The sequence below is a fragment of the Falco peregrinus genome, chromosome 8 (assembly GCF_023634155.1).
Source record: "Falco peregrinus isolate bFalPer1 chromosome 8, bFalPer1.pri, whole genome shotgun sequence".
Lineage (NCBI taxonomy): Eukaryota > Metazoa > Chordata > Aves > Falconiformes > Falconidae > Falco > Falco peregrinus.
In genome coordinates, this window is record NC_073728.1 from 22,599,634 (window position 1) to 22,887,991 (window position 288,358).

The 288,358-nt window shown below is 37.2% G+C and overlaps 2 protein-coding genes across 3 annotated transcripts; both read right to left on the reverse strand.

Moving 5' to 3' along the window:
• Nucleotides 1-2,378: 2,378 nt before the first annotated feature.
• On the reverse strand, nucleotides 2,379-213,345 carry B3GALT1 (beta-1,3-galactosyltransferase 1). Of its 2 annotated transcripts, XM_055813076.1 has the most exons (5): nucleotides 213,176-213,345; nucleotides 116,974-117,114; nucleotides 65,188-65,292; nucleotides 7,763-7,801; nucleotides 2,379-7,196 (listed from the first exon to the last, which is right to left on the reverse strand). In XM_055813076.1, the coding sequence occupies exon 5, from the start codon at nucleotides 6,968-6,970 to the stop codon at nucleotides 5,990-5,992; it is 981 nt and encodes a 326-aa protein (XP_055669051.1). In that variant the 5' UTR covers nucleotides 6,971-7,196; nucleotides 7,763-7,801; nucleotides 65,188-65,292; nucleotides 116,974-117,114; nucleotides 213,176-213,345; the 3' UTR covers nucleotides 2,379-5,989. The 2 variants fall into 2 exon arrangements, with proteins under 2 accessions (XP_055669051.1, XP_055669053.1); XM_055813078.1 differs by lacking the exons at nucleotides 65,188-65,292; nucleotides 116,974-117,114; nucleotides 213,176-213,345 and adding an exon at nucleotides 29,520-29,593.
• A 14,831-nt stretch (nucleotides 213,346-228,176) lies between these two features.
• On the reverse strand, nucleotides 228,177-236,399 carry XIRP2 (xin actin binding repeat containing 2). The gene is made up of 4 exons (XM_055812112.1): nucleotides 236,327-236,399; nucleotides 236,080-236,213; nucleotides 230,656-230,789; nucleotides 228,177-229,697 (listed from the first exon to the last, which is right to left on the reverse strand). The coding sequence occupies exons 1-4, from the start codon at nucleotides 236,397-236,399 to the stop codon at nucleotides 228,701-228,703; spliced, it is 1,338 nt and encodes a 445-aa protein (XP_055668087.1). The 3' UTR covers nucleotides 228,177-228,700.
• Between the last annotated feature and the right edge of the window lie 51,959 nt (nucleotides 236,400-288,358).

The following is a 288,358-nucleotide window of genomic DNA, read 5'->3' on the forward strand; positions in this document are numbered from 1 at the left end:
AGAACGTTTCAAAACGTTTTATCCATTTCTGCTCTTGCTACACTTTGGCACAGCTTTTCTTTTAAGTTGTTCCTATAAATGTCTTATGCTAAGCAAGAATCAATGTGTGATGTGAGCATGATGCACTTAGAGTTCAACAGTTGGTGTATCAAGGTGGATGAGTCCAGGCACTGGTTGTGGCTTATTTCACTTATGTGGCCGCTATCTTTATTGCCAAAAGTGAATGGATATCGTGCTAAATAATTTTGTACTCTGGGCCTGCTAGCACTTTGCTAATGATACTGTAGGGAGCTCTCTACTTCCCTCTTGCTTTTGTTGCTGTCCTATGGTGTCTGAGAGGTCTGCTTTGTTTTTGAGGAAAGAGGTCATGCTAGAATATAGGCCAGAGAAAGGAACTCCTAAAGGAAAAAGGGACATAGGGTTTGGAATTATTCTTGATAGTTTTGACTTATCTGCAGATATGGTAGGTGTTAACCTGCACACCTCAAGTTCAGGATATTTGCTTCCCCTAAATAAAAGTTGTGTGCATTACAAAACCATTGCACATAATTCTGCACAGCTTGATATGTAACACTGCCTTTGCAGAATAAATGCTCAAGGATAAATCTTGCATGACGAATAAATCACCTTTCAGTCTCCTTAGCTCTTTCAGGTGAGGCAGAAGGATAATGTAGAGTCAGCTAACTCGCAGACCGAGCAGAAAAATGGATCTTTTTTCCTACGTTAGGCATGTCATCAGAGGAGATACTTGAGACAATTCTATTACAGGTGCAGCTGAATCAATAAGGCATATTCATTTTTTTCCCAGATGACTCGTCTTCTATTCATAAATTCCTATTTTTAACAAGAGAAAAGTAAGCAGATATTACGCAGTACAATGTTTCATGTCATATGGATCTCCTTTTCTGGCATGTTGCTGCTTAAATAGGGCAGCTTCAGCAGTTTTAAGAAAGTTTTTTTACTACTGTTTTCACTTAGGGCAGTGCAAATTTCTTTGAAAATCTATGACAATCAATTAAGTAAATGAGAAAATAGAATGCTTGTAATTAAGATAATCAAGCTACATGAAATCCATCCTACTAGTGCTAATATCTCTATATCTCCAAGCTGTGTGTTAATTAAACACGATGTAAGTGTTGCAATTAGACTTGGGCTGCTATGGTGAAAATGAGAGACAAATGGAAATGTTTGGAGGGGTTTTTACTGTATGTGAAACTCTTAGTTGTTTTAAAGCATCTTGTTACGATTTGTAAGGTTACTGCATTGCTGCAGACACTCCCGGGATGCCTGAGGACTCTGTCGCAGGCTTCAGCTGCTTCTGAAACAGGTGACCCAAAGAAAATACACTTTGGTTGCAAAAGCTACGTATCTTCTCAGGAGCGCGTGTTATTTTCCTCTCAATTTCATGAATGAACTTGCATTACTGAGCTCTGAAACCAGTGGTCAAAGAGGTTAGGTATTTCATTCTACATAGGAAATGGCAAAGGGGAGAATGGAAAGAGGGGAATTATGCTGACTAGTTCTTACAATAGAAGGGACTCTGTCCTGCTTTTTTGTCCTTCCGTGTTTTTATTTTGATGTGAAGACCCTAAGGTTGCCCAGGCCTTCCTACCAGACAAACAGCATCTTGATATTGGGAGGCAAACACTACATGAGACTAACTGGATAATCTGGGTGTGTCCAGACTGTGCTGCTTCATTTATTTCCTGATGCTTTCAGGGGGCCTGGGGAAGAAAAAGTAGCCTTTTCTGTCAGGGTCAGTGTGTGGCTCTAATGGGCCAGGGGAGGTCCCCTTCCCTCTGTATGAGCACCGTCCTGGCGGTCACACAGCAGCTTCAATGTGAGTTTACTGTGGTTTTATGAGATGTGGGTTTTGCGACATCCGTGCTTTCTCTTTTTCTACTGTGTGTACCTTTTGATGGCCACAAACATAAGCATTAAGGTACCATGGAGGCAGCGGAAGGATCGTGTTGCAGGGCCAAAAAAGTCAAACCGATTTGCCACCTTAGAACTGCCAGACTTTGGTCTCGTTAGCTGGGGGTACCAAAGCAGCTGAATAGGGCAAAGCAGACGATGAACCCACCTGCTAGTTTGCCAGATACTGCCATGGCTCTTTTAAGTCTTTGGTGTCACATCAGCTAGAACACTTGATCAGTGTGGACACCAGCAGCTTGATGAAGTTGTTGCACAAATAATGAATAAAAGTAGTTTTTTGTTTTTTCCAATTATTTTTTTAAATCTGCTTTTTCAGCTCAATATTCTTCTTTATAACAAAAAGCCTATTCACTGGTATTGTGTTTTCAGATAATACCATTTACATTTCTAGAAAGAAGTGAAGAAGAAAACTTACAGGACACTTTCAATTTTTGACTTGATTTTGTTCTTAATTTTTTTATTATTTGACATAGATACAAAAAAATAGTATCTTGATTAGCAGCTTTGCCGGCAATCCCACAAAACTGTAAATAATACTTTAATCTAAAAGAATGCACTCCTACAGACACTATAGATAAAACAATATATACAATTTAGACAAATAAATACATAAGTACAGCCAGTCATATATAATGATACACCTAAATTTCGGTTACTGTTGACAAGCTTTTCTAGTTAATTACACTCTTCATTTACAAATTGCCATCTACATTATAAAGACCAAAAAAAGAAGTCTCAATAAAGAATTGAAATTGAAACTTAATATTAGGAAAGATGGAAAATGAACCTTGAGACTTCTGTTTAAATACTCTCACAGTTTTAGAAAAAAAATGCTTTTGTGAGAAACACCTCCTAAAGAGAGTTGTTTCCCGCCTAGCTTCTTTGCTGAATGTGCTTTGTTCACATTTTGGAATAAAAATGTGATTATAGTCACAGTTTTGAAGTGACTAGAAGCCAGCATGTTTTAACCAAGTTGTTGTTTGTCCCATGCCCAGTGAAGTAAAATGAACTTAAGTAACATAAGTATTTCTTTTGATTAAAGGAAGCCTAATGCGAACACTTGTTTGTTAGCAGTACCCCATGTGGCACAAATACTACTGAGTGGAAGGGACAGTAAGTTGTTCCTGTGAATAGATGTATTGCTCCCTTTCTAGCTCCAGGTTGCAATACTGCAATTTCTGAGCAGAGAGAAAGTAATAAATCTGTTGTGTAAGTGTAACAAGCTAGTGAAGTCTAGCATCAGAAAACTAATAGAAGTAGAAAATTAGGCTTTTGTTGTGTTCTTTTAAATTCACTTGACAATAAAAGAAAAAAAAATTGTTGTACATTCGAAAGTTAGGGCACACATGCTTAAGGCTCTTGAAACACTGGACAAATATAATGTCTAACTCAGCTCCATGCATAACAGAATACTACGTAGCAAGCAGACTCTACACATATATACAGCTGAATACAGAAGAAAATGCTTTAGAAATATGTACATCAGTTTCAAGATGAACATTTACATGTCTGTCAAAGATCTATCTATTTATAAAAGGTAGGAAATACATTTTTCAGATACTATTTTCAAGGTGTACCTTCCAATCATTAATGCAGTCTGCTTGTACTGGGAGAATTCAAGGTTACCATGCTACTCAAGCCCTGAGTATCTGGATTGGGAGCCCTGCTGCCCTCTTGGTTACTAGCCAAAGGCCACAGAAGCATCAGCAGAAGTAGTAAGGCCACCAAATCCATTCGGTTGTGGATTCAGAAACGCCAAATTACCACACAGTGCAGAGGGATAGCAGAAATGACTGCAGCCTGTGGGTTGAAATTATTACAGAGTGTGTTCCCGGTAGGATCGCACCCATGCTGTCTGATTTACCCAAGGGCTGAGGATGAATTCCACCCTTGTTTCCCTTCCTAAAAAAAGCATATTCTGGAGCTTGGGTAGGAAAGCTGACCTTCACCCAATCAGCGTGTGCATGTGTGTTATATTCATCAATGCAATTAGTTGGACCTTGTTTAGCTGGAGTTCTGAGTTTGACAGGAAGCAAAGGCAACTTTAACAAGGATTAGGCCAACAAGGAAAGGATAATTCTTAATTATGCTGCAAGAGTATAAAATCACTGATTTTCATTTTTGAAGGGTGCACAAGCTCCTGTTGATGAGCAGTAACTCCTGGGCTGTCTGTTGTGTAGCTTCACCTTTAGATCTGAAGTAGATTTGAGACAACTACTGCTTGTGGCTTGAAGGCCATGTATACTTTACCTTACTTAGTAGTTCCTTTCAAAACGGTAGTGCTGCATCTGTGAATAAGGCTAACAATTTGTCATGAAACTGCAGACCTTTTTGGGGTAGCATCTTCATTCCCCCGTTGCTGTTGTAAAGTGCTATGTACACCTATGGCAAAATCAAGTCAGCATTTTCCTTTAAATCCTTATTCAGTTAATTTCTGACAACTTTATAGACATCCTGAATAATGTACAGACTTAACAGTTTTTCATGTTACACGTAACACCAGCTGAAATGAATAAGACTTTTGTGTGTGCTGTGGACAGTGTGAGTAATCTACAGCTAATAATATATTTGGTGAGTCTTGTATCTTTGTAACTTGCCTATGAATTCTTCATTCCAAGTTATTTGCTGAGCAATGTGATATTTTAGCTCTTTGTTAGAAGGCGGTGCTGAATAGTGATGGCTTGAATTATTGAAGAATTTCCCAGGAAATAATTTTCATGACATTTCATAACATTCATATTCAAAACACATAAGCACATTATGAAACAAATAAAATATTGTGTATTTGATTTCTGTCGCGTGCTCTGGGGATCTCTTGAGCAGGAGCTCAGTGACTATTGACTCTGATGAGTAACTTGGGAGCTGCAGATTTGTAAACAAAGGCTTGGATTTGTTTTTCTTTAAAAGGTGATTCTTAAAAGCCCTCTATTTGCTGTGAAAGTTGCATGTAACTGTTATGTACTCTGTTGCCTAATGAACAGAAAATTGATTGCATTCTTTTATTGGACAAAATTCTACTTTTCTACACCATTACAAATTTAGTAAAATCTCATTCATATATGTATTGTAGCAAGAAGTAAAGCTTACCCTTAAAAAGCTGCTTTTGTGTTACTCTTTTTAGGTAAATAGTGCACTGACTGATGCTGAAGAAATATTCTGCTTATTAACACTTTTATCATTCAATATAATTATATTTTGCTATGCAAGACACTTAATGAAGAGTTCCACTGACACTCATGAGAAACATTGCACTTGCTTTGAAATTAAAAGATAGTCATACTTTTCTCATGTATTTTAAAGATAGATTTTCATACAACTCCCCTATCTTATTTCTCTTACAGATTTGACTTCATTTAAGAATTGTGTTAGATCTTTCAGGGGTTATTTTAGGCAGTGGAAAGAAATGTGGGGTATCTTCTAAAATAATTTAATGGTATACCATTTGGTGGATAAAAATATACTTCAGTGTGTGGGTTTGATTCTAAGGCCTATGAGACTTTGATGTTCTTACCTGTCTAAATTCTACTATTATACCATCAGTAAGTTGTTTGGGAATTGTACACGTTGTACTATAAAATATACATGTCAAGATAAGAGTATAAGGTCAGTGCAAATATATACTGCTCAATTTATTAACAAAGCTCTAAATAGAGGTGGTTGTAGGGTGTCAAAAAAGGAATAAACATGTGTTTGTAATTCTTCATTTCTTCGGGCCTGAGTCTTATCTCAGACTGGGGCATGAACTGTTAAGCAGCTCATAGTAGTTTATTACTGTCCTTTTACTTACAAATGCAGGAGCTGGTATGTTGATAAGAGGATAACACACAAAATCTGAGAGTTGAGTCTAGATCCTTTTGGTTGGTGTAATGTCCTTACGAAAAGACCTTGAAGTCTGTAAACCAGTAGTCAAAATGAGAATGAAAAATCAGTCATTAAAAAAATCCTCTCACAGTTGATATCCCACAGTTTAAACTGTAAATCAGCAGATCACTTTGTCAAAAAATAACCAGACTAAACCAAGATTTAAAAAAAGGTATTTACATTTGTAAAAATCTTAACATCTAAGATGTTTCTTGCTGGACATGTCATTCCAAATTCTGTGCATTTCTTCTGGTGTTATCTGGTGCACTGTGATCACCCTGCGGTACCTACACAAACTGTAAGCCATTTTCCAGTGGTTGAAGCCACTGTTTTGGAAGGGGTGAATGCCCAGCTTCCGAAGACAGAGTCCAACGTACACGTCTTCAAGATGAAGAAGTCTGGTATGAAGGGAGGTTTTGTAAATCAGTTCTGCTACATCAGCTGAAAAAATGTAGCCAGTGCCTGAACAGAAGGGTGGGTAATTGCTGTCAGGATACAAATCTCTCGGCATGTACCACTTACTGCGAACATCTCTTATTGGTCCTCCGTTTATAACATATCCAGTGAAGTACCTTCTCCTTGGCTTGGTGTTAGGTTTGAGCAGCTTATAAATAAGATTATCCATATTTACAAAAATATCACTGTCTGTCTTCATAACGTACTTTGCTTTTGAACAAAACGTTGCTACCCACCTCATCCCCATCAACGTTTTCAGAGTGAGGTTATGATAAGAGTCAATAAAATCCTCCACAATAATGTCGTGAAAAATTTGGCTTTCTTGCTCTACCATCTGATTTAACACAGGATCTGCATTTTTTCCGAGAAGAAATAACGTGGCGATTTTAATTCCTTTAAAGTTGTTTTCATCTCCCCATGTTTCTCGAATGGCTTGCCTTGCATCGAACTCTTTGTGAGTTGTGCTGATAAGAATGACCAAGAAAGGGACGCTCTTCTCACATTTGTTTGGTTCATTGATAAGAAAGTCAAAGGAATGTGGATTTATAGGTCGAGTTCTTATGTTGCCAAAGGAAACGTTTTTTCTGGCTATGGATATGCTACTAAGCTGTCTGTGGCCAGTGTAGGAAGAAGTAGGACGAGTTATACTTAAGTACCAAAGAGCGCTTGCCCAACAAACTACTGTCAAAAGGTATAAGCATGAGACCTTTGAAGCCATTGTTCCTCTAGCTCTTCTATTCCATGTGATGAATAAATAGCCTTCGTACCATGAATGCACCTATGTCCCAGAGAGGCAGCATATTATTGAGACTTGAAAGTTCGATATAGAAAAGTAATTCTGTAATCATTCATGGATCTCAAATAGGACCTATTAACCCTGATGATACTTAGCTTTTCTTCTTTTACTAGCAGCGGCTTCCATTTCTTGGAATTTTCTGTTATTTCTGAAAAATATGAAGACAAATTTTCCATTGCTAAAAGCCTAGGGCAAAAAACCCGAGCTCAAATATGACTGGCCATTAATGAGCTAAGTGTCTTAATGCATTTCTTGGATATCCTTTTTTTTTCTCATGAGGTACCACAATGTAAGATAGTCTACTAAAATATAGCAGTATAACTGAATGCTTTTATGATTGATAATTTCTCAAAGATGATAATATATTACAAAAGTTAAGAGTGGATAGCATGTTGACTATTTAGGTAATCTTAAAGGTCTATGACAATAATTTTCTGATTTCTAGCATTTTCTTGCTTCTTACCATTTTTTTTCTGGATAACCTCTTAAAATATGGCATGGAATATTTTAAAATTATTAAAAGAATGAAAAATAATATACTTTTATCTTAGGATTATTAACATCAGTGGCACCTATGCATATGAATACTTAGAGATCTCATTTGGTCTAAACTTTGTTAATGTCTGTCCTGCTAATGAGCATGCTTTGGTGGAAAATAGACAGAATGGAACTGATTGGAAAAGGTACAGGAGAGAGATACATATGGGGTCTTACCCATGTAAAGATCAGCGTCCGAGTAGACTCCATAAAAGTCTAGAAATAAATTAACACAGTTTGGTTATTCTTGTTGGCTTCCTTCTCCTCGCCCCCCAAAACAGTCTTTACTTTTAATGAGCAAACATCATTTGTATACCATGTAAAATAAATCACAATGGCAGCCTATTAACAGTGTCACTTCCCTGGCTGGCCTGCAGAGTACTTGCCTAGCTGGCCAGGGTTCCTGCGTTGGCAGCCCTTTGCTGCTGCACCAGTCCTGCCTCCAGCACCGGGGAGCTTTGAGGTTTCCCTGGATCCAGGGAATGTGACAGCCTTGAAGCTTCCTTTGTTCTTACACATTTCCTGGGAACCAGTTCTGTTTATCATCATTTCATGGAAACGAGACAAGCTGCATTAAGCCTGCCAGATAAGTGCTGACTCCTCCAAGGCGTACCAGAGTGCCTATAGGCTCCACATGCCTGGGTTTTACCATTGCATTACTTCAGAGCTAAAGGATAGTAGCAGCATGCAACAGATGAGCTTTACATGAGTCTTTGAGATATTTAATATTTACTTTGGATAGAACAAAGCATATATGGATTCAGAGAAAAAGACAGAAGCCCTGTCTTAGAAATGTTCTTTCTGTTTCCACACTGTTTTGACACATTGCTTGGATTACATCAAAATGCTTTTTGAGGAGCCCGTGCCTCCCCCGTGCTGGATATGTATGGTCCCTTTTTCCTTTCTCCAAAAGCAGACGAGAGTGTGGCCCTGTGGCAGGGTCTCCTGCCAGGTGATCTATTGCTTTAGGTTTGTGCAGACAGAGCCCCCCTTCATGCAGGTTATCAGAGTTAAAGGACTGTTACCCTCTCTCGCTGTTTCACACTGAAGTGAAAAAAAAACCACCAACAACAACCCAGCAGAAAAACAATCTGAACATTTGCTTAAATATGTACAGAGTATAACCTTTTTAGAGATTCTTATAGTTACCGCTGTCCTGCCAGTCTTCGTTACGTGCACTTTTATTTAATGAGAAGAACCTGCATACCCCTCTCCACTTCCACAAAATGGGATAATGTGAATTTGTGGCCTGTCTCACAGCTTCAGCAGTTTCAGTCAGTTTTGCCCTGTAACTGGGGCAATTTCATGAGGTAGAGGTTGACTGTGATCTCTTTCCCTCCTTGTCACAGGACTGGGGGTTTGCGATCTTTTCCCATCCAGCAGCAGCAATAAATGTTTGGGTGCAGTATATTTAAGTGAAGTCTGTAATTGCCCTGTAGGGCTGCAGAGCACAATGATCTTGGTGCACGCACGTATATCCTTGTAAATAAATACAGTTATGATAAATATATACGTGTCTGGAGAGGGGATCTGTCCTGCTGTAACAACCCACTGGGGTTACTGGGACACAGTTCTGAGACAGGCAAAACACATCCCTGATCTGGTAGGTTGGTTTTCTTTCTGGCTTCATTGTGAATCTCAGATAACTGCCCCCACTGGAAACTCCATCAGGGAAAAACAGCAAGCGTGAAATGCCATAATGTAAAGAAAACATGACAGTGTAATGTCTAGAAGACTATGTTAATAAAAAAATACAGCAGTCACGGATTGGCATTGTAGACTGAGAGCTATGTAGGTCAGAGTATTTAATGGACTCCAGCATTAAGGTGTCACAAATACCTCTAGTATTTTACATATAATGAATTATTTTAGGAAACTATATATTGCATTCTCTAAATGTGTATATTCTACAGCTTTTCTTTATTAAAGACAGGTGCATTTGTTACCATGAATACCATGCAGATTACTGAGGGAAAGGAGAATTCTAACGAGCGCTTCTGACAAACTACATAAAATAGCTTTTCAGTCCAGCGATGTCATGGCTGTGATGTCTGATCCTGTGTGCTCTGAAAGGATTAGAAGCAACAAAAGCCCTACACTATATTGAAAAAAGATTCCAAGCTATTGTAGGGAACTTTTTGCTCAGTTATGAAATCTACAGATAACTATCCAGGATGAATATTACTTATGTTGGCCCTTGGATATCTCTCTCTTGAAATAAGTTTATCTTTTGCTGTTGTGTGTTTAGGTTTGTTTGGTTTGTTGGGGTTTTCTGTTTGTTTGTTTTGTTTTTCTTAAAGAAAACAAGAGATTAGATTGTGTTCTTCAGCTTGGAGTGTTTTACACCATCCCAGTGGTAATTTTTGTGCAAACTGCAGGTGTAGGGGTTAAGAGTGAACTGGCTGTAGTTTTCCTGACAAGTGAAAATTTAGATTTACTTATTTTGGGAGAAGATCGAGAGGAAAAAGAATAAGAGAGCTCCCTGATTTCCTGTGATGGGTTCTGTTATTCCCACTCTGCTACAAGGTGAAAATGTGAAGATTAAAGTTCACATTCCTGCTTTACCTGAGGTTTGTGCTGTATGAGAGGAACGTATTCAGAAAAAAATAGCACAAACAAAATTGGCAAATAGTGCAAATACAAAGCAAAATTTTCTGAAGATTCTTGGCCTGCTATTTTGACTGAAATTATTGTCATGTTCAGGACTGCTCTCTCTTACTCTCTGTAGGATTGCAGAAGGGGCTAGATAAGTAGCTGTGTCATGTATGCCCTTTCTGGCCATAGGGCAAATGCTCCTACAAATTAATGCTGATAACATTGTTCCTGCACACTAATTCCAATAATGTTTAGCTTGTGCAAGCAAGAGAATACATAGTTTGATTAGGCAGGGAAACATGAACTAAGCAGTGAAATATGTATTTTGTGATGATTAAGCAGTGAAGAATTTCAGAGATTGAGGAGTTCTGTTATTAAGTATGATGCTGATTCATCAAGGACCTAAACAAACTCAGGCTTTCCTAGAGTTACTCCTATGTTAGAGCTATCTTGCAAATTTATTCACAGTATCAAAGCCTGTGACAGCAAACCTTTTCCTTGTCATATGTTGTGACCTGAGTCTGACCTCTGCAGCCATCCAATACGCAGAATATCAAGGATGTGAATTACAAGAAATGAAATCAGAGTGTAAAATTAATGTGCTTAAATTAAAGAGTTAAAACTTTTGTGTTAATTACTCACTTGGAAAAGAGAAGCAATAAAGTATGTGAATTAAGGTTACTATTTTCATCTAAATAACAACTGAAAGCACTTCAATGCCTACATGTTATTGTGATTCCTGTAGCAGTTTCCCAGAAGTTCTTCAGAACATTTTTAACCTAGTAAATAGTACATATATCAAAAGCTGCCTTAAATATTAAATTGTATAGCAAAATCATTAACATACTGTATTTCTAACCCTGATACTGGATTCAGTACATTATCACTTTAAGTTTTTTCAGTTTGTTTTTGGTTGCCTTTTTTTTTAAGTTTTGCCATGATGTTCTTGAATTTATTGTTGAAATATGAAGACCCTCTAACAGCAGGGCTGTCACAGGGAGAGCAGAAAGCTTTTATCAGCTTTGGATTTTGTCTGTTGGGATAGGATATGTCACATCTGGGGACACTGGCAAAGGGAAGTGTGGCCTTTGTTCTGTGGGGTGAAAGAAAGCTTTTTAGCAGGGGAGCAGCAATGTTAAGCTCTTGGGATCCTTGTTTTTAAAAATGTTTTAATTCAATCTGTCCTTTTCCCCAACCTGGCTATCATACTGTAAGTAATCAGAGGCGGAAGCTTTGCTAGGGTTGATGATTGTAAAAAGCAAATATTTAGCATTGTGTTTCCATTTTGTGACTCAAAGTTGTGCACTTAATTGTGCTGTTCACAGCTTATGCTGTGTGAGCCAGAGAAGCCACCCAGTTAAAGCACAGAAAGTAGTACTGTGTAACTTCTGTAAGTAATTGACCTGATGGAGACTGTGAGTATTCGCAGCAAACCTTTTACGAGCTGACTGCACATCAAGAATAATCCTCCGGATAATGAACCCATTTGAGAATCTTGCTAACTGCTCATGGGCAATTTTCAGGCAGATGTCAAATGAGTTCAGCAAACATTACTTGCCACCTGCAATATTTTGCCAATATTTTGGAATGCTGCTGTCTCTGCTGAGAGACTGTTGATCTTTTTCTTCCAAGAAAGCCCATCTTATGTAAGTGCAGTTGCGTCAATGTAACTAGATCACAGCGGACGCACATGATGGAAACCACAGCTGGGGAAGCCTGGCATGCTGCCATGGTTGTAATCCATACTGTGTCGCTATCTACTGCTGAGGCATAACGTGGGTGCTGAGTGGAGGCAGTCAGGATGCTGAGCCCCAGGGGTGACCCCAGGTGAGAAGTCAAGGGAGGCTGCAGCTGCTCATCCTGACACCCAGAAGCTTGTTAGGCAAAGCACGACTGAGTCAATACTGTGCGTCTCTGCCAAAACATACCTATTCCTTTCCCTGAAAAAAAAAGAGGGAATGCAGCTGCTAAATTATTTGGTAAACATAGCAAATTCTTCTCATTTTCCCTGAAGAGATATTTGTAAGAGTTTTCTGTGATCATGGCTTTCATCTGTGTAGACACCAAGACCCTGAAATGTCTTCACCACTTATAAAGTCCTTAAATTACCTAAGAAAAAGTCTGTGATTATTACTGACTCTTGTTGAGAAGATAATTATCCTGAACATTAAGAACACATCTACAAAGAAATCTGGGGATGCTGTTAAGTTCTTGGTTGTATGTTTTCATAGTAATTTCTTGAGGAAATTCTGGACAGATGGCATAGGTGGTTTAACAGGAGATTGCAAGCTCTGCTCTAGCGACTTCATTTGAAGGTTTCTTAAATATTCCAAATGCTTTTGCTGTGCCTGGGTGTAATGGTCCTGAAACCAAATCAGTGCTGTAAAGGAAGACCTTCCTCTCTAGAATATTGTGGAAAGGGACTGTAATGGATGGAGGAGCCAGAGTCTCAGGCTGAGGGGCAGAAAGTACGAGCATTCATTTCAGGTCGATGTTTTTTAGAAAAATCAGTTCCTCTACTTTGGGAGCGCCCAGCTGTCATATGTTAAAAGAGGCTGGCTTCCCTTCTCTTCCTTCAACAGCAAGGAGGACAAATACTTTCTGAAAATCAGGCTATTTTTTAAGACACACTGTTTGTACATAGAGAATCATTCCTTGTTCACAGAAATACCAATGATAGGCTTTATCCTAGGCAGCAACTGAATGGGAAAGCAAGTGTTTGCACAAGTGATTCTTTCACACTAACCGTTCTCTTTTCATGAATGCTGATTTGCAGATTGTTTATGCTGTATTTCGTCACTGAGTTGAAGAACTGATCTCTGGAAATAGATTTGGGATTTCTAAATTATTTTTCAATTTTTACTACCTGCTCTGAATTTGAACGAAGGGTAAGAATGACTATGCATTAGGGAATTCTATGAAAAGCTTCTAAGTCTTATATAGGGAAAATGCAAGTTTTAGAATTTCCAGTAAATGTGCCCATGCTACCAAAACTTCCCTAACCTTTAAAAAGCTTCTGCGGAGTCTTTTTAAGAGTTAAAATTTAACTCTACATGAAAGTAAATCTGCATATGACTGACTTCTCTGTATGTTCCACTTTATATTTTTTAAATTAATATACCTCTATAAACCCAGGATTTTCTGTTCTTTTTCAAGAAGTGCTGAGACAGCCTATTTAAAACAAACTATTTTCATTGCTTTTTTTCTCTTGCTTAAGAATGAATTGTGCACCTATTTTTTCTCAATGAAATAATTTGCAAGTTAAAAAGTAAACAGTTTCTACGACAACTAAACTATGATGTGCAATTTTCAATTGCAGAAGATCAAACAGTTGAAAGAAATATTTAGAAATATTCTGATCAATACAAACATCATATTTACTATGGCTGAGGGGAGTGGGGTAAGTTACTGGTTAGGAAATGTGAACTTGGCATGAAGGGCCCTTCCTTGGCTAGCAGTGTACGGAGGTGGGATCTCAGTGTAGGTTTGAACAGCTTTTCTTTCTGGCTTGGTTTGTACATCAGGAGCTTTGTAGCTATAAATTCCCATCCAAGTTTTGCAGCTCAGGAAGTATTTTCTATGCAGAAAATATTTCTCTGCTTTCTCTGAGCAGAGACTTGATAGCTGCTAGGCTGGCCACGTACCATTCCGTAATTTTTATACACACAGAGCACTCCTCAGGAAGCCGGGTGATGACTGAGGAGTAGCTGCCTTCTGTGTGGTGACTAGGAGTCTGGTCTGCACCAGATGTGGCTACATGGGGCTTCTGTAGCTGCATGTTCTTCCTGGTAAATCTGACCCTGAATAAAACTGGCTTTGGAGAAACCCCTGTGCTGGTGGTGGAGGACAAAGTGGTGATAGATCAAGATTCAAGCTGGTCCAAACTGGACGCAGTGCCTATCTGGGTTTGGATATTTCATAAAAGCAAAACATTCACAGTTGGATTGCTAACCAGAAAAAAAGTATGATTTTGTAAAATCTGGTATTCATAGGAGATTGAAGTGGTTTTTTATCCCGTCTGGCATGTCTCAACACTATGTTTTCAGTAACCTTCTTACAGTTTTGGTCATTTTTAAAAACAAGTCTCTTGGTTGTAGTCATTTTCTGTTTGTGACAAACTAGTCTTCTCCAAAGTCTCCAACGGTGGTATCACACAGCTGACTCCATGTGGAAGGAGATGAAAGGACAGACCAGATCCTGAGGACCATCTGTACGATGGATGGGTTTCTAAAATTTTAGCAAACTGACTATGCTTGGTCAGATGTTAATCTATAATGGTATATATCTATATTTCACTCAACTCAAAATAATATTAGAACTTGTGACATGCTAATCAGAAGTTCTGTCTTGTTATATTGCCAACTGCAAGTGATTTACTTGGAGCCTGCGCATACTGCTGTTAATGGGAGTTTTGCTGCTGCCTTTAGTAGCGACATTTTAAGCGTATATCTTTTGCACTAACTGAAGAGGAGAGAAAATAAATGAAGAACAAAAAATGAGAGAGCAGAATAATTTGAGCACAAATATTTTACTTTTCTTTTTTTTTTTTTTTCCTCTTTTAAAGTAGCCCAGGAGATGTCAAGTGTCAGATCTGTGTGTTTTTTCCCATTAATGCTTTTCAGAAGCAATTTTAAAAAACACTTTGTGACTTCAGGTTGTGATAGGTCATTTGTGATTACATCAATCATGTCCTGTTACAGCAGTAATATATAAGTTGCATCTTGGTATGGTGATAAACTGATGCAAATAACATATTTCTCTCTGGGTTACCACAACCATTGTTTTCCTTAGCCATTGTGTTGTGCTCTGTTGTGAAATCTCACAGCAAGGTTTCTTAGCTCATGTCATCACCAAATTGGTTAAAATATTTTGCAGTTAATGAAAGTTTAGGACAAAAAAAAGAGGCTTTGAGTTCTTAAAAAAAATAATCAAGGGGATAACCTTTAGAACTGCTTTAACAAAATCTTTATTACTCATGAAACAATTTTACATAATTTATTACGAGTCAATAGGTCAAATAACCTTCAAGTAGTAGTATTTGAAATCAAATATACTGCTATTCTTGCCTTAACCTTCTTAAATTTCACTGTTACATTTCCTTGGTATTCACAGCGATGCCTGTGAAATGGTGGTCTGGGTTATGACACCAAGAATAGATGACAGTGGCCTTGATTATATAGATGCCTACCCTAGCGGCACTGCCATTTTCAATTAATCTTTGTCACAAAAAGAGAGAGTAACAATTATGTGAGGACTGGAACACCTGAAATCACACTTACTTACCCACTGAACAGGATAATGAATCTAATTCCCATAATTCACGTGCTATCAGGGGCATTGCAGGAAAAGTACAAACAATTAAAACTTTTGGATTTACTGGGAAAAGTTTAAATGTAGCTTTGAACCTGGCCGTTAAGGTATCAGTCATGATGCTTGGGTAACTTTGCTTTTAACCTCATCAAAACTGGGGGCACTTCAGGCCGGAAACATTGATTATTGCTATGTATAAATAAATTTTTATAACCTCAGAGCATAGCTCTTATTGATAGTTACTGGAAGGATTCTTCCATATCTCAGGTGTATATGTATGATACCTATATTTATTGTAATTGTTATATATCTTTTACCTGTGAATGATGGAGAGATATTTTTTTTTAAGGCTGAAAAATAGCTAGAATTCACATTATTTTTATTTCTTTCACAGCAATAAGGCTAGAAAATTTTGTAAACATTGAGTTTAGATGATCATATAATAGCATAGCTCCAACATTTTGTGCTTGAGAAAAAACATTAGAGGTTATCAGATGTCCAAGGAAATTGTTGGATGCTGTGACACTGTGGCTACACAGGCATTTTTCTGTTTTTCTTTTCCCTGAAAATATTCCCTGTGTTGAAGAGGTCCCAGAGCCTTGTTCTGTCCATCCAGGAACAGGTTGCAGTTCAATTTTTTTCATGTTTGCATTACAGTAATTAATGTGAGGCTATGTGGTGAAGCATTTGTCACTGTGAGCTATTTATAAGTCAAGCTTCAGGTTTCCAATTCCCTTTGTGAAGTAGTTGTCATACATTTAAAGCAAGCTGTTGCTTTCAAAATTGCACCTGTCTCTCACAGAACTGTAACATAAAAAACCCTAACCAAACAAATGACTTTTGTCTTCAGCTTGGAAAATATAGCCCATACTTCTGCCAGATGACTTATTCTCAAATACGTGAAAAACATTTCCTAGACATACTTTTTTCTTTCTTTTTTTTTTTCTTTTTTCTTTTCTTTTTTTTTTTTTTTTTTTGGTGATTGTTTAGTCATGATAGAGATTCCCCAGTTTGCTGGAAGTTTTCTGGGCATGGTTTTCTGGTAACATCACCTTAATTCTGGCAGAGACAAATACGTGCAGCTCTAACACGGGCAGGTGCTGGCTGCCTGCAGCTGGCTACCCTACCCCCCTCCAGCAGGCAGGTATTCTTGGGATGTGCCCCTGGCACCTCTCCAGCTGCAGCACTGAGTGCCTTTCCTAACAAGTTACACTTCGGAGACGGGATAGCCTTCTTGGAAAAGTGGGATTTGCCTCCTCGTTGCATTAAAAGCTGGAACGACATGTCATTGGCTTGGCTGTTTGAAAATACCTGGAGCGGTGCTTGCCCACCAAGGAGCTGGTGTAACCATCAGCTGGTGTGCATGCTCACAGGCACATCGACCTCAGCGCAGTTTAGTCCAGCTGAGGGCCAGCACTTCTGGCTGTTAGCTATAGTAATTGTCTTTACAATGAAGACAGGAAACATATTTCTTTTCACTTTGTCGTAACTAAATGGTAGATGAGGTTTTGCTCAAAACTGGGGATTGAATGAAACAATCTCAGCTGCAGGAGAGGGCATTTTTTGCAAAGCTATTAACATTTGAGAGCAAGGTAGTGTCAGGCTCGTTCAGCTAGCACATAGCGAGCATTTTACAGACATGACCCCAGACACTTTGTCAGTGTTGTTTTCTGAGGCTTGTGGTTTAAATGGACCATTGCACAATGTTAACAGTTACACATTCATAGAACATACATTCAGCACAAGAGGCTGTATCTCTTGTGGCAAGGATTTAAAAATGGGCTCATAGTACCTGGAGTTTTTTTGATTAATCAAATAAAGGAGTGCATGCTGTAATAAATTGGTAAATATATATCCTTGTGAATCCACAGGAGTAAATTTGTCCTCGTTCTTCTACAATATTTCAAAAGTGCAGCAAATTGTGTCCTCAGCTGAGACACGTGTTTGAAAAATACTGTTTGGGATCATAAATGGGTTGCTGCCTCCTTAGCTAGACTGTAAACCCATTCTGGGTTATCAGCTATGCCTACTTGGTCCACCTTCTTTCCCAAAAGAACGTTTCTTTATTCTTCCATTCTATTCCCTTAATGAAAATTGTGAACATTGTCTATTATTCTCAGTGAAAGAAACCTGTGTGTTTCTGGGAAAAGCAGCCAGTTAACAGTTTTTCCATTTGTGCTCAGAGCTGAGTTTAGCTTGAGCCCTATGAGAGTTGTTGTAGGCAAAAATTGAGGAAGTTTTCTCAAACTGTTATTGATGAACAGTTCATGAGAATTTCTCAGTTAATAACTCTTATCTCCCAGCTGGGCAGAATATGGCTGATAATCTTGGGTATCTAATAAAGCTGCAGGGAGAACTGCATTCTGGTAAAGAGTAAATCTGAATTCCTGTTTCAACTCACTTTTATCACTTATGTCATTAGAGATGTCCTTCATGTGTACTTTAAAGTTTTCACAAGGGAGCATAAATTTCCAATCCTGAAGAACTGTTTGAGTAGTCAGGAATACTAACTCTGATTTCTTACATCTTTTGTCTGTGAGCCTTCCTAATTAGGGGTATTTGCAGTGACTGGTAACTAGGAAAATATCTAAGCAAACTTCTTCCTAATGTGTGTGCATGTGTGTTTGTCTTTCTTTCCCTAAACCTAACAGGGCCCATTTCTGTGGGTTCATTATGCTGCCAGCACATTTTGTTTTCTCTTTTTCCTATTGTGACTAGGGAAGCGTAACCACTGCAATTGCTACTCCTCTGAAAAATTGGAAACTCTCCAGTTGGCATCTCCACCTGTAATTGCATTGTCCCTAGTGGGCTGATGTAAGTGTACATGTAGTCTCATTGTCTATATTGAAGGATTTCTCAAAACATAGGCAAAGTAGTTTTATATAAAGCACGGCCTCAAGCATATTCAGAGTTGAGCAACAGGGAAAGCAGCCATCTTCCTCCTCCCAGTTTGACTTTTACTGAGACCACTGTGGCATGGGTAAAGCATGTGATTACAGTGTCACTCCAGAGAAGATTATTCAGCAACTTGTATGCAGTGTTGCTCAGTGCTTTCTGTTGCTCTGGTTTGGTCTGTTGTGCTGTCAGCATCACTGAGGCTGGCTGTTTGCCTTGATTCTGATGTAGCTCAACAGATAAAATTCTCCTTTTATCACCCACTTTTTTTGGGGATGTGTTGGCTTCTGCTTGTATAAGAACATAATGCACTGCTGATAGAAATCAACTTTGTGAAGCAATAAACAGTAAATATGTTCTGTCACTGTGCCCAAGGGGAATCATATCATACCTTAGTTATCCATGTATTCAAGACCAAGCCTTAAGGAGAAAGAGGGTACATGAATATACAGTGTAAAAATACAGATTGCTTCTCTTAGCTCTCCATCTGTGGACCTTCGAGCTCTATAAACACAAGCTCACTAGGCAGCTGTATACCCCAAGGAGGCAGGTAATATGGTAATAAAATCTGCCAAGCAAGTTAAGAGTCCAAATCTTGATACATACCTCAGGGTTGTAAGAAATAAATAGAGCAGTTTCACTGAGAGACATTCTTCTGGGAGACTCTTTTTCTTACAGAAGCAACATAAGATCAAACCCCTCTTTTGATAATTTTCCAAACTTCAGGAGTCCTTAGTCTTTAAATAGAATCAGAAGAGATTGCTATATAAATAACATAAACTCAGACCTTCTCTGGAGGACAGTGTTTGGCTCATAGCATGGCTGGAAACAGCAGGGATTCTCCTGAGCATGTTTAAACTGTGCAGGTCTCCCTCAACATCCTAAACCCCTCTCTCACTTTCAGCAGTCTCCTTTGAATATGACTTTAATTTGAGAGCTCTCTTGAAAGGGAGTGATTTTAAAGCAGTCTGCACTATGTGGTTCCATTTATTTCCTAGCTATTCTGACATCAAAGACATCACGAAGCAAAAATTGTATGAAATACGATAAAGTGGCTGTTGGGTCAGCTGTTGTGGGATCACAGAGGCCACGGAAGGAACACTGTTTTGCTGTGTGACCAAACCTTGATGGAGTAGTCTGTTAGATGACGCAGCCCGCATCTTCTCTGGTGCTTTCTGTCTAGCAAGGAAGAAGGTATGCTCTGACTCACAATCCTCGCTTAGAAAAAGCCAGAAAATTTGAGGGTTGATGCAGATATCAGTAGTGCTTTGTCCTGTTGCTTGGGAGAAAATAATTGCTTTCCTGGCAAAGCAGGATAAGAGCTACTGGAGAGGCAGGGGGTGTCTAGCTGAACCCTGCTGGGTACACAACGGAGGACAGACAATCCTGCCTGGAGTGTGCAGAGTGAAGCCTCTCTATACTATGTGGTTCAGGGTGAGGGGAAGATAAATAATCTAAATGCACAAAATTTCAAATTGTTCTCTAAAAGCTTTTCTTGCTACTGATGCAATGAAGAGTAATGCCCCAAAGCAGAGATGTAAATAATTTCTTGATCGTTTCTTTTGGCTAAGTGGTAACAGCGTAATTGAGAGCTGCCCTGGTACTTTTAAAGAGAACATCCATGTTTCATTCTTTTGTACGCAAAGAAAAGCTCACTCTCTTTTTCTTTGAACAAATTAATTTACCAGTCTGTGTACTCAGAGCGCACATACTTTGTAAAGATGTGCCATTTAGTTTCCTTTCTAAGCTGTGATCTTAGACATATATTTCAGGGAAAAGGAAGCCAAGTGGTTGAGGTTTTTTTTTGCTTTGTGTGAACAACAATGGGAATAATTCCAGAGCCGGGCAGTAAGGCTGCCTGAGATGCCAAGTACAAATCACCTTTTCGGTGAGGCATTAATTCATCTTGTGAACAATGTGCACAAACTGGGTAAAAAAGCTCCATTTCAATTCCTCCTCCTGTCCACTGGCTGGATCAATTAAACTCCAAATAGCAAGTTTTTGAGATGATTTATGTAAATTTTTTTTTTTTTACTTTTGAGAACCCTTATTCCTGATGATCTTCCCTTCCTCTCAACCCCTTGCAACATGTGCTTTCTGCAGAAGATAGGGGAGCGGTGGCGGGTGCTGCCTGGGCGCAGGGCCCAGTCCTCGGGCCAGCCCAGGCCGCCATTAGGCAGCCCCTCACCTTGGGCCGGCTGGGGCACGGCCCTTCCAGCAGTCAGGAACGCCTTAGGGGCTGAGGGGCATTAACAGGCCCTGCCTTCCTCAGAGGGAGTGAGGGGAGGAGAAAGGGGGTCACTTTGCCCCTACTCGGCTGTTTGTGCCTTGTCTTTGGAGACAGGTGCTTCAGGAGCCGCAAAATACTGCATGAGATCAAGATGGAAAAGATTTCTTTGCATCTGCACCTGGGAAGTTACAGCCACAGGGTGCGTGTGTAAGCTGGTATTGCCACAAAAATATCCATGCATTTGTTAATAGTTTATGATTATTTTTAGTCAGATTTGAGTCCCCACTCAGATTTGCCTCATGGTCACACAAAAGCCTCGATCAGCACAGCTAAGGGGCATCATCAGTCTGAAGCAAGAGGATGGGGCCAGACAGGGCAGACCTGTTTTTCGTGGCCATGCTCCTGTCTTAAATGATCATCAGAGAGCTGAGGGCTTCCTTTCTTCCTCTGGGGACTGTAGCAGTAGCCCCAAGGTTTCCTCATATAAGAATAACACAAAGCAAACAGCTCCTTTCTTCCTCTTGCACCAATTGCCATCAAGTAATAAACCAAAAAGCCTTTGGTTGCTTGTTAAGTAGTTAGGCTTAAATTTCAGTGTTTTGGAATGTTTTGTTTTGGAAATCTATTCAAGCACTTCTTGATAATTACAAAAATAACTCTCCTTTTAAATTTTTTTTTGTTTGTTTTCACAGTACTTAATGATTCTTTTTATCCTTTGACTCTCCCAAGATTGCCTTGAACTTAAACTGGAAACTTAATTGGATTTTAACAGGAAACTCGTTCGTACATATAGCAGCTTTAAAGGGCATGAATAGTATAGCGTTTGAGAATGTGCTGCTGTTTGAAAGATTGATGTGATTTTCTGATTTTAATGTAAAATGAAAACAAATGTCACAAGCCTCTGAATCAGCCAGATTCTTTTTAGAAGCCGAAGACAGCTCTTGGCTCAGGTAGGCTATTCTCCCACATGTGCCTTTGCCAAAAAAGAGTGTGTGTCAGGGCTTTTTTGCTGTTGTTTTTTTCTCCAGATGGTGTAATGAGGGATAGACTGCTTGTTGCTTGCCAAGGGTTGTATAATATTATGGCAAAATGCAGTCCCAAGCTGCAGTTTTGAAGGTAGCATATCAATCACATATTCATCAGGTTCATACACTTCTTGCTTGTAGGGTCAAACCTCTGCCATCAGGCCAAACCTATTAACAAGTTTCATCCAAATGTTTTGAGTGTGATGAAATTTGGTATGTTTTCACTCCAAATGTTGGTTAAAGTGTCTGCTGTTAGGATGTTAAGAGCCAATATGCAGCTGATCCTTGTTTTCTTCTGCACCTCAAACCTAAGTTAAGTCCGTCAGGTCAGCTAAAAATAATAGTGTCTTGGGTTTGCCTGTGGTTTTTCTCTCTAGTACATCTAAAGGAAAAGCAGGAAGTATTTGGTGTCACAAGTAATTTACTTCCATGGTTGTGATTACATAATTTATTAGGTTTTGAAACACACTTTGAGTTTGGGATTTCCCAGGAACCTTTTAAAAATCACTTCTTGCATCTAAATGAAGTTATAATAATAAATAGAGATAAAAATGAGATAGAATTTTTTTTCCAACTAAAGAGTGTGTAGTTTTTCACTGGATTTATATCTGAGTCTTCCTCCTGTTGATATTCATTTTCAAAATATACCTGATATGAATTATACCTTCACTAGGTATCAGAATGGCAGAATGATCCACCTTCTGGCTCTCTCAGGTGTTTGAGAGTGATTAATCACATCTAGGAAAAAAGTTACCCCTGAGAGTGGCATGTACACACAATTTAGTCACTGTAATCTAGAAAGCTTCCAATATAGAAGCTTTGGAGACAAAAACAGTTGAAGGAAGTCAATCATCTCCATCATCTTTCAGCTTTGACTTCTTCATTTGTCAAACACTTTTTGTCATAGGGACTATGGTCATTCAATCTCACAGCAATCCAAGGTAGCGGAAGTGGTTGTGACTTAAAATTAGTGCACTGACATTTATGATAATAAAAGAAATTTAAAATGGTGATACACTGCCTTTTTAATACACTACTACAAATAGTCTCTGCCATATAGCAGGAGAGAAGAGGGTATTCAGTACTATACAATATTTCTAAAATACTTCAGAATGACAGCTTGTATGAAAAACACATGTAGGAAGGTTGCTTTGGTATGAGCTATAAAACTATCCAACTGTTTTTAAGAGTGATCTGATAAGCTAAATAAGAGTAGGCTTGCTAATTTAGGCTGTGTGGAAGACATGTAGATGAGATTTTCAGCATCTTAGTGATATGACAACAGACAAAATCTACATACATTGTTTAGGTGCACTATACACTGTAGCTGGACCACCAAAAAGATTTTCTGCTTCAAGCAATACCAGATTATTATCCTGGCTGGCAGGAATCAACATTTAAATTATAGCTATATCTGGCACATATGAAAGAAAAACCATCAGACTGCATCATACATGAAAAATGTTTTCTTGGTTGCTGTGGTCAAGTTACTAAAAGTTTAGGTGTATCCTCTTTTAATTTGAGGAGTGATGAAACTAGCACTGACAAGAACAAACCCGCAAGTTTCTAAAAGTAGATATATTGAATGGGGAGGTAGGTCATTTGTCAGACACCCCTGTACATAAAATAAAATTGAAGACAAAAAAGTTTGCTTTGTATCACAAAGCCAGAGACTGCAGCACAAGATTATGCATTCTAAGGCATCTACCTCTCCATGTGTACACCTCTAGAGACTCCAAAGGGGTCTTAAATTTCAGCATGCCCCAGCATCTCAAGTTCTGGAGGGAGAGAGAGACTGCAGAGAGTTGCCTTTATACAGCTGACATCAGTAGCCTCGAATGCCATCCATAAATTAGACCCGTATCAAATAACAGTGCCCCTAGGCATGTGCTGTTTAAAAACTGCTCTTCAGAGGGAATGGGCAATCTTCCGTAAGATCGATTATGCATTTTACAGTCCTCATAAGAAACCAGACTGAAAAATAGTACCAAAACAATTAAATCATCTCTATTGGTGGATCTCCTTTAAGCCTCTGAAAACCTGCTGAGTGAAGTTACTTTTGCAGTATTTTTTAAGACGTTTAGCTGTAACTTTACCTGATACATGCAGAAAAGGAATATAGCAGGGCATTTCAACTCTGCCTTTCTTCTCCATTTGGCAGTTGATCTTGAGTGCCCACATAGACTATTAAACTCATTTTGCTATAGCTTTACTATTGACATTTCAGATTAAATGCCAGGGAATGAAAGAAAATTTTTTAAGGACTGTGACTTTTTGTTTCATTACAACTTTGTCAGGAGCACAAGACTGTAACAGCCTGCTGTAATATGTTATTTCAATCATTTCTTCCTACCTAGGAAAAACTACTATTGATTAGCATAGCTACTATCCCTTTGTTACAAGGTTTATACAAAATTCAGCAGTGTTAATACAATTGAACTTAATGAGACCTGTGAATGCTTGGCACTATCTCGTTCCTGTTTGCAGCGCTTACTTATCTCCTCTCATCCGATAAGCTACAAAGCAGGATAATTCCTTTATGAAAGCAGTGGTGAATCTTGGCGCTACAATACTACAGTAAAGGATTTTTGCAGTGCTAAAATGGTGCCTTACACATGGTATTATCACCCACCTGATCCACATTCAGTCTGAAAAAGATGGAGGCCAGAGACATGGGATGCTTTAGTGGCTGGCCTGAGAGCACCCACCTGCACTGCCCTCCATGCGGCCAGCAGTGGTGATGAGCACAAAACCTTTGTGCGTGGGGGTCTGCTTCAGAGCCAGCATTTAGCAGTTTTATCTCTTGTGTTGGTTCTGGGGCAGCAGCCCAGCAGATCTGTGTTAAGGCCTGGGAATCTATTTCTGTAACTTTCTACCAAAAAATCTGGAGAGTCCATGGGCAGCTCATACTGGATTTGGCAGCTATCAGTAAACTAGAGGGGTACCACACAGATACTATTTTTCAATTTTTTCAGCTGGTAGGAATGTAAAACCTTGTAAACTCTCTTTTTAATTCTCTGTAGACAGAATCTTCTGATCCAATGCATCCTAGAATTGCCTTTAAATACTTGGTACTTCCACTGAAATTATGATAGTAAAGGACAGAGCTAAAGTAATTTACAGATATAATGGATTTAGTGAAGACTGCAGAGTGATTTGCATGCCTAGTATTATTCTAACACTAATTTAGATCTTAGTTCACCTAGATGAAAGAATTTTCATCAAAACTGTTCTGGAGAAGACAAGAACCACTTAGTTTTGTATCTTACAACTGCTGCTGTGCAATCAGATGCTTTTGCATACTTAAAGCATTTACAGAAAACAGCTTCTTTCTGTCATTATTGCCAGCACTGCCAGTTTTCTAATTGGACTTGAACAATTCTTAGTCCACTTAACACTTTTTTAAACAATTCTTAACACTTTTTACTGTTACCTGCTGTGTAATAGACCACTGTAGCTTGCATCTGCCTCACAGAATACGTTGGTCTATCTTGTTAGACTGAAGATATCAGGGAACATCGTGCATGGCACTGTTTCAGGTGTGTCATTACAATTCATTCCTCCCTGCTCTTTCTTACCGTAACTTGTCCATTACTTCCAAACTGGTTATGTAAAACTATTCTGGATTGGTATCTTTAAAATTCTGCATGAATGACTGTGTGCTTGTTCTCAATGGTGGATGAAGTATTTAAATAATGATGGGAGAGGTTGCAGCACAAAAATTGTGCTAAGATTTCAATAGTCAATAATGATTTTAGTTGCTACAGGTTTAGAGTAGCAGGAATGTGAATGCAGATAGCATTGTACTTTGGTACGCTTCATAAAATTTTCCAGTTCTGTGTCTCACTTTTAGAAGTGGTAGGGCGCACATACATACAAGTTAAACTTTTCCAGTGTTCCAATGGTGAAACAATCCCAAACTCTCAAGGGCAATGAGTGATGGAAGGGGTGTTTGTGAGATGTTTATATTAATTGTGGTTGTGTGCAGCCTAATAATACACTTTCTGCTCTCCTGCTTGAACAAAATTTTTTCTTGTTGTCCACTGGATATTAAGCAATTTAATGACTTCATGAGCAAGAACAAGGTGATTGCAGAAGTACTTTCAGCCAGCTAAAACCGAGTATGCATCTTATTTTGCTGCTCTGCTTTCTGCCTAAATGGGGCATTTAATTATAGGCATCACATTTGGGAGGAGTTCTTTGGTTTACAGCAGGTGCCTGACAATGTCATCTGGAGTTATCTTCTGCCCTGAACAGATAGATGTTGTACTGAAGGTTATAGCAAAGGCTTTGCCAGAGGGTTTACCTGTACAATGTAGTTGTTTGTGTCCCTGTGCATAACAAGAGACCTTCAGGGAGCAAACTTAGCCCAAGTATCTATTGCTGAAGTCAGCTAGAAGGGCCCACAGCTTGCATACAGCTTGGAGAGCAGTACTTTCTCAGTGGTTAATGAAAAGGATTTTGGCCAAGACTCTGACTGTCTTTCCTCTTTTGTGAGCCTTATTGCAATCTGCCTGGACCTCCCATTGTAAACAGCATTTACACAAGCAGTGTTGTCAGAGGTTACTTGGGGAGAGACTTCCTTTCTGGTGCTTGTACTTCTCTCTGCTCCAAGATCACATACACATATGGATGCAATTTCCAGTTACAGTTTTGACATTTAAATGTATAAATGAGTCTCAAGCTCCTTCTTGTGCTACTGCTGTTTCTGTCATCTCCATTTCTTCTCTATCAGGATGGTGTTTGTAAGCTTTTTGTTACTTAGTCTCTTCTTGAAAAGCACCCAAAATAGTATTAAATACATCTGAAATTGCTTCACAGTATGTTTCTAGTATGTTTTCAGGACTGTTACGATACTTGGGTTTTTTTAAAGTATTTTGGGTAGAGCCTAGATTGGTATGTGAGATCCAGTTCTAAGAAATAGAGCTCTTTGCTATGACGCCTGTGTTGCCTCATGGAAAGCTAGTTACTGAACATCTTGCAGCTTCCTACCAGGTACATATACTAGCATTAGATCAGCAGGAGCTGCATGGCCCTAGAATCCAAACATGAGAAATCCAGTATGTCTTCTAAGGAAAGGCCGGTTTATCGAAGTCATTTGAAAGTTCTGCTGATGCTTGGTTTTCTGTCTCCTGTGCCCCTAACTGGCCTGGGCAATGTGTGCCTGTTTATATCTCATAACATGTGATGCTTTATTTCTCTGCTAAATGTTATGCTGTTTAAGTGATTAATTGTTCAGTACCGACAGACTAGATTTAGCAGTGGCAGTGCTTGGATTTTAAGAAGATGCAGCGCATTGACTTTGTAAATGTAACATCTGGCTTTTCCTATTTTAACATGTGATAACAATTAAAGAGCCAGTCAGGCTTCTGGGATTTTAAATACCAGATGGGAATTTTATATTCCTTGTATACTGTATCATATCTAGTAAATACTGAAAGAAGTGGTGGCTAACTCACAGAGGACCTGCATTTTTCAACTCACAAATGATTGTGCATTCATTTCTGTTGCTACTTTTAAAATTCTCATGATTGCCTTTGTCCTGTCACCACCCTAAACCTCGTCCATGTCCAGCATGTCTCCTTATCACTTCTATAACACTTTTTTTTAGGAGCAAGATGCTGCATTCTTTTGTTGGCACTATGGTAGGAGCTAAACTTAACAACAAATGACACTAAGGAACTGGGCTGTGTCCAGATCAAGATTTTCATGCTCTCAAGCATTTTAATATCAACACCATTATTTTCAAAATAAATAAGGCATTTAGAGTCTTTACTCTGCATTAGAAAATCAACAATATAAAAACCAAGGAGGCAAGCCAAACAAAATTTTTAAAAACCTATGATGGACTTCTGATGCTCTCACATAGAAGTCCACTTTGTTTTGTGTTCTTTATCTGTCATGCTTTACAGGCAGCCCAGAAAGGAACCTAAGTAGTCAAGATAAAGTAGCTCTCAGATTCTCCTAAATGGCAACTAAGTTGCAGCAGCCGCTGCACATATGTGTCAACTGCTACATCTACTCTGCAGTGAGAAGAGAAATAATCTGTTCTGATTAAATTACTCTTTAAGATGGGTGGTGTCAGTAGTGGAGATGCTGAGGCATATGTAAGAGTAAGCATGTACAGTCCAATATAACAGCTCATTAGACAGTGGCAATAGTTGATCAGTGCAACTTTCATATTTTCAGGCTTTAGTTAAAGATCTGCATCTCCTTTAATAAGGATACTGCCTAAAGTGGTGGGAAAAGTAATGATCAGAATTTTGATATGAATAGAACCCCAAATATATTAATTTAGATTTAAACATGTTTAGATGTAAAAATGTTGCTTTAATTTTTTAAAATAAGCATTTTAAAAGCTCTGAAATACTTGGTTAAATATATCTTATTTTTTATTTCTTATCATGATTAGAAATGTAAACATTCAATAGCTGGAGAAAGAGTACCTGTTCACCTGGGATTTACAGCTCACTACTGCAGTCTCAGAAATTAAGATGCTCATCTGAGCTCCAAACCCTTAAATCTTTGCTTTTGTCTTCTAATGTGTAAGGACATTCCTTTGAAAATACCAGATCACATAAACTGCATAATATTAGCACTGAATTCCCTGTATAAAGAACAGTAGTCTAGAATTGTCAGACTACAATCCCTGTTCCTCATGATAAATCAGCTGCATAGCCATTAAGGTGTTATAGTATCATACAGTTAAGCGATTAAAATAAAAAATAAAGTCGTGTTATCTGACATTTTCAAACATTGGTTTTGAAGGACAATATGAAAACAGGAATAGTGAAAGAAAAGTTTTACATTCCTCCCATTTCACTGACCTTCATCCTTATTTCTAGCTTTTCTGCTCAAATATCAAAAGATCTAGTATAATAAAGGATGACAGGAAGCACATCTGACAAAACTATCTCTTAAGTCTTGTTGAATAAAACATTCAGTGGAAATGCTTCTTAGAGCCAGCAGGTTAGCATTAAAAGTGTAATGGTTTTAAAGGAAGCCTGAACACCCTTTGATAAATGACAGCTCCAGATTTTAAAATTAAGATTTGAGATCAAGATGCTGCTGAAGTTACTAGAAGAAACATATCCAACAGTTGCATAATGCACATGCTCATGACAATACTGTTTGTCAGAAAATCAACCACATCAGTGATCTAATGCTGATGATACTGGCACATGTTATGTAAAGTAGAAGCCCTGATCATATTGTCAGTCACACAGCCAGGGTTCCTGCCCTTCTTTTTTGTACAAAAAAATTCCCCTTTCAAATTTCGCTAGCATAGTTTGAGGGACCAGTTTGTCTGAGCTCTGAATTAACATTTGTTTCCATTTGCTTGAAAAGTAAATCAGAAAAAAAAACCAGTCCATAAAAGCTATTTTATTTTGCTTATTTTTTATCAATATTAACCATGCTAAATACTGAAAATACTGAAGGCTTATATTTTAGCTAAGCTATTAGAGACAAATTCTCAAAACTACACATACATGTTGGAGACTAATAGAAGAGTGTAAATTGCAGGCAATTATTTTGACATATTTGCACATGCTTCACACATGGCATTTTTGCATACCAGATTTGGAAAACGATGAACACAGCACAAGCTGAAGTTGACTTCTGCTGTGAACGTTAGTGTGTTTGCACAACTTTTTTAGCATTCTCCACCCTCCCTAAAGTCACACCACCAGGGAATATTGTCTCCTTCAAGCTCTGATGCCATCAGAAGAACCTGTTCTTTAAGGGTAATTATGAATGCAGAATCCTTTTTCTGTGGTACATACATGGTTTGTTCAACTACTTTGAATTGCTATTAGTATTTTTTCCAAATTGAATTGAACAATACAGATTTTTTTTAATGCTATATACAGATACTAACAGTGTAAGAGTACTAAAATGGGCTTCTTGCCATTATTTTTTGCTCAAGCAGCATTCAAGGAGGATCAGGGTCACTGGAATGACAATGAACGTCTCGTCATCACTTCACTCATTTTACATTTCTCTTGGAAAAGTTATCTTTCTGGGAATCATCTTTCCTCTACATTTCAAAAAAGGATATCAATAAAACTTGGAAATTTGAATGTAGATTTCAGTGACCTATGTTTAAAAAAGTGAAATCAAGTCCAGTCATCAGGCAATACTGGCCAAAAGTGTCTTCTGTTTGGCTTCTTGATAACAGAGCTTCAAGATAAAATAAACAGAACATTGCTGAAGTTGAAAGATACGGTTTTAGATTTAGAATGATTTTACAACTTCAAAAGAAAATGCCTCATTTTACTCTTTAAAGCTCTGGTACCAGGTAATTATCTAAAAGTTGGGCTATTTCTTATTCAAAGACATTTCTGGTCTCACTGTCCTTGTGCAGACACAACTCCCATTGGAATCATCCTGAACTTTGCTTCTGTGACTAGTATGGGTTTGAATGAGATGCTGAGATTTCCAGGAGGCTCATTGTTACACTTTTTATGCTTTGCTGTATCTGCTGTTCCACTTATCCTTTATTGTGGCAAAACTACTGCCCAGTTTTCTTTTGTTCCAAAAATCTATTCATTCTATTTTAAGAGAACAAAAACAGAGGGGAGAAAAATATCTGTATTAAAGGAAATGAATATTTGTGTCTCAGGGAATACTTCCTTTTAAAAGTCCCTTAAGAAACTTCAGTAAAGTAAAACCTGAGAAACATTCTGGGTGGACTGCAGTGTATAAATATCTCTATTTTGACCCAATCTATTTTAAGGAAGCCCATTAACAAGTATATAATTCGTCTGACTTTTGCATTAGTATAAAACAGCAGGCAAATTAACTAGATGCTGAGTATATTTAAATTATAATTTCTCCTGGCAGTAGATCATACAGTGAAATAATTTTTCCAGAGATCCCTCTCCCTGCCTTCTAACAACCTGCTGTTTCTTGCCAATGTTGTCATCAGAAAGTTCTTACAGAATAAAATATACTAAATAAAGCAGACATTAGCCAAGAAATAGTTGCAAAAGCTGCTACAATAAATGTTCCCTATCATGGAGTGGCCCACACAGATAGCATTTATAAGGTGCAAAAAGCTTCATCCAGTGCATCAGATGTCCCTGGGAACTCTTTAGACAAAATGAAACAAACCTTATGCACTGAGTGAATTTGTTAAAATATGTGAGAACAGACATAAGTGTATAGTTGTGAGCCTGCAGCTTCATCTGTAACGGTTCATCTTGCATGGAAGATGAACTTAGAAAAGAAGTTTCTTAGGGCTCTTGGATACATATAATGTATTCAATAGATACTGGTTTTCATTGCACATTGCAGTTTTCTGTGTAATACACCATCAGTGTTCCAAGGCCGATAATTAATTTGTTATCTGTCAAGTTTATCCCACAGGACCTAATCATCTCCCTTTTTTGCTAGCATTCCCTTCTTCTCTAAAGGTGCTTTTTCTCTCAGATTTTATAAACAATTACCATAATTAATTTAAACATGGAGATTTGTTTGAAACTGCCCTTAGGCTGAAGTCTGTGGTTTGTTTTTCAGACCTTGCTGGTGTTGCATGCCTAAACCCATGTCTGTTCTTTTGTCTGCTATATAATATTTTCTTACAACAAGCACTACCTCTCCCTACAAACTGAGTCTTACTTACAAAATTCATTAATTAGTTTCCATTATCCTTTCTACCTTGTATGTTTTAATCTGTACATAGAGTTTTATGTAACCTGCTTGGCTGTGTGTTTTTTCATTAGACTCTGAGATTTAAGTTCAGGGATATAGCTTGATTAATAGGATCTCATTTGATAAGATGCCAGCAGGTAGTACAGGACATAAATAGTAGAAATAATTGTCCACAAACATTTAGTAATTAAAATATATCTCCAGTACTTATTTAGAACATTTTTTTTTCAAATCTTCTATTTTGATCTAGAAGTTCTCTTTGTATTTGACTTTTGTTCATCCAACCTGTGAAGTTAAGCACTGAAAGTTCTGCTGCTTCCAGGAGGTCAAGGGGAGATGCGTCACCAGCTAAAAGTCAAGCTGAGTGGTTTTAGATGCTACGAGCTACTAATTTGATGAACCTCCATGTAAGGCAGGTGTAATAGGCTGTTTGTTTAATGTTCCCTGGCTTGCAATGTCCTTGCCATATCTGAACAGAGCACTGACATTTTTGTCATCAAGTTTTAGTTTAGAATCTCAAACTTGAAGTAGTTTGAAATAAATGATTTTGTGAACTTTATGACAGTGATTAAAGAGAAAACAAGTTCTACCCTCTCCAGAACATGAATGACAGACCCAATGACACATCTTCCATATAAGAAATAAGATTAAGCACTTTGAAAGCCAAGGCATTTCAATAGAAGTGAAATTGAGCTTTTCAGAGCAGACTATCCAATCACCTCACATAGCAGGGAAATAACTCCGCTCAGTGATTTTATAATGTGGAATGTTTTTGCAGTGCTATTGCAAACTGTGTATCATCCTAAAGCGCAAACCACCATACGCTTGCTATAGAAATGACCCTATTCGGGGCAGCTGTACAAGTGAAAAATCTGCACATAGATTGCCAAATAGAGTAGTACAAATTCTATGCAGTAGCTGTGCTTATTAAACATTTCAATTTTGTGACATACACTTCTCTAATGATGCTCATGTTGTTATTCCGATAATAGATTACATCCAATCACTTCAGGATTTTACCAGTCTGCAAAAATATCAGAAAATGTAATTTACCATGCACTTGCAGTCAGCGGTAGTGAGTTGACAGGCATTTCCTCCTTCTACAGTCTTTTGGGTCACTTTTACCATTTGGTCATGAATTTCGGAAGAGACATGCCAGGCCATTCTCCACTTTTCCCACAACTGTGCTGGCAATGATTGCTACCTCTTGTCAAAGGGGGATAGAACAACGTTCATTTTCTCAAGAATCAAAATTGGAGTCCTACTTTATCAAATTGCAACCTGTTTTTGCACCTCACACCAATCAGCACTATGCTGGAGCAAAATTCAGTGACCAGCCTTCACCGAGTATGCTTCCCAAGCCAATAAGCCTCTGGGTACCTGTTTCTTTTAAACCTTCTGATAAAGAAATAATGACATTTCAGCATACAACATTCTTAATAGTCCAGGATTGAGATGTAATTTTACATATTTTTAAAGTTTTTGTATTTTTTAAAATTTTGTCGTCCTTTTCTGGGCCAGGAAGTTTTGCAGGATGGAAAGAAAGGAGGATATGGCTATGTAGTTACTTGTTTTTACTTTCTAACTTGCTGGTAAGAAAGTGTTATTGCCTTTCAGAATATAGCACTATGCTTGTTTTCGGCAAAGGCTGCAAAGTTGGGAGACTTCAGGAAGCTGTGGAGTATGTTTATTTACTGTTTCTCAGACAGACCTGGACTTTCTCTGTTTCCTTCTCATGGTCGTTGCGAATGGGTGCAGCCACAACCATGTGGCTCCAATATGGAGCACAGGCAGGGAAATCTTCATGTCTGCCAGCAAAACACTCTTTTGCCCTAACCAGTTGAGGCTGTCTCTTACAGTTGACTTGTCCTTAATGTGACCTGCTTTATTCCTCTGATTCTGCCTGAGGAAAATGGGTCCAAATTCTGCATGTATTAACTAAAGCAATTTGAATATTTGTTTCACATTATCATTGGAGCCTTACTTATCAGCTGTTTGTAATCCTCTGCAAACATGGTATAATAGAAAGCATAGGGAAAAGAACAAAGTAATCTAAATCTCCGTGTGAATTTGTATCAGTGATGTAGTATAGGCAAAGGACAAATCCCCAAAGCTGTGGATCCCAAATTACAGGACTTGCCTTGCCTATGTTGGAGCAGCATGAGCTATCAAGCCTGCAGCTGTCCTCTGCACCACTGCCATTGGCTCACAGAGCAGAAATTACCTTTGCTTTAAGCCCCTCCTAAAGTTTGATTCCCAAAGGGGTCTTCACCCTGCAGCATGGTGGGTGAAACGGCTCTTTTCTTGCTTCTCCTCACTCTCATGCCGTGCTTTCCTGTGCCCCTCTTGGAAAGCACCAGCTAAATAGATGTCTGTGTTGGGAAAGGAGAGGGATGTTCCCTGTGAGTAGCTTTCCTCAGATTTCCCATCACCAAAGCGTGACAGAGACTTCATTATTTATAATTACTGTAATTTCGTGTTGCCAAGTTGTAATGCAAAATGCCTATGCAGATATTTTCGTACGTCTACAGTATTGTCTGGCAGTTGGGTCTTCGTAAAGATGAAACTCATGAATTCTGGGTGATTTTATGAAACCGTTATATTGTGACTGCTTTGAGAGGGATGTGATCCATGATATGCTGTTAAGGCAGTGTCATGCCTCCCTCAGAACAGGACTGAGGTCTGGGTGAAAAGGAGGTGAAATGGCTGCTGGACATGCTCTTCAAAACATGGGTGCAGGGATGTGAAAAGATTGCCTGCAAAGCCTGAAGCAGCTATATCCTTTCATTGGAGTTGCAGCAAGCCTAAATTTCACTCATTATTTAGTGTTCTAAAACTTGCTTTGAAATACTGCTTTATTGGTTAATTATATAGCATGCCTTTATAAAAAATGTTTCCAAACAAGGTCATGAGATTTCCTTTTACTTTACCTGATTTAAATTAAACAGCAGAACCATAACATGTGGTAGCTATCTCTCAACCTAAAGCATGGTGCTATGGTTGTGTATTATTATTTTTCATTAACTTGATGGCTTGGTGAGTACCAAATGGAAATGTTAACAAATGAAATATACTAAAGCAGAACTCAGTTAAATGCAATATATTATTCCTGCTCCTTTGACCAAATTTATCTTTGTGCTCTAATGTAATAGGATCAGCCTTGACCTCTCACTTCAAAATGCTGTCATTGTATTGTAAATAGGAAACACAGCGGTCTATATACATACTATAATTGCACTTAGACTTGACTTGGTCTCATGCTGCCATATTTTGCTGAAGTCAATGAGGTTACATGGTTAAGCGAAAGCAAAACGTACTCCTTCCATTTAAATTAAAATGGCAAATTACAGCTGAGTGCTTCTGGGAACATAGTGAAAGTAGCAATAAAATTAAATTATAATTTATGCATTGATCTGCAATAGGAAGCTTTGAGCACTCAGGAATTTTACAGAAAATTGCAGCTACTCTTGAAATTTGGGGTCTGTTTCTTCATTGCATCTTCATTGCATTGTTACAGGTCATTACAGAACTTGAGATCTGGTACTGCTTCTCACACAAGAGGAAAGCAGTTTTTGTTTACTGCCCAAAGTAAAAGCGTGTCAGACTAATTTTTCCCAGAGAGAATTAAAAAAAAAAAAAAAGTTAAAGGGAATAAAATTATTTTTTGTAAAATTGTTTCTTTTTGAACAGACATATGGGCTGAAGTTAACAACATTTAATAATAAATTACCAGAACAGCGACCTTATCATCATCATCACGGTCATGATTATTTTAACTCAGAATGGAAAGGGTCCTCCCTCCTAGTGGGAGGACAACAGCCAGCTGGAGTTACACGAGTCAGTACACATTCATTTGCAATACATGAGCACCCAAGATAGCTTTTTCCTATCTCAGCTTTTCCCATTCGTACTATGGTACTTTCTGATGTCACACTTTGAAAAAAATGGAAGATTATATCCTCAGATTGTAGCACCTTATCCAAGTGTGAAAAATCACCTACATGTACATTTTCAAGATGAGCTCTGAGGGTATTTACTACTTTTTTTCTTTTCTTCTTTTTTTCCTTCTCAGAAGTACAGAGCAACAGCAGTAGTTGTGATTTCTTAGGCACTCCAAAGAAGTGACTAGTTCTTTAAACCCACTAGACCTGTCTCCTGGGTCAGAGTTGGATTTTAGACTGATTTTTTTTTTTTATTACTGCTGAAGTTTAAATTTAGTGGGGTAGATGCTGCATCCTGTGCTGGGGCAGTAAAGACAATAACCTTATGACAAAGTGGAGAAGGCTTAGACAGCCTCTAGGAAGTGGTGCTTGGCAGCAGTACGGAGCTGGCAGTGTCCAAGGGACAGATAACGCTCTGGGGCATGTGAGTTATAGCAAGCAAGGGAAGTCGCGAGATGAGGACTTTGCGTAGATCTCAGAAACTCAGAGTTTGGTGTAAGGTATAGCTTATGGTAAAACAAGCTGAGATATGAGGATGGATTGGTGATTGTCAGTAGAAAAGCATGATTATGTCGTCTTCATGAGCTTATTTTTACATACGAAAAAATATCTAGTTTTAAATATCAGTGTAATATTTCTGCAGAAGTGAATATTATACATAGAAAGAACTTGTACAGATCATCTGCACTGACTCACCCCTCCATAAGTAACTACTACTAATACCATGTTGTGGGACCTTTCAGTCAGTGGGTGGGTGTGTGGCATTGCCCCAGGTTTTGAATATACAAAAAGTGGAACATGGTGCCCTTTGGCTCTGATCACTCTGATCCTGTGCTCTTGGCAGTTGTGTGCGCCTTTCTGAATGCATGCTGGAGAAATATGGTTTTGTACTGGCAACTTCCATGGAGCAAATAAATGCCCCCAGCTATGGCTCTGCTTTTCACCTCACAGAGAGCAAACGTAGGCTGGTTAAATGGATCAAAGGAAAAATGTAGCTTGGCCACAAGAAAAATAAGTTCTATACTTGATTGGGTCAAGAGGAGCTCAGGGACACCTGCTTGGATGAAAATGGAACGGCATTCACAACAGAGACAGGAAATCTGATCTAACATGGCTAAAACAACTCAGGAGCCTCAGAGATGCAAGTTGGAACTAAAGTTAGAAGCAAATGTGAATAGCTTAAGCTGTGGAGGACCAACATGTGTATGGTCAGGGGCCATGTTCATTCCCAGGCAGGTAGACAGGCCAAACCACTATAGTTACATTTCCCATGAATAGCAGCTTTCCTAGGAAACCCTGCTTGATGCAACTAAATTCTTGGTTTCTCTGGCTGGCTTTCTTAGCTGACCTCTCCACCCAGCAGCCAAATCTGGCAGGCTCATAAGTCAGGTCAGGCTACTGGACTGATTTGTTCACCATCATTAGTTGAAATGAGTGTGAATTTGTGAGACCATGTGAAGCAACAGCAATAAAGCCAGCCACATCCTCCTATACACTCAAGATGTAGGAAATCATGGATTAAAGTTGCAGTTTTCCAGGAAAGCTCTTATATTCTTTCAGCCGCATTCTGCAAAGATAACTGAGCAATATATTCTTTACACACTAAAAGCAAACCAGAGCACTGTTGACAGTATAACAAAAAATTTTAAATCAGTTACTATGCCCATAATACCAAGTATGCCCTTTATGTCCCTCTTCCCCATACTAACATTTATATCTTTTTCTACAAGTGCTCAGATTCAAGTCCCCATAGGATTCTCCTAGCAGGCAGAAATCCATACAGCTGCTTCTTGCAGTTACTAGTAAACAGGTTGTATTGGTCATGGGACACTGGCCAGCGAGCAGGGTGGTTAAGTGTATTGTGAGTTACAGTCCCCATTTATGACCTTGTGGGAGGACCACAGCCACCTCGAACAAATTAGAGCAAACAGCTTTAAGGTGTTCCAGAGATGGGGCAGAAAATCAGGGCCCACTCAATGGTGGTGTGGCTGCAGAGAAACCTCAGTGATGTCAGTTCCCTCAAGTATCAGCAACCTCAGATTTCATCTAACAGGTACCTGCTTTGCACAGCAATAAATAAGTAACACAAGGGAGGGAAAAACCAGGCATACTGACCCCAGCTTGTAAATTGCACTGGTACAAAAGAGAGTAAAGAGTAAAGGATTAGCCCATGCACGTTAGTTACCCATGCGTACGAGCAGGAGGACAATGTGAGTCACTGAAGCTATGGTTAGCTACTTGCATAACGTATTTTGGTGTGAATGCGTATGTATGTACCTATGGAAAAAACTCTCCCTTTCTGTAAGTATATAAATATACGTGGTTTATTTTCAACTTCAACTGATATATTTTTCCTAACAAGGATTTTAATGAGCCCACAGAAAATGTTCACTTTTCAGAAAGTCTGTGATTATTAGAATGGTTTTCTCTGAAATAATCTGCAGAAACAGATCTTGACCTCATTTTCCAGACCTTGGACAAAATGAAACTGAAGCAGTTGACAGCTACATAGTAAATGACAACATTGCACAATAATTTATTAGTTAATGTTGCCTACTTGGTGATGACTGTCCTTGTAGCTTAGGGTTATTTGTGTTTTTCTGTTATCTACGTATTCCATTTAATTGTTACAAACATGCTGATAATATTATGTAAGTTGCTCTAGTCATATAAAATTTAGATTTTATTTTATTTTTGTGGAGCTGTTAATTATTTTTCTATTCAGGTTCAGTGGGCCAGCAGGAAAGAACGGTTCTGGTTTTCATTTATTTTGAAGTAAGATTCCTGAGGGTTGGATTCAATAATACAATTCATTTGTCTTAAGCACTGCAAAGGCTCATGACAAAGCCCTAAAAATCAATTTTTTGAGAGACAGAGAGAAGTTGTGTAGCTGTACACAGGTTTTAGCAGTCCAGAAGAGTGAGGGTTTTTTTTTTAACCAGTCTTTAATGAGTATAGATTTGTTTGTTTTAAAAGGATGATAATCAAGTATTTAAGGCTCTAGACATAGATCCTGTATGCAGAAAAAATGGAAGATGTTTAGAAGATCAAATAGGAATATATTCCTGAATTTAAAATTAAATCACATCAAAGCAGATTGATTAGAATTTAAGATCTCTCTGACAGAGCTGGAAATAAAACCAGGACTAGAATGTGACATTCGCTAGAAATCGTTTAGTGCTGACTAAATGCAAAGTATGACTGGCATTTCTGTGAAAAAATTAATTTGGAACTGAACTGAGGGATAATTTGAAAGGCTGATAGAACAGCACACACGCAAAAATGGAAGGGAAAAAAAAAAGATAATTTCATTTTGATGGCATTGCCTTGAATTCAGGCAGCTCCCTGGTAGTGAGAGGCCAGGGACAGGGTGGCCTCTGTTCCTGCCACAGGGCCTGGGCAGGTGAGGTCCCGTGGGCTAGAGAGCCAGCCCCGGGGAGGCCTGTGTCAGGCCTCTGGCCTGCTCGGGGACGGCGAGCCCTGAGCAGGTGCTGATGGCGGCAGCCATCTTGGGAGCCCCGTGAGGCGCTTTGGCCTCCTGGCGCTTGGTTGCCAGTACAGCGAGTTCCCATCTTGCCAGGTTTCATCAAATTATAATGGTTTATAAAGTTACTCGTGTGTGAAATCATTTCCAGATTTGTGATGCAAGTTTAGGAATGAAAATGAGGCTTGGGGTCCTTATTCAGCCCTTTCCACAGCCAGAGAAATTGTCCTGAGACAGGCTGACTGTAGGTTTGAGTAAGGCCTGACTGTAATAATCATGAAAAGTAAACAGGGAAAGTGTTATGAATAATACTATGCAAAACACAATGAAGGAATTGAAGTATGTTTTTGATTTGCAATACAACAGGGAATATATCAAAGGATCCTGTTTCATTTTGCTTCTGTGGAACAAAGTCTGAGTGTTCAGTATGTGTATTATTTATATTCTAAATAAGTCCTTAAAATGTTAACACTGAAGTGGATTTGTTTGAACAGAATAGAGATACATTCAGTTCATTGGAAGACTTGACAATATTGAGTGATAACAAAGCTGAAAAATAATTTAAGTAGACTTTTATTAAACACAAGAGAACTAATCCGTGTTTCAAAATATATTTGCATGGGTTTGAAGGAACTTCTGTGATTGAAAGATGGTGAAAAAGAGGCTTAAAAGTAAAGAATTGTATGGCAGCGAGACTTTAAAAAGACATTAGGAATTTAATCCTATAAATCCTGTAAGAGTTATAGGGCAGGACTTCAGCTGATAAAAAGTTTTTGTGGCCCATTCAAGTAGTTGTCCTTTATTTACCATGGAGGTCTGAAGATTTGTGTTTTCAAATTGCATTCCTATATTAAAAAATCATCTCTGAATGGAAGTCTGTGAGGTTCACATAAATGCAGGTTATATGACGCTGCTGTCTCCCCTTCTACCTGCCCAGCTGTCTGGTGTAACACCCAGTGCCAAAGACAAGGGACTGTATAAGAGCCAGTACTGGAGAGCAGGTAGGGTGATAGACAACAGTACCATTTTAAAGGCAGAGAAAACTTCAGAAAAAATGGTGCAACACTTTCAAACCATGAGTTTACATGCAAGAAAGCATCCTTCCCTGTTTTCGTCCCCCTGTTCAGCTTGTCAGCCTCAGCACAGAAAATCTCTTGCTGGACGTGTGAGATGGAGGGAGAGCTGTGTCACTGTGCCACCCAGCTGTGTGCAGGGAGATCTGCCTGGCAGGGGTAGAAACCTTTTGTTGCCCCTCATGTATAACAATGATATGTTAGACTTCCTATATATGTCCTTGTGATATGCACTTGCCTAAGACCTCAAAAAGGTTTGACAACCCTTCAGCTTGTTGAAAAGTTAGTATTACTGTGGCCTGTTTTATGAAATGGATCTCTGTGGCTGTCTCTCACTTTTGTAAATCTGCTGACTGATCTCTATGAAACAAATGTTCATTTAAGAGCAAAAGTAAACCAATTTAAGTACAGACTCTTTTGCTATAGGGACTTCATAACGAAGGTGAGACGCTACTTTTGCTTCCATGTTACTGTCTTTTAAGTGAGATGGATACCATCTAAAAGTTGACATTTAGCAATATATTATTTGCTAAATTATTAGTGAGTTTGCTCCCTGTTCTTTTATTAATTTTAGGGTGCTAACTGCTAGCAAATTCTCTTTTTTTTAATTAATAATGATGGAACTTTTAATCTTACAAAGAAACTTGAGTTGTAGTATTACACGGAATTACAAATAGATACTAATACCTGACATTTTACTTCGTCTAAAAAGTAGCTAAAAGTGAAATTCATTCAATGTATTTCATCCTAGTTATGACTAGAGCTTGTGGAATTAATAATTTATGTGATTAATGTAGTCTTTTTCTGTTTGTTCAATATCAATAATTAGATCATGATTTCTTACCAGTGTTTATTTGCCAAAATGTCTTCTGAGCTTTTATCCCAAAGAAGGATTGCAAATTTTAAAAAATTACACTGTGCTACTTAGTTGTGCCTGTTCAGATAAGAAAAACAGTAGAGCTTTATTTTATTCATTGGATAAGTTCACAAGTGTTTTCAGAACAGGTTTGCATGTGCGAATTTACTGTTCTATTTCTACGAATTCTCATACATTCAATTTTGAAACTTATGGATACTGACTGCAGTTTCATAACTTCTGGTAGGTTTGGGGATAAGCTGACTCAGTAGTTACACAATGAAAAAGGCTGAGAATAGAAGAGTCAATTTACATAAAGAATATAGGGTAGGAGAAATTTGTTTTCTGTTTGTGCCAACAAAACTCAAGTACCTGAATATTCTAAAAAGTAAATGCTAAGCAGTCTGGAGAAAATAAAGTAGATGATTTAGAACCTACAATATAGAACTGGTACTTTTCTAGTTAAATTAAGGCGGGTTGGGGTGGGGCGGAGGCAGGAAGGGCAATAAATATGATACTGGAGACTGAACATTTGTTTAGTCATCCCTTAATATTATAAGTGAAGAAATTCTGGAGATATAATGCAGAAAATGTGAATTTAAAAAAGGATGAATTACTGTAACCATTACAAATTTGACAGAGTACTGAATGCATTTTATAAATTGATTGTAAGTTCTCTGTTGAGTACAAGGGGGATGTTCTTGTCTCCCTTGTCTGGTGACTTTTCTTTTTAGGAGAGGTGTTTTTGTATTCTTTTTCCTCCTGTGTAATTTAGCAGTTGGGTCTCTGACACAACCCTGACAAACTTAAACAACTTTACAATATGGTATGAATAATAATATATTTAACAGTTGCAGAAGTATAATGAGGCTGGTTCTTTGTTGCTGGTTTTGCATTACTTTAAATTAGGAATCCTTACCTAAATTAGAGATAGGAGGGGAAAAAAAAGGCTATTATAACCTAGGCCCTGCAATATCTGTTATTACAGATAACAAGTTGGGGTGTTTATTTTTGCAGAAGGTCTATATTACAGGGGATCTTGCAGTGATGCTTGACAACAGCTTGAAAATGGATCTGCTGGGACATTTTTGATCTGGAACTGTGCTGACAATCAGGTTGCTCTGTCTGTGGGATTTTACCCTGTGTTTCTAAACAAAACTCTTCTATTTCTTAGGCCCAGCCAGCATGGGTTTATGAAAGGCAAGTCCTGCTTGACAAACCTGATCTCCTTCTGTGACAAGATGACCCACCTAGTGGATGAGGGAAAGGCTGTGGATGTTGTCTCCCTGGACCTTAGCAAAGCCTTTGACACGTTCTCCTGAAGAAACTGGCTACTCATGGCTTGGACAGCCCCATGCAATGCTACAGGCTTGGGGAAGAGTGACTGGAAAGCTGCCTGGTGGAAAAGGACCTGGAGGTGCTGGTTGACAGCTGGCTGAACATGAGCCAGTAGTGTGCCCAGGTGGCCAAGAAGGCCAAGAGCATCCTGGCTTGTATCAGAAACAGTGTGGCCAGTGGGGCAAAAGAAGTGATCACCCCCCTTTACCTGGCACTGGTGAGGCTGCATCTCAAACCTCGTGTTCAGTTTTGGGCCCCTCACTTCAAAAGGGACATGGATGTGCTGGAGCATGTCCAGGGAAGGGCCACAAAGCTGGTGAGGGTCGTGGAGCACAGGTCTTATGACGAACGGCTGAGGGAACTGGGGTAGTTTGATGTGGAGAGGAGGAGGCTCAGAGGGGACTTTATGGCTCTCTACAACGGCCTGAAAGGAGGCTGTAGGTATGTAGGAGGAGGTCTTTTCTCCCAGGTAACAAGCAACAAGGTAAGAGGAAATGGCCTCAAACTGCACCAGGGGAGGTTTAGGTTGGATATTGGAAAAAAAAATTACCAAAGCAGTTGTCATGGACATGGTTTAGGGAGATTCGGCAGTCCTGGGTTAATGGTTGAACTTGATGACCTTAAAGGTTTTTTCCAACCTGAATGATTCTATGATTCTAGCCATTTTAGAAATGTATGATGCTTTTTGCATAAATATTTCATTAAACATTTATTTGCCATGCAAAAATTCAAGGAAGTTAACTTTTTTTTTTTTTTTTTTTTACTCTCCACTCAGGTGTAATATGAATCAGCAATTCTACATGTCTTATATGGAGTCGTGAGACACGCTGATCACAGACCTCCGACTGCCTGTGAACATCATCTAAAGGACACAGTGAGGAGAAGGACACTTCACAGACAGGGCACCTTTAACTTCCTCAGGCCCCACTTCATATAGGAAGATCTTAAGCATCAGGTGAGCCTGACTATTATACTATCAGAGAGATATATCACAATTAAGACGACCAGAACAAATGCAGCTGTTTCCTGGTCAATGAAGCATGAGATTAAAAGCTGATGTCCAAATGTGAGGATCCAATTAGGAAGTGACTTATGTCTACAGTACAAAAGTAAAATACTGCTATTTGTGTTACATATTCTAGCACAGCATTATTCCTATTCTCATAGATTATAGAAGAATTTATTATGAGTAATTAAGTACATATCTGGAATAACAACATATGGTGTTATAAAGAAATGGCATATGAGTAATGCAGTATAGAAGTGGTGCTTTTTCTTCTGCATCATGTTGTTTTCCACACTGAACATTATACACCAAAGCCTTTAGTAGTGTAAGTTATGGATACTGACTGCAGTTTCATAACTTCTGGTCAGTTTGGGGATGAGCTGACTTAGTAGTTACACAATGAAAAAAGGCAGAGAATAGAAGAGTCAATTTACATAAAGAATATAGGGCAGGAGAAGCATGTTCTTGAGAAGATGTTTGCAGTATCAGACTGCTGCATTTTGCAATGGTAACCAGTTCTCCTCAGTCTAATGGTGCTTTGGATATTCCTGTGATGTATTTCCTAGAACTAAGGCAAATAGAAGGGAAATTGCACTGTTTCTCTGTGATACGTTCCTTGAGGAATATATATATGAAGCTTAAAGGTTGCTTTTATAATTGAGACGTGGTCCTCTTAAACACTTAAGAGATTTTGGTGGGGGAAAGACTTGAAGGTTATAGACTAATTTAGATAGACTTTTATTTCACAGGTCATTTGTTTGGATGATTGGGATTTTACAAAAGGAGTCTGGGGAAATGCATTAATTTCTTTAAAGTGACTGAATGTGTATGGTTTTACGACTGTTCTCACTTTATTGGGTAATGCACCTTTTTGATTTCCTCTTGATGACTCCCCAGAATATATTTAACTCATTAGGATCATGCCTAAGTTATGCAGGCCAGTATCTGAACATGTGTGTCAACTGTCTGCATCTAATAATAAATGATAATCGAAGAAGAGGACTGTGCTGTTAGTTGGAAGGACCCCTTCTTGGATACCAAGAAGAAATACAGCTGATGGAAGATAGTTAGGTTCACCCATCTATCCATCTTTGTAGAAACATAGGGCATATATGAAGAGATACATATATGTGTAGAGAGTGGAAAACTGAGGACATATGCTGGCATTTCAAACAATGTAGACAATGTGCATTTATGTGTACTTGCATCTATAAAGTTGACCTAGGCACCAAAAAAGATAAATTAAAAATATAGATGTCAACCATCCATAGTCCTGTATGCCTAGTAAACTCAACTGAATAAACCACTCTTATTTTGAACACAATGCATTGCAAAATGTGATTACAGAGATCTTAAATCCACATTTGTCCAGGGTAATGCAAAAAGAGGTCTGTCTAAAATGAGGAAGTAAATATATTCCATGTTAGTAGCATCCACGTTGTCTGAGCTTGGCCTTGTGATTCTTTTTATCATGGTTGCCCTCATCTTACAATCATATAATTAAAATGTTCCTAACTACCAGCTTATTAGAAGGGGCTTTGAATGAAGCTGTTGAGAAATTTGGATGAGGAAACAGCATAATTTTATGGTTGCATTGTTCTTTGTTCTTAGCAATGCTTGCTTCATCCTCACAAGCTATCACTGTGCAGTCTTTTTCCTTTGTTGCAAGACTGTTCTCATGTTGTCATGACATCTGTTCACAGTCTGTTATGGATTTCACTGCAGTGTCATTCCTCCAGATGCTGCCAAAGGCTGTTATTCTGGGGGGAAAGTATCTTTTTAAAAAAAAATCCAATTCAGAAGGTGTAAACATGAAAGTGAGAGTTAGTGATCATAGTTGGGTTTTTTTTGTGAGTTCTGCTTTGCTAGACTCCCTGGTTTTATAGCATGAAACAAAACTTCATTAGAGAGCATCTGCCTACTGTGACCTCTCTTGACACTGTTGGTTGCTGTTTTCTAGTATTGCTGCAAAATTTTACAGTGAACAAGAACCTCCTGAAAGTATTCTTAGTGTCAGTACTAGTCACCACAGTACTGTTGGCTCTATAAAGCTAGCAGAAACCAAGCTCCATTTTTATTTTCTGTTCCTTTCCTTGCAATGTTGCAATTGCATTTCCTGTGATTAAGACGACAAAACTTTCTCAGGAAAATTTAAGATTTCATCATAATTTTTACCTACTTCCACTCCTCTGTCATAATTTAAGAAAATATACTCAAGAGAAGAGATTAAGTGATTCTAAGGTGTCAGATGAGAATGAAATAAAAAAATTTTGGCTCTGAACCATGGAAGAGAGTGTCAACCCTTACAGATAGTCCCTTTCCTATTGCTGGTACTACTTGTACTATTCACTATGGTTTATGAAAATGCATAATACAGAGAATGATCTGATTCTTTTTTAACCCTGTCTGTCTTTTCCCTCTGTATCCCTGACACTTCATGCTTTTAAAATCCTCCCGCTTAAACTTAAACTTCAATTTTTCCAATTCCCTGTGTACATAATTTCTTCTGCTGATGAATGCACCAAAAGCAGATTGTTTTATGTCTTTGGATATAAGCTACATGGATACATGTCTATAGAGAAAATTTCATAAACCCTTCCTTAAGAGGAAAACAAACAAAGATTGGGGATGGAGCACAAAACCATGGCAAACACAGAGAACAGACTTTCTTGAGTTAACCACTCAAAGTATAGAAGTCTTTTGCAATATATGTATTTTTCTAAACCCCCCCCAAGATTCAGTTTGCTGTTCATTTCTTAATTTCCTAAGATGTCTGCTATTTCTTGTGATGCAGAAAATTGGTGCATTTAAAAGTTTTTATTCTCTCCTTTTATTGAATAAATCATCCTGACATGACAGGAAATAGCTATCTCTCTGCTGTGGATATAAAAGATACACTCATCTTTGTACTGAACCTCTAGGATCTCATGCATGTTATTGTAATAGACCTCGTTATAACTGAGACACAGAATAAAGCTTTCAGCAAAGGTTTATTTTAAATGCACTGGTTTTTGAAGCCTTAACTGAGTGTTAAAGTAATGAAATGTTTTATATTCACCTTTAACACTGGGCAGTAATAACAAAAGGGAAATATTGCTGTATTCAACCAGGTATTTTGTATTTAATATTATTTATGCTAGGTAGGGTAAATAAGAGATATAGAGGTAGCTTGGAGAGATTAGAGAGATAGCTATGATTTTGCTAGATTTTTGTTTTTTCAGGTTGTTTATAGAAGCTAATGTGATTTTTAAGATTTTTTTTTTTTTTAATGTTGCAAACTGTCATTGTTCTGTAAAACATAAATTGTGAAGGTTCAACTCATTCCAGCTTCATTGTAACTTAGGGCCAGATTCCAGGCTCTGCATAAGGTGCACACCCATTTAGCAGAACAGACCGTATCAGCCTTGAAAAGTCCTTAACATCAATGTAGCTTCTATAAATAGCAGCAGAATCAGTTTGAACTGATAGAAAATGTCCGCTATTCCCTGGAAGTTCACAGTAATTTATTTCATTTATTGAGATGTTTTACCACTTTTTTGTCCTCTAGGAAAAGCATGCCTGTATTCAGTCTGCTTGACATCTAAAGGATGTGATATTGGACACTTATAAATGAATCTTTGGCTTAAGGGGAGACATTAGGCAGACTGAGAAGGTCAGTCCCATTGAACCATCTGCTCCATAAAACCAGAGCTGGATTAATGTAGATTTGAATAGCTGGACTTTTGAAAGCATAATTGACAAAAATTAAAATAGAAACATTTAGTTTTATGGGATTTTTACATCTGGAAGTACACAGAATACCAGGAAATGACAGTGCTCAGAGGGACTGGTACCCAGTAAGCGCTGGAGATTCAATGCATACATCATTTGTGTAACTTTAGATTTTAATACCAACAGGCATTTTGACACTCATATTCACTGTGCTGATATCCACACTATGCTGTAAAAGCAGACAAGTACAGAGCGCTTCCCAAATCTCACCATAAATTGAACATTTCTCTGAGCTTGTTGGGGTACACAGTTTCCTCAATCTCAGTCATCCATAGCAAAGCAACACATGTTATCAAACTTCTTGTCAAATAAGTATGCAGTGCTGCACAAAGCATGAATTTTAGATCCCGGATTGTTAGGAGATTATGTAGGTTTACACGGACTAATATGAAAGTAAGCTCTTTCACATCTGTCCAGAAACTAATGTTATTTTAAAGTAACACTTCAGTATTCCTGTATGTTTTTTGTCTAAAAACACATGCTAGCAGAGCCTTTCCTACTGTTAAGGTATTTACAATGCATTGTTTAGAGGACTGCAAACATTGCCTACTGGAAAATCTGAAAAGAGGTGTGTAAAAGAAATTAGAGTGTTCAACTACAGTAGAAAACCAGCACAGGTTAGAATACTAGAAATGCTATATAAAAGCAAATAGAAGTTTAAAATTTACATGCCATTGTTCTTGAAAATGTTGCACTGTAAAAGATCAGAAGTCCAGAAAAAAAAAAAAAACCAAGAAAGAAGAGAGTCCTAAATGTTTAGATCCCATGAGAGGTAAGTTGATTTTTTACATCACAGATAATGTCAAAATATATTTTAAAATTTATTGATAATTTCTTCTTTTGTAAGAAGGTCATAGGCTTTTTCAGTCTCAGACTTAGTTGCAGTCCTACCTTCAACAAACAAGTAGATTTCGTAAGGGAGTGTAGGCAGTTAGAAATAAAAAACATCTCAGTCTATTGCTGTGCAGTTTGGCACCCCACATTGCTGTCACCTCCAGGCACATGCACTGAATTCAGTGCTTCACAGTGGTGGTCAGGGGCCCATCTCAAACTGGTAAAGTAGGAGATGCTGCAGAGAAGGAAAGCTGCAGATCTCATAACTGTTCTATGTTTGAGGCCTTCCAAGTTAAGGTGCTCATCTGGCCCTTGCTATTCTGAATACAAACAAAAGAAATAGTCCTGGAATTAAAAATTAGAGCATCCCATTCTTAGATGAGAGAGCTCTTAGGCTACAGAACCCCTCCTTGCCTTTTGCAAATCTATAAATCTCTTCGGAGAGTGTAAGAGCTTTAACTAGCCAGATGGAAGTTAGGGCACTGTGACCAGGTGTTATTTGGTACAGGTCTGGATTTAGGGTCCCTCCAACGCTTTTCACTTTGGAAAAACACACTCCTGCACCAGGCTTAATTAATTGAGGAGGTCAGGAGGGCAGACCCAGTGGCAGATGTGCCTGACAGCTGCCAACCACACTGTACCCATGTGCCTGCTGTCTCCTCTGGCCTCTCTCAGGCATGGTACCTGGCCTTTGCTCTGAGCAGTGTGTTCCTCAGGCTACTAAAGTTAAAAGCCATAAGGCTGCACTTCATGATGTGGGAAGCAGTAAAGGTGCAGGAGTAGGAAGAGAAGACACGAACTTCTGAGTTCCATTAAAGCTGAGCTGTCTGCCAGCCATGTGCAGGATGCTTGGACTCTGGGCTCAGCATCTGAAATGTCATGGCCTGTTGTTGTTAGCTATTGAAGACTTTCTCTTAGTGGTTGAACCAGAACCTTGGCTGTTAGCACACACCCTTGCCGTGCTTTCTTAAGGCACACACAGCTTTATTTGCAGAGTCCACATAAGTACAGCTCAAGCTGGTCTCACCAAAGCTCTTTATTAAATATTAAAATGAACCCTTGGTAACCAGAGTTGCTAGTGTCAGAAATGAGGTTCACTTAAATTATTTAGAAAAATGGAAATAGTAGCTGCTTTAACAAATATTCTTCTCTGATGAAGCATTTCCTAGAAGTTAAAACAGGAGTATATTTTAGAAGATATTAATTGTGCTGTAAGGCTTCCTGATAATTTGGTCTATGGCCTCTGCTACTTAGCTGTTCTCTACAAAACCTAGGTGGTCTTATTCAATGGTTCAGCAATGCATGTGTCATTAGTAACTCTCAGATGCTCTTCTGGAAAGTTACACGGTAGGATAAATCTTGAATATGTTACTGTGCAGTTTGTCAATAGATAGGGAATTTCAGGCTTTTAAAAAAAGTATTTCTCTATTAAAATGAAGATTTAATCCATGCTGTGTCAGGAACACTGATTTTATGATGATGGATGCTGAATGAAAGGCTTTAGAATAGATAAAGAAGAATGTAAGTTATGGGTTATCATCAGTTTTCTCTTGAGATTTTTTCCCCTCATAATTTCTGGAAGGGTCTCTTTCTTTGGCAGGCTCCCAGAACAGCAAGTAACCATACTAGGCTGTTGGACATATGCTATTAAAGCTGATTGTCCGTGGCAGTGTTCAGACAATTTATATATTCCCTAAAACTTATTTTAAAAGGTCTTTTTGTTCACCCTCTATCTTGAAAGCCAGTTTCAACAAGCATTACTGAGAGATTTTGATTTACTGTTATGAGTGGCAGTTTTAAATGTGCTGGCACTTTTGCAGGAAGATGAAAAATATACTCCTGTGTTCCAACTTTTCAACCCTGCCTGGAATTTCAGGTACATAAGGCAGATTGTGCCTTTGCTGTTCAAAGGCTTCTCTGATATTCCTAATGACATTTGGATATGAATTAATATTTTTTTGACTATTTTTAGGCTAAGCATTACTGAATACATATTTGGTGTATGTTGCAAATCTCTTAATAAGAATGAATAATTCTCTGAACATCTGTACAAAGATCTGTCATTCCATGATTTCATTACAATCAAATAACCAGCAGTTATATATCTGACGGGGACTATAGAATACTGAGAATCTATGAATGCTACAACTTTGTACTAATAGGATTACTAAGATTTTGAGGATCTTGTCCATCACTTGTCCCATAGAAAACAACAGAGGTGGGAAATTTGGGGAATGCTGAATCAGTGCTGAAATATTTGCACTAGGAAAACACCAAACTAAGTTTACAAATATTTTGTATTCATTAAGACTAAGGATATGTGGGAATATATTAATACGTGTTATACAGAAAGATAAAGCTATTAATTAGTTACCATACAATATTAATTCTCCATCCTTTTATTCAGAAAAGAATGTTGTATGTAGCCACCACAAATTTAATCACTCTTAAATCACTGAAAAGACTACAATCTGAAATAGATTTTTTTCTTTTTCTGAATAAATATTTCATTAGGAAGTTCTGTTTTATTTACGTATGCAACACATTTTTCCTACTATGTTTTGGCTTTGATTTAATTTTTTTATACATGGTATTCTGGTTTCCACATTCAAAATTGAAACTTTTAAATAGACTTTTTTATTGTTGTTTGTTTGTTTGTTTGTGATGTTTTTTTGGGTTTGGGTTTTTTTTTTTGGTTTTGGGTTTTTTTTTGGTTTTTTTTTTATAATTCAGTCCTCTGCATGCAAAGAGTAAGTGCTCAAACTAAGCATTTGGAATAATTTGAGTTTTTATTCTTTTGTTAGTAGAAATATACTAGACTGAATTTTATTTGGGACAAAATTTTCCGTTTTTTAAAAACAAACAAGTTTCCTACTCAAGTCTACGTAAGTTCTATATTACACTGAACTGCTCCTACCTATGTATAACCATTATTGAAGGAGACTTCTAGAAAATTAAAGTCTGAGTTTTGGATGGCCTAATTTGTGATGACTACTATGAAAAACTTCAGAACAGCTTAATTACAGAGTACCATGACAGCTACTACATTCAGTTGAGTGAATAGTGCCTGCTAAAAATTAGATCCTCAGTTTTGCTTTTCATTATCATCAGTATTTTTTTAAAATCTAGGTTTAATCATGCAATGAGTAGTCCAGTTGTTCTAAAGCTTGGATGTCACAAAGGACATATTTTTCTGGTTCAGTGATCCCAACTGATATCCTTTACCTCTTCTTTTTCTACAACATGAACTCTGATGCATTTTCTTTAATTCAGGCCTTAGCGCTGCTTATGTTTAAGCATAACATTGGTTAAAGAAATACCTGTTTGTCAAATTTTACTTCGTGCATAGTTTGACTGACATAAGCTGTCTTTTCTTTCCACCCTACTACATACATATGGTTATGTCACATGACAGATTTCCCAGTTCCTTTTTAACAATATAATTGTTTCAGATTACAGTCATAGGTGTGATTGTGAGGTTAGAGAGGATAGAGAGAGGCAGTTCTCTGCAGGAAGTGAAAATCTATTTCCATACCTTTTACTAGAGCCTTTGTATCTTTGGTAAAATTAGATGATTATTAGCTTTTGAATGCTATGGTTACAAATAGCTTCATATTTATGTGAACTATCAGGCAACCATTAACCTGGAACTAATTAATATCTAACAGAGCTTTCTACATATCAGAATTTTTTTCTGAGGTACTCTCAATCTTCTGCAGGATTAGAAGGTTGGGTTACATTATGGTGATGTCCATAAAATGCCATGTTTATCAGTTTCAGCATAGGTATTTATATAAACATCCAAGACATCTCGCATTTTGGCATGCTCAGTTTTTCATTGTACACTCTTTAGACCAGTGAGAAAAATCCACATAGATGGAAAAGCACAATTCTAACAAAGCCATTTAATTTTTATATTTGCAAGGATCTAAGAAATGTTTAGCCATACATTGAGAGCAGGAGAAAATAGAAGAGTTGTATTTGGCTTTTTATTTATTTTTAAATACCACGTAAATAAACAATTAGGTTTGTAATGATAGCAAAAATATTACTCTCATATCTTGAGTGATGTCATAAAGACATAAATGCTTGGATTTAATTAAGTAAACAGCTTTAGTTAAGTAAAAGCCAAGAAGAGAAACAATAAAAGTAAATCAACATCTCACAGTGGAGTATAAAATGCTATAAAATTAAAGAAAGAATGTGGCGCAAACTGAAACCATTGAAGTCAATACAACCTTGTACAACCAAGTGCAGCTTGGCAAAAGGAAGAAAAAGGAGGAAGCTGGGGCACTTTTTGCTGTGTATACACTGAATACCATTACAGAAACCAGAATTTTAAAAAATTGTCTGCTCTGTTGCTTGAGGCCTCTCACTGCTCCCTTGAAAAAGCAATGTGCATCCTGGATGCTCAGCTACTATGGGTATGAAACCCGCACATGAAGAAAAGAAAGTGTGACAATACTTTCAGATTTCTTCTTCCACCCCAGTGTCCTAATACATACTTTTATTATGTTTATGGAGTGCCTTTTGGCTATGCAGCGTTAACAGTCGTTCATAGCCTTTTACTCCTTCCTTTCTCATTTATACATTATAAATCACATATGCCACTCATTCCTCTTTACAGTCTCAATTTATAGTTGATCTAGAGTTATGCAGCTATAGCTAGTCATAGTTCTCAAGTAGAGCATGTGTGTGAGGCCAAATTGTACTTTTCATGGACTTCTTAAGGAGGTCAGAACAGACCATTACTTTGTATTATGACTTATCCTGTTCATGGAGGTAGACAGTCTTGACCAGCTTAGTAGTAGTGCAACCTCACTATGCCTTTGCCATGTTTGTTAAGTCAACTAAAAGTCTTTTTGAAATACCTTCTGCATACTTTGCCAGTGAAGTAAATGTCTTTGTGGTGCATTACAGCAGATTTTTGTGCAATGAAATTTCTAATCTGTGTGCATTTAGACAATCTTTATGAACCTATAAGGGTACAAAATGCTAGAAAGTAAAAGCACATCGAGTAGCCTAAACATGAGTCACTTGCATGTGGGCATCTCTTATCTTATTGTTTAATTCTTTTGAACATTAGGATCCTCCTGATATGTACACAGAACCTGGAATTTCTGTGTGGTTTGCATTTTAGTAGAATAGATGTATAATGACTGGTTCTTAGTACTTTGACATAATCTTGACAAGCAATGGGCAAAGTTTGATCCTTGGAACCATCTATCCAATTTGCATGAGCTGCTTATGCACAAATATGTAGCTAGAGTTACAATAAATAGGCTATGTGATGACAATATAATACAGAGCTCCAGGTGGCCTCTTTAGACAAACAGAGCTTTCATATTAATAATACCTTGATGCTACATATGGAATGAAAAGACCTTTTCTCTAATAACATGTACAAACACTTTCATGGATATTTTGTTATTTTAAATTGCATACATATGCAGTAAAATTGAAACCTAATATTGACATAGCTCTGAATGAAAAGATGATTACTATCACCAGAAGTACTGCCTAGTGTGCGTTTAAGTAACTTGCAGATTACATTGCTCTGTATATAATTCTAATTGGTTTATGTTCCTTCAGATTTACAAAGAATTTGCCCTCATCTATTTTTCTACTCTGTTTGTAAAATAGAAATATATCTAAATATAAAAATTATAACTTTTCCAATAAGCATGACCAAGCGTATGTCAGAAGCTACTTGCCCTGAGGTAGGACACATAAATTATGGTTAACCACAATGCTATCAAGCTATTTTAAATCAATACTTTTATTCTGAGTCACTTTTCCATTAGTGACTTGTGTAACACTAACCCAGCTTTTTGGGTCAAGGAGCCTGTGCAGACCTTAAAGTTCCAAATACCTTTCTGAACAGTTAATAATCTCCGTAAAACAGGAATATTGGCTCTATGGAGACATGAAGTAGCATTGCAAGTTTAAAATTACTAGAAAATACTGAACAAAGTAAAATATTCTAACAAGGTAATCAGGCAGACCTTGGTGAATCCTTGTTAAAGTAGAGCATTTTTTTCTTTTTTTTTTCTTTTTTTTTTTTTTTCCATTCTAGTTCCACTTATCTGTTGTATGACAGCTATTGCTTTTTCTTTGCAAAAGCCCATACTGGGTAAGGTTTACAGCTGGAATGCCAAGTGAAAATGAATTACAGCATAATGGAGGGGAAAAAAAGAAAAATCTCCCTGCTAACAGAAATATGGCACCTTATATATGTGCAGTCTACATTTTTTTTGCAGTGACTTACTGTTTGTTACCAGGGAGGAAAGATGAGAGATGTGTAATACTTTCCATCCCTAATCTCCCTTCTCACAAAGGTCAGTGTCTCAGCAGCACCCTCTGCTCTGGATGTTCCGTCACTGTAGTGGGAAATGTTTCTCTTCCTTGCCTGTCATGCCCTGATGCAATTTTAATTCTACAGCTGTAGTGTATCCCTCTAAAGCTAATATGTCAGATTCTGTTTTCTTCTTCAGCAATATTCAGAACTAGGATATGAGCTTAAACAGTTTCCATATTTTGGCAAGAAGGGCTCATATTGTCCAATATATCTGCTTGGTAGCTTCAGTGCTTTGAATAATGATTGAAACAATAACTCCCATAGCAAACTGGGACTAGGCAAGGTTTGTGCTTTGAACATTACTTAAATATTAATTGAAGGTAGTTTGAAACTGAGGGTATAGTCAATGAATGTAGTACCCGTTCTTGGCCACTGTATATACCAACTTGCTGCCTGTGTAGGAGTTTGAAGCAGGATTCTGCTTGGACGACTCAGTGAGTTTGTCATTGTTCTGCCCTTTGGTTATTTCATCCAGCGACACTATATATAGGTTGTACATTCAGAGCTACACCAGATGCACAGAGCAGAAAAACGAAATTGCTGAACACTTTTCTTTTATGAAACAATTTTCATTTCCCAGAGTGGTTGATGATATTCTGGGGAAGGGGATATCTTTTGGTGGTATTTCACAAAGATTGTTGTAGAATTGGACAGGTATTAATTCAAACTCAGTTTATCTTTGTGTTTCAGAATCACTGTCTTGCACTGTCCAAAATACTTAAGCTTCAGACTTCAGCTTTGATCTCACATAGTAGGAGACATTTGGACCACTGTGATTAAGGTTCATTCCATAGCTTCCACTAGAACTCATAAGTAATGGTCTCACCCCTTTGCAATGCACAGAAAATTACAGAATAAACCAGAAGATACTGTTCTGTGACAGTTCAGATTGATTTTGTGCTAGCTTTACAGGAATAAAAATAACCATCTGCATAGAATTAAAAATATTAAACTGCACTCTGATCTATAAAACTGAAAAGCTCGAAGGATGTGCACTTCTTACTGCATCTAAAACATGTTGTCTTCTGTCAATGTTGAATTGGTTTAAATTTCCTCTCTCTTCCTGCCCACCCTAGAATTTTTCTGTAAATAGGATTTTTATCAAGTATGTTAGGAAATAGTTGGTTTTCATGTAAGGTCCCTATGCTTGCATTTGAGAATATTTAATGGAAGTGGTAGAAATGCTCATGGTTTGCTGAAAATTAATAGCAGAAGTAGTCCTATGCAATTTATTTTGCTATTGTACTTTGTCCAAGATAAAGAAAAATTAGTCATGCGTCTAATTTTTTCTTAAATTACTTTTATTCGCAGGCTTTTATCGAGATATTTATGATATATGTTCTTCTAAGTGAAAACAGTTAATAGTTTAACACATATCAGCCTGAAAATATTCTGCAGGGTATGATGGATACACAAGACATCTAGAAGGAATGTCAGCTAGTTTATATCTGAGCTGATGCATAGCTGATTTTAATTTTTGACCAGAATCTATCTTTTGTCTCACTTTATCCAAAATCACTTTTGTATGGAAATTGTTTTGCAGCTTGTGTGGAATGAGCTTGTGGTTTTGATTTGTTTCCTAACAAGATGGTCTGGCACAGTAACTGTGAAAAATGACTTTACCTGATGCCTTTTATGGTCTTTTTGTCAAGATTAAAGGGATAAGAAAGGCAAATACTTAGACAAATAAACATGTGGAGTTTTTTAGATTGCCTGTGAGAGATGAAGTGGGTAAGTTTGATCCTCATGATGTAGTGTCTCTTCTGCAAGCAAATAAAAACCTCCCCCACAGTTGTTTGTTTGGACACTTTCCCCAAAAGCTGTTTTCATACATGAAAACTCAAATTTGGTTGTATTTTGTAGCTTGGCAACCAGAAGATGTGCAGACACTGTCAGAGAAATGCTGATCCTACATTTCATTAACCTGTACGTCCTCTTTAATGTAGAGGACACAGTTTTGCTGTGTAGTATCTTTTATAGGGATTTCAGGGTGTCTGTTTTTACAATGTGGAAAAAATAAATGGAAGATTCAGGAGGGTAGAATAATTTCTATGTTAGTAGCCCAAACAATAAAATCTGCCTTAGAATTACTGCTTTCCAGCAGTAGTTATTCCAACAAAAACATAAAAGGACTGTTGAGCAGTTTATACATGAATGGAAAGGAATAATCACTGGTTGATATGTTACTAGGATTTCTTTTTTATTTCATCTGTTTCCTTAAGTTTGGTCTAAATGTGGAACATTTTGAAAGCCAAATGTAAATGGTGTATACACTAATCCTATTATTAATATAGGATATTATTAATTAATAGGATTAATGAGTGTACCTCCTGTATAAAGCTTTGAAAATGTGCCCTCTAGGTCCCAAGCTCCCCCTTTTTTGTGAATTGATTGTCAAGATAATCCACATATATGCAAGAACATTCTAACATATGAATTATATATTCTCTTAATGAGCCTGAATTTTGCTCTGCATTTATCATTTCTAAGCATTGTTTCTATACCTGGGGCATTCTAGCAAAACAGTGAAAGTGAGTAGTATGTTATGCTGATGCTTTTAATGGTTATCAGTTCTGTTTAAGTTCTGTTTATGCAAGACATCTTGGAGGAGAGAATTAGAGTTATATTTAAAAAAAAATCATAAATTAACTCACCTGTCATTTCAAAACCAGACAAATTAACGTATTATAAACAAGTGAATGTATTATAAAGTTCAAATTAACTGAAGCTTCAAACAATTTTCTTAGCTCATGATACAATGGTTCCTGTTTTTTCCTAAGCTCAGCGGACCCTGATCTGAAAGACAGACATCATGTGTCTCAGTTTAAAGATCCAACGTCATCTTGTAGGCAGGTACATTTTCAGAAGTATCTTTGGTGCTCCTATAGAACTGAAGTTTTACAAAGGCAGGTTTTTCTTTCTATTTGAGCACAAAAACCTGCTAGAATTTCTTACGAGCAAAACTCAAGAGCTATCAGGTAAAGAGAAACAAGGGACTCCCTAATATTATCCTATACTTGTTGTTTTGTATTTGAAGCCCACTTCATCTTCAGAGGCAAAATCTGCCATTCTGTGACTGAAAGAAGTTTCCAAGCTAGGATGTAGCTCTGGGTGAGTTAGAGTTGTGGTTCTTTATTTTTTTTTTTAATTTCTTTTTCCCCAGAAGGACTCTTGAGTCTTATCCACATCCCTATGCTATGATCAGTGAACAAAAAAAGAGAAGGATGGTCAGTGAAGCTCTTAGCTGAATATGCTGTCTAGTAAAAAATTACAAAGGCAGTATTATATATAGCAAGACAAAAAACTTACTGCTTTTGTACTCAGGAGCTCCTTTTATTTAATTTTTTAATAGAAGAGATTCTGTTTTCATAGTTGATATCCTATCTATTGATCAGTCATTACAACCTTAATTTGGCACAACTGAACCTCTTCTTAAATCTCTTTCATTAAAAAAATTCTGAAAAGGAGGAAGTAAAGATGATTTAAGCCTCATCATGAGAGAACTTTGGTTCATCTCTATTTTGAAAAAAAAAAAAAATTGACTGTTTTTTGTCATTGTAAAAATTATTAGATGAGTAAAACTTCTGCTAAATACCTGTTGGAGAAAGAACCCTTAAATTAATTCTCATCCATTTTTATTATGCTGAAGGAAAGAGGTGTTATTTCAATTATTTGTCATACAATTTTTGGTTTTGTAAACAGGTTTTTATTCTACACAGAATTTAGTAAATTCAAATTCATGTGCATTCAAGGTGGAAATGGAAGTTTGGATTGCCTAAATGTTGTTCTTCCCAAGATTTCCTTCAGGCTTTGCCACCCTTGAGTGCTAAAATCCAGTTTGTTTTATATTGCTTAAAGATAGAGCTGCTGTAAACTTTTTTTGGTCAGGAGCACAACGCTATAAGCTCTTCTTTATGAAAACTCTTAAGATTCCTTGGGTACACAAATGTGTGTACAATGCTTAATCCTGGCCCTTTGTTCAGACTAGTGTTAGAAAGAGGGTTAGAAGTTGTATACCCGGAGACTTCTTGTTTTGTTATACATCTTGTAGCTGTGACAAGTATATTTGTATGCTTTAGCTTTCTATTTCTGAAACAAAGACTAATATAATTTCTCTTCAGTAGAGTTATCCAGACTGAGAAGGTAAGAAACCAGATGGTTTTGAAGATACAGGGTGGAATTCAGGGTGCTGTGTTTTAGTTCATAGTCTCTGGAATCTATGCTTAAATATTGATTAAGAGTATGATTAAAAAAAAATGTGTTCAAATTCTGGGTCACAAATATATAGTGCTGTGCTAGCCTTATCCCTCAGTACCCTGGGCCACTTGTCTGGGTGCAAGTCAAAAATACTTCTTAGCCAAGTCTCTGATGAAGATACTGGAGTTTTCAAATTTTCAAGAGATTTAAAGTCTGGAGGCTTACCAACTTTTGTCTTGTTAAGATGAATATATTAATTAGATACAAGATTAATCCCATTAAAATGAGCAACAAAAAATTATTCTCCTCAATGATATTCAGCACAATATGAAAATGAAAGGTTAAAATTTGTTATTGACTGCTGCTTTTTGAAGTATTTGGTGGAAAAAAATGAGTTATGCTCCTATGACTACAAATTCTAGGTTAAGATAATGATTATTCAGTAGCTGAAAATTTTAAGAATTTACTGCTAATTGTGAAGTTAGATAATAACAAGATTATTAAAGATTAAGCAACAAGGTCTGGAAAGATTTATGGACATATTAAAAAAGTTTAGAACATCATGTTAAGGCAAATGGTGAGGATATGAGACTGTCCTTGCATGTGTATTAGTAGCAGAAAAAACATGGTGATGAGATAAACATCACTGTTATGTTGAATCCCCATGATTAAAAATGTTCATACTTGTTTTGATGTTTATGAATGTTCAAACTGTCACCATGTGATGAGCAGAAGTGGCACTTTGCACATACAGCAGTGCCTTATAATATAATTGCTACCCAAATTAAATTAATGTTAAAGGAACACCCTAGTTATTTCCGTGCAGAAGAACAACTAAGAGCCTGCTGAAGTAGGGAGTGTGTTTTCATATCTCTGGGCTCAGGTAAGAGTAGGATGAGAGGATGGTCATTTGGTCCATAATAATATCTGAGAAGCAATATTCACATAGCTTTTAAATCAGCTGTGATGACTAACTAAAAAAAGTTATATTGGGGCAGTGTGCTCTGTACAGATAGCACAAAGATTCATTTCTCAGATTGCTTTTGAAGGAGGGACAAATGTTAAAATGTTACTTTTGGTTGATATATGGGATTAGTGTTCTTTGAGAGACAGAAGTATTAGGTAAAAGTCTACTCTTTTTTTTTTTTTTTTTTTTTCTGTGATAGTAATATAGTTCAAAATGTGATATTCTATACTGACATTGTGACAGATGTGTTAGCCTGGCTGCTTTGCCTCTGAAGAAGTTGTGTGTACATAGTATTATTGTTTTACATAGGGGAGATTGTGTTTTACTAGCATGTTTTATTCTTCAAAGATTTAAATTCCTTTTGTGAAGATTTCTTACTCCTGGAGGAACAATAAATTGACAGAAGCATAAAACATTTCCTACATCTTTCTCAGCCTCTTTTCACTTCAGTGTTTTAATCATTCATCAAATGATTCTTCTGTGCAAAATTATGTCATTATAGAAGACAGTTAGGCCATCTACAAAGGTACATTCCAAAGGTCTTACATTGGCTTAATGAAAATTCCAATAGTAGACGTATCTGTTAACTTTTTTAAATTTTGCAGTCACTCACGCATTATTGATCTTTTCCTGGCCTTAATTCTTGGTGATTTAGCAAAATCTAGGATTATACCTACAATGCACTTCTAACAGAAAAATGGTTTTCACTTTACCTGAAATGTTTGTTATTCACTAATATGGCAGTTACTGTTAACTGAATAAGTTCAAGAACAGAATTTATTTCTTTTTGCACGTATATTCCTGATGTTCTAGAACAGTCTTTTAGACAGAAAATTAGTGTGATCTTATGAAAATAAAGTTAGGGAATCAAAACCATTTTGCAAAATACTTTTTCAGAGGTGTATGTTTTCAGAGAGAACACAAGTACAAAACCCCACCACTTCATATGGAAGTCAGTGGGAATTCTGATCTACTGAGGTTTATACAAGTGTAACCATTGTATTTGTGTCAAACTATGTAATGTAATTTATTTTTTCATTTGGGTTTGATCTGCATATGAAATACTATTTGAGAGGCTTTTTATCATGTATGTGAGCCTAACCCAAACTCATTTTATCAGTGCAGTGGATTAGTTTCTCTCTTAGGACAGGATTTAAAGTAAGAGTCATCTGCTTCTGTGAATGTCTTTTATTTTGTTAGTAACGGATAAAATAAGCACAACTAATACTCCTGTCTACTATTTCAATAAACTTGTAAAACAGAGACTAATTAGATGACATGGTCTGTAGGAATGAAATAGAAGCAGAAGTGTAAATGAAATACTGATAAAATAAGACAGATTATGCAGTCCAGATCTTTTCTATTCATGGTATTTTTTATCTGCACAAACTTGCCAGTGTTAAACACAAGTATTTTGTGACCTTGTAAAAGCCTGACATTTGTATTCTTTTTGTTATAGCTCTTAGTAAATGCATTCAGTTTTCTGTCAATAAGTGAAGAAAAAGGAGGTTCAAAGAGGACAATAGAGGGGTACATTGCTATTTTGCTACTAATTAAAATAACTGGGTATTTTGTGTCATTTGTGTGTTAACCCCAGAAGGCAGCTATTTATCCATTTCCAGGAAAGCAGGGTATCATTGTACATAAGAGTTACTTTGGAAGACAAATACCATAACTTCTAACACCCCCCTTCTTCCTTCTTTCCCCCAGCTTTATTGCTGAGCATAATGCAAAATGGTATGGGATATCCCTCTGGTCATTTATAGTCAGCTGTCCTGGCTGTGTCCCCTCCCAGTTTCTTGTGTAACTTCAGCAACTCAGTGGTGGGGCAGCATGAGATGCAGAGATAGCCTTGATGCTGTGCAAGCACTGTTCAGCAATAGCTCAAACATTGGTTGTTATCAACACTGTTCTCATCACAAGTCCAAAACACAGCACCATATGAACTGCTATTAAAAAACCCCTAGTTTTATCCCAGGCAAAACCTGTACAGTATCTGAAAGGAAGGGACAAAGTGAACAGGCAAAGGATTAATGCAAGAAATAGAAAACAGGTGGCTTCGATAGCCTGAGTGGAGGAGATCAAAAAGTTCTTGTGAGCTACCAAGCAATTGTGACTTATCTACAAACGCTATGGCACAATAAAGCAAGTAACAGACTGACCACTAGTATGGTGTTCTTTGGCATACCTTCAGTCGTTATCATGGAAATATGCAACCCTGACATTACTGGGGACTGGGCCTCTATATGGTTTTCTTTCACACATTTCTTCTGCACTTCTGTAGCCTTTAACAGAACTGCACTCAGTGTTTTTGTTTGTTTTTTTTTTTTTGTATGTATGTATACATGTCATCATTGTTCTCTAAACTTGTATAAAACAATCAAATGTTATTTCTTTCTACGTGGTATGACCCTTGACTAAAATGAAATTTCACCTCTTTACTTTGCAATGTAGATATCACTGTTATGTTGAGCTGAAGGTCAGTGCAGTTTGTTCTTGTATGCCTATCAAGCTAAAGGGCAATTTCATGCCAAGCCTGGGGTCCTCTACAGAGGGTTAAACCCAGCATATACCTATATAATTAACTGTAATTTTAGTATAGCTCCTCAGGTTGCCCTCATGAAAGCGGTATTTGGTTTATTCTTTAATACATTAATTGCAATAGATTGTCCAGTAGCAGAGAGAACCAGGCACAGCTGAGAAACTTTTGCCAAGTTTGTATGTTTTTGAAGTCAGCCTTCTGGAAGGACGTGAAACACCACAGGCAATTGTAATTTTGGGTTAATGAAGTTATTTGTTAGTGAATTAAAATTCAGAAGTGAGTTTTTCAGTTAATAAATATGAAAAATTACTGAAAAATGCAACGGGCCCTCTTATTTCTATATTAAATTCCATTTATTTGACACTGTACTTTTAGCTTTTAGTATTATGTAGATTTTCTGCATTAACAATAAAATCTAACAAACAAGAATGAATGAAAAGTGTGATCTGATCAGTTAACCATGGAAAACTAAAATCCTGTAGTTTAGCACTTGTCTACAAACAAAAAGTCATTGACTAAATTTTCAGGTTATGGTGCTATGGTCTCAAGTAGCTGGAAATGAAATAATTGCTGCTGTAACTATTTAAATGCATTCCCTGTGATCTAATTGCTTTTGCTTTAAATGATTATGCCCATTCCTCATTTAGCATGCCCAGTGCAACCACTTAGACTTACATGATTAATTTTGTCCTCGCTTTAGGATAGATTAAAATGTTGTTCCACTCTAAAACAGGAAGTTAGGACTAAGAATGTGTAATTTATTTGAAACTCAAGTAAATGCTATTTAGGTTAATGTCCAGCTGGTTTGAAATAGGTCTCTGAAGGCACAGACTAGGACTGGTCTAGACTGTGCTTTTTAGCACACTGATACATGTCTAGTTGCTTTGATTTGTTTTCTTCACAGAAAATGTATATGCCATGACTGAAGGCATATAGAATAGTCCCTTTTAAAGTGAAGGGTAGGGGAGAGAAATAATGCTTAACGACTGCTACTGGCTGGCAAAATGTTGTATGTAAATGAATGCATTTTGACTTTCTGTGTGGACAGATGGTAGGTTAAGGCAAACCTAAAGATATTTCCTCCCATGATGATTTTGTAAAACAGCATAGCAGATTGCCAGTTTGTACACTGTTCTAATGGGACAATGATTTTTTTTTTTGGCTGGGTTGTTGCGTGGTGCTCAAACTATGTGAATTGTGCCTTGGTGCTGTATCCTGGTGAATCAATTATCTGCAATCATATGGATCAGATTCCTGAGTGACTCTGCCTGGGAAGGATAATAATTTCTGGCATCTTAATCTCCCTTCTCAGTGCAGACATGTAAAAAGAAAGGCCATGCTTACTTTTAATTTTGTAAAATCCAGTATGCAACTTTTAACTTGGCTGAGCTCTGTGGCTCCATCCAGCCACCTCCTCCCCACAGCTCCCAAGGAAGATAACTTTCCGCACTTGGTTCCGTTTCAGTCCCTCTAATGGTGCTCTCCAGCTCTGAGTGGGTGATTTTATCCTTTTGTCAGTCTCCTTTTTGTTGACAGATAAAGAGGTTGCTATTTGCTCTAAGAAACCGCTTGAGACGCACTTCTGCAGTGAGTCTGGGAAACGTTACTGTCCAAAGACAGCAGCTGAGGTACCCTTTGAAACTGAGAAGCCCTAACACCCACCTTGACAGGATTGACTCAGCATATTAATTTGAAATTTCAACCTCACTGCTGACCCCTATATTATGTCAGCTTTTGGATTTGGAATTTAGCCTTGGATCATACTTTCTTCTGAAGTTATGTTTATAACCAGAGCAGGAGAAGAAAGTTATTTTAAAAGAAAACTTATATCAAATTCCTGGGAAGGAATGGATTATGTTACTAAGCACTCCCCAAGCCTTTGGTTTTTGATTATGAGTAAGAAAGCAATATGAACAGCAGCTGACTTGCTGATCTCTGCCTTCACTTAAAAGTCAGAGCTCAGGCATTCATTTAGAGGACTCAATACTTTTTTTCACTAGATCCTGTACAGTTTTTCTGACATTCACAGTTAATACTGGTACTCTGTAGGCCGGAAAATATTACTAGAGGAAGAATGTGTCAAGGCTGATTTTGCCTTTGAATGAAGTTAGTGGAAGTTTGACCATTGCTTATAAAAGGAGGAAGACAAGACTGAAAAAGATTTAGAATTCAAATGTGTTTAATAGTCGTGCATCTGTATGGTACAGATTTACTCATGCTATTTTGAGTATATTTTAAAAAGACAGTCTCTTTTATTTTCTAGGGCATTGTCTTGTTTTTATTCTCTCCATAATTAGTTTCTATTTATAGAGCAGATCAAGAGAAGTAGCTTGCAGATGTCAGAAAGATGCATGTTTTTTCACATATAAGTGTTTTCTTGCTTTAACTTTATGCAAATACTTTATTATTAATGCTTTTTAAAAGAAAACAGGAGTAATATAGACTTTATTTTTTTCTGTATGATTAATATCAGCCATTTTTTTTGCTTTCATTTGTAAGTACTTAAAACTCTGCCATACAGAGAAGAAATGGGCTATGTGTATTTAAATGTACACATAAAGATTAAAAGAATTGCAATCCTTGGGGTTTTTTTAGTCATCTGCTTTACTATGATGGATCTCTAACATGAAAATTCCATTTTATAAAGTGCTATTACCAGCACATTTCAATTTTTCATCTTGGAAAAACATTTAATTTCCACCTTAAGATCTTACTACATATTTTAAAATTCCCTTATACACATTGCTTCTGCTCTCAAGAGGTCAGGTAATTTACTGCTTTTGACTCCATAAAATTCTTACAGGCAGTTATGCTACTGAAATTTTGGTAAAATTACATGTGGTATTAAAAAAAAAGCGATGAGTAGAGTTTCTATTACTCTAGTCACAAAGCTGTATGTTTAAATGCATGTTCCCGTGACCTGTATTCTGTATGCTAGTATTCTTGTATGTTCTATTCTGTATAAATTCACTATCAGCCGAAAGTTCTTTGCAGCTGCAAATAAAATGTAAGCCTTTTAATAGGATGCTAATAATGAAGTTGTAAATGCATAAACCAAAGTACTTAAGGCATGTAGGTATTTTAGATACTGTGTTAGTATAGAAAAGAGACACCATGAATAGTGACAAAGTTATAAACTGTGAGCCCTTTTACAGAGCAACAACACCCTCCCCCTTTCTCAACCATTGAATGATCTCACACAGTAGTGGCTTTTATATTTGTGTTACACACAATTTCTCAAAAAATTAGTTTCAGCTTTTATCTTCCATCTTGAATTGTAAAGGGGGGAGGGCTTGCTTAGGTTTTCTTTGCCTGTTAAACACTTACATTTAGTGTAAAGAGTCAAATCAAAGCCTTTGATCATTAACAGACCAAAGAACTGTTAATTCTAAAAACGTCAGTCAACACAGTTTAATCAAAATTATACTATCCAATTAAATCATATAATACCGTGCATTTATACTGTTGTATTAGCTATAAAAATCTAAACCAGTTTATAATATCATACAGTTATGTAGGTACTTACCATTTTAAAAGCAGCATCAAGTGGAATTGGTGGGAAGTCCCCAAAGTGTAATCAATAATTGATTAAAATGATGAGCTTTTATGGTATTATTTTGAAGCACACAATCTGAAATCAGAGGAAATTTACTGACAGTTATATATTTTGTTGAATTAAGGACTTCTCAGACATATATTAACAACAAAATTGATGTCTGTTGCCTTCTACAGAGTACAAGGAGAACGATTTATTTTGAAAATGTTTTTCAGCTGGGTAACTAGGTAACTTACACTGTGCTACATGAAAGAGTTCAGATTCCATTTTGCAAAGCAGGATTCCAGTGCAATGAGTGAAAGAAACAGATGGTGTAAGAGGAGGACAGATGGGTACCAAAAAATTACAGCCGCTGTTTTCAGTACCTGTGCATTAACTGCCATAAATCATGTATTTTCATTTACTGAAACAGGAAAATCATAGATTATGAAGCCAAAGCATTACATGGCCCAAAACCACTCTATGTTGAAACCATATATTTATAGTGGTTAATAAGAGTTCTAGGTGGGCTACATCTGAGAGTAAAATTTTCTGCAGGCAAGAACCTCACCACCAGTCTACATTTCATTCTGTTAGGGGGATTTAATCACCTCTTTTATTCGGGCTGGGGGGAAGAATATTGTGTCATATCGGACAGCTGTAAAGCTTTCCTTGTAGACCAGAGGTGGGGTATTGAAGTGACACAGTGAGTGCTAGAGGGCTGCTCCACCACAAAGGCTTCGAGCAGCCTGGGAGTGAGCTGAACCTGGAGACTCCAAAGTAAAGGCTGAGAGTGCAGGAGGCCACTTTCCTTCCTGTAGCAGCCTTGAATTGCAATACATGAAAGGCAGATTAGAAAATCAAAACAAATTTACTATATATACCAGCAGTCCTTATCTGTTGCATGGCGCAGCTGTTCTGTCACATACTTGACCTTGACTTAATTTGATCATCCCTGTGGTTAAATAGGAAGTTCAGCTGTGAGCCAAATAATTTCTTAACACCCCTCACCCCACTGGTAACTGCCAGCTTGTTGCTGATGCTGTTGAATTTTCGTATGAACACCTGTCCATTAGAAATTGGATGGTGCCCATCCAGACAATTTACATTTATTTTACAATGTCTTGCAATTAGTGGACTTTCAAAATCATAGAATACAAATAGAAATCACACTTGTATTCAAAACATTTGAGAAATGAAGCAATAGAAGTCAGAATATGTAATTGCTTTAATTCTTGTTGAATTTGTATCAGGAAGTTTTCTTGCGCAGAGGTACTGTATGAATAGCCGCTATATTTTGGTGCAGCAAAGGCAAAAGTATGAAGAAGTCTGTATCTCAAATATCTTGGAATTGGCTTTCTGTCAGATTTTATCCCGGTTCCTTTTAAAATCTTCCTATGAATAGTTTGAGTTTAAAATTCACAATTTTCTTTAATTTTTCAAAACAGTATTCTAATTAAAAATATTCATTTTAGGGGTTAGGCTAGCTACTTCTGTAATAAAACATAAACCAAATACGGTGTTTTGTCTTTATATGAAAAAGATTGGTTAGACTTTATCCCTCAATCTATTAAATGCAATTTAGAGTTTAATGTGGAAATAAACCAGCATTATCTAATTTTGTTAGCTGATTGTAGATTACCTTCCCTATATTATCTTGTTCAAGGTGAGCATTGTGATGCTTGCTATGATGAGTGCTAGAGGCTGGGTTACAGTCCAGCTGTAAACAAGTCCTGTTCAAAACTCATCATGTCCTCCTCCCACCTGTAAACAAATCTTTCTTGAATTGGGATGTAGCCTATGAATCAGGCAAATAGTTCAGAAGGGGTGTGGCTGGGTATATAGGAAGGAAGAGGGTTTGGCTTGGTTTCATAACTGAAGTGAAAAAGAAATCAGTGTTCAGTTTCCTTCAATTAGAAAATATTAGCAATCTGAATTCAGTTTCAGCACAGCTTTATTTATGTAGATGTAAATATACTAGGTTTTTTTTTTCATTAATTTCTTTTCAGTTGCAGAAACATTAATACAATTGCTATTAATTTTTTTTTTCCACTGGGACGTAGAGAATTCTGTATGTCCATGTTTAGACATGAATATGAATCTCATCTTCTATAAAGAAAATGGATGCTTTCAGTATACTAGAAGGTCCTTATTTGTCCTTATGAATTCAACAGTTCCTTCTACACTTGTAAATAAACTTTCTCTTTTTCCTTTTTTTTTTTTTTTATTTCACACTAAATAGTCACATGAAAAATTACTGTGAGTAATCAGGAAACTTTCAGTAAAGCATGCAATTTCAAGCTTTTTGCTAGGAGAGGGGAAAGTGGGGGCAGCATCCAAAATTATTTCTAGAATATTGAAGAAGAAATAGGATGGGGAGTCTGGAGACATTTTTTAGAATATTTTTGAAGTCACAGAAACAGGAATAAAAGCACGTGGTTGTCTCTATGTGGTTAGTATATGACCACCTGTGAATGAAATAATTTTAATAATGCCCAGTTCTGAATGTCTGGTAATACTTTCTTCTGACTCTTGGCAACCATTTTAGCAGTATAATAATGATGTTGATTTTCTTTGGATACTTTTGAAATTTGTGTATATATAGAACTTCTTCAGACAAGCACAAATACAAGATACTGAGCACATGCACAAATAAGAAGGTGGTAAGCAGACTAGCTTGTGTAAAGAACCTGATTTTGTGATGATGAATGTTCTGCAGAATGGCTACCATGAAATATCCTCCTACTTATCTACTTATCAATAGGAGAGGGATATGTAACTAAATAACTCATTAGAGTGATGAAGATAATGTTTAGGGCACATTCATTATCCCCAGTTCTCTCCCCCCCCCCCCGCCCCCCCCCGCCATCCAGATCACTAAAGAATTTGTCACTGCAGAAGATGATGTCTGGTGTATGACTTGCTTCATGCCAGCTATCTTTCACAGGCATTTGTGCTACATTATTCCTTTGACTATCTGAAAGGTAAGGTATAGGATCATATATCATTGTCTGCCCTTGCAATGGAAAATAGACATTCCAATGCTTGACTTTTGCCATGCATTTAAACAAGCTAGAGTAGTTCAGTAAGCTTCACTACTAAAATTTTTAAGCAAACAGAAAAACGTTATGACAAGTTTTAAGCAAACCAAAAACATTATGACCACTATCATACTTCTTGTACTTGAAGCTAAAGACTGATGAATGGTTGATGAAGAACTAGAAACCACTGGCTATGCTTAAAACTTTCATTTTTTAGAATGAAACATTTTGTCATTCTTATTTTTTATAGCCTTTTCTGTAAACCTAGAACTGAATCTGAAGTGTTGATTTGTTCTGATGGTATTGGTATTTCCATTTGGAAATGTCAGATATTTCAGGAGAAATTTTATTCCTAGATGATCTTGAATTGCAGCCCTATTATGCAAATTTTATCCTTGCAAAGCTGAATGGAATTTACCCAGTTCTAAACCTTAAACCTTTCGTGAAATATCTCTATTAAAATATCATTTTAGAGTCAAGAAAAAAAATAGCTAAAGCCAACCTAATCTAATAAAGAGTCTTGTGTCTTTCTGTTGGTATATAACAACATAAGGATGATAAATTTGACTATAAATACCCATTTATTTTGTAATGACTGCTATATTTTGTAGGTAGGGCATCTTTATGCTGCCTGAGATTAAGTGGTTGCTTCTTTAGTTTGTAGCAGCAGACTTTTGACCTCTTTGTTTAATACCTCTTCATTGCAGTTTGTGCCACCTTTACTAAACAGAAGCTCTACTGTATTTAGATTAAATAATGACCAAGGTCCAGTCCCATCCATAATTATTTGAGTTATTTTTTCATAGTGTCGAAGTCAGCAGAACTTCTCGTCAGAGGCCAGGGACACAGAACTGGCTTCTTATGTTTGTTGAGCACTGTTAATTCCATGCCAGATTGACTTCTAATTATGTTCCCTGATGTCTCGCTAAGGTTTTATCTGCTTTATACTGCAGTGACAAAGGCCGAGTATATTTTAAACAGAGGCTTATCATAATATTTTACAATCTCATTAAAACTTTCAGCCAGTCTAGTCTACAATTTCATCTTTTTTAATGCACCTTCATTTTCTCTATATTGCCTACACATCCTGAATTTAGAGGAGACATTACTTCATAAAGCGTCTGCTTTGGTTACAGTCATTTTACACCTATTTCATCATTATTGTATGAGATTTGTATTGAGTATATAATTCAGCTTGCTGCTTCTTGCTCTGTGTTCAACTAAAACATGAATTCTCTGCCATAGCACTTTCATTAAAAGAAAAAAAGTGAAAGCACTTAAAAACAAGAAGAAAGACAGGTAAAAGTAACTCCTTGTCCTTTGGGAAAATGCATTTTATTCTTTCTCTCAGCTGGAACAGTTCCCACTAGAAATATTCTCAAGTTGTCTGTTTTCCAGCAGCATCCAATCTAAAACATTGTTTTGCTGCTTTGTGAAATTGAATCAAATACTTTCAAAATTCAAAATCATTTAGAGTTGTAAATAACACTTACCCTTCTATCAAATACTAAGTAAGAAACCATTACTATTTCACAGTTCTGGAAATAAAAATAAGCTCTGCTATGTGTTACAAAAAAAATTCTCAAGGTTTTTTTTTTTATTAGAAAATAATTAAAAACAGTGGGGAGTTTTTGAAGAGTTTCTCTTTCTTTATACATCTCAAATGTGTGAAAGAAAAACCACTGTTGCTGCTTCTGCAGTACTAGAAATGAAAGTCAAAAGTTGTTTACACAACTAATAGTTCATTCATTTTATATTAAAGGTGGAAACACAATATTTTTATCTGTATTGAACTGAGAATGTTTGTTAACATCAAAACATTGCTACAGTGACTTATCCCATATGAATGAGAATTTATATGTACAGTACAATACATGTATTTGTTATCCTTCTACAAGTCTTGTGCTCATTTTACAGAAGAACAAAGGTGCTATAATTAACTTCAGAGAAAACTAATCAAATTCATTCTGTTACTTCAGCTTTACAGTACTTACTTCCTTTCTACAGAGAAGATTGTGGTGGCATCCCAAATGGCAGTTGCTGGCAAGCAATCATAACTAGCACAATGCACTTGAATTTTTGGGTCAGAATGTAAAGAAACTGGTGCCAGCTGAGCTTTATTCCAGATCTAACTCTCCATAAATCCCTTCAATTGCTCTTGAGTCACTGAGTCCTTCCCTCATTCACTTCCCTTCTGGAATTCAAGTATTAATGAAGCAAGTAAAAAAAGTCTTGCATCACTTAGAACAATTCAGTGTGTATAAATCTGAAAGATGTATTCTGAAGCAACGTTTCTGGGCTCTGATACCTTTATGGTGTATTTTGGGAGCAGAAATTAACTGGTGCTTTTTCTGGACTTCACAAGAAGTTCTGTGTTGTAACTTTTCTGTAGTTTGTAGCAAAGGTTGGTCTTTGAGAGGACTTCCATTGAGGAAATAATTTCTGCTTAGGATATCATACCTCTTTAAATATGTCTGTGCATGGTGTGGCTTTTGCTATTATGTATTTTGTAGTCTTACATATTTTTTTTTGACTGAGGTCTTATCTGCTTATCATCAATTCCTGTCTGAGTACCCTATGTTGTACAATGACACCACAGGCCTCATTAGCAAGATACTTAATATTTCTTCAGAATAATCTATTACATATTTATTGTGATGACCAGAGGATAAAGCAGTTTCTATTCCTCAATAATTTAGTACATTCTAATATTCTCTTCATGGCAATTCTGATTTCACATCTCTACTCCTTGAGCTATCTGCGTCAATTTATTTTTTGTATGACAAAGCACTATACACATCTGTGCAGGCCTATAAATAAAAAGCAATAAGCTGACATCTTTCACCTGTATCAAATGGTTTTCATACCCTTTTTTCTGGTATACTTGCTATTAAACTTCTGTCTCTTTATATCTATTGCCTGTCTGTTATTTCCCATGTCCCTCTCCCCCTTTTCTGGCAATTGACAGAGTTTTCAGCTGCAGATGAAGCTTAATACACCATTACTCTTCACTATGTCTACCTTTGTGCTGATGGGTTCACACAGGCATTGCAGACACTTTTTCTGCTATGGCATATAAAATGAACTCTACAGCCATGTGCATTTGATTTCACACATGTAAGATGCTGCATATTTAATGCAACATATCTACCTGTAAGGAGAAAGATATGCATCTCATTAAAATTTGTCTCAGCAAGGCTAAAAACCAGAAAGTAAAAATGGGCTGAGATCATTGGCAACTCAAAGTTCTCAAGTGATCTAATCAGGCCACTTATTACATTCAGTCTGCAGCAGCGTCTCATGTATTGTAAGTGTTCATGTTATACTTCTGTATGGAAATTGTCCTATGTTTATAGAATTCAGCTAGACATTTACGTTGTCTTTTTTTCAAGCTGCAGCCCACTACCTGGCCATAACGGTTTGCCAGGATTGTAGGCTGGTCTCAGCCTGACCAATAGCTGCCTGCCCATCTTGCATGGGAGCAAATCACACTAATTGCTCTAGGATACTCAGCAAGTTGCTTTTGTTTTTACTGACACTGCATATTATTGCACCTCTCCCTTGTCTCGTGGCTTGCTTATTAGCCCTGCTCTTTAGTGCCTAATTCCTGCTCTTACTCGTAAATCTCTCACAGTACAGTCCCTCTATGGGTTTTGCTCACTTACCTTCCTTACTGGCAATGCTCTTATTTTTCAAGCTCTCACATTCCATAATTTCTCCAGTTTCCTGACTTAGGATCATCTTAACTAGATCTTTAATTAATTGTAACAGGAAGTTGAGCCGAGTCTGTGACGACAATTTCAGTATGAGGCTGGACTTAACACCTCCCTCAGGTTACTGTTTTAAAGTGGTCTGTCAGTCTCTGATGCTCCCTGTTAATGTTTATGCATGATTTTTTTTTTCATAATTTTAGGTATTTGGGCCTTTAAAAAAATCTTAAAGCCCTGTATCACCTAGAAGTGCAGTTTCAACATACAACCAAAGGAGATCAAGACTTCCTTATAAACACTTTTGATTGAAGGACCTAAAAACCTAAGATAAATACCTCTTATAATATTGTGATATTTTTAACAGAAGCACAGATTATGGTGACAATACAGTCTGTTACACCAGACAAACTACAAGGTTTATAAATCCAAATAAAAGGTTATGGAGAAGACAGGGAAAAGAATAAATACCTTGGGTGTCAGTGGAAATAATTGATGCTTTCAGTTTGAATTTTATTCACGTTTAGCAAGATATACAAGTAAAGCTGGGTCCCTGGGTTATTTTAAAATGTAAATGTGTCACATTAAAAATAGATGGTGTCATATGAGAGGATGGAGAAAAGCCAACAAACAAATCCCCAACTGTGAGGTAAATCAGCATGCCTTTAAGTGGTAACAATCAGATCTTTATTGGCACTAGATCACTTGTTGTGTATTCATACTTTCTTATTTCTTTTTTCAGAATGTTAAGTGAAATCCTATAGAATTTTGTCTTACAACAATACTATTGATGTGTGTTGTAGTTATGACCTGTTCAAAGAACCAATGAAATGACTCAGGACTTTTAGTTGAACTGCAGTGCTCACTGATTTTCTGGTTGTAAAATAACAATATAGTCAATGGATAACTAAATTAAAATGCAAAATTCTGGGTCAGAAGCCCTGAACAGAGAAATGTCCTAAGTAAAGAATAGCTCGGTCTAATCTTGTATTCACTTTCAATGCACAGGAGTGTAATCTTGTCAGCAAAGGCAGTCATTTCAATAGATGAAAGTAAAAGGCTTTTGTGTACACAGGCTAAGTCACAATATTCATATTACTGAGCTGTGCTGTGTTTTTAGCCCTAGTGTTGCATGTGAAGAAGTTAGCTTTTGGCTCTTTAAGTCAAATGAGCCGAGTTAACTGTCCACCTTTGTTCAATCTTCCCACCTTCTGCCCCTATAAATCTTTTTCAAATTGTTCTATATATGCAGCAGTAAACTTAGGCCCATTAAAAACCTGAAATCTGCCTGGAACATACAATTTCAGTACACAGCTTTCATACTCATGCACATTTGTCACTTACCTTTATACACTTGCTTTGAAACTATACCAGGTTTAGCAGCTGGTGCTTTTAAAACTAGGAATTGCCAGTCAACCGAAGGACCCTTTGCCAATGTGTTTATTTTTCTGCATTATGGTTGTTCATAATACAATTTAATAAGTTTGAAAATGTAACTTCCTTTCCTACAAAACTGTTCCTTTCCATTTGGCAGTCTGTACCTCTGTCTCACTCTCACAATTGCTTTTGTTGCGTAAAGAACTGGTCCCATAGTTTTTCCTCAAATTTATTCCCAACAATTATGCACAACAGTGGAATTCAGCCTTCAATTTTTATCTACCTTTTCAAAGAAATGAGTCTTACGCAATCATGTCATCTATCTCTTTTTAGCTTTTAATTGCATGCCTAAAAACTATTTAACCATAATTTTTGGCTGGTAAATTCAGCTGATTTTGAAAGAATGATAGATTTCCTAACGATCCCATGCATGATTTGTGAAAATCATTGGCATGAATAGAGGACAGAGAACAAAATAAGGAAAAGAAAACTTAATGTCTCTATGTTCTGTTTGCTAGTAGTGGCACAGATGAGGAGAGTCTCTTGGGGCAGTGAAACAGCTAAATATGTTGCTTTTGAAGATATACCTGTGCTATTTCTATGGGATGCAGAAGCATTACCTATTATCTAAGCATATGTCTGGGAACGCTGGCCTTTCTTTTTAGTTATCTTTACCGTGGTGTGGTTCAATTATTATTTCACTTAACAAACTATATCTTAAAGGTATTTAGGAAACTTAGCTTAAAGCACAGTTTTAAATGAGAAGAAATTTAGCAGGCTTTACTATGCATTGTTCATGCTTTCCCCCACCCCCCTACTGGTCCTTGTGTGGACAAAATAAAGAGTGTTTGAAGGATTGGGGGAGAGGTCTCTGAAATTTGGAAAAATATATGTATGTTAAGTTGGAAGTAAGAATAACTCAACTGCAATAATACTTTTTAATTGCAAACATCACTGTCCCTGTTTTTAATACCAGTTGAATCCACAGCATTCTTCAAATTTAGAAATGGAGGCAATAACCCTACAGCATCACAAAGTCTGACATCAGTACAGTATGTAGCAGTATAGTGTACAGCATCAGTACGGATGCAGTGCTCAGGTTTATCCTTAGAAATACGTATCTGAAAATTATTCTTTAGATGTATCTGTGTTATTAAGGTCTCATGAGCACTGCCACACAAGCGTGTAGTCTGTAGGACTGAAATGTAAGATCAAAATCTAAAAGAGAAAACACAAAACACCATTGGAGAAAGAAGAGAAAACCTTAGTTTAGGGTATTCTTTTGCTTTCATATTTTTATAATGATTTGGCGACTAATTTTTTATGTTTGCGATCTAGCATTTATTGTAGGCTTGTTTTGTGTAACAGCATGCTGTATTGCTGATTGTTGTTCATATTGAAGTTTTCACTTCCTATTTTTTGTAAGCTGAATGCCAAATAGTAGCTATAATCTGTCAGATAATAGATAGGAATCTGAGACTGTAATGAAATGTAGCTACAGTACATGTACTTCAATGCTAACTAAATGGCACTGACTCTGAAATCATAATCTGAGTGTTTATAAGAAGATTCAATTCATTAACAGATCCTGTCTAAATAAGATTTTGTCGCATTCCTAATTATTGTCTTGCATTAAAATAGCTAAGAAACTCACTCTTTCCAAGGAGAATTTCTGTCTTAAAGTTCTTACAACATAAAACAAAGCCTTTTGAAAGAGTTGATCTTCCAGCATTGGAACACTATTCCAAATTGTTCTTCTGTTAGTTTGCCAAGTGGTTCATTAGTTTCATGAGGACTTTGCAAATAAGCGTATGTTAGATGTGACACAGGAAACAAGATGATATTTAAGCTTCCCAGAACTTTGCATTGTAAGAGTTTGCATTATAACAGTTGCTAGGAGCTTAGCCAAACTTTTAAAGTATTTGGGCTGAAATGTGGGTTTGGATTACGATACAGCCTTTAATTATGTGAGAGCATACTATTCTTCTCCAACTCATTCCCTGCCTGCCTTATTCAGGTCACAAGATGGATAGTACTCATTTAACAGGCAGTTTTCCAATACGTCATTTAAGAATGTGCTTCATTCAGTGTGTGGCCCCCTTGCCTCCTGCAACATTCAAATCTTTCTCTGAACACTACACTATTGATTTCCTCATAAGAGTGATGGGCTCCATTGAAACTACAATATCTCAGAGTTCACAGATGTTAGTGTCTCTATTTTATAATACTCTTGTGAAATGAGCGGTTATTATTATCTCTGTTTTACAATGTTGTACTATACCTCATTAATATATCCTCAAAGCACAGACCAGTTTGGGTGTCTAATGCAAAATGATCATTACCTTATTTCTGAAAGTACATAGTTTTTAGTGTATGTCTAGACCTGGAGTTTGTAAAAGAAGTCAATTCACTTCACTTGTAGCTATGAATTCTTAAAACTTCTGCAAACTTATTCCTTTGTGTGTCTGACTGAGTGCTCAGAATACACAGCAGCTGCTTGTGAGAGTTTTGACTGAAGCCATTTGCCTGGGATCATGCAGGAATCAGTGGCAGATCTGAGAAGAAAATGCAGTTCTCCATTCTACTTTCTTTAGCTTAAGACCTGGGCCTCCTTTCAATTTCCGTAACAAAGGAAAGTGAGTTTGCAAACATCAAGGTCATTCTCTACACAGCTGGCTTTCATCCTCTGAACATCATATTTCCTGTGCACTGCAGTGACAAGATTTTCTTTTTAAATTAAAAAAATGCTGATGTGTAATATTTCACAGATAAGTAGGAATTAGCAACACATATGTTTAATTATGTTTCATTTTCCCTCTTATGTCCATAAAAAAAGTAGTCTTATTTAAATAAAGTTTAAATCTTTCTCACAGTCTTTGTTCTTGAGCTTAAAACCCCTGTTGGCGTTTTTACTCCTGTTGCTTGCAAAATGCATGTGCTTGGGATCTATACAATGCAGCCCGTGCCAGTTTATCAGTTTTTCAGGTCCACAGTGAGATATACTGGATTGACCTAATGACACATTTCAGAATTCTCTGGTGAGATCTTCAACACATCTTTACTGAAAAAGTGAATTGATAGTAGAAGCTGGGAATTCCTGAGTAAATTGACTTTTTTTGTGTCGTTCTTTTAAGGCCAGATTTTCAAATGGGCATCTTCTTTAATGTCATTATATTAGACGTGTTTTCAGAGATAACTACCTACAGTGTTATCTGGGAAGAGGGTGGAGTTTATGAATACATCTGTTTTGGAGAAAAAAAATAAATAATGTGAGCAGCACAGTTTTGAAAATTTGGAAATCCAGAGCCAAGAGCTTCTCTTACAAGGTAATAACGTGGACAAGCCTGCTCTGGGAGCTAAAAGTCAGGGCACAGTGGCTTTGCTGCCGAGACTGGTTTAACCACCCCTGACCATGTAGTCCTGCCTTCATGTGGTGAAAAATAGCTCTCTCAACTGTATGGGTTGAACTATACATTATTATGCCATAGGCACACTAATGTGGGAAAACAGTTTTCTGGAGAGTTATTTTTAACTCGCATCAGTTTGTGGTGTGGCTTATAGCAGAATTTCACAAGCAGTTATGGTGCTAGAAAGGAAGGTCAGGAACTTCTTAAGCCAGCTTTTCACTGAAGTTCATTGATTGTGGAATTATCAGTTAAGCGTTGCAGTATGACACCTAATTAACATCCTAAATCCTGTGTACATGTGTGGTTAGTTAAAAATGCTGTCAGTTCAGGTCAGGATTCACATTTTGTCTTATCCAAATCCACTTAGATGGAATCTGTGTTTATGGCAGCAAACTAAGCTATGTTGCTCAGCTTTTATGTATAAAATGGGAGAGGATGAAGATCACGCACTGAATAAATTCACAGCCAGTATGTTGGGTTTGGTGTTTGTTGTTTTTTTTTTTTTTTCCAGCTGAACAGAGTATTAGATTAAAGACATGGACATTTAGGGACATAAAGCCGTATACCCAAGATATTATATTAACCTAAATTTGTCTCCCAGAGGATGAGTGTCAAGAACAGAATGAAGAATTTTCTATGCACTGTTTAGGGGACCATATGTATATATATATGGTCAGCTGTGATCCAACTGAAGACAAGTCTGATCCAGGAGATAAAAGTGAACAAACTAGTTTTGTGTGTGGTTTTGCTTTTTAGAAATAATCATAATACATATCTAATTAGTCTTTGAAAGTGTCCCACAAGCATCAGGAATGCGGCTGCGCCCTACACTTCATTATAAGCCACAATACCACAGGGAGGCATGACCATGGCCATGAACAGATTGTTCAGTACTCTGCAGGTAAATTGAGCCATATCTCCTTAGAACCTGATATTTTGTTATTAATAGGTGGGTACAGAGGGTGGATGGAAATACTTCAAAGTTACCTTTTTTTTTTTTTAGAAAAAAAGATCAATTATTTTGGGGAATCTGAGCAGCTAATTGTTGTGTTCATTTGTATCTCATATGACCTTTGCCATCTTCTAGGCTTGATTCATTCAACTTTAGGTCACCAAGGGAAGCGACTACATTAAATAAGTACAAAGGATGTTCTAAGCATTAAATATCAGTAGGAAGCAATGACTGGAGAAACCTCAAGGGTTAAGTGAAATGAACAGTTTTCTCTTATTCTTTAAATGGCAGATTGATAATTTGTGGTTTATTGCAGCTAAATGGAGACAGTAGTATAGAAAATAAATCAGAAAATCATGCCAAACTGCATCCTCAAGCAACTGTTCTATTAACATTGTCTTTCAGTCCATCATTCAAAATTTCTACTATTTTTCAATTTTATGCAACTCCTTAGTTTTATGAAACTTTACTTCTTTGTTTTGTATTCAACCTTAGTCAGCTTTTATAAGAATATAATACTCTTAATAAATATATAGAACAAAAAGGAAACCTCCTTGCACATTTAGATACACCCATAACTGAGTGTGAAAAAGAGGGAGAATCCTGACTTTCTCAGTAACAACTATCATGAGGCTGCCTCAAGACTCTAATCAAATGAAGAGATTTTGTCCTGCTGAGCAGCTGTCAGCAAGAAGGATCTAAATTAATATTAAATGTCTTTCAGCAAATGTTGTCTATATCTGAATAAGAAATTTTATTTTCTGTATGATATTTTATTAAGAAATATTTGTGTTGAAGTAATCCTTCATCAGCAGTGTTTGGAATTATTCAGTAGATTGCTGAAAGAAAAAAGAAGTCATTTAGACAATGTGGTGTTGCAAGGTGACACACAATTATAAACCTGCAGCAGTGTCAGCTAGTTAGATATTATTAAATTGTTTTGAGTTCATGGAAGCTTGCTTTCATGCTGAGGACAGAAGACTGCAAAATTGAAAATGTAACTGGTTGCAAAATTATTCTGTGTTTTGATAACCCAAGGAAAAATAATTCTGTCCTGTGAGATTAAAATCCCAAATTGTCTTTGAGATTCTTAATAAATAAAATATAATTCTTCTTTCTTCTAGTGAAGCATGCACATGTATCTGTGTGTATTCTTTGCCAGCAATTAGAAGTAAGCTTGGTCGCATTTTCTTTCTATAATCAGTGCCACTTATCTATGTCTCTATGGCAGTGTTATTGCAGGCTTGCTAAAAGGATTTTGAAGGACTACTGACAGATTTAGATTGTCCTAATAAAGCTATTCTGGCAGCACCTCAAGTGTGTTTAATTCACTGGACCACTAAAATTTATTTTAAAGATATTAGTGTCAGTTTTCACAGCTAACTCCTATATTTCTAAAGGGAGCCATAAATGGAAACAAAGGAATGAATCCCAGAGTATGGATTTAGTTTTTAGTATGTTTTTATCTCCACTGCCTGATGCCATGAAGTGGTCAGCAAATGCACCTGAAGAAATCTAAGCTAGTGGGCCATCAGGTACACAGTGTATCATTTCTTTGGGAAGGAGATGCAAATTGTGACATCTTGCGACCGAATAACTATGTTTGCCCTGGAAGTCTGGTTTTGGGGGTTTTTCTTTTAGTTTAAAGGGTAAGCACATTACAGTACTTTAAGAAAAATTTTCTTGACCTTACACAGTTATTCAGTAAACCTTTTTTTTTTTTTCTTCTTAAATAATGAAACAGTGATATGCCTCTTCAAAGCATCTCAGAAATTTGTCACAGGATTCACTAGCATTCACAGTGTCCTAAAAAATGTGGTATGACCACTAAAACCAATGACAGCAGGATCTAGAACTAATTTGCTGTGGTCGGCTCTGGCTGTGGTGCATTGCTGTGACTTCAGAGCTAACATTAAAGCTGAGTTAAAAACAACCATGTTAGACAAGCAAGCTTCCTCGATGGGGCTGTAAAAATCTTGAATTTTCAGCAAATGCAGCAACTAATGCTTGGAATAGTTTATGATATAGCCAGCAGCATATAGTTTCTTAACTGTGGCTAGCCAGCTAGCCCTGTGACATGAAATATACGACACTTCTCTATGCAAGTGCTGTATGTAGTATTGTCTGTGGATTCATCCACACCTAGATACTGCATAATAAAGGGAAAATCTCAGCTCCTAACCTGGAAGGAGAAAGATCCACAATTATCTGCATGCAATATACCTCTGAAAATATAATTGGAAATGTAACCAGTGAATAGATTTCTAGCTGGAAAAAAACATTAACCTTTAGGAGACTTATGGGGAGTGGTGATCCTAGAATAATTATCCATGTTATTGGGGGCAATAAATTGGAGTGATAACTGCTAGAGAATATGTAAAATTTGTAAAAGGAATACAAAAAGCTCTCAAAAGAGTTTTTGACAAGAAAAAAAATCCAACCCTTCCCTCCCAATATTTTTTCCAATTAAAATACATCCTAATTACTGTATTTTTCAACTATTCCAAATCAGACTGGTGTTTCTAACGCTTTTTCATTCTAAAGCACTCTTCCCATTGCACCATTCCTATTTTGTAAACAAAAGCAACACCAGAACACCAGAAAGATCAAAGCACACAGGTAAGGAATATAAGTAGCAATTCCAAAAGTAAAATGTGAGATCTTTCTTTGAAAGAAAGATATGGCTGATTTGTCTTAGTACCTACTAGTGGAAATGGAGCAAAATTGTTTTGTAGTTGTAGCATTTTCTAAAGTTTTTTCCTGAAGAATCCAATTCTAAATGATTTAATTAGAATCCAGTGGAACTATTAATTCTAGAAGTCATTGAATGTTGAATCAAATAATTGCTAGTGTTAATAGTATTAGTGCTTCTGAGTTCGGGTGAAATTAATAACTATTGATGGGTGAGTCTGTAAAATTCATCCTCTGCAGAAAGGCCTTTAGTAGTTTGTGTGTCACTTAAACCTTATTTCTATTCTAATTCTTAATGTTACTCTGTTAAGCAGTAGTTTGATGTGTGTTGCTGGGTAGTTGTGTGAAGTTGGACAAATATTTTACCTCTCATATTTGTAAAGGCTGTCTTATATTTGTGAAGTTTGCAAAACTACTGCCTTTCAACAGTGCTAAGTCTCTAATATTTATAACATATTCACAATAGTTGGTGTTTTCCTTAAAGTCCCAGCTGCGAAATCAGTCTTAAAAAATTGTTGGGTCCTAATGGTTATTGAAAGAAGTCTGAAAACATGAGCATGTTTTGTATAGAAGTATCAAAAATCTGAAATCAAATAAAACCAGAAAAATGAATCAAAAAGTTCTTGGCATTTGAGGGAAATCTCTACAAACACTTGGAGGTCAGTTACGTGAAATTTCTGGGGCTGTAGAAGTGTGTGGTGTGTGCATTTTCATTTTGTCTTATTTCCCTTTCACTTGTCTCCTTCCCAGTAAAACCCTAACAGTTTTAGAGTTGCCCTGCAATACTGTAGCATTTACATGATTGCCATATTGCTTTAAGCAATGCTTGGATTACTTGGGGAAAATGGTGCAAGGAATGTGCAAACAAAAAGGCATCTACTTTTGATGCTACAATGTTCCTTGTCACTATGAGAAGAATGAGATTGATCATTTACTAACAGCTCAGTAACTGAGATTGTGCCCTCTTGCTGGTAGACTTACTTGGTCCTGAAGAAAAAATATCCCCCAATATTTGTACAGATTTTAAAATTCAGTTGTTTCGTGGTGTTTGCTTTTAATGAACATTCTATCAAATAAACTTCACAGGAGGAGTGTTCTCAGAATAATACAATTTAATTTTATACCGAAGGAGAGGGTATTTGGAGAACACATACTGGTTATGAGAACAATGTTCAGGCAAACACTGAACAAAATCTAATATGTGGCTTAGGTAATTAGTTTCACAGACTAAATTTTGAATAATAAACATGCACAATGGGAGTGAGCTACAAAAGAGGAACTGTTTGCAGAAATTATTCAGCAAATAGTTGTAATGAATAATAAATATGAGAAAATTGTGATCTGCTCATAGGCATTTCATTAGTAAGTAAAAAAGGCAAAAATTGTCAACTAAATTATGAATGGCAAGTAAATTATTAATCATTTCCACAAATTTACTGTTGAGAGATCATGTGCTGTCTTTGAAATGACTCAGAGTAGGTATGTGATTTCTTCTCACTGGTTTTGTGTTATTTTAACATGACAGGTTCTGAGTTCAAAACACAGATACTGCTCACAGGAGTAATAAAGCCTAGTAAATCATAAATTCTAAGCACCATATTGCTCTACTAAAGGCAACCATATGTAAACCATTTATTTAATATAAATGAATGGGCATATAAAAGTGCTGGTTGACTGTGGTGGACTGTTTAAGTATCTGAAGGTAAGCATATCACCAAGCGTTTGCTGGATCCTAGGTTAGACTGTGGACAGCTGGGACAGGCTGGCTAGTCACAGCTAATGAATGGCAAGAGCATGGCCTTGGTGCTTATTTTTGAAGTACCACCACATAGCATGATATATTAATTTCTGGTAATAATAACGTGTGTAGCTGCATGTTTCAATGTGCTTTAACAACATGGGCTTACAGCTCCCATTTTCACAGAATCACAGAATGGTTGAGGCTGGAAGGGCCTCTGGAGGTCGTTTGTTCTAATCACCCTTCTCAAGCAGGGCCACCTGGAGTTGTTTGCCCAGGACCATGTCTGCACAGCTTTTGGGTATCTCCAAGGATGGAAATTCTACTTCAGATGCAGTGAGGCTTTCATGCTAGAGATGTAAATGTTGCTGCTGGATTACCATGCTGGTAATAGGGATCCTTGGTGGATCCTTAACCATCCTAGGTGATTACATCCTACTTACGTGCTACAGAGTAAATATGGTGAAATTTATTGGTTGGAGATCATTGCAGGGAAATCAGAACTTTTGTGTTGTAAGGAAATTGCTTTAGACCTTCTGGGCTTTTGCTTAGTTACCTGTAAATCCAGTGAGTACACATCTGTGTTGTAATGATTTCTCATTGTTTATAAAGTTTTTGTGATACATCACTCTGGAAGTTAGGAAGATTTGTATTAGTATTTATTACACAAAACCACATTTTAAAGCAAAACAGTAAAAGTATTCCATTATTTGAGTCATATTACGAATGTAAGCTCACTGAGGCAGAAATCCCATCTACTTGATTATAATTTTCCCGGTATCTTACATAGCGTCCTGATCAGGGTACCGTACCAGAACCAAATTAGGGTTTGTAAACCACTGTGCATATATAACTAAAAATGCTCGGTTTTCCATGACAATGTTTATCATTAGAAATTATTTCCAAAATGTCTTACTGGTATAAACTATCCAGGAATTGGAGCTTTTAAAAAATGAATCAATAGTAAAATAATATTCCTTTGGAAACTTACGAAATATTTATTATGTGCAAGAGTCTATAAATTTGTCTGTGCTTATCAACAACTGTCAGATTTTAGGGGTTTTCTCACAGTTTATATCCATTAAAGTGAAAATACGGTTTTGACAGGATTTTCCTTCCCACATATCACAAGAACATATGCTGTTTTTACAGATGACTGTATTCCTTTCAGACCCTAGCTGGTACGCTATTGAGAGTAAACTGTGAGCATTATTAACCATACATCTACATCACACATTTAGAGAGAGTGATAAATGATAGTTTACTACATGTCCTTGAGAACTATTTTCTTCTCAACTTCCAGAAGCATTTATTCCAGTCCCCAAAAGGCTTTTTTGAAATGTTTCCATTCTTATGCTTTTTATTTTTATAGCTTGCCATTTTAAAGATACAAATAATTTCTATTGCTAGATGAATGTGTTCTGTGTCTAGTGCTTTGGGTTACATGTCTCTACACTATTTAAGAAGGAAATAGCAGTATTACTTGAGATCTTATTGTACATTCTTCCAGCTGTTACACCAGCGAGTGATAGGTTAGGGCTGGTTGAATTTGTTGTTTAATAGGAAGGATGCATAATGTTATTAGCAAACTAGAATTCTATCCCTGAAAAACTGTTCAATTATTTTTCATCTGTCTCAGAAGACTGTGATCAAAATTTCTTTCTTCTAGTGGAATAGCTTGTGCATGAAAACAGAGTGCATGTAATGTTCATTACAAGACCAGGTTCTGCAATATATGTGGAATGTATGAACAGGCAACTATAAACTCTGCTTTTAAGTATGTATAGCCAGGAAAAAAAAAACAAACAATGGCTTCAATTTTATGTATTTTAACTGATCCCTGGAACTACTGCAATGTTAGTGAGCAGGAGAAGCAATCACCTCTTTTGACCACAGCACAGAACGAGGTAAAAACTTTGCAGCTCTGGGTAACAGAAACTGATGTCTGGAGCACCTAGCAAGTTTTCACTTCTTATCTGATAATTCCCAAATGCTGACCTTTTCATTGTTGAACCATAATGTTCCTACACTGAACAGAGAGAAGGTGGTTGAAATTTTTTGCCTCAGTCACCAAACAAACATCAGGTGTAGAGTTAAATACAAATCTGTTGGTGGCTTGTCAGAAAATCTGGAGATAACATCTTAGTTTTCTGGCACTGATCTTGGCAGTTAGAGAACCGTTTCAATTCCTGCTTCCTGCTTTGAGACAGTCATCCTTGTTTCTGAATAAACCGAACAGTCTAGCCACCTTTAAGGATAATACTAAGCAGTATTTTAGACCAGGAGTAACATTGTTTCCAATACAGATCAAAACGTCAAGTTAGATTGAATTATAAAGTTATAGAAAACTATATGATCTCTTCTTTCTGGACACTAGTAATTACCTATGTTTCCATTATTATGTCTCTGTATGTAAGGTCCAGATACCTAATTAGCAGTTACTTGCCAAGTGAAATGGTGATGTCACTCACAGTGTTACCAGACATTTAGTCATTGTACCCAAAGAAACTGTAAGCATGTATAATGCTTTTAATTTTGGAAATGGGTTTCCAGTGGCCTAACTCAGCTTAATTTAGCCTGATGGACAATGTGAGAAATCCAAAGAACTTCTTTAATTTTGGAAATATTATGCTTTGGGCATTTTTAATTGCAATACTGTGACAATATTGTGACAATACTGTGAGTAAGTATTCAAGCTTATATTTGATAAAGTGTGAAGAGATGGTAAATGCAACACCTGCATGTTTCAGACTATGCTAGTTTTAACATTTTAGCCTTGAGCAAGTTGCTGGCTAAGTGGATAAATGTCCTGACAGAAACCCAGGCAGACTTCCTTTTGAGCGGTTTGTTCTCTTAGCTTCCACTGGAGATCTGCTTTGAATTTGGTGTAATTTTATTGAAATCATTCAGTTCTCGACATAATGGTTTGCCTTTGACAAACAGGCAAAATCTTATGAAAAAAAGGTATTAAAATTATTTGCGGTGCTCTTTCTCTTTGATGCACTTTTATGGGGCAGCATGGTTGTGGCATTCTGCAGTCCTGCATTCCGCTGCCTCTACTGTATCCAGGAGTACATATACAGGTGGTACTTGTTTTCATCAGTTGACACCTGACAAGATTTTTTTTTTTGAGCAGTTGTCAAAAATGAGATATGAATATTTCCAGGTTTACAGTTTCTTCCTGAAAAGTATACAATCACCAGCCAGTCAGGGTGTCAATTGGATGAATAAAATATGAGAATACAACTGACACGTTTTCAAGGTTCTATTAAAAGGAAAATGCTGTGACTTGACTTCATAGGATATGATATTTAATGTTATAACTATGTCCTTATATATTAATCTAATAATTTAATAAAATATCTAATGGAAGTCCTCATGAACATTTTTTTTCCTAACATAATCACTTTCCAGTCTAGCTCTTCATATTCACTGCATTAGATTCCTTCTGTTCAGACTATGAGAACAGCCAGAGGAGCGCTTGTCTCAATATCTAGCCTTTAATTCTGAACCCTGTACACAGGATGAGACAGGAGGATGAGGGTTTAGTTATACTATGTGAATAGTTTTGCAATGCAGACATGATCTCAAAAGGTTAGTGTTGTAAGATCTCACTGTTGCATCTCTGCTTTAATTTAAGGCATTTCCACTGGGAATGCAGCAGTCAGCTTTTCCCTTTTGATATTTACTTTATTTCCTCTGTGATTTAAACCTGCTAACATGTCATTTTCCTCACCTCTTTAGAAACTTCAGTGATGGCTTTTTCCTTTCCACTAAAACTTCTTGTTTCTAGGATTATTTCTTTTCTTTTGTATAAGTTGGCATGTTTCTAGTGAACTTCTTGGAAGATCGTTTCTTTACTCATTAAAGTTTCCTCAAGTTTTAAGTGCAAGACTGACTTGTCACAGTTATTGTGTGCTGAAAGAATATCAGGCTGGAATGATATTCACTGTCAGCTCCTAGATTTCTTTATTAATATGTATCTTGAGAATGTTAGACAAATGAGAGACATTACAGTTGCAGTAAATAATACACTAGCAGCAAAATTAAAATTATGTATAGACCTCTTTTATATAGGAAAGTTAGGCTACAATATTATCCTTTCAGCTTGCTGTAGGAGACATTGTGGGCTATTCTAAGATTCCTAAAGTACAGTTAAAATAATAATGTTGTTAATCAAAAGAAGTATTTTGAATGCTGTTCTTTCTTAAATAGAGCTACGTGCACTGGTTGTGGTCTAAAATAGGTTTTGTTGTTGTGGGTTGGCGCATTGCAGTTGCTGAGAATTACTCAATATTTAGGATTTGGATCATTATACATTTTTTTGTCTTTGCTTAAGTTGTCTAATCTGCATTCTTTTCAAACCAACATCTCTCCATTTTGCTGTTTCAAATGGCACAAAAAAATTCTGATTGATAAGGAAGAGCTGACAGAAGTGTAGGTAACCAAACAGCTGAGCTCTGCATGCCTTTGCCTTCTAGCCCTTACATTTATCAATGCATCTGAGTGAATTTTAGGACCCTATGTTGATTACAAACTGGTTGATATTGAGAAGGAAAATAGTCAAAAAGTACTACCATGGCTAGTGGAACTTAATATAAGAACTAGTTTTGTTTTGTTGCTGCTGTTGTGCTCTTCTACTGACAGCATATGATAATTTCACATCTGATTTTTATATTTCCTTTAGGCATCATAGTCTGTTTCCTCTCACATTATAAGTATATTTCATGCATGGGATTTGGGCATATCTGTGTTCTGACCTTGTCAACCTTCTGGACTGGATGTTTTCTCATCTGAAATGGTGTTATGAACTTAGATCTCCTACACTTAGGGAGAGGGGCATGTAGAAAAACAGCTCTGGACATGCACAAGTGCCCAATATATCACTTAGACTGTGAAGTCACTTTGCTAACCAAAATGTACCATGACCGGTGCTTCAATTACTAGCTGCTGGTCTAGTAGTTTAACAGGTAAATTGTTATCAGTGGAGGAGACAGGTAAGCCTTATCAGTCACCAAACTTAGAAGGTATTTGAGGATAGGCTGTTGTTACGTGACTGTTGATGACATATTACTGCTAGGCAATGCAAGTACCTTTTTATTATCAACAGATCCAAGGTAAGAATACCTGTTCTACCTTAGCCCTACAGGATTCAGGAGTATGCAGCCCATTCCCCTCTTGCGGCTGAAGTGAAGGCTCCCCAGGCTGTGCAGATGAACTTTTCTTCTCTGCTTCTTGCCAAAGGATGAGCTGTAAACAGCATCAGCTTTCTTTGGAGTGGTGGTGTGTGTTTTAGTTTTTGTTTCTTTTTTTAATCTCAACACCTATCTATCCATCAAAACAGCTTTATGCATTCGGATGGATGTAAAAATAATTCAGGCCAATTCTCTGTGGGCTTCTGCGCCTTCCCACAGTTTTTTGCCTCCCCCACATCTAGGTCCTTGCCTTATTTATTATTGCTTAAATAATTAAAACTGCCTGTACCAAAATACTTCATTATTGCAAACTGCTACATGTCATAGTGATGGATTGGCAAACAAATGTTTTCAATCATGTAGTAATAATTTCAAAAAATACAAATGGGCATTAAATGAATAGCTAGAAAAGTTAAAGGATTGTGCAGTCAAAGGTCAGAATAATTGTGGTGCTGTGAGCACTTCTCAAAAGGTTAACTCATCCATTTTAACTTCAGTGGCATTTTGGTGGCCTTTCAGAGAAGCAAGCAGGTCTGTATTGGTGCAACATTAAAATACACTTGACTTGGATTTTAGAATACTTTTGAAGAAGATGATGAATATTAGTATAGTCAGATTTCCCTGTATTTTAACAGCAGTGCCCCTACATATTTCTGAAATTCATTGGACTTTCTTGCCAAGATTTTTGTAGAAAAGGGAGAAATTGTAATTTTCATGATTGCAACTTTTCCAGTCAGGGTCAGGCCTTATGTTCTTTGGGAAACAGTTTTTGGTCCAACAGACACCAAATCTTTTAAAACTGTAAAAAATAATTAACTGGTTGCTCAACTGGGCCCCACAACCCTTAAGATTTTAAAAATAAAATAAAAAAATCCTTTACGTGAGTAACAGTAGGTAATTTCAAGCTGGATCATTATAAATTATTGTAGATGCTTCTGTTGTGGCTTTTCAGAAGAAAAGCATCAATTAAATTGTAAGCAAATGATGATACTAAGCAATGTATTCATCCTAAGAGATCTTAAAAAGCGTATGTGGATATCTGTTTATAAATTCCTTGAAAAATATAAACATGTGTATTGAATTAGGCTTCTACAGTCACACAAGACCTGTTCTAGACTGCAGGCAAGAATAAAGAATCTTTAAGATTTGAAGAATTATAGCAGGTGAGTTTACACATATTTCCCCAACATTGACATTTTTATTAAAAGGAACAGATACTGCACCTAGTTGCAGAGATCTCAGTTAGGCCTGAAGGAGAACAAGACAGAAAAGAAGTGAAACCAACAGTTTTCTGAGATCACAGACTGTGACACATCTGTTTAATATCTTGTTAGGGGTCATGGGTTATCATATTGGAACATAATTTCACTTCACAGTGCAAATTAGTCTGTGATAGAAGTACTAGTGTCATTGACCTTCCACAAATGCCAATTGCTTCATTGAAAGATGATCTCTAAAGAAACTGATATAAAACAAAGAATGGGTTGGGGTCTTTACCTGATAAACTTATGCATTATTCTGTGTATTTGAAATGCAGAGGACAAATGGATGCACCCTTTTTTGTTGTGAGCTAAAAAAAAACCCCACATGGTGAAATACCTGAAAACTAAAGCTATGTGAAAAATTAATTTTTCACAGCTGTAAGTGGAGGTCTGAAGGACAACTCAGTTCAGATTAAATGCTTTTATTCCCAAGAAAATAGAAAATCAAAACTTGATACAAGACTGGTATCTATTAGAAAATTGTAGACATGAAAAGACTGCATTTTAAAAATACAATAAGATTTTGGAAGGGAGGGAGCAGGAGACATCATTTCAACCCCTCTTTTAGCATTTTACTTTGAAATACTTGCACAGTCACAAAGGGCAGGAGACAGGGGATGACTGTCAGATCTGGGAGCTGGAATATAGAGTGGGCATGAAATTACCACTTCAAAGGGAAATGAGTTTTAACTGACAAAAAATGAGAGACACTGCTTTACAATAGCCAGTAGTGTGGTGGCTAAGGTGATGTCTGGGAGGGAAAGAGGTGAGATCAAATTAAGGCAGTGGAGAGAATTGAACATTTTTTTCCTATACTTTGGCTGACATTTAACTAATAAGTTGCCCAGTTCAAAGACACAGAGATGCTTGTTTATGTGGGTTTGGGCAGTGGAGTTGACAATCATGAAGCTTGACATACCAGTAGTAGTGTTTTCCTTGCAGAAACAATGAGGTCATTTTTAGGTTGCAATTCAGTTGTGGTCAGAGAGACTAGCATGAAATTTCTAATTTGTCTGAAACTGCTTACCCAGTTTTTACTGAGGATCATTGAATATGCAACACATCAGTATTTTTCCTAGTTTGTCTAGATAGATCTTTTCAAAATTTTCCTTTTCACCTTGACATGAATTTTCGACTTTTTTTTAAATCAACTCCTTCATCAGATATGTTTTTCCTTTCTGAATATAAATATTCTTCCCCCATATTAATAATGTGTTTCAGCCTCAGCTACCTGGTTAAATCTGTTTGTTGAAAGAGCAGTAGCATTAAATCTTATTAGAGCATATTATTAAACTGAAGATTAGTGAAGTTAGATGGTGTTTTGAATGCGTTACATATTTTCAGAAATCCTTTCTAGTTGACCTAACAGCGTATGTTGTGCCACTGATTAATTATAGTCATGAAACTGACACTACAGCTAGCACTGAGAAGGTATTTTCTGTTAAAAGATCATCTTTCAGGCACTTAAAATCTTTCTATCTCTAAAACATTATGCTGAAATTCTTAATTTTCCATCTTTCAGCTCACAAGCAGGGTTCTTTGTTTTGGAGTGCCTTAAGGCTTCTTAACTCCATATCTTCTCTTCAGATAGCATAGGAATAGCCAAAATTCATTTCTCCTCAGTTCCTTCACTACATACACTTCTAGATATTTTAATCGGTTTTCAGGTAAAAGAAAACAGATCCTACAGAAGCACAAAGATTTCTTATGAGTCTGAAGAAATGTAATTTAGAATAAAAGCTGGGAATTCAGCATGGCACTCAGAGCTAGGTTAGGCCAATTATTCAATGGATAGACAGCCATAAGTGACAGAATGGGTTTTCTGTGACCATGTGGCTCTGTTAAATTGAATGTTTGGAATATAACTTCACATAAATGTGTGCCTACTGCAGGGTGATTTAGAACGACATATAAAAAGTCATACATCTTGCGCTCAATGCAGGATTCCAGGAAATGAGCAAATGCAGATGATCTATAGGGAGAAATTATTTCTCCACCTCCCAACTCCTAACTGTCCATTTAGAAAAGCTAAGTTACTACTACAGTTGCATCCTGAAAAAGGTCTATTCTTGAGATAGTCTGCAGGGCTAGCCTGTTCAGTCTTTCCTCTGGAGGACCCTGAGTGCAAAGGAATCCTAAGATAGCTATTTTTAGTCAGTACAAGGTCTGTCTTATACTGCTGGAGCACATAAAGGAGGCCAAGATGTCATTAACTACTGACTTATTTATGATCTACAAAGTAGCTTCTATAGGTGTATTGCTACATTTCCATAAAGTCTTATTGATTTAGTTCTGGTCACATTCTGTCAGGATCTTCCAGCTGACTGAACTGTTGGATTTTTAGGAGTTGGATTTATTAATTCTGTCTCTGTAGAGACAAAAAAAATAATCCTTTTCTAAGATACAGAACTGCTCTATGTTTACCATTTTCATACTGAAGTAGTTTGCATCTTTTGCTCCCTTCTTCCCAGATCAGCTAATCAGTCCCAGACAACTTACAGTTCACTAGTCCTTCAATTCCTCTACCCATTAAGCACAAAAAACTCCTGTAAAGATGAAGAGTCCTTGTGCTTCATTTGCACAAATTACCTGCAGTGATGTTAACTGGACAATGTGGGTATTTAGGAGCTCCGCAAGACTCAGTCCCTCTGGTCTGAAGGACATAGGTGACTGTCTTGAGAGACTCTCTCATTGCATGGACGTTCAACTGCTGGGAGGAATATGATTCACCCTCACAAGTGGTGGCAGTTTTTGAGGTTAATTGTGTTTAATTGAATCTGCTTCTACATTTTCAGATAAACCATGTAATATGTTCATTTGAATTTGCTATCAAACTTCTAATTCTTGGTTTTAAAAAGCCAAAGAAATTGCATGAGAAAAAGTCCTGCATTGTAATTACTTCTGGCATTTAAACAGAGTAAGGAAATTCAAATCCTGTTTCAAAGATAAGGTGTTTTTTTTAACAGAAACTTGGCCATAATGTATACATATAAATTTAACTCATAGCAGAAATTGAAGACCCTGAAGATATTATTACTGGTGTGTTTTTAGACATAAAAGAAAGCTTGTGGGAAACATGAAGACATGATACTAAAATATATCATAAGATTGTAAGAATGTAAAATTAGACAAAGGACAGAGTTTTGTTTTTTTTTCAAGTACCTTGACTTTCAAAAAAAAGGAATGTACTGAGCTATAATATCTGTATGCATATGTATAAGCATTCATGCAGTCATACATATGAATTACTTCTGCTTTCCCCAGGAAATACATTTTTATGAACTGCTACCATGGAAGCTAGGGGTAAAATTCCCATCAATTTTAATGGCAGTGGAATCAGACCTTAGCTGTGCTTTGTCATAAATATTTTCCAACTTCAGGCATTAGGATCAGGGATGTATGTTTATAGTAAATTATTTCTGCATCGTCATAGCCTCGGAACTGTTTAACATCTTGAAGCATTTGATAATTATTATCACTGTTGCTCCATTTGAAGGTTTAAGGAACATGTTTTCAAAGGATGAATTCAGTATGACTCTGAACACAGCTGCCTGCCTTTTTCATGCAAACAGGCCCTCCTGCATGTGACAAATAACTGTTTGCTTGCACAGCTGAGGGCTATTGAAAAGGAATCTCTTGCACCTTTCTTTGTATGTGAAAACACTTATCCATGTTTGTGAGAAGAGTAAGCCGATGCCAACTTCTGCTGCTGTAGGAAGGGAGACAGTAAACCTATGGGAAATGGCTATGGAAAGTTTTACTGCAATACTTTCAGGAGTCTGCTTTACTATCTAGGAAATAAAGCTAGTTAAAGGAAACTACCAGTTAAAATAAAGGCTGGAAATGTGTAGCCTTTCTATTATTCTAATTGCTATATATCACTCTAGCCATTTATAGTCCATTTCTTTGTATTCTTCACATCACCTTCACACATGGAAGTTCATTATCTAAGATTTGAATAGTTGAATGGGGTCAGAGTGGGTTTGTTTTCTGTAAGCACCTGACAGCACTTAGCGTACCTTATTTCCCAATTTTCCTGTATGATGAATAAAATCTTATTTTCTTCGTGTTAAACAAGAGACATAACTTCAATTGAAATTTTAAAATATAGACTTGTAAAATTTTGCAGGAGGACTTGAGCAGGGGGCTAGTATTTGGACGAACTTTTTCTTGCAGAATACTCTCTCTTAACCTTCCCAATAGATGTATGTTGCCTCAATACAGGCAAAACAAAATATTTATGCATGTTACCATGACATCATCACTACTCAAAAATGTTTGTAGTGGTTGTGGGACAATCCAAGAAAGGGAGGTTGTAGGAAGAGTGTATTTTGCTAAACCTGGCTAGTATGGCTGGGTAAAACAGATGTGCTTTTGGGAACAATTTTTTCTAGATTTGTTGATTTTTTTCCCCCCAGCTATGTCAGTTGGTCCAATAAAATACATTCTTTCTGTGTACAGACTTTTCCTCACTTGTAACAATTATGTCACTCACAACTCAGTGTTTGATAAGGGGAAGTCCCAGTGGTGCATGTTAATTTGTAGCAAAGGGTAGTGTTTTGTCTCTCTGAGCATGCCTTATGTCGTGTTATTAGATTGATAATAATAGGGATATATTAAAAGGCACTGTGCTAGATATCAAGAGGAAAGTTTTCTAGGGATTAGAATTTAAATGAAAGCTGACAAGCTGCCATGGATTTGTAAGAAGCAAAATCAGACCCATAATGTCCATTAATGTAATTCAGCTACAATAAGGAGGAAATGAACTTACTTCAAGGTATTTATCAGTAATTAGGTTTTAATGAACAGAAGAGTAATGCAAGGCTACTCAAAGTAATTACAATTATTTTCTTATCAAGAACTATAATTTTATTTTACACTGTGCATGCCCGAACTGTGGGGTTGGGGTTTTTTTGAGATTTTTAGGGCACCTACATCAAAGGTACCATTCTTCAGCTCCAGCACAAACTACAATAAATTTTACATTGGCAGGTTGGTGCATGGTAGAGATGGAATTTCTTTTTTATCCACAGGTAGTTATCCTCCCCTTCAAAAATTGCATTGTTGATGCTTACATATCAAGAAGGTTTTATTTCTGTCTCGCAGTGATGTTTATAGTTAAAGCAATTCCTCAACACTGTGCTTACATGCTCTTTCAAATTAAAGAATCTGTTACACTAATTTCTATGCAGAACAGAAAAAAGTTTATTTTCCAGTTTTGCAAAGGATTCTAGAATACTGGTGTAAAAAGCATTTATGATAACAGTGGAAGAGTAACTTTCAAGAAGAAAGCAGAATTTAACACAGTGTTGCATCTGGAGAGTCCTTTTATAATTCTGGAATATAATTAATGAACCAGTTTTGGACATCTAAAAGCCAAAACAGAAATCAGAGCTATAATTGCAAAACATAAAAATTGTAGGGAATTTTCCCAGAGGCTTGTATAGAGGTAGAATCAAATCTTGAATTCTCATTTTAATTGAATACTTGCTCAATACACGTTCAAATTCAAATCTTTTTCTGCCCTTGTTCAAAGGGTATAGCACCAACAACCCACAAACTGAAGCCCTTCAGTGTGAGCATTGATATATCTCAAAGTAGGTTGTTGTTATCTGTCAGTCTCAAATATACTATGCCAAGGCTCCAAACTATTTCTACTTATTTTCTGAATCGAAATGATAAAACCCCATCTTTTTGGGGTGGAGATTCTGGTGCTTCTCTAGATGCATAAACAAGAAGAAGCTAATCCTTATGCCCTGTTCCCCTATGCAATAGAAAAGAAAGGTTGGAAATGTAAAGGAGTATCTACATGATTTTTTTTTATTATCTTTATAACTTCCAGTGTAATTACTGAAGGAGCAATAGTGCACGGGGCGGGGGGAAAACCCAAACAATAAAACCCGAACCCCCATTTCATTTGTAGCTGTTGCAGTTTTAAAAATAGCTTTCTAATGTGCACATACGGTTAGAGAATGATGGAGAAATACAGCCAAAACCAACCTGAGGCTTTTCAGCAATGGAAGAAAACAGGCCGTTGTCTTGGAATGGCAAAGGTCAGTTTTGCAACACTGGCAGACCAGGGCTTAATCTGTGGGGAGCGAGGGGAAGGCTTGAAAGGGAAGCAAAGATATGGGGAATGGGTAGCAGAAGTCACTGCATGTCAGGACAAGTGAAAAGGGGCTGATGGGTATGGCTTCCTCTTCTCCCTTTCTCTGTACAGTCTCCATTGAGCCCTGTTTATCAGAACCTCTTTCTTCCCCCCAGGCAGGCTGATTCTCACCCTGCAGCAGTAAGCATGAGTCAGGATTAGTTACTATAGCTGTTAGCAGGAGTCCAAGAACTTTAATCAACTTCGTGCTGTAGCAGAAGATGAAAAAATGCCATAACAAAATCCATTCCTATGGACCTCCATTCTCTGCACTCAGGCTGCCCCTGTGGGATGCAGGGATGAAGGGACCACAGGGCACGGTGAGAAGGCCCCTCGAAATGGAGCTTTGTTTCTGCCACCAACCCCGAGAGGGAGGTAAGGACGGTACCTGTGTACCACCAGCATGGGTAACTCTGGCTCCTTCTTGCTGAAAGGACATGAGGGCCCAGAATGTCAGCAGAGGAGGGTTGTGCAAGTAAGGAGCAAGTGGTCAAAGGCAGCATCCATTTCACCTGGCACACACAAAGCAACGAGCTTTCAAGTGAACAGCTGATTGCTCTGTGACAAGAGCTAGCTCTGTCCCTGTGGCTTTTTTATGCTGGGAAAGTTTGCAAATCTATTCATCCTGTCATTAAAATACTCACAAGTATTAGCTATGTATTTGGTTTCTAGAAAATCAGAGCTATGCCAAAGAAACTTTGATGACATTTAGCTTCAGTACTCTATGTGCAGTAAAATCTGGATTCTTCCTATAAACATAAATTTATCCCCAAGAAATGGAAACAAAAGGAGAAAAATGGGCTTAAGCTTTGGAATATTTCTCTTCATTCTTTCTTGTCCTTAGAACTACCACAGAGGCAGATCTTAGTTTAATTGTTTTGGTCTCCCCTCCCCTGCTTTTTATTTGGTTAGTGTGTTTTGTTGGTTTTGGTTTTACCTATGCCTGCCAAAAATGTTAAACACTTTTATTTTGTACTAGGTGGCAATGCTTATATTATGTGAAAAGGTGCATGAAATCTGATAGTGGCATAAAGTCCTTGCCAGGGGCATCCTCAGTGAAAGCACTGTGTTTTCTATAATGCATATTTTCAGAGGATTTTGTACAGTGCTTATTCCCTCACAGGCATTTTTTACAAAAAATAACTTTTTATAACTTGGTACCAAAAATAACCAAGATTTTCAAAGAGGAAAGAAGATCACTGCTCAATGATTCATTCGTTTATCCATCCTGCACAGCAGTTTGTGGCATGCCCCTGAAGTTGGAGCAGCTGGGTTAACTTTTGCCATTATACATGAAGGCACGCACTGTTCTCTCCACCCACAAATTCATAAAAGCATGTGATTTTCATAGTATGGAGTATTTAAAATTGAGCTGTTTTTTTTTTCCTTATCCTTTGAAAAGATTGATAAGATCAAGCTTTTAATTTTGCTTTTTGTTACCTGATTTTCCTATACTTTATATTGTAATTTCACAGAAAAACTGCAAAATAGCTATTGCTGGGCAGAATAGAGCCATAGAAAAAATTAACATTTCTGCCACAAGAAGGAACCTGAATTAGTTCACCCAGTCAGTCTTAATCAGTCAGGATGCAATTCTTTAGTCCTTGTGACTTTTACAGAAATTTTACCTGCAGCAAACAGCCTGCTCTGTAACGCTTGGATGTTTGATTTGAAACATCTGGCTTACCTAAACAATAGAGCAGATGTGCCATATTACCATGAATTTCTGTTTCATAATGGAGTAAAATAAATTGCTGTAAGAACTCAGACTTTTTTTTGAAAGCCAAACAATTTACTGAAGTGTGTGATTCCATAGTTATCTGAAAATAAAATCATGGTCTTAATTACACCTGACTTTAAATACTTGCAACTTTCAGAGATAAAAATTAATTGAAATGGTTTGAGCAATGTTTTATATCACCATGCAATGGGACTTGCTGCAAAAATATTCAAGACATCTATAGAGCCAGCTGATGCATTCATATATCGTTGCTTGGTGCTGCATGGAAATTCTAGCTCAAATCCTGAAGCCAGTTGCCTATCAGCAAGGCTAGTTATTTCAGATACCGACCAAGATATACATCCTCCAGTTCTAGAGGCAGATAAGCAGCTAGCTGAAATTTCTTTGCTTATAATCTATGATAAGGAGTGTGTACGCTTGTTGTCCTGGAAAGGATCTTGAGCTGGTCCCCTAAGGGTTATCACTCAGTTCTGCCTTGAAGAAGACAGCACTAGGTTTACTCTAGTGACTTAGAGGTGCCACTAAAAGCTTTGTTTAAAGTAATTTTTTTAAATAACAATTTTAAGATATTTAAGCTGGTGAATTCATATTCACAAATGTGAAATGCTACAAAGAAATGAGAGAGATCTACTTTCAAATACTTTGTTATTTTGTACACTGGTTCTTTCTTATTTTAGGCCATTAACAGTATTGTAATTGCAAAAAGAATTCATGCCAGTCTGATTAAGTCCTCTTTCTGTAGTCAAAAGCATCAGGTAATTTTAAGATGAACAATTTTACATATTTTGCTGCATCTTATTTAATTTACATGGGCAGTTAGATATATCAGCATGTGAGAAAGCCGCCTTCTTTTAGAATAGTTTCTTAGGAGGGAACATTGTTGCATAAATTGTCAGCAGTTGAGGCAGCCATGGGTGAAATGGCCTTTCTTATTAAATGTCACAAGATTTAATGTCACAGTATAATTGGGATGGAAGGATAATTGAGCTAAGCTCAACATGTCTTTTTCTTCTAACACGTTATTAATCTACAGGAGTGTTAAAATATGTTTTATAAAGGCCCTATTCACTTGAAAATTGTTGGCTCATACAAAAAAAAAAAACCAACACCCAAACCAAAAAAAAACCCAAACCCAAACCCAAAGTCTTTTATTGCAGAATTCATGAACAACAATTTTGCATTTCCTTCACAAAGAATTTAACTTGTAATTAAAGTATACAGCAGGATGGAGCACAATAAGGAATTAATGAAACACAGATTTTTTTTTTTTTTTAAACCAGCAAAAATCTATAGTACCCAAACACTCTAGCACAGGCAGTGACTGAGAACTGATTTCCATTTGAAGTCCCAGCATTTATCTCTCATTTCAGAATTGTCTTTCAGTAATTGACATGATTTAACCAATAATTTATTGATATAATAATTTCATATAGATTTATTAGTTAAGTACAACTAGCCAAGTCACTGAAGAAAGCCTTTCTGTCTTAGTAAAAGAGCAGTATAGGACATAAATACACTGCTATGTCTTGAAATTTTAGAATTTTCCATTACCCATCAAGTAGAAAACAGTAGAGAAGCCTTTTGCAGACATTACATTTCTGATGGTTTCTTTTTGAAATGTAAAAGCATTTTTTTATGGCAAAAAATAGAATCAGTTAGGTTGACAAAGAACTTAAAGGTCATAGACTCCAGCTGTTAATCCAGGCCTGCAAAGTCCACCACTAAAACATGTTCCTAAGCAGAGCATCTACACATGTTTTAGATACCTACCTCCAGGAATGGTGATTGCACCACTTCCCTGGGCAGCCTGTTCCAATGATCAACAACCCTTCCAGTGAAGATATTTTTCTTAATATCTGATCTAAACCTCCCCTGGTGCAACTTGAGGCTGTTTCCTCTTGTCCTGTCACTTGTTACCTGGGAGAAGACTACAACACCCACCTGCCTACAACCTCCTTTCAGGCAGTTGTAGAGAGCAGTAAGGTCTCCCCTGAGCCACCTCCTCTCCAGGCTAAACAATCTGTTCCCTCAGCTGCTTCTCATAAGGTACTCCAGACTCTTCACCAGTTTAATTGCTCTGCTCAGGACATGCCGCAGCACCTCAATATCCCTCTTGTAGCAAGGGACCCAAAACTGAACACAGGATTCGAGGTGCAGCCTCACCAGTGCGGAGTACAGGGGGACAATCACTTCCTTTGTCCTGCTGGCTGCACCGTTTTGGATACAAGCCAGGATGCTGTTGGCCTTCTTGTCCACCTGGGCACACTGCTGGCTCATGTTCAGCCAGCTGTCAACCAGCACCCCCAGGTCCCTTTCCACCAGGCAGCTTTCCAGCTGCTCTTCCCCAAGCCCATACTGCTGCGTGGGGTTGTTGTGATCCAAGGGCAGAACCTGGCACTTCTTGTTGAACTCCACACAACTGTCCTTGGACCCTTGATCCAGCCTGTCCAGATCCCTCTGCAGAGCCTCTTGCCCTCAAGCAGATCAACACTCTCCCCTTACTTGGTCTGCAAACTGACTGAAGTGCACTCGATCCCCTTGTCCAGATCATCGATAAAGCTATCAAACAGGACTGGCCCCATGCTGAGCCCTGGGGAACACCACCTGTGACCGGCTGCCATCCACATGTAACTGCATTCACCACCACTCTGGGCTTGGCCAGCCAGCCGGCTTTTAACAAGCGTAGAGTACACCCATTCAAGCCCTAAGCAGCCAGTGTCTCAAAGAGAATGCTGTGGGAGAAGGTGTCAAAGGCTTTGCTAAGGTCCAGGGAGACAGCACCCACAGCTTTTCCCTCATCCACTAGGTCAGTCGTCATAGAAGGACATGTGGTAAGCCAAGTAGGACCTGCCTTTCATAAACTCATGCTGGCTGGGCCTGATCCCCTGGTTGTCCTAAACATGCCACGTGATGGCACTCAGGATGATCTGCTCCATAACCTTCCCCAGCACCGAGGTCAGGCTGACAGGCCTGGAGCTCCCTGGATCCTCCTTTCTGCCCTTCCTGCAGATGGGTGTCTCACTGGCTGACCTCCAGTCTTCTGGGACCTCCCCAGTTAGCCAGGACTGTTGATAATTGATGGAGAGTGGCTTGGTGAGCTCTTCTGCCAGCTTCCTCAGTACCCTCAGGTGGATCCCACCTGGCCCCATAGCCTTGTGTGTGTCTAAGTGGAGCAGTAGGTCACTAGCTGTTTCCTCGTGGACTACGGGGACTTCATTCTGCTCCCCATTCCTGCCTTCCAGCTCAGGGGGCTGAGTACCATGAGGGTAACTGGTCTTGCTGTTAGAGACTGAGGCAAAGAAAGCATTAAGTTCCTCAGCCTTTTCCACATCCTTTGTGGCAACGTTCCCCGCACATCCAATAAAGGATGCGGATTATCCCTGGCCTTTCTTTTGTTTCTCATGTACTTGTAAAAACATTTTTTGTTATCTTTTATGATGGTTGCCAGCATGAGTTCTAGCTGGGCTTCCACTTCTCTAATCTTCTCCCTGCATAACCTCGCAACGTCCTTAGAGTTGCCCTGAGTTGCCTGTCCCTTCTTCCAGAGGTGGTTAGCTCTCCTGTTTTTTTCCTGAGTTCCAACCAAAGCTCTCAGTTCATCCAGGCCGGTGGTCTTCCCCAGCAGCTCGTCTTTTGGCACACCTGCTTCTGTGCCTTTAAGATTTTCTTCTTGAAGAGTGCCCAGCCTTCCTGGGCCCCTTGGCCCTTCAGGACTGTCTCCCAGGGGACTCTGTTGGCCAGGGTCTCTTAAAAAGGCCAAAGTCTGCCCTCCAGAAGTCCATGGTAGCAGTTCTGCTGACCCCCCTCCTTACTTCTCCGGGAATTGAAAACTCTTACCATCTGGGGATCCCTATGATGATGGTGTTCTCCGACCACCACATCACACACCGGTCCTTCCCGGTTTGTAAACCGTAGGTCCAGCAGGGCATCTCCCCTGGCTGGCTCGCTGACCAGCTGTGCCAGGAAATTATCTTACACACAGTCCAGGAACGTCCCAGACCGTTTCCTCTCCACTGTGCTGTATTTCCAGCAGACCTCTTCTAAGCTGAAGTACCCCGTGAGAATGAGGGCTAGCGATCATTATTATTTTATTGTTATTTCACTCTTTTGAATATATATATAGAAAAAAAAAAAACCCATGCTTTTTTTTTTATTTCACTAACATTGTTAGCGATAATTTAACCAGTAACAAAGTTTTTGTTTGGACTAAAACCAAACGCTACAACTAGTTTTACAAAATTAAGTGGTAGAAATGGACATGGTTTCAAAATGTAGAGAGCAGCAGCGAAAAGTCTTTCAGATTAGATTCTAAATTGAAAAGACTTCTGATGGAATGACTATTCATAGACAAATAATGAGTATCCACATAATGTTTCATGCCTGTTGGTGAGTAAACAATAATTCAAAGAAAATAACGTGATGGTATTATTTTTGTTCCACACAGTCAGATAGCTTGTTTTTGTGCACATTTTTTGAATAAGGAATTCTAAGGATAATACTTTTTGAAATACTATCAGTGCGTGCCAAAAAATCCATTTGAAAGCACTGCTCCTTGTGATTTTACACCTCCAGTAAGACACAGCAATTTAAACTCTCTTGCTCTGTCTAATATGCCAGTTGTCTCACAGACGCTACACAGCACTACCTTTTCTTTTAAGCCTGTTAGTATCCTTCAGCAGGTTGGGGGTGGTATTTAGCACTTTCACTCTTACCATGAATTAAAACCAGTAGGCATTCTTTCATCACCAGCAAACCACCACCACTCCCTGAAAAGAGAATCACTTTGTCACAGATAATTCATAATAAGTCCACATACCTTAATTTAAAAATATGGTAATTTGCAGGACAGAAAATCTACTTTGAATATTCTCTTAAAATAAAAGAAAAAGACCCACTTGTTTTTCCTGATATAAACAGTACAAAATGTGTAATTTACAAAAGTTATAAGTTCTGGGCTTAGAATTTCCAAGTTTTATCACTTGACAGTGAATCCTACCATCAGAATCAGCTGCGTCTAACTGCAGAACACACTTGCATGCTAAAGGAGTACAGTTTGAGAAATGAAAGGGCCTCCCCAAAATAACAAAACTAAGAGTTGTCCATCTCAGCACATATACCAGTTTTGCACAGGCACTCACCAAGTATTTATTAACAGAGAAAAGCTAATTTATGTGAGTCTTTTGAATAGAGTCCTAGGTGACCATTCCAGCCCATGCATGATGTTTCTGTCAATCATTTTAAACTATGTATGTACTTTAAGTACTTAGGAACCTAAATCTTTATAAATGTTCTAGAAGATGAAGTCTTACAATTTAAGGGTACTGACTGTAGTTTTAAATGTAAAATATGAGAGTTTATCCAAGCATATATGCCGTCTTCTTCTTTCCCAAAGAAAGAAGACAACCAAATGGTGCTTATACTAATTAACAAAAATAATAGTAGATAGTGGAAATGTTTATGATTTGGTGCAAATTCACTCAGATTCCAGACCTGGTTTCCCTTTTAACTATTTGTTCATCAATTGTGTTTTGCATAATTTATCACATTATCTTAATCTATATTACAGCTCTGACTTTACAAAATGTCTTAGTCATGCAAAATGGCTGAAATAGATCCAAAAGAACTTCAGAATACTGCCCTTTCTAGAGTAGTCACAGTAGAAAAAAATACGAAAAAACCAGGTCTATCTGATAGCATTTGCAGGAGAGGTTTAGCATGAAGAAATTGTTCTTTCAAAATAAAAAGTTAGTATTAAAGGGCTTCTTTTCTAAATCAAGCTTCCAAGAGGAAGAAAGCAAAGACAACTAGACATTTGGACAGCACTTAATTTTATGCTTTTTTTATACAGTATCAGTTCAAATGTGTTCAGGCCCCCAAGGAAGTGGGATACCAGGCAGAACAGATAGTTAGGGGAACCGTCCAACAACAAAAAAGCTATATGTTATTCTGTTGAGCTGTATTGCAGCCTCCCTATCGGTCAGTGGAATAAGTTCAGCTCAGTTGTTTATAGGCTGAAAGAACTGAATGCAGCCAACTTTATTCTTAAATGGCCTTTTTAAAATGGTGATTCTGACAAATGCACATTTAAGAGGAATTTCTGTCTTTCTTGTTTAGCCTGCCAGACAGTAGCCCAAAGTTTACACCTACTTTGTCAAGGATGTCTAGGCCTACTAAAATTAGCTGACGGGACATCTCAGATAGCAACGTAATGTAAACTGATGTAGTTCACTCTGTAATGTTGTATAGCTGAAACTCAGAATTGTAACTGTCTACAGAAGAGCCATATGGCAAACTCAGGTGTTTCCAGGCACTGAAAAATTACCATGCAGTTCTCCTCCTGGTATTTGTAACTTAGCATTAAAGAATATAAAAAACTTTGCTTCAAAGAAACAGAAAAAAATACAATAAATCAGCTCTTCTATTACAGCTGGATAAAAAATTATTTTAAAATTTTCAAAACTTATTTCCCTCAAACATATTCTTCTTAATTAAAAAAAAAAAACACCAATGTCCTTTGACAATTTTTTCTCCGAGATTTTAAGGTTGTTGTTGCTTGCTTCTTTTATAAGGGAAATAAGTCTTGGGCCAGCTTGTGTCCTTGTGAATTCAAGAGGAAGAACCCTTATCAAAGTCAAATCCAGATGAATCATAGACAAAGCTTTTTTTTTTTTTTAACCTCAGAACAATATAAATACTGCATACAAATTGTACTGAAAAAGAGAGGAGGAGGAGGAGGTCAAGGTGTATTGCCCTGTAGTAAGGCAAAAGATGGCATAATATCTCAGCAGCTGCTCTTCTATGAAATAAGGGAGATGAAGTGAGAGTTGCTCTCAGAATTAAATTAATGCTAATTAAGCTCCCTGTCTAGCATGAGCAAAAAGCGCCTTTTGTTCTGCTGGGCTTTTATCATTACTGATAGTCATACAAGTCATAAGATTAAGCCTACTCTCTAGTAGAAACAATTTGTAACTCGTATAGGCATATCAGGTAAATGTAGCAAAGTAGACAAAAAAACTGGCAAAAAATATTTCTTGAAAGTTGCATTAGTTCTGTGTCTAAAAAAAGTGTATTTTGGTTCTGTTTTTTTGTGGGGTTGGTTGGGGTTTTTTTGGGGGGGGGTTTGTTTGTTTGTTTGTTTTTATTTTTAATGCTGACAAAACTGCAGTTGCTTGCAGTATTACAAAGGCTTTAAGTGGCCATCGTCATTCTGAAATTTGAAGTACCTCTTAGAGGTCATTCTCTAAGTTACTTTGAGCACCAGGTATGAAAAGAGACATTAATACACCTTTAAAAGCTTATTAAAAGAAGTTTTTCATTTTTCAAGATTTGTTCCCAATTTTTGTCAAAAACGTTGTATTTGCTCAGAACTAAAAAGATCTGGAAAATTTCTGCATCTCTTGGGACAACCTGTCAGGAGTCCAGAAAAGTGATCCCATGAATCTGATTTCCACTCACTGAAAATTCAAAAAATCCAAAATGCTGCAAGAAGACACCTCTGGTTAAAGAAAACAGATCTTCTTGAGAAAACCTTTTCACTTTTCCAAACACTTCTGTTTATCGTGTTTTCCAAGATATCTGGGCATAATTTACACAATGCACATAGGGATAAGCAATATTTCTAGTAAAAATGGGCAAAACACATTAATTTTGTGTACAGTGTGCACACTTAAATACTAGCTATCCAGTTGAGTCTGGGAAAATGATGACAACGCACTCCTTAACTTTCCAGGATGCATAAATTCAAGTGTTACACTCCTAGCATTGACAGTGCTCCAAGGCTGGTTAGTTGTCTCTGGCCAATACTGTTAGTGTCAGGCAAATGTAAGCAAAATTCAGATAGAATGAGTAATTGCCTGAATTACTGAATCAGTTATAGTGGTATGTACAGCCTCTTGCAGGAGTGGGTAATCAGTCTTTCATTGAGAGGAAAGGGCATACTCCATAGTGTTCAGAGCAAAGAAATAGTTCTGGCCATTGATGCAATCAGCGAACACCAAGTCAAGTGCCACGTGGCATAGAAGTCAGGCCTGCAACTCCCTCTCCTGTGCACCAAGGAACTGCTTTGACTAGTGTTCAGAAAAAATTTTTAAGTGTGTGTGTGTTTTGAGTCCATGTTCTCCTAGGCTAAAACCACAAAATTTAATTTCACTCCTCAGGAGACTGAACTGCAAGTGCACAAAGTAATTAACTATTAGCAACTGATGTATGTTACAGTGCTGGAGAGGAAACTGCAGAGAGTATAGAACAATTATCTCCTGCTAGTAAAGCTCAGAGGAGATTTTGCCTGCTTATTGAATGTAAGTTTAGAAGGTAAGAAGGACAAGTCAGGGAAGGCAAATGCCTGAAAACCATGCACCTGATAAGTATAACAATGATGTGAATATAGAAGCTTTGATACAGACCTCTGTAGGAAACTTTTTAGTATAATAGTTTGGTCTTTCCTGCTGTGAAATTATAGCAAATACTGAAGAGCCTTCTATCAAAAATTGTAGCCAAAAATCTTCTTTGAGTTTCTTTCTTTTTGTGTGTAAGGCAAGAGTAGAAGAGAGAGAATTTTTAACAAAGGCAGTGTAGACTAAAACAATCCTGCTTCTCTTGAAGTTCAGGGATGAAGTCACAAAGTGCACAAATAAACATAGTAGCAGTAAAACGTAAGGTTTTTATTTCCTCTATTAATTGGATTAAAGTTTCCTCCAGCATTAAAGACATAACATAGGCTTCTAATTTGTAAATAAGTAGAAAATGCCAAAATTCTTAAAAGCCATAGTTATTCTAAAGAATAAAGGTAAAAGATGTTCTTTATCTCTGGTGTTTCTGAACACAGTACAGCATGTTGGGGCATTTTATTCCTAATTCATAACAATACAAGTATTTTTCTGGACAGAGACACTAGAACACACAACATCCCCTGAAAAGATGGAGTAGCTAATGTTTTATTGACAGTTTTTCCAGCAGGAGTCTGGCTGAGTTTAGAAAACATACTTGATTTCATTCTAACAAAAGACTATTTGTGTGACCTATTCCTCCTTTCTTTCTGCTTATAGATTATGTTCTGCTTGGCTTTGCTTTTATCAATATATACAGGTGCTACTCATAGTAAAAAATCCCAAGCCAAAACAATAATAAACCAACAACAAACCAAACAACAAAAAAAAAGTAACAATTCTTCAAAGCAAAAAACAGCTGGGTCTTGGCTTCTAAATTTTTGGATGCCTGTTCTGATGAGTTTTATGCTACTGAATGTATGCATACTTTAATTATCTGATGACCCAAGGCACACTAAAACTGCTGGGTACTTGAGAACTAGAAAGGCACAGAGCAGCTAGAATCTACACCCAAAAAAGGACAGCTGCTGAGGCTCTGACATTCCCTGTTCTGTCCAGATGTACTGGCTTTCCCATTACTCTGGAGTTTTCTTAGAGGAAATGTTTAGTTCCCCTAGGTATTTTGTAAAATACTACATTTTGAAAACAGTAATTGAATTACCAAAGTGGATTTTGCAGCATGCTTCTCTGTTAAAAGCCATTTGTACCCACAACATCTCAACTAATTAAGAAAAGGTTCCTATCAACATTCAGAAAATCTAAGTCTTTGAATGGTATCTGACAGTTGAGACTCTATGAGAAAGGGATGGTAATGAAAAAATAACTTTGACTCACAATTTTAAGACTATCAGAAGATGAAGATGGAGTATTTCTAAGGAATCTTAATCAAAAGACTCCTGCCCAACAATAGAATCATCTAACAATAACTTAAAGCTTTGATAACTCACGAACACAGGTTTTCCAGAATTTCTCCACATGCACCCCAGACACATATATTAGAAGCCATAATTGCAGCCAAGAGAAAAAGTCCAAATTTAATATGGAGGATGAAATATAATCCTAGCTTCACATCACAACACCTCATGCAGAACCTTACTATAGCTAACAGCTAGACAGAAGACAAAGTCTGAACTTCAGTCCATCAGACTGACTGTAAATGAACACAAGAAACTGAACTTTCAAGGTGAAATTTTCACTCAAAATGAAAAGTACCCTTCTAATGCATCAAGTTGTAGTCATAGCATCTCTTTTCAGGGGACGTAAAGTCACACAACTATAAAGGTGTCTTCCACACCACGGAACACTGGTTAGTGTACTGTCTCTGACATGGAAAGCAAATTGACATTGTCATTTGGAAATCAAGGTGTGCTCAGGTGGAGATCACAGCAGTGAAGCAGTATTAAGGAAGAAGGTCTGCGCTTTCATGATGTTTCCAGAAAACTCTGGATAAACTTTACCAGTTGCATCTTAACTGCAAGTGATTGCAATGAATGTAACTGAAATGCCACTGCACATAACTGTGATACTAAACTCCAGTAAAATTACTGTTGTAGGTTTATTGTTCATGAGAGTCAGGGGTTGGTAAGGAATCCTCAACTGAAATAAGCTGCATTTCTTAAAAGGGAACAGTTTTAGGACCATGGCAGAAATTCTGGCCCCATTTACATCAATGGCAAAATTCCAATTGACTTCAAGGCATTGGATTTTACTCAGGATATCTCAAGTCCCTCATTACTGTTTGGGTTCATTATCAAGTACACAAAATGGCTGGAAGAAGCATAAAATTAGAAGAAGTACCACTTAATAAAGTCATCTGGATTTCTATTCAGCAGCCAGGAGACTACATTGTGTGTGTGTATGGAAATATGCATATGTGTGCTGGGAGGCCAACCTCCTCATATGATATAGCATTGCATGACTCAGGGAAGTGGTGTACAGCCCAAACTGTTCCTTAAGCATGGGTTCATATTCATCCTTTTGACATGGGATGGGTAGAAGGACAGGAGACCTGGAGGTAGAATGGCATGCAATCATATAACATGCCTAGCTAAACTGTAGCAATTGCTTAAGTTTATCTAGTGGCACTACTAATTGTTTATCATTCCATAATAGAGAATTACACCTTTCATTTATGGTGGGGCAGTTACCAGGGATGAGAGGTTCTCTTTGGTCCTTGTTTGGGTACCTGGCCTACATGGCACACTGCCACGGCACCAAAGCACAAAAGACTCTGCATGTCCACTGCATTCCTCTTTACGTACAGGTGGCCGTGAGGATGTAGGAAGCAGCAAGAATAAGAGTACCAGTTTCAGGATTGTGGAAATTGTGACTGAATCAGTTCTTCCACAAAGGAATATGCTGCCCCTTGCTGATAGCAAAGCATACATTTTACAGTCTACCTCACTTCTTAAGGAAGACTGTAATGAAAGGTTATTAATGTTGCTCTTTTTTGGGCCAGACACTTAATAAGTTTAGTCAGAGCCCTGAGGTGGCTATGGCTGGTGTGTGTGCAGCATAAGAAATTTTCCTTTGTTTATCACTCAAAATTGACTGCATTAAGAAACATGCTTCTATAACCTGAAGCAAATAGAATATAAGCTTTCTCCCATTAGAGAAACTTACTTCAAAGTTGACATTTCTGTTCTCAGAGCTCTTTCCTGCTACACGTTTTTTGAGAGTCACTGTTCAGAAGTGACTGAATTTATTATGAAGCTTATAAATACTTCACATGCTCATAATGGTAATACTGTGCTGAAGAAAATGAGGATACAGCCATTTCTTAGGATCTTAACTTATGTTTAACTGAACTTGAGATCTTTGGCTGGAGAATCTTAGTAATATCTAGTCTTCTCAGGCGCCGAGTAACCACTGCTTTTACTGATTTCAAGTAAGATTACCTTTACATACATATAGGAAAAGAAGCCAATTCTTGACTTTATGGTTTATTGCTCAATTTTCCTGTATCGTAGCTGAACTGTATTAAAAACCGAGTGCAACTGAAAAGGTCTCTCTTCCAGGGAAGGCTGAATATCATTGTGCCTTCAAGACACTGAGCAGCATAATGTATTTTACCATTGCTGTTAAAAATTTATTAAGAATGTCACAGAAGGAATGAGAAGTATGAATTTTTGGGAAAAGGAATAAAGGTTCAACGTTTAAGCATTCAAAAAATAAAAAAGAAAAATCTTCATTTTTCCCTTGCAAAAGAAATTCTTCAGTCATAAAATAAGTAACTCCCAAACAATAAATTCAGTGCTGGATATAGGACATATATTGTGGGACTCTTTGTGTTGGTATTATCAAACCTCAGAGTTACAAGGAGTGAAAATGATTTGTCAGAATGTGAGATTAGAATTAGATCTACAGGCGTTGCAATGCCTGAATTTATGTTCTACATTAGAAAGATTAAAGGTTTATTAGCTTAGATCAAAGAATAGAACCAAATTGCCTTTTTGAACTCTGTTGCCCTTTTGTATTCAGTTCCTGACATACATACTGTATACTTTGTTCTCTTTAATAATGATGTTTCACATCATAATTATGAATTTATGTAAAGGTTTTTTTGTTTTGGTGTTTTAATTTTTCAAATAAACATTGGGAATTGAAAAGAAATTATAAGAAAAACTATTGTTCTAAAATAAAACCTAACCTACACTTAGCCAAAATTTACCTTGGGAATTGCAAAGCTAGTGGTTGGGGTTATTTTATTTAGTCCCATTTTACTCTACATTTGGTTTTACCGCGGCCTATACAGCACCTGCCGCAGTAGAACAAACACTAATTAGGGCCATTAGCTGCTAATATACAACAAATACCTAATAGTAGTATCATGAAACTGTAAGAAAAAATACTTCTGAACAGATGGTCTGAAGGCCAGGATTAAAATAAATCAAAAAGGTTTACGTCTCTAATTATCTAAACTTCCACATTATGACTTTTCCAATGAAACAAGTGCGTCTTTTGAGGTTCCCCTATCACCAGTAGTAATTTTTTGCTTTTGCAAACTTGCACAAACTAATCAAATAGTAATAAGAAAGGTCTTGCTCCTGTTTTCATTGACTTCAATCAGAGTTTGGCATTGACTTGGATATGGTTATTACTGGATGGAGAATTACTATTTTAAATAGAATGTGCAGTGGGCTGCAGTTTTGACTTGGAATTTCATTAGAATTACCACAGTCATTTTTATTGTTGACTTTTTCCTTAACCTAGTTTGCTAAAATAAGTCAGTTTTTCATGGGACAGATTCTCATCTTCCTTGTTTTACACTAGGATAACTTCATTGTCTGGAAGAATATTACCAAATTGAATTACTAGAATGCTCTTTATTTGGGAGACTCATTAGACAATTTATGTAAGATTAAATTAGAAAAATAATCGGTATTATCAGTAGATTTTAAAAGCATATTGAAATAAAAGACAAAGCAGGAAAAACATTTATTTAGACTATTCTCATAGAAGTTGTATTTGCTGCATCAAAAAATTGAAGTCAAGGTCAATCCTAGGCAAGAGCACTGATGCAAGTGAAATCAGTATGTGCCTTGCTAATTAAGAAGTTAACTTTATGAAGCTCGCTCTCCACGTTGTTCCTTTTTCCACTTTGTTGAACTTTATTAGATGATCTATGACTCAGATCCTGACAATATAGATGTCAGCATTAGGAATGCACTGAATTCCTCAGGGCCAGAATTTTTATTAGTATACTTATACTTTCAAGATTTATCTTGTAAGTATGTTAAACTTCAGAGCCTTCTGGTTTCTCAGTTAAGGAACCTTTAGATTTGCTCTATTAAATTTAATGTGGTCACAGAAAGGAACCATACCCTTTCCAGTTTCTCACGTCAAACTCTGCACCGCTTTGTCCATCATCTGAATTGATGACGTTTCCTATCAACTTCATCTTTCACAACTTCTCTTCCCTGTGTGCTCCTCTGTGACAGTCCTTGATGCCTTCTCCCTTCCTTGCTTATTTTTTCTTTCTGACTGCAGGAAGTTATTTACTGGAGGAAAGGCCAAAGGTGTGGATACTCCTCAGTGACTCTCCAAAATAAGAATCTTTCCCTTTATTGATGATTTCCCCTGCAAGGGGCAGAGGGCACAAACTGAAACACAAGAAGTTCCTTCTGAATATGAGGAAGAACTTGTTTACCTTGAGGGTCACTTAGTATCAGAACAGGCTGCCCAGAGAAGTTGTAGAGTCTCCCACCCTGAAGACATTCAAAACCCACCTGGACGTGACTCTGTACAGCCTGCTGTAGGTGAACCTGCTTTAGCACAGGGTTGGACTAGATGGTCTCCAGAGGTCCCTTCCAACCCCAACCATTCTGTGAGTCTGTGATTCTTTCTTCCTACAGTTCTGGAAATGATCAGATGAGACAGTTACTGCCTTAGAGCTACAGCCCAGCCAACTGTAGGCTGTGCCACATGCCATAGCAGACGGTGCTTGATACTGAGGAACTTAAAACTTTTTTTGCATCCCTTAACCATTGCATCTTGCCTATCAAATACTGGGACAAAACCTATATAACTGACATTCAAAATAATCTTTACTGACAAAGACCAAAATACTCTATACTTTTTAAAAAAATGTTAACCTGCAATTGACTATTTTTAATATTATGACTATAAAAATTGTAATTGTCCAGATAAACATATATGTAATGAGAGTGATTACCATACAACAATAAGCCATCACTGTTATAAAACCATAAACTCTTATTCAATATACTGTAAAATTCAAAATCTAATTGAAAGTGCTAGTTTAGCATAATTCCCACAAGCCATCATTCTTTAATATTGTGAAATGAATGGGGGTTTTGTGGAGCTATTAATTGTTACTGACAAGCAATAACCACTGGAATGAAACTCCAATTATCAGCAGCCATTAATCACATTTACTGTCATCTGTTATGTCAAAAAAATTCAATAATCTAAACAGCAAAAAGGAATTTATACCTCTTATGTTTTAACTCACTTCATAGAAATCAGATGGTCTTTTGGTGGGGTAAGCAAAGAATTACAGAACATTATTTTCAATGTAAGCACAATATTCGGTCTTATATTTTCTATTTAAAAAAAATGTCTCCCACTTTATTCTGTTTTGATGGAGACTTAGATACCTTGCAGCTTTATTTCTATAAAGTTATGCACAATTTATAGCATAATTTGTTGCTAGCATGATGTATTGCAGTCACCTGTCTTTAAAAATCAGAAATTATAGAGACCATCTGAATATGTAGTTCACTAGTCTGTTCCAGGAAAGCACTTAATGTTACCTTTAGGATGCAGGCTTGAGCAAGAGATGAAGAGTTCTTGGAGACGAGGGTGTAAATAAGGGTGGCAGAGCCTTCATTGTAATACCTGAGCATTCCAATAACATGGACTCGCTCCAAACACATTATCATATATTCTTAATTTTGTTCATTTCCCAGATTCAGCTGTTTACATCAAATAATTGTTTTCTTTTTTTTTGGAACCTACACAGTATATAAAAACCACACATGTACATCCTTGGGAACAAAAGGATAGGAAACCATTCAGTACTTTACTAGTGACTGAAATGGCCAAATGTGCAACGTAGGCATCACAGTTAAAAAGCCATGCTTGCAAAATAGGATCTGCTTACTATACCCCTGAAAATTCCTGATATTACAAAGGTCTTTGTTGGACAATTAAGGGCATATCGTGGTCCTTACTCTCAGATGATATTGAGGTTTATTCTGGAAAATATTATATATGTATATGTGTATATATATATATATATATATATATATATCTCACCAGTCATTTACCTTGAGAGTCTGTCAGCTTTTGGTGGCATGAAACCGCTTTGATTTAGAATAGTGTCGAAGCACCAGTCTATAATCTGTTGTGAATAACTTCATTTAGAAAAAGCAGTGAAATCTTAAATATTTGGTATACTATACTGTGTTGTTCACTTATGATTTCATCCACTCTTCATAATCTATCAAAGGTACAAGTTCTCTAACATGAACCAGCAGAGCAGAAACAACATCTGTTCATAATATACTGCAAATATCCAGCAGAGTATCTTTTTGGAAGAAATGTGTGAGAATTGACAGTTGAATAAATATCAAAAGAAGCCCTAAAATACATACAGAAGTTGTATTTAGCTAGGCAGCTCCAAAGCATAGGGCAGTTGCTTGTTTTTCAAGTTTAGAAGTAGAGGTGCATTTAAAAAACCAAGCATATTAGCACCTCTGGAAGTGAAAGTCAGAGGTGCTAAAGTCAAATAAAACAATGTTATTATTCCAGTTTATATAAACAGTGTTCCAAATTTTTAAATACTGTAGTTTCAGTAAAACTGGGATGCGTAGCTGACAATATGGTTTTAAAATGCACAATGTCCTACTTGAATAGGTTGTGTCTTTAAGATACTGTCCTTTCTGAAATTCTCTTAAGATACTGTCACCATTCACCCTTTGGTTACTTAAAAACTGTGGTTAGATAAAAATACTTTACTTGTGATTTTCCTGCTAAGTGTAACTGAATGTTTTTCTCTGAAGCATCACAAGTTTTTGGCCTATCTATATCTTCTTAAACTAATTGAAGACTTTGAAAGTGTACGCATCTAATATAATCAATATTATACTATAATACTGTCATGATCAATTAATCAAAAAAATTAACTGTCTAAATGAATTGAACTAGCAGAAAAAGCATTGGAACATGATTCTTTCCTTGAGTTCAACTCCTGAACTCTTCCATTTTTTATATTCTTGATGTTTTCCTGAGTTGTTTAATATGAAACTTAAATAGTTTGTAATTTTTTCAAAAAATAGTGGTAGTAGTAATTACCATATTATGACAAGATTTTAGGTTGAAGAATTCATACTGATATTCCATTACTTATATTTAATTAAACATTTTTATCTTTTCAGAAGAAATTACTAAGTATTTTTAAAAAAAGTTATTTTTCCATCACCAATTTAAAACTGCTGCACTGAAAATTTATCTTTCATTTGCGCTTGTTGTCAAGGCAACAGTTTATCAGAATAACAGAAATAAAAGTATTTAAAATGTAGCTGTAAATTATCAATTTATTAGGGTAAGGTAAACACTAACTCTGTCAAACACTAGTTATCTCTCATTAGCATGGATTTGAGTATGTTCTTAGAAGGCAAAAATATACAAATATTACTGTTTCTTTTAATAATACATAGCTTTAGAGAAGATAATAATAGACAAATGTTTGCTAATTCAGCAAGTATGTTTACTACACAGAGTCTTTAAACTTGAGCTGTCAGTTAACATATATTTAAGATTCCTTCTAATTCAAAAGGTAAAAACACCCTCGAGTACAATAGCCAGAACTGGCTTTTTCCCTCCCTCCCTCCCTTCCTCCCTTCCTTTCTCTTTTCCTCCCCTTCCTCCCTCCCTCTTCTTATCTCTCACTGAATAATAACCCTCATTTAGTGACATCAGTAATTTTTGCATCAGCCTTTTTTATGGCTGGAACAGAAGATTATGTGTGGAATAAGCATGAGTGGCATTCAAATTGAAATGTGTGAAAACTTCACAGATTTTGATAATACAGTGAAAAATGTGTCATGAGTTGGTGTTAACATTAGCTGAGAAATGGAAATGGTTGAAGTAATTTGCACAGCAATCACTCCTTCCATCACTGGGCTGCAAGTATTTACAAATGTAAACCCGTGCAGTGTCAAACGTTGAGAATGGTAAACTGTACACAGTGGGTTTTGGTACTGAGTGCAAGGAGGGTGAAGCTTACAAGGGCCATACAGCCATGATCTTCTATTCATTTCACTGTGAGGTTCTGTTAACTTTAAATGATATTGAGTCACTTAGATGACTTACAAAAAAACCCCAAAACCAAAACAAAACAAAAGTTAAGTTACCTACCTAATAGCCAGTAAAAACTAACAGGAAAGCAAAATGCATAACCCATAATAGGAAATATTAAGAGTTACTAGAATTTCTCTGATTTATTTCTGCTAAAGATCTGGCCAAATGGAACAATCTTATGCTTTTTGGTTGCTCAAACTGAACACTTGAATAGATGATAGTTCTGAAGATGTCATCTGAAGTATTGCACAATTAGCATGAATAATTTTAAAATATTCTGTTCCTGTTATAGATCTTGAAATGCATCACCTAATGGACTATGGTGTTTAGCGCCAAACTATTCCAAAACCCAGTAAGCCTGTACATTTCCATTATTTGGTATCAAAAAAATTGTCATTTAACTTTTAAGTGGTGACTAAGTAATAGCTCCCAAAGAATGATCTAACCTTGGTTGGATTTTGCTTCCAAAGACAGCACTGCAGGGTGGGAGGGGTGAAGCTCAATTTACTGGAGTGGGAAAAATTGAATTTGCAGGCAAATAGTGCCACATGAAATACAAATGTTTTTTTCATTGAACCTACTTTCCTGATATCTTGGCTAAATTTTTCCGTTTGTGAATTCTGATAAATTGTAAAAGGAAAGTCTTTTAAAATTTGGAGATGTTGTTTGTTTTGGGACTTCTTAGGTCCTGTGAACAGCTCGCTTAGCCTGATACCAAAATGAAACAATTTAGGATTCTTTTACTTTAATTGTTTTCAGTAAATACTCTCCCCCACCCCACCCCCTTTCTTGTTCTAATAATTTATTTGATGATTTTATTATAGCTGTGCATATGGACTCTCATTTTTAGAGATTACTGATTTAATGTTTTCTCCAGCCTACTTCACATAAAACTCTATTTTCAATATAAAACCATATTATGCTAAAGTTTGCAGCATTGCACATAGCATTTGCTGACTTTTGAGCCAGCTTGCTTTGAGATTGCCTGTAGGCTTTTACATATGGTGACTGGCAATTGCTTCCTGTTTAAATATTCCTGATAGGAGTTTATTAGTTTTCAGTAGCTGGAGAGTTAGCATAGCACACGTTCAACTCTCATATTTAGTTCCTTCTCCATTGCAGTTACAGACCCTATTGCTATAATTAAGAATTCTACAATTTGTGCTCATTATTCTATATACCTTGAGTGTGTTCTATTCTCCTTTCACTTTTAGTGGGCTCTCCAAGGTAATACAAAATAATAACATGCCATATGGCAAATGGAATCAGCTGTAACACCACACAGCATCTTTTATCATGTAGCTTTTACAGTATGACATTCCCAAGTTTGTAACTGATGAATATTGCATGTCCTAAAGACACTCTGGCTGTATTATGCTGCTTCTCCCATTAGAGGCATCCTTGTTGATACTCTGAACCCTTTTTTAACATAAATGAAGCAGTTGTCATTTTGTAAGAATCATCAGCGTACAAAGGAATAGGCACAATGTCTCAATGCGTGGTAATCTTACCGCAAAAAGTTAGCATGAACAAAATATTGCATTATCATGAATTGTGAAATATACAATTGATATAATGTAACAGTAATAATGAGTTTTATGTCATTTGGGAAGCTCAACTGGGGTTTTTTGTTTGTTTGTTTTTAATGTTTGTAGAACTTCTGGGAATTAATAGAATGTGTTATTTCAGTAGTGAATTTCCATAGGTTTGCAGTCAGTCATCTGAAACATGCAGTCTGAAAGCATTAGATGCTGTTCTATGAAAGTTAGATATAAGCATAACATAGGCATTTTGTAGATGGGTTAAAGCACTTCTACAAGGCCAAACTCTGAAGGGAATTCTGATGATGTTACTCAAGAATGTGAAACCCTGTAAGTAACCATTTTTTAATAGTTGACATGTAGGTATACCAGCATCTCATGTTAGCTTTAGTTTTATAAGTGGAAGGGAGAGGTAAGAATTAAGCAGATAGGCAAATTATGGATATGTGAGGTTTAGTTATGAGTATTGCTTTCCATCTTCTGCTTGTGGCAAAAATGTAATTTCAATCTATTCTAAAAGTAACTATATTTAAGTAGTTAAGAGAACGTTTCTGTCACAAAGAATTGCATCGCATAGCATGCGGTTAGCTTAGCTTCCCAGCTTGTAGGCTGTAGAGAATGTACAGTCTCCATCACATTTACTGCTCCCACTGTCACTGCAAGTGGCAGGGCAACTTTTCTCCAAAGCAGTGGAGCAGAGGAGCAAAAGATGAAATGCTGCTCATTGTTCCTCCAGTGTTGGCAAGTATATCCTTATTCCTCTCTAGTCGGGCTTAGGAAACAGAAGTGTGCTCAATCTCTAAATGAACTTTCCAGCTGTCACCAGTGTAAGAAGGCAGACGTAGGTCATAACACATGTTGCTTTTCTGCAGTGCACGTGTAATGCCCCAAGAGATCAGTACTAGGATAGGATAATACAAGGTTTGAGAACTTTAAACTGATTTGTTGAGAAAGAATAGTACCACACATAGCACAACTCTCTTTTACTCCTTTGTAAAAATGTTATTTTTTTGGTTTCCTGTAGGAAATAGTACAATGTTTTATTTAAGCAAAATAAAATGAAATACAGAAAATGGATTTTATTACAAGAAATATCAAATACCAGTATAGTAAATATTTGCACGGAGGGTAATGGCAATTTTGCTGAAAATGGAAATTCATTGCGTGAGTGGGTGTAAGCATGGTATGTGTGTGTGTGTACATATGGCCATAGACACATAAAGTGGTAATTCTCAGAAATATTAGGAAGGGCAAGATAAGCCTAAACTATTTGATATGATTCTTTGTACAATTTACACTTCATACAGAATCACCTGAATTCCTTACCTGATTTTTTTAGAAACTGCTCTGTCTTTTTGTCCTTAATTTTTCTTTCTTGCTTATCTGCATCATATCTACTGCCGTTCTCCACTGTTTGCTTGCCTCCTTGTCACGTATGAAACCAGCGTGGACTGTATATTGATAAACCTGCATTGACAAATATCCGTGAGTTACATATGGGTAAATGAAAGACTTTTTTATTACTCTTATTTCTTTCTTCCATGAAAACAGAGGTAGAACAATGAGAGACTTGGGGTCAAGTGTAATAAATCTGCATATGTGAATACTGATATATTTTTATATTGCTAACCACTTAAATCCACGCACAAAATCTTTTTTTTTTTGTTTTCTAAAAAAATGTGGCAACACAAACACATAGAAATAATATAAAAGTCTTACAACACAAAACATACGGACTTATGAGAAACAGAAACTACTAGTGTTTGGCAAGTTGTCATTTGGAAGCCCAAGCAACATCTTCAAAGTGACCAGTCATATTTAGAAGTGCCACAGACTAGTTTAGTTGTAGAATTTTTCTGTTTTCTTTTAGGCCTGATCCTGAAGTTTACAACAAGTTGCCTATCAAGACACCTTTGCAGGGTTTACTGATTTTCACAGATTTCTGATCAGGCTTGCAAGAATTACCTTATGTTGTAAATGGCAATTTTGTAAATTGAAATTTAAAGGGGGTTTATCTGCATCCTTTTTCTGTTTTATCACTCTTTGACTCTTTGGTGATTTGTTGGTTTTTTTGGTTGGGTTTTTTTTGGTTGGGTTTTTTTTTTTTTTTTTTTGGTGGGGTTTTCCCCAGAACTTTTTTCCTGGCTTTTCCCCAGTTCCTAACAATCTGTCCTCCACCTCTTGAGCCTCTTTTTCCCCACCATTGCTTTTGAACAGTCATGCTTTAGGCAAGAGTTTGTAAACTAAAATTGTATTGTTCTGTTTTATGAACTTAGCTATTCCCTACATTCTCATTTCTAATCCTCTGACTTCCTTAATTAAGTCCAAGACAGTTATAAACACCTGTATGGGGAATTTCACCATGGTTATTTGAAATGACATATTTTTGTCATAGAAACAGGTATGAAAAAAAAATTGGAAACATATAATGGTGCCAAGGAATTTTAATTTAATTAAGCTGTAGACTCTTGGGGCATCTTTTCTAAAATTAAAAACATATCTTTAAAATAATTTTTACATTAATGGGGAACTTATTTGCTTGAGAAGGACAACAGCCATATTTGTTAGCCCTTTTCCAGTAGAATTTATGTCAGAATGAAGACAAAAAGCATAGAAATACTTAAAATGCCTTCCTTTAAATGATTAAAATGGTACTACCCTTTAATGTACGGAGTCCTTAAGTATTCAGTCTCAAGGACTGCGCAAGCCTCTACATAAGCCTGCCTGCCGCTGAGCCTGGACTGGCAGCCTTCTGTGGCTCAGAGACACACAAATGCAGTACAATGGACAGAGCCCTGAATCAAAGATGAACTTGGCCTAAAAAGAGAATTCAGCTCCATGTTTCCCTTTGTTTCCCTGCCAGAAAGCTTTACATATAATAAACACAGTCATCAAAATTCACTTATGACAAGTAATAGTTCGCTTGTGGATCATTTATCGCAGAGTTCTGTGATTAGTCACACCTTCATATCCTTCAACATGTAATATGTGTTTCCTTGGAGCATGCCACATTTTATTAAGGTGTCCAGCTTTTCACATGGAGGATATTAAATGAAAACCATTCTTATTTGCCTGGAAATTCATGTCATACACCAAATACCATGTTTTCTGTGATTAGCTAGCAGGAACCATCTGTCATGTCCCCACCCCCACAGTGCTGAGGAAGGCAGAGACTGAAGGTGAGAAGTATATTTACTTTTGACAACACAACCAGCTGTTGCCATTACTTCTAGCTGTAAGGCAAACATGCTGAAAAAGGTGACTATCTATCGTGATTTTAGTACACTGGGACCAACTATGACTGCTGATGACAGCAAACCTCTTAAAAATCTGGAGGAAAATTGCTTTATGGGTTATGTTAGGAAAGAATGTACAAACACAGCTCCAGCTGGGAGCTGGAACCTGGAACCAAGAAGCAGAAACTTTAGGCTAGAAAAGTATCAGGATGAATTCAAGTAAGAATCTGCCTCTTCTCCCACCTTCCTTTTGGTAGAAATTCATATTGGAAGAGAGAACTGTTTTTCTCTAATGATAACACAAGATTCTGAAATTAAGCACAGCAGGTAGAAAGATTCAGCACAGATTTTAAGATCTTGCATATTCATACACTGAAATGTTTTCCAGTGCTGACAACTAACATTCCAAGTGGAAAAGGTACATTCTCTGCCAATTTCCTTTCTTAAAACTCTGGCACCATATTTTAGGGGCTGTGTACTCTAATCTCTGTTATTCTTACCTTTATCCATCAGACTAAGGAAGATATTTACACAGCCAAATAATTTTGACTTTAAAGAGGATTGCAGCAAATAGGTATATTTTTAAAATTTTTGAGTAAGCGGTATTTCTTCACTAAACCCACTTTATTCCCTTGTTACCTTCTTTCATATTGTACCTGGAGAGTACTGTGCTATGGTGTGAATGTACCTAGAGCATATTTCAGGAACAAAATATAAACACTGGCAGCAAAGGGCACTTCATGCAAATGTGTTTCCTGAGTGATGGCTCTTCATCCCTAATGATTCTGGCAAGACATCATAATTTGGGAAAATAAGTGGGGTGCCCTGCCCTTCAGCTCTTTTCCATAGAGCACGTACGTTCCCTTGCAAATAGGATTATGACAAAATAAAAAGTTCATTTGGGTGGGAGCTTCTTTTAAAATATGTTCAATATATCACTGTAGAAAACAGTAGAGATAAAGCAGAGCCATAAAAGACACACTTTTAGGAAGAGAAAACAGGCCATCATGCCTAACTCTATATTGCACTCATTTTGCTTTTACAGCCCACCTGTCAGTCCTGTTATCCTTGTCTAGAAAAGAATTTACAGTAAGTCTCTGCTGCAATCAGTTTCCATGGTAACTTAGTTCTGTCTTAAAACCTTTACATAAAAACGGCTTGGTTAAAATGATAATGAGCTGGAGTGCTTGCCCATACCTGAACTACACTTCTCCCATTGCTCAAAAATAATCAGCTAGGTGTGTCACTCCCTCTTCTCTAGTTCCTTTAGCTTCTAGAACATCATCTCATTATGCAATTCAGATCAGTTTCTTTGTCATCTGTAAATCTCTGTTTTCAGAGATGTATAGGGTTCAGGGTACTGACCAGTGTCACGTGCTACTGACTAGTTACATGCTGTAGTAGTCAGAAGTACTAACTACTGACACTTTACATGCTGTGAAGTACAGTAAAACATGTTGGGCTCTGGAGTCTTGAGGTCACTAGGGAAGAATCCCTCTGTGTGTACAGTACCTACAGTGGGGCTGAAAGCTCCAAGGACCATAGCACCTTTTAGGAAATGAACCAGAAAAGGCAGACTGTCTCCCTTCTAGAAAATGCTTTTCTCAAAGGTAGGAAAAAAAAATTCCCTTCAGGCCACATCAAGGGGAAATAAAAGTTCAGAAAAACAAATGGAAGTATGAATTGATTCTAGGAATATTGTAATACTGTCCCATCACTATGGATATATATGTTTTATCTGAGCTTTAGTTATCCCTTATACTGATTTCAAGCTCATCTCTTGCACTCATAATTTCTGATTCTCTGGCTCAGTTTGTCTTAGTCTTTTTTGTAATTCTGATTACTTCTTTATACTGTCTCAAATCTCATCTAGGAAAAAATCAGTATTCTTTTTTATGTAACTTAAATACTTCGATGATAACAGAAATTTCAGTTACAGCGAAGTCTTAAAAGTACTTCTAATGTTGATCTGATAGAGCTCTTCAACAATTACTCTGAAAACTTGCTGCATTTCATGGAAGTTGGCATCCTCCCTGTGATACCAAAAACCTCTTCTAAATTTCTGTACTAGAGCTGCCTTTCTGAATTGTGTCGGGTAGCTTAATAATTGTAGAAGAAGTCTTTTGTTCCATAAGAGGCACTAATAGAATTTATGAAAAATAATTTTACACGCTATATGTTCCGGGCAAGCATTACAAAAGCTGCTGAATGTAGGTATACACCAGTTAAATTACAACTGGGTTTGTCCAGACAAAGACTTGGTAAAGTTCTGATGTTTCGGCATGGGACAAAACAGTATTATTTTCTTGTGACAAGTAGTTCCCCCCTGGTTTCGATCAAGCACCTGAAATAACAGAAAAAAATCCATGTTTGCAATGTGTTTGGATAATATGAGATACTGCTGCCTTGTCCTTAGCAATACACAGAAGTGCACTGCTCAGTGGCTTGTCACACTTCATTTCTGAATGGCATTACTATGCAAGGTGTATGCATACTATGTCCTTTAGATAGGTTTACTTCTGTATAGACTTAACTTTGATTGTCATCTACTGATTCATCTAGATAATATGACCATCTCGAAATTCAGTTGCAATTTAAAATGAAACAGTATTCTTATCCTAAATAAAGTAATATGGTTGTACTAGAAATTTGATTTAGACCTACATAATTCCTCCCAAAACAACTTGAAAAACCAAGCTTTCAAATGTATTTTTCCACCTCTTATTTTTAACTAGCAGTTTAATTTACCCCCTGTGTCCTAACATTGTCCTATAGACATTAATTTCTGAGGGCAGGGCGTTGTCAAATCAGGGTGTCATAAATCTATGGAATTCCTTTCATCAGTCATGGCAATAACATCTTCACAGTACTCCTGCATGTCAGTAAAGTATGACCTTCTCTGACTGATCCGTGCAGACTATGCTTAATTGAACTATGCTTTTCCAGTGGGCATTTTAACTTTCACACAATGATTTTTTCAATAGCTGATGTCTAATCAACTGGTCTCCAGTTTCCAGGGGAAATAATAAATAAAATCTGATACTTGGTCAATTGAAAAAAAGTAGTTCCTGATTTTTAATCTTTTTAACCTCTTCTAAATCATTTGAACAACTAAATATGCTTACACTTTCCATGGTTTTTTATTCTTTTCATAGTCCTTTGTACAAAAAGAACTGATTCTGTGCCTCTTTTCATCATTGTAGCATTATTGATTTCTGGTGCTGATCTGTGCTCCAGAAGTACTTAACTTGATGTGAAAACTGATCATACTTGTTGGCCTCTTGAGATGGGAAATTTCTTGTTAGATATGGTCTTTAATACAGTTCTCACTGTATTTAATTAATCTGATAATTACTGCGTAGTGCAACAGGTTATATTTTCTTTTGCCCTGAATATTGTTTATATTTATGGAAGATCAATTGTTAGCTGCAAAACTAACTCAAATGTATCATTTGAAATGTCTGCCTCTTTTTAAGTAAATTAAAAATTGCTGTTACATTAAGAGGGTCTTATTTCTGAATTTTTAGCTCATTATGCTGAGTTATACTTTTTAAAAGCAGTAATTTCTTAATTTCTTTTAATTTTGAAATGTCTTTTATAATCTTATATTAATTATTACCAAGTATTTGAGAAATACAAGTATGTCGTACTAATTTAGTTTTTTACTGGTATGAATTCCAAAGAGTGAATTTCAGTGCCTTCAGTAATTGTGTGATTATTTTTTTCCCTTTATAATTATGACTACCCTCATATGCTGCTCTATACATTTTTTTCATTTTGCATACAATTAATAAGATTTTATTTAGTACCTATTTTACCCCCTCATTGTGCTTTCTGAATACATATCTCATATTTTGAAAGCTAGTTCTGTTGTGATTAAAGTAGAGCAAGCTTGTTTGAATAACATAATAAAAGCTCAAGCATTCATGCATCTATGAACCTTCACATTAGAAATCTCAGACGTCTCTGCTGATGAAGGCTGAATGGGCTATGTATAAACAGTATGTAAAATGAGAATCAGTAGCTTGTAATATGTTACCTGCCTGCATTACCAGCTTGTTGCGCTATGTGCTATATGTTTTTGAGTTGGATAAACTTTGCAATGGCTATATGAACCTCAGCCTCCCTCTTTCCTGGTCCCTCTGGTCCTGGTATCTCCCACACAATGCATCCTCCAAATTTCCACATTATGTCCTAAATTTACTTTCAAGATATCTCTCTCTCTGATTTTATTCTCCTTATGCAAAGTATCCCTTCTCCCTGGTTACATGTGAGAAATCATGTTTTGAAGTGTGCTACACAGAAAGAGATCAACAGAGGAATACCATCATGAAAATTACATGAAAGAAACTGATGGTGCAGAGAGAGTTTGGTGAGTGACTGGAATTTCGTTTCTTCTCTCTGCCTGCTCCTCCTGTGAGTAGCACAGCAAAGACAGGCATATGAAAGTAAGTTTACCAGGATCATTAAGTTGCTTGCTGACCAAATTAACAAGGTAGAAAGTCTCAGAAAACTGAACCAGACACTTTTTCTTTGGCAATATGTGCTTTTTTTGAGTCAGAACCGCAGCATGTGAATAGTTTTTACATTTTTTCACTTCTACTGTTCTCTTGCCTCCAGCCCTCCTCATGACAGAGGAACTGGCCTATCTGGCTGTAAAACTTGTTGCACTAAATGCTCCTGATCTTTATTGTGGTGAGTAGTAAATGAGAATTGTTTTATAATGGTGCAGGATAGGAAAGAGCAAATAGATCCAATGGGTAGAAGAGCTAAGAGCTCAAACCAAGCCTTCAGGCACATTTAAGAGACCACCAAATCCTGTTCTGTTCTGGAAGGCTAAAAGGTTGTGAGGAAGTTAATTTCAAACTGAATTCATACCCACTCAATCTAATGAAGAGATTCTTGTCTCTAGAAAGATCATTGTGATCATTGTGATCACAATTGACATATGGGACTAATCTGATCAATATATTTTATTTTTTTTTTAGCAGAACTGTTTTTAAAAACAAACATATTCAGGTCACGTTACAATTAAATTTAATAGTTCCACCTAACCTGGAAGATAACTAGTATCAATGGAAACAATAAGCAGAAACATAATGTTTTCATGTCACCTAATAGTGCTGAACAAGTAGGTATGTATATTTTAAAAATGAGTTTGCTGTCTCAAAGTGACAAAGACATGGTTAGCCCCTTGGTCTGGATTATAACAGACATAGGCCAGTGAGCAGAGCTCTGGGAAGTTCAGGTTCCTTTCATGGCTTCTGGGCTTTTCTCCCTCTTCTATAAAATGAAGACCATGAGACTTCCTTAATTTGTGCAATATTAAGAAACACATTCCAGAATTTGTGATTCCCAGATAGTATAAAGAAGAATGAGAGAGTTGTGATGTATGTAAGTACATAAGTAGGAAATACAAAATAAATCACAACTACTTTCTCGTTCACAGTTTTACCTTGATTTACTCAAAGACTTGCATCTTCCGATGTGAAGCTTTTCAATGACATTATATAAATGAATCTAGCTAAATTTATCATTCATAGAAAATTTATATAAGTTGCCTGAAAGTTTCTAGAAAGAAATGCAAGCTTCCCATATTATTTTTAGAAGTATTGTATAAACAATTTATTTTCACCTGCGTTCTGAGAATCTGGGGTTTGGGAGTTTATTCATAAAATCCAAACCAGCTTGTTTGATTTTCCACCTTCCTTTCCTTCTTTAAAAAAGTACAACTTGAAGGAAGCACAAAATCAGATGGAAGAACTCAATCTGGGTTTTTGAGAATATATGGCAATTATATTTCCTTTTACAAAGGGAAAAGAATTAATCTTTTCTAAATTACAGGTGTAAAAAGAATCCGCTATGGCAACCTTATCAACAAGGTAACATCATCAGTCTGAGTCTGGCATTATTGTAGAAAATGGGGCAAATATTAATCTAATATAGAGAATATTGTGAATTACAAGGTTATGTATGCCATAGATATGTGGCTGATTCACCAGCTTTGAAGTCCAGAGTGCCTTATAGAGGACTGTGCTTCTAAACCAGAACTAAAGGTCAATGGGAAATGGGTTTGTTAATTTTTTCTAAGATGTCAGTTTAATCAATCGGAACATTTCTTAGAAAAATGGTATTAGGATAAAACAAGAATTTTCACAAATCTTCCAAGAAAAACTTGTAAGCTTCCCTAGCCATCTCTATTTCCCTTCACCACCCCCAAAACCACAAGTATAAAATCAAGACATATTTAAGACAGTGTAACCTGTAACATTCAAAGCAGTTCAGCTTTAAAAGGTAGAAAAACATTTTAATGAAATAAATGCCTGTCAGACAGTTATGATAAGCAAAGCAGAACCCAAAACAGATGTTGAGGAGCTGGCAGGCTGATCTGAGTCTAGTAAAACTACTTAAAGTTAAAAAAACCAAAAAAAAACCCCAAAACCAAAAAAACCCAACCCCAACCCCCCCCCCCCCCCCCTTTAAAGCAAGTAACAGTCATTTGTGTAGGTGATGTTCTCATCTTTGTGATGTTCAGGTGTTTTCCTATCAGAACTTTTCTACCATATTCCCCCCCCACCCCCAACCCCCTGAAAATCTCTAACACTGCTTGTAATATGTATAAATTTGTCCTTCTAGTATCTCTTTCATACTGTTAAGCTGCTGAGTCCTTTTTTCTCCATCTTCAGAAGCTTCAACAGCTAAGTAACTTTACGTATGACTTTCATTAGGAAGACACTCTAGTTAGTAAATCAAAAGCCCTCTGAATTACTACCCAAACTTAATTATCTTGATGGAGGAATTTAAGTCTAATAGGCAAACATAAAAATGTGGAACAATTTTATTAGCAATTTTCTTTTAATGGTAGCATAGTAGTAGGACTTCTTGCTTAACTGTGATTAGATTTTTTGTCATTTCTGTTGAGTTTGATTTTGAGGAACAGAAGTTGCAAGACAAATATTTTGGTTCAAGAAGCTCAGTCACTCATGTGAGTTCAGTATTCTCTTTACTACAATAACGTTTAAAAAACCCAGGTATTTTTGAAGCCATGAAAATTAAGCAAAATCAGCCATGCTGGACTTACAAACAACTAAAATAATCTATTGTTAAAATAAATAGGCTCTTTTTTATTTCCAAATGAAGGACGTAATATTCTCATCAATGCAATAGTTAGATTTTTTAAAAGTAAGAGCGCAGGGGAGGCGGAATTGAGAGACAACATTCACTCATTGTACAAATACAATGCAAGAGGTCAGTATTTTTAAGGTCATTTCTCATTATTATGAATATCCCTGTGGCTGCCTAAAATCCATTAGATTTAATGTAGTCTTATTCATCTCTAAACTTCAGCTCCTCAGTCCTACAATAGTACATTTTATGTACAATTATGAGAGGAAGAATCCTTCACAATATGTGAGTTTTGGAATTTTCAAAATCTAGAAATAAAAAGAAAAATAATGAAAGCAAATTCTGCTTTTCTATACACATGGGCATGGGTTGAATTATGGGATTTTTTTCCTCTTAAGTTTGCTTTTCATCTCTATGAATATTACATTGGGAAATAATTTTGTGTCAGATTTTTTGTGTCATATGCCCAGATGGTATAAATTAGCTACATTGACTTCACTGATGTAGTATGGATTTATATCCCCACAGAATGGAGAGCATATACATGTAACGTAACATAGCATAAAAACTTTCTCACTTAGCAGGGATTATCTATCTGCAAGAGAATTTCAAAATACTTAGTATCTTGGACCAAGAACTCGAAACTTGGTGAGAACTTTAGCATTGCCTTCTCTGGAGCTAATGAGGAGTATTCACACTACCCAATTTTAAGCTGCTAGCTCAGATCAGATGATTATACATAAATTTAGAAAAGGTAAAGTTGATTTTTTGTGTCCAAATCCTTATTTAACAGAAAAGAAAAAAAATCCCTATGTTCTGTTAAGCCCTTTTTTGAAATTCAGATTAAGTTTATACCTCAGGGAAAAGACTAAAATGGCTTGCTTGAGCTTCAGATGATTAACCTACTTTATATCGCTCTCACCACACTACATTGGTTAATCATTATCTTTTAGCGGTGTCTTCAACAATTAGATAAAAGAGCATTTATCTCTTTTCTATATTTAGAAGACCTTACACAAACTAATCTTATTTTTCCTTTAGTTTCCATTATATTTGCCATATGGAATGTGTATAGTAGAATTAATGTAAGAAAACATTCAATCTCTATCCTTGACTAGATTCAGACAAGTTAATTCTTTCTTATCTTTACTCTCCCTCTAGGCCCAGCGTCCATTACTGTTGAATGAGGTACTATGCGTTTCTCACTGGCGATGAACATACTTTATAAATTCAGTCAGGCATTTTTCCCCTTAGAATCTGTTCTATCAGCTGATATTTTCCTGAAGCATTAGACAAACCAAGTGGGAAATCCAGTAAAGAGAAGACATTCTTGAATATTCTGTTCAGAATGAAACAGTCAGTTACTACAGTAATTTTGTGGGACATTCAGGGGTATGTGTCGTGATTACATAGTGTGTTTGTTTCAGCTCATAAAACAATTATACTAAAGGTGGGAGAACTATTGGCTTATCAGTTATTTTATATTGGCTTTCTAATGGTGAATATTTTTGGGGAAAAGGAAAGATTTTTTCAGGTTCATTTCCAGGCTTACCAGCTGCAACCCATAGCACAATTAGAGATACCTAATCTATCTATTCTTCCTTCCATATATTTCAGGGACAGAAACTTTAGTCTTCAGCTTTTCAAGACAGTATTTCAAAGATGTTTTTAATAACTGGTCTTAGAATGATTTTTCAAATGACATGGGAATTTGCAATGGCCAGTTCTGCTATATGTGCAATCTATTTGCTTTTAAAGAGGAATCTTACAAAGGGACTTTTATTGCTTCACTCTAAAGTTTTCTTTCTGTATCCTCAGATTCTCTTCTAAAACTTCTAGTATTTTTGTGCGAAAAATACACTAGCTGATTCTTGCAACACTGTGCATACTCAAACTGTAACTTCATAATTGTAATTTTTAATTTTAATTTTTTTAAGATGTTAAACTAACAAAGAAATCAAGAGTATATTCTTTAACACTTACATAAAAAGGCTATAGGTAGGAAAGGAACATACAGCTGTGTTTATTAGTATGTCTCATTTTACCAAGTTCTTCTGGTAGAAAACTAAGTCAGCTTATTATTAAGTAGAAATACATTTAGACATCCCTGAGAAGACATTTTGGAGCAAAATAAATATAAGCAATGTATAAATTGCTATGTGTAACTAGAAAATGGCAAAGTTTTTTGTTTTTTTTTTTTTTCTCAAGGAATGCCATTACAATATCACTCCATGTGATTTTCTTTGAGAGAAGGTACTTATCTATGCACAGTATCAGGTCAGAGTCAGCCTTTAGTGCCTCAGGTAAACAATTATGATGGAGTACAGAAAATGGAACAGTTGAGAAAAATACTGGGTTTAGGCCCATGTGCAATGCTAGATTGAATGGTAGATCTGATTTCCATTCAACTATGTGCTGAATTCTACAAAAATACCTAATTATTTTAATCTATGGGATCATCAGGGTAAAGAAAATAATTTTGCCTGGGCTTCAGACAATTACCTAATAATATTGTCAAGAGTAATCCACAGGAATAGCTGCTCTTTCCCCCCAATCTTCCTGTACACCATCAAATCAAAATACCTCTCTCTCCCCAGAGAGACTTAGTTACAAACTTAAATACTTACTGGAAACACAGAAATCCTTGAAAATTGTTATGTGGCATAGGAAGAGAGCAAAAGACATTGTGTGACTTCAACATGTCCTACACCTAGAATAGAAGGAATGTTACCCAGTAAAAGTACTCAGGTGACTGAGAAAGAGACTGTACCACATGTGAAAAGAGGCAAATGTAAATCAAGAGCTCCTGCCTGTCTGATTATGTGGTAACAACTTCTTCACCTAACTAATTATTGATTAACCTTGAGCAAGTAACAATAACGCTCTAGTTGCAGACCACAGGTGCTTCTTAACCACTCAAAGCATCACTGCACTGCACTCAGCTTCCTGTCTCCAGCAGAAGGGTGTGCATCTTTGCCATGCACATAGGCTTGTCAGACCTGTCTGTGCTTAAATACCTGCTTCATTTACACTGCCTCTAGATGTCCAGTGCTAGAAGAAGTAGAAATGTCAACTGGATAACTAAGACAAGGATATATTTGTGATGGCAAAGACTGGCTAATTTTTGAGAGCTTTTTGATTATGAGAATCCCACCACATCTAAGAAAAGAATTACTTCTCGGGAGCATTTAGTAAAAAGAAAAAATCCCACATGCAGAATTCATGTATAATATTCTTTTTTAATACTGCTTCTCCTTATTCAAAGAATTCAGTGCCACCTTTTTAACATTTCCCAAGGCCATACATTTCAGAAACTATGTATTTAAATATCACTTTCCCAGAACTGTAATAATAGAGGATTTCATTAGCAACATTTAGGAGTTTTAAATTATTGCTGCAGAAACAGTTATATTATGATGTGCAAAAGAAAAGACAATAGTTTTCCCCCCAAGAAGATTCTCAATGTATATTATATGATTCATAGGGAGAATGATCATATAAATGAACTGTTTTTCTGTTTGAAAAGATTTAAAGCTAGATTTATTTACAAATTAAGAAAGTGTTATCAAAAAAAAGATTCTCACCAGCAAAACTGCTACATGAATACTAAGCACATACTGTATATTATGCATGTAAGAAACTTGCATTTGAAAAGCTGATTTATTTATTCATATTTTTAAAGAAACTGTTAGGAGTTGTTGTAAATTCTTGAAGAGACAAGAATGGTCTTCTAATGTGACATAATAAATACCTTATTATGCTATGTTTTTTTTATTTCTGCACAAACTAAGTACTATGAAAAACTCTCTATCAACTTCCTTTTTAATCCATCCATTCTACTTCATTTTGCTTTGTTTAATTTCACATGACGGCTAGGTTTCATTCATTTCATACAGACTTACTCTTCCACCTCCTGCCTAGTTTCATGCTCCTTGGCCATGGTGGTAGCATGTCATGTATTTGTAGGGCAGGTCCTCCTCTCCTGATCCCAGACCACACATGCTGGAGGCAGCAGATCAGATGTGTCAACTAGTTTTGCCTGCAGTATATTGCCTTGGAACAGGACTGAGGCACTAACATTGCATTTCAATGGGAAAAATGTTGCTAGCTTTGGAGAGGTTGGTTTGTGCAACCTCCCTTCCAGCCATAGATTCTTTCCACACAGAGGGATATTATTACCCTGCCATCGCTAACTTCACTGGTCAGATTTGTGAAACAAAGGAGGTCACTGTATGGGATTTGAGTCTAGGCTTTTAAGCTGTGCCAATAGTATATTAAAAATACATGCTTACTATTTAACAATGAAAATAACGTATAACAGTCTACTCACAAGCTACTCCATTTCTATCCTGCCCATGATATCTTGTGTCCTCCTATATACTGTGACTGCAGCTGGAGTAACTTTATGTTTGACTGTGTGCCTGATGCAGAAAAGAACTTGATGTGGGATGCACAATCTATGTGGGAGCCCACAATGCAGGTGGTAAGCTCACATGGAACTCTGTGTGGCCTTGCCTAAACTACTACTATGCCTTGGGGAACTGATGTTTTACTTGGATATGTTTATGCGAGCTGCAAGCTTATTTTTAACCACATTGTAGACATGGCCTTGGCAGTAGACCTTTCCTAAAAAAAATTTCAAAATTTGAAAATCTGAATGGTAATGTTTCTGTTGTGCCCTAGATGCTACTGTGACATTATGTTACAGGGATAAAAGTACATTTACTGGTAGTTTTCAGCTCTACAATGCTGTAGCAATGCCTATTGGAAGAAACTACATTTCAGGTCAGTACCAATCCACAGAATCCTGCATATTTTTTTGTCTTAGTGTGTGATATAGCTCTCTCTCTCTCTCAGTACTTTTGATGTGTTTATCATGTGTGTTAATGACTAGAAAAGTTTCCAGCTCAGTTCTCAGGTGGAAGAGACAAGCCAAACAAGCATACTCTAAAGCTGGAAGTGGCCACAGTATAAATCTGTATTGGCAAAAGTGAGGTGTTTTTAGCTAGCTAAGATGGTGTATCTAAGTTACAATTATGTTTGGTTGGAAGGGCCCTTAAAGATCATCTAGTTCCAACCCCCCTGCCATGGGCAGGGACACCTTCCACTAGACCAGGTTGCTCAAAGCCCCATCTGACCTGGCCTTGAACACTTCCAGGGATGGGGCATCCACAACTGCCCTGGGCAGCCTGTTCCAGCACCTCGCCACCCTCATAGTAAAGAATTTCTTCCTAAGATCTAATCTAAATCTACTCTCTTTTAGTTTAAAACTATTACCCCTTGTCCTATTGCTACAGGCCCGTGTAAAATGTCTGTCCCATCTTTCTTATTTAAGTATTGACAGGCCACTATAAGACCACCCTGGGGCCTTCTCTACTCCAGGCTGAACTACCCCAACTCTTTCAGCCTGCCTTCATAGGAGAGGTGCTCCAGCCCTCTGATGTCTTCTGTGTTGAGGAACAAATTGTCAGAAATTCTCTTTTCTGTTGAGGAGCATCTAGTTGCTGTGTCCCAATGCCAGGCATCTATCAATCAGCTCCTGTGGAAAGTACATATTGACTTCCTGATATTTCATTGCTTTCTATGAGACAAAGATTCCATTTTACAAAGGTACAAAGGTAAGACATAGACTTTAGCAGTGAATCTAGACTATGTTTTATGGGTTCTGTAGGCATTATGTATAAAAAGCCAAAGGTTAGTAAATGCTGGTTGTAATTCATCAGCTAACGTAGTACATCACCCAGTACTCTAGGTGTGATCTGTTGGGGCTGAGTTGTCCTTCAAGCCAAAGAAGTAAAAAAAAAGTTAATAGCACATTTGGGATGGCTCTGGAGACTTCAGTGTTGGCTTGGCCATACCCTCATACTCTGTAATCATACAGGAGTTTTCACACAATTTCAAGATGAAAGATTAGTTCTATACAGTATTGTCAATCTCTTTATATTTTTCTTTTGAATTTTATAACAATATATCAGTATGGTGAAACTGAGCTATGCAATGTCCCAGAATGGCCTGACTCTACCAGACCTTGTCCTCCCTGAACATTTGTCCTTACTGAGAATGAGACACAAGGTATTTATTGCCTGAATCTGAGAACTGCTTGTATGGCATCTGCCTTCACCTGATTTCATCTATTGCAAGTATTTGGGTATCATCATGCTACAATCACAGAATTTAAGCTTACACTGTTTGAGGAAGCTTCTGCATGGTTTTTCCCTTTACTTCCCTGGCACAGTTCTCAGGTGGTACATATCTTTAAGTTCTCTCAAGTGCAGGTTTGTCAGTGAACTTTAAGATTTCACATCCTATCCATAAAATTGTTGCACCAGCAAGGTTTGTTACCACAAAAGTTTAATTGGCATGATATCAAAATATTGTTAAGACAAATAGAAAAAGCAAACCAAGAATTTGACCTAAACCATAAACAATTCAAACAAACTCATTATTGGACTGATTCTGACATGGCTTAGAATTGAGCAAGAAATCTAAACAGAGATATTTACTATATATTACTAAACATGAAAACAAAGAACATGCTGTAGCATCATTCTTAATGTAGTGCATAATGAGTCGAAGGAGTCATTGGCACTGCCTGTGACTTCAGTTCACTGCTAGCCTCAACCATTACGGTCCGAAGTTGCGTTTTGGGCTAAATGCTGACTCTTCTGTCTGGAAAAAGTTTCTGTTCCCTCTAATTAAACTGGATAATGCAATTCATGAAGTTTTTCTGGATCAGTGCTCTTCTTAATTTAATGGAAATCAATTGAAAATAAGTAGGCTTCCACAGGAGGAAATAAAAGTACAAACTGAATCTCAGAAAAACAGCCCATGATGATTTGTCAGAAGTAGAGCACATTGGTGACCTGCAGCCTTTTCCCTGGCTTAATGCACAATACTTGCCTTGGAAATGCTGATGGTCAGGTGGTACTTTTTCATGCTACTTTGAAATGAGTTATCAAATCCTGCTGCTAGTACATAGCCAAATAAGCCAGAGTTTAAAAATAAGTTATCAAATCTTGGCACCAGTGCACCACCAAACAACCAGAGGTTTTACCATAGAGCACTGTGAAATAACCAAAACAAATCTCAGGAGAAAGGAAAACCAGAACAGTTCTGTGACTACAATTACAACATAAAAGGCTGTAGCTTGCCCAGTGCAGCATATCCACTGTCTCTAGCAACCTCTTTTCCAATGTTTTGCTATTTAGACTTCCCTGGCAAACTGAAAGATACAACAGTGCCTACTGAGAAACAGAAATGCAGCACTGACTTACAATTCTCCTAGTTCTTCAGTTTCTTTCCCTTTACCTGCACAGAGGGAGCTTGCAATGATTTGTGTTTCTTCTGTGGCCTAAAGCGTTCTTCCCTTAACACTGTGAATGGCTCCCTGTATTAATCTGGAGAGGCATCACTTGGGTAGTAGTGCATGCTATGTCACTGCTAGAGGAAACTAAGTGGGATTTTGGAGAGTAAAGCAGAAATTGGGTTGCTTTCCTAGTTTTAATGATGTTCCTGTTCAGATGTAAGGCTGTTTCTTATTTGTTGGCAGAGGGTGCACATGATGCAATAAAGGTGGTTTCCACTTTCCAACATGTGATGTAATTTGGAGTAAAATTAATAGGTTCTGTTGAGAACCAACATTTCTACAATTTTGCAGCTGCTGTGATAAGACAACTTTTCTGTCTGGGAAGCTAGAAGAGGCCAAACTTTGTGACCGTGTTCCAAATCTGTACTGAAAAAAAAAACCCTGTCCAAATTCTAGTTTTAAAATTCTGCAAGAATCTTTCATAAACAGACTCTGAATATTTCTATCTCTGTGACTCATTTAATGTGTCTAGCACGTTTAATGATAATGCTTGTGTTTATATGGAGACTTTAGCAAATTGTAGACTAGCAGCAGAATCCTTTCAGTTCTGCAGGGGCAGCAAGGTGGATGATGACAACCGTCATGTGTCAGTTGAACAAGATCTATAATCATCATTGTAAGGGGTTGGCAGGGAAGAAGGCCAGACCCCTATCTTTAGCTACAAAGCCCAAGCAGAAGACATCTTTAAAAGACTACTAATCACTAGATCTCAGATTCTCAATTCTGACTCTCTATTCCTTGCTAGCTTTGTCAGTTTTCCCCAAAGTATTTCTCCTCTGTGCACTTTTTACTGCCTCCTAAGCCTCAGTGAAACTAAAATGTTTCAAGCCATTAATTGCAAAGGCATAATTGGTTTTCCATGATATGAAATGAATTCTTCCAAAACATGGTATGTTTAGAGGACAAAAACCAGTCAAAATTATCTGTTAAAACTTCGAAACCAATAAGTCAATCTTAATATTTCATGTATGTATGGTAACATATACTTCCTCAATAGTTTTGAAATTTTCATTTCTTAATAACTGAGATTTCATCAGCTTGAGTTAGCTCATATCTCTTCTGCATAGTAGTATTATTTGTTGCCACCTAAGAAACCCCCAGACAAAAGGAAAGAACTACTGTTTACTGTTGAATAGTGGGGAATTAAGAAGTGACCATGAAAAGCTTTTTTAATTATGATGACAGCATGCAGGTGAAACAATGACAAAAAAATTTCTTTCATGAGGATAAGACTTGCCTTGCATGAAGATCTGCATTGGAGTATGCCTAAACCAGATGCCTGCAATTCTGTATCCACCTGAGGTTACCATCAGTTCACCTGAACTAAGAGGCTTCCTGGTGTTTCTCTTAGCATGTCTAACAATCTAGTCAGAGTCTAATCTCAACAATCATTATCTACCTTAGTTGCATCACGTCCACATGATCCTTTAAATATTTATAATGTAAAACATTTTAACATGACAAATGCAAGCAAAATCCTGTGAAATTAAAAAAAAAGAAAAAAGAAAAAAGAAAAAAAAAGAAAGGACATTAGAGCTAGACTACAGATTCCCTAATGGTGTGTAACTGATTTTCCCAAGATGAAGTCAAGGGGTACTTAGTATACCTAAACATCAGGATCAAGATAAAGTTCCCTGAAGTTATTCACCTCTGAGTGGAAAGAGAAAAAAAAAAAAAAAAAGGTATTTGAATTCTGATGTAGCTGTTGCTTAAAAATTTGGCTTTATTACATCGCAATAAATTCCAGAAGCCATACAGAATATAGATGCCTGAAATCTTACTCATTTCTGCCCTTCTATTTGTCATCCTCCTACCAGAAATAATTAGAGCCATCTCAAATTCTGCATCTTAATCTGACTAAATAATTTCCATGTAGATTTTACCTCCCGGAAGTCTGTTTATCATTTTCAAAGCTATTTCAGCTTGTCTGAAGAAATCCTGTATCTTTGATCATATTGTTTCAAAATATATCCTGTCATACCAGTAAAAGGAAATTAACATTTAGAGGACACCTTCAGGTAATTCAGAATCCTAAAACAATATAAGCATAATTACTTGGAGAAATACAGATCAAAACAAGGAGCTAGTCCTCTTTTTATCTCTGTCAAGGGAAGATTTTGAAAAGGAAAGAGCCCTTTGTGACAATTCACTTGTAACAATTAACCATGTAGTGTCATCTTTCCATGCTGGCACACAGAGTTTGTACATTTTGGAGAATCAGAAGGAAATCAAGGGTGATCTTACAGGGATCCATACTACGTCTTATGGCCTGCATACTTTAATTTCTTCTCTTTTTATTCTGCCTGTAAATGTGAACAAGATTTCTGTAGCTTAGGAAAAAAAAACAGTGAAAAAGTTACTCAGCATTAGCTTGCAATACTTGGAGTACAGTATTTATTTCAAAGGGAACATGCTGTACGCCATTCCCATTGTACCCTCTGCCCTGTGTCTGTGCCTTCGCTCCCTGAATCCATGGTGTGTCATGGTCCACAAGGACATTTCCATCTATGACAATACAGTTTTATGCCAAGAAAGAGACAATGCTTATGGTGGCAGCTTGCTTTAACAGCCAGTTATTCCCTCCTTTTACAAAGCACAGATCTGTGGTGTCTATGTGGAAAGAGACAGTGATACGCTAAGTTGTGGGATTTACTGTGGCCACATCAGCACAGTCTGTACAATAAGATAACAAAAGCATGAATATCTCTATAGCAACTAATAAAACCAGACTGCTTCTTCAAAGCCTAGAAGAAAACAGTTAAGACTATATCCAGACTTGCTGCTTTGTCTCTATATTTTTGTAAGAATATGATTGTCCTGCCACCTAAAACTCACTGAGGTACAGATTATTCACAAGTTGTGAAAGAAAGTCATGTTATTTAAGATACTTCACTGACCATTCATGCTAGGTTGTTGAAAGTAGTTTTATTTATGATCTTTCACTGTTTTTTCAAACTAAAATTAATCATAAAGTTCTAATGAACTCATGATTCAGTGCCATTAACAGCTGCACAAACAATACAAACTGTAGATCTTCAGTTTCTAAAAGTCAGTTTTATGTTCAAGTCTCAGAATATCTTGATTTTGGTCTATAAGTCATCCTGCCAAAGACTATTTCTTCTTTGTGCAATATATGTAGCTGATTCCTGTGGTACCTTCTAACATTAAAAATATGAGACACTTCTGAAATATTTTCAAACTTGATGCCTAAGTGATTTATGCAATTATTCTGATATAAGCAAGTACTAAAAAAAGGTTTGGTTTGCAGTGTTAATTCTTGGGGATGCAAAAAATTTCCAGCTCTCTCTAAACTCAGTCAGTAAAAATCATACTACCTATATACATATCTAGATAGGAATGGGAGAAATACCTGATTTCTTCTCTCCTTTACTGTGTGACAGTACTAAAATCAATTCTACGCTGATGCTCGCAAAGACAAAGAGAACTGAGGTACTCTTTTAAAAACCAGATTAATTTTCCCTACCTTAACATTTGAACCTAGATATTCTTATCTCAACCATTCATTTTGTTGCTATGATACACTGAAAACAAAGTCTCAGTTTTCATAGAATCATAAAATCGCTTAGGTTGAAAAAGACCTTTGAGATCATCAAGTCCAACCATTAAATCAGGACTGCCAAGTCCATCACTAAACCATGTCTGTAAGCACTTGCATCTATGTGTTTTTCAAACACCTCCAGGGATGGTGATTCCACTGCCTCCCTGGGCAGCCTGTTCCAATGCTTCACCACCCTTTCAGGGAAGAGATTTTTTTTTAATATCCAAACTAAACCTCCCTTGGCATAACTTGAGGCTGTTTCCTCTAGTCCTGTGGTTTGTAACTTGGGAGAAGAGACTGACGTCCACCTGCCTACAGCCTCCTGTCAGGCAGTTTTATAGAGCAATAAGGTGTCCCCGAGCCTTCACCTCTCCAGGCTAAACAATCTCAGTTCCCTCAGCTGTTCATCATAAGACTTGTTCTCCAGGCCCTTCTTCAGTTTTACTGCCTTCTCTGGATACACTCCAGCACATCTATGTCCCTTTTGAAGTGAGGAGCCCAAAACTAAACACAGGATTCGAGGTGCAGCCTCACCAGTGCCAAGTAAAGGGGGACAATCACTTCGTTTGTCCTGCTGGCTGCACCGTTTTGGATACAAGCCAGGATGCTGTTGGACACCTTGGCCACCTAGGCACACTGCTGGCTCATGTTCAGCCAGCTGTCAACCAGCACCCCCAGGTCCTTTTCCACCAGGCAGCTTTCCAGCCACTCTGCCCAAGCCTGTAGCATTGTGTGGGGCCACCCAAGCCATGAGAAGCCAGTGTCTCAAAGAGAATGCTGTGGGAGAAGGTGTCAAAGGCTTTGCTAAGGTCCAGGGAGACAGCACCCACAGCTTTTCCCTCATCCACTAGGTCAGTCATCTTGTCATAGAAGGACATGTGGTAAGCCAAGTAGGACCTGCCTTTCATAAACTCATGCTGGCTGGGCCTGATCCCCTGGTTGTCCTAAACATGCCACGTGATGGCACTCAGGATGATCTGCTCCATAACCTTCCCCAGCACCGAGGTCAGGCTGACAGGCCTGGAGCTCCCTGGATCCTCCTTTCTGCCCTTCCTGCAGATGGGTGTCTCACTGGCTGACCTCCAGTCTTCTGGGACCTCCCCAGTTAGCCAGGACTGTTGATAATTGATGGAGAGTGGCTTGGTGAGCTCTTCTGCCAGCTTCCTCAGTACCCTCAGGTGGATCCCACCTGGCCCCATAGCCTTGTGTGTGTCTAAGTGGAGCAGTAGGTCACTAGCTGTTTCCTCGTGGACTACGGGGACTTCATTCTGCTCCCCATTCCTGCCTTCCAGCTCAGGGGGCTGAGTACCATGAGGGTAACTGGTCTTGCTGTTAGAGACTGAGGCAAAGAAAGCATTAAGTTCCTCAGCCTTTTCCACATCCTTTGTGGCAACGTTCCCCGCACATCCAATAAAGGATGCGGATTATCCCTGGCCTTTCTTTTGTTTCTCATGTACTTGTAAAAACATTTTTTGTTATCTTTTATGATGGTTGCCAGCATGAGTTCTAGCTGGGCTTCCACTTCTCTAATCTTCTCCCTGCATAACCTCGCAACGTCCTTAGAGTTGCCCTGAGTTGCCTGTCCCTTCTTCCAGAGGTGGTTAGCTCTCCTGTTTTTTTCCTGAGTTCCAACCAAAGCTCTCAGTTCATCCAGGCCGGTGGTCTTCCCCAGCAGCTCGTCTTTTGGCACACCTGCTTCTGTGCCTTTAAGATTTTCTTCTTGAAGAGTGCCCAGCCTTCCTGGGCCCCTTGGCCCTTCAGGACTGTCTCCCAGGGGACTCTGTTGGCCAGGGTCTCTTAAAAAGGCCAAAGTCTGCCCTCCAGAAGTCCATAGTAGCAGTTCTGCTGACCCCCCTCCTTACTTCTCCGGGAATTGAAAACTCTTACCATCTGGGGATCCCTATGATGATGGTGTTCTCCGACCACCACATCACACACCGGTCCTTCCTGGTTTGTAAACCGTAGGTCCAGCAGGGCATCTCCCCTGGCTGGCTCGCTGACCAGCTGTGCCAGGAAATTATCTTACACACAGTCCAGGAACGTCCCAGACCGTTTCCTCTCCACTGTGCTGTATTTCCAGCAGACCTCTTCTAAGCTGAAGTACCCCGTGAGAATGAGGGCTAGCGATCATTATTATTTTATTGTTATTTCACTCTTTTGAATATATATATAGAAAAAAAAAAACCCATGCTTTTTTTTTTGTTATTTCACTAACATTGTTAGCGATAATTTAACCAGTAACAAAGTTTTTGTTTGGACTAAAACCAAATGCTACAACTAGTTTTACAAAATTAAGTGGTAGAAATGGACATGGTTTCAAAATGTAGAGAGCAGCAGCGAAAAGTCTTTCAGATTAGATTCTAAATTGAAAAGACTTCTGATGGAATGACTATTCATAGACAAATAATGAGTATCCACATAATGTTTCATGCCTGTTGGTGAGTAAACAATAATTCAAAGAAAATAACGTGATGGTATTATTTTTGTTCCACACAGTCAGATAGCTTGTTTTTGTGCACATTTTTTGAATAAGGAATTCTAAGGATAATACTTTTTGAAATACTATCAGTGCGTGCCAAAAAATCCATTTGAAAGCACTGCTCCTTGTGATTTTACACCTCCAGTAAGACACAGCAATTTAAACTCTCTTGCTCTGTCTAATATGCCAGTTGTCTCACAGACGCTACACAGCACTACCTTTTCTTTTAAGCCTGTTAGTATCCTTCAGCAGGTTGGGGGTGGTATTTAGCACTTTCACTCTTACCATGAATTAAAACCAGTAGGCATTCTTTCATCACCAGCAAACCACCACCACTCCCTGAAAAGAGAATCACTTTGTCACAGATAATTCATAATAAGTCCACATACCTTAATTTAAAAATATGGTAATTTGCAGGACAGAATTATCAGTACCATCTAATATTTCCTGGAAGGATAACTATGATGTTTGAATTATGACTGTGTATTTGCTAACAACTCAACAGACTTATATTTAAAAGTAAAGGAAGATTAATTAGAAGAAGCTGTCCTTTTATCATGGTTCAATTTGGGGAGTAAGAATTTTTCTTTAATGTACGGTAAGAAAATCAAATGTGAAAGTGCAACTGTGAAGTTGGCACACAAATGCTGCTAGAAAAATATTTCTAGATATTTCCAGCAACTCACTTCATTTCCCTTCCCAAACTTTGCACTTAATTGCTTTAATAGGCATTTTAAAAAATTTGTTCTTTGCCAAAGACTCCTAAAATCTACTTTGAATATTCTCTTAAAATAAAAGAAAAAGACCCACTTCTTTTTCCTGATATAAACAGTACAAAAAGTGTAATTTACAAAAGTTATAAGTTCTGGGCTTAGAATTTCCAAGTTTTATCACTTGACAGTGAATCCTACCATCAGAATCAGCTGCGTCTAACTGCAGAACACACTTGCATGCTAAAGGAGTACAGTCTGAGAAATGAAAGGGCCTCCCCAAAATAACAAAACTAAGAGTTGTCCATCTCAGCACATATACCAGTTTTGCACAGGCACTCACCAAGTATTTATTAACAGAGAAAAGCTAATTTATGTGAGTCTTTTGAATAGAGTCCTAGGTGACCATTCCAGCCCATGCATGATGTTTCTGTCAATCATCTTAAACTATGTACAAACCATCTTCTGATATCTTAGTGAAATACAAAAGACTTGTGTTATCATTCCTGCACCTGCAGAAAAATGCTACAGAAATTGTTTTGGGGACTCCTTCAGTCTGACAGATTCTTTGTGCAGGATGTCAATTAACAAATTTAAGCATTAATACGGTGTCTATCAAGTGCCTTATACAGAGCAGAGGCTGCATTTGGGAGTCTCCAGGACAGTCTGAAATTCCCACCTGTGGATCTCTTGCAACAATTAATCAAATGTTTTCCTATGAAGACAGTCAGATGTTCAGTCAATCCCCTTGCCTTTTCCTGGGCTCCTCTCTGCAGAGACTTGCTGGGAAGTTCCCAGACCAGTGCTGGAATTTGATGACTCTGTGCTGGGTAGGCACACAGACATGGCCCTGATACACAGCTAGACAACTATAACCACAGTACAAACTTGAATTTCACTCTTGTATCCCAATCATAATTTAAATTCCATATATCTTGCCCTACAAGATAGGATGGAAAAAACTTTTGGCAAATATACACAGTGAGAAAAACATGATAGATGCTCAATTGAACAGACCTAGATCTAATTCATGTGTCTGACCTGGACATATTGAACAATAGGGATAACAGGTTTGCATGTATACTAGGGATTTGGTAATAGAGATCAAGTACAAGGCTTAAAAAGGGCCACAATGTTTGCTGTCCCTATAGGAAAGAAAGAGAAACTGAAAACTGACATTTTCTACTGAGCGGCTACCATGAAACTGGCCAAGAATTTGAGTCTGTGGTAGTCATTTCAGGTATCTAGGTCATCTCTCTGTGGCTTTCCTGATTCCTGTGGTAGCTCAGTCTAATACACTTTTTCAAAGACTTACTTCAGTATTGTCTGTTGGAAGCACACAGTACACATTTATGCAGTCAATGCTGATAAGGTTGCTATTACAGGAGTCTGTAAGATCACAAAAGTAATAACATAGCAAGGAAGAGAATGAACTTCCCCACCCCACCCCCAGCACATTTGGTAGCTTAATTTCCACAGAACATGCATAGACAATATATTTATTCCCCTCCTCATGTTGATACACATAGGGAAAAGCTTAGAAGCTTGATCCAGATTAAACGTGTCCTTTGCAGTCTTCCTTTTTATTTTACTCTTTATTCTCAAACAGAAAAAAATGCCTGCAACTTAAAATCAAATTGGAACTATGAAATGTAGCTTTATATTGAATCATATTACAAAGTTAAAGGCTATGAACAGGTCATTGTAATCTTGTTATCCAGGCACTTATTTCCTTACTCTTCAGTCCTAAGTATTTGAGGTAGCTATCTTGTCTGCTTTTTTTTCCAGTTTTCCCTCTTGTCTATTTACTTGTAATAGTGAGAATAATCATTGTCTTTTGTTCAGAATGCATTTTTGGTTCAATAAAGCAACCATATTCCAAATACTGATATTTTATCTGAGGCTTTTTATTGTTCTGAGTTCCAACTGTGTTGTATTCTATTGACAGTAAGGAGAAGGACTAGATATTAACTGCATCCTTCTCTTTTGACTCAATATTCCTATTGTTTTTGAAACTTGTGGGCAAGTTAAATAGCAGAGAAGTGGGCAAATGTTATGGAAAAAAATTAAAAGTTTGAAAGGGAAAAAACCCACCAAAATAAAAAAAAGGAAAGGAAGAATAATCAACTACAGGAAAATAGTGGCTACTGCTCTTTTTGTGAAACTTTTGTATGAAATCTCATAGACAAAGCATAAGCCTCTCCTTTTGCATTCCCGTATGCAACCACCTGCAGTGAGTTACGAATACCATGCATTCGTAGTACCACTTGAGTCCTGCACCAGGATCCCGTATGGCTGAGTCAGTAGTTTTATCTGTGATCTGTCCACCACATCAGCTTCCAGGCTGAAAGAGGCCAGTGCAACTTTGCAGCCACAAATATTCCTCCAAACACTGCCCTGCCAGAAGGCTCCCTCCTGATGATGCTAGCTCTCTTCCCTCACGTGACAAGGCAGATGCACAGTATTTCTGATTCACATGACCGAATGCCTGCATCCAACGTGGTGAAAGCTAACAGATACCCACTCTGCTGTGAGAACCAGTGTTGAAGTTCAGTGCACTGAAGGAAGCTGAGAATTTCTTTTAACTTCTTTGTAAGGGCACAAAATCCCAAAGTAGGAATTACGCCTCGCTGCACGTTTGGGGCAGGAGTTTCACCTGCCCTATTGGCTCAACGCCCTTATCATATGGGGTCAGCACCTTACTGCTTTCATTTGCAGCAGAACACGTCTGATACTGAACATTTTGGGAACCTCACCTGAAAACATTTTCTCATATTCATTCTAATACATCAAATGAAATGCAGGCAGCATTGCATATTTCTGAAGATGAATGTGCTGACTGAAATGCAGGGCATTTCGCCTCCTGATAATTAGACTCTGAGTCTATTGAGAACAGAAGAACAGCTAGGCAGCTGACAGGGGGGTTTGACCGTGGTGCTTCTCTTTGCCACATTCCTAGCTGGACAGATGGCAACCATGTTGTCAGTCTCAGCAGATTCAGCAAGGACTCCAGTATTCAGAGAAACCGAACTACCCTCATTTGCATTAGAATTGATTCCTCCAGCTCGAGATTTTAGGCATGTTGGTAGAGTGTGAGGGTGCATTCAGTGTATAAACAACATACTGCTATCAGATTAGTGCCTTCTAAAGAACATAAAATTCATTACAGAGAAAAATAAAACATAGATGTTTTTAAGTTTCCACAGACACTCAACTCATAAATCCCATAGATTTGGAGGATTTTTGAAATTACAAACCACAGTGATTTATGTGTTCTGCAAATGGCCGTGGGAGACATGTTACAGAATGCTTGGAACTTCTTTAAACCATATGAACAGATTCTGAGGTTTTGCTTCTGTAATGAAGTCAAACCTGTTGGTTTATTCCAATGTTTTTAATCTTTCTGCAGATTCTTTGCATAATTTGTTTTCCACCCTTATACTAGTGTGATATTTAGCTCTCTGTTCCATTTCATTTCTGCAGTTGTACATGGAGGTCAGTGTGCTGCCTCTCTTTTCCTTGGCTTTCATATTTATTTTATCTTGTGATTTATGTTGCACAGTATTCTGGCAGAGATATGAATTTCCACTTTTTCTGTCTTGTGAAGACTGACTGTACTATCTTTCTTTGTTCAGTCCTCCTACCAATTCATCCCCAAATTGCAGAAACAGTGGGTTTCATATGTATTCAGATATCTTCTTGTCTAAAGTATCAATACAAATGCATTATATTTAGCTGATAAAGCCAGTAATTAATTCTAGTTTGAATTGCAACCTAACTACATTTAACACTGAGATAAATTTTATATAAAGAAGAACCAGATTTTCTGTTTCATTAAAAATTCTCCTACTTCAGTTTTTGAAGTCCACAATGGAAACCAACACATTCTGAAATTTTTAATGGAATGAATCCTTATCCCTACCAAAATCAGTTGGGATTTAATCAAAGCATTTTCTATCAATAAAATCAAAAGGATTTTTACCTTCTTTATGGCTTATTTAATTTACAAACTTCATTCAAAAAAGCTGTTTCATAATAAAGAATACACAGTATTTTTTTAATCCTTTTTAAAATGTCAAACTGGGACATATTCCTAGCTGAAGTTGTTAAATTCTAAACTGAAATTTCAAGAAGCATCTTTTTGTTTTTATAAACAATATTTTTCAAGTACTTATTGTTTGACAGATTTTGATAATGACGAGCATATAATTTCTTCCTGAAAAAACATTTTGACAAAAAGCTTTCATCATCTCTGTCGAGCACCCAAATGATTAAGATATTGCTTAACACACAGCTAAGCTAGACCATCCCTTACAGGCTCATAGCCTGTATCAAGAGGACAGAAAACATCCTTACTGAGACAAGGACAATTTCTTTGGCATTGTAATTTATTTTTCTCTAGCATTCAGACTATGCAAATAACTGTGCCCAAAAATCCCACTTCAGAAATATTTTTTGGAATTAACTGTAGAAGAGATAACAGTCAAGGCTGTGTCATGACCTTCTAAGCAGGTTGCGTTCACAGCTGCTTACATCAGGCTATCAGCTGATAGAAGCTGTTTTTCTACTGTTGCCTCCATGAAAAAAAAATCAGGACAACATTTTTTTTTACCTAATCAATAACTTACAAAAAATGAAGGCTCCCGAATCACATGCAAATATGTCAGTTTTAAGTTATTACTTGATAGTTTTCCTTTTATGATGTTTTCCAATTTTATACTGTAAATAATTTCTCTGTTTATCATGATTAAGTAAATTAGGATGTTTGGGTAATTTTGGAACAAGTTGTAAATTGTGTAAGGGCTGTGTATACTTTTGATGCTTATTTCAAGTACTGAATTGGCAGAAGGGTTGTATTTCACCATTGGACTTACACTTCCTAGGAGAATTTACCACAGCAAGAAAACTCACCATTGTCTTAATGTTATGCTACTCTTATTTTGTTATTGTTATTGTGAACTCTGTAAAGGAATTTAATAAATATGTGTCTTTACAATGCTGGGTCACGGCTTTGCCGCAACAATGTAGTATTGAACTATATTCTTAGCGGCCGCTTCAAAACTTGAAATTTCCCTCAACAGAGTTCAGCTCAGCTAAGGTGAAAAGAACCTCATCCACAGCGTATCAGGAAGCTTCTACACAATCATAATGATGCTAGCAGAGCTGTATGTATTCGTACCTGCCCAGATATTTTCTGTACTTATAGTGATAGTTTAAATCTACTTTGCATCAAACCATTACAGCACACTACTGTGAGTAGTGCCTTGAAAGTATTTTGATAGGAAGACAGAACAAGCCACCTATTAAGAATTTACTCTTCCTTAAAAAACCCAGAAAGTATTTTCATGCTGGATTACTTTGCAAATGGGGTCCCATGCTTCAGTGAATGGCTGCACCCTCTACAGCCTCCCATCACGGCATCATGAAAAAATGGTAACAATTGTGTTCCAAGTATGAGCTCATGGTATTTTAAACTCTGCACAGCATGTTTTCAGGTTTTCTCTTTCACCCAGTCCTCCAGGTTTTGATATATTATTTATTAAGAAAATTCTTATTTCAGTAAAGCTGGAATTCAAGGGTGTTTTCTGCCCTGTTCTTGCTGCTGTAGCATCATAATAAAAGATGGACTTAGGCTTTTAAGGAAGCTGAACTGAAACTGTGGAGTTAATAGACATAAGTTCTGCACATCCAGCAAATAGACTCCCATAAATAACAGGATTCTGCTGCCAATTTTGTCTCCTATCTCCAAGTGGTCAGGTTATGGGAAAACTTAAAGTTTGTGTGCTGCAGCCAAGATTTGCAACTTTTCTTAAATATTAATAGCATTACCATCCTTTTTTGTGTGTGTTTTTCAGTCATTTGCCAGTTTTGCGAATATTGTCTCCATTTGTAGAGGGGTTAAGAAATGTCACCCTAGTATTTATCTGTAATGTGAGGAAGGGCCAACAGCAGGAGTTCTGCAAAGGCATATTGGATCACAGTGTGAACAAGAGCACCGGGGTTAGAAGTTGGCTAAAAAAGGAAAAAGCCAAGGGGCTTATTAATGTCTCACTTTTGCTTATGTCTACTGGAGTACTCTATCAAGTTTCATAGCCTGTGTTCACAAGCACCTGGTACATTACAAAAGATAAATGTTACCAAAAGAATGACCAAAACCTCAGCACTTCTACAAATCATGTTGGATGGATGGTGTACGTATGAAATCAATCACTTATAATTACATTAAAACACCCATATTACAAAACAGTCATATTTATGTATGTACTTAAAAATAGTATTTACTCTACCATTTTTTAAAATTCTGTGAATATTTATAAGGCTTTTTGAAATAGTTACTGGATAATGGAAATAGATGAAACAATGATCTGGTGGATTTAAAACATAGATGCTTGCAGAATGTAGTAAGTTGTTAGTTTTAAAGAAATAATTGACAAATGTTGTTAATATTTTTGTCTTGATGCTGCCACAGTAGTATTTTTAATGTCCTATATTTTTTTTTTTAGCTTTTAGTAGTGGTGGTATACCCTATAACTTAAACTAGTATTTTACAACAGAGATAAACCCACAGCAATATATATTATGGATTTACTTCGGCAATATTCCCCATATGATTACTTGAATGCTCTTTTGCCCATGCCTTATTGTATTCTTTTTTTTCTCAGTTTGTTGTTCTTTTCCACCATCTCTTCAGATTTACGTATTACTTTTGATTATTTTTTGTGCACTTAAAAAGTTCTTAGAGAGACGTTATATGAACTCCACCACCTGCAGTTTACTAGAAATCCTGACCCGAAATACTGAGTATATGTTAGCTCAGAACTTATTCTGCCTAGAGGATATGTTAGGAGCTCTGCATGCATAAAACTGTTTTCATCACATCCATATACTGCATACTCATTTGGAAGATATTTATAGATATGTTGTGCTGTTTCCATTTACTACCCCTTTATATCTCTCAATATTAGAATTGCTTTCTGCCTCTTTCTGAATGTGAGCATTTCTGTTATCATAATCCTGCTACTCTGATCCATTGTTGTTCTACCTCCTTTATTAACAAAAGTTGTTAATTAAACTTCATACATTTGGGCAAAACAGGGAAACATATAACAAAATGGATTCAGCTGCTGTCACATCAGAAACAGGACAGATCGCATGTTACACTTCTACCCAGGCCAGTAAGAAGTTGAATTCATTGTGCACTTCCCATGTGTTTGGTGAAAATATGAGGATAGAGTCATGGTCAGTTAACAGCAGAACACACATCCTGCCTTCTTCCTTTTCTTTGTCAAGACAAGATGCTGCAATTCAGCTGTAGCTGTACACCTTTATCTGAGTGCAGCCCCTCACTGGAGGTGTGATTCCCATTGCTCCCTCTGCTCATGGACAGCCCCTGCATCACCAGGCTGGCCTTTGCATAGCCAGGCAACGAACTGGATCATGGGCTAATCTGGCAAAAGCTAATCTAGAAAAAAAAAAAAGAAAAAGAATTAGCTTTCAGCTGGCTCAGTCAAACTCACTGCTTGGCCATGCAAATCTGGGAAGAGAAGGTGTAATCACCCTTTTCAGCGGCTGCTCATACATATCTTGCATTAAAGCAGCAATGGTGGGTGTTATAGTGTCAACCAGGCAGTAGTCCTGCTCAACCTGGAAACCAACAGCAGGAAAAAAAAACTGTTAACTGTTTGAACTAGAGGATCAGGGCTCCCCTTTTTACGAGTTGCAGAGTCTCCATGTTAATTCAGGATGGTGTCAAGAAACATCTGACTTACATGAAAGAGTTATTTAGATTACTCTTATAAAAAAAAAATAAAATTCCAACACAATACTGCAAAGTTCCAAAATTTTTTCACTTAGGTAAAAGTAATCGGCACCTGTTATTCAGGTCAACAGAGAAATACCAGCATAAGATAAAAGAAAAAAAAAAACTGTCCCAAAGGATTTAATATGTAAGAGACAGGGGAGAGATGTTGTACTAAGTTCATCTTAGCTTAGAATCATGGAATCATAGAATCATGTAGGTTGGAAAAAACCACTGAGATCATCAAGTCTAACCATTAACCCAGAATTACCAAGTCCAACACTAAAACACGTCCCTAAGCACCAGATCTATGTGTTTTCTAAACACTCCAAGGGATGCTCATCCCATCATGTCCCTGGGCAGTCTGTTCCAATGACTGACAGCCCTTTCAGCGAAAAATTTTTTTCCTAATATCCAATCTAAACCTCCCCTGGTGCAACTTGAGGCCATTTCCTCTTGTCCTATTGCTTGTTATTAGGGAAAAGAGACTGACAACCCCTCACTACAACCTCTTTTCAGGTAGTTGTAGAGAGCAATAAGGTCCGCCCTGCTTAAAGTAACACAAATTGTTTCAGCAAAACTATGTAGGGGAAGGAATCTGGCTCTGAGGTCTTGAAACAGTGGGAGGGGAAATGAGCTGCTGGAGGGTGAAATTAATTGGTTTCGGGAGCTGTCCAGTTATCACACCAGCCCTGTGAGCAGTATGCTGTGTGCATTGCTTTTGATATTAGTCTAGTTTTAAAGTGAATAGAATACCCAATGACTGTACCCACTCATTTCCTTCCTAACAATAAATAATCCTTGCTAAAGCCCAAATTTTCCATAGGGCTTGAAAGTGATGACAATATGCAGTGCATTAGGTAATTAAATAATCATAAATAAAACATTTTATGATTTGTATCTGTATGCTTTCAAAAAAGCTGTACACAACTTTTCCAACACTGTGCTTTCAAGAAATAAAAAGAAACCCACTTGTACTTGGCCAGTTCAAAACATATTTCTGGCACTGAAAACTTTGAAAGATGCAACATATTTGGCCTTTTATCTGTTGGCTTATGGAACACTTACGTAGTTATAATATAAGCATTTCAAGCAAAGATAGTATGTTTTCTTAGCTCTCTTGAAATGCTGTTGTTAAATCATCCATACTACAAGGATCATTGTCTAAGGATTGCACAGTGTATTATGTACTTCCTTTGGAGAAAGAACAAAGATAACACTAAATCTGGTAGTGAAACAGTATAACTTAGGAGCAGCAGCTCCAGACTAATTCTGTTCTTCGGAACCAAAAAACATTCGGTAGTCAGGACTAAAGATTAGTATCTAGGTAACCAGAAGGGTAAAAGGACCAGGAGAAATAAGGATATTAAAGAATGGTAATGTAATGTTACCCTTGGAGGGAAGATTTCAGAATGGGGTCCTATAGAATATTTCTAGATATCAATCTAAACAGAAACATGCACATTTTTAACCTTGTGAAATATTTGAGCATTTCAGTTAGTGATTTACATTTTATAATGTTATTTTCTAGTTACATACGTCAACCTTGTATCATGATACTTAATAACTTTGATAGTATTTTTATTTGATTAATAATATTTTAAAATTCTTTTGTGCATTTAAATGCTTAATTACATTAATGTTTACAGAAGCACAAGTGCCAGATTCTGCTATCAGTCATGCTGGAATCATGCAGCTCACTTGATGGAGTTATTCCAGTTGCAACAGGGTTGCTAAAAGTAAAGCTACATCATGCTTTCTTGCCATATTCAGTTAAAAACTAATTAAAATATTACACAGACAGTGTGGATTCTTTTTCACCATAACAAAGATTAAGATTCCATACAAGTATTCAGGTTCCAGGGGAAAAAAACACTCAAAAATCATGTAAATTTTTCATTAAGGATGAAGTTAAATAAACATTCCATATCACAAATAACTTTTTTTCCTACTATTTATACATTATTCATCAATAACTTACTCATGCTGGAACTTCTACAATAAAATAATTTTCAAGATTTTATCATACATGTTTTGAAATTAATTAATAATTCTATTCTTTTTAGCACCTGTTGTCCAAATTATTTACAGAAGTTGCATTAACAAGAACTATGCATTAAAATTCATGGGAGTGACTAAAGGATTTCCCAAACTAGTGTCTTAAACATAATATTAGCACATTATTTATAAATAAGAATTATTGCTACTTTTAATACTGGAATATATGCATTTGGTATCCATCAGAGGGCTGATTCAGTCCCAAATTACTGACTATTCTGAAGCACAGAAAAATTGACTGTTGTAGCCCTTTTCTCGGTGTTGTGTTTGCTCTTCATCTTGGATTCCTAACACATACCCTACAAGACCTGCAAGGATTTCTTCAGGGATTTTCTGGCCCAATGAATGTTAATGGGTGTATTCATTTTGGGGGAAGTAAAAAGCCTTAATAGCATGAAAATTGTAGGAAGATTTATAGTAGAAAATATAAGACCTTGTCACCCCATTGTAAAGAGGAAGAGACAAATGCAGATAATGACAACAAGTAGAAACCCACACTGAGGTCTAAGTTGCTATATACTGACAAGCTTTTTACATGAGATGTAGGCCTGCCAGCTAGACACAGATGGCAGGTTCTCTCTTAATTTGCATAATATCTAGCTAAAATATTTATGTACAAAGGAAGGAGGATAGGCTAAAGCTGAACCTTAACAAGCCAGAGGTCAGGACAGTGAGGACAGGCTTAAAAAGAAACAAAAAGTTCACATCTTAATTAGTGAATGCTGTTGTCCAGGACTTAGGTGAATTTTGTAGCCTTGAGACCATCTATGATTCCTCATACTTAAACCTAAAACCAGGCTATAAAATGTGCTCAGCTGCAACTGCCCAGAGGAATGTATGACATCGTATGAGACTCAGACCTATGTTTATCCACAGACTTGAATACTTCCCCGTGCAACAGAAAAGGAATAAAGCAATTTGGAAACAAAACAAAACAAAACAAAAGGTATCATAATGTCATTTAAAAACACTGAAGGACTTGTGAAAAACAGAGACGTTTGAAAAAAGTCTCACCTTTTCTTGGTGTGATTTACTTAGATTGAAATGTCACCTTAAACCTTCTCAGAAGAAAAAAACCGCAACTGCTGCGTAAGCAGGAAGAGGTAGGGTCTGCTTCACACCTCTAGCTAACAGCCTCATTCTCTAGATAAATGGGGGGAAAAGTAACCTAAAGCTAACACTTCCATAGGAATCTCCTATATTTTCTACTCTATGTGCTTCTGCACAGGTTTTCATACTCAGAAATGCAAATTTCTGTTTAAGTGTCTTAAATGATGGTACTTTTAGTTATGACGCATATACAGTTTCCATTATTGAAACAATTTGATTATGATTTGGTTTTGCAGTTACCAATGTTTTGAGATGTCTAGCAAAACAGGCAAAAAAGATAAAACTTTGGCAGAGAATCTAGAGCCAAACCTCAATAAATCCATTGCTCTGACCCTAAATATAAGGGAGTCTACACCTGCAGCCTACCCAGAAAAGTTACATTGTGTTACAGTACCTTAATTTAAGTCCTCCTGTGTTTTGCATCTGTACATTTGCATTTAAATTTGAGAACCTTTGCCTAACATACTGCATACTGCAATAATTTGCTGCCCATTCACAAAAAAAAGGTCCATCTATAAATGTTTTTCCAAGTAAGACTACCCTTCTTAGCCTCTAATGTATGAAACTGGCATAAACTTTTCCAGAACAAAAGCAGTCATAAAATGAAAAATTAACATTTCTCTTAAAAAAATGATATTGGAATGTCTGTTCACTTAAAATGTTCCCCTGTGAGTTCATCATCCTTCTTCTCTTTTTTCTTCTTTTTTTCTTAAATCCCCTCATTGAAACTGAAAGCAATGCAGTTATCATCTTCAAAAATCAGAGGCAAAAATGAGTTTTCAAAAATATATTTTTTTCATACATCTCATACCTATAAGCTTTCCTGTATAAATTTGAACAAACACGCATAATCTGGGTTTACTGTTGTCCAGAAAACATCCTTGTGGCTTTCCATTTTAGCTCTGCCTGGAAGAGCCTTGGCCACAGATTTGATCAGACTTAACGTACAATTTGTTTCACACTAACACACTGCCTTTATGGTCACAGAAGTACTGCAACTGTAGTTCAAATCTACTTCCACTTGAAGTTAAATTTAAAAAAGAAAATATAAATAATTCAATGTATGATGGAGTTAGTAATTTTCTTAGGAGACCTTAATATTGTCATTGTTTTCTGAAAGATGTACCTCAGTGATTCATAGGCATCTATAAGAAAACAAATGCTTTAGCACTAAGTATCAGACCCACTTGGCACATGGAAAGAATTTCAATTGTGCTATTATTCTTCTCTATTTTTATTCTTATTTTAATATTAAGCTATCTTGCAAACATCATTAAATCTATCCTTGCACCACCCTTCAGAGGATATCTGCTGCATCAGGTCTTTGCTATTCAGGATGTCTCTGGCAAAGCAAATAAAATCTGAAAACCATTCAGTTTTTCTCTGTACTTGGGTTCCTTGCGTAATAACTGGTCAAATACAGACTTGTTTCCAGATGCATCATTGCCTTCTCCTAATGGTAAATGAATAGATGCTATGTTTGCCTTAGCTATTGCAGATGATTTCTACTATCCCATTTCCCCCTTGAAAATATGTTGCCTTAAGCTCCACATTTTTCATCATTTACATTAGAAAAACTAGAGTGGTTGAAGATCTTGCTGCCAATTTGATTTCTACTGTACAGGACCTCTGTGCCCCATCTGAGCAAGACTGGAGACCCTGGAACAGCAACTTAGGCACTCAAAAATACCCTGGTGCCAGTTTCTGCTTCTGTGTAGATACAGAAATCTGGATAGCCAAAATCTTCTGTTTCCCTTACTGTCTACTTCCTAATGAACTGGGGAACAGATTCTGGAATCCATTCTAAACATAACATCTCAAAGAACAATTATCTCCTCTTCTCTTACGTGCTACTGAATCCTCCTGCAAGTAAGTGATTAGCAGAGAGCTTATGTCCTCTTCAGAGAGTGCATTCTGGCTGTATCCATCAAATGGTGGTTATAGGGTGCATGAGGTGACACAACAGGACTCCAGTGCTCATCTAGGATACCAGGCTGCTCCTTCTTTCAGAGGTCCTGAACCAAGGCAGAACCCAAATATTTTTTCTCTGGAGACTTGTTGTTAGGTACTTCCTTTCAAGATTTATCTGGAATAATGTTTTGAGATGTGTCTATATTCTGTGTAGTTCTTTTTCTTGGTATTGATCTTCAGGATCAAACTTATCAGTGCTGGGGTCAGTGTGAGGCTGCTGCTGCCTTTTTCCCTCATCTTTTCACTCTTGGATTCTGGCTGTGTATGTTTGCCTGAGAAAACTTTGTTCAAATGTCATCACACAGAGTGACAGCATAGTTCAATTTGAGACAACTATCTCTGGACGTAGGATTGAGAAAAAATAACAGCAATTTGAGCACCTATATGAAATGAGTCTATTCCCCAATCTGAGTTAGCAACAAAAGTAACTGTTTGTTTACAAGATAGGTATGGATCGAATCTAAACTGTTCAGCATTACTTGCAGCAGTCAGAATAAACTGCTTTATCATATTTCACTTCTGTTAATGCAGGTCATTTTGTAAGTAGTAGTAGTATTGGGTAAGTTTTGTCAGCAAGATTAGATAAACATTCAGTGGAGTGGTGGGTTACATATTACTGGGCTCCATCAAACAATGTTTGGTGGTAGATGATTTACTTAAAATATTGTGACCTTGTATTCATGAAAACCACTAACATCTTCATCTTCAGACTGATGCATGACTTTGGAGCTAATTTATTTGGTATTACATGTGCCCTGAATGTCCAATAACTGTATGTACAAATATCTCAGCTCTTGTACTTCTGGCATTTGTAATTGCTAAACCCTGTTCTGATTCTAGCCAATCACCCATGATAATCCCTGATTTTACTCTCAACTATCACCTCAGATAAACAGGCATATAGGAAAAATATGCTTCTGGTATATTGTATGACTGGTTTATATTCTATTTCTCTATCCTAGAAAAAATTCCTTTGGCCACAAAAAGTGTGTGTCCATACGTCTGTCATGTTTGATCTTCTGTTTTGAGCTGCATTGATCTGATAACTCAGTTTTGTGCAGCTGATGTTTTCATATTTCTTACTGGCATGTTTCAAATATACACTTTGAATCTGATACACAGCAGCTGTAAAACTTTCCATCTTTTATTTCACTGTTTTAGGACTCTAGTAATTTTCAGATTTAGAGATCATCTCTATCAAAGTTAGGCCATATTGCTGTCTTTGGCATAGGTCAGAATTAGTTTTTGTCACTTCTGAAGAATTCTTCCCCACATCCAAATTTATCCTACAAAGTTGGCAAGAAAATAAGGTGAAGACTTATACATAAGGCTGTAAATCTTAAACCACCCACCTTTGATTCCCATCCTCTGTTGCTTGGTCATGGTGCTGACATTATTGATAAGCTCTGTGCAGCACTGCCCTCTTCCTGGTTCTTCAGATGAGCCACAGCATTGCAGTGGGAATGTGAATGTCCCTTAGCACGAGCAGCAAATGGAAATGCGTGGAGGAGCTTAAGCCTCTTTCCAACAGAATCATTGTACCTATGGACAATCCCCTGTCCATGTGAGGAAATACGAAACGATACCTGCATGCCCATTAACTTGGGTAAACAACGTAATTTGTTTACCATCCTGATGTATGTCAGGAATTGTTTGGACAGCTAACCCCTACCTTGCTTCTCTCTAAAGCCAATTTTGCCCAATCCAGCAGCTGATAAGTAACAAACTGATATACTGTGTGGGAGTACATAAACTTAAATATATGCCAACAGCAATGACTACCAGGCTCCTTTTGTTCAACAGTTTTCTTCATCAAGATCCCAGGAATTTTGAAGAAGGCTAGGCCCCATTATATTAAATAATGTGCTAATGTACTTACATTTGCATTAATAATCTGAAGCTAATGGTATGCTGGGCCAGCAACTTAATTCTGCAAGATAAAGACTTCACTATTCTGAAACACTGAAGTCATTCACTGGATATGGAACTAATCTAATTCTCTTAGATCAGAATTTACATGATATTAAATATATTCTGACAGCACAGTGATAAAGAAGATTAAAAGGAAAGAGTGTGCAGAACTGTACAGGTTGCATCTATCTTCATATTACCTTGGGAGGGTTTTTTCTCTCGCCACTGATGCCTTGAGTTTAAAGAACCTCCCACAAAATGCGAGTAGAACAGGACTTCAAATCTAATAGGTGACGTTTGTCACCATTAAGAAGCTCCTGATGTCATCAGTCGTAACAAACGGGTTGGATCTGTTATGCATTATCAGTTAAGAATTTAGAAAGATTATATCAAAGAAACAGCCATTAAATTAGTATCTGGAATAATACTAATTAACAGACACCAGTTTTAAATTTTCAGTCCAGTAGATCTCCACACAGCATACTCTTGGCTCATTAATATGAATAAAATACCATGCTATGATCCAAAAAATGTACTGCAAGTTTAGCCAAGTGCCCATACAAACAGCAGAGATGTCAGACACCAGTGCAAATGCATTGCCAGATCCCTGGGTTTCTTTTATCTTTGACTGTTTTTTGACCATGGGCTGTTATTGCACCGGCCAAGGACAGATAGCTGTGATTTGTGCATCTTCACAGCTACCTACAGCTTCCTGGACTGGAAAACTGCTGACTGGATGCCATCCAGCACCGCCCAGGGCTGTGTTAGAATGGCCAGAAACTGGACAAGGTAATCATTAATCTGTGCCCATGCTGTTTGGGCAGCTATCAGACTCGTTCATGACCTGCCGAGGGCACTGAAGAAGCAGGATTTCTGACAAGAAAGGCTCAGTGTTGCTCCCTCACAGATTTGAATGTGGTGGCAGGGTTTACGCCAAGCACTCAAGCATCAGTAAAGGCCACAGTAAAGAAACCTGAATAGAAGTGAATATATGAAAACAAGAAAAAAGTTGGCAGTAGTCATAGTTTAGGCCTGATAGGTTTGTTTCTTTGTCCCAGCCTCCTACATACAATACATTCTTTTAACCCGTATCATGCTTTATAATGCTCTTACTGGGTATATTGTCAGTGTTAAAAAGGTTCCTTTTATGTATTGCTGTCCCCTTTTTTCATGTTCCAGCCTACTGTAGAGGAACACTGAGTTTTCTTCCTAAAGTCTTTGAGCTAGAGAAAGCTGCAGATGCCTCAAATGCAGTGTCCTCAGCCCTCCTGGTAAGGACACTGTTGTGCTTCTCTGTAACTTGCCAGGTAAGAGCAGATCAAGGGATTTAGGCCAAGTGAAAAGGCACAGCAAGCTGAAACTCAGATTTCTTTTGAAGCTGAACCACTGTCACCTCGTCAACTTGTACTGAAGCTTATATTATACCTTTAAACACGTACTAGCGTGCACCAGTATGCTGTCCCTGAGCAACAGATTAAATGGATTCCAAAGAGAAAATATAGATTCAGGCATGTTGGGCTTGAAGCAAATTTATGTCTACAGCAGGAGTTGCAATTCCTTTTCTTCAGTGGAAAAGTTGAAAAACTTTCCACAAAATGCATACAAAGGGGAACCTGGGATTATTTTTTTCCTTCATGTATTTTTTTTTTAAAGCAGTTGTAGTAATAAAGGACCTCCAGAGACATTCACTGTCTCTAAATCTTTGTTGTTAGGAAACTGCTCAGTTGATCTTTTAAAACATTAATGATTACTTGTGATCCCTGATCCCTATTTTCTAATAGTACAACTCAACCCTTTCCTCCTTCCACCACTCCCCTGCCCCTAGAATTGTTTTTTTAGTTCACCTTCACTTCTAGTAATACATTCTTTATGTAAATAATTTAGATTGCCAAGTTCACAGAGTTTTGTCTTCCAGTCTGACTTTCCTAGGAAATTACATTACATATTAAATATGGAATAAATTCAGTTCGCTCAAGAATCTCAACGAGGCCTAATATGTAAATTCAGCCAGGCTAGGCTGTCAGTCTTCCCGATCCTATCTCTCCAAGCAAAGCTGTACTTCACAACCAAGTTGCAATGCTTGATTCTCAACACATGGGCCGTTGCCTGCACACAGAAGTTCACCGTAAAGACTAAGCTTTCCCTGGAAAACTTGGGCTAATATTCAACCTATACATGTTTTACCATGAAATAAATGTGAGTTGAAACACAAGTAAAATCTATACACAGTTCTCTTAATAAATCTGGATAGATTTAAATCAGATTTGATTAGATTAATATTTAACTGTAATTTCTGATTCCTGTTCCTGACTTCTCCTGTTGTGAAAAGGTTTTTTAATTCAGAATTGGGTTTTACATTCAAGATTTATACACTGAGCAACAAGATATAGTTCCTGATTTACACTAAAAAATTCTCCTTACTGCACAAAACTTGCTTTTAAAAAATCTCATTTTAGGTTATCTAGTATAGTTCATTTTGAGTAATTTTTTCTTTAAAAGTGCCATTTGAGCTGATACTGTTATATCCATACCTTCAAACAGTAGTGTTTAGACAATTATATGATATTAACCAGGATAATATAACTAAACCCTGAGGGGAGAATATTCTATTGGAAGTACTCAGAAACCTGAGTTCAATATGCATGAAAAGATGAACACCTCTATTTTGAGAAAAAATTTCTTATTGCTTCAGAACAAGTATTCCATTAAGTCACAGTTAAGACTTCTGGGGTAAGTCCCATGAAAAATAATCTGTTTAAAAACAAACAGCCCAAACCAAGCATCAATAAATATATGTAAAAAATTGTACTTATATACACTACTCTGACAATGGTGTGTGGTATTTTCAGAACCCTTTAACACATGAAGACCAGAAAGTGGCACATTTAAACATATAATGACATATATTTAATCACTTTATGCAGCAGAATGACAGAACTTTACTGTACCATTATTACAGCTTTCTATTTTAAATTACTTATCGAACAGACTAATTTTGACCTTTAGCCAAAGATAAAATATCCATAAAAAGCAAAGGGATAAGATCTTCAGGTACAGCAATATGTGATAACTAATACAAGGTCAGCAGAGCTTTGAAAGTTTATCACTCCTGTCTACTCAAATTAATTCAAGACATCTGTCTGGATTCTAGATGCTCCAAGAGAAGTAGTGTAAATGAAGTAATAACTTTACAAAGTTAATAAATTTTATCTTTCTTCTAAATACTGAAGTTACTCACGAGTTTTGTATTATAAAACATTACCTGTAATTCTTAAATTTTGTCTATAGAGTAAACCAATTATAAGCTAAAATTTTTAATTTATTATATTTTGCATATATCACTTTAATAGACAGAACATACAGAAAACTGCAAAACATTCTTACTTTGCCATTTTAAAACATCCTGCTAGAATGGCCAATAGGCCAATTTATTTCTGTATTTTTGTTTTACAAAAGCTCTCTCAGGACTCACTTTTATGGGGGGTCAATATCAGTCAGTAAATGCAGTTAATAAAACTAATAGTGCTATGGAACTGCAGATATTATTAGCTATAACAAGTCAGTTATGTTGGTGATAGTGTCCATTAGATATGCAAATTAATTCTTTGAGATTTACAGCTGAAACAGTATAGAAGAAGTTCTTCATTAATCAGCAAATTTATGCTCTTAAATGAGCATGTAACACACAAACATGAGAAGTGTACTGTCTCTTCTCAGTGGAGGTGCATCCAATTTGATCTACACTTGCTACCCAGAGAATGACTTATCATAACATGTTCTTTTCATGATTTAATTTTGCAGTGACTTTCAGTCTTTGTGACAATACTGTGTATCTCCAATGGCTATTTTTCTCAATTTATTCACACATAGGCACAAAATAGCCACAGCACAGCAGTTTTCACTAAGCGATCTAAACTCCATGCCTAATATCTAGGATTAAAACCTGTTCCATTTCCAAATTCTGCTGTTTAGGCTGAAACTCCCAATGATGGTCTCTGACTGTGCAAATCCAGATAATTTTCCTGAAAGACTGCCAAGCCAATGATTACATATTCCTGCCTTTCATAGTTTACAGGAAACAATTTCTTAGTTAATCCCATAGATGCCATTGTCTTTATCATTTTTCATATACTGAAGAACAGCCTGCATGCTTCTGTCCATTCAAGACTATGGTTCTTTAACCATATCTGTGCTTATAATGAAGCATGTTTCATTACAAAGCCTAAAAACCATGTTCCATGTATGGAATAACACAATTTCATTTTTATATTTTCTACTTAATTGTTATTTTGTATATAGAAAAACTTAACAAAATGGTTATCTATAAATGCTTAGTTAGGCAGGTGATACCTGCTCATGATACCTCTATATTTAGACCTACGAAGTCTTTCACCAATGCTAATCTAAATTAATCAGTTTAAAAATGAATAGCTGTGTCTCACTAGAGACCATAATGAATTTCACATCTAAGCACCATTTCTATATTTCAAAGAAAGGTAAAAAAATACATAGGTATTCTTAACTATACTGAACTCTCATCTACATATATTGAGTCTCAGAACGTAATGTAATGACTTTACATTCATTATGCTGTCATTACAATCTATATATTCTTCCTCTAGTTCCCAAGACCTATATGTTCTCCTAATGCAGTCAGTACACATTTATTAGTTAGAAAATATTTTAATTCCTATTGTGTTTAAAAAATAATACAACCTGTAGGGGTTAAAAAACCACTGTCTTTTGCCTCTCGGTTACTTTTGTCTGTAGTGTACAGGCAGCATGAACAGGCACCCTGTTCATATTAGAAAAACACATTCCTAGATTTAGAAGCCATCAACACGAAATTCTGAGATGAAGATGCACCTTCATGCTCCTATTCATTCATCCCTTTGTCACCTAAATAATATTCAAAGGCAAATTCAGATTTATTTCTAGTTCCAAATGTAACTTCTGTCATAGTTCAGAGACAAGCTGCACTTGTGATCTCTTTACCTTTCAAGTTTCCCTCTCCAGGAAAATTTACACTCTGTGATCCAGCTGAAATCTGTAATTTGTGAGGCACCCTGTTCTTGCTGTACTGTTGTGCTAACAGAGACTTCTTATTGCAATCTCTTTGAGCACATACCATTCTTGTAATAGTATTTTTTACCTTCCCACTGTATTGTCCAGCCTATGTAGATGAGTTAGTTCTTCCATGTTACCCAGCTCTCACATGAGACAGATCTTGTAGATTGCTCTAGGACATTTGTCATCCCTGTGTTTAAGTGAATCCTGCATTACCATGCAACCCCTGTATGGTGGTTAGGAAGGCTCTTTTCACACATACTATTTTTTGCCCTGCCAGCTCAAATATCTACAGGCTGGGTAGCCAGTCCTTAAGTAGATGTCTGCTAAAATTAATGTTTATTTCCAATTCTTGATATTTTCCTTCTACCTGCCCAGTCATTATTTTCTTAAAATCACAAAGTCGCAAAACATTTTCCTACCTCCAACCACTGACTTGTTTCCAGATTACTTTTCTAATACCTTCTCTTTAAATTTAGCTCTGCATAGTCAAACAGACTAATGTCAAGCAGATAAATCAATGTAAATATACTTCACTTACATCTTATACTACATTTTAGGGGAGTATCTTAGCACAAAAAAATTAATAAAAACTATATTTTGAGGAAAGCAATATATTCACAGACAACTGTGAGCAAAGAGATTAAAAGCTATTAAATTATTCACTTGTTTGAAGTATTTGCTCAGCCCTACTAACAGTCTACAAGAAATATTACTAGTTTTGTACTTAGCAATTTCACATAATGGATATTAGAAGGTGATGAACAGACAAGAGGAAAATCTGCTTTGAAAAATACAGAGAAATGAAATACAGACTTTTCTGGGTATTAGTAAAACACAGACTAAATTGCAGGGAGCACATATTCATTAGTTTCACAATCCCCAGCAGAAATCAACAGTCCTAAAATAGGTACCAAGATTTTTCTGTGGTATCCTCAGGGACTGCAAGATTTTTAGAAATGACTGCTACAGTAACCAGTCTGTAGGTAGCCACTTGCATTCATAGGATGGAAATGGAGGCCTAAGTCCACCCTGTCCTAGACACGTTGATACTTAATTCTGGGTTGAAGAAAGGTACCCATTTCCACTGAGAATTCAGAGTGCTGAGCATTCCCCCTGAGCTGGGTTAAGCCAGATACTGCACTCTCTCAAGAAAAATCTGAGAAGCTTCCTATCAATTAATCCAATGACAGATCAGAGCCATTAAAGAGTATAGAAAAACCAGGTCCAATTTCATGATTTAACTCCCCATCTAATCTCAAGAAAGCTTAAAATGTGTATTTTGTGTCTGCCAGAATATCAGATTTTTACCAGTGTACTGTAGTGATAGTATTCTGAAATGGAGCTGTCCATGGAAGCTGGTGGACTTTGCATTAATAGTGAACTATCAACTTGGTTGTTTCCATGAGAATCCCCCAAGCTTTAGGGTATTTAGCATTCTCATCTTCCTTCTGAAAAATACTCAAGCACTTAAGTATTTTATTAGCAGACAGTAGGGCAGAGAAACCTTTTAGATGTCAGCCTAGCAGGGACACTAGTGAACCCAACACCTCCGAGTATAATGCTGAGGCTGTGATGTGTACCCGCAGCGTGCAGACTTCAGTGCCATTAGGAAAAAATTGCTATCATTTGCTCTCAAATAGCCTCCTCTGCCATCAAAAAGCCACCTTGCATCAAACTGCCTTGCTGATGCATATTCAAGCAATGCACAACTATGGATGACTTTGGTACTTAAACAAACCTGGCACACAATTTACATGCACTGACCCTGTCATCAAATTGTAGCCTCAATTGGTACCATTTTTGTGGCTCCTGTGAAGTGTCTCTAGACATGACAATCCACTGCACTTTGATTACTGTAAAAGAACATAATAGTTAAAACTCAGGGTGGAAGAAATTAGGACTTCGGTAATTTCTCTTGAGAAGTAAAAGTACAATAATGGCTAGTAAAAAGAAGCAGAGAAAGGCATATAGTTATATAGACAGAGCTTAACAGGTAGAAGTTTTGGGACTGTGGTCTTGTTTTTCAGCTAGCACCATGGAGTATTTCCATATGGGAAACACACTGCAGTGTTTTTTGTATGGAAGACGTTGAAAGCAGACTAGTAGAAAAGCTGCCAGTATTATTTCTGCAGGTGAATCTTGAGATTGCCAGCTTTCTACAATGACTTTTGCTCATCCTTTTTCATTCCACAGTCAAAGCATGCCTGTGCTAAATGAAATAAGGTATAATTACATGAAAAATAAAGATGTATCAGGACACTTTGACATGCACATGTTATAAAATGTGGATATTATCAGAAAATTACCACTTAACCAAAGAAAACCTTTATGGATGCTGAGCGTGAATTCTTAGTTTACTCACAAAGATTCTTTTGACATTCTCACTCCTTTTAAATCTTAGGTTTATTACAAAACATGGTTTTCACAAAGTTATTATATGAGGGATTACAGTAATCAGTTATATTTAACTGACATGTTAGTGTTCTAAGTGGCAGTTTATCATTAATTACTTTTAGAAAATGTAACTTAAATGAGTAATGTCTTTATTTTATGTCAGAAAGGAATTCAGACTGATTCCATTTTTGCCTTTTATATCTTTTTGATAATTATCTTTGTGAAGAAACCTTAGGCCCCTACGACCCACTATCAAAAGCCAGCATTTGTTTAGATATTCATGTACATTGTTTAATACTTAGATGTTAGTAAAATGTTAAAAAAAATAGTAGCTTTTATGTCCTATATCTCTCCCAAGACAAATGAGACAGGCAAATATTTCATACTGGACAGTAATATGTTACTTGCAACTATTACTAACTCTGAGGTTATTCTTCCCTCTATGGCCCATTGAACTGACCTGTCCCAAAATGCTCCAGCTTATTTCCTAGTAATACCCTTGTTATGCTTTTATTGAATGAAATCATGACACACTGATGCCAGTAACAGTTTTGCCAGATGAGGTGGGTTTAAATCAAGACATCTGGGACACCTATCTTGAAATCTGTGTATCAGAGTTCTCAAACCAGTTTTCATTTTTCAAGCAACTAAATTCATACTGTACTACATAGCTTATCATCTAGCTTTCTTGCTGTAGAACGAGCAATTTCCCAGAGTTAGGAACAATCTTGTACCTAGTTGGCATACACGATGCTGTATTATGTTTGGCTAGTTAATGCTGTCTCAGTTAAGAAACAGGAAAAAAGTCTTCACATCTACTATACTCCATCAGTTTTGCCAGTGACTACAAATTATTCTCTTTTAATTAAGTAGATTTACATCCTGATATGAATGTGTATCAGTTTCATGTTCACTGCTACATGCATCACTTTTGCATCATTTTTAATGCAATGTTTGCCAGCATCACTGCGATGTGTATGGTAGGGTTCCTCTTCCTCTAACCAACCTGCCAGCCAATTCTAACTTTCTGTTGTCACCCTCAACAGTCTTATGTACTAGTGGAATGAAAATGAAAGAAACTGCTGGTCATCACCAGAGTCCTGATGAGTCTCTAAATACATAGGAACCTTTCATTTCTATGCTCTGCTTTAATATAAATGAGTGACACAACAGTAAGTGTCAGTAGTGTAAAGGCAGACCCAAAAACAATCCACAGGAAGGCCTCTGAAGAGAGACAGTTTGGGTCATGTACAACACTGGACATGACAGAGGGGAGATATTTTGATTCCAAGAATCACTCTCACATAAAAACAATATAATTACAGGGCCCAGTTTCCCAAAAGGCCAAACTCAGCTAGGTCAAGAAAGTCTAAAGACTGGATGCAAAGATTACTAAGGCATTTTTGGAGTCTGAGAAGTATTACATGCTCTAATGGTAGATGTAGCCATGGGATGACACTGCAAACTTTCAAGAGGAAGCAGAGAAAGCTAGAATTACCTTTCCTTCTAGTAAAGGCTGGTAAATGTCAATTTGAGGCTTCCGTATTAAGCCACTTTGTCTAATGCTGTTTGTCTTCTAAAAATAACTTTTTCTAAAAATAATTTATTTTAGATTGGTGGATCTAAATATGAAGAAATAACACTTGCTTTACTTCATCTTGTGGTATTCTATAATGCAGCAGTATTTGCCACATGCTAGAGGAAAATGTGAAACCTGAATCAATACCTTTTGTTGTTACTGATTCTCTAGTATTTGTGTTGCTTACTGTGAGACACACAAAGAGTATCAAAAACTACATCTTGCTTTTAATGAAGTGATATTTGGCACTTAATACTTTCATATTGTTGCAGTATAAGTCATAGTAATATTTTAATATTTGATTAACTGAAGCACATAAATGAGGAATGTAATTCAAATGCTATACTCAACCTCTAAAATAATTTAAGAAATTAGACAAGTGATGGATCAGTTGTGAGTACAGCACTGCTTTCTTTTGGGGGGAACTGTAGGTTAGTGTTTAGTCTCTTTAAACAAAGCTAAAACAAGATGGTGTTTCAATCAGTTCAAATGACATACAGCTGTAGTTCTCAACTCCATCTCTACTGAGACCTCCTTTTTCAGCTCTAGAGGTCTTGTCTCTCCAGTCAAGTAAGGAACTCCACTGCCCTTTGAAATATGGGAAGTATAAAATCACCCTAATTCTCTGGCACTTGTTTACCACTCCATCAAGCATTATGACTCTTTGGACTAAAAGCCTTTGAGACATGATGGGGGTTTTTTTGTTGTTTCCAGTTAGCCAGTTCACCTCTAGCGCAGATTAAACCATGGTTGAGTGCATATCCAACAACTAGAGGGAGCTCAACTCTTTGGAAGACCTCTTTCAGCCTGACTGACAGCTGCTTGAGAATTCAGGTTTGCTGATTATTAGGTGGAGTCATGAAATCCATGGTAAACAGAATTGTTACACTTAGTGCCAAACAGAGAACATACACAGAAGTGTGTTTTTCACTTCCCTGCTAATTTACCTGAAGAAATAATTCTGATAACCAGGATCTAGCACTGCCGCTCAGTAGGCGCTCTCAGAGCTACATACTGCCTTGGAAATATATTTAGAAAAGTGATTTACCCACCATCGGGGTCCATTCTTTGTTATAAAATAAAACAACACGTAATAGACTATTTTTTTTAATTGACATTATTTTGTTAGTTTGCAGAAAACATGGTCTTTTTTCAAGCTTGTAAAATGTATCACTTCTTTAATACTAGAAATTGCTACTATAAGAACATATGAATCATAAAGAACATAATATAAGTAATGATCACACTAAATATATACTAACATAACATAAAATAGTGTGTAATAGCATGTGAATCCCAGTAATATGCTTTAGACTTGCATTTGCATTGTATTTAGAATAAAATTTACACAGTACAAACTTCTCTTTAGCCCTACATAACCCTAAAACTGCCAGCATACATACACAGAAGTTGCCACCTGTTATTTGTTATCCAGACATTGTCTGAAAAAACAGGTCCTGAAACAGGACAATAATCCTAGGCAGCAACACAGCATTCTAAAAGAGCATCAGATAATAAAAGTAAGAATACCTGTGTTTCTTTTAATATATATATATATATCTGCATACAAAATACATTACATATATATATATATATTGTATCTATGTACACATATATACATGCAAGTGTTATAAGGAGCAGCTGAGGGAACGGGGGTCTTTTAGCATGAGGAAAAGGAGGCTGAGAGAAGACCTCATCACTCTCTACAACTACCAGAAAGGAACCTTTAGCAAGGCTGGTGTCAGTCTCTTCTTCCAAGTAACAAGTGATAAGATGAGAGGAAATGGCCTCAAGTTGCGCCAAGGGAGGTTTAGATTGGATATTAGAAAAAATTCTTCCCCCAAAGGTTTGTTAAGCATTGGAACAGGCTGCCCGGGAAGTGGTGGAGTCGCCATCCCTGGAGGTATTTAAAAGATGTGTAGATGTGGCACTTAGGGACATGGTTTAGTGGTGGGCTTGGCAGTGCTGGGTTAACAGCTGGACTCAATGACCTTAAAGGTATTTTCCAACCTAAACAATTCTATGATTATATACACATAAATATTATATATATATATATGTATATATGCATACATGTCTAACATATATATATATATATAAAAATACAATATTTAAAGACTCTCTTTGATAGGAAACTTTGCTACTTCCTGGGGAGGCAAAAACTTCTCTATCCTACTCACAGGGAAGGTAGACCAGTATAGGAGGTGACCTGTACGAATAGATAGGAATAGAAGGATAAGCCATATAGCAGGTATCCACATTTCATTGAGAATTGAGTCATTACCACCTTGTTACCCCCCCATTTCTTCTTGAGTTTTTCCACTGACCATGCTTTACTTGAGAACTCTCTACGGTCTCCCCTTTCTCCCTCCCCCTTTTTTCCCTCTTTGATCTTTTCTGCCTATTCTTATCTTTGACTTCAGTTTCCTCAAAGGATTCAGAACAGTAGCAGTGAACTTTTAACTACTGACATTCAGATAGGATCAGAATGATGTCAAAGCTGTTCACACCTCCCTACCAACATGTGTTTATAGAAAATGACTTGAATTCTGGCTTCTCAAAATGTAAATGCTTGTTACAGAGGGAGAAATATGTCATAAAAAGGAAATACTAAAGAAAACAAGAGGCTTTGCCCTCCCCCTCTTACTTTTCATACAGTTCACAGAAGGTGCCACACTTCATTTCATTCTGAAACCTGCTCATGCTTTGGTTTAAAAAGGTCTGGAATATAAAATCTTGTGTGTCCTGTTCTCTTTGGGTCATCCAGGAGTGATTTGGGATTTTCACAGATGTTACCTGTGGAATAACTAAGGAATACTGAGCACCTTATATCAAATTAGTTTTAGTGTCAAAATAACAAAAAAAGAAAAACTAAAACAAAAAAAATGCCAGATCCCCCCTTTCTTCAATTGTTTTATCAAGGCAAAAGCAATGGTTGCTTGCTTGGTAACGTGTATTATGTCACTCCTTATCAGTTGTATATAGACCTTTCCAAACAAATGAAACAGGACCTTGAGAAGCAAACCATAAAAACGGTGTATGTATGTAATCTTTCTATTCAGACAATTCCATTAAGGGACAAAAATCACATTTCTATGTGCAAAATTATGATGAAGTTAACCAACGTAAGAAAGTTCCTAAAGAGCCAAAGGGCATACATAATGTAGCTTCTTTCTGACATTTTAACAGGTGATATTTCAGTAATCAACCAATTCCGAGACATCTGAGCTCCCCATATACTAACCTAAACTGTCCGTGTGTTGATTTAAGATAGCGTTGTTGTCACCATCATATTCAGGTACCATTAACAGCCACATCTTCAGGCAACTATGAGATTTTTAAAGAAATACCAACAAAAAGATAAACAGAATCTTTCCTTCTTTTCAGGATGTGAGAATGTTCAAATTCCATTTCATTTGCCCTCTCTGAGGTTTTGACTGCCTTTTCCACAGCTTGACCTCAGCTTGCTCTTCTCATGAATTCATCTTCTCATGTAGACGCTATAAAACATAGCCACATTGGTAACATTACGCCAAGGATCAATTTACATCTACTTAATTTGCATGTAACAGAATATCTTGAATATTCAGTCAGACCACTTATTTCACTGAACAATGAATTATTTATCCATTCACAAACACAGTGTTGCATTAATCATGACTGGAGCTTTTTTTTGCAGTGTATAAGTGATTTTCTCCCCCAAGTCTTACAAGTTTCTTACATTAAAATATATTTAATTGATATTATTTAATTCAGGTAGTTACAAATTATAAACACAGAACTTCAGCTCTACTTTAATAATTATGGAATAGCTTGTAGCCTGCTTCTGATCTTTTATGGTATAAGTGTCACCTACTCATCACTCAGCCAAAACTATTCAAATGAGGGTTATTCTTTTTCTGTTGTTGACCTGAACATATTTAAAGCGTTTTCTCATAAGACCTTAAAGGATGAAAACGAAGGGAAAAAAGAACAAAACAAAAAGAAGGAGCCAAAATTATAAATGTTTTTGCATACTGACATGAAGTCCACAAACTGGACTATTGTAACTAGTAAACAAGAATAAGTAGAAATATGATGAATAATGAACACAGGATATTGGGAAACAAAAAATCTGAAGAGCTTCCCAACCAAACACTCTAGGTAACTTTCTTGTACATCACAACTTAAAAGTTCCAAATAGTTGCCAGCACTTTCTGCCTTTAAGTAGCAGACACTTGTGGAAATAACACTGTTCTAATTCAGCACAGGACAAAATCAATTTGTTCAGTTGACACCCCTGGCATAGCACAGGATATGCCATCTTTTCCCTAGTTTCTTGGTAGGAAACCACAAGAGAAGCAAGTCTCTTTGACATACCCAGCAGTTGAGTGTGCTCTGTGTATGAATCATAGCACAAGTCTGAACAATATCGCCAGCTGGTGCAAATGTATGGACAATGCCAGGTAGCACTAAAATGTTCAGGTTTAAAATTTAGAAGAAAAACTGATGCTGCTGCTTTCATCTTCTCTCTACCCCTGTTTTCCAGAGATTTCAGGGAACTATGTTCATACCTTTATAAAACTGATTCCCAGAAGTTCAGGAACTTAATTAATAACTTATTTTAACATCTTAAAATGAGTGCAAATGTTGACAATACAGTGAATATTAGAATTTCTCAAGCATTTCCTTATTCAATACCTGTTTTACAGGTTCTACATTACATTCTGATCCTCCTATCTCTTGCAAGACAGCATGTTTTCCTAAGTTTTTTCTGCATATCAACTATTTTAAAATTTATTAATTTCATCCACTCCTCATTAATTTGTTTAAGTATTTTCTCCTTGTATTTCTCCCCACCCCCATCCCCCCACCCCACCCCAATTCATTTATAAGAGCTTTTATTCCCACACTGACAACTGGGAAAACCTTTAATGAGTTGAAAACCGTAGGTTTCTGTTTTGTATCAATGTCTGTTAAAATGTTCTTTGATAAGTACATGAACAGACCTAAAGCACAGCGACCCGAACCTCTGGCACTAAACTTTCATGTTTTACAACTGGATTTTTAAAACCTGGTACCACCTACTAGCTTTGAATGATTCTGCAGCTTTTGCTCAGAGAAACAGAGTACATAGGATCGTAGATAATCGGACATATATTCTCTAAATATTCACAAGTAGGACACTGTAACTTAGTAACCTTCAAGAGTTACCACTGGATTTCCTCATGCTACTAGTCTCTAGTCTAGTCTAGCCCAGTACTACAGCACTACAAAATCAGTTTGAAGGAAGAATTTGAGAACAACCTGCATAAATGAATTCAGCATTCTTTCTTAGTAAGTCTTAACAATTCATTCTACCTGACCTTTGCCTTTTGTTGCTTAGTTTCTCTTTCAAGTGCCTTCCCTTATCACCGTCTTCTGCATCTTGAAATAGCAAATAGCTTAAATTAATCTAGAGTTTAAAAAGTTGTATGAAACAGAAATTGCCTAAGGAGGGCATGTCTCTTTGCTTTTTAAAATGCTTCCAGTAATTTTCTAGCAGCAGAAACATCTTGATTTTCTAGTAGTCTCTACTTCTCCATGGAGGGATTTTATAGCTGAGACAAACTCCAGCACAGTCAAACCATCTCTGCTCCAATGGTACCAGTTTTACACCTGAATTCTTACCAGTCATCCTAAGAGCCATCCTGCAATTATCTCATAGAGATTAGATTATTCATACTATTGAAATACTAATTTAAACCACTTCTGTTACAGTTGAAGAGAGAGGAAAACACCCTGTGGATGGCAAAAAATGCTAGCTGGTCAATGAAACCTTGTAAACCCTATTTTATGTACTATCCTACCAGAGGAAAATCAATCTAACACTGGTTACATATGACAAATGAGGATTGGCTTGGTTTAAACATAGTTTTTGTGTTTAGCCTGAACAGTGATTTTGATCACAAAGCTGCTACATACACTTAATTTGCATTGAAATCTTCATAGTGTAATGGGCAAATAATGACAGAGATTTATAGAAAAACAAGTTTGTTGTCAAGTTTTTGGAAGGTATGTGCAATAGTAAGAAATTATGGCTAGATAAACCATATAAAGTCTTCAGGACTCTAAATGAAAATTAAAACTGTGTCAGAAAAGTAACATTTTGAAAAAAATATCTTTTTTGTTCTTTTTTTGGAGCATTGACCATTCAAAGACAGAAAAAGGCCATTTTCAGTAATGAAAATGGAAAATATATTGTGCCTAATATGACCTACTCTTTGTATTAAAAAAATCAATTATATTAAGCAGCAGCATAAATCTGATTATTGATTTTTTAATAATGTTATTAATAGCTCTATAAAATGCATAGTGAAACCTTTCTTTAAATCATATCCAGCATAGTTTAGTCACAGGACCCACTTTCAGCTTTATCTGAAAGCAGGATAATAATATGGGACCAGTATTTCATTTATATACAGTAGTCTTAAATAGAGGCAAACAGGGGTGCTTAGAGATTTAACCTGAATGTTATTAAAATACATTATTACTAGTGAATGATAACAGTTATGTTCCTTCTAGAGATATGAGCCTAAAACTTTCATGCCTGACCTGATTTAGTAGTATTTCATTAAATGAATCTTAAGAAAAAAGAAACCATTTTTGTAAATTCACTTCTCATGTTAGAAATTGCAAGAGCTCTCATTAACAGAAAATTACATTCATGCGATCAAGAAAGCTTTTGTCATCCTGCAGATGAAATAATAAGTCTGTGTGGAGTCATTAACTAATTTGAAACTATTTGAAAAAGCAGCTAAAACAAAAACGGGCTTTCTTCTGATGAGTTCTTACTAAAAAAAAAGGGATATCACTAAGGAAACTGATTATTCATGTGAATAGATAGTTTCTATGAAAAAACCTGCAGCTATCAAAAAGTTCCAGCTTGGCACTGAATGTGGTCCATAGGTACCTGAAACAGAACTAGTCCCCTTGCTGTGTGGCATTCATTTGACACACTTGCAACTAGCTCTCATAGCAGTCGCCTGAATGCTTCCAGATGCAGTGAAGTCCTCTTAATTCCCTTATGCAAGTAGAAACCTGCTTTTTTTTTTCCTATTATTAAAAGGAGGTTGGCACATCATGAGGGACTGTAGAGTCAAGTTAATTTCCTGAACCGCTTGAAAGTTACCTACTATTAGTAATATATACAAATGTATATAATCGTATACATTTTGTTTATGTATATATCTTTGGAAATATATACATTTTGTATATACGTATTGTTTATAAAAAATAGATGACACAGACTTCTGCATAAGGGTGACTCATTGTCCATATATATGGCTGGCATATATAGCCATAACTGTATCTACTTGTTGATCAAGTTAATTCAGAAGGTGGTTAAGACTGTAAACTGCTGCTGAAGTCTGTTACACATTTGTTATTTCAATTTAAAAGAAGGGCAGGGATAGGTAGAGATGGTTTTTTGTGGCTGGTTGGTTTTAATTTTGTGATGGTTAAGTAAAAGTAAACCCTTCCAACTATATCACAAGCATTTTAACCCCAAACTGCTATCTCCTCAAACAAGTCATGATTTTATATAATGAAGAAATAGCAATCAATTCCCTTCCCATTACCTAATTTGTACAAACAATAGATTAGTTATTGTGTCCCTTATGTACACTTGCTGCAAAAATATGTCCCGTACATCCTAAATCAGCGGTATTACCACTACCTTCCTAGTAGGCTTTGCACAAATGTATTCCTCCAAAATCTGTTAAACGTTAAGTATTCCTTCAGCATGTGTATTTTAAATCTGTGCTTCTTATTGAAAGCTGCATATTGGCATCAGTCATTTAATTCCTTTACTTTTTCCGATTATTCTGTGCATCTATTCTTCTAAGATATTAAAGAGTAGTCCTATGGTAACTTTGAAGGAAGTATTCTGTAAGAACTGCGGAGTCAACCCTTGTATTTGATCTACCTTAAAGCTTCCAAAAATGGAAGCACTTTGTCATGCCCATTGTGCTGAACGTCTCTGTCTAAACCATATATTTGTAAATATTTCATTATTGCTTACCTTTATTTCTAATGTCCTTCCTACAGCTAATGCCAATTGGTTTCAAGAATGATAAAATGCCCTAGGGTTGCGGGGAGTAATAGCGGTGGTTCAAGAGGTGGTGCTCCTCACTGGCTCCATGCTCAGCTAAGGTCTTTGCTCAGCAGGGGACACTGGGTTCTTACAGGTGCACGGTCCTAAATACAAAATCAGTGTCCTATCTACTTCACACAAAACATGCAGCTGCTGTAACAGATGGTGACCTAGTAAAAAGGTTAGAAGAAAAAAATAATCCAAAATAATGATGTTGGTTGCAAAATATACTACTCAAGTCAGGAGAAGTTGGAACAGCCTTGCAAGGGCACTTCTGAGTTTCTGAGTAACTCGATAATCAGAAATACCAGCGAAAGTCAAGATAAATGACTAATGTTTCTAAGTACAGCAACATTTAAATCTGTGTATTTATAAGTTTATTTTTAGAAAATATCAGTGCTAGTCTAGCCTAATCTAGCCATGTAGTCAGTTTATATCCATCTAACAAGGATGTCATTAAGAAAACAATTTTCCCCTGCCTGCCTTTTTTCCAATATATGGTGTCTGCTGATTCATTACAGGTAGATGAGGTCCCCACCCATCACTGCAGTGACTGGAGGCAGCAGACATGCCCAACAAATAGATGTAAACTAAGAATATGCTGTCTCTGTCAGAAAACAAAGTTAAAACAAAAATAAATGAAAAAAAAAGCACTTCTGCAACCTGCAGATCTTATGAGACCTACTATACTCTGCAATTTCATTTGTAGTATCTCTCCCCTGCGTGGACTCTCTGGCAATATAGTTAAATTCATACTACATCTTTTCACTCAGTCGTGATCCTAACTGCTTTTTCCTTTACCAAAATGCTTCCTTCCCTGAAATCTGAGGTCTGTACTCATGTTTGCTTCTCATGGCTCTGCCTCTACCCTTACATTTAGCAGAAATTGAAGGGATCAAAAGCCAAGGTCAACTGAAGACAAATTCTCCTTTTCCTACCATTTTTTTTAATGACACAGCAATTAAAAATACTCTAATGTACAAAAAGACAGACAATATTATATGTGTGTGCCTTGTGATGCCAGTAAATGACAAAGCTAACAACAATAGAATTAGAGTTGACTTAAAAAATTTTTGGTGCTATATGTTTAGGTTTTGTAATTTTTCTTTTTCACACGCTTCATTGAAAACAGCTGGAGAAAAGTATTATGCCTTACTTCCAAGGCCTGTTCTATTGTCACTTAAGACTAACGCATTGGCACAAAGGAGATAAACCTTCTTTGAGGCAAGACTCCATCCACTCATATATGCAATGGTTGTCCAGTAGTTATTCTTAGGTATTGCTTCCTGGCATAGTTCCTCTTTCTGTTTATGTAGAATGGGACATTTTCTTTTTGCAAATTCTGAAGCTTACTTCAGTGATGAATGAATAAGCTCCTCCTTATTTCAGAGGAATTAAAATACTTCAGACAATTACCCTGAGGTCACTTGCTAAAAATTTCTGTATATGAGAGAATTGTGCATGCATTGTGTGCAGCCTGGTTTTGTATTTAAGTGCCTGGGTTAAGATACCATGAGCAGAGAAAAAAACATTGTATAGACCAGGCCGGCTCAGGTCTAGCTCTGGAGTGCTGCCAGAATGGAGCTTCTGGAAAAGCCAAATAGGACACAACTTGTGTGGTAATGTGCTGAAGTGAAGCCATGCCCTGCTGGCACTTCTGGTTCCAAAATGTCTTACTGGGTCAGGCAGACCCAGATGCAGCACCTGAACTGGCTCCGTGTGTTTGCATAGCGAGTACATGGAACAGTTCTGGGACAGCCGCTCACAGTGGCACACCAAGCTTCAGCAGCAGTGGAATTCAATTATTGCTCAGTCTGGGAAAGAGAGCTTCTTCCAGTCTGTTTTCATTGCAGATAATGGAGTGTGGACTTGATGTTAACACTTCAGAAAATCTTTTTCCCCCTTACTAGAAACACTATAAGTAATATTATATTGTACAATATTTAGCACACTTTACTGTGTAAGCCCCACCAGTTCCAAAATGAGACAGCTAGTGCACAATGAACATGAAGAACTTTTCCGAAAGTTTCCATGAAAGGCAATTCAATAATGTAGACATCTGTAACTTTCTTTGAGAAATAGGTTTATCTTTGAAAATAAACTGTACTACTTATTGTCTGTCTCTGTGCAACTGCGAAGAACTTTAGACAAATGTTCTCCTTTCTTTAGATTGATGTGGGCTTTATAGGAACAGAGCTTATAAGACTGATGTGAAATTCTGAAAGGACTTCTGATTTGCTTGTACTACATTTAACTTCATAGTGGTTTTTCACTTGTAACATTTTCTTTTCCTTCACCTGTATTAGAAATACTTGCTATTTGTGTTAGGTATAAAAAAATACTTGGCTACATCACCTTCACATGTGTGTGTCTTAAAGACGGAGACTCACAGTCTCTTTCTATGTTTTGTTGTGTTATTTTAAGAGACAATACAATTTATCTTTAAATGGGGGTTGACTCCAGGTTACTGAAAGCTCTGTATGGGCACTATGGAAAAAATATGTCCCACATGTTTTTTAAAAAAACCCCACATATTCCATATGCACAGTCTGCATTCTTATTCCACTGTTCCTCTTTTCACTGTCATTCATTCATCCTGTGTTGAAGATCTGATGATCTCATTCCTTATTACTCCAGCTTGTTTTTTAAAATAATCTTTCATAACTTCAGCATCCATGACACACATGTATTGCTTGTCTTGTACACTTATTTGAATTTATTCAGCTTTTTATCTACTTATTCATGTTCTCTTCAGAAAATGCCATCAATTGTCCAAAAACTGAAATTACACATGTTCTGTTTCTATAATGTGTAGTATCACGAAGTAATTAACATGTAATATTCTAGCCAGTTAAACTTGTTCATACTACAGGAAATTTAGGTGCTACAGAAATCAATGGGGGAACTCACATTAATGAGCTAGGATTTCACTGTTAACTTGTTCTAAAAGAGAAATGCCAGGTTAGCCGTTCACTGATGATGGGCTACTGTACTGTGCAGTGACCAAAGATCAATACACTAAGCTACTAGAAGAAAAAGTCATTGTAAATTTATGTGGTGCATTGCTGAGACAATGGTTTTTATAGAACAAACAAGCTTCCCCAAACCTTCTCCCAACAGTTAATTCAGTGTTTATGCAGAATGAAATGTAACTCATTCAAAATGCCTGCAGGCAGTTCTGGTCAGCCTTGTCAAGTCCAGACTTACAGATTTCATCAGGTTTTCATTCAGCCTCTTCAGGTCAGAGACATTATGTAAAGCTGATGAGGAAAGGAAGCTAGACAAGACCCCTCTCACAAATTAGCTTAAAACATCTAAAGAAATTTCTAATAGGCCGCTAAGCTGCTGTCTCACCACAGACGCTTTGCATTCTTCCTCAGTCATGGCTGAACATCTAGGTCTTGACCAGACCACTATACTAAATGGCAATGGTCCTGTGCACCCCCTACTTGAAAAACAGTTAGACCAAGTTAGCACAGAATTAAGAAAAATAAATCTAGTTCATGTAAGTTTCTGCAAAACACTTTCTCCCACATTGATCAGTATTGTGTAGAAATATAGACAGTATCTCAATAAATTGTGAGAGCTAATTTCTAGCCTTAAAATGTAAAAAATAAAAATATGTTTTCATATTATTCTGATTTTACATAATTGAGCACAGCCTGTTCTGACAGAAAAGAACAGCTGTCTAAAGTAACTTCATGTTACATCTCCAATGGAACGTATTTTTCTATCGAGTTACAGATAATTGTATGCAATTACAACATTTTAGTAATCTCTGTAAAACAGCTAATTTAGGTGTCTTTTTTTCTTCTCTCTTTTTTTTTTTTTCTCCTCCTTCTAATTCTCTCCCTCCTCCTCCCAGTTTCTGAAGAATAAAGTAAAATACGGATTGGGTAAGATAGGGGCTTCACAACTGTTTTTAACACTCTTAAATGTGGACCAACTACACATCCCACCTTTACTGCCATAAATTTTCCCCAGACATTAAAGCACTTTGGATCGAGCATATCTCTCCTGTACCACATAAAGAAATTTTTCTGCTAGAAAAAATGCAATCAAATGGAGCCAGTGCATTGCTCCAGCTACACTGACTGCTCATTTAAAACAGAGAGTCAAATATTTCCCAAAATTTGTATTAGAAGTGTGTCCCTGAAAGTCTTTTATTTTCACCAAAAGTACAGTGAGTTACAGCTTTATAGAACCCCTCTAATTTAACTCTTCCCATTACTTGCCCTTCTGGACTGCCAACAGAGCAAGTCCGTTTGCTCCTAAGCTGGCACATGTGCTGTGCTGCACCAGAAAGAGGCCTGTCCCCGAACTGCAAAGTGACTGCACATTTTCTGCATTTCATGCACTTGAGTCTTTGCCAGAGTAGTAAATCCTTCTATACCGACACTGTGGGTGGTCTTTAACAAGTAGGCATAACAGCGCATAACGAGGAATGTTTCATACAAAAGTCACTTATTTGTAAATTTTTACAAAACCTTAATTAGACTAACTAATGAATGCTTCTAGAGCACATTGATTCTGCCTTTTCTCAGAAAGACAATCAAGGTTAAATGGACATGCAAATATTGTACAGTTCTTAGTATCAAGCTATTCCACTATGGCACTGTAGCTGACCAGTTTTAAAATATTATGTAACATCCTTGCATTTGCAAGAAATGTGGGGGAGTTTGTTGTCTTTGAGTATTTATTTTCTGTATAGATTTGCTAATCTGCAGAAAAACACATGTAGGTTAGTTTTCACTACAACTAGTAAAACAAATAAAACTTCCAGACAAAGGCTATGGAACATGCAAAAATAAACAGTTCTGGGATTTCTGCAATTGTGTGTTTATATAGTGGGTAAAAAAAAAAAAAAAAAGTAGTAAACAAGGAAGCTTGTTTCCAGTAGGGGCTTTATGACCAATTTTATAGAATTTTAGCATTTTAAAGGCTATATAATTGCAATATATAAAAATGAATAAATGTAGGGTTGTGGAAGGAGTCTACCTGTTTCATCTGTCGAGTGCCATTTCAAAAATGCAGGTTTTTACTGCTCTTTCAGTAGGTGGGAAAGTGTTTTCTTGCCAACAGTAGACTTGAAAGTTGCAGTGCCAAAAAGCTTTAGTTAAATGTCAGCCTTTGCTACAAACAGTATGCATGCAAAATACGCTTTCCATTTGCAGATTAAAGTAGCCATCAAATACAAAGGAAAACCAAAACAACCTAGTCTTGTAACAGATGCAAAACGCTTATTGGTAGACTTCATAGAGTTTTTACAAGAATGCAGAATGAATGACCATCCATGTACAGCCAAGCATTTATAAGAAAAAATTCTGAAATAAATCCTTTACTAAAAAATAAAATTATTGTACAAATCAGCTGTGAAGAAATTCAGAAGGGGGTTCTGTGGTTGAAAGCCTTATGCTTTATTTTCAGACTACCATCTTTCATAAATTTAGGTGTTCAATATTGTACCAGCCAGGTGTCAGTAATGAACAATGACCTGCCAGAAGAGATGTTTCCCATTTCTTAACCACCATCCTGGTCCATGACAGAATTGATTGGCTTTTTCACATATACCACTACGACTGTCAGAGAGAAAATATTATCTCTCTTTAAATAACTATCTTTAGACCAATTTTTGTCACTTCAAGTACATTCAGTATGATAAATATTTTGATTTTAAAAAAGAGAAATGAAATAAACTAAATCCTCGGTACTATGAAGTTCTTTCTTGGGAATACTAGAATACACTTTTGACAAAGGGCTTGCTTTATAATTTAAGCATAAGAACAGTGTTCAGTAGATTTTTCTTGTCTTGGTGGTACTTGACTTTTACTTCACTGAATGGGTATCTTAATCAATTAGGTACCATATGCTGTTTCCTATGATAAGAATTTGAGGTCTCAGTCTGACTTGATTGCCTTCTACTACGGTTTAAGGTGTTAGACTCAACAAGACTGTTCCGCTGTCAAAATACTGCTATAAAAAGAACTCATCAGTGACTGGTCACTCTTTACTAGTCTGCTGTATGGTGTAACATTTCTTATGATCTGTGAATTATGAGATCAATTTGCATCACAAAAGCATAACAAAGTTACAGCAGGAAAGTCTTGTTACCAAACTGATTTTTTGCATTCCCCTCTTAAAACTCTAAATAATGTGAACTATTGCAAAGGAAGTCAGCAGTTTTGCTTTGAATCATACCAGTTATTTCTTCCTTCTCTTGTGTTTCTCTCTGCTGGCCGGCCCATACTGGTTCCACAATGAGACTCATACAAAGATCAGCATTGCAAGGCGAGGGGTCTGCCATTAGGCAGACTAAGACTTAATTGAACAATTATCCAGGTTGAAGGGAGTCTTTTTTCATTATTTTCATAGACCTCAGGTAAGGTTCTTAATTGGGAATAAGTTGCCTCGAGTTGGATTGTTCTTAGAAGTGAACTTGTGAAAATCTTTGGAAGACAAACTTCACAGATCTCCTTTGCCACGTGTTCAGTTTTTTAATTACTTCTTTTCAAATGTGCCTGCATAATTTGGTCATGTTGGCACTAAGAGGTTGTGATTTTCTGCCTGTTCTGCCTCATCACTAAAATAATAATATACCAAAAGCGTATCACCAATCCAAAGTCATCCATCTCTGTGTCTTTAGTAGCCTTGCAATGAGCAGGCAATTTTGCAGCTTTCATTGCAAAAAGCCAGATTTTGATTAGGAAGCCTTTGGAAATCCTTCTGAAATCCAGGTTCAGAAAATGCCTTTTCTTAACACTGCAAACTGCATTTGAGCCAAAGATAGCTCAGTGAATAATAGAGGAAAACACTGCTACTAGGATATCCAAGTTTTCTATGGTTTTGTTTCCTTCTTTCATGTTCTCTTAATATAATAATTGTATGTGAATATGAAAGAAGTGTTATCCCAATTGTAATAAAATTAAAATGACAAGTTACAGGCACATTTTTCTACATGTCTTGACAGGTATTTTAAAACAATAGCAGAGGACTACTGATGACTTTTCTGGCTAAAAAGACTCCCATCACCCTTAAACATTTTCTCATCATCCATTACGATACTTTCCACAGTGAGCTGGCAAGATGAAGGTATAATTATGCAAACCTGAGAAACTGTATGGTTAATTTTAAACAGTAGAATACTTCATAACAAAAAGGATTCAAAATCTGAATCCAAAGGCATATCACTCCTGGGAAAACTTGTATTTCCACAATTACTCTCAACAGCTCCATCTCAGGATTTTCAGCACATAAAATAGTTTATATTTGGAGAATATTTATGAAAAGCCAGCTGCAATTCTACAAATGCTGCATATTGTCAGATTACATACATTCAACTACAAGTTCTCCTACTGCTTACAGAAAAATGTTTTCTGTATGTCTTCAAAATCACAGGTACAATAATTTGTTTTAATACACTGTTGTGAGATCTTTATATTCTGTACACCTCCATTATTTCTATAGGTTTTGTACAGGCCTGATGTAAATAGTCCAGCCCTGGAATGAGAAGTGAAAGGCACAAATCTGGCTGGTGCAGAGCCAGCTCAGGTTGGGTGGCAATACAGCAGTGTTGGCACAAGGCAGCACAAGGCAATGACTCAGGGCCCTGGGCTGTAGTCCATCGCAGGGGATGCTTTGGGGCCACATCGCTCTCTCTAGCAGTTCACATGCACAGTGTCCTACATCAGCCTGTGCTCAGCTTATGAATTATTGAACTACAGTTATTTAGTCTGCCCAACAAAAAAATGATGGTTTGATGTTGTGGTGCAAAGAAAGCCATCAAAAGGGTTGAGCAGCCATTTCGAATTATTTATCTGGTAAATGTGTTATAGACTTCATCCTTAGTTATTACTATTCTGCTACTAAAGAAACAAAGCTTGAAAAGGACAGAATATGTTGTCAGTGTTTGCCTCACTTCTAGCTAACAAAACTACTATCCAGAAGCATAGATCTACTATAAATAGTGTTAAGACCATAAACAGGGATTAATAATAGTATGCAAGTATAAAACCTTTGTATTGTGAAAGCCAACAAATTATTTGCCTGTTTGTGGGATCCACCTGGCTTAGATGAAATGTTGATTGTAAAATAAACATTTAAAAGTTTGTTATTGCTTATATTGATACAACAGGCAAGTTGAAAGCTTAGTGTCAGGTTCCAGGGAGCTTTTAAGAGCATGTGTTTAGGTAAGTGATGATGCTGACTCAGCTTGCAAATCTGACTTTTGTCATTTTCAAAAATAACCCACTTTCGTGGGCTATCTGCCCACTTCTGCTTTGTTTCCTCCTTGGTCTCACTCCCATCTTGTCATCACAGTTGCACAGCTCTCGCCTGCAGAGTAGCATCAGTCTGCTTAGGAAACACATCCCAACACCTTCAAGTTTCATTCGTAACCTCCTTGCTGAGTTATTTTTAACTCTGCTTTCTACATACTTGCCTTCCATCAATCTTTTAGTGATCTCTTTCCTTTCTTCAGATTATGTGCATGTATACACACACACAATTTCATTTAATAGAGTTGTCATCCTCTTGTGTACCTCATGCCCCCCACCCCTCTGGCTCCAGCCTCCTTTACCAGGATCCTCATTCAGTCTCTCAGATTAATTTTTGTTGCTTTTTTTTTTTATAATTATGAAGGGAAGGTGCTCTGGCTCTCTACTAAAGAATGAAACATTTATTTTAAAAAGTTGGAAAATAGAAGAATTTAATTTTCCTTCTGTACTTTTATTTCCATATGTTTTGATTTACATTACACAAAATTAAACTCACTTAATAAGACATCTCAGAATGAACTTACAGGTTCCATTTACAGCTGTGTCAATTTATATTTAATAATCTTCCTATTCTTTCCGGTAACCTACTCCCTATTTTAAAAGATAAGAAGCCTGAACATATGCTATCTTTTCCACCAAATTCATCAAAGCCTCATGGAAGTCAACTCAATACCAATAAATAAGTTAAGTAGATGGAGAGAGAACACAACAAACAATGAAAATTGAAAATGAATTTATTTTAATTCACTGTTATAGCAAGTGTGACACAGATGAAGGCTGAGTGCCAGGAGAGCACACTGAAAAATCACTGAGCTTTCTTTATGTTTCATTGTGCAACATGTTGTATTACAATACAATATGTGATTTTTTTAAAAAAATTATTTTTGCTGTGGCTTGCTTTCTTCCTTAGTGTCTTGTACATTCTATTCAGGCATTTTATTCAAACTATGCTTGACAAAGGTACAGCAGGGATGGTTTGAAAAAAACTTCAAAATCCTAGATTAGGGCAGAAACTGAATACGCATTAAAAGTGTGTGATTAGGTTAGTTTCCATAAAATGAATGGATATGAAGTTATTCTAAAAAGAACATATTAAATACATTTTTTTCTTACTCTTATCCCCCCCCCCCCAAAAAAAAAATAATGCTTTCATTGTTATCATTTGAGGCATATGGTTAGAGCACCTAGAACCAATCAGTCCATTGAAGTTCATTCTTTCACATATATTATTACTAAGAAAAGGATTCTTTTCATAGATTAAAGGTACAGTAAGAACTTGCACAGTCTCCCTGCATTCTCTGCAGGCTCACTGAAGCTTTCAGGGAGAAAAAAAGACGACAGTGAATTAAACCTCTGCCATGCTTCACCCTTCAGACTGTAATTGGAATTAAAAGGTGTAAAAGTGTTTCTTTCACGTAAGTGTCAGGGGATAGGTTTGGTAAGAGTGGAATAAAAAGTGCCACTTTATGTAATTAATACAGAGAGTTGGGTTGTTACACACCCAAAGACATTTTGCTACTGATCTGGAGTGGATCACCTCAAGTGATTTTGGAGAGGGTTCAAATGCACCATGCTTCTTTAGCTAGCCAATTCAAGGCTGAAAATGAGCATCAAAATTTCACATCTTTGTTAGAAATTAATGCCAAGAAATCCACGAGCCTCTTCCATGCCTTCTCTGAGATGAATTATCCTTGGGGCATTCATAACAGAAGCAGTCGTCTTCCCTACTCAATGTAACACCGCCTGACCTTCCACTGGAGGTCACATCCGTGTATGAGTAGATGCAGGCCACAGATGGGTTGATTCAGGAGTAGCACAAAGGTAAAACCAAGAATAAAATGCTGGAGATATATTTATGTGCATACCAATATATTTGTACAAGTCTTTTAGATCTTATTGTAGAACCTTCCTTGGTGAAATGGCTATGAATACAGTCAAGAATAAGCTATTTACTTACCGGAATACCTTATGGAACAAACCAAGGAACTCGCTGCTTTGTTTAGTTATTTAAATGTTTGTTTAGCTAATGGAAGCTCACGTTCCCTGCCTCTGCCTTCTTTGCTGAGGACATACATGCGTACAGGTAGCACACAGGCTTCAAGAATAAAAAGGTTAGGTTTGTATCAGGGAAAAATGGCAAAGGCAGGTGTAGATGACAAGGCTGAATGTCTAGGAGTGAAGTAGCAGTATTTTTTGTAGCTGATGACGACTTGGATAGGAAACATCCTCTGTCTGACCTTATATGCTAACTGCAAGTCATTCCCACTGCAAAGAAGGATTTGCCGTGTCAGACTGTCAATACTACCTCTCATGTTTATTACAGATTCTCCCCTTTTTTCACTGTTTGTGCTGGCTTTGGTTGGACTCACACCTCGTTGTAAGAATTCAGCTGAATGCTGGCCTCTGTGTTCCCAGCTCTAAACCTCAGCCGGCCTGGGGTGGGGGCCAACGAGGAAGATGACGTAATAGGTGTTGACTGTCCCCCCACCCATAACTAATGTTAGGAAGGTTGCTGTGGCAAGGTTTTCAGTCACACATGGTTTCAAGCTCAGTAAGTTAAACCTATGCACATTATTTTTTGGGAAATGTAAAAAATGATGAGCCTTATCCCAGACTGACTCCCTCTCGGCTGAATGAAAGCGGGAAAAAAAAGATCTTGTTAGACAATGCTGTAGATTTTCTAATGGTAGAAGGGTCCTTCCTTATTTTCTGCCTATTGTTAACACACAAGTAATATCATTAATGTGGGAATTATGGTAGAATAAAGCAAATGTAGTATTAGGGGAGAGCATGTGCAATACAGCTGTCCTCATTTTTAGTGCACCAATATTATCATTTGGAGAAGAATGAATTATGATTATTTTAAAAATATATATTGCAGTATTTATTTTATCATCCAGATGTCAAGCAAAACAAATTAGTTTCACTTTTCCATAGGCTTTCAAAACAGAAAGCTGTGTGTTTTCCTGGTAGTTTTTCCTTTTTCCAATGTAGGCAAACCATTTTTCAGAAAGCTAAGGAACTAGGGAATCTTTATCCTCAGAAGCTAGCTAGAACCAGACAGAGCCTCAGCTTCATGTCCTGAATTTACCCAAACATGCCAGTGTTACATGGTATTGTTTCCAGAGGTGCTGGAACACTACTTGTTTCCAACAACAAGTTCATTTGCCATCAAAATTAGCTACCATCAATACAAGTCAGACTCAGTGACAAAAATGGTTTTGAAATGAAAACAATTATTTACAGAAAAGAAATTCTGAACACAGACTGGTGATTTGCAGGTGTGTATGAGGACAGGCGTACCTTCTGCTGCTGTGTAAGCCAGGGACAGTCATTCAGTCATAGACTGCAGAGGGAGGCTTACTGCATCCTAGCAGGCGAGCAAGCCAAAATCAAATAGGCTTCAGCTCGAGCGGAAAAAAGGGCCAGCGATGGATTCTCTCAGCACACTGAAACTGGTTTTCTGAGTGGGACCACAAAAAATGCTGTACTTTATTCCCAGTGCCTGTAAAACCTTAATCAGTAGAGAAAAATAAATCTTACCGCCAGACAAGCAAAAACAACTGGGAAAAAGTTCTCTTGGCTTTCAGGTTCTTCCTTATATTTCTGCATTTCCCTTAGTGAAAACTCTTTTTCGTTATAGCGTAAAGAGAAGGCTGACAAATAGCAAACCCCCAAATAGGCTTTCCACACACTGGGCAGAATTCTTGGCAGTTATCTCCCAGTTAATGATACTTAGAAATATAAGCTTCAATATACTTCTAGCTATCGAATATTACCAAATATATCAGAACACAATGTCCTTCTTGATGTTCAGCTGTAAGATAAAAAAATGTAACTGTCAGAAATACATGAATGTTATCCCAATTTTTTTAATTTAGTGAATGGGCTCAATTCCAGTACATAGATCTGAGATTACTTCTAGGTCTTATCTGATGATTTCTTTTAATTTAATCTTCTCTTGCAAATATTTTTACATCTCATCTTAGACCAAGTAAATTCATCTATCAGATTTATTTTCAAGATAGGGGAATGATAATTCTTCCCCATTGAAAACGTGCCCAATAACCTTTTAAAGTATTAGGAGTACTATACTATACCCATCCAGAAACCTATGGGCACTCAAGCAGCCCAGTTTAAAAAACAAAAAATCTAAACAAAATCCCTCAAATTCAAGTATGTTTTTTATTTGCATACTCACCAACAAAATACACTCTTTCCTTATTATATTACATATGGTGGGGGTTTTTTTTAGCAAAACCATGTGTTAGTGGACATCAGCTCTCCAACATAGCAATGTGTTAGAATTGCATATGGGTATTTCTCTATTTCTTGTAATACTTTGATTACATTCAATATTAGTCTTAAAATGTGGTGGTTCATCTCAGAGGAGGGTTGAAGCAACAGGGTCTGAATAGGTATTTCCTCAGAGATATTCACAGGCTTCTCTGAAGAAGAGGGGGGGATTAGAAAATAATACGATTAACTCTGTATACAGAATCCAGAGCAAATGGACGATTAATTATATGAAGTCTATCAATGAAGGTCCCTGAATCTTTTTAAGGTTGTTTATACAATAAAGTTATTTGTATTTTTATATTGTTATATCGGTAGTCCATTGACTCCATGAAGGGTTGAATGCTTCAGATTGCAGGTAGAAAGCTCTAGAGGTCACTGGAAAAGATCAGAAAGAAGGGGAATGCATCAAATAAGTAACACCCTAAAAGTTAACAGAAAACAGCCTATTTCAGTAATTTTGAGACCAAAACTGCAACACTGGAGACTACAGATGTCACTGGCAAGAAACAGAGTGAAACACAGAATTCCAGAAGATTTAATTTTATGTAACCACAGCACCAGGAAAGTTTATGTAATCTGTTAAAGCATTTTCAGCTTTGATACACTGATTCTCCTTAGATTTCTTAGATGGAAATTTCTTAGATGGAAATTTCTTAGACGGAAGTGCTTTTCATTAGAAGACTTAGCTAGAATGTAACCATTTAAACAAGAGCCCAAAGACATTAAAGTTGTCAAAAGCTTAGTTTGTCAGAGGCCAATTAAATTTTTCTCTGCTACAAGATAGCAGAATTGGGTTTCCATTTGTTCCAGATAATTATTTGGATAACTAAACTGAGCTTATTAAGAAAATATTTCAGAACAAGTGAAGGTACTGGAAGGGGGTGGAACAGGCATTTGCACTGTCTAGCAGCTTATGTGGACTTCAGATTCTTTGCACACAGACCCCTTTGCCTCCATGGCTGCACGGCTCATACTCCTTGTCTGCCATCTCCTGAGATTGCATCAAAATATTTAAAGGGAAAGATGTAAATAATCATGGAGATTAACTTGGATATTATTAGTTCTTCATACTTTGATATTCCAACCTAAACCACAGCTGAGTACTGGCTGACAAAGATGGCATTATTAGGTGACACCTTAAAGCAGTAAAATCCTATACAACAGAGTAATTGGTCTCATGATGTTTTATTTGGGAACAGGAGCTTCAGAAAGTAAGAATAAGGTTTTACTGTAACTATTCAAAACTCAAAACATGGTTTTAGCTTTTAAGGACTCATAATAAATCTTTGCATCCTTACTCATTTTAGATAAATTTATTTGTTAATCTCAATGAAAAAAGTTTAATATCTATAAAAATTAAAACCAGATTTGTAGTTTCTAGTCCCATAGTTTCCATAGCTTTTAATTTTGATTTGGTTTTAGTTTTAATATGTGTTTTTAAGAAAGGTGAGGAAAAATGCTATATTTAAAAACTTAATGTTCATTAAAAATGCTTTAGCTGAAGGAGAAGCTTTATTGATTTTTAGGGCTGGGCTTTGGGAATTGCATTTTTCTAGAGCACACCATTTTATTTACTGGTGGTTGATAAACTGCAGTGTTACCTGCCAGCTAGCTTCACTTAAAGAAAGCTGACTGATTGGCCAGGACACACATATGAAGAACAAAATTATAAAAATGGTAGAAACTTCCCATGGCCCACCTCTCCCCCTGAATTAGTCAGGCTTGGAATTCCTTTGACTTGAAAAGGATCATTCTTATTATTTGCTAGCTGCATTATTCTACCTCCTGTAGGTACCAATCATCATTATAGTCTCTGTCTACTAGACTTTTAACATTCTGTAAAAAAATAAAAATAAAAATGGTTTGCATATATTATATAGTTGCTGAATGTTTATCATCATACAGTATAGTTTAGACATTTATCCAAGCATCAACTGCAATTTCATCTCTTCTCTATGAAGATGTCTATGCTACACAAAGTACTCCAGCGTTAAGGAATAAATAAAAATAATTACATTAAAATAATTCACATGTTAAATCCAGAGGTAGAAAGCAACAGATAGCTTTTCCAATTATTTTTTTGAGGGGTCCAAAATAATCTAATGACTAATTCCTTCAAGTTTTCTATACAGGACAATTAGTTTTAGGTGCAGTTACTAGTGAACAAATAGCAGCTGCATCACTGTTTCTTCATTTCTTCCTTACTCTGCCCTACTGCTTGTCTGTCTGTTGCCTTAATCTTTTTCTTGCTGGCTATGGTCTGCAGGCAACTGCTTTTCACACCTATTAACACTGTTTCTTGACTTGTGGTTTGAAACAGCTTGGTCTGTCAAAGGGAGATGCCCTTCTCAAAGGGTCAGAAGCCCAACTGCCCCCCACCAGGTTTTGCACGTCAGTTGATAAAGGATTGGCAGCAAGGCCAAGGCATCCTGTACCATATCAACATTTCATAACCATCTTTTCTGTCATCAGATGTATAACAAAGATGGCGAATGGCAGAACAGTAATTCTAAATTTAACTGGTATTAACAGTAATTTAGAGTTTAAATTGGAAGTATTAATCTGGAGGACCACTGATTCTGGTGAAAAACAGTGCATAATTAAACTGCTGTTATCACAGAGGAGTATCTTTATTAGATATGCTTTTTTTAAAAATTCTAGGGGGCTCTAATTCCAAACAGATTGATGAAGACAATAGAATACATATTTAGTGCAGTTCTTTTGTTATGTTTTAAAAGTCTAGAAAATATCAGATTAGATCACAGAAACCCCTTGTAATGTCTGGGACAAATCACCTTCTAAGAAGGCTACTCTCTGTCTGTCAGGTATAGCTGAAAAAACACATTAGGGCATTAAATTTACGCATGTAGGTGGTCTTCAGGTTGTTCACCAGCCAGACACATGGACACAAAGCATACAGTATGGACAAATGCATGTGACAAGTGTGTGGGTTTAGAGGCCTCTCTTTTGACTGCAAGCTCTCACCATTTTAATCAACATACCATGCCAATCTTCTGTCCTAGGAAAGGGAAGCAGGAACTCTGTGTCATTTACCTCGCATTTCTGGTTCTTTAATGCAGACATAAAAAGGATGCCCTATACAGTGCTACTGAAGGATCCTTGTACTGCATCACATTCTATTTAGAAAACAGGCCAACAAAATCCCCTCTCCTATTCATCAGGGTCTTGTAATGATTAATTTTGGTGTTCCATCCTGACCCCCTATCTTATGATACCAAACACAGCAGCAGGAGAGTAGGAAAGTACAAACAACTGTACCATTTGCAGATGCTATCAATCTGACTGGTCCCACTCTTCAGAAAAGTAGACGGAGCTCTTAGTTGTTTACGTGCTCCATCTATCATCAAGGAAATGCTGATCACAAGTTTCCTTAAAATTAGTTGGCAGCTAAAAAAAACCCAAACCTAACAACAAAAGATGTGACGACTGTTCAGCATCTCCAGAATCTGCAAGAATAACAAATGATCTAGTTGCTGATTGGGCCCTCTTACTTTCTATTTAAAAGCAACTGTTAAATTAAGATGACAGTAATTGTTACAGATTTAGGTACCTTCATCAGTCAAACAAAAAAAAAAAACCCAAACCAAAACCAACAAAACAACAAACAATCCCACGTGCTCAGCTTCATTCCCAAAAGAACATAGGACAACAACCAAAGGGCACTACCATAACAAAACTCTTGTTGTGCAACCCCTGCAACTTTATTTACATTTGAAGAGCTGCATTAAGGAGAACTCAGCAATATCATTTAATTCATGCCTGACTGACTGTCCTTATAGCTGGTAACTGGAGTCAGTCATGGTTCAAAACCTGATGCTACAATGCAGCAAGCTGAAGGAAGCTGGTCATTAGTCAGTCTCTGCTCAGACTTACTGTAAGTGTCATTGAAAGACTTTCTTACATAGGTCTGTGGCTCTAAAAACCAGTTGCTAATATATGGGTAGGGAAGAATAGGGTGTAACTCCCTGGGTAGACTGATACTAGCCAGCTTCAACACAATTCAGCTTAAATTCTTCTTTATGAACTGGAATGCAGCTACCTGTTTTGGCCAACCTCACTTCCATCCCCGCACAGCTGGAGACAACCTCTAGCTCCTGCAGCCACAGTCAGGACAGCCTGATGGCAAAGGGCTTTGCCAGTCATGTGCAAAGTTACTGTGGTCTGTAAGAAGTTCACAGGTGACTTCCCCGAGAGCCCTTTATGGAAAGCAGTCTTCAGTGTACATCTCAAGATCCAGTATGTTAACTATTGAATTGCTAGTATTTAGAACAATACAACATTAAATACATAGTTTTAGACATACTATGATGGAAGCGTTTTTAATGTATGTTCAACTATGCCAAAAATTTAATTCTAAGTATTATTTCCCGCTCTGTTATATTGTTGATTTTGTCTAAGCTGAATGATCCAGAAAAATATCTCTGCTAATGTAATATGAAACCATCCACAAACATGACAAAGATGTCTAGCGGCAACAACACTTGGTCTTTCTTGCTCAATCCATTTGCTAGGATTATCTAACATGAATTAACTACACAGTAGAAGCACCTTTTCTGCCAGAAAATAGGGCTGTGAGGGACCAAGTGATTTTAATGAGTCAAAAATAATGTTTGAAATTTAACATTTGCTTGCTGAGTGGCAACAGTGGAATCTTTGCTAGCAGCAGGATTGTTGGACCTTGGCTGTGATTCACTGAAGTTTCTATTTTGTCTCACTCCTGTAGACACTTTCCTTTGTCTTACAACTTGAATAACCAATTTATAGCCATCCCAAAGTTGAGCGGAAATGCTGGGGTAAACCCTGCAGTGAAAATTAAGGGTGAAATGGCAGAATAAGACAATTCACTATTGTTCAGTACCTCTGGATCACTTCTGCACTGGAAGACCAAACTGTTTAATGTATATCTAAACACATACACTACATAAATTGCAATGTAGAGGTACACTGCCTCAGGGCTACATCCTCGAATGGCTACAGCACTGCCTGCTTGAAACAGCTTTTAGCCCTAGCCCATGGTTGCAGTGCAGAACAGCAGAGAAGAATCCTCTCTCCCCTGGTCCATGTCTCTGAGCATCCCACAGTTCATTCAGCCTTCTGCACACATGCAGGTGTTACCTGGGTTTAGTGCACCCCAAAATATTCCAAGCAGAAGAGAGGAACAAAAAGCATTATTGGCAAGGAGAAAGCTTGTTTGAAGATTAAACTCTAATTACACTACAGTTCTTCCAAGGAACATTGGTTGTACCACTTTCACTAATTTGGGGTCTGTCTGTATAAACATAACTCATAAATGGATAATACGTGTTTTCAAATTAGTCTTCCCGGTTACAAATTTTGGTTTTATATATTTAGTTTTCAAAGAGACTAAAGCTAGTATCCGCTATGGCTACAAAAATTGCTTTGAGGTCTAATATTTCTTTCTATAGTTCTCTCATGTCTTTAAATGTTTAGATTTTTGGTACTGCAGGTTCCTTCCCTAGATATTCTATGATTTGTACAGCTTTGTGTGGCTGAAGACTTGAAATACAGAGATCAGTTATCTTGCAATACGACTGGAAGATAAAAATAGGCATTTTATGATCGTATTTCAGGGAAAGTCCCTTCAACAGAGGTTATGAGAGACAGCACAAATTTTTCACTTATGCACATTGAGCCTTTATTTCTGTTTCTTAAAATCCCAGAAATCCTTTTTGTTGTTCTTTTACTTACCTTAGAAATCACTCGGGGGGTGGGGGGGTGGGGAGGGGTGGGGAGGGGAAGGTGGGGGGATGAGGGGGGATGGCAAAAATAACAACCCAAACCTATTTTATCCCCAAAACCTTTTTCTTAATAACTGGCATTAACAGAATTCAGAATTCTTCACATCCTGCTTCAGTTGCAATACCTGAGTTCTGACACTTCACATAAATCATACAGAAATTATGAGGACTTTATATAAGATGAGGACTCATCTAATAAAAAGTTTAAATATACTAAGATAAGAAAGATGTCATCATAAGAATGATGTGTGCGGTTAGCCCATGAGAAAAGAGATTACATCCTGATTATGAGCATACTACAAAAATAAAATGAGCACTTGAAGATGTTTTGTTTTCATCACCTTGATGCCCATGATGAATGATGAAACGTACTGTCAGCTTGAATGCCAGTGCTTCTAAAAAGTTACATAACCTTACCCCATCAGTACACAAGGCAAAAGCAGACTCATGAATTATTTCTTTTTTTCCTATTTTGAATATTGTCCACCAGTACACTCATACAAACTTGTGTGATTTTGTTTGCTGTTTGGCTGCTGTCTGCATGAAGAATATACATGATTGCAAACTTTGTAGGTTCATCAGTAATAGTGTAGCATTAAGAATACAGAATATATGGCATTAAAGACAACAAGTCAGAATTTAAACTTGAAATTACAGCTTTGAATTACTCTACTAGTAACAAAATCTCTCTCTCTCTGGACACTTAAAAATTGTATGTATGTGGTATAAACCAAACAAACTAGCTGAACGCCAGGTATTGCTCACGTACAAGAGTTATGCCAGTGGCATAATCACACTACGGCAACTCTTGACTGTTATTCCCTACAGGACTATTACTGTTCATCCAGGTTTTATCAGCCCAACATTGTTCAATTTACCCTTGCATCCAAACAAGCTACATATCTGTAGATATTGTATGTAGATATTTATAAAGATTAAGGGAGCAGAAGCAGTATTCCAGTATTTTTCCTATGCCACACCTCAAATTTCTGAATATTTCCCTGAGAGGGCTCAGGATTTGCATGTAAGTGCCTACAATTTGGGTGACTGTTGCTCTGGAAATAGAGATTTCACAGATGTTCATTTTGCCTCCTGTAAATATCTGAGTTATAACAGCTCAGTGCCAAAGCCTACTTGGTTTTATTTCCAACAAAATCAACAAGTACAGTGAATGATAAAATTAGAACACACTACTATTACTATTTGCTTTTCCTCTGCAGGGCCTCACAATCCAATCTTGTGCAAAGTGTAATTCCTTTAAAAAAAAAAGGAAAAAAAAACCCACCCCAAACAAAAACCAACTTCCCTCTCCCTACCCCAGACTCACACAAGCAAGACTGATAAATGGATGAGCCTTTTCAGTCTCCACAAAGTAAATGTACTTTACTAGCACGTGCAAATATCAATTTAATAGGTAGCTACATTACAAAACGCATTACTGCTAACGCGCTGATTTTACATCCTTTTCCCACTAGAATATTTCTTCTCAATCAACTTGAAGTGGTATTTAAAAATTAAAAAATACTGGAACTGCAAAGACAGTTTGCAGTCTGCAAGACATCACTAATCATGCCGACTTTAAAAATTTTGTTATCTCTAATAAAACCCTGAATTCTCAATTGACCTAAGAGATCTTCCGAGGTAGAGAGAAATCACTGGATTGTCAACAAGCCCATCCTATATGGAGCTAAAGTCCGTAAAAATACAGCTTACTAGAACATATTTCCCTTCCTTTAAACATGTTTTTTCTTTACTGCAAAAATTAAAAATTCAGACATATCCTGTAATTCTTATATCTAATGTGGATTGAACCATTACCGGCAAACTTCAAGTGCTCTGGAGAAGGGGGTGTTGTCCTTTTCCACGTTTACACTGCCTTACGCAAAAGCATCCAGGTCATATACATGTAAGGAAGAATACTGTAATAATAACAACATGATATGTAATACTATTACAGATAGTACTACCAAAAACAATAGGCTCTAAAATGAAATGTGACTCTGTGACAGACACTCCATTTTGCAATGTTATATGGCTATCTCAGAAATGAAACTATGTTGCTGTAACAAACTTCTGTGAATATAACTACCAGGACTAACTCCAGCAGAGTACCAACTGACTGCGACCTGCTATAAATGTCCCTCATGAAGAGACATTTAACTAAAAATCACATCTTCCTTCACAGGCATACAGAAAAAATAACATTTCATTATAAAAGACTGATTATGACCTCTGGGAACATCTGAGAACTCACCTGCCATTTACAGACTTAATGGGTTTTGTTTTTTCACTAAGAAAACAAAATTTTGTCTAGTTTCACAAAAAGATGCTAAGAAATTAGTACTGGACTTCAGCAAAAAATAGATTTTGATTCAAATGGCTCAAGGATCCATATTGGACCAGTTTTGCACATTCTAAATACCAGTGCCATTTAAGCATCCATAATCCAGTTCTAGATTTATTTTCCAAGTTTTGCCCCTTCTTTCCATAAGACATTGACTATTTGGACCCAGTATTTTGTATCAAATCCTCTGCTTCAGGTTCTTAAAAACAAATTGTAACCCCTTCCACAGAATTAAGGTAGCTGGAAAGCACACTGTAACCCAAAAAGGTTGCAGCTGACCCAAAACTTCTCTTCCAATCTGCTATTTTAAATAAAACAGGCATTATCCAGGGCAGGAAAGGAGATTTGAAAAATGCCAAACTACAAAATCAACTGCTATTAATGGTCCTCTTACTGCTCCAGCAGTTCTAACACTTCAGAAAGAAAGCATAAGAATCTTTTAGTCCTAGCTAGTTTTTATACAGACTTCTCAAGGATTTTAAGAAATAGTTGATATGAGTATTAGGATCATTACTGGTAATAAAACAACAATCTTGTTGTAAGTATGAACTATTTCAACTGAAAGAAATTATCTTAGGAAGATTTGAAACAGTAGATATTTTAAAAAACAGACAGATGTTTTCACTGGACGAAGGAAAGCAGAAGTATTTGACTCTCCCTTGGTGTTGCCCATGCTCGTTATCTGGGTCTGAACAGTTATATTGACTGGGAGGAGAAGAGGAATAGCAATAATGTACTTCACATTTTAGAAGACAGAAAAAAAAAAGTTTCCAGAGGTTACACTGTTTCTTTATAAAACATTCTTCTTTGTCTTAATACTGGAAATATTATTATGGTATTTCTAAAGTAAATTAGAACAAAGGTGGGATAGTAGAGAACTATATACAACAGCAACTACAACGTACAGTCCTTTTTTCTTTTGGATGATTAGTTTAACGTGCTTCATTCATAAAAGCAAACCCAAACAGCTAAATGAAAAACATGCATGTAACAATAATTAAAACCTATGCTAATATAAACCACATAGAAACCTGTAATATAAAAATATAAAAAGTTAGAGTAAGGATTCTGCATTTTATTTAATAAGGAGCATTTCTGAAATTAAGGAACTGTTCCTCAGTACAGTGTGCATGGAAAAAATCTATTCAAAAGAAGGCATCACACGAAGTCTGAACAGTGAACAGAGCCTTTGGAATCAATTTGAGATGTTGCTTCAATGCCAAAAGATCTCTTTGGGCAAAAAATGCTGGACCTTTATGAAAAAAAATACAGAAGTTAAACTGTTGGAAGAAGGCTAAAAGGAAGAGTCAAATACCCAAAGGTTGACTGGAGAAGAAAAAAACCCAAACAACAACCCTCTAGCATTTAGAAAAGGTTGGAGAAGTTAGTAATCTGGAAAAGCAGATTATGAAGGTTTTTTTGGGAAAAGCTTTGGCTAGTGTACATAGTCATAAATTCATTAACTTCAGATGCATTTTGATAGTATGTATTAGTCAAGAATCTGCTCACAAAGTTCTGTGAAGGCCAAGTCCAATGGGTTTCAAATTGTTAGGAATAACATCATGTTTTCAGACAGCTTACAGTAAGATTGCTTATTGAAAGCATCCTTCAAGGAGAGGCAGCTGAGCCTGGAAAGATAAATTGGTTGAGAACTATAAACACATGCCATGCAATATTTTCAAGAGACTGCAAACCTTTTTGTGGCAGTTTAACTGCACAGCACAACTAGTGCCCTATCTGAATTCCAGCACAGCCTAAAAATGCTAAGAAATACCTTTCATTTTCATCTGAACATCACACTGCTTGCCGGGTTCTTTAATCATCTAATTAAAGAGAGTTCCTAACATTTTTGATTTTCTAATTCACTTTGAACAAATACAGTAAGTGCTCAGGAAAACACACTTGATCTCTGTGTACAGTATATGAGAAAAACTTGCACCAGTGCTCAAAGAAGTGAAGCAATTAATTTAAGCTTCAAGACAGTAGAGCTGTATTGATTCAAGAACAAAAAAATATTTGTGACATTTTCAATATATTAAAATGGAAACCTTTAGCAATATTTGATAATTTGTGGAAATGCTTAATGCTACAAAAATAAGAAATCAGTGTTATGGTTCTATAATTTATGTATTTCATTTACAGTTTTAATAATACCAAATTGTTATGGCTGTATTTCCAACAATAATAATTCCAATCTGACAGATTCTGAAAGAAAATAATGACGTTCTAGAACCAAGTAATTATAAAGGTTTCTATTAAAGATGTTGCCATTTCATAGCTAAGTAGCTGTTTTTCCAAAGGTAGTGGCAACTTCACTTTGGGGCTGGCCAGTCAGATCCTCCTACAATTTACCCATCCTCATTTTGTCAAACAACACACCCCTGGCAAAGCAGACTCCCAGTCAATGAGCTTGTCTTAAAAAGAATACATGACCTGGGATTCTCAGCACCTTGTTCCTTCCCAAATCTGTCAGACCAAAATACAGGTTTTCCTTCTTCTCATCTGGTCTGTTCTTCCCTCCCATCTAGCCAGTGTATTAATTTTCTGCTCACCTAATCATAGTCCCAGCTACCTATGAATCATGTAGGAATGACAGGCTCTTGACAGCCTACTGACATGTGTACTGCACCTTGTATACCACAGTGGCTCTGTCACCTAACATTACTAACAGCATCTATATCATCATCTTATTTTGTACAATAAGGTGTGCTCTGTCAATGTAATATTCAGCTCTAACCACTTTGAGATAAATTATCTGCATAGTGCATTTCACACATGACTCCCATTATATCCCACAGACATAATATAAGCTGCTCCCTAGCAACTGCAGCAAAAACATACCCCTTTAGGTATTTTTCCCAGCTAAAGAAACCAACTTGCTATTTTATGAACTGCATATATAAAAGAACCTTGGTTACTGTCAGATCAAATTATTCTGACTAATGGTCCTTAAGATGCATTTTTAGCCTTTTGCCTAGTTTAAGTTCTGATACTGAAGCTTCTCTCTTGCAAACCTCCCACCTCAATAATTTTAGCAGCAAGGGAAAAAAATATTTCTCCAAACTGAGAAATACCTTCCCAATAAAAGCTAACCATTTATACAAGAATTATAATCATGTCATGAGCTAGAAATCCATTTTATATGGGAAATGAAACTCCTAGCATGTTGGCAAGAGTGGAGATAATAGATTTATTTTGTGGAACACCAGAAAAAGTCTTCTGGTTGGACTTCATTCACATACTGAACGGGACTGCAAATATTTTCAAAGGACTATAAGCTTTTAAGTAGACTAATGCTTCCTATGTTACCACAAATGTATTTAAATGAACTTAGTTAAAATCTGGAGAAAGCCACAAATTACTACTCCGTGTTTAAAAACACTAGCCTCATGCTTACATCACACCTAGTGAATAAGAAGGTGTGGCTGTTGTGAGATTGGTATTAACACACCATAAAATATTTTAAAGGAAATAACTGACTAATAACAGCTAATTAATATTTCACACATGAACAGAACCTTCCACCAAACAAAATAAAAATTCAGGAATTTACCCCCTGCGCCAGGGGAAAGGCTGTAACAGCACAGAGTAGCTTCCCCATAGAAATAAAGTCAAGCCTTCAAGTGTGATGTTATCCAGGCTCACTACGTTAGCACATGTAGGCAATGTCTAGTTTGGCATTGTTGTACTGCTACTTAGGGTCCTACTGGTGAACCAAAACCATTAAAAAAAAAAAAAAAATGATGGGAGAATTGCCAAAAAGGAGAAGACTGGAGCAGACGATGTACCAGTTTCATACCAGTTTGAATCTGGACCACTCATTTGGCTTCACAACATCAAATGTCATGCTAACTTGAGGTATCTTTGTACTATGGGTCTAGCTCTACAGTTGATTCCATGGTTAGATTATCTTTACTAAACTGTTGTACTTAACATGGTGGTAGTCACTGCAGACAAGGACAGCCAGAGTACCTTACATTATGCAAAAGGTATTTCTTAGTGATTGAACCCTTCAGGATCTCAAAACCCAAGGAACTGTGATGATCAGACAGGGTCTCTGCAACAGTTTTGTAAAGTCACTTTTTTTTTTTCTGGCCTTCCAGTATGGCTAAATGGTGAAACTATATGACTTCTCTTACTGATAACTCACCAGTAATAACTACACCACCACAGTTTAGCATGTGCAATGATTAGATTCTGGCATCTGTCTTGAGCCATGCTCAAAGTTTAGCTTTTTTAGCACTGTAATAATAATAATAATATTGTAACATATATACAAGATACACATTATAATTTGAGACAACCTCCCGAGCTTTAAAAGTTCTACTGCTGCCAAACAGAATTATACTGACTTCATGCTACAGTGGTACATAGAGAATCTTTTAAACTCTAGATCTTCAAAGAGAAACTTCTACAGAACCATTTTACATTTGTATATAACTGCACTGGTTTCCAACTTTTAAACAACAAATGCTTGTAGAATGAAAATAAATCCCTGGCTAAAAGATGGTATATATATGTAAAGCACTTGATGCAGTCAACTGCCAAGAGGAGGTGTTTTTTTTTGAAATGGAGTACAGGGTTCACAACGTGAGAAAAGTGAGCAAATACACCATTGATAATTATGTTAGTGAACATTAGAACAAATAACTTGATGTGGACAGTAAAAAAACCCTACCCAAACAAACAAAGAAACCCCAGCAAAAACCCACAAGCCCTACCAAACCATGATATCCTCTTTTAATGATGTGTAAGGTGATTTTCTGACTTTTTCAAAAGAATAGAGAATGTTCCAAAACTAACGTCTGTCGCCTTTGTTAGATTATAGTTCCATTCTCTCTAATTCTGTTTTCTGAAGAGCAAATATTTTAAGGAACATTAGAGAAACTTTAGTTCAAGGAACATTCATTAATGCATTTTCTCTCTTGCTGTCTTTATATAACACTGGTACACAAGAAAGCAATGGACATTGAAGAAATCTTAATTAAGATTTTTCAGGCAGTTCTGCTACCAGAATTGTTGTTTTCTACTTCAGCATAAAAGTTACTAGATCCTTAAAAGTCACATGACTGACTCTGTGTTCAGCAAAGAGGTAGACAACTCAATTTAGGTGTTACGCTATTCTTACACAGCTGTATTTTCTCAACCGAGTCAATTAACATAAAAGGAGCTTCGTGCTATTGTGATTATATTGCTTCTAGTACAGGACTCATTTGGGTATCTTTGTTCAGAGAGAGGAGAGTTTCAGCATATTTGTGTTCATTTAGAGTAGTTTACCTGCATGTTTTGTCCACATCAAAAATAAAAGCACTACTACTGTCACAGTTGTTTGCAATTTAAAATCAACCCTGAAAAACCTTCAGCTTAAGGCAGTAACTAAGCAAAAAATTAAGCATGTGTATAAATTTGCTCACTAGGCATTGATACTAAATTATAAAAGACAAATAAAAAACATTGGCACAGAGAAGATTAGTTTAAATTGCTGCTGCTTGTGCTGTATTTGTTCTGTGGATAACGAGATGAGCTCAAGTTTTACAGATGTCAACACCTGTCACCGCTACCAAATTCAACTGAAAAACCCCTACTGCAGACTTTCAAAACCACCTCTTATGCAATGTTATTTTCTGAAAGGCTTATTGCTCTCATGCTCCCAAAATTGCTAATCATGCCTAACCAGTTCTCCTGTACCCCATCATGCTGTGAAACATACGTGCTTCAGTTGCAAATGGTCTAAAAATAAGTATACGTATGCAGTTTTATCAATTTGAAAGAGAAATCCTATAAAAGCTTAAAAATTTAGGATCTACATCAGCTTCCACTGGCATGCAGCCTTGTGGACGGTCAAAAAGACTACAATTCCAGAACAGAAGAGAAAACAGCGTCTGTTAGCTAGCCAAAGACAACAGCAATTAAAACAGCAAATAGCAAAAAGCAGAACAGAGCTATCCCTTCCCTTTAGGAAGTTCTATCTCTGCAACTATTACAGAGCTCTAGAGGGAATTAAATCTGTCCTTTTAGTAGAACAGGAAAATACAATAAAGACCTCTGTTGACTGATAAGTCTCTAAGAAAAAGCATAGCACGTGTTGCATGTAGCTACGCTTTAAGCATCTTCCTTGATACCCTTCAGTGAAGCTGACATTGAAAAAAAGTGCAAATTAAATTCACATACAGGTTTATCCCAAGTTTAGACATGACCCCAGAACAGGTCCTGGTGACCATCTTACTTCGTGAAGCAGAAATGCATTTTCTAAGAACTTAAATGTCACTGTCACCAGAAGTCAAACGCTACATAGAAATTGGCATATTTAATAAAATGCCATTGAAGTGAATCCTAGCTGGAACACTGCTAAATGATATGCTCAATTCCTGAACCAAAGTAATCATCTTCAGTGTCACTGGGTAACTAACCTGGCGCCATAAAAAAAAAATGGTATTTCCATTAGAGCCACGTATTCATCACTTCTATATTCGGTACACATTGGAGTTCAAACTGCATTTCCATGAGAGAGTCCAATATGGTGTACCTGGTATGGTGTTATGGATTTAAACTTGATGCAAAGTTTTATGAGTAGTAGTACAGTCTTCAGTTCAGCAAGATTCTCATTTCATGAACAAACACCTTATTGACTTTTCTGTGAGTTTTATGTACTTTATGTCTGCAAGGTCAGGTCTTCTGTATATATCTTAATCAAAAGAATAGTTTTCATACCAATACACAAGGTATAATATAGCAATAAGAGAGGGAAAGCTTTTTCCCTTTTAAGCTAATAACAGGCACAAAAATTTCTAGGTAAGACCTTTTAGTAGAGTTTAGTATTTCCGCACAACAAGAAATAAGTGGGTTATACTTATACCCTAAATGATGAAAGAGCTGTGTATTTGAAAGGAACGAAGGACCATATGCATAAGGAATGTCTTCCTATGTATGAAAATCCAGTTAGATTAGAAGAGGAAAAACTGAAAAATAATTTTTCATAGTTTACACTCAGAGAAAACCAAAAAATAATATGCAAGCTTCCTAGGAATGCTCAAAACCATCCTTGTAAAACAGAGCATACCATTTTTTAATTTGACTTCCTTTTCCTTTTTAAAAATGCAAATCTGTTTACTTTCTGTTAAAAGAAATAAAACAAAAAAGCAAAGCAGCCTGGAAAAGAAAGATGGTTTAACTGGTTCAAAAAGCCAAGTGCAATATACAAGCTGCTGTGCAAGAAAGAAAAAAAAAAACTTTGAAGATTTAAATATGAAGATACCAGTATGTGTCACAGTTTTACCTCTTAATTTAATTTTAACATAGGTTGAGAAAAATATTACTCATCTGATCTTTGCCATCATCTCTCTTTTACTTTCTCAAATATCAAATTGTGCTGTCTCTGGATATACATTGAAAACTCCCATTAATACCAATCAAAGTTAAATATCTGAAATACTAAAAGAAGAAGAGACTGCTGTTTTGCTTGGTAGGCACCATTTTCAGAAAAAAAACCTGACTGAATGAGATACATAACAAATACAAAGTTGCTTCTCCTCTGAGAATTCAAAACATCTTTCAAACCTTACAATGCATTTCAAGTTTAATATTAGCTATGTTGCCAACTTAAAGTTCCAGCCCAAACTCACACAGTTGTCACTGTTTTGTCTCTCTCGTTACTTCCATAACAAATATACTACAAAAATTGAGCATGGTGTTCCTGACAGAAAACAAGTACTATGAAAGCAAAGTACTCCTAAGCCGTGATAAAACAGCCATTATGAAACAGTACAGAGACCATCCTGATGAACGCACAGGCTTCAGGTTTTGGGGAAAAGGAAACTATACGTCTTTGCAACGCCATGTACAAAAGAAAGCTGTTAAATGCACTATTAGGTAGGTAGGTATACTACCTACCTAAATCCTGAAAACTGGATTTATTGAAATTCAGAGAAGTCCTTTTCACTCTCATGGAAGAGGTGAGAGGAATCAAGGCTAACTGAAATTAACTGAGGTCTTAGAGATCACTTTTAGTTAGTCCAGTGGGCTTTGGACAGGGACTTCAACGTGAAACTCACTTGGCAATCAAATATTTTTACTGTTTTAAAATATTTTATTTCTATCTACATATTTGTAAATTAGCCTGCCTTTTATGTATTTGTTAACGTTGAATATGGTCATTTCTTTCTTATGGTTCTGTTTATTGTAACTGTTCTTTTCATTAAAATTATTTATGAGAATAATAATACTGTTTGAAGAATAACTCTGAAGAGCTATAGTTGAGGTTCTTCTCTAGAGGCGCACAAGGTTATTACAATATTTCATTACTACAAAACAATACATCTTCAGATAGAGGCAGTATTAGCTTAGCTTGCAATATTCCTTGCTACCATGGTACCAGCTTTTCCTTGTAAAGCAATTTAATCACTTCCATATTGGTTATACATGAAGTATTAGTGCTATGCTTCATAGGAAACACCTCCCAGATTTTCATTACAATATATTGTTATATTATTTACACAGTTAGAAAATCTATTTGTCTTTAAGCATGTCACTGCATCTCATTGAAAAAATGTCTAGCCCAAGTTTTATTATTAAAAAGAGGTGGTTTTTTTCCAGTTTTAAGTCCTCAACTCAACCAGTCTGGGGTTCCTCATAGATTTTCTAAACCCCACATCATCTCCATGGTTCTTTTAATTATCTTTCACAATACCACCTATCAGCACTGTTCAAAGACTATAAATCTTTGTCTTTCAAGACAGAGAACAATCACATAAATTTTAACATCCCATGAGATAAGAATATAGTTACAGTACCAGGTTATCTAGCAACTATATAGCAAAAGAAATTAAGACTATACCAATTTGTATTGGTTTACTTATGAAAGATGTGGTCATCACCTTCAAAAGCTTAACACGATTTTATTTTTCAACAATGAAAATACATCAACAATATATATGAACAATTTCTTTTCTTTTTCTCCATGGAAATAATCTATTAGATAACAAAGTAAAGCTAACTTTATTAATGCTATGCCCTTCTTAGCAAATCAGGTAGAAGATCATCCAGCCAATTATGGAATCCTGGCACATAAGAAGAACATATACAAAACCAAAGCAATTACAGAATTCACAGGTAGTACACAAGACAACATAATGAATTAACAAGTTAGCCATGCATAAATAAACATGTATGTATTGCATATTTAGAAGGCTTTTGAACAGAGAAAAGATGAAACTGAAGTTCTGATCAGCATTTTTATCATCACTGTGTAGATACTAAGCCAGGCGCTCAGATGCATGAAGTTTCCACTCTGCAAAAGAAGGAAGCTGTTACTAAGCCAGTTAACAGCTACTTGATTCTGTAGTGTCCTCAGCACCAACGCAGATTTGTCTTATGCCACCTGCCTAAGGCTCCCAGGGGACCAAACTGTAGTACCCTTGAGCTTCATCCATCCAAGCAAGTACAAGTGCCACCAGGTACACATGTATGTCCATGTGTCAGAGAGCACTTTCAGACCCAGAAGATCTCACCTGGCTATCCAGGCTGCTCTCTAGCAGTTGGGACCAATTATATACAGCACGTGGTGGCCAGAATGCAACTTCAGAACTGATCCACCTCATCTAGCCACAACTGCTATTCTTGATCGCCTCTGGCCTAAGCAAATCTGCTCTGGTGTTCAGAACAGGTAATCCAGGGGCCAAAACTGACAGCATGTCACTGCTGCACTATATAGAAACTTCTTAACTTGTTCTACAAATAACTCAGTCTCCAAGCCTGTAAAGAAACAAGTACTACTAAAAGCACTTGTAATGTAACTAATACTAAAACTGATTGCTGGTATTAATCACTGTACTTTTTATTTGTACATATTCAGAGGATGCTTCAATGTACAAGATAGTAGATGCTTCTATCTGTGCACACATGCTTTGTCTTGAAGAGAATTACAAAACACTTTTTATAAAGTAAAACTAGTATTTTTAATACAGCTGCTTGAAGCCATGTTGTTAAAACTGTGATTAAAAATTACTTTCAAACAACTGCACGTTGTATAAGTGTAACCTTGCTTATAGGTCACACTGGCCCAATAACATAAAGATTGACAGAGTCTGAAAGATAGGCAAAACATATTTTTAAGAAGTTTGGGTAGATCTATAAAGTTGAAAAAAAACATGCAGAACCCTTACTGGCATCTTGCTAGAATGAGCTGCATTAACAGTAAATGTGGATAGTACAGGCTCTGAGTTAGGTATTTTATCAAAATATCAGGTAACATGCAGTCAAAGTTAAAACTACCTGAGCCCAAAGGTCTTATACAGATATTACAAGTGGTCTGAGTCCATTCCACTGACAACTGTACAACGTGCATAGGACTTGCTCAGACATAAATGACCTGTTTCCTCATGTCAGTCTCATTACAAGACAGTCACCTCAGACAAGTATCTAATAGTGAAATGAAATCATGCAATAACTTGGCTGAACGGCCACACAGAAAATAGGGACATACTTTACAAAAGACAAGTTTCATTAGCGCTAGTATGTTGCTTACTTTTACTTGGTTATAAAGAAATTTGCCTGTCTCAGTTTTCAAATTATTAAGAAGGTGACTTCCAGGTGAACTCAGCTGTGACACACAACCAATATACGGCTTCCCCAGACTTTGTGGTTAAAATAGTAATATATAGTTTAAAATTATATAAAATGGGTATGGTCTGGCCCAGGCTCAAACTCCTACACCTTAGAGGTGCCTACCTCTAAGCGTACCTGTGATTCCATGACAGATAGCCAGAACGATCTACAATAACCCAGCCAGCAACAGTCAGATGCCTCAGTTAAAAGCTAGTGATGAAATGCAGCAATAGGCAGAGGCTCAGGGAAGTTTTCTACTTTCAGGTAGGGTGTCTTTGTTCCAAGAAGTCCTTGCAAGACAACCAAAACCTAGCAGAAGCCTACTGTGACAATCTCCCTGTTACATGATGAACCGTTTGTACTGCATCATCCACATTCTTTCACTCGTTTTACTATGACTTGTCATATAGTCTGATACCTAGTACAAGTGTAACATCTTCAGAGGAAAATCTATTACTTATGACTCAGTTGTTTTCTGTGCAATTTTTTATTGAGCTATTTTGCTGTGTGTCATTTTATGTTTTACTTTCTAAAAAGAATTAATTAAATTTTGTTTCAGAAAACTGAAATGACAAAATGTCTACAAGTGGACAGCTGATGCTATGGCATAATTTTCCTCTCCAAAAACTTGCAGGTAAGCTTCTTGCTTTTACTAGCAAATTCTCTTACCATCTACTTTTGTCAGGACCATTCCTCAGACACACTGTCTAATTGTGTCATATGGTAAAGAGCAATTTTACAGTGCGAGGTGCAGTACCAAATTCACTTTGCAGAAGACTTCAAGTGATAAACATACCAGATCTTAGAGAGGAAGAATTACTGTTTCTTCTCTACAAATGAAAAACAACTCACAGCAAACATCTTACTTTGGAACTTTTCAAAAGAGTTGACTGTTTATCTTTAGAATTTGTGCCAGTACAAACAAAATTATTTTGTTTCCCTTTTAAGTGAGGATATTACTGAATAAACAATATAGAACTTCTAGAAGCTAGTTCTTAGTTTAACTAAGGTTTTTGTTTGATGCCTCTATGCACACTTCTTTTGTTCATACCCACACCTATCAAGATTTTATATTTTCTCCAGAGAGATATTCAGAGTAAGATACCCATACCACAATATTTCAGAATCTCCTCCTCACTTGTAACTAGGACACAATGTGTTGAATTCTACTGCCATTGAGTTTTAATTTCATAAACTAGACAGAATATATGGACAAAACAATTTTATCCCAGTAGCAGTATATTTTCCACCTGACATGTTTAATATGGTCCAACTTGCAGCATCACTAGCAGACCGGATGCTCAAATTCTATTCCAGACTCTTTTAGTCTATTTCAACCCCTGATTTATCAATGGGAATGTTGGCTTTGTACAGTAATCTGAAATCTGCACATGAAAATTTCCAGCAAGCAGGCCAGTCTCTTCAGAGCTTGCAAAACATTTTTCACCTGAGCTGCAACATAGCAAAATATTTGTATAATAGGCAGCAGAAGTAGTAATATGCTCTTTAACAAACTGGTAGGACAGCAGTGAACCCCAAGCAAGTATACACAGACTTGAGGCATCTGACTCAAACTGACCTAGGTGTACTAACTTGGTGAGCAACTTTCATTTCAAGCTTCATTTGGGTGATGAAAGCCTGTAGTATGATCAGCTATGCTCATACATTTGAATCTTTCAGCCACCTTTTAGCTGTGCTATGTTACTTCCTAGCTTATTTTAAGCAAATACAGTAGCAAACTACATGTAATCATAAAACTAATTCTGCTGTATTTGATGTAAGATGCATTTGCTGAGGCCTTTTAACAAACAGCTAGCATACTCAAAAGCTTGGCAAAAAGAAAAAACTAGTAGGTTTAGTCTGAAGTCTGAAATGCAAGCCATGGAAAAATTTGCAAATTCTGAAAGCTTTAAGTAAACTTTTGCAAAATAAATTTTTACAGTACAATAACATGAACGTACTAATGTCACTCTTACTAGCTGCCTAACAGACCAAATTCTTGAGATTTAAAGTGTCCTCTTAGAAAACGTACACAGAAGAAATTAATTGGTTTAGTATATTTTGTGGATGCCCACAGCAGCATGGCTTCCTTTACATGTACCATCCTACCTACATGAAAGTACTTTTTCTAGGGAAGAATGCATTAAAACTTGGCTGATGATTCAGAAGTATCTTATTTAAAAATGTTAGATGAATGACTACATACATCTTAACACAAGAAGATATTGTCATAATTAAACAATGGAAGACAAGTTCCACTTTTTATGATGATAGGCTGTTTAAGACAGATAAGCACTACAAGTGGCACTGCTCTACCAGTAAGCTGCTAAATGTATTCAGCACAGATTCATCAATTACCACTACTGTGGCCTATGAGTACTGGAGAAAGAAGAGTCTGCACAGTCTATACACTAATAGTGTTCATGTCCATCCACGACACCCTTGCAGGATACCATGAACCCACTATTCCACTTTAAAATAATCTTGAACTGCATCAGCCAACAGAAAGCTAACTATGACTTTGCAGCTACTGTACACAAGGACACGTTTGTCATGAGTTTCAAGCATACCATGCAAAAGGGATACACCAAAACATTTCCCTGTGGCAAACAACTGCCTTGCTTTGGTTGCTACAGACTCTGGCAAACAGCACCCATTAAATAAGATCAGGAAACTGACTTTAAACCACCCATTACTAAATTCAAATAGTAGAAATATTTGTTGCATACTTGATAACATGCTAATTTGAAAAAGCTGTTTTTGTCAACTGTGTTATGGTGCAAAACAACATGAAAAAAGAATCCTATTGCTGTAAATTAACTGTGGTTAGTATCACAGTCTTTTAGACAGCCAGACTTACACAGCAGATGACCTCATCAATGGACAGGAGCACAGCTGTGGCCTTGCTTCAAAGGATGTAAAATATAATTAAGGTAAATATTTCAATTAACAAAGCATTAAGATGACCACTAAAATAGTTCTGTGTTTCTGCCAAGTACTTTAATAACAATAAATCAAGAAACAGAACAGCACTTCAGGCTGGGGTTTGACAAGCATATGAGGGAATTTAACTGCTGCCCATCAACCACCTTGCTCTCCTCTTGCATTTACCTTTATAGCTCTACGTCCTCCCTTGTATCAGCCCTCATAAGGTCCTCTGTGAAGCACATTCAAGCTGGCAGAAAGTGGCTTTCTGTTTTGGTTTGTTTTTGGAAACCAGTGGCCTGTGGGGAGGAGTTGTCTTCTGCCGGACCAATGTGCTGAAGTGGTTCTGCAAAGGGTTGGGAAGGTTGGAGTCATTGTGACTGGGAGAGGGGAAGACAGGATCATCACAGACATGCTCGCTGGAGTCACTTACGCTGCTGTGAAACCACATTTATTACTAAGTAACATCAAGTAATAATGCAGCACACTAATAATACATTTCTAATGTTTCTTTAAACGTCTCTCAATGCTGTTTGCAATGCAGCAGCTCTTCTAAGTGACATGCTCTGAATATCAAATGACTAGACTGTTTTTGAACAAGGAACATGAAGAGATCCTTTCTATATGGTGGGCGTCCAGCCTAACCTCTAATAAAACTGGGAGGGAGGAGGAAAAAGCTTTGCTTATTATTTTCACATTATTATGAAATGTAGTTCACAAATGGAAGGTAATTAATTAGATGGTATTGGAGTTAAGACTGTTGTGTAGTGAATCCATAAGGAGGCTAGAAAAGCATTTAAGTTATTTGAGTAAACATCACTTTACACTCCAATATTTTTAAAAGCTTCTTTGGCTTTAATTAAGCATAATTTTAACAGCAATCAATGTGGATCAAACACCATATACTGCCAATCTCATCTCCCCATTCAATGCAGCTGGATTAACTGCTATGAATGGCATCTTTCAGAGTGTTCTTTCTTTTTTATCTGGTCTGGGTTTCTGGACACGGCCTTAACCTGTTATTCTTCTGAGCTCATGTTTACTGAGGTTCAAAGAAAAAAAAAAACAAAACCAAACACAACAAAAAGCAAAGCCTGTGTTATATACAAGCCATTTTTAAGATCTACGGACACCTTGACTGATTTGCCACAACACTTTTATCCCTCTCAGACATCAGACATATATGCAAAAACTTCATAAGGAATGATAATGTTGGCAAAATTAGGACGAAGACAAGAAGCTGCCTTCAGGCACAGGACTAATCCCATGCTGATGGCAAAGAACTCCAGAAGCACCTTGCAAAACTCAAAATGGACAAAAAGATGCCAAATGAGCTTCAGTGTAGATACACGTAAGCTAATACATCTAACAAAAAATAATCTAAATCATGTACGCACCATGTTGACAAATGACTTGGAGAAGAAAACTAGGAGTCATTTTTGACAGATCCCTGGAATTAACAGTTTTACATTCAACAGCAACCAAAAAAATCTAGCAAAACATTGGACATCATGAGGAAAGGCATTGAGAAAAAGACAGAGCACATCTAAACAACCTTTGTCCTCCCACATCTCAAGCCGTGTGTGAAGTTCTGGTCCCTGCACCTCAAGGACAGTCTCTAGTCAGAGAAGGGCAAACAAAACATCAAAAGGATGGAGTGCCTGCCTTAGAAAAGGACTAAAGAGGTTCTTCAGTCGGAGAGAAGGCTGAATCAAGAGATGATTGATCAAACCATGAGGGTGGTAAATAAACCAACGTAAAACTTGTGCTTGCTAAATCCTTCAATAATAGAATTAAGGGACATTTAACAAAGCTAGTACGACATTAGTTTATAAAAGATTAAAGTGCTTCTTTACAGAACTAGCTTTTGGAACTTGCCACCCCAGGAGGCTGTGAAGGTAGTGAGCATGAGCAAGTTTGAAAAAGACTAGTTCTTTGTTGGCAGGTCCACAAACAGGCTCTAGAAATGATGAGCATATATATACCTACCATCCCTAATATGAAAACTATGAAGGGAGAGTACAAGGGAACAGATACATAACATAGCTAGGTTTGTGTACAATCCCTAAATAGTATCCCTCAATGTCACTGTTGTAGACCAGACCCCAAGTATGAAGCCCACTGGTCTGACCCAGTAGAGCTTTCTCTGATATTCTTAACTTAAACTTTCTCTAATACTATCTGTTAAGCTCTAGGAAAAAGACACTACAAAGATGGTTACACCCCTGCTTCTTACCCACTGTGAAAGATACAGGTCATATTTGAATAACAGCAGATCTTCAGTATAAATTGTAACATATACTATCCTATGTTAAGCAATAAATTAGTACTGTATCTTTAAACAAAAATAAGGGTCGGACCCAAGAGGAAATATTTGAATTATTCCAGCCAGTGTGACCCCTACAAAGCCACAGATGCTGTTCCACAGCAGGATCAACTATTTCAGTGAAAATGTAGCCACCTGCTGAGGGACAAAAGAAACAAACAGCAGCCCCTCAAACAGCAGAGCTGCAGAAAAGCCCAAAGGGAAGTAAGGTTGGGCATGGAAGTCATTCACTTTTTTACTACAGAAAGTCTCAAAAGATGGTAAGAGTTAAAGCTTCCTGGTACTCAGATGGCAGTCTTTAAAAAATGAGTGCAAAAACCAGTGTCTACAGAGTATTTTTTGCTCTCTTCCACGGAAGCATTTATACCTGAAATAAGCATATCTTAACTGAAATATTTTGAAGATATTGATAATACAGAACACCTTCTGCAAAGGGAGAAGGTCTGCAGGCGACACTCCATAGAAATTAATAAATATAGTTCAACAGAACTCTCACACAGTTTCAGTTGTACAGCACATTCTTTATTCACTTCACTCTTAACCATTAGCTCCCTCTCCAGTATTTGGTAACTTCCTTGTTTTTCAGAAGGAAAGAGTGTAAATTTATATTTTTCATAAATATATGTAAAAATTATGTTATACATTAAATTACACATTATTCTTAAGGGAATAATAAAGTACAGTTTTGATGAGTAACTATTGCAGATATTTAGATTACTCCCACTAGTTTGGGAGCTTAAATGGAGAGCTACAAAAATCAGATTGCGGGCGGGTTAAAAAAGATTGTCTGTCCCCCACTCCCCCCCCCAAAAAAAAACCCAAAAAAAAACCACCAACAACAAAACTAGCAAATTTACAGTTTAGGTATTGATACCAGGAGAGGGGTGTGCTCATAAGTGAGACTTGTAATTCATTATCACACTTTGATTCATCTCTGTATTAACACTACCCACAAGCAGGCCCAAGGCTCAGAGAGACTGTTGTACATCCTCTCTTTCTCCTGGATGAACTCTAGAAAGCTGATCTCAGCCACCAACACATCTGCAGCCTGAATAGCTCTGCTGAAATTTACGTCTGCCTGCCATTAGTCAAAGAACAACTTGCGTATCTTCACCTCTCCCTGCTTCACTCTGTTGAAAAGCTGTGTCCTCAGCATCAGGAGCTGAATCCCCATGTCCTGTTTAAGAGTATCTTTTGCTAACTTCCTTGAAAAGCTTCCATAGGAAAGACAGGAGCTGAAGAAGAGCAATCTTGGTCATTCACATATGCCTATGGCAGTGTTAGGCAGCAGCAGATACTATCACCATTTGGAAACATCTGAAGCCTGTGACTAAGTGACAAAGGGAACACTTGGATGCAGAGGCATTTTATACTTCATCTGGAATTCTGCAGAGCTTCCATACATCAGTGTTTACATTTGCTGTGTTTGCTGGAGACAGTGCTAACAGCTACAGGTCAGTATTTTAACTGCAGTTCAAAAACAGCATTAGCTTTTCAAAAAAGATCAGTGTACCGTTTGCATGATCTAATACAACTAGGAGAAATACCATTCATCCATCTTTTCTATGATCTTCTGCAACTCTTCAGCAGTTCAACTAAATGTACATGTGTACTTATTTCTAAAAAAGCACACCACTTGTTTTTCTTAGCTGCATCAAAAGAAATCATTTTCCTACTACTCATGGCAAATTGCATCAATATTATTTTAATATCAATCTTTAAGCAACTAAATAGGCAGTAGGTTGGAGAATGTGACAGGACTGATTGCTTCAGTTCCAGATTTTTTATTATATTGCACATAGCAATACTTTCCTGTAAAAATTACTACTACAAAAGCAGCTTGGGAAAGTCCTAGATATTATTGTTGTTGTTGTTATTTTAATATTATTTTAAACCTCCTTTTAGTTGGGAGGCATACAGACAGACTCAATTTCTTTGATATAGAAGAAAACTATGAAAAACAAGCTAACAATCTGAAATTTCTGCATTCTTGTCTAGCTTTAACTAGGTAGGAGCATTATATGATGATAATAATTATGAATATTAGTAGGTCTATAGCTGATGAATATTTTTTAACAAGTAAATAGTTAATACATTTATATTCACTTCAGTGGCGGGATGATCCCTGCTCCAAAAAAGTTCATTACTTTTAACACAGAAGAGAAATCAACACTGAATCAAGCACCCTTCTGAAGACAAAAACCGGAAATATTTTTACCTTTTAGAAAAGGTTTCCCTAGAACTCTAAGGAAAAAAAAAAGTAGTTAAGACAAAGATAGGCTATGTAGCAAATACAGTGGCTTACGTTCTCCTGTACGCAGGTCCTGACAACAATCCCAGTGAAACAAGTATCACAAATAAAGACTACTGGTGTGCTGAAGATTACTACAGTTCACCCATTCATAAACTAGATTTTTAGATTAAAATTTGGTGTCAGTCATGGGGGGGGGGGGGGAAGCTCTGTGTTTTCAACCTATAATCTCTGCAAAAATTCTACTGGTGTCTGACACAAAACCACCACAAAAATGTGGGGGTTTCTTTCTTAAGAAAGGACATAAGAAATACACAGATGAGGTATGAGGCAGACTGGCACAACTGAGCACATCAGACATTTCATCACAGCAATGTACCTGGATCAGGACTGCTCTCTAAATTAACCTAAAATACTCTGACAACATTGATTCCAGTTAACTAAATGAGGTTTCTCAAAAACTGGTTTGCCAATATGACATTTGCCGGATCTATGTGATCTATCCAGAACTGATGATGTACAAGAAACCGAAATGTCATTAGCAACTTATGTTCTGTCAAAAATGTTATTCAGTGGTTAAGTATGCAGGGAGGGAACAACATTAACCTGTACCAGTTATACATTCCACACCTCAAGTCTTTTACACTGACTAGTGCTGCCTTCTCAGCTGTAAAACTGAGCTTCAGCTCTCCAGAGCAAAGCATGTATTTGTAACAACGGTACTTCCACTGGTTATTCATCCTTGCCATCTGTCACATGATTTTAAAAAATTCTGCAAGCACTTTATGCATCACGTGATCGAATGCATCCTTATAACTGAATTAATGTATCAGACTGCTCTGTATCAAGAAAGAGGGAACCAAATTAATACGCTCCTGGAAAGTAGGGAAGGAAGCCTCCAGCTCCAAAAGAAGGAAAACCTCAATCAAATTAAATGCTCTTTGTGTTTTCTGCAGACAGTGTTTCTTAATGTTAAGATGCCCAACCCATCACATGCGAAATAATCAAAAGATAACAGAAACTATTTTCTGTTCAACCGTGGATGCTATCTTGCTCCCTCCTGAATCAACATCAAAACTCCTCTGTATTTCCATGGCTGAAGGATCAGGTCCATCATCACAAAGTCTGGCAGCACCCTAACAATTCCTTAAAACATTATATAAACTAGGTTGGGAATGTTTATATTAATGGCTATAAATAGCACTAAAAGGCTGGGGTTTTTTTCTAAATTAACAAGATTTGACAATACTTAAAAGCCTTCCATATTAGCTTCTACCACTGAAAGTACAGCAGATTGAAGAACAATGAAAAGGAGCGCACAGGGATAAACGGGATTTCATCTTCGGAATTCCTCCATCTCAATAGCCAGTGGCTATTACATCAACTGTCACCGTTACTCCTACTTTAAAATAACTTTTCTTTGAACTGTTTTAACAACTTTAAGCCACAGTCCGCGGCCACAAGACCACCACCTTCGTTAGCCTCCCCCGCGTGCGAACCGCCCAGCCGAGGCTCCGGCGCCACGTCCGAGCGAAATTCTCCCCCGAAGGAGAGCTCCAGCGGCCGGCGCCGGGCCAGCCCTGCCGAGCTGCTCGCCCCAGCGCCGCCGGCCGGCTGCCGGGCCGGGGCCGGGGGTCGCCGCTGTCCCCGCCGGCGCCCGGCTCCCCGGGCAGCCAGCAGCCGCCCGCTCCGCGCCAGCCGGGCCGTCCCGCCCGCCTCAGCGCCCGCTGCGGAACGCGGGACCCGCAGCCCCCCGGGTGGGTGCGGGGACGCGGCGCGGAGCGCCTTTCCCAGCGGACGCCCCCGCCTCACCGGCGGCACCGTGCGGCGGTACCCCCCGACCCAGCCCTCCCGAGGCGACCGAGGAGCGCAGCGCCGCAGCCCCTCCGCCCGACTCGGCCGCTGGGCCAGCGCTGTCCCCCGCGGGCACCGCTGGCCGCCGCCAACCGGCCGGACTCACCGAAGTTCCCACGGCGCCGCGGTCCCTCCCGGGGACCGAGACGGGGCACGGCCGGCAGCGACGCACATAAAGGCAAGGCGAGGGGCGGCGGGGGACCGCGCCCGCCCGTGACCCCCGCCCGCCGCGGCCCACCGCCGCCCTGCACCGCCACCCGCCGCGGGCATCCCTCCCGCCCGCCGCTCCGCCCGTGCCGGTGCCGCTGTCCGGCGCTGCCGCCGGCCCATTCAGCACGAGGCGCAACGGATGCACACGGAGGCAGGCATCTGCCTTCCTCGCGGCCGGACCTTACCGGCCGCGCTCGCCGCCCTCGCCCGCCTGGGCGCACGCCGCTCCGTGCCGGGCTCCCGCTGCCATACGCCGCCTCGCAGCCGGCATCACTGCTCCGCCCGCAGCCGCACCAGCCGCCGCGGCGCCCGGCAGCAGCACCCGCCTCACGAGAGCGCAGCCCAGGCAGCGGCGGGGCTCGCCCTCTCCGACTGACAGTGGCGAGTAGCCAATCGTCGCCCGCGCAGCACCGAGGAGGCGGGAAGTTGTGACGGAAAGGGACCAATGGGCGCTCGCCCCAGCAGCAGCGCTGTTTCCGGGAGGGGGTTGCCGCGCCGGGCGGTGAGGGTCGCCGCGGGTGTGAGGCGGTGGGGCGCTCCCGCAGGGCCGGCGGCGGGGCTGTGCGGATCGTCGGGCCGGAGCGGGGCTGGGCCAGGGCAGGGCCTCGGCCTCCCGGGACCTCGCTCCTGCCCCAGCGGTGGCTGCCGGCAACGGTAACGCGTGCGGCTGGGCCGGTCTCGCCCTTCGCCAGCTGCTCGGGCGAACGGGCGCGGGGCTGGGGCCGTTTCTGGGGTGGAAGTGTGTGTCGCCCTTCCCCCGCCTGCGCAGGAACGTCGAACTTCACGCCGAAGCTCTTTGTTTAAAATTAAAAAAAAAAAAAACAACCAAAAAAAACCCCCCAAAAAACCGGGGAGGAAAGGCTGTACCTTTTGCGGCGGGGCGCTGCGGGGCTGAAGCCGTGCCGGCCGGCAGCATCCCCCCGGCCGCCGCCTGCCGCCGACCTTGGCGCCGCCGCGGCGGGCAGCGCAGCGCGTCCTGCGGGGTGCGGTGCGGCGCCCGGTGCCCTCTGCCGCCGTGGCTGGCCGTGCGGTGCGGGGTGTGCACCCCTCTGCCAGGCCTCGCCGCGGAGGCTCGTCCCGCTGGCCGTGCCCGACCTGCCTGCGCCGCCGTTCGACTTGGTTCAGCTGTAGCAGTGATGTCGCCGGCGGAGCAGGGGTCTGGCTGACTGCTGCTGGTGGGGTACAGCCGTAGTTTTGCATCGCTGTGATTGTAGGTAGAATGGGGTCGTTCGCACCCTAACTAAGGGATGTAGCGTAGAGGGATGTAGGCCTGGTAGGGTAGTAAAGGCCCTGGAGAAGGGAAGACCTAGGAGGTACCCTAGAGGAGTATTGGCGTAGAATGGGAAGGGACACAGGCTTGGTACTGGAGACCTTGTGGCTGCAAACAGCTTACTCATGCTCTGTTAAAGAAATGCACACCTGGTGCTAGGCAGGACTGATTTGGGGGGCAACAGAAACAGTATCTGACATACCTAAATGGTAATATACACAGTAAATTCAGGTGTAAAATTAGAGCTGCACACCAGTGAGGAAAGAGAAAGTTAGAAAAGCATGTTAGCAAAGATAAAAATGACCTCCAGTGAATCCTAGAGAAGGAAGGTGAAATCATAAACTTGACCATTGTACTTCTGACCAATGACTCAGAATGCTCGAAAGTCGCTGCTGTCAACCCCTCTCACTCCAAACCTGGGATGAAACTGACCAGAAACTGAGCGGGGGCCTGGAGGGGCGGTGGAAGGCTGGGTGCAGCAGCAGGAGAGGAGTACAACAGCAACCTGAACTGCATCATTATCGTTCTTTTCCCGTAGCTAATGACTATTAGACTCTTAAGTTTTCAATTATACAAACAATAAATGTCTTTTCCCTCTTTTCCAGTCTCTCTCTCTAAAAATTCAGGTGAAAGCATTTCAGAAAGATGTTTCACTGCTGGGTATTGTCAGTGCTGTTGGTTATCCACTGGTTTGGCATTTGCTTGTCAAGAAAATCCCCTAACCCAGTTTCGTACTTTATCTGCTGATTCAAAAGGGTGTGGAGTTTTCTTAATTCCTAATGGCTTACCATCATATTTCATGCCTTTTTAGAATAGTTTCTAAAATGAAATAACCTCTTGAGTTAATCTGGTCATAAGCAAATATTTGTTAGGTCTTAATGAAGGAATTTTTTTGTTAATATTGGATACTGTTTACAGGAAGAATTCCTTCAGTTGTACCAGATGCAGGTACCCTCATCTGTGATGAGTTTAGAAATGTTCAATGTTAAATGACCTGAAAGTCATGCCCTTTCCTTTCCTAGCAACCTTTTAATGCAAATTTTATTCTGGTGAGACTGATCTACTACAGTGTAGGTTTCTTTTCCTCCCACCTTTCAACTGTTTAGCTTTTTCTTTGGTGGCAATGATACATTTGAGTTTACTGTGTCCAGTGTGAACACTGAATACACTCATTTTTTGGAAGGAAATAATGGCAAATATTTTAGATGCTTATAGGTTTAGATATCCTGTGCAATACCTCAGTCAGGGCTGTCTTTCTTCTAGAAAATTGGTTTTATTACTTCAGGAGCAACCTCAAGCCTTGAGAAAATACAGTGTAAATATTAGTATTTTATACATACCAAAAATTAGGAGATTTTTTTACTTTTTGTTAAAGCAGGAGGTGGGGTTTTTTTAACATTTGTTGTCAACCATATCTTTATCTTGGAAAAAAAACCTCACCAACCAACATACTTTATTTACTGTTGAGTTTTACAAATGTTGCAGGACTAACTAAAGCATTGCACAGTTATAACTTTATTACTCCTGCAAAGAAGGAGGAAATGGAAAAAATAATCCATTTAAGTGAAGCTCTTTCATAGTAACTAGAACAGAAATGTTGTTTTTAATCTTTTAAACTTTATCTAAAAATGTAAACATAAATTCAGATATCCTGTCTGAAAATTATTTTCATGTTAAAAAAGTACCCTTTAAGATTCAACAACAGCTTCTTGCAAGCATATACACATCTCAGTCTCCAAGGTAAATCATTACTTGCCAAAATAAACCTGCAGTTTAGCTACCAAAAAAAAAAAAAAAAAAAAAAGTAAGGTATCTTTAACACTGTTTTTCAAAACTGCTGAAGATTGCTAAAGAGAATTTGTTCCAAATAGAAAGTCAATGTACCACATAACAGCTACATAGCCTGTTGGTAAGACAAAACTTCTCAAAGGGAAACTGTTACAGGCATAGAAGCACCAATTAATTAAAAGTGGAAAACATGCAAGAAAGAGAAGGCAGCACACCTGAAATATAAGCCTGTTCATTAAAGTGCTTTACACTACACATAACATTTGCTAAAAATTTAGCAGAGGTCTTAGTACCTGGGTAAACTTTTTGGTTTCAATATATCCCATTAAAATTGCATAGATTGTTTAGCCCACAAAACTGTAATTTAGCCTTCCAACCCATAAGGCAGAAAAGTTCAAAAAGTTCTTTCTGAAAACCAGTGTAGTACTCTTGAAAAGTACTCACAGGGCATACAGGAGCTGAATTACTCTTATTCACAGAAGAAACCGTAAGATATATAACCCCCATCCAGCCCTGTCAGCAGGAGTCCATTCTGTCCTGGATCAACAGATCAACCGGGTGACAGAAGAAGTCATGAATCAAATCTATGAAATGATTGTTTTAGCTGTTAAGACTGCCAACAAGGTGTGAACTGTGGTCTATGTGCTGCTATTGGGGACCTTGGCAGAGAGTTAAGAACTATGCTAAAATCCATCTCCAAAAAAAGAAACACAGTGGCTGTATATCCTTTGGTCTTTAGCCTCAGGTTCGAGGAGCGCTGCTGCATTTTGCTACCAAGGTTTGTGCTTTGAAAAATTAACCCCTTCTCTGCCCAGAAGGTCTTTGTGGCCCCAGGTGGCTCCCCAATTACAGAAAGAGGTTTAGACTCCCAGTTATCTTTCTACTTGTTCTGTTCATGACTTCATGCAGACATTTTACTTTTTCATGTCTCTGCTATCTTTTTACAAATAAGAAATGTATTGGTTTTGGAGAGACCCACCTCACAAGGAGTTTATATAGGTAGCAGTGGAGACTTGGTATTATGTTTTGATATTAACTGTGCATCCAGCTGGAGCCTGATTATACTAAACATCAAATCTTCAGATTTTCCATGCTTCATCTAGTCTTTTTTCCATTGATTCATCTGTTGTCTTTGCCTCTTAGTGTCCTGCCCCCCCCCCTTTTTTTTTCTTTGAAAGCTCTACCTATAGACATACATAAAATGCATCGTTACCTGCTACTGTTTTTTGATGTGAGTCATATTTCTGATTACTAGGAAATAACTTTATGGGCCCTAATTAGGTGAGTCTATCCCGGACCAACTTTCAAAGAGGAATAACTGCAGTGTGGGTCTGATATCCAGGAGGAGTACCAGAAAACACAAAACCATTTGCAGGATGGTAATAAGCTGACAGAACCTCTGAGTTATAAAATACTGTGGATATTCCCTGCAGTGGTGTGTTGACCTTGGCCAGCTGCCTACCCAGTCGCTCCCTCTTTAACAGGACAGGGAGAGAAAGTAAGGTGGACAAGTGTGAGGGTTTAGATAAAGGCAATTTAATAAGAAAAACAAAGCCGTGTAAGCTTTGTAAGCAAAGTATAAGAGGGAGTTGATTCACTGCTTCCCATCAGCAGGTGATGTCCAGCCACTGAGAATCCTGAGAAGGAGGACCTCAGTACACACAGTGATTGCTTTGGAAGACAAACTTTGTAACCATGAATGTCATCATCCCCTGCCCCTCCTTTTTCCCAGCTTTTATTACTAAGCACAATGTCATGTGTCATGGAACATCCCTTTGGTCAGTTGAGGTCAGCTGTCCCACCCAGCTCTATATTGGCAGTTGGTGTTAGGAGGTGAACAGTGTATTAATGGAGCCCTTCTGTGAGGCACAGTGCCGCAGCAGGTCTTTTACATCAAACTGTAAAAATAACCTTTTAGAGATAAACATTATTTAGGTCCTCCTTTTTGGTAGGGTTTGAATATTTAAGTGATGCATAGATGCAGCACTACTTTTACAGATCTGTGGGAGGAATATTCAATTATTTATTTTTAAATGCGTTACAATTTGCTGGTGTGATTCAGCCTCATTTGGTAACCTGTGTTTTAATATTATGTAGATGTATGTTGTGAGATGCAAATCACAGTTATGTGCTAGATGCTATACAGACAAATACGGAAACAAAGTTCTTGCCCCAAAGACTTTGCTCACATGAACTCTTCTAGAAGCGCATTGTGATGTGATTTCACACTGCATGAGGAACTATTTCCTTTTGTTATTTTATTTACTGTGCATTAGGCCGGCTGAAGAGAACTAACCTCCCCATAAACAAAGCCAGGCGAGTTCCTTTGTGTGCTGGGTGAGTCCTTCAAGATGTTTGTTTATCTGAAGTGATCAGTTGCAAGAACAGCTTCCATTTATATAGCGTCCTTCATAGCAATGTGACTGTGAACAGAATATACTTTAAAGTATTTAAAGACTCTAAATATATATTTCTTTGCAACTACCTTGAAGAGCGATGTAAGATAGGCCTTTTCTGTTGAGAAAGGGATGGATAGTGGAGCATTTTTTTCAGATCCAAGCAATTCTGCTTTGCATGAGTGACCAGGACATTGAAAAAACATATTTTTTTCTCCATTGGTCCAGTCAATTTAGGTATTTTTACCTTTGTTTTTATTATGTTAGAGATTTTATTGTCCCCCACCCAATACTTAATTTTGTGGTGGATCATCTCTTTTGGCAAACATTTGCACTGTTACCTAAGGAATTAATCATAAAAAAAAAACATTAATCCAGCTCTCAACTGGGCTAACCAAGAGAGAATAACCTTCATATCACAGTCAGTGGCTGAATCCAGCTGGCAAAAATCAATGTAGTTCTGTTTAATCATGATTAATGTTTTCATTTATTTTATAATTTTGCATGCAATTTTCTTTTTAGGGCTCTTGCAGGATGATTTGGCAATTGCTATTCATAAACCAGAGAGCTTGGTTCTGTGTTATCTGATAAAGATGTCATCTGATTTGCTTGCCAGCAAGGGGATGTGACCAGTAGAAGGATGTGACTTGACATTAAATTCCATTTTCTCAAAGGACACATCTACCAGAATTCAGGATTCATGTCCCCTTGTACTAGTACTGAAAAGGTTGGAATTGTCACCACTGGTGCTATTTTGTAATTGACACACTGACCTGGTTCTGTCACCCGTATTTTCATTTATGACCATCTTAAGAAGAATTACATGTTTCTGTTTCTGTAGTGGCATCCACGTAGGTAGGGATGTCTGCCTGGGAAGGGGCTGAGGACTTTGCTGCCAAAATTTATTCAAAGATAGAAGAACTACATTAGGAATTAGAAATACATTAGGCTGTGTGCTTTTGCTTTTCATCTGGAAGAAAGAATTGTCCATAATCTCAGCCCAAAAAAGCTTATAATGCAAGTAGAGGAATGATAAAAGAAAAAATGGAGTACATGGATAGAAAGAAACGGGGTGGGGAGGAAGTGAAGGCACCATATTATGAAGCAATTTAGCGGTACTGAACTTGCCAGTTCTATATATACACGGCTGGTCTTACAGTAATTTGCTGATTGCTTGTAGTTCTACTTACGTATACATGAGTGTCTATCTATTTATATACATACAGACATAGGATATTCATATATTACATTAAAAGAACATTAAGTTTGAAAGTGGGAATGCTTGAACTTAAAAGTTCTGTCTGATACAGTCTTTAGTTTTGCGATTGCATGATGTTTTTCTTGGGGCTCTTACCTGATTTGGAGCACTGAAGGGATGAATCCTGCTATTTGCAGAACTATTTAATATTTTCATTTACTGAATTATTAAAAATATGACCTCAGGCCTTATTGATTATAATCTCCTATGTATCTTTTAGCTGCTGCAGCAATTCAGAAAGAAGTCTTAATAAAAACATTCTCCTGGCTATATATCACAAGGACATGATCTGTACCATAAAATAATGTGAGAGATGTTGAAATTGAAAACTATATTGCAAATATAGCCAAAATAGAACTCTATCAAAGTCGAGGCACTAGACTGATTTAAGATCATTCAGCTGAAAGATATTTTTTAGCATGGGCAAAATTCTGTACTGTTACCAGATGTTGTTCCTGGAAATGGAGGAAGCCTTTTTGGTAAAGCTTTAAAAAGAAATCAGCCCGTCTGTCATTCCCTATGTGCAGAAAGCTGCAATCCAAATAGATAACACTAGACAAAACCATAAGCAATTGAAAAGAGCATTTTTTTTTAAATGGGAAGTATGCAAAACTAATACTAGAATGGTATTACCTTTTCCTACAATTAAGACACATACATAACTATGTGGGATGGAATAAAACATAGATTTTAGCATTACAGTTTAGCAGGATAATATTGCTCAAGTAGGAGCATGTCGTGTACAGAAATCACCCCAGACAGGTTTTGGTGTATTTTTTCTGCTCCACCAAAACATTTAATGTGCATTATACAACAATCATTCTAGAAAATTCTAAAATTTTTATCATTCCAAGACTCGAATCAAGGGAGGAATTACTCCTAGTATTATAAAACTTAAAATTCCAGCAGTCCATAAAGCATGACATTTTGGTGCTGGGTTTTAACAGTTTTCAGAACTTACAGGTGGATCCAGATTTTTAATTTCCAGAATTCAATCATTGTATTTGGCACATATGTTTGTATGTCTTGAGCAAATATATTAAAGGAACATTCAAGTTTCAAAATCAAGCACTCAGATGTTAGCAAATGGTAAAATTAAGGTTGTTAATTTGACCTTATTTCATGACTCTGTGACTTATGATTAATTTTTTAAAATTATGGTCACTTAGTAAAGACTCAGTAATATAATAGATATTAGTAAGTATAGTAATACATATACATACAAGTGGAACAAACTCAGTAAAGGTACAGGAGGTGCAGTTTCATCCATTATCCATTTTTTCTGTGTATCCAAGTCTTCATTTGAAAAAACCCAAAACATTTCTAGGAAGTTCTCAAAGAATGTTGATGTGAAACTACTAAAGAGGATCATGGTAGTTCCATTAGGGCACCGAGTGCAGGTTTATTCCATTCACATGCAGGTTGTTTATCAGTTCAGAAGGCTTTTTCTAGGCAGGACACTGCAGAAGCACAATACTCTTGCTGTCAACAAATAAATTTCCCACAGTTAATTCTATTTTCTGCCTTCCGGCTTCTGAGTTTCTGGATGGAACAAGTTCCAGACTGACACTGATCAGTGCCTTAACAGGGGCAAGGTGAGCACCTAAACTTTAGCTGCAAACAAATGCATGCAAGGATCCATGTTACTGAATGTCCCTTTGTCAAGATACAGTAGTAGTTTGATGACATTGAACATCCCCAGTGAAGCAGCAGTTCCTTAGGGTGATACAAGAAGTTTAGCAGACAGGCATGAAGTTTTCACAGGAAATTTTCCCCAAGAAGAAAAAAGCTAAAGAGGCTAGCCTTTACAGTGGTTACTGTAAAAATATGTTTTGATCAGCGTGCCCATATGCACTTAAGGAATTTGTTTTGATTTGTATACTATTTGTCTTAGGTATTTGGGAGATGGTGTTGATTAAGTCCTTCACTTTGGATAAACTTGGTGCAGAACTTAAGAGTCCCCATATAAAGAAATGTATGTTTCTCCTCCATTCTGGAGCTGGCAGAGGACTGGCAAACACAAATTGTTTTCATGGCTTCTTTCACCTTCACTCCACGATATTTGACCACAATAATCTCCTTTATCAAATGGAAATAGCCAGAGCCCAGAAACGTAATGCATTTTATTGCTATGTCTTCTCTGTTTCTCAGAGGCGATGATGCAATTTGTAGCTGGTTCAAGAAAATTATTTGTTTTCTGGAGTGCTGCAGTTAGTGTTGAAGTGTCATCAAAGAACATAAATATCTGGAGACCTAATCCCAGCTTCACTGAATTTGTTGGAACCTATTTGGAAGAATTGTATAAAGTATAAAGTTCAGTTTTCTTATCCAGGCTTTCACAATTAAGGTAAATTATCCCTATCATTCTTTTCCTCATTTTCCTGTCTTGGTGTCTATAGTGCACATATACTTTCTTTAACCAAAAATAATGATACTGGAGAAGTCTGCAGTATATATATTATATATATATAGCATATACATTAGTATTTTCAAATATAGCTTACCTTATATTATTAACAAAATGTTCATATCATGATGCCTGCAGGAACACATAAAGGTACTTTTGGTTGTGGTTATACTACTTTGTTTCGAAGAAAATGATTTAGGCTTCACATTCTGGCCCAAGAAGAGTCCGTGCAGTTTCTGTTTTATGGAATGCTGTTGGCACGGACAGCTGCCAAGGACTGTTAAAGGCAACTTCTCATCACCTTCTCTCCAGGCACATAAAAAACACTGCCCACTTTGGCAAAATAGTTTCCTCAGTTAAAGCCACCAAGACTCAATCTGTAGCCTTCAATGCAAGAGTACTGTCCCAATGAATTAGAACAGCAGCTTACAGGAGACAATAAAGAAAAAGATATTCTAAACAGTGTATGATACTGTGTACATGCTACTTCCACTCTAATATTGCTTTATGGAAAGCTGTAGAAAATCTCTTAAGGTTGGAACTGCGAAATTACTTTTTGTGTCCATTATACATACTGAACCCATAGCTATTTCTTCCTTTTAATGTGATACCCTGCTAGAGCTCTTAAGTGCGATCACAGAGAGAAACTGGAAGCATATTCTAAGTGGTAAGAGACTAGTTCTTATAGATTGTTAATTCTTTTTGTTATAATATGTGCACCAGTATTACAATTAAGATGACATAATCTAATTTACCAAACAGTATATTGCAGTATATATACCCCTCATGGTACAGCTATACCTCCATTCATCCATAAATTTTTAACTATTTCACCTTTTGTACTGAAAACTCATCTTCCCTTTTTGTTCAGAGGTGACTTTCTTTATCATTAAATGAAGTATTTGGTCAATCTTTTCTGCACTAAGGGTGACTGGAAAAACTGCCTTCTTTTCAGTTTGGAGCATGCAGTTTCTGTGGGGAAGGAAGGTCTCTTTCATAGTTACCTGTTATGATAGAACATTATTCCTTGTCAGCATCTGTCACACGTATCATTACATCAGTCTAAAAGTAATTTTAAATGGATACTACTATTGATAGTTACAGTGTCGAGAGCCAAAAGGTAAAATGGGTTTGAAATTAGCTGTCATCATGTAGATATCCCTTTGAGGTTTTTCTAGGAGGTTTTTTATTATTATTTAACTAGATTATGAGATTTTGAAAATCACCTGCTGCAAATGTGTAGTAGATTTTTCATGTCTGTTTTTAATAAAATTGTAATGTACTCGGTTAATGAGTACACACATTCATAATGCATATGAAGACTTTTTCCTCTCTCCCACATCCTACCCTAAGAGAGGTTAGATAAGGTGAGGAAGGTATAGGAAATAGGTCCGTGGAGATGTAAGACTTTGAATTTTTCATCTCTTTTCCTGAAGCAGTAAACAGCTGCCTTATTTTTTGTTTAAGGACTATACTGAAAATTCAGATCTTTCATGGTGAAGTTGTAATTTAATGTTTCAGAAAGCCCAAAAGTAAGGTCAGTCTGATTATGTTCCTAAGCCCATTTTAACACAATTCCTCTATTTAAAACATTTAAAAATGCTTTTCATGTCAAAGCCATCAAATGTAACCCACATACAAAGTGAAATGCTGCTTGTGAAAGTCAGTAAAGTTCACCCAAAGGACTTAACTTAGGTGCTTCTTAATGGATGAAAGCACAAAAAGAGACAAAGGTTTTAATCTGTCTCTTTTTGACTTCATGTTTTCCTGTTTTTGTGAATGTACTCAGGGTTGTTAATATTTTTGCAATTATACCTAACAGCTGGAGGCGTACTTGACTGAAGTGACCCAAATCTTATGTAAGTGATTCTGATAATTATCCTGCACATTGAAAATAAGGCCTGAACTATAATTATTTATGGGAGAGAGACTGCAAGAAATGTTCAGTGTTAGAACAATGCAGATCCTTAGCTTGATTTTAATGTCCACGCTGAGCACTATGTGTTTTAAGATACCACTGTAGGTATGCCTATTAATATGTATGGAGGAGATAAAAGCTTAACAGAAGACAGACAAGGTAAGTACACTTTCTGCAGTAATCAAGCATTTGCTTTCAGCAAGTCCTTCACCGAGGAGAAGCAGTACAGTAAAAGTGTTGTTTAGGTCCCGCTATAGTTTTGAGGATGCCTCTGACTCTACAAAAACTCCAAAGGGATCAGTTGATATGCTGCATCTATAAAAACAATTTAAGTAGCTCTAAGTAAGTCTTCGTGCCAATTGTGTTAATAAAGCTGCAAAGGGACTGCAAATTTAGAAGCCCTCTGAAGTCCAGTGCTGGCCCAGCAATTCAGAAGCTTCTTAATGAGACGTTAAATCATGCTCTTTAATCTCTCTAATTGGTGCTTTTTTGAGTGTAGAAAAATAGATGAACCCTGCGGTGTTCTAAAAGCAGTGGAACATCTTCACTAGTAAATAATACCTAGTGAAAACAGACTCGTCGGACTGCAAGTCTCCTGTACTAAAAAACGATGTGGAGAAATTTCGTATCCCTGCTACTTGTCAGTGCAGTTTTGCTGTTGAACAGTGCTTGGCTGCAGCTGTGCTGGAAGTGGGTCAGCTCTGCCCTGCGTGACTGTCAGGTACCATTCCTCAGCACTGCTAAAGAGCCTGCCCATGAGCCAAGGGGTGAAACCCAGGAGCAGCCAGAAGAAGTTATCCTGCAGAGAGAACGGGAGTTTCAGTACCGTGATTGCTCTCGAGAGCCTTCGTGCCTCTCTTCACGGAATGGGACTTCTACAAACCGATGACCGGTTATTTGAACTCAGGTACTAAAACTTAGAAAGCCTAGATGTTAACTTAAAGATATTTAAACTTAGAATAACAACTTTGTTTCACAAAAGTACAGCTCAAATGGATGCTAGTTCTTTTAAAACCATAACGACTAGCTCCTTGGCTGCAGGAAATCCATACTGTTTCGCCAATATTGCATGAGGCTTTTTGGCAGCTAAGGAGTTACTACTGACTTAGCATTTCATTTCAAGAAAATCTGTAAGGTTGCTACTTTCTAGCTACAGCTTTTACCCCAGTCTCACTTTCAGCTGTTATATGCATTCTCTCCAGAGTGTGACTTCTGAGTGCTAATGTATGTATACATTAGGGTGATTCAGGCATACATTATCTTCCATCTCTTTTGCCATCTATGGGAAAGAGAGTAAAACAAACATATGTCTCAGTGAGTTCCAGCCTTATCTTGTCTTGATTACTCCTGCTCTAAGGTTTTGGCTGAAGCTCTGAAGAACTTGTCTGCTTCAGTATTTTTTTCCAGATAATTTACATTCTTTTACAATTTTTTATTACCTGTGGCTATTAGTTTTCTAGAACAGGTTTACAGGGTGTCATCCTTATAATTTGTAGAAGAACTCCAAGACAGTATGATGGGACACCTGGCTTGTGCTTCAAAGAAACAATTATGCAATATAATTTCATTTTTTTCTTAACATTCATCCTCACTACTGGAGAAAGAAAAAAGGCCACCCGCTGAGAGAAGAGTGAATGATAATGAATCCACTAGAGGAAGGCTCTGTACTTCTGTATCTGCCCCATGCTCAGCAGAATCCCAGTCATGGAATATCCAAGGAGATTTGTCCTATACAGTATGTCATTTATATACGTTGATTTGACACATTATTCCCTCTGGGAATAAACATTTTCCTGTAGTCCTGCCTGTTTCTACTATTTCATCAAAGCCTTTATTTCAGTCATCTCTAGCTGGCCAAAGGGAACATGCTTTTTCTGTGACTCATTTTTTGTGTTTTTATTTTGTTTAAGGGAAGCAAGAATGTCTATATTTTGTAAGGATATTTTCAGAGGTATTAATTTCTTGGTGTAAATGAGTTTTTTTATTATCATAACTCATATCCGTCACTCCTCTAAATTGTAGGATACACCTTTAAATTCTTCAGAATATGCAGGAAAATGAAAAGTGGCAAAGGACTGTACTTCAGGTATAAATGTTACAATCACATTAGCTTTTCACTTGAATTATTGACTTGCATATGATCACACCTATGTACATAAACAACCAACCACCATTTCACCCTCAATGTCATTCCTCTTTCCTAACTAATACAGTCAAATCTGATCTTATACCTAATAAGAAAGTTTGGAGAATGGGGAGATTTGAAAGTTTAGTCCATGTAGAGCTTTTAATATTTTAGACAAATCCATTGATTTTCTTCAGGCTTGCATTTTCTGAGATTTTTTTTGTTGTATTATAAGGAATTTTGTTGATGTTAATTTTTGTTGTGTTATCTACTCAAAAAAGCAAAGTAATTTAGATCTATTTACTAATCTCTTGGGTTCTTAAAAATAATGTATTATGGTTATAACCAAATAGGGTGAAGGGAAGGAATAAGAAAGAGAGATCTTGCCAAAATAATTTTTAAATATTCACTATGGCTTATAGGCTAATGCTTTTCAACAAAGTTGTCAAATACAGTGGTATCTGAGTGCTTTGCTTGAAGGCTAATTATTCTCCTGAGAACATTTATTTTAAGGGGTCTTTTCTATATGCCTGCATTTTGTGAAAATAGTTCAGAGGAGTCAAACATGATGCATAAAGAGCAGGCTTCACTTTCTTGAAGTACTCTTGTGGAGGAAATACTATGTATAGCTTTTCTCGTGTGTGTATATAATTGTTTCTGTGTAGGTACAGAAGAAGAGTCACATGTGGATATCCCACTCCACCCACAATCCCATTTCTTTGGGCAACGAGTCGTAGTGCAGCAGATATTTTGTTCTAGAATTCTTCACAATGATTTCTTAAATGTTTTAACATCAACCTGTCTTTCTTGTAAATTACTCCAAACACCTGTCTTGGTCAGATACTTCAGACATTATTTTCAAAACTGTATTTTGATTATCTTTCCCTTTCACTCTGACAAAAACTTCACTTTAAAGTAATTAACACATGAAGAATGTCACAAACTGTTTAAGGAAAATCATATGTATAAATTCATATTAAAAAAACCTTCACAAAATACTTTTTGGTAAAGTGCTTTTTTATTATGCGTTGTCAACAGTTAAATGATACGTTGCCATTTCATGCAAGCTGGAATGGTGTTAAAAGAGCAAATGTTAATCCATAAACATGTTAAGGAAAAAAAGTGCTAAATCTGCATAAGTTTGTACAGGCTTAAATATGAAACTGGACAGCTGCTTCAGTTAAAATGACTTCGAATTAGTTACTGAAACAACCACTATTCTTAATTGCCCATTATTCCCAAATCTTGATCCAGTTCTGTGTAGGATGTTTGGTTTTATCCTGTGTTAAAATTTGCACTTTTTTTTTTTTTTTTTTTTTTTTTTACTGTCATACAATATAATGCCATAGTAGCAGCTCTAGGAATACAGCAATACAGTACTATTCGCCAACCAGTTTTGGTTAATATTCAATAATGAGTCCATTTCAAACTGAGTACTGTATACTTCATGAAAAAAAGCCAAAAAAACAACCCCCAAAAAACCCAGCCAAACCCCAAATCTTCTCATATGAGCTAACGCAACAAATGTACATAATATGTCATGGAGCAACAGCTCATTTACAATAATAACAATACATAAGAAAAAAACTGTGGAAATAATTTTTATTGTTTTGTGCACACCAGGTGCTTCACATCTTAATTTGTTACAAATGATAGACAGTAAAATTGAATTATTATGTTTCTGAAGGACAGTCATGTAGTAAAGTATTTCTTGCAATGTTCAGGAACATAGACAAGTTGTTTTAATTACATACTGAAAACGTTCTATTTTATGCATCTTCATTGCCTTAAATATAAATTAAGTAAATAAAGTCTGAGCAACTGACAGTATACAATACAATTTTTCATATGTAATCTCTGGATTTTATATTCTTCAAGAAAGACTAAAATAATTGTACTGAAGAAATACATATTTATTACATATTTTATAATGGGTGAAAGACATAGCTGATCATTTAGCTGTTTTATTCATTTTTGTCATAGAATCTATTTCTTTTAATTTATTCTTCTACAGTGAACTGTTTGGGCTTGACTTTCTTGCCTTAGAAAGATGGAGCAGCTGTATGTCTTGAGCTCAGTAAGTCTAAGCTTGTGTTTATGTCATTCTTTGACACTCTGATTATTTCACTTTCTTGACAGGCATTAATATCATTCAGTTCTGTATCATAATTCCCATGTTCTTTTGAATATGAGCTGCAGGAATTCTTAGTTATGTCTACAGAGCCTATTAGTCTAAAAACAGGTTGTCTTTTTTAAGAAAAAAGATGTTTTCTGAGTGTCGGATAAAATAGTATTTAAGTTTTTGTCATAATTTGATTCTTCTCCAATGCATACCAACTCAGTATCAACAGGGAACGTTGTATTATTTGCCTCCTTTAAAACTCATGAACTATTAGTATGAGACTTCTGACAAGTGGCATCTTTATTAAATTGAGCAAGACTGTTAGAGGTAACAGCATCTTCATCCTTTGAGTTTTGCTCATTCTGTGAAACAGTTACAGTATCACTAGAATAGCTCTCACGAGATTCATACATCTCAAATAGTTCTTCATTTCCAGACCAATTTTCCAGTCTTGCAAAGGCATGCTGCGATAGAGTGCAAGTTGCTTAATGCTGTCGTTGGGTTAGATGTGGCTGAGAGAGTTGTTTCGTGCCTACAAACGTTTAGATGTGAGAAAGTGGCATAATTGTTATTGTTATTGTTATTCAAGCTGAATTCTTTGTGATTCTTTTGTACTGTTACATCATCAATGTTAGTAACCTGTACAACTTCTGATTCACCATTTTCATTAATTTTTTTCTCTTGCTCCTTCCCAGCACTAGGCATAATCACATTATCACCTTCATTAATATCCTTTCCACTTTCCTCCCTATTCTGTGATCCTCTGGTTTTATTCAGGTCATCTTGCATGTTCCCGTCTTCCTGATCTTTTCCGTTATTGCCTGCTTCATTTTTCTTTGCTTTACAGATATTTGTAGCTTCTTTTTCAGACAGAGACCTAAAGGATGAGTGTTGATCTTGTTGTGCATTTGCAGTGTTATTTTTATTTTGCTCTGTCACAGCATTTTTCTTCTGAGGATCCTTTTTATTGCCCAGAAGTTTATTGGTATGTAAACCAGAACCTTCTTGAGCAAAATCTCCTGGTGGCCACTTTGGCTTATTTACTTTAGCCACTTTTTCAAGAGAAAATGTTTTCTTAGGTGTTGCATCATCTGTTGAAGGAGGCCATGTCATCCTTAATTTACCTCTTTCTGTGGTTGTTTTCAAATTATTATCCAAAATATCAGGATGAGTACCTTCAGTACCTGAATGCAAATCTTGATCAATTTCTGTAATTGGTTTAGAATCAGCAGGTATACTATTAATGGGATTTGTTTCTTCAGCATGAATATTGCCAGCTGAGCTATACCGATCTTTAGAATTCCATAATTCTTTATGCTGCTTGTGTCCGAAACCTTCATCATAATTTCCTTTTGATTTGAAAAGTTGCTTAAAATGGGGCTTACAATATATTTTTCCATGGAGAGATGCATAATTTCCCAAGCTGCCAAATGGAAGAAAATTTGTTTTATACTTTTACATATCATACATCTACTGTGAATTTTACATTTTACTTGATATTTCAAGTACCCCTAAATGACAGTATATATAAAGAAAGGAAGAGCAAAAAGAGAGGAAGTTCAATGTATTGGCCAATCTGACAACACCCACCAACCCCCAAGGGTATCTAAAACTTTTAATTGCAAATTCCCATACGATTTCAAGGTCAAAGTGAGGAAGAGTCATGCTTTGTAATTTAAGAAAGAATTCGCTTTGTTGCACTGCACAAGTTTTAAATAGGAATGCTCCACAGCACTTTGGGGTTGCTGGGACCTTTTTCATCATCAGATTGAAGACTGAATCCTCTATTTTTCTACAAAATGGGTGGAGTAAATACAGTGCCAATTTTCTTTAGCCTTTGTGCAAATGATAGAGATTTGAGTTTAATTATATTTGGATTCTGCTCCTAAATGTCTGTAACTAACTTCAAAATTGTTAACATCAGATGTGTTAGCATTTGCTGTCTGATAGAGCAATAAACACTGCATTTCATATAAAGGTTACAAGAGTAGTTTGCTAAATGCCATTATAATTCATTGGATCATATGGATGAGGAAAAGTGAGAGAAAATTTGGTCTGCGTTCAGATGTCTTAAATTCCACCCAAGTTTCTGTGTCTACTGCTTCTGGTTCATGAGCTCTCCTGAAGGCCTGGAACAGTAAGTAGGAGGTAATATGCAGAAGAATTTGGAAGGTACCAGGGTAAAAGAGTTCTTTAGAGAATTTCAAGGGCTTGTTCCACATCACAGTGTGGATGTCAGTAGTAGAGAACCGGGGAACCCTGGTTACTCCCCTGTCAACTCAGCATCCTACAGGTTGCATAGCCCCATCAAAAACAATTTCCCCGGCTGTGTTCATATTCAAATGCAGAGTTCTATGAGTGAACATGCAGTTACTTCTTACCTTAATTGACTGCCACAGTGGTGACATCGGAAACATGATTTATGAAAATTCTGCTTGTCAGCAACTAGGCATTCCATTGGGTAAACTCTCTGTTGGCAGAGTTTGCACATTTCATTTTCCTGAATCTGCAGTTTCTAGAACCACATATTAAAAAGTTATGCGTTAGTTTAAGCCACGTTTTATGATTTTTTTTTTAACTGTGTTGGTCCATATGTTTTGTTAAAACTGTAGATTTCTTTATCCATCAACTGGTATCTCAGCTCTCAATTTTAGGACTTCATTTTTATTCAACTAAGAGTAGTACTTCAAAAGTGAAAAACTACTTACCTTTCCCTTTTCCAAAATCCATAAATTTGAAAGGACTATTCACTTCACCAGGTACAATATTCCCATTTATTTGTAATAACTATTTATTTTGTGAAATGAGATAGGAAAATAAAAAGTTTACTAGTATAAGTGGAATTGAGTATAATGTATGTATAATCTTTGAATCTACGATATGATTTAGAGATCAACAAACAGAGGCAGATGTTTAAAATTCTGGTGAGGAACTTCTGCTTAATCATGCCAAAAGCGCATCAGGGAGTTCCACTTCTGTGGTAACCTGCAGACTATAAACTTACATGACCCAGATATGCTATGGACATCATTATTTGTGATTTTTACAATTTTCATTTTCAGACCCGATGCTTTCTTCAGTTAGTTTTTAAGATTGCGTTAGCTACAATTACATTAGCAGACTACATCAAATCTTTTCTTTTGTGAAGTATAATTAATTGTAAAGGAAACTTGTTCTCTGTAAAGCACAAAGCATGAATAGATTGATTTCATACCATTAAGGGCCAGAAGGCAGTGATGGACAATCTGTTTGGCTTGGAAAAGCGCATGCTGCTCTTCTGTCTTGATTTCTGAATTGCTATAAGAACCAAGAAACTGAGGGAAAGGAGGAGCAAGAGGGGACACTCAGAGCTATGACACTTCTCTTTCCAAGTAACTGTTGTGCAAGTTGAGGCTTTGCCTTCCAGGAAGCAGCTAAACATCTGCCTGCTGATGGGAAGTAGTGAATCAATTCCTTATTTTGCTTTGCTTGTGCCCCAGCTTTGCTTCACCTATTAAACTGGCCCTACCTCTGCCCACAGATTTTCTGGCTTTTTTGCTCTTCCAATGTTTCCTCCCATCCCACTGTGGGGGAGCGAGCAAGCGAGCGAGTGACTGCATGTGGATTCAGCTGCTAGCCCTGGCTAACCCACCACATTAAGTATCTTGTTGGTCCACTGCCAGACTGTGCCTCAGTTTACAGGACCACAGGCTACTCATGTTTAATTCTGCTCCTAGCATCGACAGTGGTAGCACCCTTCACAGTGCGTGGAGCTGGGAAACACAAAGCAGAGCTTTCTGCTTAGGAGTTATGCAGGTACAGGAGCATTTAGCTTTGTTCTGCCATTTGCATTGCTGTTCAAGCATCAGCCTTCTGTTCACGTACTTCAAACAGCTAAAGCTATGGTAACATCTGGTTTTCCTGCAGGATCCCGTCCATACTCAATGCCCAAAATAGATGCACAAAAGGAGAACATTGGTGTACATCATGCAATAGCATATGCAATATTTTCCAAGTTTCAAATGCGTAACTTTGCAATCTAAATACTATTCTAATTTTTAAGTAACATATGCACCATGAGAAACGAGGCATGTTTCATTGTCAATGTTTACTTCATATTCATATATAAATATTCATATAAAAATCCACATACTTTATATATTTCAAAAGTTTGCTTCAATATGAAACAAAAAACAGGCTCAGCTTTTTGAGGGACACTGAGTGGCTCAACTCCTTAGCGATGTGAAACCTGCAATATGACATCAGGCAAAAGGGTTTGCTGTCTTAATTCAGACTACGGCTGTATCAACAGGTAAAATCACCCAGCAGGAAACAGCAGAATTTTGTTTTAAATGCACATTATTTTATAAACTGTTTCAGTAATTTTGCTTATACAGGAAACCCACCAAAATGTGGTTCTTTTTGTTTTAAGTCACATCTCGTGCTGTAATAAACTAAAACAGATGTGCACAAAACGACCATTATTTTGTCTCTAGAACTATTTTATACAGGCAACATTTTACCTCAGTTAGAGGATGTTGCATTAATTTTAAGCATGAGAATTGAGGTGCATTCTCTACACATTTTCTAGCATGTTAATATTTCTCAAATACAACAGTAATTATATTTTAATCTTAATGTCTATTTTTAGTATCTTTTTATTTTGCTCTATATAATTCTTCAGGATAGCTCTTGTAGCATTAATCCTCATAATGGTGGAAGAGGTAGTAGCTAGAGGCTTTCACAACAGTTCTTGTGTCTTCAGCTTCTCAGCTTTCTGGTTTTCATGAAGATCTATTTCAATTCCTGCATTGTATTTTTTTACTCCTTGCATATTGTTGCCATCAAATTTGGAATCAGAAAGTGTGCTTTGCTGTGGTGTTACAGGGGCTGCTACATCTTGTGTGGGACCTTGATCCTAATTTTTGTGGCAATGTTTCAGCTGGACTTAATTCCTCTGAATCCTCTGTGTGCCAAGGCTGTTTTCATCTGTTTTGCCTTGCACACAGCACCACTCATGTTTTCCTGTAGAAGAATGAAGCTGGGTAATTAACATTGATAATATACAACTGTGGGTTGGCTTCAGGGGTGGCGGGTTGGCCGATGTAGATAAGGTGCAGCTGTGGCTGGCTCTGTCAAGGGGTTGAGAGCCAATGAAGAGAGAGCAGCTGAGGAAGAAGTGGAGAGAGGAAGGAGCAAAAGAAGAGCGAGCAGGCCCTGGATGAGGTGAGGAGAAGGCAGCAGAGGGACTGTATGAAGAGTGTGCTGGTATAAGATGCTAAAAGGCCTTGTTGCAGCTTGATAGTTTGGAGAGTGTTGGGATGTTTTCCTCCACTGAGATTCCATGTACCACTTTAATTTCCACTAGGTCTTTGTTGGTCACAGGTAAAGGTTGTGTTTCAAACATTCAAATGTGCTATTCTGATATGCCTCTTTTCAGTAGCTTTTCTATGGACAGCTTAATTCTTCAGTCCTTGACCAAAGTTGTCTCTGGTAACAGACAGTGGCTGTGGTTCAAAATATTTTATGCTTTGCACACTTCCTTTAAGCTCTTTCAGCTTAGACCTCAGCTGTAGCAAGTTAAGGACATCTGCTGGGTTGAGCTGCCCAAGTTTACTCCGGTTCTGTGCTTCCAGCATGTGCCTCAGGGTCTTTTACAGCACCACTAGAGACTTCTTGGAAGCAAGCTTCGTCTGATGTTTGTTCCTCATCATGGTAATACTTATTCTTAGAGGCCAGTGGCTGTGTTTCAAACATCTATGTGACTGCATGAACACCTCCTCTAACTAATGCAAGGGGCTTGTCCATAGTTCCTGCAGAGCCTGGAGCATCTGCATGCAATGCATCAAGAGGCTGGGCCTGAAACATCTAGGCTATGTATTTAACATTTCCACCTGCAACAGTTTTGTGGTCTGCAATGTCTCTAGCTTTGTCTGGGTCTGGAAGGTCAACTTCAATTGGAATGAAAGCCTGGTTCTGAAAGACCCATCTTATAGAGAGGATCTCCCTGGATTTTACACCACTTTAAGCATTGTTTTTCTCATCTAGTGAACATCTGAATGATGAAGGCAAAGCTGTGTCCAGCCTGTTGCACATCTGACATCATATTCCATGTTTCAGATTTATCAGATAAAATATTAGAACTCTCATTCAGGTAATGTTTCTCTAAGTGTTTTCTTAATTGTGGGTGAAAAAATTTGTATAAACATCTTAGTTCACAGAAATTGCTTTGCTTTGGGTATGGGCCTGTGGAGAGAGTGAGCTTTGTTGAAAAGCTGGACAATTCAGTGGATCGGGAAGTTACTGTCATTTCCAATGGAGCTTTCACATAAGCAAACTTTTCTGTGCTTTCATATTCACGGGATCTGGAGCAAACCATTGCAGAAGTAGCAGTTCCATCCTGTTTTTTTTTCCTTGGTGTAGAATTTTCCTGTGGTCTGCTTGCTGAAGCAGTAGCAGCAGAAAATGAGCTTCCTGTTGAAGACAATGTAATTTCCTGATAGATATTTTCCATCTTTAGGGAGCAAAAGTGGTTTGTTTTGTGGTTGTTTTTATTTTTTTAAAGTATAGTAACATGTAAAACAATTTTTCTATTCTTCACAAAAGCTAGTTCTGCAAGGAGCCAAGCAATAGGATTATAATAAGATCTGGAAAGTTAAAATCCATTAGCTATTGCTCAGAATGCATAAAGCCAACCTTTTGAACTAAGAGTTGTGCTATTTGCATGATAGAATATATGTGGAAAAAAATACAGAATTCATATAAAATGCAAAATGATGATTGAGCAGTCTTGGAGTTTTTGCCGCAAAAAATGCAGGCTTTGCATTATAAGCATAATGTAAAGTTATGCTGTGGCTTATGCTCATTTTAATTTCTTCTGAAAGTGACATGTTCTATGCTTGTGAGAATCTGTGATGACAGAAATTACACATATTTACAGATTCAAAACAAGGAAAGAGGAGACTATTCAGCAGAGGACAGGGATATAAAAACTTTTATAAAGGTCTAGTTTTAATTGTTTGTCGCATACTGCAAGTACTTGTTGAGCCTTCTGATGTACTTGTCCTGTTTTCAGCTGCGGTAGAGTTAATTTTCTTCATAGTAGCTGTGTGTTGGACTTGGTGTGCGAACAATGTTGATAACGCACTGATGGGTTTGGCTGTTGCTAAGTCATGTTTGTACCAAGTCAGGGACTTTTTGGTTTCTCAGGCCCCGCCAGCGAGAGGGCTGGGGGGACATGGGAAATTGGGAGGGGGCACAGCCAGGACGGCTGACCCCAACTAGCCAAAGGGATATTCCATACCATGGGATGTCATGCTCAGTATATAAATGGGGGAAGAAGAACGAAATGGGGGGGACACTTGATATGATGGCCTTTGTCTTCCCAGTAACCATTAGGCGTGATGGAGCCCGGCTTCCCTGGGGAAGGCTGAACACCTGCCTGCCCATGGGCAGCGGTGAATGTATTCCTTGGTTTGCTTTGCTTATGTGTGTGGCTTTTGCTTTACCTATTAAAGTGTCTTTATCTCAACTCACAAGTTTTCTCGCTTCTACTTTTCTGATTCTTTCACCCATCCCACTGGGGGGGGTGTGAGTGAAGGGCTGCGGGGTGCTTAGTCACTGGCCAGGGTTAAGCCACAACAGTACTTCATATTGCATTATGTGCACTTAATTCCTAAAGTCCATATACTCCCACAACTTTCACAGGTTAGATTTTTAGTCATAATTCATCAAAACATGAATGCAGACTGCATGGCATACCAGTGTCCTAACTTCACCACTTCTAATTTGCATAAAGGAAGATCCCTCTTATTAAAAGCACAAACCTTTACTTCTTTTGCAGGTGCTGTAGTCTCTCTGTCAGAGTGAACAGCCTTTTCCTCAGCTGTCCTTTCAATCTGCTGTACTAAAATCTGTGTTACAGTCTTTGGGAGCTCTTCATTCTGAGCTGCATTGGTTACTGCAATGGGAAGAAGAATAAAAAAGATTGTTTTTCCTCCACCCTGCATTTTATGAAATTGACTATCAGTGAATTATAAAACATTACTTTTGAAAAATTGTACTTAGTCTTGCAGGAGTCTGGAGAGTCACTTGATCGGGAACAGAAATCCATAGAGAGAATGACAGGACGGTTGTTGAGGGACATGTTTAACGTGATTTAAAAACCTACTGTTTTGCCATACCTGAGTGGTGTGGCAGGGCTAAAGTTTGACTGGGGTCCGTGGGAGAATATAATGCGTGAATTCTAATACTAGGACTAAACTGCAGCAGCAGTGTCTTAACACTGTGGTCATATTTTGCAGGGCTATTCGCTTCAGCTATGAATTTATCATCCACAATTTTGTATATATGTGGGCTAGTGTTTACCTGTGTTTTCAACAATTCAAGTCCCCAGTTCTTTCAAGCAACTGAGTAAATATTTAAAACCACCTCCTTATTCAAAAGCCAGCTCTCCATACTAAATTCTAAACTCATTTCTTTATGTCCCATTGAAGTCAAGGAATGAGCATTGCTGAGAATTCAGAGCAATGTGCATTTTCATGTTTGCATGCTAAGAGTGGTACATTTGTGTGAGTAAAGACATTTGCCATTGCTCATTTGTGAGCCTGTATTCTTATGCTACTTCTTACCTGTTTCATCAGTATGCTGAGTGAGTGTAGAAGTCATTTTTATCTTATGAGTAACTTGCTCACGATGAGAAACCTGTGCACAAAACCTTCACTTTACTACAGGATTTATTGTAATATGTAAGTATTTTCCATACTTCTGCAACTGTATTTAAAATGTTACATCAAAGAAAAATATGAATGTAAACCTAATTAATTACCATGTCAAAACAATAAATTTAAAACATTTAATAAAACACCTTTTAAAAAATTATGTACTACCTAATAAGGAAGGCTATCAGCAGAACATCCAGATCTTGCTGTACCAAGTGGTAAAGGAGGAAGAAGCAAAGCAGATATATATCAGCATCAGTATAATTGTCCAATGACATGATTTTTAATTGATATAGTTACCTCTTGTGTTTGAGAGGCTTCCATTTGACTTTCTTTGGAGGTCATTTCATTGCACTCAGCTTCCCTGGTGCTGCTTGATACTCTGCGCTGACTGCTACTTGACGTTTCCTGAAGACAAATAAAAATAATATCATATTAACAGCTAATAGTAAATTGGATTTTTCTTTTTTTATTATTATTTTTTTGGCCTATGAAGGGCTTTCACAAATAAATTCTAATGTAAATGGTGTAACTCAAATAGTCATTTTACAGCAAAGTACCGTTATTTTTATTATGATTGATATTTGTTGCCATAAAAACTGGAACAGGGATTTTTATAGCACAGAGGATGTCAAGTCACTTATGTTACTGCAGCTAGGCTTTGACCAGCAGATACAGAAAGCTGCATGAATATGTACAATGTATAAATAGATTGAAGGGGGACAAAGGTGACTGGGAAGGCTGGATGTGCTGTGCCATCAACTTGCTACCTATTAGTAGGCATGAAGTTAATGTAATTTTGTAAAAGGAAGTATAATATGTCTATGTAAGAGATGCTGACTTTCTGCATATGCTTTGTATAGCTTTTCCAATGCAAAAATCGTGCTGAATTGCAGTTGTGAAAAAGATGGACCATAGGCTAACCACAAGATACTATAAACCACACAGACTAGCATTGTATCTGCAAGTCTGACAACTGCAGCGTAATAAACAGAGCATAATGTTGAGAGTTTAAAGCACTGTCCAAGGTGCCCATGTAGTTTCTGAGGCTACCTATGTTTAGTTCTACTCCAGATTCTGACAGTAATTTGTTTTCTTATTTAAAGCCTGTCACAGAACCACGTGTAACATGATGTGTTACATGACAATACCTGTGTCCGTGGAGTACTTTGAGATTTAGTGATTAGAAGAAAAAAATCCTAAGGATTGATATCATTGAGAGCAGTTCTGTGCTTCCTCTCTCTTGCACACTAGCATGTACACAGAGACATCTAATAATTTCACTCATATCAAATTAAGTTTACTTTTTCCTTTGTGAGAAGAAAGCTTGCCTATTACTTTCTACGGATAATAAGCTTTCAAATGAAAATAGCTTCTGATCCCTCCAGCAAGAGCTTTCCAAGTGTTCAACGTAATGTGAATGTGAGTGGAGGCAGCACTGTGTTTCTGAGGTTGCTGCTATACATCTAGTGCAACAGAGAGCTGTAAGCTTCCTTCATATCAAATGCTGTCACCTCCTTGAAATCCAGCTAATTGTAGGGCAAGAAATTAGCTCTCTCCCTCCGTCATCCCATGACATAGCATATATTTTATGGGATTTATTCTACCCTCGAACTAAGGAATGCTTACACTACTTGCATCTCCACCAACATTTCTTCTGAATCGATTTAGGGGAGCGCCCACTGCCTGGCCATGATTTCTGCCATACAGTAGGCAGCAAGGACTCTTAGGTTCTATGGCAGAGAGACAGTGTGCATCCCCTTCATGGGCTGTAGGAATTCTCTTCCACCTTTGTGCTGCCAAATCAACTGTTTCAACTATAAGATGTTTTAAAAACACAGGAACAAAAAGTAGAGTAACTTTTCTGATTACTGGCCTAGTAAACGGTTTTAGTGTGTTACCAGTATCAAAATTAATCACACCTACTGCAAAGTTTGAATTGTCAAAGTGAGGCGAGGCTTGAGGAGAGCAAGTCAGAGTATGGATTACGCTCTCGGGTCCTGTGCATGTGACAGTTGTAAGGGAGCCGCACAACGTGAAAAGATGTAGAGCTAACCCCACACCAAGCTGAAGAGAGGCAGTTCAAAGAAAATGAAGTGCAAATTTTCCCATCTATTCTCTGTTTAATGACTATGTGTAGGTAGGTGTATGTATAATATGCCTTCTCATTTTATATGGATATACTTTTCAATATATTTATGCATATATATGCTTTTTTCATCTAAGATATGCTTTTCTGTTCTAATGTGCATGTTTTAGATATGTAAGTCAAGCTCTCATTACTGGAAAAGCTCATTCAAGAGACACGAAATATGTTCATGATAGTCATTATGTGTCCTTTGAATGGTGTGGGGTATTAAAAAGGAATATAATTAGGCTTAATGTAGTCAGGAAGCAAATCTAATCTGAATGTCACTACTGCTTTATTGCTGTAACTTTGGTACTGCTTATGAAGTAGTTGCCATATTGCAGAAGATTATAATCGTTTAATGTGACAGCTATGGCTGTCTAAAATGCACCCTAAACATTATGGGCCAGATTTTGACAATATAATTACATGGCCTTGCTCTGGGCATGCAGGGAGGAAGAGGGACTTGGAGGTTCTTATATTTTTGTGTGTCTGTCAAGATGGCTAATTGAAATTCCAGCGACAGAGGGTAAAATACTACTTGTTTATTATTCCAAACAAGTGGAGAGCAGGAAGACCTGTGGATTCTTCCATCCTTTGCAATGGCTAACTGCTGGATGTAGGATAGGACATCCTGTAGGTAGGATTACCCCATTAGAGTCTGTGGCATGTTTTGTACACCCCATAGATTCTGGAGAATATTCTGTAGAATGATTTGATGGTCTGCATGGATTAAGATGGTTTTTATTTTATTAAGCAGGGTAAGTCATGCCTCCAATGCAGGACTGTGGCTGGAGATTATGATCTAGATTTAATACTTGTTAAGAGTTATGTTTGTGGGAACTTGATCCCTTTATTTGTTTCTGTGGAATACACGATGCCTACCCTACTGTGCATTATTGAATCAAGCAAGGTTGTTTAATCAACCACATCCTGCATTGTGGTGTCAGGAGGAAACAGCTCCCCTCCAGCTGTACAGCAAAGGAGGACAGACAGAATGCTCAGAGTGATTTTTGATGTCGAGACTGAAAAGACAGCTAATACTGTTGTGTTTCCTGTAGCCCAAGAATCACCTTTCAATTACTTTTTGTTTATCCTGTGCTGTATCATAAGTGAGCTTCAGAAAACACTGTCAGCTGGATGATTGTTGGCATGCTGCTAGCTCACAAATGGTTTCTTATGGTAATCTCATACTTTTTTCCCCTCCAGATTTACCTCGTCCTCCATTCTCTTCCATTTGTTTAAAGTCACCGTTTATAGGGGCTGCTGGCCTTCCCATGCATATCTGTATGGTACTTAATACAGAGGACTATAGTGTTCTCTTGTGTCACTGGGTAGTAAGTCATTCTAACCAAACCCAACATTATTTTAAAAATAGAGATGTAAATCTGAGAGTAAGTATGTACACATTTTGTTAGAGGAGTGCATTTTTATGTAGGCATTCAGATTCTGTTACTGAAGAGAACTGTAATTGCTACACGCACTTTATATGTTAGTGGCCCACACATCAATTTTAGTGCCTCTGCGCTGCAATAATTTAGATAGAATTCTTATTGCAAAATGTGCCAAGATTTGAATTTTCAGTAACCGTTCTGTGTATTTTAGAACAAGGTTTGCTTTTTTGTGTTGACATTTTTGCAGTTTCCTTCTGTTCTGACAACAGACAAAACATACTTTCCCTTTCAAAAATAAAGTTGCTTTGAGGCTCAGAATATGTGTGCTATATTATATGCATACGTACATAAAACGTGTACAATTCTGTATATGTATGTATGTATTGTTCAAGGGGACCAAATGGCCCAAAAGCTTGTCCAAGACAGGAAAGCCTTTTATTCACTCACATTTGAAGCATATTGCTTATATTTGAGCTGTACGTTATGGTCATCATATAAGCTTTGTGGGAAGTTGGCTAATATAATATCGTTTGTGTATTGGCAGATTTAGAACACACTTCTAAATGATCAGTATGTACAAACTTACAGTTCCCTTTAGGCAGAAGTGGAAGTAAATTGTGATCCTAAAGCTTCAGTTACAAAGTTGGTAACAATGGAATGACTGACAATTTACTTGGTGTGAATCTTCATTTCCTCGTCAAAGCTATGCTTTTTAAACCTATTTATGTTCTTGTCATCTGCACATCAGTACTGTGAGGTCTTGCGGAAATTTTTTACAAGAACTTCACTTATCTGCACTTTATGGTTTGTCAGTCTTGCTTGGTTGTATGTATATACTTAGGGTGTTTTGGGCACAACGTGGAAGATTTTCATAAAAAGGTAAGGTTTCACCATTCACTAACATTGTCCTATTATTCAATCTTATCCTCTGCAATTGCTGGAAAACTGGCAATTGCTACACTAGCTATCTTAGAAAATTTGTCTGGAATGACCCTCGATGGAGGAGGTGTAGTTATACTGGTGTCATTCCTGACAGAGGGTACTGTATGGTTGAGTGAATATCAGATACTTTCAATATATTCCACTCATCCTTCCTGTGCAGGAGGTTCAGCTCACTCACTCGATATGGCTCATTTCTGATACTGGAGAGTGAGACTTTGTCTGAGCAGCTAGCTAGCTGAGCTGGTGTAGCAGACCACTCTAGGCTGGCATTTGCAGAACAATAACACTGAAGATCACGACCTTTTCTCAGCTTGGTGGCTGACAATAGAAGGTGCTCATGATGCCAGTGGTCTAATTAAAGACCAGATCTCAAAACAAACTCGTTGAGTTTGTGAGCACATGACAATTCTGTGATCAGTTTTCATTGCTGCTCACCGTTCCAGACAAGAGTTTTGTGCATCCTACTGGTAATATGTCACCTTTCACAAGGAACCAATCTCCCTTACCATGGAGACAACTCTGAGTGATGGCTGCTGCCTGAGAAAAATAGAAAGATAAATTATTATTTCCATATTTGGTGTAAATGTTTTGAATGAAAAGCCATCTACTCCTTATACAATAATTGAATATAAAGTAACATGTTCAGTTATTTAGATTATTGTTTAAAAAGTTAATTGCTTCCTTATTTTAGCTTGGACTAATAGTTTGAATTTATCCAGATCTGGAGATCTGTCTTCAAACTACATGCTTTCTCTGTTTTGCCTCAGGATTGATTCAGTGATTGTGAATAATCTTTCAGCTACCTAAGTGTATAATCCCATTTTCCATGAGAGTGCAGTTACGTTAGGTAGAAAGGGGATTTTATGGTCTGGCAGTAAGTTATTTAACCTAGATTTAAAGATTCCATATAGTTCTGAGTGATTTTATTTCCTGTGAACGTGACTATTTCTACTGATGATTTGAGAGAGCCTCCTGAACTAGCCACAGAGGACAAATACATGAATAAGTATGCTTAGAGGTCACATTGTTTTTGAAGAAATGGAACCATCATATTGGCTTTGTGGAGAATGAGTTGTCACTGTTAGGCCAGGGAAAATGAATCTTCACATAACAGAAATGAAATTTTGTTCTGAGTAAGAGAAAAAGTCACATAATTTCTGTACATGGGTCTGCATTTCTTCATCCAGATAAACGTCATCAGACAAGCATGTGCAAAACGCTTCCTATTACCAAGGATTATGCTCCAGTATGATAGTTGACCATCAGCAATGGGACTTCTCTGCTTAGCTAAAAACGCTTTAATACATCTGCAGCAAACTGTGTCTTCTCCCCTTCTCCAAAACTGGAGTTTTGCTTGTCTGTGCAGATTATTGATATTGGTATTAATGTGTAAGAAATGAGAGATGACCGGTAGATATGATGCTTATTTAACATGGAAATGAACCTATGGCAGAATGTTGATGTGTTTTGTTCTACAAAGGTGGAGAGCAATATTGCTTACAAATCGCTTCAAGAAGTGCAGCATGGTAAAGCAATTTACTGTGCCATTACTGTTTCTCAGAGTGCATAGGACAGATTGTGCAATGTGTTTTATTATAGGGGATTTCACATAGTCCAAAATCATTATCTCCTACAACAATTTTTCATGGTATATGCTAATGAAGTAATAAAATGTAAAGACCTTTTATCTAAAATAACACTTAGCTGCTGCTTTGTTCTACTTTTATGTAGCATCTGGGTGGTTCTGTGCAATTTTTGATCTGTTTAGGGGAAGTTATTAGATTTAAGTCAATGGAAAGCAGGAAACTCCTTTTGAAAGAGAGTGGCACAACATCACATCAAGTGCAATAAATGCAAAATATGACCATGATGCTTGATAATGAATTACAGTCTTATAGACAAGGTTCAGTATAAAATACCACTACGATAGTAATCTGCTTTACTTATCCATTTGCTGCAAGTCTAGTATTGCCTATATTGAGTGTTTGCAAAAGAAATATATATGATTTCTGTAGTATATCTCAAACAGAAAATTCTATGAGTATGAACACCAGGGAAATGTCGTAGTCATAATGAAAACTCTTCAGTAAAGCAAAAAATTGTATTTTTTCCTCAAGCTATCTTGCAGGGCGTACCTTGTTTGTTAGTATTAAAAATGCTGTTGTTACCTGTATGGATTTGTGCTGGTGTTGGTACTGAGCAAAGATCTTTTGTGAAGAGGTCTTCCTCACTTTCTCAAATTGTTTCCTCACTGCTGCCAGGCCACCAGGCACAGTACAGAACTTGGTTTTCTCTGAAATCTAGAGTGATAAAATAAGGCCAGTTGTTTTCCACTTGCACCAAGAACATACTTCCATGAGCTGATTTTTAAAAAGTGTTAATAACGGTATACTACAATGCTTACATATTTGAAATGGAAAATCTGGAAATACTTCATTATGTCTGTAGCCTCTTAAAGGCAACTTCCACTGATGTAATCTGTAAACCTTACTTATTTTAACTGTACACACGAATTTACATTAGCATTCAGAACAGATGCAGTAATAAGGCAATTATTTTTCAGGTGTTGTCATCCAAGTACAAAACATACATATACTGATGACATTAACTATTGAATCTCATTGGCCCATTTTAGGACTTGTCAACCAAAAATTAGGACCTGCAAATGATGAAGTTCTTTTGGAATTTTTCAGTCTATAATTTATTTAACAACAGCTGCTAAATGCTCCTGTGTGAAATAGAACCTGCTGGTGTAGCTACATATTCATCTCTGCCTAAACTAGTTGTCTGAAGACTCAATGGTTTCTTCTGTAGTTTTAGGGATCATGCATGTATTTTCAGCTATGTAATACTCTGTCTTTGCAGGAATGACTCAGACAATCATAAATACTGTTTCTGACAAGTTCATAGAGCACTGCAGAGGAGCCGTACATTGTGATTTGAAGAACTAAACGTGGTGTGTATTTGAAAAGCGTGCATGTTTGGCCTGAATCTTTAGCACCAAAAGGAGTAGGTCCCATCTGCTTGCTTGTTAGTAGCAGCCACTTTTCTTCTCTGCTGTTGCCTTGTCTATTCGGAGTTTGGTTGCATTCAGAGTTGCCACCTGGCCCTCTTTGTATTTTTTCAATAGGTATTGTTGATAAACACGCAGAGAGCTTCAAGCAGGCCTTTGTCTGGTGATCTTTCTTCACTAACAATGATGCCAAAAGTCACAAAAGTGCCTCTACCCTCAGGCTCCCTGTCCTAGTTCCATCCTTTATGTGTTACCTCTTAGATGGTACTAGAATGAAGCTTTCAGCATTTGAACTTACTAATCAATATGCAGAAAATAAACCACCCAGTAATTAACAATAGCTTTGTAATGAAGGTTACTAAGTACATTTAGGTTTAGTGCTTACACCTGATGCGTAAGTAAGGAGATCATAAAACCAGATTTTTTTTTTCCCCTTGTGATGAAGGCGGCATGCTTCTATATGTACATGATTGTGTGAATGTGAAAAGTAATTATTTCGGTGAATTAACATTTCAGGCACACCTTGCCAGCCATTTGGAGATATTTAGAGGGGGTAAATGCAGTTATGGGTAATTTAAGTAAACTTATTAATTCCCTTTAATGGAACACATAATACGGTTCCTTTTTCAGGCAACCTTCTATTTCAGCAAGGAACTGTGATGAGTTACAGTGTAAGTAAAGTAGTTCCTATGTGCTTAACACAGGTTGGGTCAGGCTTCAGGCACTATTTTTTAAAGAGAGGGCTAACTTCAGCAATGTTTTCAATTGCAAGAGTAGGGAATTGGAACCTTCTTAGCCAGGTGAACTGCAGGAACGTGCTGCAAATACACACAAGAAATTAGGAAATAAGGAAGTCAGCAGACAGGAATTTGGTGGTTGGGAAACACCTGGACTCTGGTGGGTGTGGGTGGTGGCTGTTTTCACTATGTGGCTTCTGGGCTATCCAAGCACCAAGAAGGTCCTTTCAGCTGCTACAGACCACTGCTCCCAAGACCAACGTGTAGGTAAGACTGGGAATCCTTCTGCAGCTCTTCTTGGCTATGGACAAAGATGCTGGCTGGTGGGTGCTGAAGTGTAGCCCTTCTTTAGCCAGATATGCTCTCTGATTGACAGAAACTACTCTGGCCTGGTTTACAGTAAGGAAAAGGTGTTCTTCCCACGTGCTGAAAATTTAGTATAAACAAAGACCATTGCCATTCTAACATTGTAGCAAGCCAGTATAGTGCCTCTGTTTCCTGATACAAGGGGGTTGAGCTAAAACTTCTAAGTAGGATTTTAAGGTATGGTAAAAATACACTTTTTACCCCGTAGTATTTCTGCAGAACTGAGGCAGGTTTTCCTGGCTGAGATCTGAAGACCTGATTTTCAGTTATTCCTGACTGATAATTAAATGTGTGGTGAAGATGTCTTGCTCTATTTCACTAGATTATGAATTCTGTTAGCCAAATACTTTATGTACTACTCTGTATTAATATTAAATTTTGCTGTAAAATACCTAATCCCTATTGATGGAAGTGTAGAGAGATGAGTAAAACAAAATGAAAAAGTTTTTTTCTGGATATTTTTTCATATAACCCATTTTAAAATAATTTTATTATAAAACCATGCTTTTTTCATACACCTTGTCTCATAGAGCTGCTCTTTTAAAATGCAACAATTTTGAATTCTTTAGTTTGAACAGCAAGAAGTCTAAACTTAATGTGCTTTTGAATATGATTTTATTATTTGGTAATATTTTTAGTAATGCAGAAACCGCTGAGTTTTGTCATTATGAGCTGAAAGAATAACTGTTCCTAATCTGTCTCAAGCCTATGGCCCTAATAAATGCAATTCATGCAACAGTGGAATAAAAAGAACAGTCCTTCCAGTGAATTAAAGGGAATTGTTTAAATGACCAAAAGTATATAGCATCAAAAACCTCTTTCAGTAGAGACAGAGACCGATGCATCAATAAGCTTGCTAAGTAGATTTAGTAATTTACGTTTCAAATTTTGATCCCCATAGTGGTCCATCAGTCAGCTTGTGTAAACAAAGAATGCAGAATATGTCACTGTGCAAAGCAAACACACAGAGCTAAAAAGATAAGGAGCCATTGATATCTTACATGAGCAAAGGAGTTAGTTCTCCCTCCCTTCTCAGACACAGCAGCCTTGTACATAGCCATTCTTTCTTTCAAGGAGACAGTCTCCTGGCAATCCAGAGGTGTGTTATCAGCCCTGGGAGTGCTCTCTTTAGGTCGTCCTCGTACTCTGTTACGGGAACCCACTGCAATTACAAACAGACATATTTTCTAAGAAGGAAACAGGTACCTTTTTTCCAAACCTTGAAAGAAAAGCAGTACTAGAAAGGAGCAGCATTATCAACTTTTTAGCAACTGTATCTTATTTTTAACTTAGAGCTTCTTGAGTACAGAAAAATTACGGTGAAGTTTTTGAAACTGGGGGAAATTCCTTGGGGAAATAATAAAACAGCTTTAAAAAAACCCCACAAAACCAAACCAAAACAAAAACCCACACAATTTTAACAGCAAGCATAATCTATTTTTCTCAATAGTGTTACATTTGCATTATTTTATACTGTAAAAAAGTAATTTTAAGTACTACAAATAACATTATAATTAGATATATTATGTTCTAATTAACTTTATACATTACAGTATTAATTTGCCTAGCAGAGTCCATTCTGAATTGATTGTAGATTTAAGTTGTTTACTGATAATGCATTAGAATATGTTTTCAGTCAGGTTAGTACTACTAAAAGCTTCTTGAAAATTATCCAAATTACTAACTACATTTTAACCTTATTTCAGGGTGTGAAGGTTATAGACTTATCTATAAGCATCTGCAATTCAGCCACAGTGAATGTGGAGACAACAGTTCAGAGTACTCGTGAAAGAGCAGCACTGAGTTACTAGCATGAAGAAGGTTTTTTGTTGCTGCTTTCTACATTCATATGACTGTATTAGAAGCATTCCATATACCCAGAAAAGTGCCTTAAATCTAGCATAACGTTATTTTTCCTTCTTCTTTCAGACAAGGGGAAAAAACCTATGTTGTGAGGATCTCTCTTGTCTGTGATCAGAGGCAGAAGGGATTTCATATAATCCCACAGGCTGGAAGTTCCTCTTGTCCTGCCAAGGTTTCTCTACAGTGTATGGAAAATTGGGTTGAATGACACTGGATTTCTGTAACCAGGACAATTACTTCCTTTTTGGCAGGGGAGGGAATTTGAAGACTTCAAGAAGGTATTTTTTCAGTAAAGCCACCAGAACCTAATTTTTCAATCCTTGTGCTTGTACTGCAGATATCAGAGCACCCTGCTCTTCCCTAAATCCATCTATATTTCTCCTTGTCCTTGTATAATAAGTTTCAACAGATTTATTCTGTCCTGCATTGCTTTTTTTTTTGTTACTTTAACAATTGTATTTTCTGAAATTACAGACACAGTCTGTAGCTGAATCAAATTACCTCAAAGAAGTCCCACCAAAAACGATGCTATCCCCCACCCCAAGCATGATATATCTTGGAATTTCTTGAAATTGAGGAACTACTGACTTAAAAAGGGAAAGAGGAGGGCAGGAAGAAACTGTGTAGATACATCCTCCTGCTCTATGTATTTAATTCAAGCCAGTAGGTACCCAAACTAAAAATCTTAAAATCCCTTTCCAAACATGAAAGGAAAGTAAAAGAGGAACCTTCAGATGTGTGCTTTTTGCTAGCCATTAGTGTTTTATTTGTATTCTTCTATATTCTGGCACTGCTGATGCCCTGTCTTCCTTGTTTTGAGCATGCTTTGTCACTTTGTTGCAGCACAGGGCTGGGGTGGAGTTTTGTGTACACAGTAAACATAAATATGCTATTTCAATTAATTTATGCTTTTTCATCTTGCTGATAATTTGCAGACTTATTAAATTAAGCATATGAACTCGTTTGCCATAATTTTGCTAAGAAATTAGTAACTTCTCTTTGTGCAGTGTCAGCCATCTCATAATGTACATTTAAAACACCAAGGATATACTAGAGTGCACCTACCTTTTCTGTCATTCAGTGCAAACCAACACCGTTTACAGAATTGGTCTTCTTTTTAGAAAGAAAAAAAGTCTTCAAAATCCTCTCATAGGATTTTTTTTTTTTGCTGATTTTTAAGACAAATTTCCCAGTTTCCTTAAATACACCACCCCATGGAGACCAGCTCCACCGAATCGTTTCCTGGAGCAAGCAGATGGGCACAACTGTTTTTGATTATTTCCACTTGTATAGGGTGGAACTTTGGGGCTCTTGTAGGACCTGGGACCTGTATAGCATTTGCCAGAGTCAACTTCTTGTTCCAGAAGTCTAGCTGTAATACATAGTTATACATATATGCATTACAAAATCATGTGCCCAGTCAATCACATTTCTTCTTACCTAAGTTGGTTCACTTGTGATTATTGTATCGTTTTACTAAGCCAGTGGCTGAGAACACAAAAGATACAGATAAAAAAAAAAATGCACATTTGTTTTTACAGTACCCATTTTTTCCCTTTATCATTATAAAATGTAGCAACACAAGAGATTTTCCAAAAAGCTGTCTGTTTACCTGGAACAGAATAGAGTGCCAGGGAAGGGGTATTCCACCAGGCAGGGAAGAATTCCCAGGCACATCTGGCCTTTCTGCCTGTTCACCGTAAAACTGTTTGGCCTGCATAGATGTTCAAGGTCCAGACATAACAAGCAACTACTCTTCGGTAAAAATCAGGTGTAGATGCAGACAGGCATGGAAGCATGGTCTTAGTTTATGAGTAAGGTCAGGTAAAAATACTAAGAACTTAAATGAGGATAATTTTCATTTTTATTATGTTTATCCCATGCAGGAATTTGCATATTGCATGTAATCACAATAGGCAAAAAAATTGTACGGTTCAAGAAAGAAGAGCAGCAGTAAGTCAGTGAAAGTCATCTAGAAGAGGAAAAGAGTTTTCAGAGAAGGCAGAATTCAGAAGAGAGAAAAAATTGATGTTCAAGTAAGAAGTCTGTACATTAAACCAAATCTAGCCGAAACAATGGAGAGGTTGCAAGTATGCTTTGGCAACACAGAGGGATAGTCTACCATAGCCAAACAACATCAGTTTATTTTTAAAGGCAGAATTTTATAACCGGCTATTGAATTATATAACAGATCGCTACCAGCATGATGTTTATAGGCCATTGCTTTACTTCTAAAGAAAGCTTAGGCCTTTAAAAACCTTCTTGGTATCGTTCTGCTTTAACAAGGAATTCTTGGATTCTATCTAGTCATAAGCATGTGAATAGTTTCAGTAAGTGCAGTGGGTCTACTCATGTGCCTGAAGTTAGATGTGATTTTAATTCCTTGCTGATTTGGGGCCAATGAATTTAATGGACTGTTTTAAAAAACATTTTAATAGATACATATTATTAGCCACCTGGGGAGCAAAGGTAATAGAAAGTATTCTCTTGTTAGCTCTAAAGCAGGAAATGTCCTCTCTTTAGAAACTAGTTTTATGACATAATATGAAACTTTTTGTGGTAGTATGAGAGATTATATACTCTAAACTTTTGCTTATTCAGTTTTTCTAAGCTTCTTATTCAAGCGAACTTAAAGGTGTAATACCTTCTGATTCTTTCAGGAGTAAATGTGTGCTTGTGAAGAAATATTTTGTAAGAAGAGCCTTATGTTTATCAAAGTAAGGTATGCCAACAAAAACCTGTTTGTCATATGTGACTCATAAAATAGTATATATTTCAGATAATTTATTTCTTTTTTAATGATAAGTTACGTTAATTCTGTAACGTATACAGAGCTTGACAAATCTGTGCTTAACAGGACTGGAAAATTCTGGCTTTCTGCCATTTTTTCCAATTATATGACTAAATTAGCTATCCCTTATGGGCTTCTCCAGTTTTCACAATAGGTTGAACAGCATTGAACAGTATGAGCATTGCTTTCACTGTTTTTCAGTGGAGGCAATAGAAGCTGTTGGTACTCAGTCATAGAGCTGGCTGTAAATTTTGCTTGATACTTCTTCTAGGAAAATAAGATTTTGGCATAACTGAAACATTTAGCAAAAAGTTCCATAGCACTTTAGTGGTTTGAGGGTATTGTTATTGCTGAAAAATTGAAGCAATTTGACATATATTGTCATTGGTTATAGAAAACTGAAATCTCAAGGTGATGGGAGAAATAATCTATGGATCAGCATTATCTCCTATTCTTCAGGACAGGAATATTTATTCAGGTGCAGAGTTGCAGATTTCCATGCCTAACTTCAGGTATTAGAAGTTTAAGAGTTTTCACCAGTGCTTTCAAATACTCAAATGACTCTATAGGGAATTTACTTCTCATAAGACTGTCAGAATGCAAAATGGGGTATTATGGCTCTCACAGGAGCCTAGAAAAACATAATCCCCTATGGGTCTGTCACATTTTTAGAAAAAGCTTCATTTGTAAGAGGCATGAATTGTTGACTGTGCATTTTTACACAGTTCATATTCTTTGTTATTCCTGGTGGACTAAAAAATGAATCTGAAACATACTGTGCCCAATTTAGACTCAGAGGCAAAGCTGGTACGGAATGGACAATTCCATTCTCTTGTTAGGAAAAAGAAAGGCTTTGTAACTAGGAGAGTCTAAAAGGAGAAGGGAAGAAAAAAGATCCTTACAACCATATTATAGAAAAGATACATGAAAACGTTGAGATGTACAGAAGAGCCACAAAAAATAAAAATACTCCCACAGGGAGAACTGCAGCTGTATTTAGTTGATGGAAGAGAAAGTTATGGGATGATATGGTCATACCGTATAATCATCCTTCCAAGAAGAAATGAGCAGGTGTTAAAGATTTCTTTAATTTGGTAGGGAAAAAGGGGAAAAAAAGATAACCAATGGCTGAAAGTTAAACTGGATAAAAGATCAGGTATTTAGTTTGAACAATGAGCATAATAAACTTAGCAGCATTAGCCAGAAGAGGTCTTGTGCACTGAAATTTCCTTTTCCCTTTAATCTGCTAGAGTCTGGAATTGTTAAACACGAAGGCTAAACATTTTCTGATCAGAAAAAGAGTGGTCAGTAATTGGTTGATACTACGTAGATGGCTTATTAATTTTATTGGCAGAGGGGACAAGTCTTTCTAGGCTATTTATTTTATTTATTTGGGTAATCTGTTGTTTTACATATAGTAAAGTCCTAGACATTCAGAAGTCAGTAAGGATTTTTCTATTAGAAAATTTTGTCATGCATGTTCGTTCTTTGTTAAAAAAACCCAAAACACTCTCTGATACTGTCAAGCAGTGGTCTCCAAAGTGGGATATGTTCACCCTAGGGGCTGTGCAAGACAGTCCTATGGGATATAGGAAGGAAATATTTTTTGTAAATAAACACTTTTTAAAGGATTTTTAAAAATTTATTGCAGCCATCCTTCTTTAATATCTTTTTGTGGGTCTGTTGCTTAATGTACATAATGTATTAGTAGAGTAATACGTGTATACCATTTGTAAATAAATACATATAGAAACATTCCGAGTGGATGCTCAAAAAAGTTTTAATGATGGGGTGCATGATCAAAAAGTTTTGGAGGCCACTGCCTTAAAGTGGGACATCATATCCACATGGAAATGCTAACCTTCAGAGCTGCTGCTGTAGCCATTTACTGATGACATTTTTTCAAAGATTGCTCTCCCTCTTTTTACACTAGACTCCTTCAGAGCAATGGCAGAATGGCTCCCAGGGTGACTCTTCGATGTTGATGAAATAGAACTTCTCTCACTTTCTGTTTCCTGTTAGAAGACATCAAGTGATGTGTGTTAAAAACTATTGGCAGAATTCAGATGTGGGTTTTGGGGGGAGGAGAGGGTATGAAGAGGAAGCAAATTGAAGTGGGGTGCTTTTTTGCAGGAGGTGATCTCCAGAGTGCCATAGGGGGAATTTCTGTAGGAGGCTGCAGATTCACGTGTGCCGTCCAGTTTATCATTCAGCAGACAGTGATCCTTGGAAGGTTTGTCTTGCCATTTCTTGCACATGGTTTCTTCCACAAGAGAAGGGTGGTGGCAATAAAAGACACCAGTTGCTCACTTAAACACTGTACATAGAAAAGTGGATAGAGGGAATTCTATTAATTTCATTTATTGGTATGTAAGAATATGTACATGGTATGTAAAACCAACAAATGATGGTTTGGAGACCAGATGCACATGGACATTTGTATTTCAGAGATTCAATTTTCAAATCTTCCATGACCTATCAACTGAATTTAACTTATCACAACAGCGGGTCAATGTTCCATACAGATAGTTTACATAATATCATTAGTATCAATTCCTCACACTGTGGCCTCAGCCCTTTGAATAAAAAAATGAGTAAATTATTGCTAAGCAAGACTTTAATGTGTCAAAGCTGGTATTTTGGGGTGCTTCTCCTTCCTTCCATGCAATATGCTACTTAGTATGGAGTTGGACACAACGGCTGTAAAATCTCAACTACAGGTCTTATATTAAGTAAATAACTAAAACAGCTGAAGTAGCAAAAATATGCTTTTTTTTGCAAGACAATAACATGAAAGGTCCACTGCATGTCCTCTTCACTGTCCTTGTAAAAAAGAGTGTGGGTAGGTGGTTTGTCTGGTGACTGCATAAATCTCTCCAGCAAGATTTTGCAGAACTTATTTGCCAGAGCCCTTAATTGCTTAAATGATATACACTTTCAAAGTGTACTGCCTTCATTAGACTACTTCCTTTTCATTGTTTGCAGACAGCATTATTACTGTATACCACTATAATGATAACCTTGTATGATCCTGCTGAAGTAACTCCTAACTGCTTTTAAATTCAGATATTATGCATGGTGAGTAAGAAGCAGCAAAATTTGACCTCTGAATTGATTATCCTAGATTGGAGAGTATTTTCCAGTAACTATTTTTTTTAAAAAATATTATTTTTTAATGCAATGCAACTTAATGAATCCTCAAATAGAACTCTTAGCAAAAAAAAATAATTGTAAAAGTCACTTTCAAAGTAACATATAATCAATTAATACATTCATCTTGAATTTTATGAAACTAATGGTGAACAAGCATTGAAAATACACTTCTGAGTGCATCATTAGTAATCAAGCACAATCGTGCTTCACCCATCTTTAATAAATTTACGCTTTTCTCATAGCTGCTGTTAGCTCTTATCTTAAATATGTGTTGTACTTCATTTCTTGACCTGTAGTGATTCTTTGCAAGAATATTCCTTCCAGTACATATACAATAGGTTATCTCTTGTGGAAACTCATTATTTTGTAACAATCTGTCTACTTCTATGAGTTATGGTAGCTTTCGCTTGAGATTAGCTGAAAGATTTTTTTTACATGATGTATCAGCATTGAAACAAGTAAGTGATTAGACCATAGAAGCTAAAGATGTTTTATTACCATGAGTATTGTAAACCCCTTTTTGTTGAGAAAAAATTCCTATGGTATCACCAATCATCAGTTAGCTTGTCACAACAGTCAGTCTCCCCCCGGCCCCTCTTCCAAAAGAGCACTGCTGCTACTGCTTATATGGAATTGAACTTGAAAGGTAATCTTGAATATAGTGGATTTTAGCAGATAGGCCAGGAGGTACAGTCAACACACTGGAAAACCTAAATGTGGCTACATTTAAAGGTGGTATAGGGGATCTTAACCAATACTGTAGGGTTTGTTGCCTTTTATTTGTCAGGTTTACAGGGGATACTTGGTTTAAAACTAATTTGAATTATTCTCTGATTGCCTGTTTTCCTTGGCTATCACGAAAAGTATTTTTGCAGGGTCATATCAAGAGAAAGATTTCTGGAGTCAAGAAAGCAGCTGTCTTTCTGCTCCATGACACTTCCTTGTACTCCTCCTCACTGGTCTGTTGGATACTTTCAGGTTGTACATCCCATTCAGAAAGTACATGGTGCTACAGTTCTAATAAGATAAGTTCTGTGGCCAGGCTGGGTTTCAATGCAGCCATGACAGTGCAGCTGGGCACAGCTGCAGCGCAGGTAGGGTAGAGAGCTTGGCCAGAGTGGAGGTGTGCTGAGAGGGATGAGATACTTCTGTGCCAAGGGTATCGGGAGACAGCAGGTGGCTGAAATGAATAGGGTATTTTGTGTGGGAAGGGCTATGGCTTCAAGCTGGTATTCATTTTGTACCATTTTTCAGAGTTTGTTATCAGTTACAATTACAACCCAGGATTAATTCTGATATTTTGGTTTAAAACAGCTGAAGAGCTGACCATTATGTCTGAAATCTGGTACAGACAATGTGATGCAGAAATGGCAATGCAGAGGAGAAATGAAGGATGCGGGAGGGAGAAGAGAAATTAAAAAAAATGCAGCTCTGCATGTTGTTAGATCAGCCTGAACGTCTTTCTCCTACTTCTCCAGTTCTGCAGCCAGCCAGTACCTGGCATACACGAGAACAGCCTCAGGATCATATTGCTGCAGCACTGTGTGCGCTTTCAGCAGTCAACACCATAGAATCACTTTAAATGATGTTACAAATTATACAGTATTAGAATAAGATAGAAAATTCAAAATATACTGTGTCTTCAACTATTGTTGGCATCTTTGAGGACAAACTCATCTAGCTGTTTCGTTTTTTATTCTGACTACAGTTTTCTGTAGTTACCAATAAAAGCTAATCCCCTTGAATTAATTGTTTCTTATTCTTGCAAGCTAGGGACCAATATAAACTTGATTTGCATTTTTCTTAACGCTCTTAATTTTGTTAACTTGTAGCATATTTCTGTAACATGTTTTCAGATTTTTATCTCTGCCATAACAAGTCCTTTACCTATAAAATTTATGTAAGTTAGTATTTTGGATGTTTATTTTAATAGGATTTTTTAAAAAATCCTATTATCTGTCTGGACCATTTTTAATATCAATTACAGGAATATTGGCCCTACTTAGGAGATATTTTTTTTTTTCTTTTATGTACAGATTTCTGAGATGGTGGCAGCTATGGCAGAAGGTATTTTCAGTCAACTTATCTTCCCATGATCAGAAAAGCGTGTGTCAAGTAAAACTAGGAAACTGGGATAATACTTAAAAATTGCTTAAACATATTACCACTTGTCTTTAGTGTTTGATTTTTCCACCTGAACGTTTGTCTAAATCTCAGGTGTTGTCTTATGGTAAGCATTATTCCCATTTTTCAAGACTGCAATGGGATTTTTATTTTGTACTTTTGTAACTTGGAGATTTCAGTAAACAATGTCAATTACCCATACTAGGAATACTCTTTTCAGTTTTACACCATGATATTATTTTGTCATCCTTGTCGTGTGAAGCATTTTGTTATAGGTGACTGAATGCAGTTTACTGTTGCTTCATAGTAAGTACTTTGAGACTGGTGTTTCATTGTTCCAAATCTCTTTGTTAATTTGCCTTTTGATTTCTATGTACTGCTGCCTGTAATAATATACCCAAAAAAGAATAACTAGATTTTCCACTATAATTACACAGGTATTTTGGGGGACTGCTAATATGTTTGTCCACAAAATATACTTACGCTGTAGTAGATCTAGTTTTAAACATATTAATTCTTTTAGTTGTTTCTAATTTGGGTCTCCTTATTTTTGTGGCTGGTTTTAGCTTTTACCACAATGTTCCACAGTAATCAGTGTTCTTTAAATCCCTGATATGGTGAATCCCTATATAGGCGGATGGTCTGTTTGATGGTCTCTGTGAGGATGTGGTGTTCCCATATACAGTGATGATGGTCTTGTGCAGAGGAACTGCATGCTTAGCACTGTGCAGAATTTTATGCTCTAAACAAACCAATTCTATGACCATGTGCATTCTCTTCTGTCCCTCCCTTTCACTGTTGTAGTGCCTCCAACGTGAGTCTCCAGCTGTCCTAGCCCCTTTTTGCAAACAGCATCCCTGTCTTAGTGGGGCTTCTGATGGATGATTTTCTTGCACTATTGCTCCAGCCGAAGTGCTAGAGCTCAGATTTATTCTTAGAAAATGATAATTCTTACTGTGAAAAAGTTATTGGAAAGTGTTGCAATTATCATAAACTCATTTTAAGCAGGATAAATTTAATTTGCATACTGTGTTTTTGGGGTATCTACCCAGATAACCTAATGACAGTGAATGGCAAAGACATCTGCTTAATAAGGATAGAATTAACATAAATGCCACTTATCGAAAAAGCACTGAGTTAGTGCCAAGAGGTGCTTAATTAGAAGCTAATATATGCAACTCTTACAAAAGGTGCCAAATGAAGACTAAAAGAAAAATATTTTTTTTTTCTGCCTGATGAATGCAGGGTTCAATTCACATCAAGCTTTAGTAACTATATGTGTTCTTGGTGGGAGCAGGTATTCAGCCGGGACATACTGTTGTGTGGAGCACCCTGTTTAAACAGTATTTATTACACTTCTCGTTGGACAGAATTTGTTGAAATATCTCTATATTTAACTTTCTATCATGTAGTTATGTTTTACGTACTAGTTCTGGTATTCTATTTTTGAATGTGCTTCTCAGGAAAAGGTGACACAGGAAGCTATTTTTATGTTCTGATCTCATACTTCAGACATGATGAAAAGAATAAAGCACTGGAGTGCCAAATTTCAAGGAATATGCAGTCATTACATTTAGAAATGCCAATGATAAAGATTCCAATTTCAGTGGTCTACTAAGTGACTATGCTTCATTTAGATAGTGGATTTTCCACTTATTATCCACTCCTGCTCTAATCTAAAAGTCAGTAAGCCAGAACATATAAAGTTTTAAATAGAGGAAAACTATTTACCAATTACTACTACCTTTTCTGTGTATATTGAATTACTTTGGATTGGAAGAGGAGTTTGCAGTCGGTATATTGAATAGATTGCCAAAAGCTACTATTAATGTTCAAAATAATTAATTTTTAAAGGACATCTTTATGTGTATTCAGAAAATGCACTCATCCCCATCCCATCATGTGTTAAATACCTTTGTTACGTGTGGTACCAAAAGAAAAGCTAGCTACCACCTAACTTTCATCTTATATATGGTCTCCACTAAAAGAATGCATGTGTAAGGAATGACTAAGAGGGGTAGAAGGAATAGGCCTAAAGAGAAAGTGTAGAAGCGTAAGTTGAAAGGAAAATAATAAATCCATAAATAGATGACAAGGTAGTAAATGAGTAGAGCAGTAAAAGAAGCATTTAGAAATCAAATCTGTTACTTTAAAAAAAGTTACATGAAAAATCTTGATCCAACAATGCATTTTATTGTGATTGTAACTTTAAATGCTTGAGGGTTGCTATTCAAATAATTGTTGTCAATAGCAATTCAAGTTATACTTACTGTCTAAGCACTTTGCTGGACTGGCTTCTAATTTTTACTATTGCATACAAAGAGCTGGCATCTCAAATTCCAATTCAAAACAAGAGACTGCTTTGCTGGAGAGTACACAGGAATGATTTGATGTTAATGCTAGTGCAGAACAAGCTGATAGTATCTCCTGTGAATCACTCAATCTGAGTGAAATATGAAAAAATAAAAGATAAAGCAACACAGTCCTGGCCCACCTGGAAAAGCCTTTGGAAATGCCAGCATGAGACAAGACTGTTTCTGATATATTTCTCATTTGTAATTAAAAATATGATGGAAATCCTTTCTGGTGCAGTTTCGAAGCAGAGAGTGCATGGAATCGTGTCTACCATCTGCTGGAATGTTGATGACATTATTAAGATTGATGACAAACCCCCTAAAGTGACTATTACAGAGCAGTGTTAATAACACCTGCTGCATAAACTCTATGAAGCCACCAAGTAAACTGTTGAGACAGAGCCACGATTCTCAGTTGATTCTCTGCAATGCGCCACTTCACTAAGACAGAATTTCTCAAGAGGCGTTAAAAAAACTGCTATGGCTGCCTGGAACCTGCTCATTCATTTTATCCCCAGACCAGCTCCAGAGATGCTTATCCTTTTCAGCTGTAACAGACAGTTTTAAAATAAGACGGTATTTTCATTTGGAGGAAGGGTATACAATAACTGCATTATACGTGGAACAGAGGCCCTGAAAAGAGGTTGGTTGTTAACCTGTGGAAACGATCTATTTACAGAATTGCCATCTGTGCTGGTTTTGGCTGGGGTAGAATTAATTTTCTTCCTATTAGCTAGCATGGGGCTACGTTTTGGACTTGTACTGGAAACAGTGTTGATAATACAGGGATGTTTTCACCATCGCTGAGCAGCACTTACTGTCAAGGTCTTTTCTGCTCCTCACCCCACCAGCAAATAGGCTGGGGGTGCACAAAAGGTTGGGAGGGGACACAGCCGGGACAGCTGACCCCAACTGACCAAAGGGATATTCCATACCATGTGATGTCATGCTTGACATGTAAAGCTGAGGGAAGAAGGAGGAAGCGGGGGATGTTTGGAGCAATGGCATTTCTCTCCCGAAGTAACCATTACGCGTGATGGAGCCCAGCGTTCCCGGACATGGCTGAACACCTGCCTGCCCACGGGAAGTGGTGAATTAATTCCTCCTTCTGCTTTGCTCGCGTGCGCAGCTTTTGCTTTACCTATTAAACCGTCTTTGTGTTGACCCACAAGTTTTCTCTCTTTTCCTCTCTGATTTTCTCCCCATCCCACCAGGGGAAGAGTGAGCATGTACTGCTTAGTCGCTGGCTGGGATTAGACCATGACAATATTTCAGAATGAGGCTCTACATGAAGAAAAAACACTGAGGAGCTGAATTCTGCCTTGAAATGCCTATAAATTTCACACTTTTTTTTTTATTTTGGGAGTTACCAAAACTCCCACTGATTTGCCATTTATCACCATAGCAAAATTGAGACAGGGTCCCTGGTCTGGCTACTTTGAAAGGAGCAGCCTAATTCTTTCAGCTAGTAAGGGAAATTCTTTTAATTGTTTAACAGTGTTTGGAGTGCATTATATTATTGAGCTGTTCAGAGTCTGTTTCGTGGAAGGAATACCACTTGTATGCAGCTCATTGTATTATGTTGATTTGAAATGTAATAGCAGTTTTCACAGTGTGATAATGAATATTTGTGCTAAACTGGCAACTGGACAATAGATTAAATAGACAACTACAGGACATAGGGTAGCTGCAGAATCTTCTCTTCCTAAACCAATACTGTGCAATCTGTTCATCTGTACTGGCATTTTGGGAGGACAAAATATTTGTGTTTTAGAAACACATAAGGAAACTGAGGCCACAGTTAAATAATTTGACAGTGAGCAAACATGTTTTAATGAGCTTTTTTTCAAGTGTGCGATACTACAGTGATGGAGCAACATAATTTAAAGTAGGCCAGCTACAAAATCTGGAAAAAGCTAAATCAAGTTAAAATTTATGAAAACTACAAAATAAAAAACTTGGTAGAAGTAAATCTTACTACAGCTTTTTAAAGCAAATTGGAAAAAATCACATATAAATCAAATAATTTACACTAAGTTGGTACTAGAAGACTAGACATAATCACTGGCAACACATTACCAGCAAGACGTGCAGAATAAGAAGTCCAGATCTGAGACAGCTGTGTTTAATGTAAAATATATTAGAAAGAGGAGCAACAAAAGACTAGAGAGGGTACAGGCAGCATAGCTTTGTAGCCAGCATTAACAGGCCACAATTTTCAGGCTTTGGTCAAGTCCCGGAAACTGTTTCTAAACCAGTGTGATTAGTAACCAAGAATAATGTTAGAGATCTTATTCCAAAATCATGACCTGTGGCAGCATAAAATGCCATTTCACCACATAGAAGGCACAAATTAAGATTTGAAACATAGCAAAAATTAAACACAGTAGCTTTCTTCTTCTATCTCCTCTTGCTTTTTTTACTTTTTTATTTACATATATCAAACATTTCAATCCAATATGATGACTTGTCCTTTCTATTTTTTTACCACAACATATATTTTTTAAAAAAACACCAATTTTGTAAATAATCCTACTCTTTTTTTAGTGCAATATATTTTTATTTAAAGCTTCCACAATAAAGCTAGTACCCTCTTTGCACTGTAATTGTATACTCCTGTATACTAAATTCCCATATCAGCTCTTGTTCTTTATTATCTTTTTTTTTCCTCTTACATTGCGTATTTAGGGATGTAATTTTATAACTCACAGTGTTTTCACCCTTACAGGGGAAGTTTAAGAACCATTATTATCATCAGTGCTGCTTTTAATAGCAGGTATAGGACTGGAAAAAAAGTTAGTTATTTGGGGGTTCATGAGAGCGTGTGTGGGTTTGGGTTTTTCTTTCTTGAAATTTCACTGACAATATATGCTTTTTTTTGCATACTTTGGTGCTGAAATTTGCTTAGATTCAGAGGCATATCAGTTTAGACCTCTTAATGTTCTTAAAATATCTCAGTGTATGTGTCTGCCTTTAAGCAAAACAAAACAATGATTTTGGAAGTGGTTTTTCCTAATATAATCATTTTGTCTCGTATTGCTGCAGACATTTGCATTCTGTTGTCACTTTCTATTTCATGATTTTTGTAATTATTTTAAATAGCTGGAAATTATTAGAAGTATGTTGTGGTGTGAAACAAAACAAAAATAACAAAGCAGAAACAAAAGTACTAGCAGAGTGGGGAAGCAAATGACTCACAAAATGACTAATATTTCTAGTTCTTAGTAGACACTCTATTTTAGCTGCATATTCTCATGTACACCAATCCTCTCCCTTGATCCTCCACTTCGCTTCCTTCCAGAACACCGCCTGGCTTCTAAGACTTGATAATTTTCCAGTAATACTGAGCATGCTAGTTCCCAGAGTCCACTGATAGAGGACAGAAGCATTTTCCTTCAGTTCTTCAAGAAACTGAGGCAGATCCCTCTGTTGTAGTCAAGAGCAAAAAGGAAAATGCACAGGCTTAGTCTAACTAAAGACAATCTTTCCCTTAGTGAGAGCTCCGACTAGTTGACACATTTTAAAGTCTTGAATGTGTTTCTTTCCATTAAACATATTAATTAAAAAAACTTTAACAAATGGTGGTGGGTTTTTTTAGAATTAGCAATCTGATAATGCTTCTAAAACGACAGTAAGCATATGCGTTCAAGTGCCCATAATTTCTCATTTATTCTGTGATAATAAAGGGCATATCCTACATAATTTCCTCTGCACATCACCGGAGACATACATGCTGGGAACATTTGGTGAAGTCTACAATACTCCTGAATTTAAAATTCCTTGTAAACTTGTTCTCAGTGAACTAAATTAAGATTTACCTCACTGATTTTTTTTGTGTGTGGTTGGTTTTTTTTAACACAATGCTTATATGGTGTCAAAAAATTATCTTAAGCAAAGGCTTTTTTATCTAACATTGCGTGTTTTTAAATTAGTTTTTTTCTGTACAATATTACTATCTATAAAAGCTAGTAAAATTATGTATTATCAGCATTCCATATTTTTAAGAAACAGAATTTTCTTTGTTCAGATACTAGGCTGATGTTTGAAAATTAGTAATAAGAGAAAATGAAACAAGCTCTGCAATGGAAGATTAACGAGTGGATAAAGAGGGTATTGAGAATTCAAGATAAGCTGTAAATTATGGTAAATGATGGGGACTGAGAGTGGTCATAACTAGGGAGATTCTCAAAATTAGCATTACTAGACCATTTTCATACCCATGGTCCAGCAGTGATATTTATTATCTGTGACAGAACTTCAAGTAAACAGCTTCAGAGAAAGACAATGCATAACTTGAACGTTCCTGGCTATTCAAGGTTCATGAACTGACTAATCCTGAGCAACATCTACTATTCCAATCTTATTAATCAAGTCTTATGGTTCAAACAAACATACCATCACACCATGACACAGAAGAGAGAAAAAAGAAACAGGGTTAAACTAGGGCGATGATATTTTTGTTTTTCTTTCTCATTTGCTAAATGCCTAGAGATTGCTCAGCTTTGTTAACATATCATGGTACCTCAAATCTAGTCTGCAAACATCTAAAAAAAAGATCCCATCTTTACAGATTATTTTTTTGAAAGAGACAGCAGAGGAAAAAGAAGAGTTGACAAAAGCGGGAAGACACAGAGCTAAAGAAGCATGAAGGGAAGCACAAATGAGACAGCTTGTTTGTGAAAAGGTTGCCGAAAAACTCTCTTCTAGTAAGACAGCTGATGTAGTAAGTTGTGTTTGGCAGGTCATTTATACCTTCCGTACTATAACAGCTCACATTGCCATTTACACATACACTGGAACTACTTGTGCCTTGGACATACAAAGGTGGAAAATATTCAGTGCTGTAATTCTTTCTGAAAACCCAGAGATTGTCCTGCTTTCATGAAGATTCAGAACAGTAGCATGAAACTCTTGAGTATGGTTATTTTTGACCCACTCACCTCAACCTTGTGACAACAACTTCAGAGAACATGTTAAGTCCATTTCTTTTTCCACTAGATACTGTCAGAGAATAACAGCAATGTTACCAGCTTGTTCTCACAAACGTTGTACAGGTTGGAGAAAAGATAACAGGAATAGACATACTGGGGATTTTATTCTACATATTTAATAGCTTATTGAAATAGTAATTGTGAGCCTGCTTCGGTGCAGGTGCTTATTTGGTTGTAAACATGAAATTGTTCATTTGACATATTACACATTTACTGTACAACAGTAAGTTCACTGCTATTTAATTTATGGATCTGTTCTCCCCTGCACACCACCACCTGTGGATTTCTTGGACTTTATGTCACAAGCTTATTTCCTTCCTAATCAACTTAACCCAGATGTTATGTTTCCCTCCAAGTGCTGTTTCCCAAGACATGCTAGTAATGGAAGTACTTACTTCCCACCTTTCCACATCACTTTCATGCTTCAAGAATTGATTAAGGTACCGTAGCCAGGTAAACTGTTCCAAATACCAGCAGACAGAATGGCAGTGAAAATATTTTAAGAGTTGTTGCTTTCTGCCACAAGTGACAAATATGTAAGTTACTTAGGATAAGAAGTATTGTCTATAAACTATTGCAAACTAAAGTTAAATTAAATGTGGAGATGAAGTTAAATAACACACTATAAATAAAATACTTTTCCAAACCTCGTTTTCTGGCCACTGACCATGGAAAGGAGCTGTGCCTTTCCAAGTGCTTTATGGTCAGTTTACCACAGAGGTTATCAAGCTCTGATGCCGCTGGCTAATAGGTTGGAAACCATACAACAAAAATAGGCTTTGTTAAAGCGAGGTATTTACTGGCTTATGTGTCTGGAAAGAGAAAAGGTAATTTTTTTGATGACCCAGAAAACAAAGTTCTTTACCCTCAAGATCCAACTGTACAAAACTCAATGGACATCACCTTCAACTTCTCTCCAAATTAAAAGGTTTTAGTTGATTGACCTCTGCAGATTTTAAAATGTTAAAGATTATTTCTACAATGCCCAATTTCTGGGTGATTTCTAAGTGTTATCTTTAAAGAAGAAACCTTTCATGATTTCTTTTGTGTGTGTGTCCCTTTCCTAAGAAAGGCCCAAGGGTTGTTTTCCCCATTTCTCCATTCTCTTGGTGTGGTTGCTTAACAGCACACAGTCGGATTAGAGATAGCATCTGCATATGGAAGGCAGAGCTCCTCTCCTTTTCTCTGCCTGCTGGGGTCTTAAACCAAAGACTAGTCAATCTGCTATAATCCTGAACTTGCAAGAAGGTAATTTCTGCTAAATCAGACCCTAAAGAAATATTAAAAATATCAAATCTCCTAACTGTTCAGAATAAAATTAACAGTTCCAAAAAATGAAATTAGTCAGGTTCTTTCAAAATCTACTTTCTTCTTGTAATCACTACCGCTTACTGTGCACTGTGAAAAGTAAAAAATAAACCACAAATCAACCAACCTACACTCCCCTAAATCCTCCCCAAAAAACAAGGAGTGAGAGCAAAATAAGACAACATTGTATTTCTTTCCATACACCCTAGTGTTCTTTCATTGGTGCCATTTTCAACGTTGCATATAGATTCATACATAGACACTTCTATTATACCCCAAGTAACCTTATATTACAGTATTAGCATATTGAAGGCAAAATCCTATGTGATGCTTTTAGTTCTTTCAGTTTTCCTGAAGTGAATGAGATTCTCCTCCATTTACTCCATTTCCAAATTACAGGCTCAGTTGTTTGAATTTTAGTCAGCACAGCATAAAATAATATTTCTCTTTAGCTTCACTGGTCTTTACTGAAAGAACTAAAGGCAAAACAATGTCCTATCTGCAGTGATACAGGTAGATGTCCTGAAAATATCTCACAAACTGCCAGAAGCCCTGTATCACTAAAAAAGTCTTTTTGGCTATGCAGTTTTCTCACTTGCTAGACTTTTACAACACCTGTTAAACTGCTGTATGTGTATGCAACGTTTTGGGGATACGTTACCATATAATGATGGAAGCATGGTTGCGTTCAACAGTATAGAAAGATATTTAATATTTTGGATGTAATCTTGTAGAGCAAATGTGCTTTGGGTTTTTTTAATGCTTCTATTTAAATGCTTCCCTGTTCCAGAAAGAATGTTCAGATTTTTAGACTGCCTTTCTATGAAACTCAGTCATCCTAAGAAGTAGTGTTTGATGCACTGTCAAAATATTTTTTTCTATTAGCTAACTCTACTCCACAAAAGACTCATCATAATAGATGAAAAGTGCCTCTTGAAATTAAAAATTAAACAGCCAACAAAACAGTAAAGAAGTCTTTTTAAGAGTGGGGCAGAAAGAACATAGGGAATAGAGCCAGAAAATAGACAAAAATGAGACCCAAACCTGAAATTGTTGCAATTTGTTGAGGACAAGTGATCCTAAAAATAAGCTACCCTCATGCGCAGTACATGATACATGATGAATCTTCATGGATTCTGATTAAGCAGTAAGTAACAAGAACACTGTGAAGCAAAAAGTGTATCTATGGAATCTCAGTGCAAAGAAGACTTCATTTGGAAAGTTTAGTGGAGGGCGTAGTCCATCCCATCCTGTTCCTTATAAAAATGTAGCCTGCTCAACAGTACTTTACATGTAAATAAGATTAAACACACATTTAATCTCTCATAAGGGACTAGTGACACAGAAGTTTCAATTTTCCAACTGATCCGTCCTACTTTTTTTCTAGCAAGCTTCCTAGTTGCTGTAGCTCAAACATGAACATCTCCCTGTGAGAAGTGGATGATTCTACCCTTTTAGGGTGAGGTTCTTTTACAGATTGTTTCCTTCGCTTTCCACACAAAGGAAACCCTTCACAAGGGTCTGTTAAAGGGAAATATTATAACTTGTTGTTTGGAAAGCATTCAACTATTTGGTCTAAGCATAGTTGCTTAATAATTAAGCAACTAGCTAAACTAGTGGTGTGGGCCGCTAGAGAAACTAGTTAACAGTGGCGTAGTGGAGAAGAACCTCTGAAATGTTGAATTGTCACAAATGTGAATCATTTGTGCTGGTTTCAAATCCAGTTTTACATAACACCTTGAGGAAGGCAGGTGTGCTCTCCACAACATAGTTACTTCTGAGTTTATATACAATGAAAGTATAAATATGTTATTAACACAGAGAAAACATCTCAGAGGAACTGAAGAACTGCAGTTGATAGGCTGGGATGGAATGTGAATCACTGCCAACTCACTGATTAAACAGGAAGGAACAGCAGTACTTTATAGAAGACTTTTATATATACGTGTGTGTGTGTGTATGCACACTGCACTGCACTAGTTCATGGGACCGTTTGTGAACAAAGGAGCTTTACAATGCTCCGTTCCCACCGTTGGAACAGCTGCTTTCCCTGGCATAAAATGTGGAGATTGGTGAGAACTCTGTCGACATGTCCAGTTTCTAGAAAGGCAAAAATTTAATACATCTTCCATACTGTGAAAAGCCAATCCAGTTCAGAGGTGAGTTACACAGGAATAACCAAAGTCGGAGGAGGATTGTGATTTGTAAGGTATTTGAAGAGATCTGATATATTTACTGAGAAAGTAAAAGCACAGAAGAAAAGTTTTCCTTTAAGGGGAAAAAAATAACATTATTTTTTACCAAAACCTGTTCTTTATGATCTACAATTCAAGTCCCATCGATGATGTGGCCTTTCCTAGTTGTGGAATCTTTTGCTGTTAGAAAAAAGTTCATGAAAACAAAGGGGAGGAATGCATTTTTTCATAAAAAGAAAATGAGCTAAGTAAGAGATGAAGCCAAAATCCAGAAGGCTGACCATACAGCACTCCCTTCAATATCAAGTTTTTCAGCAAGGGTAATCGTTTGGCCATCACATGCACTCCTCACTATTTGCTTTCATTCATCCATAACAAAAATACAAATGATGCAAGTGATAACAGGGTACAAAACTGACCTACAGTTGTGATGGGGTTTCTGTTCTTTTCTATATTACGTAGCTTTGCTAAATTAATATAAACATTTCTGAGAGTGTTAAGGGAAAATAGATGCTGCTTGTTTAAATAATTTTAATGAAGGTCTAACCTTTTTACATTAAACATCTGTTCCCTTCATTTTCTTTCTGGCAGCAGTTCATATGTTTTCTGCAAAGGACACAGTTTAATGAACATATACTAGATTATTTAAATGAAATGGTTTTAATGAGTGCTTTGAATATGTTTCTCTGAAAGTAAGCATGAAATTACTTTTTCAGTTGGGATGCTTTAACAGATTTTAAGAAAAACATACATAATAATCACTTTCCAGCAAACACAGGCCTTACTTGCTTTAACATTCCAATGCCTTTGAGTGCTAATAAACTGAAGTATTTGTTTCATGGGAGCGATGTCAGTACAATAAATTGATATTTCACTGTATTATGACTTCCTAAGAAACAGTTTTTTCCTATAGGAAAGGGGAAAATACTTTTCCTTTTAGCAGAATGGAACATCAGTTTATTTTTAAATAATGGAAAGATATGGGCAGGTCTGATACTATAGACTTCCATTAAATAGCTCCAGCAACAGGCTTAATTATTAACTTATTAATACTTCTAAGAAGGAAACACATCCAAGTTTCACTTGGATAAACTGAGATGAAAGTAATTTGACTTTACCAAGTGATTTAGCTTCAAAATTATTAAACTTGGTACCTGACTCTACTTTTTTTTGTAGTCTCTTATTGCAATATGAAGTGTTGATTCCATTCAAATAAATGGGTTTGGTCATAGTTCACCATGTAGCCACCAGGAAGAAAAATATACCAAAGGTCTAAATATATTTGCAGCTGCCTGTAACAATGTCTTTCACTTTTGAACTAGCAGAATATTCTATATATGATTGATTTAATTGTTTAGAAGTCACTTCATGGTTTAACATTATTTGTTTGCCCTGATTTTCCTCTATTGGTTTTATACATATAGAAATAAGAGCACTGCAATGGAAATGCAACCTAAATTAGAGGCTTTAGAATTTTTAAGCAGTGGTATTTTGCCGCCTTAGAATAAAATCTCTTTTTCCTATGGAATAATGTGATAAGATGGGCTCTGGTCTTGAAAGTCTGATTAGTCAAGAGATAGTCCATTTAAGCAGGGTTACAACAGTTGGCAACCCTTTTCTGAACATAAGGCTAATGAGCACGTTCATTTATGCATAAGGTAACTGTAATATAATTAGCTGGCACTGAGCCTTAAAAGGCATTTTGTTTAAATGTTAAAAATTCCACTGTGATTTCTATGTCTTTGAATTAGTTTTACATATAGCCATTTCTAACTTTGTTCTAACCTCCTCTACCACTTCTGGGTGAAACCACTGTAAAACTGTGAAGGAAATGCATCAGCTCATTCTGCATTCTTCACTACTCCTGCCCATGGAAATGCACTATGGCTGAGAGAGAATGAATATTAAGCAATCAGTTTGCTAAAACTTTTGCATAGCTTTGCATTATATTGTGATATAAGTATTTTCTTGTATCATTCATTACTTGATAGAACTATAGTCAAAATGTATCTTCTGAAAGCATACTAAATTGCTGTTGTTTTTCATGACAAGTATCCTATCTCATGGTGTAATATAGAGCTACTAAAATACTTAACATTCATTAATCTTAATAAATGCCTTTGTCACCTCTAATATCTAGGGTCTTTATCATTAACCAGATACACATGAAATGCTTTGCACATTTAAATACCTTCAGTACTTTAATTTATAGTATGATACAGAGTCCAAGCTTTATACATGGAAAGCCTGAGATTGCTTTATCTCATCTGATTTTATTTTATTTTTTTTCTCATGCTTAGTCATTGTTACCAGTGAGGGAATCAGTAATTCCTACATATTTTTTGTCTCATTAGGTCTTGGACATAGATGTTGATGCCGTTGTTAGTACCAGCATGGGTTTGGCTCCAGCTTTTCATGTTACTGAAATAATCTGTCCTTTCACACAACCCCTATGCCTATGGAGCTCGCAAATTTTTTTTAAACCTTGTCAGTTCTGCTTTTGGTTTGTGTTGCCAAGATTTCTAAGTGAATGATCTGAGTTTAAGTATCCATACCTGTTCAGCATCAGAAACTTGTGGTTTGAATGTCTCCATTTTTTATAGGTCCACTTTCAGATTTTTCTTTTTAAGTAAAAGTGTTGAATAATGCCTACATTATGAAAGTCTTCTATGATGCAGATTCCATTTTTCTATATTTCATATTGATTGTATCTTGGAAACCTCAAGATGTTTTACAATGCTGGGGAAATAAATCCTCAAAGGCAATATAAATCTTATTTCCTAAGACAGTTACCTGAACAGGATAACAGAATTCAAGCTTTTCCACTTGAATTCTGAAAAAAGGTCCTGTTCCTCAAGCTTTTCCACCCCTTGTCACTTCCCAGTTTATCTGCACCATCTGCTTTTCTACATTCTTTGCAAGATACTGATCTTAATGGTTGCAATTTCTGCATGAGTTTCAGTGACTTAATAAGAAGGCGGGCTCTATAGAGAGTATACCTCTTTTTTTCACTTCTGGCTGGGCAGAGGAAAAAAAATGATTTTAACTAGAGCTATAATCAAACACATCTCATATGTAGCGCTCTTGGCAAATAAATGCTAAGGAAGAGGTAAGTAACATGTCCTTGATTCTTCCCTCTGGCCCCTTTTACTGAGCCTTTGCTTCCCTTTTGTATCAGAAATGATACATTTTCACTTGAAGGAACACCTAGCAAAAAGAGATACAGTTGGAAATAATTTTTATGAGGTATATCAGTGAAATAATAATACTAACAATCAGATTATAACCTGCATGTGAATTCAAAGCATTTGCAGGTGAGGCAGTAGCAAGTTTTGCAAAGAAACCCTAACAGAGTAATATTTAATAGGTGTAACAGTTCTGAGGCTGGGAGTAAGGAGCTATTTTACATTGTTGGTAGTTATTGTTTAAATAAAGGTCTCCAATCCTGTCAAGTGAAGAATGCTGTTTAAGTCCAAAAAAATATTCTTTCTCACTCCATAAGGAGCTCTTCGTATCAATAAGATTAAAAAAGAACCAATTTGCTCCTACAAGAATGATGTCTGCAACAATGAAGGTACTGCTTCATAGGAAAAAACATTTATTTTGCTATTATTAAAAAATGACCAAGTTAGACCAACCAAAAAGGTCTCTACCTCAAAATCATTTAAGTATGCCACTTAGCAGCACTCTATGACTCCTTTATATGGTCTTATAAAGTGCTCAATAATCCCATAAAGTTTTAACCTTTATTTTATTGGTACCTGCACATTTTGTGTTATGTGTCTAAAGCCAATGAAAAGATTTTTTCATGAATCACATGAATTTTTATTTTACTCTTCACATAAAAAAGCTTTCTAATATCTTTTAACAGTAGGATTTTTGTGTATGAATTATATGATGGTCAGCATACATTATTCTGAACTGTAGTTTCTGGACCAGAAAACCATGTTTAAATCACTCTGGGCATTAAAGTTAAATGGGTAAATGACTGACTACATGGATTGGCAGGATTATCCTGCAGCAGGTAGAAGGTGGTAGAACACAGAGTTGTGACATTGAGTTTTAGTATATCTTTGATTGAGATGGGGCAAAAATTACTCAAAGAGGATTTTTTATTTATTTATTTATGGGTTTGGTTTTTTTTTAAGCTGATAATTGAACAAGATGTGAGGAATTACAATGTGAAAGGTATAAAATTTTCCCATCAGAAACAAAAACATGCATGGACATTTTCGTTTTCATGCAGCAGACTTTTTAGCCACAAAGCCAAATGAAATTGCCCTAATTAAGATTACTAATAAACTTTCCAGTACCCTATATGTCTCTGAAGCACTTTTAAAAAGAAGTCTAGCTTCTGCCCAGATAATTACAAGAAATCACAGATATTTCTCAGACAAAAATCTGGTGACAAATAAAGGTTGGAATTTGTCCAGGCCTGTCATGTTATGCCAGTGAAAGCCAATGGGTGAAGTGACAGCAGGTTTCTCAGTTGAAGGCATGTCAAAACTGTTCTACAAATAAGAAGCAATTGCTTCAGAAAGTTTTAGAGTGTTTTTAAATAGTTTCATTTGGGATTTCTTCTCTCAGGCCATAATATCTTGTTTTTTTCGCAACCCCCACACCCCCCACCCCAAAAGCACTGGCCAAGCACAATCACGCACCAATTTACTGACAGATAGTGGCAGTCAGCAACCATTAAAATGATCCAGACCGATAACATTATGGAATAAGGAAAGCTATACAACATTTAGTATCAATATACTGATCCAAACTGTCCACAGGACCTCTGCGGGACCTGTGGCCAACACTGCCCATCCACAGTGAGGTATGAGGCTGGGGAAACCACCCTGCAGCCTGTCTCCATTCCTTCCAGGTGTCCACCCAGCCCAGGCACTTACCTTCTTGCCACCCAGGGCCTCAAAGTGGCTCCGCAGCTCCTCCACAGTGCTGGGGAAGTGCTCGATCTGCTGAGGACCACCTAGGGTCTCCTCTTTGAACACACCTGCCCTCCTGCTGTCGGCTGGCACTTTCTCCATGGTGCTGCTCCAGCTGATCTTTTCCAGCACCAGGGACTGTGGGGCTGGTGAGTATTGGAGTGTCAGGCCAGCTCTTGTAGCATTGGTGGACTCCCATCTTTGCTTGAGGAGCTCCACAGAGCCCTTCTGCAGGGGCAAGTATGCCAGCTCCAGTGTGCCCTGCCAATGTAACATATACTTGGGGTTAGGGCCAGGTGGCACCTTGCTGGCAGAGGTCACCACATGGTGGCTAGGGGGACCCTCACAGATTGTGGGACAGGCCAGGGCATGGGCTGGCAGCTGGTACAGAAGCCACTTCCTAATGGAAAGTGAGATTCAGTAAGACCAGAGCCAGTAAGAGTCAGTGAAAGGGTTTAGTGTGTTCATACAGCAGGATGTTAATGAAGATTGAATTAAGGGTGGTGTTCAGATATTTCATTTTTAAGCTTGCCAGCAGAATTGCTATAAGGAATGAAAAAGCAGCAAGCACACAATTAGGGAGAATTTCAAACAAAGTGGGGCTAATGAATGACTGCCTCGTAATCAGTGTGTGCTGCACTGAAAGGTGTTATGACAGGTGACTGCTGGTTTCTTTTAGATTTGATACAGCTGTCAGTATTCTGGAGTGAGATACAGCATTTTAATGCAGCCAGGAGACAGGAGGGCTACTGCATTAGCTGTGAGAGTACTTGGATAGTCTGGAAATGCATCTCAGTACAGTGCTCCTAATTGCACTGTAACTCTTCTGGCAGGTAAATTACTAAGTGTTGATATCAAGTCTTTCTGATCAGTTGACTGTGTTCTCACAAAGGCTTATTCCATCTTTCTTACAGTACGCTTGGGAAGGAAAATTGCTATTCTATCATTTTGCACCGGTTGCTGCAATCAGCTCCCAAGAGGTTTGTTTTTGAGATTTTTTGCCCTGTAGTAAATACTCATATGTAAGTTTTCATCTCTCATTCAAAATAAGTTTGAGTAGAAAGAAAGTGCATTTAAGCCAGTAAGGAAATGTTAACAGGAACTGAGAGCTAGCTACTAGCTTAAAACTCAATTAATTAGCCCCTCCATTCTTGCCAAGAGTTTATTATGTGTTTAACTGTCCTTTAGCATGCTTACATTTTATTGATCTTAAATCTGTATTGTTGGGAGTTGGGCTTGCATTATTTTTAGTGTCAATTTTTAAGCAGAATTAGAATAGTCTGCAATGTTTTGCTTCAGAGGAAAACTCATGGGAAAAGTACTGGGTGTTTGATGCACCCCAATAACATTTTTAAAGGGAAACTCCAGGTCTGCCTTCCTGGAACAAAACAGGGGTTTCTTGGCCCACAGCTTTTACCTTTTTTTCCAACAAGAAATTGCCCCATCTTGTCTGTCCTTTAGCTTTTTGGCAGTACTCGGTGCTATGGCTAACGTCCTGTTAGTTCCCCTTGACTGATGCAAGCAAAAGAGTAACACCGTTCCTTCCCCTGTCATATGTACCTGTTGTTTTAAGCTATCTGGTTCCATCCAAGATCCTAAATGGGTCTGACTTTTAACTCACAATGAAGAAGAGCTGTTAAATTCACCAGCTGCAAGAATGTTCAACCTCACTCATAGCTGTGTGTTAGAAATACTCCTGATTTATGCTGCATATAAGGATTGACTTTGTATTGAGAAGCAGGCTTTTCCTAGTTCAGGTGAGTGTGTTTATGCAGTTCTCATAAATTTTGCTTCGTTGCTTTTGGTCCTTTTGCTGGTTCCAGTGGTTTTCAGAGTAGGTGTTATGCTGTCATTCAAGAATAGTCTGGAGTTCACCTCCTTCTTCTTCACAGCTCTCAAAATAGATTTAACTAAGAATGGTAGAGTAGCTTCTCTTGCCTAGTGTGGGACCTATGGGTGCTAGACAACAGAAAAACACATTTGCCTTGTTCTCATGCATGAATTGGCCTGTATAGGTGAAATTGTGCAGAGATTCAATGGTTTCTAAAGCTGGTGATTTGCTGCACTTCCCTCCTGCCCTGAAAGAGAGATTTCATTGTAACATCTGCATTTATGTCAGGAACAAATTTGAACGTACTCTAAACCTGACTTTAAGCAGCTTCCTAAAGGTATATTTTAATGAAAGTCTCTCTCTGAAACTCTGGGGTGGGGTGGGTGGGACAAAAACCCCAAACCAGAATCTGGTGTGTCCTAGAGATCATTTGAGGTTTTCACATTTTATTACTCCCTCTGAAACTGATCTCTGGTTTTCTAATTTCCTTCCCTACCTGTTTATGGTAGTTTAAATCACTGTAGAATATTAATGGGAATTTATTTCAGGTAAAATAATTGATGAATACTGAATAGCTACAATTTTCAGTTACTTTAATTGTTTGCTGAGCTTTGTAGAGCCTTTGCATTTATGAAAATGTAGGAAGAAAATAAATAAAATAAGCACAGATTTGTACTTTGACCAAAATCTCTATTACCATTTCATACTAGCTCTGCTGACTGTAGTTTTTAGCTTTTACAGGCCATCTGTAAATTATCATCTATAAGTGAAGGAGAGAACAGATATTGTTGTATTTATCAAGTATCTTTGGGTTTTTTTCTTTTGTGTTTGCCATTTTTAGCTTTCAGCTCTCTGGTTGTATTTGTCCTCTGGCCTATTAATTTCTCTCCCAATCTTATCTTGATTTATTCTCTCGTAGAGACAATAAACAGTTATTACGCTATTCAATTTGCTGAAATTGCCAGCAAATTCACCTCTGTGGGTCTGTGACTATCCTCTTCCCAAAAGCTGCAGAATAGAGCCTGCCCACGTATGTGACTTGTAGCAAGACAGAGCTTAATCTGTTACACTCATGTTTTCAGTCCCATTGTACTACCCCCCTGCTTGTAACAGTCAAATAACAGCACATAAAAAATATAACGTAACATATTTAAAAGAAAAATATCAGTGGGGTAGGATAAAGGTTTCAACTGGGTTAAAACTGCAGGGAGCATTGCCCTCTCATTTTCCTTGGTTTGGGAGGGTCAAGTGTGCTTCTGTGGCCAAAAGTGATGTGTTGGAGAGAGGAAGATTGTAGTATCAAACTGATAGCTAGTGAGCGATCATTCTGGCAGAAACTGATGGTGGAATTTTTGTGAAGGAATTACCTAAAATGCTATATATCCTTCAGAAGTAGGTCTGTGTTAATGCTACCTATAAATCTTTTGCATAAATGTATATGTTTTATGAGGTCAGTGACAGTAAAGCATTCAAGCATTGCAATCAGACTGTAGGTTTTACTTTTTTCATGTTTCTTCTCTGGGATCTTTTGGATCTCTGTCCTACTGATTTTGTGAGAGGCCTGCAGTAATGCTTCATTGCATGTAATAAATCTGATAAATGTATACTTTTCCTGAGCAAAAAGCTATAGGAAGACCTGTAGATTTTGTAAACTCGCGAATTGCAGATACCCTGTAAATTTTAAGTTGGTTGGCTGGTTTGCTTTTTAAATCTGAAGTTGTTGATAAATCTGTCTTCACAGTAGGATCATTTAAATGGGATTTTTCTTCTTGCATTGTAAATGAGATAAGCCCTTTTCTACTGTTTGCAGACTGTTTATTCAATTGTTAGGTGAATATATTCAAGCAAGTAATTAAAAAAGCAGTTGAGAAAAACTGTATCAGTTCTGCTGTGTATTCCTTTGCCAAAATGGCTACCTGCATTTTCATCATGTTTTTGCTATCTTAAAAGTTTCTTACATGTAAACTCTTTCATTTGTTCACTAACAAACCAGTAAATAGAAATAGAAAAAAGATACAGTTCATTTGTAGAACTATTTGTGAATAGTGTTGCTGTCTTCATTTAGCTGTATCCCCATGGGATGGTATAATCATGCATATTGTACTGGGTCTTCTCCTGACAATGGAAAGGCTGTTGTCAGATAGCTGCCATTTGCCATTGCATATTGAGCTAGATTTCCTTCTGAATAAAATTTAAAAAGCCCCCCCCCTCCCCCCCCCAAAAAAAACAAACCACCAAACAAAAAAAAACCCCAACAACCCCAAAAAAACCCACCCAACAGCCAAGCCCAAAAACAGAACCCAAAACAAAAATCTTTTGAGGACAGGATTTGAGAAGTCCTTTCCATGATGTCCCATGCTACTTCATCTAGCTCTTGCTTCTGATAGCTGAATTTCTGTCCCACCCTGGTTGACTGGTTCCAGTTAATCTGCACCTTCAGGAATACCTGGCATGAGGATCTATATGCTATCATGGGATAAAATATGAGAGAAGGACCAACATGTTGCAAATGAAGACTGTATATCATTCAACCTAATGTGTTTTCCAAACCACTGAAGAACAACCCCCAGGATCCAGAGGCGGCTACAGAAGAAAAAGAAGGTGACCCCTTTGTTTATGGCAATGCTGGGAAGGGAGGCAGGGAGATGAAAGAGAGGACCAGTAACTGCCTAAGTTCTCCTCTAAATGAAGTGAATAATAGAATAAAATAGTTCAGTTGGAAGGGATCTACAAATATCATCTAGTCCAACTGTTATATACACTGGCCACTTTACTAAATAATCTTTTTCTCTAAGGACTCTTTAAATGTGCACATGATGCTAGGTGCACACTTCTGACACTGTTGCTTGAAAAGCTTGCAGTTTCTCCTGCAGGTAAGCAGAGCCTCAAGTATCTGTAACATTTCTTCGTTTACATTTCAGATGCTTCTTAACAAAAGCAGCTCAGACAAGTTTATGAAAAGAGCTAGAATATTCTTGATTACTACAAAATGTAAAACACTTCCAAATTCCTAGTCATATTTTGAGAAATAATTAACTTGGACTGTCATTTAACATGCCAACCTTTATCCTAACACAATTATTCATAGCTGAATAATAAGAGTTTAAGAAATATTGTTTCAACTCTAAATTATGGCAGACCCCTACTCTAGTAAATGTAAAGAGGTTCCAGTATTTCGAGGTAAAACACACAGGAACACTAATTCTTGTATCTTACCAGCAAAATCAACACATTTTCTCATCTAATAAGAGAGAACTAGAAAGCGCATTATTCATATTCATGGTACTTGAGGAAAGACATGCTTATTTTCTTCTTTCCTTTTATCCCCTCATTCTCATTTATTACATGAGCAGTATCAGGCCCCGCACTAGACAGCCTATTAAAAAATAAAAAACCAAAACAAAACAAAAAACACCCCAAAAAACAACCAAGCATTAAATTGCATATTTGTACTGAGCTTATCTTACCACTGTGTTCTTCTCAGTTGAGTTTTCCGGTTGTGACTCTGCTGCACTCATTGTGTGCCTGTTTAAAGGAAGACAAATTTAAACATTCTCTAATTCATTGGTCTCATTTGACTAACGAACATGAAGCTTGATAGACACACGTCTGATAGTAGTTACAAGACACCAAATCTCTTATGTGGTTGCCTTGCCAATGTATTATTTAGTGAGGCATGGAGGTAAAGTATGCTTTCTGCCATACCTCTGGCTGTGCTGCATGTGCTCACCTTACACTGCTTAGCAGTGGCAAAGGCTGGAGGCAACAGCTTTTGTTTCAGTGCTCTTTGGCAGGAAACAAAGCACCTTCCAGTAAACAATAGTTTGTTTCTTCAGTATTTAAGAAAGGTTTAGAGAAGAAGAACAATTGATAAGTCATAAGTTAAATGGATAAGAAAGGACTATGTACATTCAGTAGCATTCAGAGCATGTAATGATACCACATTCCAATGCAGCTGGTTTTCTAAGTAATAAACATAATTGCTTTTCAAGGGTTTCACTGTGGACCAAAAGTGCATATTATAAATCATAAAGGGGAAAAAAAGATAGAGGGATTTTCAAAGAGCTTCCTCTCCCCTTCATTCTGTTTTCGTGTGCTATGTTATGGGGCCATTACTTTTGGGTTTTTTTTCCCTCTCTCCCTGCCCCAAATCTGTAATCAAATTGTTTAGATTAATCTCTAGAAGCTTTTGACCTTTCTAGCTGTTTTTCCCATCAAGGGAATTACCATAGCATGGGTTGAGTGCTAGCATTCCAATCTATACTGTTTATTGGCTAGAACAAATTAATTCAAAGAAGGAAATAAATATAAAATGAATAATTTTAAGTCTTAAAACTTGTTAAGTGCAGGTAACTTGTCAATTGGGGAAGATACTCCCGCTCAGTTTAAAAACCCCTCAAACTTAGAATCTGATGCATGAGCCAGCATCTTATAAAGGCAACACTGATATCTCTTTACCTTTTAATACAGAATGGTAATTGTTTGATAAATGCTGAGAAGCATCAATTCCTACTGATGGCAAGCTGTGCATTTCCATCCCCTATTATGTGTTTGTGGAAAGTCAGATGCAAATACTTACAGGTATATATACTTCACTCAAAAGGTCCTCTTTCAGCTAATCTTAAGTGCTAGGAAAATTGGATGGTTATGACACTCCAGCATTTGTATTACAAACCATAAATATATTAAATTGTACTTATTCAATTCTGACTGTTGCTTCAAAATTCCTTTAAGCTAGACTCAGTGTTTCTGGCACCAGATACAAGAACAGCAAAAGTGAAAGTTTACAAACCTTTTGTACCCCAGTTTAGAGTGGTAGAATAATTTGGCAGGGACCTCTGTAGGTCCTCTAGTCCTACCTGCTTCGCTCCCCTCCCCATATACAGCTGTGTCTATTCTTAATGTGCTGATTTTTCATTTCACTTTGAGAGCGTCCTCAGTCCACATCTGCCATGATTGTATGTCAGCAGGTGAAGACTGTAGTCCACAGGTGCTGCCTTCTGACCTGACCATCACCAACTGTGGGCAAATACAGCCAAATTCCAGGGTTTCTGGACCCCCGTCTCCATGGGCGAGCATATACAAGTCAGCACAACCAACTAGTCCTCTTAGAACCTCTTTCTGTAGTATAACGGAGGCTTTTCTGACTTTCAGAATCAAATTTTTGGACTTTTAAATCTTGTCCAATAGAAAGTTCAAAGGACTCTGGCTATGTACAGGGTACAATAAGGGTATGCTCTAGTATCTGTTTGTGCCACATGTTTTGTAACTCATAAAAATGAGATGAAGTCTTACTTTAAAAACTGCAGGCAATGAAACATGCAAAATAACAAAGTAATTTTAAATACCTACAAAATACTGTTCCCCCTGCCCCCCCCCCCCCCCCCCCCCCCCCCCCAGTTCAGAGAGAAATCCTACATAGACCTCTTTGCTCCTAGAGAGAGAGAATCGGGAAAAGAAGTCAGAAGTTTGTAATTATAATGACATAACTGGATTTAATGAAGCAGCATAGTGCTCATGGATGTGTTAAAAGGTGATCCAGAGATGCACATTATCTGTCTACATTAGGGTACCATCTGTTCTGTATTTGTATATAGCTGACAGCTACTAAATGTCCTTGGGAATACATTGCAGGGGGAGGGCATGGGGAAAAAAAGGTTTTAATGTTGAGTTTTAATCAGAGACCTGTTGCTTGAGTTTAAATATTTTTCAGTGAGTTAGATGTATTTCAGAATAGGATTCTGCTTCTTTTCTACATAGAGCCAGTGAAATGTATTAAGGCTATTATAACCTTGTCGCTTTAGCCTGTGTTCTAGGAGCTCTGAATTGCAGCCATACCTAACTGTTATGGCTTCATCCGGGCAGGAATATATGAAGCAGCACAGAAAGCAGCAGTCTGGGTGAAATTCCCAGGACCATGGTGTGATTCACTCAAATTGGATAACTCTTTAATTGGTCAGTTATTTTCAAATAGAAAAATTGCATCTGGCTAGCTTGTTGGTAAGAATGTTATGACTATGTTAATAATAATTCCATTAGTATAATTCACCTAAAATAACCCTTATGTGATTTCAGGGGACAGTGGCATCTATTAAAAAAACAGCTGATGACAGCGGATGGTCACCCCTCTAACCCTAGAGAGCAAAGATCACCGTGCTTACTCACTCACCCTCCATTATAGAGACCTAAAATATTTAGGGTCCCTTAATCTTACTTTTTACCTCCCTCAAGAATGACTGGTGAAATGCCATATCACATTTTTTTTCAGCATGATGGATTTTTGCATTATACTGCTGCATCTAAGCCAGCAAGGAGCTTCATACTGAGGGATCATGAAACAAGACTATTTCAGTTATGCCTACCATCTTTCTGAGACAATCATCAGATGGACCTCTGGTCAAGTTTTCCACATCAAAGACAGTATTATTGAAGTATATTGTTTAAATTATTTCTGTTCTTCTAATAGGTAGTGTTTTTCATATGCATACAGGAAAACAAAGGTTTCAGTGGAGCAGTTATGATTACTAGGAATATATGAATATTTATTATTATTACATCACATTATTATTATGAACATAGGAATGCCTCCTGAAAGTATAGGCATCTTGCATTTGTTCTCCCTGTAGTTCAGTACTTGCTTTCTGGGCAATATCAAATTTGTCTTTCTTTTACTGTGATGTGGTACAAAAGGGTCATTCTTCTTTTGTGCTATTGTAAATATTTTCTTATGGCCTATGTGCATACAGGCAGGAAAAAGCATTTGAGAGGGCAACAGCATGTGGGAACTTCAGTGTGTTATAGAGTCCTGCATGCTAGAAACAGTCCAGACACTTGGCGTATGTAGCCTTGGATGTCCATTTTAACAGTATGAAACAATTTGAAAATGATTGAGTGATTTCAAATTTGATACTGTGTATGAAGCAGAGGTGAGATAGGTCCCACTTTGCTGAGGGAAGCAAAGATCAACCCAAGCACATGGACAGACCCTGAGCTGACCTAAGCAATTCACAAAAGCTGAGTACAAAGACTAAGACAGGCTAGTCCAAGATGCATAGGATGAAATCTAAGCAGTAGAAAAATGAACTGAATGAAGCATTAGTATGAAGACAGACCTTAAAGACAAAAGTCAACGAAGAAGGCAAGTGCTGAAAGGCTGAAACAGTACTTTGAGATATTTGGTGCACAGAGAAAAGATTTATAACCTGACTAGGATAGTGAATACACATAGCAAAATGTACCTAAGACTCACATTAACCAAAAAATTAATGATACAGAGAAGGCATATTCATTGTTGACCACGCTTGTATTAGGAGTGAGATATAGATATCTTAGTGTTGATTTATGTAAAAGGTACATAATCTGATCCACTTTTGCTGCCACTACAGTTAAACATGAGGACATAACTTCTGACCTATGGTGAGAAGGTAAAATCTTGGTATGGAAATCTTCAGAATGGTATATTCTGAAATAATATATACAAATTTATTAATTTTTCCTGTTTTACACCTAAATAGTCTTTTTGTCTCTCCGCTGGGGATTTAAGGAGAGAATGAGAAGGCTTGAGAGTGTTCATAGCAGTGATTGGGGTCTGCCTTTGCTCTCTCCTAAGTACAAGAATCTCCCACTGGGACTACTGTGTAGGAAAGGATTAAAAAAAAAAAAAAAAGATGGGCATAGGCGATACTTTATTTTTCTTTTTTCTTCTGTTTTTGTTCTTCCACAGATCAGTAGGAGCACTGGAGTTAGACATGTTATTTTCAATGAAGTCTTATGCCCAAGAGGCTCAAATAGGTGACATTATTTCAGTGTGTAAGCAACAGGCCTTACAGAAACCACTAAAATAGGGAAGTAAATAAAATGTGAGACACGTATGGTTGAACCTGTGCTGTTAGATATACTTACTATGGGACCTCATAGAACAGGATATTGCTGTAAATGTCTGCACGTCTCTGTTTTCAAGTGATTGCAAAAGGTTAAGGAGAAAGACAAATGGAAGTGAGTTAAGAAAGACAGAAATTCTCTTCTCTGTTTGACATATTCTTGCTTATGTACCTCAAAGATTCACTGGTCCATACACTAGAGGATCTAACAAATAATGAATCTATATAAAAATGGACCTGAGATGATATATTTATACTGAAAAATACTTCTGTCAAAATTGAGATTCTTCTGGTTGCACTGTAATTTTCCAGACTTCTTCAATATCTATTTTTGAGGATTTATATAAGATTCCTACACTTTCTGTGCATTATAATCAGTACATATCCATAATTCAGATTGGTTCAACCCTGATTTACAGGTGCTAGATGATTAATTGGGAGCAGGTATGTTAATAAGAAAGCATAATAAATAAGTTGTTACAGTTTTGAAAATGCTGATACTACATTAAGTAGAATGAATAAAAATCCTATATCTTGTATGTGAGAACAGTCTGACATCAGTATACTCGTCTATAACTGATACTGCAGAAAGATGTAATTTCCCTACTGTGAAGAGCAGTAAGGCAAAAAAAACCCCACCCTCAAACTCACCCTCCACACAGAAAGACTTAAGCAAAATATTTCTTTCTTCTTTTAGAGAAGAAAAATAGCTTTGGTAGTGGGACTTCTGGGAACAGTTATGGAGTTGTTAAGTTTCAGGTTTAGATTTTTAAAAAATCTGTAAAATTTAAGAACAAGATTGAATGAAAGTGCTCTGAAGTTAAAAGGGACAGTTGCATTCTCTAAAACCTTCTGAACTCTAAACACTCCTTGCATCCACCTATTTTCCCAAGTGCAAAGATTCTTTTGGGTGTGCAGAGACTTGAGGAAAACATATCAACTGTTGAGATGTTTTTCTTTTCCTTTTTATTACTCCATTCAAATGCACGTGAACATACATAGTTTTCAGATACAGTAAATTGTGGGGTTTTCCTTATATGTATCTTTGAAATTATTATTGTCAACACATAACTGCAGAGCCAGTAGAGTTGCTTTGCACTTAGCAGTGGATCTTCTAAATAAAATTTACTTTAAAGAGTAAGACATTAAAGGGCATTTGGAAAGAGAAGCTGCTGAGAAAGTTCAGATAACTTATTTCCTCTTCTACTAGATAAGTCAGAAAACTACAGCCCTTTTCCGAAGTAATAAGCTTAACAAAGATAAGCCTTACCATACAGACTAGAGGCAAGAATTAACATACTTTAGTCAAGGGACAGGTTTGTAGCCTCAGGATTGGCACAGACAGACTTAGAAAAACAGCTGTTATTTAAAAGATTTAAGTATTCGGGATTGCTGACACCTTTTACATTTTAAAGTAGTCTGAAACAGCTTTGGTCTACTGCATTACTACTTTTTCAGTCTTGTGAATGCAGTTCCTATGGTCTACTACTGGAAACAGCACTGCAGGCTGCCTTTACCTGCTGTCAGAGTGTTCTGCAAGGAACCTCTTTCTGTGCTTTGTCTCCATTGGGTTTGCAAGAGCACTATCAGAAGGAGATGACAGCATTTAGTATCTCATATAAACAAATCTCTTTTCCTCTGCATCAAGAACTGAGCTTGACTGCTTGCTTCCTTCATCTTCTTGTCTTTGGACTACACTTCTCACCCTGACTGTGGAAGAGATTTCATTACTAACAGTAACAGAAATAAATTGCTTTTCTCCTGGAAAGAGAGAGTGTGAATACGGTCTAAAACTCTGAAGTGAGAACAGAGCATTTCTTGATACTTTCTCAGGTTTATTTCTGAGTAAGCAGCTGGGTCATGGTGGGGGGAAGGAGGCATCGTCTTTCCAGATGTTTTTTATGAAGCGCATGAAGTCAAAACTAAGCCAAAGTGAAACACAATACTCTTTTTCAGATTGTTATATTTGTGTTCAGATGCATCCGTATTGTACTGTTTAGTTTGCAATTATGTGCACAGAGTCGGTAGGTTGTAGGAAATTTATGAATCTTGTGAAAGAAGCTTGGCAAGAAGTTTTTAGGGAGTGATTATGACAAGTGCTACAGGTCAGAGTAACAAGCACTTGTAATGGGGCTTTTAGAAGGAAAAATTGAAGGAATAAAGGCATTTCAAATAGCATAATTAATGAAGATAACAATAATATGAGTAATTTTTAACCTGGAGGAGTTCTACTAAAGCATGAACATGACATCCCATAACTGAACAGAAAAAGCCATAGCTAAATCAGCTCTGAAGAATCCTTGTTCAGTAGGACTTTACAGCCCTACAGTGGTGAGCTGCTGGAACCAGAGTTAAAATCCTGACATTTAGAGTCAATGAAAAGCATACATCAAGCAATGCTGAGTAAAACACATACAAATCATTAATTTGTTCTGTTGTTGTTGCTGGTGAGTTTTATTTAGCTTTCTCTCTTCCCATAAACTTCCACTTTTGTGAATAAAATATAGGTTAAGTGGTAAAGAGTAGCACTGTGAAATAAAATGTAACTTGCATTTTTATTTATACCTCTTTCTTAATCTGTGTTGCGCCCAGATACATAAGCTTACAAAAAAAAAAAAAAAAAAAGAAGAAATTAAATATTTTCAGCTTGCTTTGAACAGTTTGTGGAGGCCTTCTAGTGCACTGTTTTCATTTCTTGTCTCAGCAGAAAGAGGGATTAGATCATATAATAAGGACAGAATGGTTGACGAGATTGTCCTCTTTATTGGTTTGCTCTGGTTGTTAAATGTGACCATGAAAACTGTAAAATCAATTAAATCCTTTCTTTTATATCTATCTGAAACAAACAATTCTTTTCATTTAGATGTTGGGGAGTCATATTGCTCACACTGCAACTGCAGTTTGGGAATGTACATCTAAAATCTCAAGCTGATTCAGTATGAATGCTTGTTAGGATAATCTTTCATAGAGACTTTCAATGGTTTTTATTGAAAATGTCATTTACAAGCAGGTTGACTCTTCGTGTGCAACTTGAAGTACTAACATGAGTAAGAAATTTTAACAAGGGTTGGGGTTTTTTGTTTCTTGGGTTTTGCCTAGAGACTACTCTTGTGAGCCTTGAACTGATTTACCCACATTCTTGTGGCTAAATGTGTGGGTACCTAACTTGTCTTTGCTTTGTCTCCATCCCTGACTCTTTATGCCAAACAATCACAAATTTTACCTTATCCACGTGATGCCGTAGTGCTGCTTCCAACAATGTTTAATGGTAACTGGCTTTTATTTAGAAACAGAGAAACCCCACCACCCTCCCCCTTCAGAGGAATGTTTCCTTGGTCACAAAGGCATCTAGTTTGATTTGCTTCATTACTGAAGCTACCTGACTGGAAGAGACAAGGTTTTGGTGTGCACCTTCTAGATGATGGTGGGGACACTATTATTTTTTCTCTCTCTTCTATGTTTTTCCATGAATATTGCTGTGGGAAGAGATTTGAGAACTGAAATGCCACTGCAGTTTCACTTTCCTGTCTCAGTGAGGCATTTTCCCACCTTTCACCTTCCTCGTTGAATAGTTTCATCATTAGTCCCAGTGTAGTTGTTATGCTGCCATTGCTTTAACAGAGGACCTTTTCCGGTATATGCAGTGATGTAGGATATTGTTTCTGAATTAGTTTAATTTATAACTTGAGTAGCTGCTTATACTCTTCCCTCAGTTAAGCCTGATGTGTTCTTCTTGTCAAGAAAGGCAATCATAAATTCTGTATTCTGTCTTTTAATACAGCAGGACAAAGACTTCTTACCTCCTGAGTTTAAGATGACACATTTTTTTGTGATTACTAATCAAAGTGACGGCAAATTGACTTTTGTGAGCTCACTCAAGAAATTAATTGTGTATCACCACAAGATAAGTGAGGTGCTGGGAAGGGAGAAAAAGTATGTGCCTGTGAGCCCTGGCAGAGCAGCCTCCCCAGCCTCTACAACAGGACAGTGATAACAGGAGGTGGTAGACATAATAGTGCTCTCTGGTCTGCTTGCATAGAATGAATGTTTCTTTGGGGATTGGGGGTAGAGGGAATAGTGGGCCTATTCTGATCATGAAATAATATCCACAGTCTCATAGATTTTCCATGACTTCCCACCTCACAGTTATGCATCCAATTTAAATCTTATATTTTCAAATATATTTTCTTAATTCTTATACTGCAGCTTCTAAGTACGTTATCATTGTTGCTTAAATCTGTCCAGTACATGTCAACTGTCAGCTATTTATCTTCTCATCCATTACCTAGACTACAAACTGCTAGGTATTTTACATTTTGTAGAAATTAGTTCCTTTCTGAGTCTTTAATGATTTTTACCTGTTCTTTTTTGAAATCTCTCCAATATTTTGGTATGTGTGTCCCCTTTTTGGGGGGGGGCAGGGGGTGGGGGAGAAGTAAAAAGCCTACATTACTCTTGATACTTTGTCTCCACTTCTGAACAGAAAAATTGTCTGGTGCATGACTCAGTGCAGTGACTGTATAGGTTTGAGTTAAAACAGCTTGGATGAGCGAACTAATTTTTGCATGCAAAGGTTCCCAGTCTGCTTCTTGGTATTTTTTCCTGCCAATCCATGGTATTTTTCCTGTAACTCCTGCTCTGTGTTTGCTTTCATGGAGGAAAAATATTTTACATTAAATTGATAAGTTTTCTGCAGTGTGTTAACAACCACAGTGGACCCAGTGTTCCTGCCAGGATTCAGAATTCTTTCAAAATTAGAGGACTGTGGTTTAGAGTGCATGGGGATGTAATTTCAGACATTGGCATTAATTTTGGTATTCAAAACAAACCTTAAAAATCATCCAAGAAGCATTTAATATCAGGATTGAGATTTGTAATGCTAAACTTATCTTGGAACTTCTCTTCTGGCCTTTCCTTGCCTTCCCAAACAATACAGAGCAGCGGCAGTATTGCTCTGGGGCAGCTGCACTTGAAGCGTGTCTCCTAAAACTTGTCAGTTGTGCTAGGGAGATGCTACCACAGTGCCTGTTTTATTTATTTATTGCTACAGGCCCTATTTTATTTGTTGGAAAAATAAAATAATGTTGGGATTCCCACAAACTTACTACAGAATACTTAGAAATAATTTCCTTGGTTTCTCTGCTAAGTTTAATTTAATAACACTTTTCCAACAAGGAGTCTAATAGGAAAAATACTAATAAGGAAAGATTTATAATTCTGTTTGTATGTCTTTCCTTGAGGCATCATGTTGCCCAAGTTGTTTACAAGCTGAGATGTATAGCTACCTTATGGCAGGGAGAATACACCAGAGCATTTATCTGAAGAACTTTTAAATAAAAGTCTGGCTTATGTAACAGGAGTAAAGCTTTTAAAAGAGAAAGTGAGCTAAGGCGTTAATATGCAGTATTTTCAGGTGAATGTGGTGATTTTTGTTATGTACTCCTAGTCCTGAATTTGTGTGGCCAATCTTTGCCCTATTAGGGGCATAGTCCAAAGTGGCAGTCAATGAGCTGCAGATTTTTAAATGAAAAAATCCCTACCAGCTTACCCAGAGTTTATTAGATCTGGAAGGACCTTCCCTTGCTGACACATGGGTCAGCCATTTTGTGGCAGTGGGTGGCCATTTTGTTCCCCGCTACGACCCACGTCTCTTCTGATTGGCTGGCAAGGCCCGCTGTGCCTACCCACCCGGGCGGGAGGGGAGCCCCAGCACACAGGGACGATGCCGCTTTGACAACATCATTCCTCACATAGGTCTCAGCTGTGCAGAAGGCTTGTTCTGTGAGGATTGTTTGGGTTTTAGTGTACGTTATCCAGACAGACTGGGATGGAGACTGATTTGGCATTTGTCTAAGGGTTTTGGCATAAATGATGTATCCTGCCTTGTAGGATAACCAAATATACCCTGTAGGTAACTAAACCATGAAGGCCCTGGGAACAGAGCGCCTCATGTCCTCCTGCACATACAGGCTGCAGCACCTCATGCCAAAGCTGTTCTGTTACGGGTGACTCTGGAAACATCCACATCTGCAAAGATGGTGTGAAGCTGGGGTTGTGTTGGCCCAGAATTTCTCCACTTTTACATGCAGATAATTTTAATTTTAAGTGGCTTAAAATTAGTCCAGTGAAACTGTAATCAAATCCATTTACATCTGAATAAGTACTTTCTTTGCCAGGCTTGACAGCAGTTGGTCTGCTTACAGTGTGTGTGCCTAAACCCTCTAGGAGCACAGCATTTGACTATAAGCTCTCTGCCCTGGAGACTGTGTTTCTGTAATGTTTGTGAAGAGCCTGATGCAGAAGTGCTGTAAGTCTCCTTGCAGTTTTGGGGATTTGCTGTTGTTTTTTTTAAAAAAATGAAAACAAATCATAAAATGAGACTGGTGAAATATGAAATCTGGGGACCAGTCTTTTTACAGGCATTGTTATTGAATTTGTTATTCATAATGTAAACATACCATTAGCATGTGACTGCTTTGGTTTTCTGGTTAGTTTCATATGAGAGAGATGCACAAACTGAAAAAAAAAATGCCTGAAATATCTGTTTTCCATTTTACTAATGGATAAGTAGTGTCCATTTTCTTCATATTTGTCACATTAGGAAAATTCTTTCATAAAAGAAAAAAAACCCAACTTTTTATGTGTAGTCTTTTCAAGAAAAAAATTCTGTCTGAGCTCCTGTATTTAGATAATTGAGTGGGAAAGGACAGCATAGTGTATATTCAAAATTTGACTTTAAAAAGACACTGAGGAAAAGAGCTTTTGTTTAGTTAAAAAATAGGAACCATAAGATTCTGTGTTCCACAGCAATATTTTTTAATAATGCTGCTGTTACTGACATTAGTAACTGCCATACAGTGATAAGAAATAGAATATTATACTGGTCTGGTAGCATTGTACATATCATACATTATGCCCTATGCATAAGCCCTACTACTTGTATGCTCATTGACTTGTCTGCATCCTTAGCAGCAAGTTTATGTTAAACACATGAGGTGTAACAGTTGTTTTTTAAGTAAACCTTTATAAAATTATTTTTCTAAATTACAGGGATTTCATTTTTGTGAAATCTCTTATTTTTCAGAGACTCCAGGAATTCTCTGAGATAGCTCTCAGAGTTGTTGAAAATGAAAGGCATCCTTCAGGCAATGATATTGTAGAGCAGATCTCTGACAGTGTTGTTGAGCTCTACCATCAGCAGATCACTTGAGATGTCAGCAATGTGTACATTTGCTGTGTGAGTTCCCAAAATGTCTGGACTTTAGGGCTCCTTGAATGCTTGAAATTTAACTCCATTAGTAAAATGTTGATCCAGTTGTGTATGCAATAAAATTATGGCTAGAATCTGTTTATCTACAGATCCGTGCTGTTCTTTTCACTT

Excerpts from the sequence above, each read along its gene's own strand:
- B3GALT1 (XM_055813076.1), bottom strand. The coding sequence starts at position 6,970 with ATGGCTTCAAAGGTCTCATGCTTATACCTTTTGACAGTAGTTTGTTGG.
- XIRP2 (XM_055812112.1), bottom strand. The coding sequence starts at position 236,399 with ATGTCCCTCAACAACCGTCCTGTCATTCTCTCTATGGATTTCTGTTCC. Across the intron at positions 236,214-236,326 it reads AAGTGACTCTCCAGACTCCT|TAACCAATGCAGCTCAGAAT; the intron begins GCAAGACTAAGT and ends TTCCCATTGCAG. Across the intron at positions 230,790-236,079 it reads CACCTGCAAAAGAAGTAAAG|AAACTGCAGATTCAGGAAAA; the intron begins GTTTGTGCTTTT and ends ATGTGGTTCTAG.